Below are 224,578 nucleotides of genomic sequence, written 5' to 3'. Positions count from 1 at the left end.
AGTCTGCCCCCCCTGAGGAGGCAGGGGGTCTGTAATGAGCCTGTGGGGGAAGGTTAGAGCGGCACACAGCCCACTCAGAAACCGTCCTAGGAGCAGCACTAAGGGACCATCTCTTCCGGCCTTTGCGTTGACACGGGAAGGACTTGAAGTTGAGCTGATGGATCCTGATTTTTAGATCTCATTGTTTTATTAGCTCCAAAGAAATGAATGCAGGAGCCTAAAAGTAGTAACACAAACTTACTCTTTCCCAAGGTAAAGACTTCTGTAAAAGTTTGCACAATGCTTGATGAAGCTGCTTCCTTTTCCTTACAGAGAAGCTTGTTGGCCAGAGAAGCTTCTTTTCAGGGATTGACATAAACATGTTAGTAGCCCCCAGAAATCTGGTAATATTTTCAAAATTTGTTACTTGGGCATTTTTTCCTCCTGCAATGGTACAAAATAACAGCCTTTTGTAAATCTTCCAGGCCAGTACCTACTCTGGTACTGGTTTATTTATCATCTCTGCCCAGAGGTGAGGCTGGCCCTGAGTGAGCAGATGAGGCTGCAGGAGTCTGCCCTCGGCTCAGGGTCGTCTAACTCCTGCTCTGACAACTTGCCTTGTTCTGGCAGCACTGCTCAAAGTGTCTGCCACCCAGCAGCTCCAGCGACACTATGAAGCCTTATTACAAAGGCACGAGTCTGCATCCGCAGGCCACTCCTGTGCTCTTAGAAACCCTGGGCTTGGGCCTCTCCCACCCATAGTAGGCAGAGTTGCTAAGAAGCATATGCTTGTATTAAATGGCTTTGCATTGTCACCCTTCTCACTGTACAGGGTAAAGGTATAACCTAAAGCCCAATTCTCATTTCATCTATAATTACAAATAGACGGAGTCCATTTGCCTTCTGGACTGTGAAAAGTGCAGAGACTCTTTTCGTTGGGGTTCTAATGCCATGCATGTGTACTTTTTTATATTAGATCAGTCTCCTGTATGAGGTATTATGAAGCTTGGGTCTTCTCTTTATGTTTCTGACCATTCTTTAATCCAAACTAATGTATACAACATACTATTCTAGTACAAATTTTGCCATTAACTGAAATACAGGTTGCATTTGGATGTCTTCATTCCCTGGGGGAATAAGTATTTTTCTGTGTATTTATGAACTTTATTGTTTAGAATTACTTTCCTGCCAAATTAAAAAGATATGAATGTCCCTTTACTTCAGTGAAATCATAATCCAGAGTGAATTTTTTGGTTATTTTAAATGTCCTTTTGGTTGGTCCTTGTGGTCATAGATCTATCTGTTCATCAGACTCTGCTTAATATTGGAATCTAATGCTCAGGTTGACTAACCTGTTGTAAAAACCCAAGGGATGATTTATCTCTGTGTAAACAAACTACTGAAGTGAAGTGAGCAGGAAAGCCTGGCTCCTGTTACAGAATCATACCCTTTCTCTGGGGCATTTCAGTCCTCAGCTTATTCAGTGTTGCAGGGGACTGCAAACAGAGTGCATGCAGACAAAAAGGCAGCATTTTTTTCATCTTTTTTTTTTTTTTTTCTTTTGAGATGGAGTTTTGCTGTTGTTACCCAGACTGGAATGCAATGGCATGATCTCGGCTCACTGCAACCTCTGCCTCCTGGGTTCAAGCAATTCTCCTGCCTCAGCCTCCCGAGTAGCTGGGACTACAGGCACGCACCACCATGCCCAGCTAATTTTTGTATTTTTAGTAGAGATGGGGTTTCACCTTGTTGACCAGGATGGTCTCGATCTCTTGACCTTGTGATCCACCCTCCTTGGCCTCCCAAAGTGCTGGGATTATAGGCGTGAGCCACGCGCCCGGCCAGCATTTTTTCATCTTAAGATTTTCCTAGCCTGAGCAACATAGTGAGACTTCATCTCTACAAAAAAACAAAAATTAGCCAGGTATGCTGGTGATCCCAGCTACTCAGGAGGCTGAGGCAGGAGAATTGCTTGACCCCAGGAGGTTGAGGTTGTGGTGAGCTGTGATCACACCACTGCATTCAGCTTGGGCGATAGAGTGAGACCCTGTCAACAAAAAAAAAAAAAAGATTTTTCACATCTATGATAACACCCCATACTCCCGACCCCATCCCAGGGTACAGGGTTTTGTCAACAGCAACATTTATAATTCTGAAAGCTGGCATCACTAACCCCCTTCCCATCCACCCATCTAGACATTCTGTGGGCAGAAATACTGGCTGGGGATTTGATTATCAACATTATTGGAACCCTCTTTTTCATTAAAGTATAAGTTATGAACATTGGTAAAATGGTAGGTAGCACTTCATTGGTTACCCTGAGCAACGTTGCTGTGTTAGGTCCTGCATGCCAGGTAGACAGTCTTGTTGGAAGACAGAAAACCACTTCTCCATCCCATATATCCCAAACCTTGATGGTTTTTTCCCGTTCTGGCTGTTCATTGGGCTAAGGAGTCTGCTGGCTATCCAGATAGCACATAAACATAGGCAAGTGTTGAAAGTGTGACGCTATAGAATTTGGACCACCTGTGTTACAGATAATTTCACCATTGACCTTGTAACTAAGAAAAGTTACTTAATCTTGCTTTACCTTAGTTTTTTCATCTGTAAAAATGGCAGTATTTGCTATTTTTGTTTACTACATTAGAGGATTATGCAATAATAAATACTGTTCGGGTAAAAGGCTTTATTATTATTTGTTTTTAGAAAAACTGTAGGCTTTCTGAGGAAATGCTGTGGAAATCTCTTGCAAGTCTTCAAAAACAGGTCTTGTAACTAACTACCTAGCCAAGCTACCTGGAGCGTCTTCTCAGAGAACTTTAGAAACTACCTTTTACTTCAAGCCCTTCCAGCTCAAATGATAACTAGACAGGTGTTTGAGCATCCTGTTACTTAAATCTTTCCTCCTGGCCCATAAGGGTAATGAAGCCAATGCTTATCAATTCGGTGTTATTTGCAGGGTCATGTTGAAAGGTATTTGAAACACGCTTAGAATGCATGTTGAAGATTTATGTCTTGGTGATAGGCAGTTTCTGCCCCAAAGGGGCAACTTCAGTCGTTTTGATTGTCATTGCCAAGAACATCAGGAACAGATGTCTTGAGCCTACGAGGCAGGGCTCTGCGGGCACTGGAAGCAAAGCCATGCGGAGGCCTGTGGCTGGCACTCAGAGGTTACTTCCTGGTCTGAGAATTGTGGTTTTTCATTATTTATTTACCGGGTGATACTTAGTGAATAATATCACTCAAGGGTAGAGTACATGAAGCAGGTATTTCTTAGTTTCCTCTCCCCCAACAAATGATAGAACCAGTTCTTATCAAATAAACCATGTGACATTTCTGCATATGGTGAGGTTTAAGGATCTGATCTCTTTGAGCCTCACTAGATTTTAGGGAAGAGGAGGTTGCAGAATTCACTGTGGCTTGCCAGGAGTTGTATGACTTCAAAGTGACATTGGTTTGACTTATTTTAGAGATTAAGTCTTGGTCTGTCACCTAGGCTTGAGTTCAGTGGCACAATCTTGGCTCACTGCAACCTCCACCTCCTGGGTTCAAGTGATTCTTGCGCCTCAGCCTCCCAAAGAGACGAGGTTTCACCATGTTGGCCAGGCTGGTCTCGACCTCCTGACCTCAAGTGATCCGCCTACCTCGCCCTCCGAAAGTGTGGGGATTACAGCCGTGAGCCACAGTGCTTGACCTGGTTTGACATTAGAATTGGGACTTGCACCGCCTTGTAATGGATTGAGCCTCTGCTGTGTCTTACCCAGCAGAGGCCAGACCAAGGTTGCTGCAGAAGGGGATCCTACTGAGGAATGGGCTGCATCCCACAAGTGGGGGTGGGGGTGGGGCACGCTGGTCCTCATTCTGTGTGCTTTCACGCTCCTCATTCATGAGGCTGTGAATTACCCCTGAAGTTAGCCCTAAGAGCTTGTCCAACATAATTACTGTATTGATCTCAAATAGAGGGCATCATCTGTTTCTCCCCAACATGCTTAAAAGAAAAAAAAAAACCCTGCTTTCAAGGACTTGTAGGGCCTTTGAAGTGAAATTGCTCTTGGGCAGGGAGGGAGCCAGCCTTGTAACAGCAGCTGGAATGGCAGCTTGAATTCCAGATCTGCATTAGTGCTGCCAGGCGAGGCAGGCCCTCAGCCACAGGAAGTGGGGCATACACTCCAGGGAGGCCAAGAGGCCGAAGCAGCCACTGCCTAGGTTGGATGGTTGCCTGCTGGCACATTGGCCTCTGCACAGTGGTATCTGGGTTTTCCTTTCCCTGGTGCTCTGGTGTTTTGTAACTGAGGGAATGCTAAACTGCAACCAGTTCCTTTTATGATCCTGGACAAGTCTGTTCCCCTTTGAGCCTCAGTGTTCTCTCTGAAAGGAAGTGGGATGTGTAGAAGTTGTCAAACATGAACTCCGTGGAAGGAGATAATGGGGCCTCCTCCCACACCCACCCACTCCTTGAGGAAGCTCCAAGCAGTACATTTGGAAAGCCACCAAACAGGATACCTCTCAGGACTTCTCATGTTGTATTAATCGCAGAGCTGCCTCTGGTTGATTTGTGTCTGGAGTTTTTGTAGCATCTTCTCACTCATCCACAGCATGTCTCTGTGTAGATGAAAGAGGCCCCAGGTCATGCAGCAACACTGTCTGCAGTTCTGGAACTAGAGTGCATTTAGTTCTTGTACTGGAAGCCAGAGTTGGGGCCAGACGGGATTTTATGTCCACCTAAAACCACTCCATCCCTACCAAGTGAATCAGCCTAATTAGTGCTAGACTATTGTAGGACTGAGAGCAGGACTCTGGCCATCTTACCACTGTATTCCTACAGTGGCCCACATGATTCGTCCTCGGCAAGGAAAAATGAACGACTACTTTGGAATCTGTTAGAAGTTCTCCCGTGGCCCCTTGGGGAAGAGCTCTTGTTATTAACTTAGGTTTGACCAGTCCTGTCCCCACCTTCAGGCTTTTTTTTCTTTGTCCTCAAATCAGGGACCTCCTAACTGTTCACATTCATGATCCAAGGACCTCTAACCCCAGGGTGGGTCTCCCAGTAGTCTCTGCCATGTCTGCTGCACCAGCTTGGCAGCCTCCCACCCAGACAGGCATGTGGTCCTTCCCTGATGCATGTGCCATGGTGCCAACTACCACTCTTCATCCTGTCTTGCTCTGCTTAGAGTGGAACTGTCCTCTGCTCCAAGCTGCCCCTGAAGCCTACCCTCCTTGCCAGCCCTTCCTAGACCTTACCTGCTGCTCAGTGGACAGCACACCTTGAGGACTTGCTGCTTTGGGGTCTGGTTTCCCTACTTGCTCTAGTGGGCTGTCCCTATCTTAGTTTTTCTCCCGTTTGATCTGACTGGGAAGGAGTGGGTGGGCAGAGCTGGGGATTTATTTCCAAGAGGCATCATTCTCATTTTAGGACCCTTCTCCCCTCCCCCAGCCGGATGCATTGTTTGGAGTTGACTGTGGTGCCACCCATGTTTTCATTCTCCAGCCTTGGATGCCAGATTTTTAAAGCCAGCTTTCATTTCTCAGTGATTGGGGGCACAGAGATGGTGGCTGGGTCGCAGCATATTAAGTGTCTGAGACAAGGCTTGTGCCCAGAGGCAGCCATGCATGAGTGGTCAGTCCTGAGTGGTTTGGATTGAAATAGGGCAGGGAAAGCAAAGCTTCAGGGCCTTTGTCCAATCTTCCCCCTCAGTAGCTAGGCTCCATGCCAGGCTCTGTGCCCAGCCCCCTACAGCACGTGCTGCCTCCTCGCCAGGGGCCCTCACAGTCTCAGAATGGTGCCCCCCAGGATACATGGGAGATTATAGGCCTCTTGCATTGAGGGAGATTTTCTGTAAAGGGGGAAATGCTGTAATTGAAAAGCTCCTTGATTATAAAGAAGAAATAGAGATGCCTGGCACAGAAGAGCCTTCATTCTTTGGTCTACTCAGTCAGGGTCGGGGACATTCAGTACCCCCATGCTAATTGGCTCTTGGGCTCTTAGGGGCCTTGGAGTCTGCAGGTCCAGACTCCAAAAGGTTATGTGATGAAGGAGGTCACATAGCTGTACTCCTTGGCTAGCTGCATTTCTGCATCTCCAGTCTCCATCTGCTCCCTCCCTCCAGCTCAGGTGGGACACTCAGAACTCTGGGATCAGCAGTCATCAGCAATGCCTGGCTAGAGTTGGAGGTCTCTGTCTTACAGCATGGAGAAGAAAGGGGCCCTTTCGAAACAGGACTTAGGGAAGCAAGAAGCAGCATTGAGATTGTGTTCCGAATTGAATTCAACGAGCAATGCATAAAAAAGCCAAAGGATAGGTAGAGACATGGCGTTTAAAAGGATCCTGGAATCCATGCACTTCTGAGATCTGCAAGCCCCGCCCCTGCTGTAGATGAGCCAGCTCCAGTACATGCTGCCCTTGAAGGTCTATAGGCATTCAGCTGGCATTTCCTAAATAGGATGTGTTTCACCAAGCATCTCCCAGGACCAGAGCCCGGCAGGACATACCTGTCTGGAGCAGTTGCTACCCCACACAGCCTTTCGTACCATCCCTCGAAGCGCCTTGGCCAGCCTCATTCAACTTCTTCCCTTTTTATTTCACTGTTTGAGCCAACTATATAGTCCTGGTGTATTCATAGGCAGAAGACCAAAGGGCCCCTGGGGTCAGGTGGGCCCTGACTGAGCTTGTGATGCTGCAGGAGTCTTCCTCCTGCCCTGACAACTTGCCTTGTTTCTGCCAGTGCCGCTCAGGATGTCTGCGGCTGGGCAGCACCTGCGATGAACGCTGCGAAGCTTCATTATAATTGCAGGAGCTCAGACTCCAGGCCCACTGAATCTGAATCTGCATCCACAGACCGCTCCTGTGCTCTTAGAAGTTTGAGAAACCCCCCTGGGCAGGGGTCTCTTTGCCACACATAGCTGGGGAAGCTTGCAGGAGGGAGAACTCAACACAGTGGAAAGAACAAGTGCCTGATTTCCCACCCTCCCCTCTGCCCTTTCACACGTGGATGGGTGGATGAGGGTGGGGCATTTCCTGCTGTTCCCCTTTACTCACCTCTTCTCCCCTGGGTGAGCGTCTTGACCGGGAAACATGGATCTGGTCCCCAGCTCCTGTGGGGCTGAAAACCTGGAGACCTGCATTGTCTCAGATCCTCCAGAGGCTGATGTAAGCCTTGTTGAAGACCTCAGATCTTTTAAGAAATGCAGCCCATGTAGCCGGAAAAATAGCGGGAGCTGGGAGTGACAGTTGTGGTTTTAAGCACACAGCAGGTGCCCAGGAAATACATTGAGTACACGACTTGGACTTTCCCCTCCCTAAATCTTAACTGTTAAGTGGGCCTATTGGACATGCTAACCTTGGAGGACCCTGTCGGCTTGACCCACAAATTCCAAACAACTGAGACGGAGGATTGTCTTTGCACCTTTTGCAGCCTGTTTTCCCAGTTCTTAGAACATTGGGGTGAGATCCAGATACCTCAGCGATCCCCCTGGAATGTGAATGATCTGTGATGAGTTCATGACCTTGGAGCCACCAACCATATTCTCACCCGTTGTCCCCCGCAGCTCTGGTCTTGCAGACTCACTGAGTGTTTCTTTGCTTCTTGTGGGCTGTCCCTTGGGAGGGAGCTCAGTGAACCGGAAGAGGTGTGGGTGAGGGCTCCCCTTGGTGGGGAGTGGGGCACGGGAGCCTCAGGCTCTGCTGACCATCCAAGAGGGGACTCGAGTGGACAGGCCGCTCACTTGCTGTGGACCTGGGGCAAGTCTAACTCTCCCAGGGCCTTGGAAGTCAGGCTGAGGTGATCTCTGCGTCCACTCTGTGCCTGAGTTTTCACTCTCGTCTTGATCCCACTCTCCTCCTGGCCCCCGACTCCCCTCCCCACACACGCCCTGGACCCAGGTTAGGTTGGGCGGGGATGGGCTGCCCAGTCCAGGCAGAAAGGCCAAGAGCCACGAATGGGCTGGTGAGGGTCACCGTGTGGCCTCTGCCAGGAAGCTCACTAAGCGCCCGGGTGAGGAGGGCGTCAGCCAGGGCGCAGCAGCCTCCTCGCCCAGCAAAGCCTGTCGCCCTCCTCCCGTCCCTGCAGACAAGCGGAGCCCATGGGTGCCGTGGCCCCCACCTAACCAGACGTCTCCACTTGCTCCAGAAGTTGTCCCTGTCCCCTTGGAGCATGTGCTGTTGCCTGAACCGCTGAACTCTCGCCCAGGTCCTGCCACTGTCTAGCTGTGTAACCCTGAGCCGGTCCCTGCCCCGCACTGGTCCTCAGTTTCCCCACCTGTAAAATGGCACCGAGAGCCCTCCTCCGTGACCTGCGGCGCCTCGGGGCGGGGCGGCGGGGCGGCAGGGCTGTGGCCTCCCCGCCGCTCCCGCGGCTCGGGCTCCGCAGTAAGTGGGGAGCGGCGCCGGGGAAGGAGCGCTCTGTGGTCACGTGATATCCCCCTCCCCGAACTGCGGCGGCGGCGAGCGCCGGCCGCGTAGGAGCAGAGCTGCAGCGGCGGCCGCGGGCACCGGAGTGCCGAGCCCAAGACGCCCACGGCCAAGGCCCTCGGTGAGTGCGCCCCACCAGTGCTCCGGCCCTGGAAAGGAGAAGGGGACGGAGGTGTCCGGGCTCCGGTCGGCCCGCACCCAAGACCCCGCATGGGCGGCCAGGACGGAGGGTGGGGGCGAACGCGCAGGGGACCCGGGTCTCCAGGGGTGAGGGGTAAGGGCAGCAGGGCTTGACAGCGTCTGGAAAAGTGGGGGAGGCCTGGGCTGAGTCGGCTGAACCCCCAGCCTGCGGGACTTGGTCCAGGCCGCAGCCAGGAGGCTCTGGTCCCACCCCCCTGGGTGGGTCAGGAGTCTGGTTTTCCACCCACTCCAGGTGAGGACACTTGGGGTTTAGAGGAGGGGCTGTGGGAAGTGGGAGCGTATCCTCCATCCCTGGGGAGGGGCCCAAGCCCTAGCGCCCCCCAGTGGGAGGTGCTCCTGTCCTCAGAGGAGGGAAGTGGGGGCCTCGGATCAACGACCCTGAGTGGGGAGGATGGTGGTGTCCTTGCATCCCCAGAGACCGGGTGCATTCCCCCGCCCCTGTCCCTGACCGGCAGAGCGGGGCACGCGTCACGCAGTTGGGCGCCCCCTCTTCGCCTCCTCTGGCTCGGCAGGATCTGAGGACTCGGTGAGAATTCACGGGGCGGTTTCCGCGCCCTTCAGGGTTTGGTGCCAGCTGCAGGGCGCCTGGGCTTGGAGAAGAAACCTTGTGTACACACACCCACGCACACACATGCGGTCTCTGGAGGTGAGCAGCCCCCTCCCTACTCTAACAGACCCCGGTCTGTGCGTGCCCTCGGAGTCCTTGTTGGGGTTATAGCAAAGGCCTGGTGGTGGGGTCAGGAAGAACACCCACCACTAACAGGGTGAATTGGCCTCTGTCCCTGGGCTCTACTGCCCTCCCTGCCAAGTCAGAGGTCAGGACCCTGGGGCGGCAGGCAGGAGGGGCACTGAGGGAAGCCAGCCAGGTGGAAGTAGGAGAGAAAGACAATGGGAGTGAGATGGTACCACTTCCTCCCCATAGGAGGCTGGCAGGAGGCTCCTGGCCCCACCGGCACAGGCAGCGGTCCCTCCTTCCTGAGGGTGTTTGGGTACACTATGGTCGGGGCACTGAGGAGGTTTGTCTTGCACATAAAACAGAACATTGGCCAAAGGTGTCCCTGGATGGGCTTCTGGACTGGCACAGGGCCCTGAGGGCTGTGGCTGAGTGGGGAGGCAGTGGCCAGGTCCATCTGGCCATGGGGGCCCTCCATTCCCCTGTCCAGGACCTCAGCCTCACTCTGAGAGCCCCCCACAGCAGGAGGATCTGGCAAGGGGTGAGTGTTCCTTGATGGCACTGGGAAGCGTTCCAGGGTAATGATTAATCCTCCGGTGGCAGGAGCAATTTCCCCCTTCACAGCAGTATTTCAAGGTAGGGGCTGAAGCCTCCGTTACACAGATGAGGAAACTGAGGCTCAGAGAGGCTAAATGAACTGCTTGAGGTCACCTAGTCACCTTCAGCCAGGTCTAGAATTGTGGTTCTCTGACTCGATCGGAGCAGATCTCCACGGCGGTGGGGTGGAGGAAGAGTGAACTCCATAGTGGAGTGGTCCATGCAGACCTGCTCCTCTTTGCTGCCAGGAGGGGAGGGTGCCTATGGCTGGAAGCTGGGTCAGGTTGAAGAGAGGGTTCAGAGTCCTAGGCTCACCTTGCGGCTCCTCCCATGGAGGGAGGGTCGTCCTATGGAGCACCATGATGGTGCTCCCACCCTGGGACCTTCCCAGCTTCCTTGGGCAAAGCCCTCTCCTCTTCTCTTCTTCCCAAGGTGGCTGTCTGGCAGGGGTCTCAGGAGGCCTTTCTCCTGGCTCTAACCAACCTCCACCCTTAGGAGACAAGGATTCTTCCTCTGGCCTCTTGGAGGGCAGCAGAGCTTCTCTTTGGCTTGTTGGAGAGAGGGATCTCTGCCGCTCAGGCCCCAGGCTCCCACAGCAGGGTCTCCACCTCCCTCTCACCTGGCCCTACCCCTGCCTTTCTGTGAAGTTCTGGGGCCAAGAAGCCCTTTGTGGACTCCTGGGGCAGGTCTGTCTTCTGGACCGCCCGTCTGTCTGCAGAGGCCTTTGTCCTGGTTGTCAGAGGCTGCTGAGCAGCTGCACGTGCTGCGCAAACAACCGAGACCTGAGCACGGCCAGACACAAATGCAAATACAGTTCGACTGACAGACACCCTGAGACCCAGACACAGGCACACACAGGCCAAGACCCCTGCCCCCGGACACCCAAACGCTGAGGGACACACCATCCAGACTCTAGCACATGTGTACACACAGAGAGGTGGAGGTTGTCAGCAAGGAGAAGAGCCTCTTCAGAAGCCCTCGTCTGCTGTTGTCTGCCTCCATTATCTCCTCCAGGGTGCACACATGGTACACGCGCAGGCAGGAAGAATCCCTACGCCCTTAAAAATGAACCTGGCAGACATGCACACGTACCCACCCACACCCGGGCCATCATGGGTGCACACACGCATGCATGACATCAGCTTCCTGAGTGTGGGATGTGAACACTTCATCACCCAGTCGGGGGGGAAGTGGAGGCCCCCAACCACTCCCAGCAAAGCCTCCCCTTCCTCCCTCTTTTCTGATTCATGTTGACCCAGTGTGGCTGACCCTAAGAATCCAGGGAAACTGCCTAGCACTTCCCGCTCAGTGGACCCTCCTCTCTTGCCTCCCCTCCGTGCACACACCCACCTGGATGTCAGGGGAGCCTCTCCCCAGGCTGCTCCTTGGCTGCCCCTGAAGGTGCTGTCCTGCAGGTCCTTCCCGAGACAGGACAGGCCCCAGTGCAGGCTCCTAGAAGCTCTGGGGTTCCCTTTCCTTTCCACTTTTGCTAGAGGCATTGCCAGGCTCGTTTCTGCTATATCCTCCCAGCAAGGCTGGGGGCCAGCTGGTATGAAGGGAGGGGAGTCCTCAGCGCTCTCTGCTCACCTCCTGGCATGGCAGGACCTCTGCCAGGCTGGCCCTGGCACCCTCTGCTTCTGAGAGACTGGCATGGGAGAGAGGTGCGGCAGGCAGTGAGGGGCTCCCAGCTCCACCACGCTCCCTCAGCACTCACGCCAAGCCTGCCAGAGTGCTGATTCCCTGTCCAAGGCTGGCCCTGCCTCTTGCTGGCTGTGTGGCCTGGACAAGTCATTTTCCCTCTCTGGGCCCAGCTCCAGCTCTGGGAGGCAGCTCAGCCTGGCTGCGGGATGAGGGAAGTCAGAGGTGTGAGGTGGCAGCCCTGTGCCAGTAAGGAAAGGAAGTTTGGCTCTGGTGGCAGTGTGGGCACCTGGGGCCCAGGCTGAGGATTTCCTGTAGAGTGCAGCCTCTGGATCCACACTAGGGCCAAGCAGGGGTCGCCAGACTTGCAGCTTCCTGGGGCAGCCACCCTGGGGTCAGCCTTGGAAGAGGGGGACCTGAGGGCAGCAGGCTGCAGCTACCGTTCACACTTGTGGACATTTTATGCCTCTGCTGGGTCTAAAAGGACACAGACTGGGAGTCCTCAGGATGCCAAGTCCAGTCTCTGCTGTGCGACTTTGAACAAGTCACCTGCCTTCTCTGTGCCTCATTCTCCTTAGAACAGGATGACAAGCTTTTATTTGCCCACCTCCCTGGGGATGTTTTTTGTGGGGCCAGACATACTGGCTGGGAGCTGCTTTGAAAAATATAAAGATGCACTCAGAGAAGCATACAGAGACATACTGAAGGAAGAGCAAACACCAGACAAATCTGGAGAAAAATCTTTTTTAAAAACCAAAAATATTTCTCTACAGTCAGAAAAAAAAAATAAGCCTTTTTCTCTAGTGTTTTGAGGGTAGTGAGAATTTCTTCCATAACTTCACATTTCCAAGGTAGTTGGCATGGCTGCCATCAGGTGAGTTGAGCAAGTTTCCTCCTTGAGGAGGCCTTGCCTGGCACATAGTAAGTGTTCAGTAAATGATGATGCCACTAGTGGTAGGATTACGAGTTGCACAGCAAAAGTAGAAGTGGCGGCGGTATGGAGGCGTGGCCAGCTACAGAGCGGGCAAGGGCGGGAGGTGGCCATGTGGACACTGGGTTGGCTTCATGGGAGGTGTGTGTAGGGACAAATCAGCCTTGAATGGCAGGCTGAGGAGTTTGCATTTCCCCAAAAGCCAATGGGACATGCACAGGAGGGGCAGGCTGAGCCCACCAGCCTGGAATGAGGAACCACCTGGCACAGTTCTCTGCCCTGCTGCTGCTGTGTGAGGATGACCCCTTGCCTGTTTCCCTGGACCTCATTTTCTCCCACTGTGCAAAGGAGAGGATTCCAGCCTCTTCCATCCCAGGGGCAGGCAAGAGGACCAAGGTACCAAGTCATCCAGGAACTAGGTTGCTATGAGCAGGGGAGCCGGGGGCTGTCGTTTGTATGGGAAGTCAGGAGCCTTGTGTTCTCCCTCTGGCCCCACCCCACTAGCTGGGTGAGCTCAGATAAGCCACCCAGCCTCTTTGAGCCTCCCTTTCCATCTGTGGAATGGGAGCATGTGGTTTCTGTCTTTGCAGTACAGCTCCCATGAGTTGAAGCTGGTGACTGTTGTGTGAGCCTCAAGTGTGTTGTGTCTCTGGGGAAACTGCAGTCTTTCTTGAAACTACAATAACTGTCCCTCGGGCTCCCCTGAGACTGTGGGGTGGGGAAGCAGTGGGTGAAGATCAGACCCTGAGCCACCTCAGAGGCTGTGACCTTCTCAAGGCCATAGGGGCCATGTGTCTGCCGCAGCCAGGCTGTGGGGGCAGCAGAGGGAAGGTGGAGGTGGGGCAGAGGGGTCCAGCCTTCTGCTTGGCTCCTGAACTGAGCCCCAATTCTGCAGGGAAAGCCACCCCAGTACCCCGCTCAGAGGACAGCCCTCTGCAAGGCCCTACTTGAATTAGGGCTCCAGGGCTGGCATGGAGGTGGCTGATGGAGGATGACCTTGGGAACTTCTTGCCTGCAGGCTCAGTGCCAGAACTGCCAGGGCAGCCCTGATTCTTCTTGCTCAAAAGTTGGCAGTGTCAGGGACCCTCAAGGGGCTGCCACCATCACCAGCCTCTTGCATCTTCCCCTATGTTGGAGGTCCAGAGAGAGGCCGCCCACACCCTAGCAGACTGCTGTAGGCACTGTGCCCACCTGGCACAGTTCAAGCCTTGCCCTGCTCACTGCTTGCCTTTCACTTGAGGTATGGTAGCTTTGCCAGGGATAGAGGTGCCTTTACAGCCCCTCTCCCAGCGCTCCCTGCCTCTAGAAACAGGACTGGTCAGAGCCCCTGGGGCAAAGACCTCATCTGTCCTGGTCCCCAGGTCCACAGCCCTTCCTGGTTGGAGAGGTGTGGGCTCTGCGGTCCTCCGAAGGGTAGGGAAGCCTGGGACCTGCCCCCTGCCTTTGCCCTAACCCTACACCACTGGGCCTACCCCGTGGCAGACAAGGTGGGAACTGGGCAGCTAGTTCAGGAATTCTAGGAAGATTCTGGTTGGAGGGAGACAGAATGGGCCTGAGCAATACAATGCAGGTGGGGGCATTCACTGAGCACTTGCTGGGCCTTATGCTAAGCGCTTTTCATGGATCTAGCTCATTTAATCCTCAGAGTAACCATTCTTAGCAACCCTCAAAGGCTCAGAGAGGTTAAATAGCCTGCCCAGATCACCCAGCTGGTGAGTGGCTGGGGCTGAGATTTGAATTGAGCGTTGTGTGACTACTTTTAGCCATTTCTGTGTAGTGCATGCAGAATGAAAGGGGGTTGGAGAGGGCACCATCCAGAGTCTGTGCTTTGGGTAATTGGAGCAATTTTGGGCAGGGGCAGGGGTGGGGTTCAGACTCGGAGGCTCACACCTACAGGACTTGGCCCTGAAGCTTCCAGCTCCCCCTCCCCATGGCCTATTCCTGTGACCCAGTGCCCCAGACTGGCCTGTGGGAAGGGATGAATGGGAACGATTTTTCAGGGGTTCCCATGGACACGCAATCCCGCAGACCCTGACTTCTGGCTCCCTACGTCTGTGTAAATTCCCAGCTTGGAAACCCAAGAAATCCTCAGCTTCAGAGCTGGGAAGGAGCCCGTGGAGATCAGCTGGTCCAACCCCTTCATTTTACAGATAGTAATTATCATGATTACTCCTGATGGGAGCAATTCACAAAGGACTTTCACATCTGGGTTGCTGCTGGGTGTGCTGGAGCCCTTGAGGCCAGCAAGACTTGTCCCCATTTTGTGGGTGAGGAAACTAAGGTTTGTAGAGGCAAAGAGATGGACCTTGGGGCACACGGTTGACCTTGGTACAGGTCTCTTCCTTCTGAGACCCAGAGCCTATGTGACGTGGCATTGGGGCTGCACCCTGCACTGGAGTGAGGCTGGTCCTGAGAGGTCTGAGTGGGACCAGGGCAGGTATCAGATGAGGTTCTGAGACTCCCGGTGATGCCTGCCTACCTCCCTGTCATGGGAACACCACCCCCTTCAGTGGCATGGTCTGGAAGAGACAGATGGGTGGGCAGAGCTGTTCCCAAGACATTCCTGCCTGCCATGCCAATAGGGGCTATGCTGCCCCAGGAAATCAGTTGAAAAGGGCCCTTGAAGAGGCCTCATTATTCAGAGAAGGAAACGGGGACCTGCCCACAGGCACACTGTGAGCCAACATGGAGCTGGACTTAGAACTCAGATCTCCTGCCTCAGCTCATAGCCGTACTTGCACATGTTCAGTAACAGTATGAAAGGCAGTCCTCATTTATTGTGTGCTAGGGCTGAGCACTGTACACTCATCCTAAGAACAATCCTGTGAGGTAAGTATGTTTATTATCGTTACCATCCTCTTTTACAGATGAAGAAACTGAGGCTTTGAGAGATTGTGAAAATGGCCCAAAGTCACAAGCCAGGAAGTGGCAGAGCAGGAATTTCAGCACAAGTCTATCTGTTTCCAAGCCCATGCTGATGCCAGGCCTTATATATATTATGATCAGACTCTAAAGTTGACTTTCTGTTTCTTTTTGTTCACAGTCAATGTGGGACATCATTCATTCATTGAACATTTATGGAGTGCTCACTAAAACAAGATCATAGAGCTGATCAGGGTTGAGGGTCAGAGATTAGGTAATGAGGCAGGGAGTCTCCTGCTAAGCTCTCTGCCTCCACCAAGGATGTCTGCCTCTCCCTCCTCCTTTTTTTTTTTTTTCCTGGAGACGGAGTCTTGCTCTGTTGCCCAGACTGGAGTGCAGTGGCACAATCTCAGCTCACTGCAGTCTAGCCTCCTGGGTAGCCAGGACCACAGGCACGCACCAGCTAATTTTTGTATTTTCCATAGAAATGGGGTTTCACCATGTTGGCCAGGCTGTTCTCGAACACCTGACCTCAGGTGATCCACCTGCCTCAGTCACTCAAAGTGCTGCGATTACAAGCATGAGCCACCATGCCCCAGCCATCTCCCTCCTCCTTCTGTCCCCAACCCAGACCGACTACATTTGCAGCCTTTTTCTCTGCTCCTCCTGCCCACCTGATTTACCCTTGGGGTAAATGAGGGCATTACTCAGCTGGGGTTCCTGGGCTTTGTATATCCCAAAGAAGACCCTACTGGCAACAGTGTTAACAGCCACCACTGTGCAAGCCGTTCATAAACACAAGGCATTATGCCAAGGTGTCTGTGCATCACCTTGTTAAACATGCCATCACCCTGTGAGCTAAGAGCTACTGTCATCTCCATTTTCCAGACATGGAAACTAAGGCTGATAGTCACAATTCAAGACTGAGTTGGGGCTGGGTGCAGTGGCTCTTGTCTTAATTGCAGCCCTTTGGGAGGCCAAGGCAGGAGGATCACTTGAGGTTGGGAGTTCTAGACCAGCCTGGCCAATATGGTGAAACTCCATCTCTATTAAAAATACAAAAATCAGCTGGGTATGGTGACAGGCACCTGTAATCCTGGCTACTTGGGAGGCTGAGGCAGGAGAATTCCTTGAACCCTGGAGGCAGAGGTTGCAGTGAGCTGAGATTATGTCATTGCATTCCAGCCTGGGCAACAGAGAGGGACTCCATCTCAAAACAAACAACAAAAAGCTGAGTTGGAACCCATTCTGTCTAGTTCTTGACCCATGCCCTTCCTCACTGGCTTACTCTGCCCTGCTGTGTATCCAGGCTGTGTAGAATGCATTTAGAACCCTGGCTCCTGGAAGGCAGGGCTTGAGCCAAGCAACAGGTTTATTAAGCACCTACTGTGCGTTTTTGGGAGGTGCTTTGTGAGTCTAAAGCTTGTAAGGATGGGGAGATTGGGTTCTGTGAGAGATCTGGAGGCTGCATGCCCCCATTCTAGCCCAGAAGCCTCTGAGGATGGCAGGACAGAGCAGCCAGGGCCGGCCAGCATGTACCGTTGGAAGGACTTTCTTCCTGGCAGGAGCATCCCTCACAGTGACTCAGAGCAGTGTGAAGGCTTCAGAGGTTTTGTAGCCATATCTGCGTCCACTAATCCTTAGGCAAGCCACTCAGCCTCTGAGATCTCAGCTTCCTGATCTGTGAAATGCGGGAGATGATTGTACCTAATTTACAGGGTGGGCATAAAGATTGGATGAAAGTGCTTGGTACAAGACCTCGGGAACTAGAAGGGGCTGTGTCATTGAGTCACAGTGCAGGGGTGATGGGGACTGAGGTACTGGGGACCCCGGAAGAGCTTGACCTGCTCTATTTGCGCACCTCAATATTCACCGTCAGCCATGGCAGACTTGTAATTCTTGCATGATCAGCGTCACGGGCCTGTTGTCAGGATCACAGAGGTCCCGGAACGCGTAGGTGCAGCTCCGTGATCTGCGCACCAAGAGAACGCGTCCCGCGGGAGGGGGAGGCGAGAGCACAGTGGGCGGGCGCAGGTGCACCCTTGTGAGCTGGAGACGCGCGGCGCCTGACGCCGGGCAGAGGGCGAGGATGGGCGCTGGGGCCGCTTCCGTGTAAGGGAGGAGTGAGGAAGTGCGGAGGGCGGCGAGCGCGCGGCAGGTGGCTCGGGGCGCTGTCCGGACGGCCCCGGGTCCCCACCCTTCTCGGAGAGGCGCCCGGGGCGCTGTCCCTGGTCCTGGCGCCCGCCGGCCCTCTCCTGCAGTTCTGATTACAACCACTAAGAGGCGCCCGAGACCGCGGCGGACTCCCGGACCCATTAGAGAACACGTTTTAAAACGCGTCCTTCGGCCGGGCGCGGTGTCTCAGGCCTGTAATCCCACTACTTTGGGAGGCCGAGGCGGGTGGATCACGAGGTCAGGAGATCGAGACCAGCCTGGCTAACACGGTGAAACCCTGTCTCTACTAAAAATCCAAAAATTAGCCGGGTGTGGTGTTGGGCGCCTATAATCCCAGCTACTTGGGAGGCTGAGGCAGGAAAATTGCTTAAACCCGGGAAGTGGAGGTTACAGTGAGCCGAGATCGTGCCACGCTCCAGCCTGGGCAACAAGAGTGAAACGCGGTCTCAAAAAAAAAAAAAAAAAGTTATTTTTCTATCATGATAGTCCTAGGTATACCTAGACACCTGACTTCAAAAACCAACCATATACTGGCATAAGAGATGAAAAAGGCCCTCCACCTCCCTATATGAATGCTCTGGCATGACCACACCCCAACAGCTAATTAAGTAACCAGCCTTGGGCACCTATTTATTAAATATGTAACCTTAGATTTAAATTTTTAAAATTATTTTAATATAGATGTAGTCTTGCTTTTTTTTTTTTTTTTTTTTGAGATGGAGTTTCACTCTTGTTCCCCAGGCTGGAGTGCAATGGTGAAATCTCGGGTCACTGCAACCTCCGCCTCCCAGGTTCAAGCGATTCTCTTGCCTCAGCCTCCCGAGTAGCTGGGATTACAGGCATGTACCACCACTCCTGGCTAATTTTGTATATTTAGTAGAGATGGGGTTTCTCCATTTTGATCAGACTGGTCTCAAACTCCCAACCTCAGGTGATCCGCCCATCTCGGCCTCCCAAAGTGCTGGGATTACAGGTGTGAGCCAGCACGCCCGACCTACCCTTAGATTTTTTGTCTGTCTTTTGTTTTTGTTTTTGTATAGAGACAGAGTCTCACTCCGTCACCCAGGCTGGAGTGTAGTGACACCATTTCAGCTCACTGCAACCTCTGCCTCCCAGGTTCAAGTGATTCTCCTGTCTTAGCCTCCTGAGTAGCTTGGACTACAGGCGCACACCACCACACCCAGCTAATTTTTGTATTTTTAGTAGAGATGAGGTTTCACCATACTGGTCAGGATGGTCTCAAATGGCTGACCTCAGGTAATCCACCCACCTCAGCCTCCCAAACTGATGAGATTACAGGTGTGAGCCACGAAGCCCTTAGATTTAAGAGCAGAAAATCACATCGTTGTACCTGACCTCTAGTTCAGAATGACTTCATTAGTTGCACCTCTGAAAAATTTATTATGGATTAAAGCCACACACAAAAAAAAAAAAATACTCATTTGTAAACCAGAGTTAGGTTCTAGGATGGGTTACATGGGCTTTTTACCCACTTGAATACCTAGGAGGATATTTGATGCACAACAAGTCTGGAGTAGGACTCTCGCCAGCGTAGCTTTCCTGTCCCCTGCCCACTGAATGACAGTGGTGACCCCATCCATCATTTCTGGGGACCAAAACCACCCTGGTACCCTCTGATGGGTAGAGCCACCCTTGTTGAGAGCCACTGCCTCAGTGAGGACCTTGTTGGGGTGGAGAGGGGCTCTCAGAGTCCCAGACTGGTTGGCCTCATGGGAGAGTGACATCGTAAGGAACTGTTGAGAAACCCTCTCCCCTCATTATAGATGAACCAGCAGAGGCCAGAAGTGGGAAGGCACTTGTGATGAGAAACGGTGGGTTGCCAACACAGCTGGGGCCACATGCAGGTCCGTCTAGGTCAAGGCTCTGTCAGCCCAGCTTCCTGAGGGGAGCTCTGGGTGTCAGGCAGTTTCCCTCCCAGCTTTGTCAAACTGTCCCTGAAAATGGGCTGGGAGGGCCACACCCTTCGCAGGGGAAGTAGGAGAGGGAGGCTGGCTGGCTGGACGCAAGCCTATAATACATGAGAGGAGTCTTGGCCTCCACTCTGCAATCCTTGGAGATGTAGCAATTGCATATTTCTCTGACCCCCAAAGAGGCATTCTGTCTCCTACCTTTATTTCTTCCCAGTAGTTAGCTGGATGCTCCATGTGTGTATATAAGGTGTGTACACGTCTGTCTGTGTATACTGTATGAACACAATGTGATTTGAGTAAGGGTGTGTGGGCCTGAGATTCCTGTGCCTGTATCTGCCATTATTAGTGGGTGCTCGCATGCATGTACAAACCCAGCGGAGTCAGTAGGCGAGTGAGCACTGATTAGGGACCTGTGGGTGGGAGCCTGAGTTGACCTTTGCATGTGCATATGCTTGTGGATTTGCAGCGTAGGGGCTGATGGTCATGAGCATGTCTGCATGCATTTGCTCTGTGGGCATGAGTTAGATGTCTCTTTCCATGTGCATGGCACAGTACTAAACAAGTGCATGTGTGACCTGGGAAAGTTTGTGTACAAGTGTGCACATAGGTCTACCAGAGACCTTGTCTGTCTTGTTCAGACTCTGTCGCCAGTGTCTGAACAGTGTCAGCCCAACAGTGGGTGCCCAATATACATTTATTGAATGACTGGGGAAGGAATGAAAGAACGTGCACCTGGGTGCTGTCCCAGGGCCCTTCAAGGCACATGATCTGCATAGAGACCAGAAAGACACATCCTCAGGATACAGCCTGAGTGGGGGCAGGTACTCTGGCCAGGCCAGATCTTCCTGGTCCCTGATGGGGTCCCTTTGAGTAGGCGGGGTCTCAGAAACTCATTTAATAGAGCACGAGTCTCAGAGCCAGGGCAGAGGCTGGCTCAGTAACCTCACTGGCCAGCTGCCTAGGAAAGGGCTGTGAGCCAAATCCTACTCACTGTTCCCTCCCTTCTCAGGGGCTAGGGAAACCCCAGGAGACTCTTTTTCCAGAAGGTTCCCGGGACTGACTGGGTGTGGCTTAGAAAGGCCATGGGCAAAGTAAGGATACTCATAGCTAGCAGAATTCTTTCAAGGCAAATCTATCTTTCCATTGTTAGGTCTTTAACCCAGCAAAGTGAGAGTAGGGGTTTAACAGATGAACAAACTGAGGCCCAGAGAGAAAAACTGATTAATGCAAAGCCACACAGGAGGCTGCCTGGGCCAGGGCAGGAAGCCCAGGAATGCCTCCTCTCCTGTCCAAGAGGCCCGGGGCAGATATCCTGAATGAGGATGTCTGGGGGAGGGGAGGAGGCTGTTGGGGACTCTGGCAAGAGTTGGCCCCACCAGTTCCACCTAGAGCCCAGGCCTGAGATCTTCCCTGGGGCCTGCTTCTCCCTCTCTGCTCTTGCATTTCCCTGAAAAGGGGGAGCTGGAGGTAGATGGGTAGAGCACCCAGAGTTCAACGAGAGGTAAACTTGGAAAGGGAGCTCTGTAACCCTCCACCCTGCGCTCTTCTCTCTTCCTCTGCAGTCTGGCAGCTTGGGTACAAATCTAGGAGGCCCAGCGGGGAGGCTTCCTCCCAGAGGGAGGGCCTGGACCCTAGAAAGCAGCCTGGCACTGTTTTCTAGGTAAGAAGCTGGAGGCCAAGGAATAAGGGGGCTCAACCTCCTTCAAAGATGGCAGTGACTTCCCAGTGCCAGTCAGCAAGCACCCTGTGCTGACTGCGGAGCAGTGATCTCCCTGTCACAGTGGGCCAATGAGGCCAGTGTCACGGGATGTTTACTAATGTGTTTGATGTCACACAGCTAGGAAGCATCAGAGTCTGGTCCAGCGCTGGTCCCTGTCACACTGCCTCTGTGTGTGTGTCAGTCCTGGAGGCCATTCCACATGCTCACACACAGATCTCTCCCATAACTGCATGGTACTGCAAGGCATACATGGACTATATTTCTCAAATTTCCTCTGGTGGCCATTTATTGAGTCTTGCTCTGTCGCCCAGGCTGGAGTGCAGGGGCACTCTGCACTCACTGCAATCTCTGCCTCCCAAGTAGATAGTAGTACCGGCGCCCACATCCATGCGTGGCTGATTTTTGTATTTTAGTAGACAGGGCTTTACCATGTTGGCCAGGCTGGTCTCGAACTCCTGACCTCAAGTGATCCACCCAACTCGGCCTCCCAGAGTGCTGGGATTACAGGTGTGAGCCACCATGCCTGACCTTTCTTTTTCTTTTCTTTTTGGACAGAATCTCTATCTGCTCAGTCACCCAGGCTGGAGTGCAATGGTGTAATCAGGGCTTACTGCAGCCTCAACCTACCAGGCTTGAGCAATCCTCCCACCTCAGCCTCTCTAGTCACTGGGACTGTATATGTGCAGCATCACACTTAGCTAATTTTTAGACTTTCTGTAGAGACGAGGTCTCACTATGTTGCCTAGGCTGGTCTCCAACTCCTGGTCTCAAGTGATCCTCCCTATACAGTCTCCTAAAGTGCTGGGATTACAGGTGTGAACCACCGTGCTCAGCCAGCAAATGTTTTATTTAACAACACATGTTGAGTAGCAAAAACTCAACTATTCTTGATGCTTTATCATCAATAACTTATTTCATCCTTGGCAAAACCCTTTGAAGTAGGTAGTTATTTTCATTACCAACCCCATTTTGCAGATGAATAAACTGAAGCACAGAAAGCTTAAATAACTTGCCCAAGGTCACACAGGTGACAAGTTGGAGAGCTGAGATTTTAGCCTTCAAGGGTGAAGATATAAGCACATGTCTCAATGTCCCGTGTCCTTGCCGTTTGTCTACAGGTTCACATGCGATGACGCAGAGGGTAAATTCTTGGACGTGGTCTTGTAGGTTAACAAGGTGCATTTAAATTCAGCTGTCACCAAGGGACCAGGAGCTGGTCAGGGAATGTCCTGCTGCAACCCTGGCAAAGGGAACGTGAGCCCCACTAACCACTGCCACTCCTACCCCCACCCCCATCCCTTGCCAATGAGGCAGCTGCAGCTGGTCTGAGGAGAGAGGCTGGAGCCCACACTGGGCTCTTTGTCTTCAGTGGGAACCCTGCAGCCCCTAGGGCCCCTCTCAAGGGCCCACTGTCCCAGTACCAGCAGGGCCTCCCGGGGGCCAGGCCCGGCTGGGAAACTTGGCACGATGGCAGCCCCTTGGCCCCTCTGCCAACTGGGCATACAGAACCACTCAGGAATCATTCCCACTGAAAAGAGTGGCGAGGTGTAGGTCCATGTCTAAGGGGGGTGCAGCAGCCCAGATGTGGCTGGAATCCAGGCCCCAGCCCAGGCAGTGCACATCCCCACAGCCCAGGCCTAGCTCTTCAGTCCTCTACCCCACTGCCTCCCACCTCTGAGAGCCCCTGCTGCTGCTGCCTCTACTTAGAAAGGAAGAAGGGAGGGAGGGAAGGAGGAAGGGAGGGAGGGGGGAAGGAGGAAGGGAGGTAGGGAGGAAGGAAGAAAGGAAGGAGGGAAGGAAGGAAGGAGGGAAGTTCCTCCCTTCTCAGGCAAATCTCAGTGCTCCCAGGACCAACCCCTCAGGAGCCCTCCCAGGCTGCTTCCCACACTGTCCTGGCGTGATTCCTCCCCCCAAGGAATCTGCAGCCTTGGTCAGAGCAGAAGGGGCCCAGCCCAGGCTCCAGAGCACCTTGCAAGGGGGAGCCAGACCCTCCCCTGAGGGCCGAAAACTAAGGGACATAGTTCTGGGAGTGAGGAAATGTTTGCCCTGCCCAGGCTTTGAACCCTACGAGGGGCTCTTGATGACTCCTGCACCTCCCAGAATGTGCAGAGAAAAGGCCCTGGGTGGGAGCCGAGTGGGGGCTGAGAGCAGATTCGCAAGAGAGAAGTAATTGGTGTGAGCTAGGATATCAGCCTCTTTCATGTCTGAAGTGGGGGAACCGCAGGGCCGCATACCCCGCTTAGGTGAGACAAACTGCGGGGCCTGATACCCAGACCCGTCGTTTCCCAGGGATGCTGGAGCTCCTCAAGCCCAGGCCCAGGTCCCAGGTGGAACAGCTCCCGAAAGGCTTCTGAAGAATCCCTGCCACCCTGTCCTTGTGCCCTTGGTCATTCTTCCGCCCTCATCCCGGCTACATCTGTGCCTGCAGTTTGCTTAAACAGAAAATCACATAGAAAAACCTTGAGACTGTGGGGCCTTCCTTGGGTGCAGGGCCTGGGGGAATGATCTCTCCTATGGGTGGGGGAGAGTGTGTGTTGGGGTGGAGGACAGTGTGCCCTGGGGTCGGGGCTAGTGACCCGGTGTCTGGGGGTACATCTCCACTCGGGTAGGGAAACAACTTACTGTGAGGAAGAACACTGGACTGTGAACTCTGGGCGAGCTGGGTGCAGAAGAGGGACTTGGAGTGTTTGTTGAATGATTGAGAGAACCTGCTGCAGAACTCAGAGCCCAGTTCCCTCTAACGGCTGGGACCTGGGCTGCAGGAGTTTCCAAGAGTGGGGGGTGGGGCATCTCCACCCCTTCCCTTAGCTCCCCACCCTCACTAGGGCTCCTGGGAGAAAGGGAGACAGGTCGGCAAGGAGCGGCTATTGGAGACTGTTCTTCCTTCACTGGTTCGGTCGCGGGAAGGGCTGAATGCCTGTCCCCTCTGGGATTTCCTGTAGCCGGCATTTATTAAGCTGTGCGCCAGGGCCTGGGCCCAGCGCTTTACGTGCGTGAATTCACTTCGTCACCCCCAGGTCCTAGGAGGCCTGCGGGAGGAATCTCACTTTACGAATGAGAAATTCGAGGGACAGGGAGGGATGGGACATGCCCGCCGTGCAGAACCAGGCTTCCGAGGTCTCCGCCCGGCCGGGAGGGAGCTCCCAGCTCCTGATGTTGGGGACGGATCCGCCGAGGAGCGCAGCGGCTCGAGGGGGCGGGAGGAGGGCGTCCCCCAGCAGAGGGTCTGCGGCCGAATGGGGTGCGGCGGCGACGGGGGAGGAAGGGGGTGGGGGAGGGGCTGCCCCGGGCCCCGCACCCCCCGCCGGGCCGGGCCCGGCTCGGAAAGTCCCGCGAAGCCCCCGCCCGGCCGGCCCAGGGCGGCGCGAACAAGCGGCTCTTTCTGTGCCAGCGGCCCCCGGCAGCTGGACCGCGGCCCGCGGGGGCGCGGACGGACTCGAGCTGTGGCGGGGGCGGGGCAGCCGCGTTGCCAAGGTGACCCGGGCGCGGGAAGGCGGCTCCGGCTCGCGCGGGCAGGGCCGGGCGGCGGCGGCGGCACCATGAGCGGCCGGAAGCGCAGCTTCACCTTCGGGGCCTACGGCGGGTAGGGAGCGGGGCGGGGCGCGTGCCCGCATGTGTGCGCGCGTGTGCGTGTGCGCTCGTCGGGGGAGCCCGTGCGGGGCGTGCGCGCGCTCGGGCGGGTGGGTCTGAGCTGTGACTGCTGTGGGAGCTGAGCATTTGACCTCAGTGCGCGCATGGCTGTCGTGTTGCGGCGCCTGAGTGTGTGTGTGTTTCTGTGTCTGTGTGTGTTCCCATTGCGAGTCCATGTGCGTGTGTGAGGAGGTGAGCGCGGGATGGACACTGCCGTGTTTGTCTAAGCACACGACAGTGGCGCTTATGTGTGTAACTGGGGCTGCGGGGTTTACTGGGCCTGTGTGTGCGCGTGCATGTGTGCGCGCCTGCTCACATGTGTAGGTATGCGGGAGTCAGGGCAAGCAGGTCCGGGAAGGCTCTGCTGGAGCTCCCACTTTGCCTCTGCAGCTGCTGGACCCCCTCCATGAGGCTCTGGATAAAGGGACTCTAGAAGCCCTTAGCGGGCCCTGCCCACCCTGGGCACCAAGCTGCCCTCCTTCCTGCGGCCTGGCTCTCGGGAACCCCCTCCTCCCTGGGCTACTGGCTGCCTGGGCTTGGAGGCTTGGAGGAACTCAGAGTAGCAGCAGGTTCATCTTGGGGTCCAGGGGTGCAGAGGTGGGATGGGGCTTTTTGCCTGTTGCGGAGATTTGGCAAATAGGAGGGAAGATGGGTTACACAGAGTGGGCCCAGAGCACCTGCCCAGCCAGACAAGTGGATCCATGATCTTTCCCAGGTCCTGCCTCCCAGCAGTCAGAGGGACCCACAGGACTCACCTTGGGGTGTGGTGCACGGGGGTTTGTTTGTGGGCATAGTTAGTGCTCTCTGAGCTATGGGGATTGTGTACAAGCTGCCTTCCCCTTGTGGACACTCAACTTCTGAGGGGATCCCAGCAGAGGGGTGGGGTGGGGTGGGAGGCCACAGGCTATCCCTCTGTCTGGGGTCTTGCTAGGTGTCGGGTGACAGGAGGAGCCTGGGCTGGGCCCTGAGTATCCTGGCCAGCCAACACTGAGGGGCAGCTCACAGGCTGGGTCCTGTTCTGTGACCCTGGGCAAGTCCTGGCCTCTTTGGCCTCCCTGTCTGCAGAGTCAACCTTCCCCATCAGCTGTCCCTGGGAGCCCCCAGCCCTGCCCTCTGGAGAATGCCCCTCACTGGCAGAGTCGGGCTGGGCTCCCTCCTCATCCCTTTCTTGCCTCTGGCAGGAGGTGAGTTGTTTGTTGTCCCAACAGCTGGGCAACAAACTGCAGGGGCCCAACTGTCGGATTAGGGACATGGGAAGGGATAACAAACTCAGCCCCTGCCCCCAGCAGCACCAAGGTGCCCTCAGAGGGCAGTGGGAGAATCGGGGGTAGGGAGCTACCCACACATGCTCCCTGGGGCTGGATCTGGGAGGGCTTGGGGGAAACAAAGTCTGGGGTACCTCTGAAGGTTTTGGGGAGCAGGGTATGTGTGTTGGGATGAAGGTGGGGGGAAGCTCCACCTAGATCTCCTCCCAGATTCACAGATATTTACTTCCTGGTTATCCACCAGGATGTGAGTGAATAAAGCTTCAGGATGGAGACAGGCTACAGGCCTTGGGGCTGATGTTCTTTCTGCCCACCATAAACCATAAACATCCAGCGAACTGTTCGATTCTGCCTGGAAAGGCTCTAGCTAGCCCCAACCGTACCCCTACATCCTTGCCATGATCCAAACTGCTGTAGTCACTGTCCTACTCCACCTGTCCCCCCACCCCTGCTAACACCCCATAGCCTGCCCCCTACCCACTGCCCCCAGTCCTGCCTCTTTTCCTGGCACTTTAACCCCCATGCCTTCCCATTGTCCTAATCTGACAGTTGGGCCCCTGCAGCCTAAGGGTGACAGTGACTGCATCAGGCAGCCTTAGAAACAGGACCTTCTCCAGCCCCTATGGGAGGGTGGCGCAGTGCAGGTGGGGCTGATGTGCTGGGCCAACCTGGCGAGTAGGGATGTCCCCTCACCTATGGTTCCTCTTGCTGTGTTTCAGGGTGGACAAGTCCTTCACCCCTCGCCGGAGTGTGTGGTAAGTACTGGGGACTCTCAGGAGGGCCTGGGCTGCCTTGGCTGGTCCCTGCAGATACCCCCAATCCATTCCCACCCCTTTGATGCCAGATCTTGCCAACCCTCCAACCATTCTCTCAGGGAAAGGGTGGTAAGGCAGACCCTCTTACCAGGTCTGTCCCCAGAGTACTTCCTAGAGAGCTTTGGATGTAGGCAAATCAGGTTTGCATCATCACTCTGCCACTGCCTGTGTGTCCTTCAGCAATTCCTTAACCTCTGTGAACCTCAGTTTTCTCATCTGTGAAATGGGAATTAAAATGCCCATTTATAGGATGTAAAGTGAAAAGAACAAAAACAAAAACTGGACCTGGCATATTGCAGGCCTTTGCTAAAATGCTTTCTTCCTTTTGTTCTTCTCTATTTCTTCCCACCTCAGGGTGGTCCCTCACTGGGCTAGGGGTGCCCTTTGCCTTTACTGACCCCAAATCCTCTACTTACCCTCTCCCCACAGCTCTCAGAACCCCCACCTCCCATGTTTCCTGTGTCTGGGGCTGCCCTCTCTTTGGAGGAGGAGGGAACGAGGCAGCTGTATCTGCAGCTTCCCAACACCAAGAGGCAATGGGTAGAGGTGCAGCCTCACCTCAGGATACACGGTGGCACCCTGATGCCCCAGGAGTTGGGTCCCTCCCGGCTTCCCTGACATCAGCATCACATGGGCCTGGATGGCCTCTCCTGCTGCTGCTTCACCTCTAGCAGGAAGCCCCCCAGTGGCTCTGGCTGCTGCTTCCTGCCCCTGCTCAGGACTTCCTGGGGTCTGTGGGTCCTGCAGTACCCCCCAGCTGCTGGGCGACTTCCATCTGGTACCATTGCCCCCGCAGGGCCCTCCTGGGAAGCCAGACCTGGGGTGGGAGGTACACAGGGTGCCCCGACTGAGCTCCCAGCCTACCTTTCTATTTGCCTTTGATGCCCTCCATGCAACCTCAGGCCGCTTCCTCTCCCTTTCTGGGCATCATCTCCTGCTGCTGTACCTAGTCCATTTGAGCCCTCCTTCTGCAAGATGTTGTGCTATGCTCAGAGCAGGGACAGCCTGAAGGGGGATACAGGCAGAGGTAAGGAAGGTGCCATCCTTTCCTCCAGGGAGTTTAGTAATACCACCACTGACAGCTGCCACTTGTTGTCGGGCACCTGCTGTGCACTGGGTACTGCACTGGGTGCCTGACATGTGTTATCTCGTGTAACTTTGACCACACCTCAGAATTAGGGACTAGTATCTCTAATTACAGATGAGAGCAATGGAGCCCAGAGTGGGGAAATGAGTTGCCCAAGGTCACACAAGCAGTTGGGATTCAAACCTTGGTCTTCCAGACTCTGTGCAGAGCCCAGAGCCTCACCTACTCTGTTCCAGGGCCACAGGCCACAAGGAGGGTCTGAACAAAGGATGCACTTGAGGGAAGACTCGAGGGCCACCCAGAAGGCCCACCCTAGGGAGCCCTAAGCCAAAGAGATGAAGGCCCAGGACTGATTGTAACTGGCCAGTTGTGTGATTTTGGGCAAGTCCCATCCCCGCTCTGGGCCTCAGTGACCCATCTATCAAGTAAATATCCGCCATTCCCCAGGACATGCCCCATTACCCACAATGCCTTGCCCGTGCCCGCCTAGCTGGGGCCGCTGTCCAAGGTGCTAACCCCTAGGTCCTCCCTTCCCAGCTGCCAAAGCCTGTCGCTTAACTCCATCCTCTGCTTGGCATATGGTTAGCGCTCAGTCAGCGGTGGCCATTTTGATCATTAATCATGATCTCCTGGCACTCAAGGCCTGTCTCCACCGCCCTTTCTAGTTTGGGGCTTGCTTCTCCTGTGCCCTGCATTTCAGATCAACGGGAACATGGCCCCAATCAGCTTCACCTCCCCTTGACGTCCCTCTACTTCCATTTCCACAGGCCCTCGCCACACCTCCAGCCCACCTTTGTCCCTATTTGTTGGGTGTTTTCTTTCTGGATCCCCACATCCCCATTCTCTCTTTAAAACGCCTCCTCAGCTGCTATAGAGCTCACGTTCGTGAGTGTTCCTGGGGTAGGGGAAAGAGCACGGACTTCAGAGTCTGACAGGCGTGGACTTGAATCTGCGTCTGCCACATTCTCGTTGTGTGACTCTGGCAGGTCAGTTTCCCTCTCTGGGCCACACTTGGTGCTCAATATGTGCTTGTGGAATAGGGCGTTTCAGGGAGCTGACTTCAGCTGAGCTGCATATGTTGACATAACCCTGCAGTGCAGAGCAGGCTCTGAACTCCTTCAAAGCAGAGGTGCTTGAGTCACTTTTTGTTTTTTTGGAGACAGTCTCACACTGTTGCCCAGCCTGGAGTGTAGTGGTGTAATCTTGGCTCACTGCAACCTCCACCTCCTGGGTTCAAGTGATTCTCCTGCCTCAGCCTCCTGAGTAGCTGGGACCATAGGTGTGTGCTATCACTCCTGGATAATTATTTTTGTGTTTTTAGTAGAGACAAGGTCTCACCATGTTGACCAGTCTGCTCTCAAACTCCCAAGCTCAAGTGATCTGCCCACTTTGGCCTCCCATTGAGTCACATTTGAGCTCAACTTAGCCCCACTTTCTCCTGTAAAGGCCAGGCTGTACTTTTCTCCTGTCTCTGTCCTCCACATGGTCTTGTGCAACTACCATGCCCATAAATGCTTTATGCTTGTGGAATTGAATTGAATGTGTTCAGTGAGGGGAATGAGTAAAACTTGTCAGTAGTCTGGGAAGGCTTCCTGGAGGAGGTGATTTTTATCACCCCTTTACAAAACAGGATTAAGAGGTTAGGGTTTGAATTAAGGGAGCAGTGAGTCCTGGTAGAGGCCAGATGTGATTACGGCTGAGACCCCCTAGGCATCTCCAGCCACCTCAGCAGGTTGTCTGCAGTGGAGGAGCTCAGTAGGTGTGCAAATGCAAGAGGAAGGAGGCCCAGTGTGAGGGTTGGGAGGCACTGTTGGGGACAGTGGGTGACTCTGGTTCTACAGTCCTAAGGGACCCAGATGTCCTAGAATGGGGGCTGGACATTTACAGTGTATCCAAATGGAGGGTGGGAGATGGAGCAGTGTCAGGGTAGAGGAATGGCTAAGTGGACTTGCACAAGGCAGGAGGGTTCTGAAAATACCTCTGGGAAGAGGATAGTCAACTTTGGCCTTAAAACTGGGAGCCTGGGAGGTGGGGGCAGAACCAGCAAGGATTAAGAGCTGCCAGCGTGCGAGGCATTATACCCTGGAGGTCTCACTAAATCATGGCATCGGTCCTGCAGTTTGGCCTGTAATTCCCAGTTTAGAGGCCAAAACCAAGGCTGAGAGTGGTGGAGGCTCTGGCTTAGTCACAGCTGGTGAGAGTTGGATTCGAATCCCGCTCTTTCTTTTGCCAAGGAAGGGATTTTGGTCAGAGGTGGTGAAGCTGCAGAAATGGGGAAGGTCTTTGGTTATGGGGCGAGGGAGGAGGGAAAAGTGAAATATCCCTGAGTGCCAGCCAAATGGGAGTCCCTGCTCAGCACCATGTGTCCTGCTGGGAAGCCCCATCTGGGTGCTGAGATGTTTCCTCCTCACAGAATTGGTGCCAGTCGCGCCCATAAATGGAGCACTTCCTATATCCCAGGCCCTGGGCCAACCACTTCCCTGAATCATTTCATTCCATCCTGACACCAGCCTTACAGAATACTGTCTGTCTTACTACTGTCCATCCCCATTTTACAGATGAGGAAACTGAGGCTCAGAGAGAGGAAGTGGTGGCCCAGGGACATGCAGTCAGTGAGGGGTTGACCAGGGACATGCAGTCAGTGAGGGGTTGACCAAGACTGACAGCGATGGCACTCTGAGCCCATGCCTTTAGCCCTTGCTCTCCTGAGTGCTACTTGTGCTGAGTGGTGGGCTAGGGTAGGTGGCCCTGTCCTCAGGTGGCTCCTTGTGGTGATCACTGAGCCAGAGGCCCCAGGGGCCTGCATGCTGCTGCAGAAAGCACGAGGCTGGCCTCATTAGTGGCTCTGAAATGCCAAGCAGGCACGGCCTGCTGGGCCTCCTCATCTATTATGCATCTGGTGGGCAGGCCCCCAGCAGGCAGCTGGCAGTGCATGGGATGGGGGAGCTAGCAGCTGCTTCCTGAGCCCATGGCCGCGACTATACCTCTGGGCAGGGACCTCCCAAGGCAAATACCAAAGCAGCTCCTGCCTCATCCCCTTGGCCCAGCCCGGGTGAGGGGGTTCTACTGGGGGCAGGGGCATGGATGCTGGTCCCTAGCTCATAGTGTGGCTATCCTAGCAGCCATTTTTCTTTATTTTATTTTTATTTTTTGAGACGGTCTCATTTTGTCACCTATGCTGGAGTGCAGTGGGGCAATCTCAGCTCACTGCAGCCTCAACCTCCTGTGCTCTAGCAGTCCACCTGTCTCAGTCTCCCAAAGTGCTAGGATTACAGGTGTGAGGCACTGTGCCCAGTCCCTAGCAGCCACTTCCTAGAGAGGCTGAGACTTCGATTGAGCTGGGGGTCATTTGGGACCAGAGTGGGCAGAGGTGGGCTGAAATAGAATCTTAGATGCACAAGCTCCTGGCTGCGCAGAACCTCAGAGTAATAATGCTGTGGTCATTTGTTCATCATTTATTCATCCAGCCACAAGTAACCACTGAACACCTACTGTAGGCCAGTAATGGTTTTAGTTACTGCAGATTCAGGAGAAAACAAGACAGGCCCCGCCCCTATCCTCAGAGAGCTTGGTTTGGCCAGTACTTCACCTCTCTGAGCCTAGATTTCCTCATCTGTGAAATTGGGAATGGGGAAGGCAGACTGTAAGTAAATAGACAAGGAAACAACCTCTGATGTGTGCATGAATTTTTTTTTGTTTGTTTTTGAGACGGGATCTCATTCTGTCCTTCAGGCTGGGGTGCAGTAGCACAATCTCAGCTCACTGAAACCTCCACCTCCTGGGTTCAAGTGATTCTTCTGCCTCAACCTCCCAAGTAGTTAGGATTACAGGCACCCACCACCACTCCTGGCTAATTTTCATATTTTTAGTAGAGATGGGGTTTCACCATATTGACCAGGCTGTTCTCGAACTCCTGCCCTTGTGATCCGCCCACCTTGGCTTTCCGAAGTGCTGGGATTACAGGCGTGAGCCACCTCGCCCACCTGGTCACACTCAATTTCAAAGCAAGGCTGCATGCTAACCAGAGCTGGTCCTCATGGAGAGCTGAGCACATGCAGGCCTGTTTCAGAGCACTCTGTACATGTCATAGATTTGATCCTCACAACAGCCTTGTGAGGCAAGACCATTATGAACCCTGGTTTAGGGCTGGGGAAACTGAGGCAAAGAGAGGTTAAGTAACCTGTTCAACATCCTTGGTACAGCTGAGATTGGAGCCTAAGTAGCCAGGCTCCAGTTTGCCTGTCACCCTGTGCTGTGTGGCTGGAAAATGGAGTCCTGGAAGGCCTTTCTGAAGAGGGGGTGTTTGAACCAATACCTGAAGGATGACCGGAGCTGGCCATTGGAGAGCTGGTGGGGTGTCCAGACAGAGGGAGCAGTAGGTGCAAAGGCTCTGAGGTGCAGGTGAGCTTAGTGACAGAGAGACCCCCCTTCTTCCAGAAAGGATTCCCTATAGCTTCAGGAGACAAGAGGAAATCTCCACATGGGTTGTGGCTCTGGGACTGCCACTGTTTGGCTGTGATCCTGAGAAGTGGGTCCCCATCTCACTTGCGCACAACTCTGCCATCCCTCATCTATCCTCAGCACTGTGAAGAGGGGCTCTTGCAGCCCTGAGGTCTCTGCTCTGATTGGCCCATGTGCCCCTACCTCCTGGTCATGCTCACATACTGGTCTGTTTGTCTGAGGTGCATGGAAGTATTTGAGTTCTGTTAGATAGACCTGAGTTCAAATACCCAGTTCAACTTCCACTTCTTTGCTGTGTGGCCTTACCCCATCTGCTCTGCCTCTCCAAACCTCAGATTGTCCACAGCAATGGAAACAGTATTGCTTGTGATGAAATGAGTGCAGAGTGGGTGCTCAGGGCATGCTCTCTCCTCTGACTAAGTATTCACATTTCAGAGGAAAGACTCATTAATCCAAAGAGAGAATCTCTAGTGATAGAATTTTAGGCACTGTGGTGGCCAGGATGAGTGGATGGTTAAGGAGGGGATTTTCTTATAGCCCAGATCCTGGCAAGGCCTTCTGAGTTCAGGGTCTTCCCCCAAATTCATTCATTCATTCAGCAAACTAAGTCGACAAGCATTTAGTGTGGAGTCATCCTCCTAGGGTCAAAGCCTGTGCTGGGCGCTGGGGACATGGTGGTGGAGTTCATAGATGAGGTCACTTCTTCTGGGGTTCAGAGTCTGGAGAGGGACATAAGGGGTGGTTCAATGGGATGACAAGTGCCAACTAGGGAGGCGTGAGGGTTGCTGAGAGCTTAGAGAAGGGACTCTCTAGGAGGGGTGTGGTGGGGACAAGGGAGCTGGTGCTTATTCTCCCTCATCCCAGGCCCCAGGATGCCTCAGCCTTTCTCAGCCCACCTGCCCCCAGGCCAAAAGTTCTTTGAGATGACGCATTACACATGCACACACATATACACATATTTCCCTACTCACACTCATAGACTTGACCCTCATAGAGACAACTCCATCATGAACATAGAGACATAGACATGTACATTCATTCATGCAGCCAATCAGACTCAAACAGACCCAGCCATGACCCAAGGAAACCCCATTTCTAGCTGGAGAGACTGACAGTGGCCTAATGATCACACTATGAAATGTGCAAACCCAACAGGTAAATCCATGAAGGCCCAGGACAGGCTTCTGGAAAAGCAGGTCAGGTTGGGAGCAGCTTCTCCTGCTCTGGGGAGGGGTCTCTGGAAGACTGAATACAGACACAGCACCAGAAATGCAGGCGGACGGGAAGCGGGTGGCAGGCAGGGGCACGGCACGTGCAGAGGCCTGGAGGTAGGAAGGAGCACCTCGGGTTTGAGGAGCGAAAAGGAGTCTGGGGAAGGAGGAAAGAGGCCTTGGATGAAGCCTGAGACATTGGGCGGGCAGGAGGGGCTGGGGATGGGGAGCAGACATGCAGGGCCTCGTGGGCCGCGTGAGGCAGTCGTGTCTGGATCCTGCTCTCAGCAGGAAGCCATTGGGCCTTCTAGGCAGGTGGGTGGCGTGATCAGATCCAAACATGCAACACAAGCACTTTCCCTCCCACACCCATTCACGCTCCTGCCGGGGCCTCCCATCTCCATTCTCACCCACAGAGTCGCACACACCCTCTCGCACTGCCAGGCAGAGCTGCAGAACACCCGGTGCCTGCCGACTCCCAGGAAAAGTGTCAGACGCCGCCCCACCCACCGGCTGAGTCTGCGGCAGGGCCCTCTGGTCCAGCTGGGGTGGATTCTTTGCTCACTCCATATCGGCACAGATGTGTGCGTGCCCCCCGCCTACCCCCACATAGGTGAGGTCATAACTCTCCTCTACACGTGCACAGTGGCTTCTGGCTTATGGGGCACTTTCACATGTGTTCTTTCATTGAACGCTCTCAGCAGTCCTGCAGGAAGAAATTCTCAACACTGTTTTATAGCCGAGGAAACAGAGGCTCAGAGAAGTGAAGGGACTCTCCCTAGACCACACACCTAGAGCTTGGTACAGGCAGGATTTGAACTCAGGTCTGTCTGATTTCCAGGGCTTGTTCACTGGCCCATCCAGACTCAGGCACACTCAGGTGTGCTTGTCACTTTTCCAGGCTCTCACTGAGGAGGTGACAAATGACCTTCAATGCCAAATCCATCCATACACAGGCTGATCAACACAGTGAGTTATTTAGAGCTCCAGGGAAGGGCCTGGGCCAGCACGTGCCCACTTGCCTGGTGATCCTGAGGCCTCTGGGGGTAGTGCCAGGGGTGGGGCTGGGCACCTGCCAGCCTGGGGCAGCTCAGGGCGTGGAGCCCGTGCCAGGAGCAGAGCCTACATTTGCATTTACAAATGAGGTATACAGCTCTGTCCCCACACACGGTCACCTGGATGGCCTGGCTTGCCGGACCTAACAGCTGAAGTCCAGGACACATCCCTGTGCCCAGCTGCCTGGGTCGCTTCTGGGCTGCCTTTTCTCTTCCCTGACCCTCAGAGCAGGTTGCCTAATGCCTAATGTCGGGGAAAGAGTGTGGGCTTGGGAGTCAGCCAGAATGGGGTTGCAACCCAGCTCTGTCACACCTGGCTCGGGGACATTGGTCATGGTGTTTAATCGCTTTTGGTGTTAGTGTCTCCCCTTGGAATAAGGGGTGAGTCACACCTCCCTCTCAAGGTGCTGGAAAAGGGTAAAGCAGTCAGGTGCTCAGAGAGCTGACTCATGGTAAGTGTTCATCTTTCTAAAATCTTTGATTTTTTTCTGATTACACAAATACTAAGTGCTCGTTACAGACATCCGAACCATGCGGAAAAGTATTTGCACAGAAGGCAGAAGTTCCTAGTGGTCCTGCTTCTCAAAGATAAGCTATGTAAACTTTGTTTGTATGTTTTTGTTTAAAAAGAGAGAGGACAGACAGATAGATACAGCCCAACTAGGCTTCATCCCTCTCAAAGTTCTGAGGGCTTTTGGGCCTCAAGATCCCATACTCAGCAAACCCCTTTTCTCTCTCTCTCTCTCTCTCTCTCTCTTTTTTCTTTTTGAAACAGAGTCTTGCTTTGTCACCCAGGCTGGAGTGCAGTGGCACAATCTCAGCTCACCACAACCTCCTCCTCCCAGGTTCAAGCGATTCTACTGCCCCAACCTCCTGAGTAGCTGAGATTACAGGCATGTGCCACCATGTCCGGCTAATTTTGTGTTTTTTTTGTTTTTGTTTTTTGTTTTGAGACGGAGTTTCGCTCTTGTTATCCAGGCTGGAGTACAATGGCGCTATCTCGGCTCACTGCAACCTCTGCCTCCTGGGTTCAAGCAATTCTCCTGCCTCAGCCTCCCGAGTAGCTGGGACTACAGGCACGTGCCACCATGCCCAGTAGGTGTATTTTTAGTAGAGACGGGGTTTCACCTTTTTGACCAGGATGGTCTCGATCTCTTGACCTCGTGATCCACCCGCCTCAGCCTCCCAAAGTGCTAGGATTATAGGCGTGAGCCACCGTGCCCTGAATAATTTTGTATTTTTAATAGAGATGGGGTTTCACCATGTTGGTGAAGCTGGTCTCAAACTCCTAACCTCAAGTGTTCCACTCACCTTGGCCTCCCAAAGTGTGCTTTACAGGCATGACCACTGCACCCGGTGGGTTTTTTTCTGTTTGTTTTTTTGGAGAGAGGGTCTTGCTCTGTCACTCAGGCTGGAGTGCAGTGGTTTGATGATCTTGATCTTGGCTCCCTGCAGCCTCAACCTCCCAGGCTCAATCAGTCTTCCCACCTCAGCCTCCTGAATAGCTGGGACTACAGGCATGCACCACCATACCTGGCTAAGTTTTGTGGGTTTTTTTTTTTTTTTTTTTGGTAGAGATGGGGTTTTGCTACATTGCCCAGGGTGGTCTTGAACTCCTGGGTTCAAGTGATACTCCCACCTTGGCCTCCCAAAGTGCTAGGAATACAGGCATGAACCATGACTCCCAGCCAGCCATGTAAATTTTGACATGTAATTTAAAATTTTTGAAAATGAGCTTTTTGTCATGTGCAGCTTGCTCTATTCACTTAACAGTATGCCTCAGACCTTCTTTTCCATCAGGACTGAAGACCTTTGTCATTGCTGTATGCTGTTTCGTGGTTTGATATATTTAACCGATCTCCTTGTAATGGACATTGGAGTGGCTTCCAGATGTTTGCAGTTGCAAATCCTGCTTCGTGACTGTTTTTTTGTGCATATATTTTTATGCATTTGTTTAAGTAGTTCTGGAGAATAAATGCCTAGAAATGGGGTTGCGAGACCAAAGAGTGTGCACATTTGAATCTTTAACAGGAGTGACTGAACAGCCCTAAGAAGTGGTGGCAATCTCTGTGTCCCCAGCAGATCTGGGAAAGTCTGTTCCCTTTTGGGAATTCATCCATTGCCTCTGCCCTCCGCCACGGGGATCCTAGAGTCATCAAGAGGCATGGAATTCCAGATGTGGGGCCGGGTGCAGGGGCTCATGCCTGTAATTCCAGCACTTTGGGAGCTTGAAGCAGGTGGATCACTTGGGTCCAGGAGTTCGAGACCAGCCTGGGCAACATGGTAAAACCCTGTCTCTTCAAAAAATAATTTTAAGAAATTAGCTAGATATGGTGACATGCACTTGTGGTCCCAGCTGCTTGGGAGGCTGAGGTGGGAGGATTGCTGGAGCCAAGGAGGCAGAGGTTGCAATGAGCTGAGATCTCACCACTACACTCTAGCCTGGGCGACAAAGTGAGACCCTGCCCCCCCCAACACCAAAAAAAATAATTTCAAACGTGGGAGACACCTTGAGTCCTCTAATAACCACCCCCCACCACTCCTTCCTTTCCCACACCTTGGGATCTCCCTGGCTGCACCTCTTAGAAGTTCACCCTGTCTTTGCTTGATGGGAGCTTGGTACCTTACATGGCAGGTTGCTTTACTCTTTTTTTTTGAGACGGAATTTTGCTCTTATTGCCCAGGCTGGAGTGCAGTGGCGTGATCTTGGCTCAGTGCAATCTCTGCCTCCTGGGTTCAAGTGATTCTCCTGTGTCAGCCTCCCAAGTAGCTGGGATTACAGGTGCATGCCACCACACCTGGCTAATTTTTGTATTCTTAGTAGAGACAGGGTTTCTCCATGTTGGTCAGGCTGGTCTTGAACTCCGACCTCAGGTGATCTGCCCACCTCGGCCTCCCAAAGTGCTGGGATTACAGGCATGAGCCACCATGCCTGGCCTAGATTGCTTTACTCTTGGGTGTCTGCGTCTGTCATGTCATTTCTACCTTCTCACAACTTCCACCTAGTAGTCTTGTCTCAGTCCTCAGGCACTCACAGAGGAAGGAGGAAAGGGAGGAAAAGAAGGGAAGGCCAGGAAATGCTCATGGTTATTGCCAAGCACTTTACACGTATGAACTCATATAACCCTCAGAGGTTGGCACTGCTATCCCCAGTTTATAGATGAGGACACTGAGGTTCACAGTGGTTAAGTAACACATTCAAGATCACACAGCTGTTATGTGGCAGAGTTAGGATTCGCACTCAAGGATCTGGCTCCAGAGCCCACGCTGACGCTACACTGCCTCTCCAGAAAGCCACCTGTAATTTATTGAGCGCCTACTGTGTCCTCAGCGCTAGGCTAGTCAGGTTGTCCATATAATACTTAATTTGTTCCACAACCTTGCAAAGTTAGTGTTACTCTCCCATTCTGTAGCTGAGGAAACTGAGGCTGGGAGAAGAGAAGTGACTTAGAAGAGTCTGAGGTCCTATTTGCCAGGGACAGCCATCCTCCAGGGTCCTGCCTCCAAACAATCCTTGATGGACTCAGTTTCCAGTTTCTCATTCTCCCATTCGCCCTCTATAGGATGGGAAAGCTGGCCTGTGACCCAATTTTCAGTAGAGAAACTGAGGCTTGGAGAGTATATGGTGGCTTGATCCTGTACCCACTGTGATTTAGAGGCAGAGCCAGGGTTTCTCCATGTCACCTTTGGTTAAGAGATGGTGGCCTCGTCTCTCCCCATGGGGGGTTCACCTTGGCCTGGGAGGTCACCCCGCCTGAGGAGTTGTGAGAGGCAGGGGCTTCTCACCAGCCTGGCCTGGAGTCTATGACGCTGCTACCCCAGCCTCAGCTAGGGCTGGTGAAAGTGGGAGGGAAGGATTAAGCAAGGCCTCAGCGCTGGGGTCTCACTCTCTAGGCAGCGAAGCCAAGGGTGCCTCAGGAACAGTCCAGGCAGGTATCTCTGGGGCTCTGTTTTGAGATGAGGGAGGCCTGGCTTACCCCACTCTGATGTCAACACCCAGCACCATTGTCCAGTCCAGGGCAGATCTCAGGACCTGTTCTGAATGAATGATTGAGCATAGGAATGAAGGGCAGATGGGGGAGTGAGTGGATGACCGACTGGGTGAGTGAGCAAAGGAATGCCTGGAGCTCAGAGAAGGGAGACCCCCTGGACTGTGGAGGCTGGGGAGGGACAATGAGGTCAATGTGGAGAGTGGGGAGAGATAGAAAGCGTAGGCGGCTGTAATACTGCATATGGGCTGATGGGTGCTGGGAAGGTCGCCCTGGCCCACCCTTGCCCATTAGTGGGAGCTGTGTCCTGTGTGGACTTGGGCAAGGGGCAGAGCAGCTGGGGCTGAGCTTTGGGGTGGAAGCTTGGAAGTCACGATCTCCATCTAGGCTTCAGTTTTCTTCCGGGTAGATTGGAGATAAGGTTACTGCTCTGTGTTCCCCAGGAGGCTGTTGAGAGGGTTTATGGTGAAGGCAGTTTGTAAAGCGTTGGGCTGGGGAAGCAGATGGTGTTGTTCCCCAGCAGGAAGAGGCCCTGTGGCCAGGTCATCTCAGAGTCACTCGTCCTCCTTGCCCCAGTGCAGGGGAGGATGACTGCAGTTTAGTCCACACTGAAGTCCATGGGAGATGGGAAGGGTCCGGTTTTGGACACAGTGGGGCCTGGACCACCTGGGCGAGGGAGACAGACGCTGGGCAGACCTGCTTTCCAGGCAAATGGGCGGCCTGGCTTCCAGATGCTGTGCCCCGGGTGGGGACCAGTCCTGTGACCGCCTCTCTGGGCTGCCAACCTGTTATTTGTTCAGGAGGCCTCTGCCTGGCCCAGCTCCGGGATCCGGGTATCCTGGTGTGCAGCCAGCATGGGGCAAGGGTGGGGGCCCCATGTGCCACCTTTCTGCCCACCCCTCTGCCCAGCATAAAGCCTGAGTCCCCCACCCCATCCCCAGGGGGACTCTGCCAGCTCTGCCACCTAGTAGCTGTTGAGGCCCTTGGCCCATCATGAAGCCTCACTAAGCCTCTGCCTCCTTATCTCAAATGGGTGAAGATAGCAGCCCAAGGTCAGAGTTGTTGTCATAAGGATTAAATGACATCACAGCTCCTGCTTGGCAAACAGTCCCCCCTGCCCCTCCCCTACCCCATCCCCATGCTCCCTCTAGAGTCCTGGGAGAGGTCAGAGGTGCCCAGGGAAAGGGGACTCAGGAGCCACCCAAGCCTCTGCCTGGCTGCCTAGGCTCCTGGTGGGCTGGGAGGAGGGGGCCAGGCTCCCCAGACCTAGCTTTGGAAAGTTGCTCAACTGGCTGCCCCAGCCACCTTCCCTGGCACCTTGGCAGGGACAGGGGTGAGCCAAGGGGAGGGCAGTGCCAGCTGGTTGAGCTCAGAAAACAATGGGCCTCTGTGGCCCCCCTGGGAGGGGGCAGTTCCGGTGCAGCCACTTGGTTCTGGTTTCAGGAGATTTGAGTCCCCTCAGACCCAATGCCCATGGCTGGGAGACCTGGCTCTGGCAGCCCCCCCAGCCCCCATCCAGAGGAGCCTCTGTCGGGGTTGCCCTCCACAGCCTCCTTCTCACTGTGAGGTCTGTGCCCTAGCCCTCATCCTCCACCCCACATGAATCTCCAGCTCGGTAGAACCAGCTTGGTCTCCTGGAAACCAGGGATACCCCAGAGAACTGGGCCCAGGCTTCCCCCTCCTGGCTTCTGGTGACCAGTTCTGTACTGGCCAGAACCCGTCAGGCCCCTGTTTCAGGCTGCCCCCCACCCAAATCCTTCTCTGCCCTATGTTCATTGGCTACCTGAACCCCTCCCCCACTCTCCCGGACCACCTCTCCTTTCCGTGGCTGGTCTCCCAGCATGCATGCAGTGGCCAGCCGTATTCAGGGTGGGCTCCTCCTGTTCTTGCTCCAGGCACTGTCACCTGTCTAGATTCTAATTCCCCTGCTCCTGGTCCCAGTCTCCTTGCCTTGATGGTCCTGTGCCACCTGCCCTGGCCACTAGATTTTCACCTGGTTAAGTTGAATTTCAAAGCATCAGTGGTTCACTAGGCAGAAAAGCACGAGAAGGCATTCCCAGCAGAGGCAGGTAGATGCCTGTGAACAGCGTGGCTGGTTAGGAAAGCTGCCTGCAGCCTGGGGAGGTTAGGACGGAGCCAGGACAGGCGGCTGGGGCAGGACAGGAAAGGGGCGGTATGAGGGTGAGACTGGAGGGAGTCAGCAGGGGCCAGACCCACTGGGAGACCACCATCCAGGGAAGCTGTCTCTGGGGGTCCAAAGGGCCAAGCCCACTACCCAGGATGGCCCACCATATTTCTGGTGCCCTGAAAGGATTGGGTTCTCCAGGAGAGTGGCCAATAATAACAAGTACTTTACAACAACTCTATGAGGTGAGTACATCATCACTCATTTTGCAGATGAGAGAAAAAGACAGGACCCTCTCATCTCCCCTCCAGCTGGTTAACAGGTGAGATGCACCCCGGGGAAGCGTCTGGCCACCTGTGCTTGCTTTCCCCACCCCCACCATTCCTGGGTCTGACCCTGATATTCTGTTGGTTGGTTTGTTTCCATTGTAGAGACAGGGTCTTGCTCTGTCACCCAGGCTGGAATGCAGTGGCACCATCATGGCTCACTGCAGCCTGGAACTCCTGGCTCAAGTGATCCTCCCACCTCAGCCTCCTGAATGGCTGGGACTATAGATGTGAGCCACTGCACTGGGCTAGTTTTTGAAATTTTTTGTAAAGATGGGGTCTCATTTTGCTGCTCAGGTCTGGTCTCGAACTCCTAGCTTCAAGTGTTCCTCCCACCTCAGCCTACCAAAGTGCTGGGATTATAGGCATGAACCACTGAGCCTGGGCTGGCTCTGCTGTTTTGCAGAGAATAGAACTCCCTTGAGATCTGCCTGCCCTGCACGGGTGGAAGGCCTATGTTCTTAGCCTTGATCTGCTGCCCAATGCCCTACTGGGTCCTGGTTTGAGGTCGTGCTTTCACCTCTCCAAGCCTCAGTTTGCCTTTCCGGGAATTGGGGATCCTAGTGACTGCCTTATCTCCACTCCAGTTCTGGTGAGAGTCCCAGGAGTAAGCAAATAAAGAAGGCTTTTGAAAAGTACAAAGAGCTACACTCACGATGGTACGATTATTATTGTTACCTCGATGCAGAGATAAGGGAGGGGGAGGAGGTGCAGTGACAGTTGCCAAGAAACCCGGGAGCTGTCAGCAGCGGCTTCCGGCCGGGCACATCCCACTCAGGAGCTGGGCCCTTCCCCCACACCCCTGCTTCACCCTTTCCCTGGAAAAGATGGGTGCTCCCCCCCAAGAGGGAGAGGATCTGGGGCCAGCCCGGCCGCTGCACAGCCACAGGGGCTGAAGGTGACCCCGGGATGTGCCTGGCTTGGACTCCAGGTTGGCTCCAGCTTTCCATGTGACCTTGGGCGAGTCACCTCCTCTCTCTGGCTGCTCCCATTTCATGTGTCAGAGGAGGCAGCGGGCAGGTCTCCAGGACAGACAGGGCAGAGCTAGAGCTGGGCTGAGGGAAGGTACTTGGCAGTGGCCACGGGAGCTAGGGCCGTGATGGGAGGTCACTGGGGCAGGAGGCCAGGTGACGGGACTGAGGGCCTGGGCAGAGGGCAGTGGGATGCACACTGTGGAAGGGACCAGGACTAGAGTTGCATCTCAGCCCTGTACTTTCCCTGGTGTGAGACCTGGGGCTTGTCACTGAACCTCTCTGAGCCTCAGTTTTCTCATCTGGAAAAAAGGGTTTATAAATCTCATCTGGATTTTTTATTTTAGGGAGTTTCGCTCAGGCTGGAGTACAATGGCATGATCCCAGCTCACTGCAACCTCCACCTCCTGGATTCAAGCGATGCTCCTGCCTCAGCCCCCCAAGTAGCTAGGATTATAGGTGCATGCCACCATGACTGGCTAATTTTTGTATTTTTACTAGAGATGGGGTTTCGCCATGTAGGCCAGGCTGGTCTCGAACTCCTGACCTCATGATCTGCCCACCTCAGCCTCTCAAGTGCTGGGATTACAGATGTGAGCCACTGTGCCCGGCCTCAACTGGATTTTTAAAAAGTTGCTGTGGCGATCGAATGAGATAATGCCATTGTAAGCTCCAGGGTACTGCACAGATGAGACCACAGCCATGGCAGGGGGAAGGAGGAGAGCGGGGAGCACCCCATGTCCCAGCATGTTCTGGGCTCCTCCAGCTGCTGCCACCCAGGAGGAATGCAAAGCATTTTAAGCTGAGCCAGGTCAGAGAGCTGGGAAGTTTTTGGAGACGTTGGGAAGGGATAGAGAGTAGGGGGACCCCCATGATATGAACTGAATGGAGAAGACCAGGAGGAGACGGGGTGGGATAGGAGGGAGAAGGGGAGGGACAGAAAGGTTTGAGTTCATGAAGTGGGAGGAAACAACCACATTGTGGGAGGTCTGCAGAGGTCAGAGGAAGAAGGGGATTGATTGGAGGGGTGCTGGGAAAGGTGGGGCCGAGATGGAGATGGGCAAGCTGGTGAGGAAGGCTGAACTGGAGAGGAGAAGGGCAGAGGGCTCGTGAGGAGGGGAGAGGCTTTCATTCATTGCTTCAAAAGTATTTGTTGGGTCCAGGTGTAGTGGCTCACGCCTGTAATCCTAGTGCTTTGGGAGGTCAAGGTGGGAGGATCACTTGAGGCCAGGAGTTCCAGGCCAGCCTGGGCAACACGGCAAGACCCATCTCAAGAAAAAAAATTTTTGTTTAATTAGCCGAGCATGGTGACACACGTCTGTAGCCCCAGCTACTAGGAAGATGAGGGGGAAGAATCACTTGAGCTCAGTAGTTCAAGACTACAGTGAGCCATGATCACGATGCTGCACTCCAGCTTAGGTGACAGAGGGAGACCCCATTTCTTTTTCTTTCTTCATTTTTTTTTTTTTTTTTTGAGATGGAGTCTTGCTCTGTCACCCAGGCTGAAGTGCAGTGGTGTGATCTCAGCTCATTGCAACCTCTGCGTCCCAGGTTCAAGTGATTCTCTTGCCTCAGCCTCCTGAGTAGCTGGGATTAGAGGTGCACGCCACCACCTCCGGCTAATTTTTGTATTTTTAGTAGAGATGGGGTTTCACCATGTTGGCCGGGCTGGTCTAGAACTCCTGACGTCTGGTGATCCACCTGCCTAGGCCTCCGGAAGTGTTGGGATTACAGGTGTGAGCCACTGCACCCAGCCTAAGACCCCATTTCTTAATAACAACAACAAAAGGCCAGGTTCAGTGGCTCATGCCTGCAATCCCAGCAGTTTGGGAGGCTGAGGTGGGAGGATTGCTTGGACCCAGGAGTCCACACCAGCCTGGGTAGCAAAGTGAGACCTCATCTCTATTAAAATTAGCTGGGCATGGTGGTGCCTGTAGTTCCAGCAATTTGGGAGGCTGAGAAGGGAGGATGGCTTGAGCCTAGGTGTTTAAGGCTGCAGTGAGCTTTGATCACACCATTGCATACCAACCTGGGCAGCAAGAGCAAGACCCTGTCTCAAAAAAAAAAAAAAAAAAAAGGATTTATTGAGCAACTGCTATTTACTAAGCAGCAGTATAGTGTAGTGTTAAGGGCACCACCAGCAGATGACCAGATGTTAGGGGAGATAAAATCTTCAGAATCATTTACTGTGTGTGATCTCGGACAGGTTACTTAACCTCTCTGTGTCTTAGTTCCATCCTTTGAAAACTGAGAATTAAATGAGTTAATACAATAAGGTAGAGTAGTCAGCTCTGTATCAGCGGTGGCTGCCATTGCTGTCCTTACTATTATTATTAACTTTCCAACTTGACTTGAGATGCTGGGTCGTCTGTCTGACCCCTGGAAGTTGGAAGGCTCTATGGGGGGCCACAGGATTGGCCTCACATGTTATAAAGTTCAGATCTTGGGCTCCAGAGTCAACAAACCTGTGTCCAAATGCCTGCCCGCCCTCATTGCCTGTGTGATCTTGGGCAAGTTAATGTACTTTTCTGAGCCTCATGTGGCAAGCAGGCAGGTTCTGAGCATCTGCTTCACTGGGGAGCTGTGAGGATTAAATGAGATTATGCAAGATGCCTGGTAGGGCATGGCTGTGTCAGTCCTGTCCCTCTTCTACCCCTTCAGGGCTGGGGATGGACAGGCAGGCAGTGCCCAGAGCCTCCAGTTTCCTCCTCTTTCCCCATCCTGGAGCCCCTCCCTTCCCCTGCCCTTTAGGGCCTCAGCAATGGCTTTTTAGGTGGAGTTGCCTTCATGGACAGGATTCTGGCCAACCAGGAACTGGAGAGCCAAGGGCCCTAGGATGGGGTCCCAGGTGGAAGCCAGAGCACCCTGGCCTTCCGAGGCCTCCATGGTTCTGTGCCCATGAGCAATCCTGAGTGAAATGGACATCTACACTTGCAGAGGTGAATCGTCCTCTCTGGAGCTGATGGGTGGAGAGACACATTCATCTACCAGTTTGGATCTGCCAAAGCTCCCTCCTTTTGGGGAGCCCATGACCCTCTCCTCCATTGAATCTATCCCATCTCCCATCCCCCAGCTCTGAGAGTGACTCTCCCAGAGTTCCCAAATTTCCGGGCTTGGGGCTCTCCCTGACCTCAGACTCTTTCTCTTCCAGGAGGAGTGATGGGCAGACTGAGGCAGAGAGGGTTCTGGAAGGGGGTTTGTCAGGGACTGCTGCATGACTATCATCTGAGCCTAGGGGAAGACAGAAGGGCACTGCTGGACTAGGCTGATCATGAGCAACAGCCACCCCTGGGCAGCCACAGTCGCACCCAGATAGCACTGCTTCAGCCTCCCAAGTACCTGGGATTATAGATGCCTGTGACTGCACCCAGCTAATTTTTTCTTTTTTTTAGTAGAGACAGGGTTTCCCGATATTGGCCGTGGGTGGCCAGGCTGGTCTTGAACTCCTGACTTCAGGTGATCCACCTGCCTCAGCCTCCCAATGTGCTGGGATTACAGGTGTGAGCCATCACACCCAGCCTGCCTGGAACCATCTCTATGGACCTCTCTTTAGTCCCCACCCTCCCCCTCCAGACTCTCCCCATATCAGTGTACCCTGCAATGTGCATGAACCTGTGTGTAGCAACATTCCTTTGCTCACATGACTCCCAACCTTCATTCATTCATTCAATCATTTAACAAATAGTGAAACTTGGGGAGCCAGAGTTTACCAAGAACAAATGGTGTGAAAGCGTTCATTGAGTCAATACCCATGAGCTGTGCAAGCTCTGCGATGAATGTTTTTGGAAACTGAGGCTGAAGAGACTGTGCCACTAACTCAAGGTCACCTAGCCAGTCAGTGCCTGAGAATATCTCCCCCACACTGTGGGGGCCACGGGCTTGAAATGCCACTGCCACCATATCTATCCTTGTGGGTCAAGCACTGCCCAGTGTGGACCCCTCTTGTAAGATGCCATTACTCCTGGGAGGTGGAGAGGCCTCCAGTGCATAAGTGGGGCTGTGGATGGTTCTTCTGGGCTGTTTCTCCTGCTGGCGTAGCTGGGCTGAGAGGAATTAGAAGGGAGGCTCAGAGCTTTCTCATTCTTCTTCCTGGCCCAGGCTCTTACAGGTCCTTCTCCTCTTGGGGTGTGGCAGCCCCAGTTCTGCCTGACTCAAGCCCGCTGTAGGCCACCAAGGATAATCTGACTCACCCTTGAGGGACCAGCCTCTCTGGATGGGACCTGAGCAGGTGTGCAGCCACGTCAAGGTGGCCTGAGGCAGCAGTGGAAGCCAGGCCTGCTTGCCCAGCCCCGGGTCCCCTGGATCCCAGGAACCACTGGGCATTTCCTCTCCCTGCCCCAGAGGTGGCCTCAGCAGGCTTTTTAGGGTGACAGGAGCTGACTTCACCCTCACCAGACCTGCTTTTTTTTCCTTAGGGAAGGGTGTGGGTGTGGGCCGAGAGTCCAGGCTTGGAGTCACACAGATGCTAGCTTTCCTGCCGGCCGGTTGCGTGACCTATGTGTACAGCCGGGTCCTGTCTATAAAGTGGGAATACCGGTGTGGTGAGGAGGCTGTGCTCTCAGGCTTGGAATGAAGGCTCAGCACAGGGCCTGGCACGTAGTAGGCCCAATGAGTGTCAGTTATTGTCACGGTCACGCGTAATAGTGGTAGCCCTGGTAGCCACTCAGTGCCAAGGCGGCTGCTTCCAGAGGCTCAGGGAGGGCTCCACTGTAGAGGTGGGGACACCCTGCTTAGTCCAGAAAGCTCATCCTCCATAGCAACCCTCCATGCCCCTGCCTCAGTCTATTCATCTTCAGAGTGGGTCACTGCTTGGCTGGAGGCCTAACGGAGAGCTTGGGGAGAGACACTGTCTCTCTGATCTCCGGGGGAAGGAGAGCCTGTGTGGCAGCCCTGCTCACAAAGCCCCTCCTCTCCCTGCTCTTGGGGAACCCATGACCCCCTGCTCCATGAAATCTATCTTCCCTTGCATCCCCCAGCTCTGAGAATGACTCTCCCAGAGTTTCCAAATTTCCTAGCTTGGGGCTCTCCCTGACCTCAGACTCTCTTTTCCAGGAGGAGTGATGGGCAGAGCCAGCGCTTCCCTCAGGCACTAGACCTGTCACGAGTGAACTTAGTTCCCTCCTATACTACTTCACTGTACCCTAAGGTGAGTGCCCCCTCCATACCTATGCCCCAGTCTGCCCCCTACCCCCAGGAATGCCCAGGGCTGGGAAGGGCCCAAGAATGCCTTTGGGGCAAAGGTAAAATGTTCCGGCAGATGCTAATGGTGTTTAGCTCCTGGGGGATGCCACTCCTGAGCCCTGGGTGAGGCTGGTGCGGTTGAAAAGGTTGAACCAGGGTAGACTGTAGACTGTTGTGGGGAGGGGCTTAGGGCGAATCTAAGCAAAACAGCTGGGAACAAACCAGCCCCCAGCTAGGGTTCATCATCTCCACAATCAGCGTCACAATCACTCGCCTCATCTGTAAACTGGGTGCAAGGAGAGGACCCACTTCACAGGGTCATTGTGAAGATTAATGCAAAGTACAGGCAGGGCAGCCCGGGCACAGCATCTGGCACAGAGCAAGAGCCCTGTCAATGAGCTTGTGTCATTATCGTTAAAATCAAACATTTGCCCAGTACCTGCTTCATGCCAAGCCTTGTGCTGGGTGCCAAGGGGCCAGAAACAATCTGATGCAGATCCTGCTCTCAAGAGCCTCAGTCCAGTAAAGTGATAGATAACTGAACAATGCATGCAGAGCATCACATAGCAGATGTACCCGCTGATATGTATTGAGACTTACTGTGTGTCAAGTGAGTACTTAATGCTTTGTTTGCAGTATTTCATCTCATCCTTGAACTATGCAATAGCTACTTTGATCAGTCCCATTTTGCAGGTGAGAATATTGAGGGTCAGAGAGGTTTCAGTCACTTCCCCAAAGTCCCTCAGGTTGGATATGGTGGGGCCATGACCGGATGAAAGCTGTCTGACCAGAAGGCCTAGTGTTAGGGCCTCTCTGGTACAGGGGTGATAAGCTCTCTCTCTCTCTCTCTCTCCTTTTTTTTTTAATACCGAGTCTTGCTCTGTTGCCCAGGCTGGAGTGCAATGGCGTGATCTAGGCTCACTGCAACCTCCGCCTCCTAAGTTCAAGCAATTCTCCTGCCTCAGCCTCCCGAGTAGCTGGGACTATAGATGCACACCGCCACACCCGGCTAATTTTTTAAATTATTATTTTAGTAGAGACAGGGTTTCACCATGTTGCCCAGGCTGGTTGCAAAATTCTGAGCTCAAGCAGTCCATCCCCTCTGCCTCCCAAAGTGCTGGGATTACAGGCCTGAGCCACCTTGCCCAGCCGGTAAGGTCTCACTTTTGCAGTACTTTTTGCAGTTTCTAAAGCACCTCCACAGACATCATGCCACCTGGTCCTTGGTGGCATATAAACCTTGGGTAGCAGTCATTCTCTAGTAGAGGATCCAGGAACTCAGAGAAGTAAAGTGGTCTTCCCAAGGTCACACAGCCAGAAAATAGCAGAGGCAAGATCCACCAGGTTCCTCCCCGAGAGCTCTGGCCTGGAATAAAGGCCAGGCACCTTGCCTAGGCTGGGAGGGCAGATGGCCAAGGAATGGTGTCCATGTGTGGGTTCCCCACCTCCATGGGGGACCACGTGAGTGTGCTGGGGGCAGCAAAAGGAGGTTCCTGAGACTGACTCCTGTTTTCTCTGTCTGGGCAGCAGCCCAAGACTGGGCCATGAGGATCCGGGGCTTGGCAGGAAGGGAGAGACTCAATGGCAGCCCTCACTTGACAGCTGGGTTCATGAATGAAGCTCCCAGTCCCTCTCCCCCTTAGCATTTCAGGAGGAGGCCTGCCTTGGACCATAGCTTTCCCTCCATGGTCCTCAGTCTTCCCATCAGGAGATGACAGATAGAGCAGCCCCTTGCTCTGGTCCCTGTCTGCTAGACAGCCTGGGGTTGGCCTTCTCAGATTATTGAAAAGCTGCCTCCCCTTGGGCTTCCTGGCCTCCACCCAGTCTGGCTAGAAGCCTCCATTTGTGCCAACACAGCTCAGACAGTGGGCTCCGATCCTCCCCTTCCTGACAGCCCACCCCCACCTCAGAATCAAGGGAGTCTGTGGATCATCCTCCTTTGACAGGAGAGGAAACCAGGGGCTAGAGAGACTGAATGATTCATCTGGGGTCTCCAGCAAGCTAGTGCTGAGCTGAGGAGACCCAGGCCTGTCACACCATCCCTCTCCTCTGGTGCTCCTAGCTCTGCACGTTTAAAACATTGATGGCATCTGTCTGAAGGGCAGGTGACCTTCCTCTGGCAGTGGCCAAATCCCTGCCCTTCTCCAGGCCTCAGTTTCCTCAACAGAGGTGACAGTTTCTTCCCTGCCCACCTTGCCAGCTTGCAATTGGGTGAAAGTACTTTGGAAAGTAGAAATTAGGAAGCTGAGCTGTTATCAACATCATTACATTCCCAGGGCTGGACAGAGCACCCAGAAGGGACATTCTCCTCCCTTCAGGCCCCACATTTGTACAGGCATCCAGCTACCCAGGACCCTCCTACCCTTCCCCCTACAGGAGTTTCTCCACTCGGGGATTCAGAAACCTTCACACATGTACATATGCAGCCTACCCACACCTACATACAGGGACATAGTCACAGATACAAAACACACAGCCACCACCACATGTCTGTAAATATAGTCAGAGACTTGTACATGTATACATGCATGAGATTCATATGTACAAAGACAAATACCCATACCCAGGCATTCCCATACACACAGAAAGACAGCATGCCCATGTATATACAGCCACATCTGGTCATGGAGTCTCACACGCATGCACACATGGCTGCACGCATATGTGCACACACCTTCCACACCACCTGGCACGCAGACATCTCCGGTGATATGAGCAGGCCTCCACTCCCCCGGGGGCAGTGTGGGAATGGATGTTTCTCTGGCTACATTTCGATGGGTGCCCGGAAGCGCTCAGGACTGGAAGTGGCTGCATAAATCAATATTTGCTGCTGTTAATTATTAAAACCAAAGATACACCGTGTCTGGAACACACATCTCCAGAGTTCCCACTGGCTCTCCAGGCCCAAACCTGATTGAAGGCCAGGTCTAGGGGGAAAGGGAGGGTACAGTGCTTTCCTTCTAGGAGCCCTTGGCTCTGGGGCTGGAGGGTGGTGGGCAGCCTCTGGCAGCTCTTTCAGGAAGCTGAACAGAGGTATGGCTCTGAGTTGGTGGGGAGCCCTGCCCCCGCAACATCCAAAGCAGCTGTGTCTCCTTGGCTACAGTTCAAGAAGCATTTGCTGTGTTCCCAACATCTGTCTGGAGGAAAGAGTAGCAAGGCCCTGTCCCTCTCCCTGCTGTACAGTGGCTGTACCAAGCCAAGGATACACTGCAGGGTCAGCAGGAAGGAGCTACAGAGGCTATATATCTTGCTCTGTTGTCTAGGTAGGAGTGCAGTGGCGTGATCTCAGCTCACTACAACCTCTGCCTCCCAGGTTCAAGTGATCCTGCTGCCTCAGCCTCCGGAGTAGCTGGGACTACAGGCACCCACCACCGCGCCCGGCTAACTTTTGTATTTTTAGTAGAGATGCGGTTTTACCATATTGGCCAGCCTGGTCTCGAGCTCCTGACCTTGTGATCTACCCACCTTGGCCTCCCATAGTGCTGGGATTAGAGGTGTGAGCCACTACGCCCGGCCAGAGGCCTTATATTTTACAGATGGGGAAACTGAGGTCCAGAGAGGAGGCAGGGACTCACTCAAGGCCACTCAGTAAGTTGTACCTAGAACCCAATTGTCCCGAAATCTACCTGGGCCCTTTTCCTCCATACTAGGGGCCTGGCAGCCCCTCCCCAGGTGCTATGGCCATCTCCCCCAGAATCTGGGGCAGCTAGGGCAGGAGGAAGAGACGGAGCAGGCCAGCCACTGTAGGGCCTGGGAAGCAGGGTGAAGGAGAGGAGGAGGAAAGGGAGAGACCCCAAAGAGTGGGCCCAGGCCTTTCCCTGGACTCCAGTTCTGCCTCTTCCTGGCTGTGTGGTATCGGGCAAGCTATTTCACCTCTTGGAATCAGTTTTCTCATTTCTCAAATGGAGATGACATTTGTACCTCCTGGGCTGTGACGAGATTACGAGACATGCGAAGGGCCCAGAATTAAGTAGGTGCTCAAGAAAAGCCTTCTGTCTGCAAGGTAACCCTCTCCTCTTCCTGTCCGGCTTTACGCCGGACCCAAGAACCCCGTCCTTGATGCCCTGAGGCGGGGTACCCAGAGCCTGGGAAGATAGAGAAAGTGGGTTGGGGGCGGGCTGGGGAGAACTCTCCCCCCGCCCCCCGGGGAGCCCGAGGCGCCCAAAGCTTCCAGCGCTCGGGCCGGAGAGCGCAGGCGCAGTGTCCCGGGGCCGCGGGCCGGGCCGCCTCGGGGGGCGTGGCCTCAGCGCCCCCGCCCCGCCCCGCGCCGCCCGTACCTGGCGCCCCGCCCACTCCGGGTCGTGCCGCGGGGCGAGCCCAGCGCTGGGAGCGCCGCCGCCGGGAGCCGAGAGCGCGGAGCTCGGCGCTGCGGGGCTCGGGCCGGGCCGCGCGCGGGCCGGAGCCGGCCGGGCCAGTGAAGTATCGCCCGGGCTGGGGCCGGGCAGGGCTCGAGATGGCGCAGCCGCGGCCCCCGGCGACCCCCGGCGGTCCGCGGAGGGGCTCGCTGCCCGCGGGGGCCGGCTGGCAGGTGAGGACTCAGGTGGGGCTGCATGGCGGAGGGACCCTGGGGCTGGGTCAGCCCGACTGCTGGGGAGCCCGGCAGGCTCTGCCCCAGTCAGGGCGAGCGCGCGAGGCTCGGTCATGGTGGGCGTGAGCTTCTGGGCTGACCCTAGCCGCGGGGCGCACCCCTGACCTGAGGTCCCGGACCCTGGGCTCTTGCTTCGGCCTCCCGGGTGGCTCTGGGCTGCAGCGGCAGGTTGTGTGGGGGCGTGTGCTACCGTCGGGACCACTTTACCCTGTCCCTGCCCCGTTTGGGAGGCTCTGAATGCTTCAGGGCCACTTTGTGGTGGGGCTGGCGTGTGGGGCACCCCGCATCTGGGCCCCATCTCTCAGAGCCCTCGCCATGTGTCAGGGCGTCTGCTGCTCCCTGCAAGACTGTAGCTGTGGGTGTTGCTTATTGCTGTGTGTACACTCTGGTGACAGGACCATGTGTCAGTGTTTATGTGACTAATTCCTAGTGCAACAAGGCATATTACAGTGTTCCTGGCTATGTCTGGTCACCTTGAGTGGTGTTTTTATATTACCTTGAGTGGGGTGTCTTAATGGGGGACATTAATGCACCCCTCATCAGCGTGACTCTTGGGGACTGTGCCGAGCTGAGGTTGTGTGGCTGACCTGGGCACAGAAGCCAGAGTTGCTGTCATACAGTGTGTTGTGTTGACAGGCATGCTTGTCTGCCTGGACTTCAGGTATGTGTGGCTGTGGTTTCTCCTGTAACTGTCTGTGGAATTGTTTCTTCCAAATGCAGAGTGTTGGGTGTGACCATAGGTGACCATGGATCATCAGAGTGTCCCATGGCCTCCTGCGGTGGGTTTTACAAGGTGGATCTTGCCTCTCTGGGCAGGCCTCAGAGTGTACACATTTATCCGTGCTTGTATCTGGTGATCTTTTCCAGGGCTGTGTGTGTGTGCAGGTGAGGCTGAGTGAGCTTCAGACAGTGCTCCTCATCCTGGGGAATAATCTTTCCCAGCAGTTGCTGGATACCTTTCCAGTCTCATTTACTGCTGTGGTTATGTGACCCTGCCGGGGCAGGGAGGGCTTGGAGCCATGAGTGAGGCTGCGTCTGGGTCTCCCTGGACACACCCGCCTGCCTCTGTGGGTGAGTGTCGTCAGGCCTCTAGCTCTGTCTCACACATGAGTGGTTTGTGGTGTTACTGTAGCTTTGTGTGCAGTTACTGCACAGAGGTGTGGGTTTGCATTTGTGTGTGTGTCTCTCCTGGTATTTGGACTTGCATGTGTGTGAGTGGGTGTGCTCCTGTGTAAGGTAACAGAACGCCGTGTATCTTTGTGTGTTAGTGTATAGCTAGAAGAATCACTGTGCACAGTCCCCATTGTATGTGTTTGTGTGTGTTGTTTCTCAGTACATGAAACATATGCATGGTGCAGTGGGACTTTAAATATTGGTACAGCCTTCTGTGTGTGTGAGCAGGAGGGGAGGGAGAGAGATGGAGAAAGAGAGAGACAGACAGACGTGCATGTTTCCTGGTGCACAACTCCATAGCACATGCGTCAGCAGGAGCTGCCTGAGTTGAGCCTTGGAGGGGCCGGGGGGGAGGGTCACCATCCTGGAGGCTCTGGGGGCTTCCCAGGCCCAGCCTCCAGCTGGGCCAGCCGGCAGGGATGCCGCCTTCCAGGAAGGCTCCTAGGGAGTTGGCACTGGAGAGGCCAGAGCTGCCAAGCGCAGCTGGCAGATGCCAGATTAACTCTGCGTGTCCCCTGGCTCGCCTCCGGAGAGGCTGGCTCAAGTGTGTGAGGGTTCGGGTGGCTCACGCACAGGTGCTGGGGCAATCAGCATCCCAGTGTCCTCTCTCCTGAAGCGGCCCCAGCTCACTCTGCTTGGAGACGGGTGGGCTGTCTGAGCAGTGGGCTGTGGCCTGGTTGACTGAGGCTTGACCCCTTCCAGGAGAGGTGGGGAGAAGCACAGTCCCCTCCTGGGGATCCAGGACAAGCTCATCTCTGTGTCTGGGACTTGGGGTGATCTGTCTCTCCCCAAGGTTAACAGCCCTTCAGGGGACAGGACTGAGTAGGTGGGTTGCCCTGGCCTTGGGCCCTGGGCTCTGGGCTCACCTCACTTGACAGTTGGCCAGACTACGTGGGTCTCCCACACAGAGCCCCCTCCCACGACGTTCCCGCTTGCTGCTCAGGCAGGTGTCTCGGACGCTGGTCAGAATTGGTGGGACCTGGAGGACTGGGGTGTGGGGAGGCTCCTCCAGGGCTTGGTGGGATCAGCTGACCTCCTCTCCCTGTCTCTGTTGCAGAACACAGATTTATTTGAGATGATTGAAAAGATGCAGGTGAGGATGGGTCTGTGGCCTGTTGTGGGAAGCCACAGAGCTGGCTGGGCTGGGGCTGGGGGCCCTTGCTGCATCTCCAGCCCTTCACTTCTCTGAGGACAAGCCATGCCAGGAGAAGGTGGTGGCCCCTGGTTGTCCAGGGTCCTCTGTCTGGAGGTCAGGGTAGAGGGTGGGGGCTGGTAGATCCAACCTCTCTGTGACCTGAGGGTCCATCTAGGCTCCCAGCTCCCATCCCCATGTAGAACTTCAACAGGGCTGCAGTCAGTTCATCAACCCACCCCACAGACACACACTGCCCCTCACCCAATGAGAGACTTCACAGGCTTTGTGGTGGGGGACCCAGGTGGAATAGAACTGGAGGAGGGGACAGATGCCAGGGGCCTGTCAGCCAGAGACTGTGCTGCAGGAGGGGGAGGTATTACCCCCACATCCTCCACCCCGCAGGCCCATCTGCTTTTCACATAGGTATGCACTGGGAGGGAAGCAGGAGGAACTGGAGGTGGGATGACTTGAACACCCTCTAAACTCCGATGCCGCCTGTTTCTCTTTCTGTCTCACCTCTGCCTCTCCCTCCCCTCCTCTCCCTCACATATCTGTGTAGATAACAGCCCCCCCAACTCACACACAGGTGTGTACACCTCCCCTGCCCCCACTCCCAGCGGCACATGCATTCCTGCACAAAGTCCTCAGCTGTCCTCGAGGCTGCTAGCCACCAGCTCTGGTCACTACTGGGACAGCCAGCCCTTCAGAGAGGCCCAGGGCCCCCAGCCAGCTAGCACCCTGCCCTGAGAGTACCCCCACCTCTGAAGGCTGCCTCCTAGGGCTTTCCCCTTGCACGCCTTGGGGAGGGGAGGCAGCGCCTGGTAGTGGGCCTGGGAGGGTATAACGGTGCTGCCTTCTCTTCCAGGGAAGCAGGATGGATGAACAACGCTGCTCCTTCCCTCCGCCCCTCAAAGTAGGTGGGCCTGGCAGTCTGCCTCCCTCTCTAAGGGGTGCAGGGGGTCTGGGAAGTGCTGCCACCACTGCCCATCAAGCAGGGAATCCATCCCCTTTCAGGAAGTAGTCTTACAGTGTGCCAGGTGTGGGGGTGGGGCACAGCCACAAGCAGGGTAGACCCAGCCCCTGCCCTCTAGGAGTTCTGTGATGGGGAGAACCCCTCCCTAGAGGGCTAGGGCCTCTATTCTAGCTCCTCCTCTCCATCTTCACCGATGCAGACCCCCCTGCCTCTCCAGGCATCCCCACCCCAAAGTCGAAGCCCTCCTCTCTCAAAGAAAGCTGCTGCCAAATGTTTTCCCTGAAACCAGTGATGACCAGCAGTTACCGGAGGACTCCAGCCCAGGCCATAGGAGGCTATGAGCTCCTGCTCTGTGAAGCTCCTGTCTGGATGGGGAGGGAGTGACGGGGAGGCAGGGCCAGGTGCCCCCCAGCCACTGGTGAGGAGATTGACTGGAGGGTGGGGGACCCAGGGAGATGAAGGGAAAGCCCTTATTTCTGACCCAGTTTTTTTGAACTCCTGACCTCAGGTGATCCACCCACCTCGGCCTCCTGAAGTGCTAGGATTACAGGCGTGAGCCACCGCGCCTGGCCCTTTTGACCCAGTTTTCTTAACATGTGATTCTTGGTGACTTGGGACCCCAGAGACTCTAGAAGACCAGGCCTGGTGGAGTGGGCCCAGGGCTGCAGGGTAGTGTTAGAGGAGGGTGAATGGGCAGTAAGCCTGATACTCTCTTCGGGGCAGAGGTCCTCACACCAGCAGCGTCAGTGCTACCCGAGAGCCTGTGAGAAATGGACATTCTCAGACCCCACCCAGACCGCTGCATCCAAAGCTCTGGGGGTGGGGTGGAGCAACCCGTGTTTAGCAAGCCCTCCAGCAGTCCAGCGGTTCCTTCTGGGGAGGCAGCGAGCCCTCGTTTCCCCAGGCAAGGAGAGCCCCAGAAGATGCCAGCGCTCAGCACACTAAGCCTGCCTCAGCCCCTGCCCATCGTAAGAGGTGATGAGTCCAGGGCCCTACCCATGCTCCCAGCCCTGAGGCTGGCCAAGCAGAGGTGAGCTCTGGGGAGGCTGGAGGACAGATTGATGCAAAGACCCTTGGCCTGCTTGTGTTTTGCAGACAGAAGAGGACTACATTCCCTACCCGAGCGTGCATGAGGTACTCGGCTAGATCCCCGAGCCCATCCTTACCTGAGCCCAGGAGGCACTCACACAGGGCTTCTGGACACCCGGTCCACCTCCTCAGGAGCCTGACCCACAGACCTTGCTGTCGGCTGGAGACTGGTTTCCAGGTCCAAGGTTTCAGAGCCCATTTGAACCCTTGGGCCTTCTGAGCCAAATGTTCCAGTTTCCTGGGCCAAGGTCATGCTCTGGCTCTACCTGCCCTCACATCCCACCTTGGAGACTGGGGTCTCTACACTGTCTGGGTCTGGCTGAGGGAAAGGACTGGAGCAGAGCCCTGAAGCCCACATAGGCTCTGGCCCATCCCCTCCCACCCCTTAGCCACAACAGAAGTGGCTCCAGATCTGAGTTGGGAGGGTGTCCTGGGGCCCCCAGTGGGATACAGTCTGGGGTATGTCTCAGCTGAGTCCCTCTTCAGGTCTTGGGGCGAGAAGGGCCCTTCCCCCTCATCCTGCTGCCCCAGTTTGGGGGCTACTGGATTGAAGGCACCAACCACGAAATCACCAGCATCCCCGAGACGGAGCCTCTGCAGTCGCCCACGACCAAGGTGAAGCTCGAGTGCAACCCCACAGCCCGCATCTACCGGAAGCACTTTCTTGGCAAGGTGGGTAGCCGGCTGGTGCAGCGGGGCTGGCTGGGTGGGTCACAGTTCAGCCCCATTCAAGGCTGGGCCTGGGAGGGAACAGAACCCATGGGCCAGGACTGGGTGACAGCCCCAGAGCCCTGAGTGAATGTGCTCCCACCATGCACACTCCCACTCCCCCAGGGAGCACGCATGGTGGAATCACTTTTCACCCAACAAACATTGATTGCAAGAGCAGCAATATGGCATAGTGGTTCACAGCAGAGACTCTACCAGGGCTTGAATCCTGGCTCTGCCATCCACTACCCAGGACATCGGGCAAATACCTTAACTTCTCTGTGCTTCAGTTTCCTAATCTGTGAAAATGGTGGTTGGTGGTAATGATACCCACCCTGTGAGGTTGCAGTGAGCTGATATCGGTAAGGTCTTTATAGTGGCATCTGGGACAAAGTAAGCGCTCAGTCAAGGGTAGCAAATAATGAGCACCAGCTCTGTGCCTGGCACCTGTTCTAGGTAGCAGGTATATAGCAGCCAGCACAATAGACCCAGGGCCTCCTTTCAGGCAGCTTGGAGCTAGGGGAACAGTAAAGTCCTGGATTGATGCACCCCTGCCCCACCAGCAGCACAGAACAGGGACCCTGCCCAGCAACAATTTGTCAGAGTGTTGTGGGAGCCCAAGGGGAGGTCCCATGCCGGGAATGTGTGTCAGGTCGCATGCTGGGTGCTGTCTCAGCACACAGCCAGAACGGGGAAGTGTGTCATGGGCTCTGGAGCCTCGCAGCATGTGTGGGAATCTTGGCTCTTCCATTAACTGATAGTGTGACCTTGGGCAAGTTATTTAACTTCCTCATCTGTGAAAACAGGGATAATAAAAGTACACGCAAAGCTTCTGGAACCACACCTGGCACATGGTAAATACTCAGTTAACATTAGCTGTTTTCACATCTTCATAATGACTTGGTGATATCAGGATTCTTCTGTTTTTACAGAAGAGGAAACTGAAGCTCAGATAGGTAATGATTTAGTCAAGGTCAGGCAGTTACTGAGCCTGGAATTGAACCAGCTTTGGCTGATCTTCCATTAAGATGCATGGGAGAGGTCGTGCTCCTAGCCACTGTGTGTGTGTGTGTGTGTGTGTGTGTGTGTGTGTTGGGAAGGGGGATGACTCCTTGGGGATTGGGAAGCTGTGTGACCTCAGTCCGGGCCTGGGCATTGGCCTGACTCTGGGAGACACTGGTGCTAACCAGTGGAGTTAGGGGAGGATACATTGTGACTGGGACTAAACCAGCGAGCCCAGGTTCAGGAGCCTTTGCCTAGGAACAAACCCAGAACCCAGCATGGAATTCCACTTCCCAGCTGAGCCCTAGAGGTAGAGAGAGACCTGCATCCTAGGCACCTGCTGGCCAGAGACTCCCAGCTGGATCTGGCAGGTGGTGGGATCTGGGGGTACCATGTATGCCAAACACATGGTTGGCACTCAGAAAAGTTGGTTGAAAGAGTAACAAGTGACAGATGAAGGTAGTGGACCTTGATTGCAGTAGAATCTGAAGAGGTGCAGGCTGGAGGGTCAGAAGAGGCAGCCGGGTGCCATGGCCTATACCTATAATTCCAGCCCTTTGGGAGACCAAGGTGGGCAGATCACTTGAGCTCAGGAGTTCAAGACCAGCTTGGGCAACATGGCAAAACCCCATCTCTACTAAAAATACAAAAATTAGCCAGGTATGGTGGTGGGCACCTATAATCCCAGCTATATGGGAGGCTGAGGGGGGAGAATCGCTTGAACCTAGGAGGCAGAGGTTGCAGTGAGCTGAGATGGCACCACTATACTCCAGCCTGGGCGACAGAGCGAGAGTCCATCTCAAAAAAAAAGAGGAGGCCTCATGTTCAGGATCAGATTAGCAGTACTGAGGGGAGCAGCCCCAGGGCTGGCAGAGAGGCAGGGCCGCTTCCTTACTCTAGGTGGTAAGGGAGAAGCAGCCAGGTGCTCAGGTGCTAGGCCCTATCCTGGCAGAGGGGGAGATTAGGGTGACTTTGGGCATTGACCCTGAGCCCGCTGTCCCACTGTGTCCCTGGAACTCCTCTGGGCTTGGGGGTGTCCAGGGAAACTCCCCACTTCCTGGACTTCCCTGCTAAGTGACTCCTAATCAAGTGCCTCCCACTCCCTCTCTACTGGATGATGTCAAGCATTTGGGGGTCTCTGCCACTCTGCCCAGCCAGGGCTAGGGGGACTCTGTGCCAGGTCCATTGAGAATGCCCCTGAGCTGCGGATTTGTGGGGCACATCCACTGGCCCCTGCCTCTATCTGCTCCTGGCCTCTGAGTGCAGGTGTTCATGTTTGAACAGGATTTACATCTAGGATGATTCCTGGGGCAGGTGTGGCCAGCCAGCTCCACTCCCAAGGCTTGGGTGAGAGCTGGGGCTGGGGTTGGCAGGGGGAGCCTGGGGCCAGGCTGGGTGGTGTCTCCCTGAACTCCCAGCCCTCGGCTTTGGAACTTCCCCACCCAAGGTGCCAGCCCCGGGCTTCGCTCTGGGGGTGTCTTCCCTGCCACAGCCAACCCTGATACCCTCCAAAGTGTGTCTTTCCAACACTGCCCTCTTCTCCAGGTGAGACAGGAGGGTGGAAACCTGCCTGGCCAGCCGCCCTGTGTGTTATGAGATGTTTCGCTTCCTGTTTCTCACGGGCCCTGGCTTCAGGGACCACAGAGTCACAGGTTGGGCAATCAGCTTTTGCTCATTGAGCACCTGCTGGGTGCCCAGCCCTGAGAAGGGCCAGGGCTGAAGACAGGCATGCAGGTCTGAATGTGTTCCTGATTCAGTGAGCACCCAGAGACCCGGTGTTAACCACCCACCTTCACTGAACACCAAGGCTGAGCCAGGCACTTCATCCCTTTCCATCCTGGCTACCACCAAAGAACTGGGTTCCCTCCCAGTTGGCAGACTAGGAAAGCAAGGCACAGAGAGGCCAAGTGACCTCCTCAGGCTGCCCAGCTGGTCAGTGGCAGAGTGGGGCTTTGAGTGCAGGTCTGTCTGATGTAGGGTCTGCTATCAGCTGTGACACCTGCTGTGGGCAAAGGACCCCCATCTGGGAGTGGGCTGGCTTTCTGGCCTGGTTTCTGGAAGCCCCATGCTCAGCCTCACCCACTCCCCTGGCCCCCACCTCCCACCGCAGGAGCATTTCAATTACTACTCACTGGACACTGCCCTCGGCCACCTTGTCTTCTCACTCAAGTACGATGTCATCGGGGACCAAGAGCACCTGCGGCTGCTGCTCAGGTGAGGGTGGTGGGGGAGTCTTGAGATGGCAGGAAGGGCTGAGGCCTTAGAATCTGAGAGTCTGTCTCATTTGACCCACTCTCTTCATCAAGGCCCAGAGAGGGACAGGGATTTGCCTGAGGTTACACACCAGGTTAGTGCCCGAGCCAGCCTGGCACCAGTCGTCACCTCTGGTCCTTGCTATGGTCCACCCCCTTGTGGCCTTACTTTGACAGGCGTGGGGTTCCCATTTTCCTGTCCCACTGCCCAGGCCTTCAGCATGTGACTTTTTCTTCCCAGGACCAAGTGCCGGACGTACCATGATGTCATCCCCATCTCCTGCCTCACCGAATTCCCTAATGTTGTCCAGATGGCAAAGGTGAGGTCCCCACTCCCCTGAGCTTCCCGGTTGGACCCTGCTCGGCACTTGCCGGGCTTCAGCTCTGCCTCAGCATGGCCCTCCAGCTGCAGGCCCCAGCCCTGGGCCGCCGCCCTATCCTGAGGCCCTGTCTCTCGAGTGTTCCCACCATGTCTCGGGTTGTCACATGTTCTCCTGAGCCCACATCCCCTGCCTGTGTGCTTTTGGTTTTCTCTAGCACCCTCAGATCTCAGGGGACCTCCATTCCCTGAGCAGCAGTGACCTCGGAGTCCTGCTTTGGCCTTCGTCAACCCCAGCATGGCTTCTCCCCAGACCTTGGCCAGGGAGGTCCAGGCACACCGTCCTCTCCTCTTTGGCCCCATGTCTCACGCCCCTCCCTTATCTCCTCCTGCAGCTGGTGTGTGAAGATGTCAACGTGGATCGATTCTATCCTGTGCTCTACCCCAAGGTATGGCTGGATCTGGGCAGAGCTCACTGAGGGTGGGTGAGTGACTAGAGGACTGAGCGTTTATTAAGCACCTTCTGTGTGCCAGGTACTCTCCCCAGGTTCTGTCATTTAATCTTCACAATAACCCTGTGACGTTCACAATATGCAGAAGAGGAGCCACAGAAAGGGTCTGTGCCTTACCCAAGGGTGCACAGCAGATCAGGAGGGCCTGTGTTTAAGCCTAGGTTTGTCTGCCTTCGAGACCGGCCTGTGATGTTTGGAGACCCTCCTGAGAGCAATCTGTGCTGCAGTCCTCCCCTGGGATCCGTGTGTTTTCGACTGGCCTTGCCTTCGTATCCCAGAGGAGACCTGCAGAGAGAGAATAGCCCTGGCACCTCCTGCTTGAGGGCTGGGAGCTGAGTTCTAGGCACTGGGACAGTATAGGGATCGGGCAGGAGCTTCTGCCTTGGATGAGCCAGGGGCGCCTCCTGGAAGAGGACAGGCAAGTAAACCCTTGTGTCCCTGCCTGAATTCTGGAGCAGTGTGAGGTCTCTAGAGTATGAGGTGTGGTCCAGGAAAGGTGTCCTGAAGGGGCTTCAGAAATCAGGGCCCACCTCCTGCTTAGGGGAGAGGAAACAGGCCTAAAGTGAGGAGGAGAACTTGCTTAATGCCCACAGCAAATTGGCGGGACGTGGCCTGTTCTGGAAAAATGATGTGAGTTTACAGAGGAGCCAAGGACTGTGTTGGGAGTTAGAGTGCACTGAGGGCGGGCTTGGCCATGGCAGGACCGGGGCTCACGGCAAAACCCAAGAGCCATCAGCTTAAGCTTTGGAGTCCAGCAGACCTGGGGTCAAATCCCAAGCCTACACATGCTTGCAAAGCTGTTGACCCTAGGTGAGTCACTTAAGCTCTCGGAACCCAAGGTTCAGAGGGGACAGCTGGAATGTCTCCCTCCCAGGCTTGTTCTGAGAATTACATGATGTAATGCATGTAGAGTGCCTGGCTCAGAGCTTGGCATGGGGGAAGAGTGCGCAGAATGGCAGCTTGCCCACACGGTCTCCTCACTGGGTGTCCTCTCCTGCAGGCTTCCCGGCTCATCGTCACCTTTGACGAACATGTCATCAGCAATAACTTCAAGTTTGGAGTCATTTATCAGAAGCTTGGGCAGGTGTGCTAACCTCCTGCCTCCCCTCCCCACCTGGCCCCGTATCTCAGACCTTTTCCAGGGGAGCACATCGTCCAAGGGACTCAGGAGCCCAGGGGCTGCCAGAGGTCCTCCCTCCTGCCCTCTCTGGGTCTGAGTAGGGACAGCGGGCAGGGGCTTCTCAGGAACTCCACCTCCATGACCTTGGCCCCTCATCCCCAGACCTCTGAGGAAGAACTCTTCAGCACCAATGAGGAGAGCCCTGCCTTCGTGGAGTTCCTTGAATTTCTTGGCCAGAAGGTCAAACTGCAGGACTTTAAGGGGTGAGTATTAGGGTGGACTGAGCAGAGTATAATCTGACCTGTGCTCCTGGGCAGGGAGGGAGCCCCTGTCCTGGCCCCGTGGAGGCCTGGCCGGGGCTGGAGACTGAGCCGTGGCCTGGGGGGCCTGGGGGCAGGTTCCGAGGAGGCCTGGACGTGACCCACGGGCAGACGGGGACCGAATCTGTGTACTGCAACTTCCGCAACAAGGAGATCATGTTTCACGTGTCCACCAAGCTGCCCTACACAGAAGGGGACGCCCAGCAGGTAGCCTGGGCACCCCCACTGCTTCCCACCTTCCACCTATCCTCCCTCTCTACCTGTCCGTTCAGCCTCCATCACACCAGGCCCAGCACTGGGCTCTGGGACACAGAGATGGAAATGATTCAGTCCCCCGACTTGTGGGCTCTAGTTGGGTCAGGGGAGACAGGCTGCTTCAGTGCTGGGAAAGCCTTGGTTTCTAAGTCAGAATGGCACCTACCTCCTAGGTGAGCATATATGCGTGGGTGCATAGGGACACTAGAACAGTGTCTGGTATATTGCAAGAGCTCTGCAGATCTGAGCTGGTGTTTTATGGGGAGCGGAGAGCCTCATTGGGTCATGTGGGGACACTTAGTCTTGGGAGAGGTGGGAATCAGGAAAAGCTTTTAAGAGAAAGTGACTTTTAGGCTGTGAAGGAGCTGGAAGAAGGAAGGGAGATGTTCTAGGTCGAGAGAACAGCTTCTGCAAAGGCCTGGAGTCGAGGAAGAGCAGGGCATGTTCTGGGAACTGAACTCAGAAGTTTGTCCCCCTGTCCTGAGCCTCTTACAGGGCTATCTGCCTGACCTCAGGTCCCAGCCCAGGGGATAAAAGGGCAATGTGAGAAAAATGGAAATACTTATTCCTTATTTCTAGTGTCTTTCAACTTTCTTTTACTAAGGGCCTGTGTTCATTTTAGCAACATGAATATATACCACGTAGTGCTTGTTTTTTCAATCGGGGGCCATGTTTGGGACATAGAGATAGGAGAAGGGCTGATAGGTAAGGTCTGGGGGCCGAGAGACCTGGGCTCGAGTCATTTATCAGAAGCCCATTATAGCACCTGGCAAGTCACTTCTCTCTTGGCCTTGGTTTCATTATCTGTCACAGCATTCCAAGAAAACTGAAATCATTTTCCCTGTAATTTCAATGGATGTACAGGGACAAGTAGTTTTTGATTACATGGATGAATTGTGTTGCAGTGAGGTCTCGGACATTAGTGCACCCTCGTCACCTGAATACTGTACATTGTTCCAAACAGGCCATTTTTCAACAAAAGTAATTTTAAGACAAGTTTTTGCTACATTATGTTGGGGAAAGCGAATCCTTAGAAGTGCCCTCTGCCTACCCCAAACCCTCCTAAACCCCTGTGGGCACCCCCTCCCCAGCTGGCCCCTCTCTGGCCAGACCGTGAAAGGCCGTGGCCTTGTGCTCAGTTGCAGCGGAAGCGGCACATCGGGAATGACATCGTGGCTGTGGTCTTCCAGGATGAGAACACGCCTTTCGTGCCCGACATGATTGCTTCCAACTTCCTGCATGCCTATGTGGTGGTGCAGGCCGAGGGTGGGGGCCCTGATGGCCCCCTCTACAAGGTGGGTCCTCCTGGAGCCTCCCAGGGGCATCAGCAAGGGCCCCGGCTGCAGTTCTGCCCTCCCTGGGATGCCCTTCTGAGCCTCGGGAGAGGGACTGTGGAAGGCTCCAATGGTACCCTGTTCACACCATGCCCTCTCTCTTACCCAAAGCTCACTCCCTCAGAGAGATCAGTTTCCCTTCTCCACCTCCTGGCCTGGTATCACTGTCCTCTACCTCCCTTAGCCTCCTCTGCCTTCACCATCCCCAGTGATTCCTGAGTCCCCCACCCCTCCCTACCACTAAAATTCAAGGCAAAACTTAGTGGGGCAGAAATCCTTGGAAGAAAGATTCATCCAGCACCCAATCACTGAGCCTTCCCAGCCAAGGGGCAGGCCAGGGAGGCAAAGTAGGGGCTTCTGGCTGAGGTGGGGCAGAGCAGACCCCAGACTCCACAGAACAGACACCTGCCCTCCCTTCCAGGTCTCTGTCACTGCAAGAGATGATGTGCCCTTCTTCGGACCCCCACTCCCGGACCCTGCTGTGTTCAGGAAGGTGAGGGGCAGCCCCCTAGTCATGGACAGAGTGAGACAAAATGGGTGGCGGCCTTATGAGGTCCCAAAGCCGCATTGTGTGCCAGGGAAGCTGGGCTCCCCTAACTGTGCAATGGGGGCCTGGCTTTTTCATTAGTCTTGAAAACACTTTTTTTTCTTTCACAAGGTCAGAGAATAAACTACACGATTGTTTTACACTTTCCATAGTAGACCAGCCTTTCCTCATTTCTGTTCTCTTTCTGACAGTTCCAGTCTTCTTTCTTATAAAATGTTTGGGGAGGGGTACGCTTCAAGCCTGGGCTTCAGCTCTGTACATAGTTCTGCTACCCTAGACTGATCCCATAGGGGACCCCAACCCAGACTCTAACATCTGTGGGGTTTGTTCTCTGAGGGGGTAGGCAGCCATGAAGGGCACTGGGGTGCCTCGAAGGTACTTAGGGAGCTGAGCCCAGGGAGATGCCCTTTTGGGAGTGAAGAGGATGACCCCAGGTCCTAGCGGAGCATGGTTCAGGAACTGCAGCCTCTGCCTCACTGGGGTTCAGTCTCTGGTTTCTGTGTTCCTCTGACCCTTCCTTTCTCATCTCCTCCACACTCGGTGTTTCCAGGGGCCTGAGTTCCAGGAATTTTTGCTGACAAAGCTGATCAATGCTGAATATGCCTGCTACAAGGCAGAGAAGTTTGCCAAACTGGAGGTGAGGATGGGCCGTGAGGGCTGGGTCACCCTCTCTCACCTTCCAATCTAGAATTTCAGTCCTGTCTCTGGGAAGGGAAAAGCCATGTTCAGACCTTGGCCTTAGAGGGGACACCTGAAGCAGGATGGATTGATGGATGAGTTGGAAGTCAGGGGAGAGAAAGCAGGAGGGATAGTGGGGAGTGCCCAGGAGGTGCTGGGAGGCGGGCAGGCTGACAGGGACACCTTGGGTCTGGGGGTGGGGGTGGACCTGGGGGGTGGGGGACATGCAGCCAGATCCCGAAGGGGCTACGAGGGGCCCTTCATATGAGGGTCCCTGGGGGCTGCTTGAGCTGCCAAGTAAGTGGCCTCGGGGAAGGCGGTGCAGGGGCCCTCCTCACTCCCCACTCAGAGAAGGTGGCCCATGCCTCAGGTGGCTGGGATTTGAACTGTGGGCTCAGGGGCTGATCCCTGGGGTCCCTCCTGACGGCCCGGGCCTGACCCACAGGAGCGGACGCGGGCTGCCCTCCTGGAGACGCTCTATGAGGAACTGCACATCCATAGCCAGTCCATGATGGGCTTGGGCGGCGACGAGGACAAGATGGAGAATGGCAGTGGGGGCGGCGGCTTCTTTGAGTCTTTCAAGGTGAAGGGCCCAAGATCTAACTGGCCGGGGAGCAGGGACGCGGCCAGGGCTGGATTCCAGGCCGAGGCTGATAGACTGATGGACACGGCATGGGGGTGGAGTCTGGCAGAGGGAGTGCGGTTGAGGGGGTGGAGTCCCGGACTGGGGGATTGACACAGCTTGGGGAGTGTGGCTAGTGGTAGTTCACATTGGAGGCCGAGTCTGAGAGGGGGCGTGGCCGGGGTGAAGTCCCGGAATGGAGCTGATTGACATGGCCTGGAGTTGTGGTTAGAGGCCGCTCGCATTGTGGGTGGAGCCTGGAAGGGGACGTGGCTGGGGGTGGAGTCAGGGGCCGGAGCTAATGGACACAGAGTGGGTCTGTGGCTACAGGAGGCTCTAGTCTGGCATGAGGGCAGGGCTCGAGGTGGACTTGGGCTTTAGGGTGGGCTTACACAAGGGACATAGTCTGCCTTGTGTGGAGTTTGAGGGAGCAGCGTGGGGCCCTGGCTTGGAGAGGAGTAACTGTTGGAGGTGGAGCCTAGGTGGGGAATTTCCCTGAGAATTCTGCTAAAGGTTGGGGCCTTCTGGGAGACAGTGAGGGCTGCTGGTACAAAGGCTGCCATGCCAGGTCAGCAAGCAGAGAAGAGAGGAAGAGGCTCTGTCTTGACTGCAGGAAAGAAATAGAGGTCTCAGAAGGGGTGTGTGAATCATGATCATTGCAGAAGGACCTGGTCTGTGCGACCTACCCTGTCTGCCCCTGGTTTAGCTTAGCATTAAGAGCACAGACACTTCAAATCCCATCTCTGCTACTTGCCAGCGTGGGCATTCTGTGAGCCTCAGTTTCTTTATCTGTTGAGTAGGGTAATAGCAACTTACCTCGTACGGTTATTGTTATCTGTAAAACAGTTAGGTTTGTGCAATATAAGTTTAAAAGCAAAATGCAAAACCTTGCCTGTCTGCCTCAGCAACTGTTGTCTGAAATGAGAAGTGTGGGGAGTGGAGTAGTTCCTTTTCTCCCTTGGACAGGGTCTACACTCACCCAGGCTGCAGGGCCGAGGTAGTGGCCTCTTTGCCACCGTCTCCTTCATCCACAGGAGGAAAACTACCCATCCTCCAGGTGCCCAGTCAGCTGGTCAGACCTCACCCTCAACCCAGGGCAGGCCACACAGCTGGAGCTATGGATTGAAATAAAGAAGTAGCCCAGCCGCCCAGGCCTGCCCAGGAACTGAGGTGAACAGACCATCTTTGAGAAAGAGGCTTGGAGACAGCCCTGCCTCTGCCCATGGAGACAGGACAGGTGGAGTGAACATGGACCTGGGGTGTCTCTTTTGAGGAGGGCTCTCATCCCGCATCTGGTAGGTGCTGGATGGAGGACCTAGATTAGGTCTAAGAATTTCTCAGAAGCAACAGAGTCCAGAGTTGAGGGCATGGGACCTGGCATGCCGGGCTCACCTCTGCCTCAGTTCCATCGTGTGTGAAATGAGCATGATTGCTAGTCCCCATCTTGTGGGGGGATCTAGTGACAGTGTGATTGTAAAGTGCTGGTCCCATAACAAGCATTTGTATAGACTGGTCTGGAAAAAACAAGGAAGGAGAGTTGGTGGGAAGAAAAGAAAGAAGGCAGGAGAGCTCTAAGAGGCCTAACAGGAATGAAACTCAGGTGTCGAGAGGGCTCTCCACGTACACTTTTGGCCATGATCCAGTATCTTCTGCAGTCGTTACGGCAGCCACACAAGGACACTCAGCACAGAGCAGCCTGTGGGTTCCAGACACTGAGAGAAGTGAAGTGGTGTCCCCAAGGCCACCCAGCAAGTTGGTGGCAGAGCCAAGACCTCAGCTACCCTTAGGCCCCATATGGACTTGCTTCCTGTGTGGGAATTGAGGCCTGGCCCCACCTCTCTCTGCTGCCTTGCTCCCCACTTACCCAGGGGAAGGGATTTCCTGGGGTCACCCAGAGTGGGAGGGACCAGATTGCTGGGGAGGGACCAGATGCCTGGGCTTCTGGGTTTCCTCAAGGGGATGGTCCTTAGGAATCCTGTGCCACTCCCTTCACAGCGGGTCATCCGGAGCCGCAGCCAGTCCATGGATGCCATGGGGCTGAGCAACAAGAAGCCCAACACCGTGTCCACCAGCCACAGTGGGAGCTTCGCGCCCAACAACCCCGACCTGGCCAAGGCGGCTGGAATAGTGAGTGCCCTCCCCCTGCCTGGGCCCCTGTCCCTCCTTGGGGTGGGCCCTCAGCTCTCCTCTGCCTCCTGAGTCCTGGCCCCACCTTTCTCTGTAGCTCTGCTATCCATGTGCCCATCCTAGGCTCTGGATTTGGTCTAGCCCCTGCTTTCCATGGGAGGGGGGAAGTGCCCAGGCCAGGACACTGCTGTGCTGACAGCTTGCAGCCTGCAGCCCCCTCCCAAGCTCCTTGGCCCTCCACTCATCCTGGCCCCTTATGCACTGGGGTGTGACTTTCCACAGGTCAGCCCTGGGGCAGCCTCTGTGTCTCATAACTTATTGAATATCTACTATCTGTTTGCTGGGGACTGGGCTGCTGTGTGGGTTTCCAGGAGTACCTACTGTGTGTCAGGCTGTGGACACCCACTGTGTGTCAGGCCATGGGCTGCTGTGTGGACATGTACTCTGTGAGCATCTACTGTGGGCCTGGCCCTGAGTACCTGTGAGCACTCACTGTGTGTCAGGTCCTGGGCTGCTGTGTGGGCATCAATTCTGTGAGCGCCTACTGTGTGCACAGCCCTGGGCTGCTGTGTGAGAACCTACTGTGTTTCAGAAAATAGACTGCTGTATGAGCACATCGTGTGTGCTAAGCCCTAGATGTTGGTGAACACCTACTGTGTGTCAGGAAGTGAGCTGTTGCGTGGGCACTTTCTCTGTGAGCACCTCCTACTGTGTTGTGTGTCTGTAGCAGCCAGGGCCTCTATGGTGTGGCTACTTATTGTGTGTCGGGAATCTGGCTTCTGTGTGAGCATCTCCAGAGGGAGCACCTCCTGTGTGATCACTGGCTGTTGGCCAGGTTCTGGGACTCTGCTGCTCATACTCAGGAGTGCTAGGCACATGGATCAATATGGTTTATGGCTGTGAGCCTCACTGCTGTCCACTGCCTAGTGGCCACCCTAGGACACTGCACCCACTGCTGTGCTCCCCACCCATCCATCCATCCACCGATCCACTCACCCACCTATCCACCTGTCCATCCATCCATCATCTATCCATCATCTATCATCCATCCACCCATCCATCAGCCATCCATCAATCCACCCATCCATCATTCATCCATCCACCCATCCATCATCCATCCACCATCCATCCATCATCCATCATCCATCCATCCAGCCAGCTATCCACCCATCCATCTTCCATCATCCATCCATCCAGCCAGCCATCCACCCATCCATCATCCATCTATCATCCATCCATCATCCATCCACCTATCCATCATCCATCATCCATCCACCTATCCATCATCCATCCATCCATCCACCCATCCATCATCCATCCACCCATCCATCATCCATCCACCCATCCATCCATCATCTATCCATCATCCACCCATCCATCCATCATCCATCCATCCAGCCATCCAACCAGCCATCCACCCATCCATCCACCCATCCATCCATCATCCATCCTTCCATCCATCCATCCTTTATTGACTGTCTACTGCATGCCAAGCCCTGCGCTCAGTGCTGTGAGGCTATGTCGTGTGGCAGGCGGGAATTCCCCCCACCTCTGCTGTCCAGCAGTCACCAAGCCCACTGTCATTTGAGGAGCAGGCCCAACCTCACCCCAACCCAGTTTTATCAACCACTCCCTTCCTCTCCACCAGAGTGACCCAGCCTCCTGTGGGTGGCCACAGAGGGGCCCCAGGGACAGGGACAGGCCAGCAGCACCCACCATGGCAGTAACTGGACCCATTTCTGTTTTGTTTTTCACAACTCTCCCTCTCTCCATGTTTCCTCCTTTTATTCCACCCTCTCTCCTTTTTTTGTTCCCTCCTTCCTTCTCTCCTCCTCCCGTGGCCTCTCTGCCCTTCGGTTCTCCATTTTTCCTTCCTTCTTGCACCTGTTTTCTTTGCTCCCTCTCCCCCCTTCCCTTTTCCACTGTTATCACCCTTGCTTTTTCCTTTCCACCTTCCCCTGTCTTTCCTTCTCTGTCTGTGACCCTCCCCGGGCCTGTCTCTGTGTCCTTGCATCCTCATCTCTCTGTATTTCCCTCTGTGCCCGTCTAATGCGCCCTCGCTGGGTCACACGTGTCCCTGTCTCTGGGTAACTGTCTGTATGTCCATCTCTCTCCCTGTCTCCCCTGTCGTCTGTCCTTGTGCTTCTTGCCTTCCCTCCCTGGCTCCATCTCTCTTCTATTACTTCCTGCACCCTTCTCTTCCCTTTTCTCTGTCTTCTTCCTTTCTCTGTCTCTCCTCCTCTCTGTGTCTCCCCCCCACCATCTCTCTCGCTCTCTGACTCTCTCTCTGTCTCTCTCTCTCTCTCTCTGCCCCCACCCTCTGCTGCTTGCCAGTCATTGCTTATTCCTGGGAAAAGCGCGAGTAGATTCGGACGCCGGGGCAGTGCCATAGGCATAGGAACCGTGGAAGAGGTTGTCGTCCGCGGGGCCGCCAGCTCTGGAGGCTGCCTGCACGCGCTGTTCTCTGCTCGTACTCAGGACGGAGGCCATATTGGGGACGTTGCCCCCCTGCCCCCAGGACAGGCCCCAGGGCATGCGGGATGGAGTGGCAGCAGCTCCGATGGCACTCAGCACCTGCTTTGGGGCCTGGTACCTGTGCCAGAGCCAGTGCCCCCTCACCAGGGGCTTCTGGCCCTGCCTTGGCCCCTGGGACCCTGGCCCAGTCCCTGCCAGGATCCAGTACCCAAAGGCCCTACGCCCAACCACACGTCCCCCAATATCGCCGGTCTGCATGGAGCACCATCCCTCCCCTCCAGGATCTGGCCTGGGGGTCCTACCCCTTCCTGCCTCCAGAGAAGCTGGGAGCAGGCTTCTGGGGCCTAGGGCATCCCAGCACAGTGTGTGGGAAGCTGAGGGAGTCTTCCAACTGCTGGGCCAGAACCTCCCCCAGCCAATTTGGAGGTTCTGGGGAGGGGCCCCAGCTGACATGGGGTGGGTCTTGGGTTACTACACCGCCCTCTGACCACCACCCTTAGGCTGTAGACCCCACGGAGGCCTGGGGGGTGGGGGGATAGCCATTCAGAGGACTCAGCCTCCTCCCACCCTAGCCCCCTTGGGACCCTGCCCTAACCCTGGGCCAATATCGATGTGCATTCCTGCTGTGTGAGGTTGGGAGAGGCCTCTGCCCTCCTGGGGCCTGTTTCCCTTTCCGTAAACTGGGAGGGCTGTCTCTGGGGATAGGCATCTTCTCTCATTCTTTCTTGCTCACCAACTCTGCTTCAGGGCCTGGGGCAGCAGGGTCCCCAGAAGGGATGTGGGGGGGCACTGGGGCTCCCTGAGAAGGTGGCACTGAGTTGGGGCCTCTCCCCACAGTCACTGATTGTCCCTGGGAAGAGCCCCACGAGGAAGAAGTCGGGCCCATTTGGCTCCCGCCGCAGCAGCGCCATTGGCATCGAGAACATACAGGAGGTGCAGGAGAAGAGGTGGGTGAGGGGGGATAGTGCCCCGTTCCCCTGCAGCCTCACCCCTGACCCCCATTCAGTGGCAAAGCAAAGCAGGCGGAAGGGAGTGCCCACCCCTCTGCCTCTTTGTCCCCACCTGTGACAAATGTGTGGCCAAGTCCCTGCTGCATGTCGGGCACCAGGGCCAGCATGTCACCTAACGTGCCACATGCAGATCAAGAAGCCATAGGTCATAGGGGTCAAAGGGCTTGCCAAGGTCACACAGCCAGTGATGGGCAGAGCTGGGATCTGAGCCCTGATCTGTGTGGATCCAGCACCCATGCTCTTCCCGAGGCCTCAGCACAGGTAGGAGGGCCTAGGGCTGGTTTTCAGGGTGGCCACAGATGGGCCTGGGGGTCCACAAGTGTGGGCAACATGAGGACAGCCAGCTCAGGCCAGCAGCAGAGCTGTCCCCGACATCAGAGGCTGGCTCCTGGGTATGAGTCCATCTCCCTGGTGCTAACGATATGTGACCTTGGGTGAGTCACTGAGCTCCTCTGAGCCTTACTGTTCCGATCTGGAAAAGGGATGAGAACACAACCAATGGCATGGGCTGCTGTGGGGACTCGGACACTGCATGTGAGGCCAGGGTCGGGTCCCCTGAGAGGGCTCCAGGAGGAGCAGGCATCGTCCTTGCTGCCACCAGAGCTGAGTGTGCTGCAAATCCTGGGTTTGGGGTTGGCATTGCCACGTCCTAGCTGTGTGTCCCTGGTTGTCCTTATCCAGGGATAGGGACAGCTGTATCTGCTCCTATGGAGAGGATCTGAGAGGAATCCCATTCCTGTCCTGTATAGTTCCATTAGTGCCACCGCATTGTTGGCCAGGCTAGCCAGGGAGCCCACAGAACCGCTGCGGGGCTGGCCCTGAGGATAGGGGAGTAGGTATGAGACAGGAGGCACTATGACCCCCATCACTGCCTGGCCTGATGCCAGGCCCAGCGCTGAATCCCTCCGCTGCCCCCATGTGCCCCGCAGGGAGAGCCCTCCGGCTGGCCAGAAGACCCCAGACAGCGGGCACGTCTCCCAGGAGCCCAAGTCGGAGAACTCATCCACTCAGAGCTCCCCAGAGATGCCCACGACCAAGAACAGGTTGGGGCTCAGGGCACGTGGGGCTTGGGGGCTTGGGAGTGTGAATCAGCCTTTCCCTCCCCTGCCTGGGCCCAGGACAGCACAGGAGCCTTGACTCTGCCACAGCAAGGTGTCGGGGGGCCTGGGCATTCTTGGGGCCCTCCTTTGACACATACCCACTGAGCACCTTGTGCATGCCCAGCTCCATTCCCAGCACAGAGGTGCCCTGTGCATAGGTCCCCTCCTCAAGGCCGCAGGTCCACCAGAACATGGCCTCATAAGCCGTTTCCAGATCATGGTGATGGGAGGAACCTAAAGCAGGGTTTGGGGGGGATGAAGAAGGACTGGGGACAGTGGTGTTTAGATGGGTCCTCAGGGGAAACATCTTCAAGGGGTGACATTTGAATTGGGAACTGAGCCAGCTCTGCTAGGACTGGCATGGCAGAGAGAAGAGCACTCAGGTAAGGAGCTTGGCCAGTGCAGCAGCCCAGGGCATACTCCAGGGACAGAAAGAAGGGTGGCCAGGAGTGGTGGCACATGCCTGGAGTCCACCTACTTGGGAGGCTGAAGAAGGAGGATGGGTTTAGCCCAGGAGTTGGAGGCTACAGTGAGCTATGATCATGCCTGTGAATAGCCACTGCACTCCAGCCTGGACTCCACAGCAAGACTCCATCGCTTAAAAAAAAAGTACCTGAGGGGCTGGGCCCGGGCAGACCTTGTGACTTTGTGCTGGGTGGTGGTGGGAAGGAGGTTGGAGAGATGGGCAGGCACTGGCTTATAGTTTAGCAGGCCGTACAAGAGCTTTGACTTTTATCCTCAGGGTGACAGCGAGCCTTGGGAGGATTGTAATTACGAGGGTGATGCTTTAAGAAGCTGACTGCAGTTGCTGTATGGAGACCGGGATGGAGTGGGGTGGAAACGGAGAGGCCAGTGAGGAAGCTGTCCCTCCATTCTGTGGGAATCGAGAGGACTCAGCCCTGGCAGGCGAACAGAGAGGCAGGACAGGGTGGCAGAGATGGGGATATGCAGTACGCAGGACCCAGAGTGGGGAGCGCCATTCTCACCTTGGGAGGAGGAATTGGAGAAGGACTCCGGGAGTGGGAGCCCGAGGCTGATTTTCGAAAGACACATTTGCTTTCGGGATTTGAGAGCAGGACAGAGACTCCAGGCAGGGGGCGCCAGGGCCCTGAATGTGAAAAGCTTGTGGGGTTAAGAGTAGACTGTAGACTGTCTACAGGAGCTGCCTGGGCTCATCCCCCGCCCTCTGCCTGTGCTGAGTGGCCCTGGGCCGTGTGCCTGCCCCCTCTGTGCCTGGCATCTCCTCATCTGGAAGATGGGTATCATAATCTTAGCGGTGAGCTAAGTCAGGTAAAGGCACGTGGAGCAGTCCCCGGCTCAGTGCCGTGCACCTGATGATGTCACTGTTACGAATCACCATGCTGAGGACGTTGTGCTTTATCTGGGGGAAAGGGGAGCCAGGAGAAGGTTGTGAGCAGGGGAGGGGCATGGTCAGATTTACAGATTAGGAAGGACAGTATGGGGAGTAGGAGGCTGCAGTGGGAGTCTGGGGGGATCAGAGGCGCAAGGACCTCTAAGGGGTCCCCAAAGGTGGTTGGCTGCTACAGGCCAGGCCTCCTGGGTTGGGGAGGCAAGGGAGTGAGGGCCTGGCCCAGGAGGGACTCTGAGTGGATGCTGGCTAATGGGGCACTGTCCACGGCAGAGCGGAGACCACCGCACAGAGAGCAGAGGCGCTCAAGGACTTCTCCCGCTCTTCGTCCAGTGCCAGCAGCTTCGCCAGCGTGGTGGAGGAAACGGAGGGTGTGGATGGAGAGGACACAGGCCTGGTGAGAGGCTCAGGGGGTCGGGGGCTCCACAGGAGCTTGGAGGGGGCTCTTTGGTCCCTGGAGATGCCCTGAGTAGAAGCATGAGCTTAGGTGTGGCTGAGATGTGATCAGGAGACCCAGCCCAAAGGAGCAGTGCAGATGAACCTCCCCTGCGCAGAAGCCTGCCATGGCTCCCCAGCACTGTCCACAGGAAGCTCCGTCTCTGGGGCTCTTGGAGATGTGGTCGCTCTCTTCCTCTCTAGTCTCCTCTCTTACCACCTCAGACATTACCACCACATCATACTCCCTTGCGGTCCCCCAAGCCTCCCGGGCTTCCTTCACCCCCGGGCCTTTTCAGTGTGCCATCTCTTCTGTCTGGCTCACTCTTCCTGCATCCTCCTCCTTTCTTCTCTAGGATGTGACTCATCCTTCTTAACTGAGCTTGCACGCCTCTTCCTGAAAGCCTTCCCTGATTTCCTAGTCCCAGGGTAGGTTAGGAACCCCCTTTGTGCTCTCACAGTCCCCAGGCATTGCCCGGCATACCTTTTGTCATTCTTCATTCTGCAAACCATCAGTGGGCCCCTGTTCCTTGCCAAGCGCTGCCCCAGATGCAGCAGGTGCAGCCAGGAACAGTGCAGATCCAGACCCTGCCCACTGGGGCACAGAGTCCAGAATTACTACGGTCTCTTCACAGCCTGCCTCGCCTCCCAGACATCGGGCTCCTGTGGGCAGGGCCCATGCCTGATTTATGTCATGGCAAGCCCTGTAGAGTATCAGTGAATGTTTGTTGAATGAATGTGTGGCAGTGGGTGGGGTGTGCCTGGGTCTGTGCCAGCCCTGCTTCTGCCCTCCTATGTTCTCCCTGGCAGCCATGGCTGGACCAGTCCTTGCAGGAGGCACAGGTGGAGGATGTGGAGTGCAGTGAGGGAGAGGGACTGGGTGGGGGCCCTAGCCAGGGCCAAGGACATGCGCTAACCTCCCTCCCTCCCTCTCTCCACCCCTCCGTAGGAGAGTGTGTCATCCTCTGGAACACCCCACAAGCGGGACTCTTTCATCTATAGCACATGGCTGGAGGACAGTGTCAGCACCACTAGTGGGGGCAGCTCCCCAGGTACCAGGACAGTGCAGCTTCCCCACAAAGCAGGGCTACCCTTGGGGTAGGAGGGGGACAGGGTTGGGCATGGGGTGGGGGCACCAGTTCCCATGCCCCACATGGTGGGGGTGTGATGTGACTGCCCCAGCCTTGGAGGACAGAGGGCAGGTCATCGTCCAGCCTAGGGTGGCTGGACGGATTGGAGGGCTGGTTTCTTCTGGAAGGGTCTCAGAGGACAATGTGGGATGGCAAGGAAGAAAGTTAGGGGTGGGGTTGGAGCACACTGGTTCCGACTGCCCACCTGTGCCCCCGTCTCCCTGGTGCCTCCCCGCGGCCAGTGAGGTGGCTCCCTCCTGCCCCCCTCCCCAGGCCCCTCTCGATCACCCCACCCAGACGCCGGCAAGTTGGGGGACCCTGCGTGTCCCGAGATCAAGATCCAGCTGGAAGCATCTGAGCAGCACACACCCCAGCTGGTATGTGGAGCCCTCTGGGGCTGGCACTGGGAGAGCCCCACCTGGGAGGGGATGAGCTGGAGGGGAGACTGGGAACAGAGGCCGAACCAAGAGAGGTCGCCCTAGGCCAGGCGGGGTGGGGCTTGCCAGCCTGGACACGGCCAGTGACTTTGCTTACCTGTGTCTTTCACCCCGTTGCTTCTCCTGTCCTGCTGCCTGTCTCGCTGCCACTGTCTGTCTGCAGGGCTGTTAGCCCGGCCGCCCCCTCTGAAGGTGAAACTGAGCAGGTTAGACCCAGCCCCTCAGCTTGTGTTTGGTGGGAGAGGGTGGGGGTGTGTTGGGGGCTGAGCTGACTCCTCCCTGTTCCTCTGTCACCTCTCTGGGGTGAGAGCTATGTATTTAGGTTTGAACCCCCTGACGCTCCATTGCTTGGTGTATTGGGCAGGTCACGGCCCCTCCCTGGGACCTCTGCCCTGGAATTATTGGAGGATTTGATGGGAATATGAAAGGGGCTTGGAGTTGCCAGGTGGGAAGAAGTTTCAGGGGTTCCCAGTGGGATGGAAAGACCCGGAGCCTGGAATTCCAAGGATGGCCCCTCCCAGGGTGGGGTTCCCTGAGATCGGGACTTGGTAGAGTTGGGGCACACTGGTGCCAACCACCCACCATACCAAGTTTCACAGTGTTTCCATCCCCCTTTGCTCTGCAGATGAGGCCACAGAAGCACAAGGGGAAGAAGCTGTGTCAAGTCCAGGCAGATGGGACCACTGCCCTGAAGACCAACACCAGCCCGTGGGCTGCCCCCTGCCTCTCCACCCTCCCCATGGCCCACCCATCCGGGCTGTCTCTGCAGGGCAGAGCCATCCAGACCTGGGATTGGGGAAGCTGCTGGCATCGTCCCCACCGCAGCCTGGGGGTCCGGGCTGAGGCAGGGATAGCTCAGTGGAAGCAAGACTGGGGGCCTGGCTCACCCACACCCTGGGCCTCCATCACCCTTGAGCATCCCTCTGGACTCAGAAGGAATGCAGTGCAAGAGAGGGATTGAGACAGCTCAGTGCGGAGAGCTTACCCCTGAAGGCAGCAGAAAGTGGGTGTTACATGTGGGGGAGTGAGCACTAGGTTGGGAGTCAGGGGTCCTGGTTTCTGATTTGGGTTCTGCTGTGTGACTCTGGGCAAGTCACTCTCCCTCTCTGGGTACTTCTGCTACAAATGGACACGATTATTTCAGAGGTCACTGAAGACTGATTACATGCATCTGCCCTAGAAGGTGGGATTTTCTTCCCGGGGACCTCCCATCACTCTACCCTGCTTCTTAAGGTCCCTGGGGCCCCAGGTAGGCAGAAGGGCAAGGAGCTGGCTGTGCCCATTGCACCTCCCAGACCTTCCAGTTCTGCCACAGGTCTGCCAGTGCCCTGTCCACTGCCTACACATGACAGACAAGTGACCCCCTTGTGGGGGGTGGGGACCTCGCTGGCTCTTCAGCCAGCACCCAGCTTCACCCCTGCCATCCCATGCCGCTGGGCCCTCCAGGCTGAGAGTCTCAGCTGGCCGTGAGTCCAGGCCTTGCCCCCACCGCCATGGAAGGGCAGCCAGGCGCAGCTGCTGGGAGCCCTTGTGTGTCTGCCACACTTTTTAGGCGCCATGCCAAAGGCCAGCCTCCCGGCCCCAACACCCATTTTGGAAGCCCCTGTGGCCGTGTGGATGTCGGTAACAGTTGTATAAAATAAATTCTATTTATCGCTATTGTACCCAGAGTTGGGCCTCGCTTTGTGTGAACCGTGGCCAGATTGACCCCAGACAGATGTCCAGGGATGCCAAGGTGGCAAGGGGCAAGCCTGTCCCCATCAGAGCTGCTGGGCCTGAGGACTCCTCCAAAGCCAAGCCACCAGCTCTGTGAGCACCGCCTGTGGTTTCCTCCTCAGGTGCTGTCCTTCCCTGCACCCTGTGCCCCTTCCTCACTGCAGGAAGAACATGGCTGTACAGTCAGACAGATTTGAGTCCTGGCACTGTCTCTTATCAGCTGAATGGGTGGCATTGAGAAATATATTAGCCTCTGTAAGCCTCAGTGTTTACTTTTGTAAAATAGGAGTGGTAGTGCCTCTCCCGAGGGTTTGTTATGAGGATTCAATGAGCTGGTGCTTATCAAACATACAGCACAAAGTGTCTGGCACACACTAGGTGCTCAATTAATTGCTTCCTTCTCCCCCGTTCTCATATTCAGTGAATCCCCTTATATGGCCACCAGGGGGCGCCAAGGGATCACTTACTGGACCCGATGGAGGCCCAGGAGATGAGGATGAGTCCAAGGTCCCTCAGGAGCTCACAGCTGGGACAGTAGGCTGAAGGGTGATGAGGGGCAGCCAGGGAACAGGAGAGGTGTGCACAAGCAGGGCCTGGAGAAAGAAGTGTCGGGGAGAGTCGCTGGAGCTGCTCCATGTTCCTGGGAAGGTCTAGGGAGGAGAGACCCTGCAGGAGGGGGCCTTGAGTGAAAGTGTTGGGGCCTAGGGACCCCACCTCTCCTCTGTTCCAATCCACTCTGGAACCCGAAGGTGGCAGCCCTCTTGTAATGGTGGTAGGGTGACAATGGAGGGGATAGGGAGGTGGGTAGGGATGAGGCCAGAGGCAACGTGGTCTTGAACTTCAGACTGAGGGGTCAGGGCTCTGCGCTGAGGGCAGGGGGAGCCTGGACAGAAGCTGTAGATGCTGGTGGAGGCTGCACCAGCAGAGGGAGGAGGGGACCAAGGAGGCTGTTGCTGGGGGAAGAGGGTGGCCAGGAGGACGCTGAGGAGGACACCGGGTGAGCCTGGGCAGGGGGACCAAGCGCCTGATGGGCTGTGGGGCTGAGTGGGGAATCGGGAGGCTCCCAGTAGTACAGCCTGGGTGTTGGGTGAGTGAAGGGGCTCCTCAGGGGCAGGACCACAGAGGAGAGCAGGTTTGCAGGGTGGACTGGGGACGTTGGGCTTGGGAGCAGGCACCAAAGTTGGGCCCCAGAAGGATCAGCCATGGCTTGGCCTCCCTGACAGCCTGGCAGTGCCCCCAGCCCCTGCTGGTCCTGTCCCCTTCCCAGGATGATGCTGAAGGCACCTCGGGGGGTTGTCTGGGGAGTGCCATGCTTTTCCTGACAGGGCCCTTCTGTGACCCTCTGATGCCTCAGGCCACCCATGGGTGGTGACTCACACCCAAACCCCAGCACCACCCAACTGGGTTTAGCTCTAGGCTGCCCTGGGCTCAGTGAGTCCCCTGCAAACCACTCCCCCATCAGCCACACCCCTGCTCCCTATCCCTTAGCTTCCCCTGCGCTGCATTCCTGTGCCCTTTCTCCTCACACCCCACCTCTGCAGCGCTGGCCCCACAGTGCAGCAGCACGGTGAAGAGCTTCTTCGGAATCAGCTCCGAGCTGCTTTGCCCCCTTGCTCTATGAACATGGACACATGATTTTGGCTCTCTGGGCCTCAGTTTTCTCATCTGTGCAGTGGGGATGCTAACAGCCCTGCCCTCACTGGCACCCTGGCGTGAGGATTCAATGAGGTGCCACCTCATAAATTGCTCGGTGCAGCCCCAGCACATGGTGGGCTCAAAGAAGAGAGTGTGCACGCCGGCATGGAGGGAGGGATCGATGACGCCTGTAATTCAGAGTATGTGGAGTCTGCTCAGTGCGTGGAGGACACCCGCCTGCTGTTGGGCCCAGTGCGGGCGCCCAGATGCGAGGCTTTGGAAATGGACCATGTCAGGTGCTTCCCTGGGCCTCAGCTTGCCAGGTTTACCTGGGAGTGAGGATGCTTCCATAACAGAGCTGGGGGGGTACCCAGCGTGTCTCCCTGTGCTTAGCAATGCACCCCCACTCCATTCTATCCCGCAGGGGAGACAGAACAGCAGGATCTGCCATGGCAGCTCAGTGGGCAGCTCGGTGGGCAGAACCTGCCTTTGCCCCATCCCTGTCTGGCTGGTGTCAGGCCCGTCTGTGGGAAGGAAGTCCTCTGGGCCGGGTTTCACCCCACCGCACTACTCCAAGCTCCGAGGTGGGGTCAGGGGAGGCTGGCGACGGATCAGGCCTCTGGGATCAAAGTGTCCAGTGCTGTTTCTCTTGTGCCCGCGCCAGCTCTGTGCTCGCCCTGGGCTCTGAGGTGGGAGGGCGAGCCAGGACACTGACCCGAGGCTAGAATTAGGACTTGGGCGGGGGTACCAGGCTCCGGGAAGCGCTGGACTCTGCTTAGAAATTACTCTGGTGGTGGAAACAGCAGCCAGGGGATTCCTCCACATGCAGGAGGGAAGAGGCCTCCAGTGGAGGGACTTGGGTGCCTGGAAAACTCGACCTCCCCCATCTGCCCTGCCTCACAGCAGGGGCCTCCTGTCTCTCCGAGTCTCAGTTTCCTCACCTGGGAATGAGGACAAGGCCCCTACCTATTGCTCTGAAGAGGCCATCTTGGCCTTAAGGTACCTGGGGTGGCTGCTGGCACAGAACCCATGCCCAATATGAGGGGGTCCTCCCCTGCCCCCCAGCTAGGGTCCCTGGACATCCATAGCCAACCTTGGGGCAACTTTGCCAAGGAGATGAGCACAGGCCTAAGCCGGCCCTGTGCCAGGGGGCTAGGAGCTGGATGTTCTCTGCTGCCCAGGCCACAGGGGGTGCTCAGCCAGGGACCCTGGAATGTGGAGGTCCCTCCCTTCTTCCCTGCTCCCGCCCCGCAAAGGGGGATGGAGCCTCCTGAAATAACCAGATCTGGTTAGCGAGGCTAATTTTAAAAGCCACCCTGGCTGCCCCATAGGCCCTTCTGGGAAGCCATGAATGTCCCTGTGTCTGCCCCTGGGAGGCAGGGCCAGGGGAGAGCTCAGGGGCTGGGGCCGGCCTCCGAATGGACTCCCGCCCCTGCCTCCTAGGACTGGCCCGTTTGGGGCCCAGTGTTGTGGCTCAGGGACCCCATCTCTCCTCTGTCCCGATTCACTCAGGCAAATCCCAGTGGGCTTTCAGGACCCTCCACCCCCTTTACCCGTCTCCCAAAGCAGCTCTGGGCAGGGGCCCCGAAGCTCTCTGTCTCCCTCTTAGCTGTCTCCCCCTCTGTCTCCAGTGCTCAGTCTCTGTGTCCCTTTATCTCTGTGTCTCTGCCTCTCTTGTCTCTAACACTCATGGTCCCTCTGCAGCTGTGGTTCTGTCCCTCTCTCTCTCTGGACCCATCACACAGGAGGCGGGGCACAGCGTTCCAAATGGTCCATAGGCTGGGCTCTGTGCACCGGGTGGTGGGCAGCTGTGTCCACCCAGGAGCTGGGGGTTCAGATGCGGGCCAGTGAGTGAGGGAAGCAGTCCTGGGGACCAATGGGAGCTATAACTGGGCAGTCAGGAGCCAAGTTCAGACGCGACCTGCGCCATCTGGCCAGGCCCACTTCCAGCAGAAGGAAAGAGCTCCAGGTCTAGGGTTGCCAGATTTAGCAAATAGAAACCCACGGTGCCCAGTTAAATTTGAATTTCAGATAAACAAGGAATAATTTTTAGTTTAAGTATACCTTGTGCGATATTTGGGGCATACTTATACTAAAAAATTATTCTGTTTGTCTCAGATTCAAATTTAGCTGAGCAGCCTGTATTTTATCTGGCAACCCTCTCCAGGGAGGCGCTCAGAGTGAGGGGAGAGGTTTCTCAGGAAAGGCAAGTTGCATTTCTCAGGTCTGATGGTGGTGTCACAACCATGTCCTGGGGAAATCCCAGTCTGATGAGGGAGGCACAGCTCCAGCCCACAACGAGTTGGTTTGGGAACAGTCCTTGGGAACGTGGTGAGGAGACACATGACACACAAAGTCTTCTCAGCAGAACCAGAGGCAGCAGAAGGAAGGCTCTGTGTGTGCAGGAATGGCTGGGCCCAGGGCCTTGCACACAGTAAGCGCTTCATAAATACTTGCTGAGTGAATGAGGAATCCTCCCAACCCATCTCCATGGGGCGGGGAATGGAGGGGGATGTGTGGCCAGCAGGGGGCTCTAGCACCCTACTGCCCAAGCTCCTAGGAAGCAAGTGTATGCCACTCCCAACCCAGGGACTCCCCAATATGAGCTGCAAAGGGGATGGGAGGGGGCAGAGTGGGTGAAGAGGGGAGGTCAGCTTTTCCCCTATTTTGGCCTCTCCCCAAGCCCCAATCCTATGTGGGAGTTCAGCCCTGGGCAAGGGTGCAGGTGGCAGTAGGGACCAGGGCAGGTAATCTACCTTCTGGCATTTGGGGGATGGCTGGAATGAAGGTGGTGTTGGGGGGCAGGCCAGAGAGGCACTGCTCAGTGGGGGATGAGCCAAGGGACCCCTGGAACCTGGGAACTGAGGGATCCTTGTTTCTGGGGAGGTGAGACTTGGGCCTTTATCTGTGGCCCATTAATCTCAGGGGTCTCCCTGGAGTGGGGGCAACTAGGGTGAGACCTGTGGCCCTTTCAGGCCTCCCCAGGGGCAGAGTTTCTTAAACAGCCTTTGTATTCATTCTGTCTTTCGTTCACTTGCTAATAGGCTCACTTACTCATCCTCGCCATTCACTGAGATGACCCCCCAGCGCCCCTCGAACTGCACTCCCTGCTCCAGATCTCTGTGCAGCTTGTCCAGTCCCAGCAGGAACATACCACCGGCTCCTGGCGTGATGCTGGGCAAGTCACTGACCCTTCGGAGCCTCGGTTTCCCCATCCCTAATGGGGCTAGCCCTAGCAGCTCCCTGGCAGGGTCCCTGTGAGAATGCATGAGATGATGCCTTCCTCCAGGGAGCGCTTCCAAGGGGAGCCATGGCTGCTGCTGGCACCTCTATTATTATTAATCATTTCAAGGCCCCCATGGGTTGGGCAGGGAGCAGCTGCCTGGCTCCAGGTACAGGTCGCACTGTGGCCATTCTGGGAACCACCCGCCTTCCTCTTGCGCTGTCAATCATCTCAGTCCCCGGCCTTCCTTTTCAAGGGGTGTCAGTGCCTTGGCTTCTGGATGCAGCATGAAAGCCTCCAGAGAAAAGTGAGGGGCGGGGTGGAGCCTCAAGCCCTGCCCCCTCTTCACCTGCAGTGTGAATTCCGGGCCTTGGTTTCCCCAATCACACAGCTGGGGGCTGGGCCGGGCAGCCTGCCAGACCCCGGAAGGGGCCTCTCCTTGTGTCATCCCGTTAGAAACGGTTTAGCTCCAAGCGAGCCTATAATCACATCTACCGGGGAGGAACTAACACAGCGTTTCTTTAAATTGGGCTCTAATTGCGGCTTTTAGTGGAGTCACATGTGCCCCATGCCTCTACCGGTCTGAATCAGGGCGGCTGTCCCGGCCTGCCCTGCCAGGTCCGGGAATCCCCCAGGATTGCTGTGGCTCCCACTGAGCCAGCGGTGGAGGAGGCTGGGGCTGCTCTTTCTCAGGGGCCTGCCGTGTGCAGTGCCCTGTGCTGGGCACTTCCGTCCGGGGGACTCCGTGTCATTTCACCACTGCTCTGGAGATCAGGCTCTACTGAGACCTGCCTCTGTTCTATTTGTCCAGAAGTGGGAGCCAGGCCTGGAGAGTGGGGTGTTGGCAGGCGAGGCCAGAGGCAGTACCCCTCCTTGGGGGTGTGGTAGGGGAGCCTGCGGTTTCCCTGTTTGTTCTGGAGATCCCAGCCGCTTCCCGAGGAGACAGCTGGCGGTTCCCAGGCCACAGCCCCTCAGGCGGGGCCAGACCACAGCTGACCAGCCTGGGAGCACTGCCCGCCAGCCACCCGGGCTCCACCAGGCCCTGGCGCTGGGTGGTCTGGGCAGGGGCCAGGGGGGCCTTGGTCCTGGCCACAGGGAAGGAATCATGACCAGAGCCAGGCGTGGGGCTGCCCTGACGGGAACATAGAGGGGTCCTGAAGGCCAGGGCAGGGCTGGACCAGGGGCAGAGGCAGGCGTGGGCAAACCATGCCTTGGGGGACACCCAGGAGGGAAGACTGTAGGCCCCAGTTCCAACTGTGGGCCTCAAGAGAGACACTCACCCCTTCAGGAATGTCCCAGTTGGAAGGATTCAACCTAGCCATTGAGTTGTCTCAGATAGGAGTCCACCTTAGAGGCGGGCAGAAGAGTCAGGGTTGGCAGCCAGAAGACCTAGACCCCAGCCCTGCCTTCCTTCAGACCTCAGTTTCCCAATCTGTACAATGGGCAGGGACAGGACTTTGCGCTTGACATGGGCTCTTCCAGCTGACCAGGCTGTGGATGGGAGGCGAGCAGCCCAGGCTGGGAGGATCTCAGTCATTCTCAAATTCCTTCTCAGGGACTTGTCTTATTATTTATTATTTATTTTTGAGACAGCGTCTCGCTCTGTTGCTGAGGCCGGCGTGCAATGGCACGATCATAGCTCACTACAGCCTTCAACTCCTGGGCTCAAACAATCTTCCCATCTCACTACCACACCTGGGACTGCAGGCAGGCACCACCACACCCAGCCGATTTCTCATTTTTAACTTTTTGTAGAAACGGGACCTCACTTTGTTGCTGAGGCTGGTCACTCCTGGGCTCGAGTGATCCTCCTGCCTCAGCCTCCCAAGGTTCTGAGATTATAGGCATGAGCCACCGTATCTGGCCTGACCAATAGGATTTTGATTAGGATTGCATTCACTTTTTATTTTGTGATTTTTTTTTTCCCCTCAGAGGCTTCTCCTTGCCCCACCTGTGAGTCCTGCAGCACCCCCCTTTACCTTAGACGAAGCCTCTCTGTTTCCAGCTGTCCCAGGTGAACGCCCACTGCAGTGGAAAGAGCCCCTATGGGTTTTGGAGTCAACAGACCCCAGTTTAAATCCTGACCACTGGCTCTCTGTGACCTTGGGCAAGTCACTTGCTCCCTGCAGCCCATAACTATAAATACCATCCTGACCCTAGACTTTCTATTTCCTCCCTCGAACTCCAGACTCTTCCTCCTACCTACCCAGCTTCTCCACTCCAAGATCCAATGGGCACCACCATCCCAATAAGATTCACCTCTCTATTTCCTCCCCACATCTGGTTCCCCATATCTGTAAACGGCACCTCCGTCAACCCAGGTTCCCAGCCGCGATTCCCCTGTTCCCTCCCCTCCTGACCTGCAGTCCGCCAGGGAGCAGGCGCCCTGCTGGCTCTCCCTCCCAACATGTCTGGGATTCAGCTCCTTCCCACCGCTACCACACTTAGCCTGGTCCAAGCCACCACCACCTCCAACCCAGACACAGAAGGCTCCAGGCTGCGCTCTGGCATCAGCTCCTGGAGCTCCCAGGCCTCCTCTGCTCCACAACCGCTTGAGTGATCAAAGCACAAGCCAGTCACTTGTCTCCCCTGCTTCTAACCCTCCAGTGGCTTCCCCTCTGGGACCAGAAGAAAATGCCAGCTCCTTTCACGCTCCCTTCATTATGCAGCCTCTGTCCCATTCACTGACTCCGTTTCTCTGGGATGCAGCCACATCACCTTATTTCTGTCTCTCATTTCTGCCCCAGGTTGCACTTGATCTAGTGCCTGCCTGGAGCACTCGTTCCTCCAGGTCTTTGCAAGACATTGTCCGAGCAAATGTCACTTCCTCAGACAGGTCTTCCCTGGCCACCACCTGGAGAGTTGCCCCAGTCACTCTCTGGCTCTTGGTTTCCTATCTGTAAAATGGGGCTGGCACTGGTGTTGTTAAGAGGGTGGGAAGAGGCTGTCGGGGTTGAAGGCTGAAATACCAGAGTGAGGCAGGCACTGGGTACCTGCAAGTCCCTCCTCACAGGCCAGACCCAGGGTCAGAAGGCTGTGCGAACCCTTTGCTGGTGATGGAAGCTGGACTCCTCTGGCCATTTCACTGTGCGGCAGCAACTTGGTGTCTGACACTTGCTGGGCCGCCTTCCTCCCTGGACTGTAGAAGCCCATTCCAGGCTGAGCTTTGTCTGGGAAACTGTGGAAAGAGGCCTGTGCCCCAGGAGACTCTTCAACAGCAGAGGGCTCTGAGCACAAAGAGCCCATCTGGCACCAAAACTCTCCCTGAGGCCAGGTGTCATGATGGTACCTGTCATATCCTGAGTAGCAGCTGCTACTCAGGCCTTGGCCCCGGGCACCAGCAGGCAAAGAGGGCCAATGATCACGTCTCAAAGCCCTCCAGACCCTGCCCCAGGCCACTCCTCTCACCCTGACCCAGCTCACTGCCCCTTCACTGCCATTTTTCCCCAAGCAGGTAATCTGAGTGGGCTGGAGGCGAGTGACAGGCCCGCAGGCAGTGTGGTCAAGCCTGGGCTGACTTGGGGACCCAGAAGCTCTGGAGCTACCCCCTGCCATGGGTGGATGGAGGCTGCTGGGCACTCCCCACAGGTCAAGGGCACAGCCATGGGTGCCCCATTTACAGGCCAGGAGGACAGGATTCCCAGCCACTGAACTCCCACCTCCCACCGCCACCCCCACCACCTCATACCCTGCAGTTAGATTCCTAAGTCCTCCTCTTTGTGACTCCTCCTCACCCACAGCCACCGAGCCCTCCCTGCACCCTGCCCGCCCCCACCACAGCACGTGGGAGGCTGCGGCTTCAAGATCAAGGAGTCCACAGATGAGGGCGCTGGACTTCAGCCAGTGGATGGCAGTGACCAGCCAGGCCCCGACCCTAGGAGCAGAAAATCGGCACGTGATGACACCCCAAGACGCCAGGCCCTCCTCTCCCACTGCAGTCCCAGAGCAGGAAACTTAGACTTTAGGAGGAGAACGTGACTCGGTGCAGCTGGCAACTGGGAGAGCTTGGCCTGAAGTCCAGCCCTGCCTGACGCCAGAGCAAGCAGCAGGGTGATTAAAATCCTGTACTCGGGAGCCACGTTGCGTGGCTGGAGTCCTGGCTCCAGCCCTTGTTAGGGTGTTACTTCCAATAAGTTAAGTCATTTCTGCTTCTGTTTCTTCATCTGTAAAATGGGGATAATCACAGTCCCTGCTCTCCTGGATGGTTGGGGGGAGGATGAATTCATGTGTGCTGTGAGCCACGTAGGAACAGCGCCTGGTCGGCGCGGAACACCATAGCAATGTCCGCTATTGTGCCCACGGCTATGTTCCCACCACCTCAGTGAGTCTAAGCCTCTGTTCCAGCGGGAAGGAGGGAGAGGCGATACTGGAGGACCGGTTCCAGCCTGTCTCCTGCTTGGCAGGGGGGCCACGTGTGCCCACCCCATCTCAAGGGTCACACAGACTGCTGAGAAGCCAGAAAAGAGCCTGGCGCTGTGATTAAGACAGAGTCCCCGGGAGGCTCAGAGGAAGCCACACAGGAACTCGGGAGCCCAAATCCTCTTCTGAGAACTTAATCCCCATCCCCCTTCTCCCAATATGGGCTGGGGCTGGATCCCAGTGGGAGGTCTTTGGTTCGGCCATGGGGTTGCATGCTGTCTCATCACCCCCCATGGTCACTTCTGGGCTTCTGGGGGGCTCAGGGAGCCCACAGTTCTGTGGCTCATGGGGCTGAGGTTGTTTTCCTTGGAGAGATTAGAGCCCCAGAGACAAGGAGAAGAACATGAGCTGGGAGTCAAGGAGACCTGGGTTCGACATGCAGCTGCCACCTACAAGCCATGGGCCCCGGAGCAGGTCACTATGTCCTGCCAAGCCTCGACTTTCCTATCTGTAAAATGGAGGGTGAACACTTCAGAGGACAGGGGGATATGGAACATGTACCCTCAAGGCGACAACTTCACTGCCAGGTCTCAGCACTCAGTAGGATATGTGGCACACAGTAGGCACCTTCCTGCCTCCTGCTCTGCATCCCAGAGTGTCTGGTTTGCTGACAATCCTTCCATTCACTTGCTGGGCTGGCTTCCTTCTTGATAAACAGGAGCTGGGATTCACAGGGCCACATGTGGGGCTTGTCCCTCCCCTCTCCATTTCCACATCTCCAGTTTCTCAGGCCCGGTCTATTACAGCAGTCTCTGGGCAGGTCTCCCAGCCTCCAGTTTCTCTACTTGAAGTACCCTTGAAACTGATAGCCAGGATGATCTATCTGTCTATCTATCTATCTATCTATCTATCTATCTATCTATCTATCTATCATCTATTTATTTATTTGAGACAGAATCTCCCTCTGTCACCCAGGCTGGAGTGCAGTGTCATGATCTCAGCTCACTGCAACTTCTGCCTCCTGGGTTCAAGCGATTCTCCTGCCTCAGCCTCCCATACCTAACTAATTTTTGTATAGAGATGGAGTTTCACCATGTTGGCCAGGCTGGTCTTGAACTCCTGACCTCAGGTGATCTATCCACCTGTCTCAGCCTTCCAAAGTGCTGGGTTTACAGGCATGAGCCACTGTGCCCAGGCCAGGATGATCTTTTAAAAACAATGATCACTTCCTAGCTCCAGAGCCTGCCATGTCTCCCCAGCGTCTTCACCGTCAATCCCCAGCTTCTCCAAATGGCGTTTGAGGCCCTTCTGCCATTCTCTCCCCACAGTGTTTCCCTCTGAATTCTCCTTGGTATCCTCGTGCCCTGGGTCCTCCTTCCCTTGTTAAGCCTCAGCTCACTCACTGCCCTCTGGGCCCTGTGCACCCGCCCCCACTGTGTTCCCTTCCTGTCCCCACAGCTCCTGGCTTCCCTGCACACTGGGTGGTCTCTGTAGGTCTCTGTTTTGAGATGTGAACTTGAGGACAGCCTTGGACTTGTCTACTGTCTGTTCGCTGGGCAAGACTGTGGCATGGGGCATAGTACTTAATGAGGCAGGGGCTGCAGGCTTTCTCCACCACAACCAGACAGGTACTGACACACATCCAAAGGCCCAGTGTCAGAATACAGGGCATGCTGGGAGCCATGGCACTCAGAAGAGCTCACTCCCCTGACAGGCTTGTCGCTCAGCTCAAACTGACCGTTGCCCTACAGACATGTGGGGTCCACTGCTAGCTGGATCTCCCTTTAAAAAAAAAAAAGCCAGAAACCCAGATTTTATAGAGAATTTCCCAATTTCTTTTTCTTTTTTCTTTCTTTTTATTTTTTGAAACAGAGTTACACTCTGTCACCCAGGCTAGAGTACAGTGGCATGATCTTGGCTCACTGCAACCTCTGCCTCCTGGGCTCAAGCGATCCTCCTACCTCAGTCTCCTGAGTAGCTGAGACTACAGGCTTGCACCATCAGGCCCAGCCAATTGTTTATTTTTGAGTAGAGACAGGGTCTCACTATATTGCCCAGGCTGGTCTCCAACTCCTAGGCTCAAGCGATCCACCTGCTTGGGCCTCCCAAAGTGCTGGGATTACAGGTGTGAGCCACTGTGCCTGGCCCCAGTGTTTGAAAGCACAATGCCGTACTCAGTGATGACAGGGGAGTGGGTGGGTTGGAGGATGTCTCCCGCCTGAGCCGAGTTGACCATCCCAGCCTCCCACACCTCTTCCTTCCTACAGAACAGAGGTGTTCAACTAATGTGGGGGTGATTTTGCCCCCAGGATGAGAACCTTCCAGGTTGGTGTTCGGCGGAACGGCTGCCCAAGTGAACACTGCATTTCCTAGCCTTCCTTACATCTGGGAGGGATCATAGGACCCGTTCTTGCCAATGCACTAAGGGTGAAAGTGATGTGTGTCACTTCCAGGATGAGGTGGTTAAAAAGCAGGCATTGACCCTGTAATCCCAGCACTTTGGGAGGCCAAGGCAGGCGGATCACAAGGTCAGGAGATCGAGACCATCCTGGCCAACATGGTGAAACGCATCTCTACTAAAAATACAAAAAATAAGCTGGGAGTGGTGGCAGGCACCTGTAATCTCTGCTACTCTGGAGGTGGAGGCAGGGAATTGCTTGAACCTGGGAGGCGGAGGTTGCAGTGAGTTGAGACTGTGCCACTGCACTCCAGCCGAGGTGACAGAGCGAGACTCCATCTCAAAAAAAAAAAAAAAGCAGGTGTGGTTCCCACCATCAAGGTGCTAGTCAGATGGAAAGGACATCCAGAACTTATAGGAGGTGGCAGAGCCATCCCTGGAAAGAGCCTGGGTCCCAGCCACCAGGGCAGGGCACTACCTGATATTGGGGGTAGAAGTACATCCTCGGGCATCAAGTTATGGAGCCTTCTGAATTTACCTTTAACAGAAGGCAGAGTTATCGCAGTGAATACAAGAGGGTGTGTGGGCTTATCTTTGTTCTTCCTCCTGGAGAAGGCATCTAAGGGCAGCGGAAACCTCTGTGCTGGGGGTCTGGACTGTCATTCTTAGTGCCTAGGGCCATGGCCACGGACCGTAGTCGTGAATGGAACTCAGACCTATGCCTGAACCCCTGGCTCCAATTAGGACTCAGAGCCCACAACAGTTAAAATATTAGGTGACGAGTGACCCAGGGCCCAGTCTGAGTGAGGGAGGCTTGAAGAGACTCTGAAGCCTTGGGTGCCTGAACATCTCAATGCCTGCTTCTCAAAGGACACATCATCTCACAACCAGAGTGTGGGCAGGAAGAGTTCCTGGCTCCTAATGGGGTCCCAAGTCTTCACTACATGCTAGGCACCCCTAGGCACAGGGTGTCAGAGAAGTTGAATCCCTTGAAGTTCACAGAACTGAGAAAATGATGGAGCAGAGATGTGGACCCGCATCTATCTGACTCACAGCCCGTGCTCTCTCCCATTGGTGTATCCCAAAGTTCAACAGAAGCTGTTGGTTTGTGTCCTTTGAGCAATTGATGCTCCAGCACCAGGCCTGGGGGCTTTCTCTCAGCCCTTCATGGGGAAGGTCAGAAGTGCCAGTATTAATCTCCCCAGAAGCAGCCCTCGGCCAATGAGAGATGAGAGTTGAAGAGTAAATACCCCAGCTCCCTCGCCCTTGGGTGAGATGTCTCTGAAGTGTCACTCCTACACTGTCTCCCAGAGAGGTCCTTCGTGGGATTGAGTCCTGGCTAGCCTCAGTGGCAACCTGTTTAAAAACACACCTTTCTCAACGTCCTTCCCTTTCCTCTCTTGCTTCCTCATTCCCCGATTGGTGCTGCTTTCTGGGTTCTTTTTTTTTTTTTTGAGACGGAGTTTTGCTCTTGTTACCCAGGCTGGAGTGCAATGCGTGATCTCAGCTCACCACAACTTCCGCCTCCTGGGTTCAGGCAATTCTCCTGCCTCAGCCTCCCGAGTAGCTGGGACTACAGGCACGCGCCACCATGCCCAGCTAATTTTTGTATTTTTAGTAGAGACAGGGTTTCACCATGTTGACCAGGATGGTCTCGATCTCTTGACCTCGTGATCCACCCGCCTCGGACTCCCAAAGTGCTGGGATTATAGGCATGAGCCACTGCGCGAGGCCCCTGAGTTCTTCTTATAAACAAACTACTTGTGCTGATTCCTGTCTCAGATTCTGCTCATGGAAACCCAACAAGAGATAACAAAGTATAGTTTGTCAGACAACCCGTAGGGGAAAACATTCACAATCTATACAGCCAACAAAGGGCTAACATACAGAATCTACAAGGAACTCAATCAAATTAGCAATAAAAAACCAATCTCGTCAAAAAGTAGGCTAAGGACATAAATTGATAATTCTCAAAAGAAGATGTATAAATGGCCAACAGACATGAAAAAAATGCTCAACATCACTAATGATCAGGGAAATGCAAATCAAAACCACAGTGTGATACCCCTTATTTCTCCATAATCAAAAAATTAGAGATGTCAGCAGGGATGCGGTAAAAAGAGAACACGTCCACACTGCTGGTGGGAATGTCAACTAGTAAAACCACCATGGAACACAATGTGGGCGATTCCTTAATGAACTAAAAGCGGAACTACCATTTGATCCAGCAATTCCACTACCGGGTATTTACCCAGAGGAAAAGAAGTCAGTAGTCAAAAAAGACACCTGCACATGCGTGTTTATAGCAGCACAGGTCACAACTGCAAAAATATGGGACCAGCCCAAATCTCCATCAATCAACAAGTGGATAAACTATGGGGTATATGTGTGTGTATACACCACGGGAAGCACAGCTGGGATAAAAGATGAAAGTACAGGCCAGGCACAAAGGTCCTGTAGTTTCATCTTTTATCCCAAAAGTGTACATATGTATACATATATATATATGTACTCAGCCATAAAAAGGAATGAATTAGGACATTTGCAGCAATGGGATTGGGGACTATTATTCTAAATGAAGTAACTCAGGAATGGAAAATCAAACATCGTACGTTCACACTCATAAGTGGGAGCTAAGCTACGGGGATGCAAAGGCATAAGAATGACACAGTGGACTTTGGGGACTCTGGGGAAAGGGTGGAAAGGGGATGAGGGATAAAAGGTTACAAACTGGATTCAGTAATACTGCCCAGGTGATGGATGCACCCAAATCTCACAAATCACCATTGAAGAACTTACTAAGGTAACCAAATACCACGTATTCCCCCAAAACCCATGAAAATAAAAACAAAACAAAGTATGGTTTGCACACCCCGGAGACATGTAAATTGACTTCAAGTGGTACCGGGAACATTTAAAAATCAACTGCTTCGATGTGAATTTCAAGGAGCCCTTGGGAAGTAATAGTATGAATATGGCAACAATTGTGAAGATGGCATGAAAATAACAGCTGGAAAACACTGCCTTGTACAGTTCAAGAGGAGGTCTCCTCTTGGTCCTGGCCAGAGTGTATGCATATAGTTTATTTTTCTATGTATTACTATTTTTTGAGGCAGGGTCTCACTGTGTTGCCCAGGCCGGAGTGCAGTGGCACGATCTCAACTTATTGTGACCCCTGCCTCCCAGGCTCAAGCGATCCTCCCACCGGCCCCTGAAGTAGCTGGGACTATAGGTGTCTGCCACCAAGCCCCCACCCCCCCAGTTATTGTATTTTTTATAAAGATGGATTTCACCATATCGCCCAAGCTGGTCTCAAAGCCTTGGACTCAAGGGATCCTCCAGCCTCAGCCTGCAAAAGTGTTGGGATTATAGCCACCACTCCTGGCAGTTTATTTCCTTTTTAAATAGAGACAAGGTTTCACTCCTTCACCCAGCCTGGAGTGCGGTAGCATGGTCGTAGCTCACTGCAGCCTCTGACTCCTGGGCTCTAATGATCTTCCCGCTTCAGCCTCCCAAGTAGCTAGGACTACAGGCCTGTTGTCACCATGCCTGGCTATTTTTTTTTATTTTTTGTAGAGACAGGGTCTTGCTATGTTGCCCAGCTTGGTCTTGAACTCCTGCCCTCAAGCGATCCTCCCACTTTATCCTTTCAAAGTGCTGGGATTACAGGTACGCACCATTGTGCCTGGCCTGTACTTTCATCTTTTATCCCAGCATCAGCTTGTCTGTGCTTCCTTTTTTTGTCAGGACTGCTAGGAAGCTCAGAGGCAAATCTGCTTAGTTTGCATTTTCAATCCTGAAGGAAGGTCACTTCTGACATACGGTTTCTCATCTTCCTGAGTTTCTATTTAACTGGTGTTAAATAGAGTCATTAGCATTGTCAGCTTCAGGACCAGGTTGTAGGGAGGTTTGAAGTGTGTTATAACCAAATAAAGGATGGACTAAGTACAGGAGCTTTGGAATAAAATGTACCTGGATTGGAATCCCAGCTCCACTACCTGGGGAGGAGCTGGGAACCCTCGGTTCCTCATCGATACACGTTTATGATGCGGGCCTATTTCCTCATGAGGATTAAATGCAATGAATCCACATAAAGCATCAAGCACAGACTCCGCCTGTCGTAAATGATCAGGGTTGATCATGATTGTTATCCTTATTAAGGGAATTTTCATTTCAGTGAAGCAAAAGGAGCAAACTTGGACAAGTCTGTACGCCCACAGTGTCAGATGAAGCCCTGAGTTTAGTATCTAGGTATGAATATTAGAAATGGAAAGGTCACAGTTACTAAGCTAGGAGGATGCTCTGTGAGGGCAAGGAGCATGTCTGTCATGTTCACCACTAAATTCTTAAGGCCTAATACTGTGCCTAGCTTATATATATATATAAGCTATATAGTCAACAAATACTGACTATATTTGTAGAATGATTGAAATGGGCCAAGGTAGGTAGTGCTGTTTGTGGGTGCCATGCAGCCAGGCTGCCACTGGGCCCCTGAAGTCCTCCTTGCTGGGGTTTCTGGGTACACGGGCACTCCTCTTTAATCTTTTGTTTTTTTGAGACACAGTCTAGCTTCATCACCCGGGCTGGAGTGCAGTGGCGCGATCTCGGCTCACTGCAACCTCTGCCTCTCGAGTTTAAGCCATTCTCCTGCCTCAGCCTCTGGAGTATCTGGAACTGGAGGCGCATGAGCCACCACGCCTGGCTAATTTTTGTATTTTTAGTAGAGACGGGGCTTCACCGTGCTGGCCAGACTGATCTTGAACCGCTGACCTCAAATGATCCGCCTGTCTCGGCCTCCCAAAGTGCTGGGATTACAGGCGTGAGCCACTGCTCCCGGCCTCCTTAATCCTCACAGCAACCCAGAAGTGGGTTGTCTCCCATTTCACAGATAAGAAAGCTGCACAATGTAATGTGTCCAAAGTGGCAAGGTAGGGAGTGTGAAGCCCCCAGGACAGAGGCCCTTGCCCCCTTGCAACCCACCTGTACCCTGGGTCCTGAGGCCAGTTCTTCCCAGAGAAATTAGCTTCTTTCAGTCTTTTTCTCACTGACCACAAAGACTCAGCTCTGTCCTCAGAAATATTTGGAAAGTTTTATTTAAATGTTTTGTGTTTCCTTTCAACCACCACCAAAAAGAGAAAAAAAATTTTTTTTTTTGCTGTTCCAAACAGGAGAGTCACTTCAGAGAGGAGCTGGCATGCGTGTTCAGAGCCCAGGTCTGTGAGCCCTGCCAGGCTGCTCTTCCCAGCCTGGGGCACCCCGGGTAGGACGGCCACCCAGGCACCGGCTTTCTGGGACCCCAGTGGCCTTGGAGTGAGTGGGTGAACAAGGCGTTGTCCTAAGGAGAAAGACCTCATCTTCCCTGAAGGAGGGCTGGGCCTGGGGACAGGGACATGAGCATGGTAGGGCCCATGGGATTCCAGAGGGAAGGAGATGAGTGGGAGGGTCAGATCCGGAATGTTCCATGGAGGCTTCAGGGCCTCTGGGTCTGGAGAAATATGTTTGCTAGAAAAATAAGATGCTTCGAGAATTTCTGCAGTCTGTGCTCTCTGCCTGCCCCAAAAAAATCTACCCTGTTGGCCAAAGGGCAGTGGGGAGGGAGCAAAGGCTGGGGGCCAGCAGTGGGTCTGGCCCCTGGGGAAGATTCCAGAGGGGAGCAAGGTGGGCAGGCGGCAGACTTTGGTTTCCTGGGTCCCCTTTCTGGCAGTTGCAGAGGCCGAGGAGGCCCCCACCTCCCTGCCCCTTGAGGGGCAGGCTGCCGGGCAGTGGGCAGCACAGGGAGTAGGAAGTTGACATCTGTGATGGGCTCGCAGGTGCCCGGGCCCTGGGCCCTCAGAACAGGATGCTCAGGGGAAAGAGGGCCAGCGGGAGCAGCAGGGGCCCTGCAGCGAGGTTGCGTGCCGAGCTGGCAGGGGCACAGTGGTCGAGGTTGGCCCCGATGCAGGCCGCGTACGCCATCACGTGCGGGATGTAGTTCTGCTCGTGGACGCCGTGCAGCAGGTGCGCCATGGGGCCCTTGGAGAAGACTGCCACGTCCTCTCCGCCGTGGGTCTCGTGGCGCAGGGGTACAGCAGACTGTGCCTGGTAGTTGTTGTGAGCTGTGGGCCAGGAGAAACGCCTGCTGAGAGCCTGCCAGGGGCCTGGCACTGCGCACGCAGCTTCTCTGTCTCCCAGGCTGGCTTGAATGCTCCCATTTCATGGAACAGGAAAGGGAGGCTCAATGTGGGGAATCATGTTGCCTAAGGCCACAGGATTTAAACAGAGCCTGTTCTGACACGGGAGTCTGCAGAGAACGTTCACCTCGATTGGGCTGCTAGGATTAGGGAGAGTTGAGAAGGAGACCCTCTTACCATTGGCTGTGTCTTTAGACCCCCTGGAACCACTGGGAGTATCAAGAACAAATGATTGATATGGGATGGGATGAACTAACTGCAAAGAGTTATATACTGGAATATTATAGGGCCAGTAATAAGGCAGGTAAAATATTGAGCACCTATGTGTGCCAGGTACCATGCTAAGCTCATCAGACCCATTTAGTCCTTCAGACAACCTTAGAAGGTAGAACCCTCTTAGAGAGGAAACTGAAGCCGAGAAAGGTGAAGTCCCATGCCCAAAGTCACAGAGCTGCTAAATCCTAGAAGGTGATTCAAACGGAGGTTGTTCTGACTCAAGTCCCAGCCATTCTGAGACCCCTGACCTTGACCACAAGCTGACACCCTATTCCCAAGCCCATCCCCAAGGGGTGCCTTGTCTCCTCCCAGCCCTGGGTCCAGGAGGTCTCACCATAGTCCACCATGGAGACATTCTCTCGTTCACCACCCACCACCTTGTAGCCAGGCCCATTGCCATACAGGATGGCAGTGAAGGGCTTCTTGTCTGTGTCACTCAGCATGGGGGCCAGACCTGCACAGGGACAGGGTGTTCAGGAGTCATGTTGGAGCACAAGGAATACAGTCCCCATCCCCCAGATTGGGATCCTTGGTGGCTTGGCAACCCCTGGGATCTTCTTTGAAGGGCCCTGCAATGCCTCCATGAAGCCACCAACCCATCTTCTAAACCTTATTACTTGCAACTACCCATCCCCCCATTTTCATCATACCCATGTCCCTCCCATCCATCTGTCCCTCCATCCAGCCATCATCCAGTCAGCCACCCTCCCTCCCATTCATCTATCTACCCTCTTGCCCAGCCATGGCAAATGTGGTCATCCATCCACCCACCTGCCTGTCCGCCTGACCACAACTTAGCTCACTCCCCTGCCTCACCCTGCATTTTCTCACCATCCCCAGTAACTGTTCCTCCCACCCAGCTATCATCGAGTCCCCACCAGGCTCTGGGCTTGCTGGCTCTCCCACCCACTCCTGCTCCCAGGTGGGCAGACAGGAGATCTCCAGGAGTATCCACCCCAAAGAAGGCCCACTTACCAAAGATAGAGTTGCCACGGGGGGTGTATCCACCAAAGGTGAAGACGTGGGAGTGGTCCGCGGTGACCACAGTCAGAGTGTCTTCCAAGGAGGTCATGCTGCCTGCCCGCCCGATGGCCCGATCCATCTCCACTGCCTCGTGCAGGGCCTGCTTGGCTTTGCCTTCATGGTGCCCGTGGTCGATCCTGCCTCCTTGGGACACGGAGCAAAGGCCTTGGGTGAGGGAGGGGAGGAGGAAGACCTGCTCCCCAGCCCCATGACACTGCTGCCGGATTAACCTTTGCTAGCGAGGGAAGGACAGGAACCTTTGCCGGGCACCACTCTGTGACAGCACCATAGCCTAGGCATCTCATGCAGCCATTCAACCTGACAGAGGCCAGAGAGGGACAGCCCCAGGGCCAAAGGCACACATGTGGGGCTGCAAAGCCCAGATGTGGAATGAGATCCACCAGGCCGGGAAGCTGTGCTCCTCCCCGCCCCCACAGCACTGCCTCTCTAGCTGCTTGAGGGCGGCACTGAAGCCTTTGGGAGGTAGGGAAGGGGCACGCTGGAATCTCTACAACATGCCAGGCTCAACACGCCCATGTCTCTTCTCCCCTGAACAACAGTTCTTGGCAGAGAGGAATATGATAAGTCCAGTTTACAGATGGAGCAACTGAGGCCTAGGGTGAGGAAGCCCACGGTGGGATTTTCTGGGATGTCAATTTCAGATGTGACTCATCCTAACTCCATTTTTTCATCTCCACCTCGAATCAACCCCTCTAAAAAGAAAGCATGGGCCAGCCACGGTGGCTCACACCTGAAATCCCAGTACTTTGGGAGGCCAAGGTGGGCGGATCTCCTGATGTCAGGAGTTCAAGACCAGCCTGACCAATATGAAGAAATTCTATCTCTACTAAAAATACAAAATTAGCCCGGCATGGTGGCACATGCCTATAATCTCAGCTACTGGGGAGGCTAAGGCAGGAGAATCGCTTGAACCCAGGAGGCGAAGGTTGGTTGGCCGAGATAGCATCATTGCACTCCAGCCTGAGTAACAAGAGTAAAACTCCATCTCAAAAAAAAAAAAAAAAACAAGCATGGAGCTCCCAGAGGTGAGAGGTAGCAAAGTTCCCAATGTCTTAGCAGTGCCTGTGGCAGGTTCCACAAAGCCCTGCGGAAGCCTAAACCCCACCACCTCCGCCCCACCTCCCACCCCCGGGGGAGTGCAGCAGGGAGTGCAGCCAGGCCCCGGCTGGAGACTTGGCCCAGTGGCCAAGGGCTGTGTGACCTTAAAGGAATATCTCCCTTGCTAATGGGAGGGCACTGCCTGGGTGGACACTCCCAGCTCAGAGGGTCCTGGGCGCCAGGCAGCCCTCTGTTCCCAGCAGCCTGAGCCTGACGGCGGGCCTGGCCGGCTGGCAGGGCAAATGCTCCCTTTGTTGTGGCTCTGGGAGCAGCCGGCCTGGCCAGCCCATCCTGGCCTTGCTCACAAAGGGAACCATTCCCGGGGGAGCCCATGCTTGCCACCGTTGGTTTCTGGCTGGCTCCTCGGCGTCAGAGGCCTGTTCGAGGCCAGGCCGAGACCGCTGTGCTCAAGTGGGAACCCCGGAGTTTGGCAAGAAAACAGCCAAGCTGGGCTGGCGGACACTTGCCTCTGGAAGGCGGAGGTGCTGAGCATGTGTGTGCGGTGAGCATATGTGCAAATATGTTCACATGTATGCATGTGTGTATACATGTGGATCTCAGCAGGGCAACCCGAGGAACCACTGTGGGCAAGGGCTGTCAGCACTGGAAGATTCTGGAATCTCTATCACTTCGTTACACTTCCTATTGTTCCTGCCTTAGCTATTGTGTAGCCATAATAAGGCTAATAATAGAAACACAGGGTTTATTCTTTACTGGGTGCCGTTCCAAGTACTTTCTGTATATGAACACAATGGAGGCGAATCACCCTTTAGGAGAGAGAGAGACTATTTTTGGCTTCACGTAACAGAAGCGCACAGGTAAAGGTCACAGCACCAGCAGATGGCAGCGCCAGGCCAAAACTCAGGTTTGTCTGCCAGGCCACTGGCCAGTGCTGGGAGAGCCTGGGAATGTCAGCACACAGCGTGGGAAAGCTGGGGCATGCAGATTTGCCTTTCAGGGCAGTGAGGCTGAGGGGCTGCTTGTCCCTCCAGGGCCAGGTCTCCAAGAAAGACTACCAGAGGGAAGAAGCCCACCTCCTCTCCCAGGAAGCCTTCCTGGACTGGTGAGCCTGACTTGCATCTATCTTCATGCCCAAAGGAGAGCAGCTTGCTGGGCTGGGAGTGTCCACAGCAGCCCCAGTCTCCTTCCACAACCCATTCTCCCAAAGGGATCTCTCCCTTCACCCCAAAACCAATCAGTTCCCTTTAAGAGAGGGGACTTCTCTATCATGACACCAGGGCTGTGTTTCTGGCAGCCCCCTCTCAGCAGACCTGGAACCCCTACCTTCCACCAGCAAGAAGAAGCCTCTGGGGTTCTTCTGCAGGATCTGGATGGCCACTGTAACCATCTCAGAGAGCGATGGGTCCGTCACGTTGTTCCTGTTCAGCTCGTACTGCATGTCCCCCGGCTCGAAGAGACCTGAGGAGGACGTGGATGCTGAGAGGCGTGACCCTGCTAGGAGCACCCCAAGGAACCTGGGGTGTCTCAGGGAATGCAGGCTCCACACAGCCAACTTAGGGCTAGTGTATGGTGGCCGGGAGGATCTTTATCTGGGTGGTTCTTGTGGGTACAGAATTAGGCCCCCAATTTCTCTCTTTTTTCTTCGGAGACAGTCTCACTCTGTTAACAAGGCTGGAGTGCAGCGGTGCAATCTCAGCTCACTGCAACCTCCACCTCCCAGGTTCAAGTGATCCTCCTGCCTCAGCCTCCTGGGTAGCTGGGATTACAGACATGCACCACCACACCTGGCTAATTTTTTTGTATTTTAAATAGAGATGGGGTTTCACCATGTTGGTCAGGCTGGTCTTGAACTCCTGACCTCATGATCCATCTGACTCAGCCTCCCAAAGTACTGGGATTACAGGCGTGAGCCACTGCGCCTGGCCCCAATTCCTTTCATCTTCACTCCTACCAGTGTGGTGCGGAGGGATCGCCATGCCCATTTTACAGATGAGGAGCACTGAGGCCCAGAGGTGTTCCATAGCTAGCTATTGTCAGCTGAGAAGTGGTAGACCTGGGGTTCAAACCCATCAGTCAGTCTGCCTCCAGCCTGCAAACCCAGGACACAGTACTACGGCCCTAAGGCAGAGGGCCATAGGCTGGACTTGATGGTGCAGCTTGGGTGTGTGTACATTTACATGTTGGGTTTGAAGGGCACAGTGGCCTGTGCAGCAAAACAGCAGAAGGCTTGGAATCACCGTCCCTCCTGCTCAGTGGGCTCAGTTTTCTCACTTGTGACATAAGGAGAATGATCCATTCCTTGCCCATGGCACAAAGTACCATGTGTCCTATGTTGGTGCTTCTGGTTCTGGTGTTCTTCCAGAACACGCTGCTGTTCTGAGAGTGTGTAAAGAACCAAACGATAGCTACAATGCACACAGCGTTCACTTTGTATCACATGCTGTTCTAAGTGCTCTCTCTGGAAGCAGGCAAGAGCTAGCTTCCAAGATGGCGTCCTATAACCCCTGCCTCCTGGAATTCACGCGCTCATGTGGTCTCCTCCCATGCTAGCCTTTGTATGCAATAGAATGCCACTGAAATGACAGTATGTGATTTCCAAGACCAGGGCGTAAAATGTTGTAGCTTCTGTTTATGTACTCTGGGATCTCTTTGGGAAGCCAGCCACCATATTATGAGGGCACTCAAGCTGCTCTACAGAGAGCAGTGTGCCAAGGAACTGAGACCTCCTGCCAGCGGCCAAGACCAACTTACCAGCCATGTGAGTGAAGCATCCTTGAAGCACCAGCCCCAGTCGAGCCTTCAGATGACAGCAACCTCATGGGAGACCCAACTACGCTGTCCCCAGATTCTTGACCCAAAGAAATTGAGTGAGGCAATAAATGTTTACTCTTGTTTTGAACTGTTGACAGGGTCTTGCTCTGTTGCCCAAGCTGGAGTGCAATGGCAGGATCGTAGCTCACTACAGCCTCAACCAAGCCTCCCACCTCAGCTTCCTAAGTGGCTGGCACCACCACACCTGGTATGTGTGTGTGTTTAAGATAGGGTCTTTTCTGTCACCCAGGCTGGAGTGCAGTGGCACAATCACAACTCACTGCAGCCTTGACCTCCTGGGCTCAAGTGGATCCTCCTACCTCAGCCTCCTGCGTAGTGGAGGCTGTGTGCCACCACACCTGGCCAGTTTTTAAAAATTTTTTGTAGAGATGAGGTCTCACTACGTTGCCCAGGCTGATCTCAAACTCCTGGACTCAAGTGATCCACCTGCCTCAGCCTCCCAAAGTGCTAGGATTACAGGTGTGAGCCATTGCACCTGGCCTAAGTTTTGAAATAATTTGTTATGCAGCAACAGATAACTTATACAACACAAGTTCATGTCATGCTCGTGACAACATGGAGGTTGTCTCCAGCCCTGCCATTATCTTCAATTTATAGGAGAGTCATCATCACTACTTTATAAAAGAGGAAACTGAGGCAGAGAGAGGATAAATCACTTGCCCAAGGTCACACAACCTAGAGGTGGTAAAGCTGGATTTGAACCCAGCTTTCTGGCTCTAAGATCCATGAGCAAAACCAGCATGATACATGGGTACAAGCACAGCCTGTGCGGTACTGGGTGTGTGCCGTGTGACCCAGGCAAGCAAGAGCCTGTGTGTATGTGTCTGGGGGATCTGCCAGGGGCACAGCTCTGAGCCCATAACCTCCAATGACACACCCAGGACTTGGAGCCATGTTCCTTGGGAAATGTCTGCAGGAGATTTTGCCACCACTTGCTCAGCCCACAGGAAGCTGGAAGAGAAGACCCAGATATCTGTGTGGTGGTGCTCTGGGCCTCATCCCACCAGACCTGAAGCTGCCCCTGGGCCCTCATCACCTGCTCCCCATTTCCTGGGGAGGAGGGCAATCATCAGGACAGACAGAGACAACTTGGCTGGCTTCTGCCCTGGCCACACATGCAGTAGAGCTGACTCCAGGTCCCAGGCGCCACAGCCCAGGAGCTGTTAAGTCCCAGTTCCCAACCAGGGTTTGAACTTGCCTGGGCCATCAGCTGTGCTGCATGCTGTGGGCCACTCCCCTCTCTGAGCTTCAGTTTCTTCTTGTGCCCAATGGGGCTAATCCCCCTGCACAGCCAACAGATTCCAGGCCTAATTCCAGGAACCAGAACCCCCTTCCTTGCCCCTCCCAGGTGCTGGAACCCAAGGCCACAGGCCCCTAAGTGGGTATCAGGCTGGGGCCTTGTCTTCAGGTGCTGGCCACATGCAGCCCCAGCCACCAGGCTCCAAGCCACACATCCTCCACTCCACCCCCTCCACTTACCCAATAGGTAGTCCACATTGTAGGGGTCAAGGGCCAGGAGTTCTGTGCGATTCCAGATGAAGTGGGAGTGCTAGGAGGAAGGGCTATGTCAGCACATGCCGGGGGCTAGGGAGAATCGGAGGACTGACCCCAGTAGCTCCGTGTCTGGGGAATTTATTCCTTTCCTTCCCTCACTTAAAAATCCCTCCCTGAAGACCCACCCTGGCCTTAAGAAATGACGGATCAATAGCCCATTATAATGTATAATTCAAGAGGATGAGAATTCTGATAGAGCCCAGGGAGGCCGTGAGCCCAGACACAGGACCAGGGAGGGCGTCCTGGTGAAAGTGATGCTTTAATGGGGCCCTGGAGGGCACGTGGGAATTGAACAGCCTAGGGTCAGGAAGGAGGGGTCATGGGACAAGAGGCAGGCACAGGTCTCCAGGGGCCTTGAGTGCTGACAGGGGTGGGTTGTATTTTCTGGAGGCCATGGAGGACCAGGGAGGAAGCAAAGCCCCAGCTCTGCCTTGGGGACCCCATCTAGGAGGGGAGATAAAGGTAGGGCTGTTTCACAAGGGAATAAAATCCATGGAAAGAAGCCAGCCAGGCTGGGCCTGGAGAGGGTCCTGTGTGGGCCTGGACCAGAGGTCCCAGCACTGCCGAAGATCTGCTGTGTGCCCTTAGGAGATCCCCTGCCTTCACTTGGCAATGACAGTGGGATCAGTGGCTTTTCAAGCCACCTGAACTGTGTGGGGAGGTGGGCTTCCTGGAGGTGGCTCCCATGTTCTCTCCCTCCAAGGCCATTCCTGTTACTCCCACTTTACAGATGAGGGCACTGAGGCACACTGACCGTGTAGCTACTAAGTGGTAAAGGTGAAACTGACTGTAGACCCACTCTTAAGGCACCATTTTCTAGGGATGTGTGGTCTGCATGAGACCTGACTGATACCGAGTGTGGCCAGGCTTGGGGCCATGGTGTAGAAGTTCTCTCCCTGTCTTAGGGGTCCAGACCAAGCTCCTGGGTAAGCACCCTGCCTGGGTAAGAAGGATGAAGCTCTGGCCCCGTGCACCACATAGAGAAACTGAGGCTGGTGTCTTTCTGGCTTGAGCTGGGAGGGGGCTCTGGTCCAGCCTGAGCTGACTCAGAAGGGATAGAAAGGGTTCAAAGCCACTCAGTCCCACACCCCCACCGACCCCATGGGGCCCTTCCCTGGTCCCTACCCCCACCTCATTCTTGGCCCAGCCTCATCCCACGAGGTCTCCCCAGGGGCCGGTCCTGGAACTTGCAGAAACCCAACCCCAGAGTGACATCAAAGTGGCTGCCAGGCTACTCCCCACTGTCTTCAGCCCTGACCACAGTCATTTCCAGACCCCAGCTGCCCCAGGCCCGCAGGCCAGCAGCTCAGATTTAAAGGGCCAGAGGCCGCTCCAAGAAGCTGGAGCTTAGGGTCCTTCCGGAGCTCCAGCCTCCCTTCCCCAATCCATTCCACACCCCAGCCAAGGGGGGACTCACTGTGGAGGGCGTCCCCCTCCCTCCATGGCTCACACACCGGGGCCAACCAAGGCCTCCCCGCCATGCCCTCCCCTGATCCATGTGGCGCTACCTCTTCCCTCATCCTCCTACTTGCCCAGGCTTCATGCCCCTCCTTGTGGTCTGTCCCCCCATGCAGGCACACAGCATTCCATGTTTCCTTATCAGCCTCTGTGCCTCATGCATGCCCCGCCAGGGGCCTACACACAGTAGGTCTTCAGGGTGACTGAATGTCCAGGCAGGTTATTCCCTGGCCCGGCTTCCTCCTCACTGTCCTCCTCTCTCTGGTTCCCCCTCCAAGGGAAGGAAATGATCAGTCACTGACTGTGTACTGCTTACATATCTCTTAGGCCATTTGAGCCCAAGGAGGAAGAATTCTGATGCCCTTTCTACAGAGGACAACAGAGCTTCGGCGGGTGGTCACACAGCCTCTCCCCATCACAGGCCACCTCTGCAGCCACATGGCCCCAGCACAAACTGATACCTTGTGTCTCGGTTTGAAGTTCTTCCAGATGTCGACGAGGTCCAGGCCGTCCAGCCGTGTGCCCCTGGCCTTCTCATCAATCTCATACTCCACATCAGTTTTATTCTTGGGGTACATGTATTTCCGGCCACCTCCCATAATAACCTAAAAGAGATAGGAGCCATCACTTCTGCAGGGTTCCAAGATGCCCAGAAGCCTCAGTGACCTCAGCCTGGAACCTGGATTCCTGGAGTCCCTGGGGATGGTGTGGACACTTTCCCAGCCTGGTGAGCCAGGGTTCAGTCCTCTCTGGGCCCTAGTTGTCCGGTGTGGGAAGATGAAATCATGAATCTGTAAGGGCTGTGGTTTGGGGCTTCCAGATGAGGTAAGGGAGGAGCTGATAACTTACCTTACTTGGCTTCCCGGAATCCATGTAACTCCCACTTGAATAAGAATCACACCATTTACAGAGCATTCACTGTATGTCAGGCACTAAACTCTTAAGATACATTCTTACTCCGCCAGGCGCCATGGCTCGTGCCTGTAATCCCGGCACTTTGGGAGGCCAAGGTGGGTGGATCACAAGGTCAGGGGTTTGAGACTAGCCTGGCCAACCTGGTGAAACCCTGTCTCTACTAAAAATACAAAAATTGGCTGGGTGCGGTGGCTCAAGCCTGTAATCCCAGCACTTTGGGAGGCCGAGGCAGGTGGATCACGAGGTCAAGAGACGGAGACCATCCTGGTCAACATGGTGAAACCCCGTCTCTACTAAAAATATTAAAAAAAAAAAATTAGTTGGGCATGGTGGCATGTGCCTGTAATCCCAGCTACTCAGGAGGCTGAGGCAGGAGAATTGCCTGAACCCAGGAGGCAGAGCTTGCGGTGAGCTGAGATCACGCCATTGCACTCCAGCCCGGGCAACAAGAGCGAAACTCTGTCTCAAAAAAAAAAAAACACAAAAATTAGCCAGGTGTGGTAGCATGCGCCTGTAACCCCAGCTATTCGGGAGCCTGAGGCAAGAGAATTACTTGAACCCAGGAGGCGGACATTGCAGTGAGTCAAAACTATGCCACTGTACTCCAGCCTGGGCAACAGAGCAAGACTCCATTTAAAAAAGAAAAAAAGATACATTCTTACTCAACTTCATACCAAGGCTGCAACTAGCCCTGGTCACCTGTTTTCCAACTAAAAAACTGGGCACAGAAATAATGGTTGGTTTTTTTTTTTTTCCCCAAAAGGCCATATAGCCAGGAAGTGGCAGAGTCAGGATTCAAACCCAGGGCTTCTCCAGCTATGGCACTAGGGCCCTGCCGTATCCATGCAGCTGAGGGCAGGGACTCCCAGAGCCTCCTCTCCCATGGTGAGAGGCTGCATGTGTGCAGGGAGAGGCTCCAGCCAGGGAGGTCTTCGGGGCAGCCCAGCTGGGAGCCAGCCCACCGCAGCCTGGGCAAGCAGTGGGGCCGGGCCTCACGGCTGTGTAGTCACCACCAGGCTAATTTTACCCACCGGCTGCTGTGTGCGGGCAGACGGACGCGGGACTGTTTGTTTTCCTTGGGAGTCCAAGTTTGAAGTCCTGACTATTTTTAAAATAGGGCCAAGAGCATAACAGCAGCCGCCCGAGGTGACCACCACACTAGTGTTCTTTTGTCACCACGGGCGCCAGCCCCAGCCACTGCCCCTGGCTGACACCTTGGGAGCGCAGAACCTGGCTGACACTGGTCCCAGATCCACCATTCCAGGCCTGCACCTCATAGGTCCCTCACTCTATCCTCCACTCCATCTCCCACCTTAGAATCTAGGTTTTGCAGGGTGCACAGGGAGCCAGGAACACAGGACAGCAGGCGATGCAGAAAGACGCCCCAGGACCAGCCTGGGTCATGGGGCCCCAGAAAGGCTATGGGCTTTGAAGTCAGACTTGGGTTTGAACCCTGACCAAGGGCCTGCTACCTAAGCTCTATGAGCCCAGTTTCCCTATCTATAAAATGCAGCTGGCTGGGCACAGTGGCTCAGGCCTGTAATCCCAGCACTTTGAGAGACTGAGGTGGGAGGATCACTAGAAGCCAGGAGTTTGAGACCAGCCCGGACAACATGGTAAGACCCTGTCTATACACATAAAATTTGTTTCAAAAACGAGCCAGATGTGGTGGTGCAGGCTTGTGCTTCTAGCTATTCAAGGGACTGAGCCAGAAGGAGCACTTGAGTCCAGGAGGTTGAGACTATGGTGAGCCATGATCACACTGCTGCACTGCCGCCCGGGCAACAGAGCAAGACCGTGTCTCAAAAATAAAATAAAATAAAACAAAATAAAATCCAACTAACATCCATCCACAGAACTATTACAGAAGGAAAGGCAGTCATCCAGGGACGTGCCCACTGGAAGGCACTCCTGCTGCCAGGAGTAGAGAGACGAGCACTTCAGAAACACAAAGTCCTTGCTCCCCGCAGCAGCTGGGAGCTCAGGGGCAGGGCGGGCTAGGAGGGGAAGAAGAACAGGACCCCAGGTCACGGGTCCCTTGCCCTCCCCCACTTCCCACAGAACCTGACCTCTTGGCATCTTCCGAGTGGAAGACGAAGCCCCCAATCTTCCTGGAGGGAGCCTCATCGTTTCCAGCCCGGCAGGGACTTTACACGGGCTCATTAAACTCCCAAATAACAGACTTGCTGTTTGGCTTTGGGGTTTGGGTTTGTGTCTTTCTTTCTTTCTTTTTTTTTTAAGCAACAGTATTTATTTTCAGGGTGGACACCAGGATTTTTGTTTCATGTACAGTCTGGGGACTGAGGGGCTTTGCGGGGTGGTGATAGAGAGGCAGGTGGGGCTGGGAGAGAAAGGAAGAGGAGGAAAGAAAGGGTTTCTCACGCAGGTCCTCCCTCCTCACTCACTCGCCGGCTTGTGCCCCCTGACATGGCCCCTGTGGCCCCCCTCCTCACCTCCTGTCTCCCCAACCTGAAACATCTTCCCTCCCCTCGGTTTTCCTTCAAGCTCCTGTCCCCTGCTCAGGCTGTCCCTAACAAACCCCTCTGAGGAGCTGCCTCATGTAATTATACCCTGTGCCTGTACAGCAAATGTTCTCACCTCCATGACCTCATCATGGTCTCCCACGGCCCTGGGAGCAGGCAAGTGTGGTTCTCTGTTCCTGTTGCATAGGTGGGGAAACCGAGGCACAGGGAGGTGAAGGGACTTGCCCCAGGCCACGTGTCTGGTGAAGGCAAGCCAGGATGGTGGCTTGGCCTCAGATATCTGCTCACTGAAAGGGGTTGACAGCACTGTTTGTCCTAGAAGGGGGTGCTTAACCTACCATGCTGGGAAAAGGGCGGACATGGGTCTCTGCTATAGAGGGGCCACGTGACGCCCAGACATTTGTGGGGGCAGTGCATGGAGGGCTGAAGGCAGGTGAGTGAGTCTGGTGGTGGGGAGAAAGAGAGGTTAGGGGTAGCTGGGTGGTTGGGGGCGGGGAGCTTTCTCTGTCCCTCACGGAATCCCCATTCCAGGCTCAAGGAGCAGAAGTCCCCCGATGCCCTCAGCCATCGCCCACAGTTGTTAATCAAAGCCTAAAAATGAATGAGCTGCACGATCTCACTTAAGCACAGAGTAAGCATCGCACAGATGACTTCTGCCTCCACGAGTCAGCTGTTTGTTGAAGCGTGTTTCAGGGCGAGGACATGTGGCTCCTGCCTAGCGCCACCACCTTCTGGCACTCGCTAAGCCTCAGGCCCTGTGTTGAGCTCCACAAGGATTATCTTATTCAGTTCTTGGCATGAGCTTACGAGGCAGGTACAGTTCACGAAGGAGTTGTGAAGGGAAGACTAAGAGAGGTTAAGTAACTGACCCAAAGTCACACAGCTAGCAAAACTCAGGAAGTTTAAACACGAGAGCTGGCACTCATCAACCACTGTACACACAAGCTGTTTGCGGGATATGCTGGTTGAGTGTATAGATATGTGCCCATCTGTGCCCATGTGAATGCACAGGACAGGCAGATGGCACTTCGCCACCACCAGCTCCCTGTGTAGTGGGGGGCAGAGGTGGGGCACAGCACCAGGTTCCAATTTATGGAATCATCTCTAGGTGCCTGGTTCTTGGGGTGTGGTGGCAGTCACATGAGGGTTCATCCCAAAGCTCCGCCACAGAGAAATCCCACAGTGCCTGCCTGCCTCAACCGCAAATCCCCTAATGGGCCAGGAGCCTCCCAGGTGTGTGGGGATCCGGGCCAGGCCACTTTTTCTGGGCCAGCCTGGGCCTGCCCACCCAAGGCCCCAGCCCGCCCAACCCTCCCCGCTGCCCCCGAGCACTCACCTCGATGTCCCGGATGTTATGCATGAGCTGGTAGGCGATGTCCTTGCAGCCCTGGCTCAAGGCCTCGGGTGGCATCTCGTTGTCTGAGTACCAATCCCGGTCAGCCGAGTGGGCGTAGGCAGCACTGGGGGTGGCATGGTTCACTCTCGTGGTGGTCACAATGCCCACAGATTTCCCTGGGGGACCAGAGGGGCAGGGTCTTCATCCACAGATCAGGGTGTCCCAACTGCCTCCTCCCTCCCTCCCTGCTAAAGACAGGCCTCCCTTTAGTTCCAAGGATTGCCTGGGCCTCCATCTCCCCATCCACAGCAGTGGGTGTGTGGGGGTGGCTTCCGAGTAGCCAAGCAGCTGGAGCACTGCCTCTGGGACCCTCTCCCCTCACCCCAAAGGCCCTTGAGCTGTGAGTACATGGGCTGGAGTCCTCCCCTTCAACAAGGCGCCCACAGGACCCCTGAGGGAGCTCAAGTGGACTGCGGCTCCATCACCTGTGTATTGGCCTTGACCCCTGACTGAAGTTCCTGGGGGCATGGGCTGGGCCTCCCAATTCTGAGGAGGAAAGGGGAGTGGCCATGGACTGCACCCCACGTGCTAGCTCTGGCTAGGTCTTCTCCCTCCTCACACCAGACCTATGAGGGGCTATGTTTCCCACTCATTTTATAGTCAAATGAAGAACAGACTCAGGAAAATGAACTGGGATCAGAACCCGTCACTGAATGAACCCCAGATCACCAGCCTCCCCTGTCCCAGAAGGAATCCCATGGATATTTCATAGACTCCCAAAACATCAGCACTGGGAGCTCTACAGAGAAGGCTTTTCCACCTCTCCCCACAACACAGTCAGAAAGACTGAGGCCCAGACAGGCCCTGAAGCTGGCCCTGCCCCCCGCTGCTCCCCCAACTCACCAGCATCCTTGGCCCAGCGCAGGATGGAGGTGACCTCGTTCCCCTGGGTGGTGTTGCATCGGGAGCGCTCGGTGGCTGCGCTCACCCCCACGGTGCCCTCATTGGCCTTCACCCCACACAGGTAGGCGGTGGCAGTACCCGCACTGTCAGGGACCTGGGCGTTGGTATTGTACGTCTGCAGGTGAGGAAGGAGAGTGAGGAGATGGCCAGGCCTTCGCCCCTACAGCAACTCACCCTGCCTCCACTCACACCATGGGGACTGGGGCAAGAGGGACACAGAGAGGACCCCATAGCCTTTGACCAGGCCCACTGCCCACTGAAGCCCCCCAGAGCCACGGTACCACATAGCTGCCTGCTTCCTGCCATCATTCCCTGTACCCCAGCAGCACTGGGGCAGGACCCCAACTCTCCAAAGTACAGAGAAGTGTCCTGCGGAGGAGTGGGGCTCAGGCAGGGTCAGCAAAGGCCTCTCTCTGGGCCTGGGGCTGCCTGAGCCAGCGAGGAGTTGGGGAGCAGGAGAGTCCTGGAAAAGGGAGAGGGTATGTGTGTGGGGGGGGTCTAAAGACAGGGTAGTGAAAGTGAAGGGGAGGGGGATTGAGGAAGGGAAGGGTGGGGCCAAGATCAGTGCTGACTTCTCTGTCACCTGCCCTGTGGTCACCATCACAGGGTCACCCTACATTCAGATATTTAGCAGGGACCCCGAAACTATCTGCCTGTCTCCCTTCCCCACCAGCCTGAGAGTGCCTTGAAGGCACAGAAGGCACCATAGTCCCTGCTACTCCCCCAGAAGTGAGCCCGGGGCCTGACCCAGGGTCTGGATGTTATTACACAAAGCCACTGTCACCACCAGCGACAATGAAAGCTACCCAGCAGTGCGCATCGCCCTGCACAGCCTAGGTCAGTACAGGCATGCCTCGTTTAGTGCCCTTCACAGATACTGTGTTTGTTACAAACAAGATCGGTGGCAGCCCTGTGTCAAGCAGGTCTGTCTGCGCCTTTCCCCAACATGAGCTCACTTAATTTGTGTTTTGTTTTGTTTTTATTTAGAGAGATGGGGTTTCCTTATGTTGGCCAGGCTGGTCTCAAACTCCTGACCTCGTGATCCACCTGACTTGGCTTCCCAAAGTGCTGGGATTACAGGCGTGAGCTGCCATGCCCAGCTTCTCATTCATGTTTTTAGCAATAATATGCTTTTAAATTAAGGTATATACATCTTTTTAGACATAATGCTATCTCACACTTAAAAAGACTGTAGGGTGCAAACATAACTTTTATATGCGCTGGGAAACCAAAAAAAATGTGTGACTCACTTCATTGCAATATTCGCTTTATTACAGTGGCCTGGAACCAAAGCGAAGTATAGCTAAGGTATGCCTATAGGCCAATTAACTTCACAAACTGCCTCGGGAAAGAATGAATGAACTAGAACTGCATGCAAAAGCATATATAGGCAAGGCACGGTGGCTCACGCCTGTAATCCCAATACCGGGAGGCTGAGCCTGGAGGATCGCTTGAGCCCAAGAATTAGAGACCTCCATCTCTGCAAAAAAATTAAAACATTATCCAGATGTGGTAGTGCACACCTCTGGTCCCAGCTACTCAGGAGGCTGACGTGGGAGGATCGCTTGAGCCCAGGAGTTGGAGGCTGCAGTGAGCTATGACTGTACCACTATACTGCAACTTGGGCAACAGAGCAAGACCCTGTCTCTAAACATACACACACACACACACGCACAGTGACACTGTGGTATCAGAAGTCAGGATGGTGGCTGTTCTACGTGGGGAGTGGACTTGGGCATGGAGGGGGTCAGGGGACCTCTAGCTGCTGTCATGTTCAGTTGCTCGACCTGGTTATACAGACGTGAAGTGGGCTTGGGGATGGGGCTCACCTTGGAGAGGGCCACGAAGGGGAACTTGTCCATCTCCAGCCTGGTCTCTTCCCCAGGGTTGTGGTGGAGCTGACCCTTGAGGATGCGGGCAGCTGTCACTGTGGAGACGCCCATGCCTGCAGTGGGGAGTGGGGGCCTCAGTTTCTGGTGCTCCTGCCTCTCCAATCAGCCTACTCGGGTACCCAGTAGCTCTGTAGTTTGGTACCAAGACAGGTTCAGACAGTTGGCACCGGGCGTGGCTCTGTAAACAACAGTGCGCAGCCCCTCTCTCCCTTCCCTCCCAGATCCTTGGGGGCTGCCTGGCAGAGCAGACCTCTTGAATCCACAGCCTGACCCTCCATTGTCTTAAACACCCTTCCTCCAGAGCCCCAGTCCCTTCAACACTGCCCCCTTCAACTCTGCCTGGCTCCCTGGGCTCCTAGCTAGTTGCCCTGTCCCACCCCTCCCACGGGCCTCACCATCTCCCAGGAACATGATGACATTCTTAGCCACGTTGGTGTTGAGCTTCTGAAGCTCCAGGGCATATTTCAGTGTCTCTTGCGCTTGGTTTCGCCAGTATTTGGGGTCTTTCTCTTTCTCTAAACAGAGGGAGAGGCAGTTACCTGGTGGGTGAGGACAGCCTCCTATCCCCAGATGTACAGATCACCCCGTTTCTGATTGCTCAGGCTGGAATGCCTGAACCCGGAGGCGGGGGCAATAGTTGCCACCCAGACAATGCACCTGTGGTTTATTTATACATATGAGCCATCCAGATCCTCCAGAGAAGCCTGTGGACCCTGGGGTCTTCGCCTCACATCTCAGAATGAAGAAACCAAGGCTCAAGGACCACGAGCGATTTCCCCAAGGCCACACAGCACAGGTGGACACTGGCAGAGCTGGGCTTCTCTCCAAAGCCCGTGCTCATTCCTTCTACCCAGCAGGGAGATAAGCCACTAAGGCAGCAAATGAATTGTGCTGGCACAATTAAGAGAGTAATGTTTCACCCATTCAGCAAAACAACAGCGGGGGTCCCCTGATGTAACCAGCCATCAATTATAAACTCTGCTCAGCTTATTCATTAAAGTAGGCTCAACAGGAGCCTGACTTGGTGGCGGAGTTAATAGCAGTGCTGGAAAGCTAAGCTTGCCTTTTGCTTAATGTATCACATTTAAAGGAGCCAGGTGATCTCACTTTTGTTAGGATTAGTTAGCGAGGATGCCATCCTGCCTCTCTAATCCTCCCCTCCTCCCTCCCTTATGGCTAATGACTTCTGTATGGGGCTTTATGGTTTTAGATAAAATGAGAACCAGGGACACCTCTTTCTTTCTCTCTCCCTCCTTCTCATGAGTGCATGTGTCCAGCAACCAATCCACAGCTTTTGTGCCTGACAGACCTCAATGAAAACTCCAGCTGCTCCAAGAATTGAACCCAGAAGCAGGGGCAATCGTTGCCCACACAGAAAACACACCTGTGGTTTATACATATGAGCCATCCAGATCCTCCAGAAAAGCCTGTGGACCTGGAGGTCTTCTCCTCACATCTCAGAATGAAGAAACCAAGGCTCAGAGACCACGAGCGATTTCCCCAAGGCCACACAGCACAGGCAGACACTGGCAGAGCTGGGCTTCTCTCCAAAGCTTGTGCTCATTCCTTCTACCCAGCAGTGAGATGAGCTGCTAGAACTAGCTGTGTCACCTCCCTGAGCCTTAGTCTCTTCCCCTGTCAAATGAGATCGCTGCCTCATCCCCTCAGGGTCTCTCTAGGGACTGGGCCAGATAAGGCAAGTGACACAGCTGATGTACAGAAGAAGGTCAAAAGTTGCCACCCGCACCCATTATCCCACCTCCAGGGCTGGACCAGGATCCTGGCTATGGGAGCTAGAGTCCTTCCCAGAGTCTGCAGGGCTCCCGTCTGTCCTGGGGCCCTGTCAAATCTGCTCAGAAGCCTGGAGAGGCTCCCTCGCAGTTTCCTCTTTGGATGCCTCCCACTGCACGGAACGAGGGGAGAGGTCAGGAGGGGTGGGAGGGCCTTGTGCAGGGCCGTGTGGCATGTTCGTGGGCTGGGGACATAATCCTCATCTTCTGGCCCAGCTCCAACCCGTGCGTGGCTCTCGGGGCGGCCATGAGTGAAGAACAGCCCTCCTTCTTCAGACACGCATCGGCTCTGGGTGAGGTGCCAGGCACCCCCCACACAGCTTCTCTTATTCCTCCCAGCTGCCCTAGTGGGTGGGCACCAGTGTCTCCTCCATATTAGGAAATGGAGCCAGGCGTGGTGGCTCACACCTGTAATCCCAGCACTTTGGGAGTCCGAGGTGGGAGGATGACGGGGTCAAAAGACTGAGACCATCCTGGCCAACATGGTGAAACCCCGTCTCTACTAAAAAATACAAAAATTAGCTGGGTGTGGTGGTGTGCGCCTGTAGTCCCAGATACTTGGAAGGCTAAGGCAGGAGAATTGCTTGAACCCAGGAGGCTGAGATTGCACCACTGTACTCCAGCCTGGTGCCTGGCGACAGAGCAAGACTCTGTCTCAAAAGAAAAAAAAAAAAAAGGAAATGGAGAGGCTGAGATTAGGGCTGCAGCAGGAGAACTGGAAACTCACGTGTCACCGTGGCTCTGCCCTGGCCTACGACAGCACAGGCGAGGAGCGGGCAGGATGCTGCGTTGCACCTCTAGCCTCAGACACAAGCACACCCCACGCCCCTCCCCAAGAGGCCTCCCCTTATGCCACCACCTCCCCAACCCCTCAGCCCACTGCCCTCACTCCAACAGCCCTGGGTCCACCCTCTCTCTTCTGGAAGTGTCTGCTGAGGGCGTCAACATCAGATGTCCCCACATGGTCCCCACTGGGAATCAGGAGCACCTTGTCCCTTCTGCCCAACAGGGTGCCTTTGGACAAGAGTTTCCGCCCCAGGAAATGGGAGACCCATAGCTATCCACATGCAGTTCCAGGATGACATGAGATAGAGCCTGGGCAAGCCCCGGGCCAAGGGTTTCCCCTGGAGGTCCTACAGGCCCAGGCTGGTTCGTCTCCCTCCTGCCTTCCTCAAGACACATCACAATGCTGTTGGTCATGAAGCCTCTTTGGCCAATTGGGTGCCATTGGGTGGTGAAGACCTACTATCCACCCTGACCCCCTACAACCTGTCCCTGACTTAACAGCTTGGAGGTCCCGGGCCTGGGCTGATGTCAGCCCGCTCCACACCCGTTGCTTTGTTCAGCCCAGGCTCTGCCACCAGGTCCCCTCTCCCTCAAGTGCTTGTTCCCTCTAGACTGGAGGCCTGAGAGGGCGGAGTCCTTGTCTTTTCCACCAGAGCCACCCAGGGCCTGTCCCTGAGAAGGGTTTGTCCCTGGTTTAAGCAACGATGGCTCTGGATAACTGGATTCCAGGAGGCCAGTCTCTTTGGAGACTATTAAATGATATATGCAAATGCTCACGATAGAATGCCACAGGGAAAGAGCACTGATCAGTACACACTGTAGGATTCCATTTATATGAAGCTCAAAACAGGCAAAAGGAGTCTCTAATGGCCAGGGCAAGCCTGGGCACTTCCTCTGGTTTTGGGAGGGGGTTGGCTGGGAAGGGCACAGGAAAACCCACAGATGCCCCATGGCCAGAAATGTTCTGTCTTGATCTTGGTGGTGGTTACACGGGTGTCAATATATGTCAAACATTTTTCATGCACCGGGTGCCGTGGCTCACACCTGTAATCCCAGCACTTCGAGAGGTGAGGTGGGCAGATCTTGAGGTCAAGAGATTGAGACCATCCTGGCCAACATGGTGAAACTGAGTCTCTACCAAAAATACAAAAATTAGCTGGGCGTGGTGGCTCACGCCTGTAGTCCCAGCTACTCAGGAGGCTGAAGCAGAAGAATCGCTTGAACCTAGGAGGCAAAGGTTGCAGTGAGCTGAGATCGTGCCACTGCACTCCAGCCTGGTGACAGAGCAAGACTCCCATCTCAAAAAAAAAAAAAAAAAAAAATTCATGTCCTGTATTTAAGATCTGTGCCCTTTTCTGTAAGTTATACCTAATTGAAGAAGGAAAAAGAAAGGCTGGGCAGTGGCTCATGCCTATAATCCCAGCACTTTTGGAGGCCATGGTGGGAGGGTTGTTTGAGGCCAGTTTGAGGCTACAGTAAGCCATGATTGTGCCACTGCACTCCAGCCTGGCGATAGCAGATACGAAAAGCTGAATCGCTGAACATGTGAAGATTTTTCATGTTGTCACTGTTTCACCTTTTCTCTTTTCATCCCTTATTTCATCTTTCACCCAGGTGGGCTGTAAGTGCTGAGGAAGCAGGGACCCCAGCCCAGAATGACCTTGGTCCCCGGGGATGCAACAGAAAGGCACCACCATCTCAGAGGCAGCAATGGCCTGAGAGCCCAGCGGCTTGGGTTCCGTTCCCAGCTCAAGTTCAGTGCCCTGCTGCACCCCATCTCCTCATCTGCTCAAATACAGCCATCCTAAGAGAAGAGACCAACATTCACTGAGCATCCCTCCTTGCCAGACACTCTGACTATCCCATGTGACTATCATGACGGCCTTAAGGAATTTTTCTGGGGGGTGGGGGATGGAGTCTCACTTTGTCACCCAGGCTAGAGTGTAATGGTACAATCTTGGCTCAGTGCAACCTCTCTTTCCCAGGTTCAAGTGCTTCTTCTGCTTCCGCCTCTCAAGTAGCTGGGACTACAGGCGCACACCACCACACCCAGCTAATTTTTGTATTTTGAGTAGAGACGGGGTATCACCATATTGGCCAGGCTGGTCTCAAACTCCTGACCTTGTGATCTGCCCACCTCAGCTTCCCAAAGTGCTGGGATTACATGCATGAGCCACCCACTCGGCCAAGGGGAAGAATTCTTATTCCCACTGGGAATAAGATGGAGACACTGGGGCTCAGGGAAGGTAAGTGGGGACTTCTAGCCACATAATGGACTGAGCCGAGGAAGACTCTCTTCTCCAGCTCCAGATACAGAAATGCTGAACAAAATAAAAAGTAGCACATAGTTTGAAAAAGGAAGAAAAGTGGGAAGGAAAATCCTCAGGAAGTGGCATCAATGACGAAACCTAAAACCAGAGGGGCCCACAGGAGCTGATGCAAAGAGGAATGCTTGGGACGGCAGGGCGGGTACAGGTTCAGGCTGAAGCTGGTTTCTTATCTTTTTTTGAGATGGAGTCTCGCTCTGTTGCCCAGGCTGAAGTGCAGAGGTGCAATCAAGGCTCACTGCAACCTCCACCTCCTGGGTTTGAGTGATTCTCCTGCCTCAGCCTCCCAAGTAGATGGAATTACAGGCACACGCCACCATGCCCGGCTACTTTTTGTATTTTTAGTAGAGGCGGGGTTTTGCCATGTTGGATAGGCTGGTCTTGAACTCCTGACCTCAAGTGATCCACCCACCTCAGCCTTCCAAAATGCTGAGGTTATTGGCATGAGCCACTGTGCCTGGCCTGAAGCTGGTTTCTTTTTAAGAGGCAGAGTCTAATTCTGTCATCCAGGCTGAAGTGCCATGGCTTGATTATAGCTTACTGTAATCTTGAACTCCTGGACTCAAGTGATCCTCCCACCTTAGCCTCCCAAGTAGCTGGGACTACAAGCATGCAGCACTGTGCCTGGCTAATTGTTTGTTTGTTTGTTTGTTTGTTTGTTTGTTTGTTTGTTTTTGGAGATGGGGGACTCACTATGTTGCATAGGCTGGCTTCAAACTCTTGGGCTCAAGTGATGCTTCCACCTCAGCCTCCCAAAGCCTGGCGATTATAGGCATAAGCCACCACGCCAGGCCTGCTGAAGCTGTTTTAAGGTACACATTTTGCCTTGGTGCTATGGAAGGGGTAGAAAAAGACAGTCATTCATAAGAAATGTGAATTCAAGTCCAACTCGAGCCAGGTCTAAGCGGGGATCTGAATTTATAGTGTAAGAACTGCAAACCAAGAAGTTAACGTAAAAACTGGTCTAGAATGAGTTGAACCCCTGGCGTCCTGAAAACACTGCACCACACTATGGAAATGCTTCCACATGAGTCTCCAACAGAAAAACAAAAAGCTCAGTGTGGAAGATGAGTTCACTAGTGAGAACTATAAATGACAACAAAATGTGCAATCCCATGGGGGAGAATGAGCAGACAAAACCCACAGGAGATGCTGCGGACCAAAACTCGGAAGAGTCCATAGGATTCATTCTATTTCAGATGATTAAAGATAAAAGAGAGAACAGAAACCCCAATCACAGACTAGTATAATATAAAGGAGAAAAAGCTAGGTGTAGTGGCTCACGCCTGTAATCCCAGCACTTTGGGAGGCCAAGGCCAACAGATCATTTGAGGTCAGGAGTTCTGGCCCAGCCTGGCCCACGTGGTGAAACCCCGTCTCTACCAAAAATACAAAAATGAACTGAGTGTTGTGGCATGCACCTATAATCCCACCTACTCAGGAGGCTGAGGCAGGAGGATCACTTGAATCTGGGAGGTGAAGGTTGCAGTGAGCTGAGATCACGCCACTGCACTCCAGCCTTGGGCTACAGAACAAGACTGTCTCAAAAAATAAAAAAATTAAAATTAAAATTAAAATATATAAGGGCGGGGAGCGGTGGCTCACGCCTGTAATCCCAGCACTTTGGGAGGCCAAGGCGGGTGGATCACGAGGTCAAGAGATCAAGACCATCCTGGTCAACATGGTGAAACCCCATCTCTATTAAAATACAAAAAATTAGCTGGGCACGGTGGTGTGTGCCTATAATCCCAGCTACTCCGGAGGCTGAGGCAGGAGAATTGCCTGAACCCAGGAGGCGGAGGTTACAGTGAGCCGAGATCTCACCATTGTACTCCAGCCTGGGTAACAAGACCAAAAAAAAAAAATATATATATATATATATATATATATATATATATATATATATATATATATATATATATATATATATCAGCACCACCTATTTATCGCTGTACTTGTGTCCCCAGGCATACCTGGCACTAACGAGTTGGTAAGGCAGGTTCCAATGGCCAGTACTAAGAATGGTGAAATCATGGTGCACCCCAAGACCTGCTTTATCTCTGGAGCCCAGAAATGCGATCGACACGGGTGGGGTGGGCTGGCAATGGTCAGATGTTAACTGATGCTCCAATCCTAGAAATTAAAAGAGAAAAAGAAGCATGTGGGGCACAGCTCTAGAGATCACTTTTCCACTCACTCATTCGTTCCTTGGTTCATTCAACAAGTATTTGGTGAGCACCAATTACAGACCAGGCATGGGGCTAGACACTGGGATGCCAAACCTCGGTGGTCCCTGTCTCAGGAAGCTTAACCACACAAACAGTTGTGTCTGCATCAGTGAGTTCCACGCTGCAAAAGAGTTCCATCCCATTTCCTAAGTGAATTTCCACTCAATTCATCTGAAGCCCACCACCTCCCAGAGTCCAATCTTTCTCAAGTAGCGTTTCTCAAACTGTAAGGAGAGCAAGCATCTGAATCCCCTGAGGGCTTGTTACAACAGATTCCCAGCCCACCCCACAGGCTCTGATTGTATTTCTCATAAGCTCCCGGGAGAGGGCTGCTGCTTTTCAGCCCACACCTTAAGAAGTCCTGTTCTAGAGCACTCCGTCTTTAGCCTTGTAATTACCTGAGTTCCAGGAAAACCAGGGATAAAGCAAAGAGCACACCCTTTCTTTCAGGACCCCGACATTTGCTACATTCTCTCCTAGAGCTTGTCGTTTATGGTAAGAGATATAAAAACGGTAGGAGTCACATATGTGAACAGACTGGCTGATAAGGGTAGTCATTTCTGGGTGGTGACATCACAGATAATGGATTTTTCTTTTTCATTGTCTTTTCTGCATTTCCCAAGTTTTCTTTTGTGCTGAGCTACTGTATTATCTATATCTATATATTTTTAAATTTATATATTTTTAAAGTTGGATGCAATTGAAGAGCTTAGGAAAAAAAAAAAAGACTGGAATGAAATACACCAAAATATTAACTGTGGTTTTCTCTGGGTGGTAGGACTATGAGTGATTATTTCCTCTTTTTAAAATTTTTTTGAATCTTCCAAGTAGCCTAAAGCAAGCGCGTATTAATGGCATAAGAATGTTTTCACACTGTGGTCATCCTATTAAATCGCAAGGAACAACCCCATTGGCAGCTGAGAAACATATTAAACCTGGTGCCCATGAGTTACAAGATGAAGAATTCTAAATGGCAAGCATTTCACCGGGAAATAATGTTATTGCTTCAACCACGACCAAGATATTACGACATTTGTTGTGGAAAGTGGCAGGAATACACACTCTACCATTAGGAAAGTGTTGTGACAGGTAAGATCCCACTCCAGTACAATTATTATACGTTAAGTAAAAACAAAATAAAACATTTTTAAAAAGCTTTTTAAAGAAAAAAGCCAGGCATGGTGGTACATGCCTGTAATCCCAGCTACTTAGAAGCTGAAGCTGGAGGAAGTTCGCTTGAAGAAACACGGTGAGACCCTGCCTCTAGGAAAAATGTTTGTATTTTAGTTTTTTTCAGATTTTCTTTTCTTTTAAAAAAGTTTTCTCTTTGTGGCTTCAGCTCAAAGGAAAAATATTTTTTTTTTAATTTAAAAATAAATTAAAAAAAGAAAAAAAGACACCACTGCCACCAGAAGACGGGATCTTGATTCAACCGTGAAAACATGCAAACTGCACTCAGAAGTGGGGCTCTGGGGTAGGCACTGGGAGTGGGGCTGCAGAGTGCGACTTTGAAGGGAATATCCCACATCTAACATCTAACAACCCTTGACTGAGTGGTACAATTTGGAGTTTCAGATGATTCCTAACTTTGTTGATTCTACTTATAGTTTCCAAATATTCCTATAGCAAATCCTAAAATCAGAAAAATGTTATTAACTGAAAACAAAATACTAACACATTAAGCTATTATGTAAAATCACTTGAAACCAAAGTCACCTCTTTCAGGAAACCTCCAGGATGGTCACTTATTCCTATATACCCTCGCTGAGCTTCATGCCACTTCAATCATCACATGTAGCTCCCTGTTTGAAGGTAGTCATTCTTTCCTGGGCCATCTCAGCTGCTACACCGGGAGCTGCTGGGAGGGAGGACTTTGTCTTGTTTTTCTCTGCACTCCTAGTGCTTGGCACAGTAAATATTTACATCAGTCGAAAGCCAGTGCCCTAAGGAAGGAGGTGGGAGGAGGGGAAGTGCCATCCCCAATTCTCTCCCGTGTGTGCGCAGGAAAGTCCAAGGGTTCCTGAAGATGTGTAACTACCGGAATGTCCGTTCACCATCGGTAGAGTGTAGACCGGTACGGCGCATGGGAAAACTGGCAGCATCTACCAAAGCTGATCAGCCCACCTGCGCCCTGTGACCTGCGTCTGTCCAGCAGAACGTGTACATCAGCCCTGTTCATAATGGCTTCAAAACCGCCTCCATCTATGGCAGGCTGCATACATACATTGCGTGTGTTCACAACACAGAAACCGCCACAGCAAGGAGAATGGACCATCCACAGCTCTTTACAACAGGAATGAGTCCCACAAGGTAAGGCTGAGCAAAGGAAGCAAAACCCAGGAGCACTTACAGGGTGATGCCAACAACAGAAAGTATCAAAAGTAACCCAGGGTGTTGCGAGACAGGATGGAGGCTCCATGTGGAGGGCATGGAAACGGGAAAGGACTGCTGGGGTGCTGCGGCAGGTCTGTTTCTTTTCGATCTGGGTGGTGGGTGCTGGTTACACAGTGGGTTCAGCTTGAAAATCCAACAAGCTGTCGATGTTTGATACGCCTATTTTTCTCTGTGTGTGTTTTATTTCAATAAAGTAAACACTACTCTTTGGGAGCTTATATAAACAAAAGGACACCGACAAAATGAAAGCAAGTCTATGTGCTTCACTCCACACTTGATAAGGAATTTCACCATAATGTTTCACTCACAAACTACGCAGTGGACAGATAAGGATCTGTCATCTCCTTTCACAGATGAGGACACCAAACCAAGGCTTGTGGAAAGAGAAGAGACTTGCGCAAGGTTACCGAGAAGAAGTTGGCAGAGCAGAAACCTGACCTGATCGGAATTAGCAATTAGGTTACCATCAGTCACCCCCTCCAGAGGGAGGGGTTTCCATTGCCCCAAGTGTAAAATGAGGGTTCTGACGTTTGACACCTGGATAAATTCACGTAACCACCACCACCACCGCAATCAGGACCCAGAACAGCTCTGCCACCTGCAAAATCTCCTTTGAGCCCTTTAGAGTTGCACAGTCCCCGACCCCTAAATCTGGTGATCCCTGATCTGTCCTTCACCACCATGTTTTTGATAGATATAGTAGTAAAGTCACAGATCGACGTGGGAGGGTTTACGTCTCTACCACACAGTCATCCAGTCATGAAGACAGTGAGTCTCCACTGTCAGCGTTCTTTGGTTTTAACAGCACTCCGTCATCTTAGGCCAGTAGGTCTTGGATATGTTTTATTAGATTTATACCTATGGGTTCCATTGTGTAATGGTTAGCAGTCTGCACTCTGAATCTAGATTTATACCTATTTCAATTTTGGGGAGCTACTGTAAATGGCATTGTTTCTGAAATTATTTGTTACTAGTACATAAAAATACTATTGAGCCAAGCGCAATGGTTCACACCGGTAATCCCAGCACTTTGAGAGGCTGAGGCAGGTGGATCACTTGAGGTTAGGAGTTTCAGACCAGCCTGGCCAACGTGGTGAAACTGTCTCTACTAAAAATACAAAAATTAGCCAGGCGTGGTGGCATGCATCTGTAGTCCCAGGTACTTGAGAGGCTCAGGCAGAAGAATTGCTTGAACCTGGGAGGCAGAGGTTGCAGTGAGCTGAGATTGCGCCACTGCACTCCAGCCTGGGCCAGAGGGCAAGACTCTGTTTCAAAAATAAAAAGAGAGAAAAGAGAAAGGAAGAAAGCATTCAGCCTTTCAGCATTTGGGGTGGTCTTTTGAGGTGTGAGGTAGAGTAGATTTTGTGGGGACGATCAGGAACTTGTTTTTGGACATGAGTTGGAGATGTCTTTTGGAAAAGAGGACACCTATTCAGGAGGCAGCTGAATATGTGAGTTTGACATTTGAGAGAGAAGTCTGGGTTAGAGGTATAAATTTGGGAATTGTAGGCACAGAGGTGGCAGTTAAACCCTGATCAAACTTGATGCGGTCATCTGGGGAGAGGGAATAGGGTCATAGGAAACAGTGGGACAGAAGCACCAGCAAACCAGGTATTGAAAAGAATTTATTTAATCTGATAAAGACTTTATGCCAATAACCTGCAGAAACCATCATACCCAATGGAGAAAGCTTTGGCAAACTCCTTTTAATGCTGGCTTATGATGGTGAGGAGCTGGGGCAACCTGGCTGTCTGCAACTAGGGAAATGAACGAGTAAGAGTGGTGGAGGCAGTGTCTGTGTGGCAGTGGTATTAAACTAGACATCAGAACAGCGGCATGGTGGAATCTAAAGGCAGAGGACTGAGTGAGGAATGTAAAGAATCAAACGCAGTGTATGTAAGTGCAAACCACCCCCACAGACAGAACACTATGTAACAGATAGAACACTGTGTAACAGACAGAACGCTGAGTAATGTGCAGGACACTTACAAATCCAAGGTCATATTAAATACACTAGCATAGGGACTTCGGGGAGCCATGAGAATGGCAGTGGGGGGCAGGGAGCAGGGACAAAGGAAAAAATGAATAAATAAAACAAGAACCAAGAGCTCATATCATATGTCATATGAGATATGTCAGATGCTAAAAGAGATAACGCATCCCACTCTCTCTGCACCTAGAGTCCAAAACTGATGAGTGAATAAAGAAAAATAAAAGAGTGACCCAGGAGATGTGAAAGGCTCATCCAGCCCCACATGATTATTCTTAGGGTTATAATAGGTTTGTCTCTCCTCCCTGCCAGCCTGAAGCTCTGTGAGAGTAAAGACCACCGTCTTACCCATCTCTGCATCCCAAGCCCTTGCACCCAGTAGCAGTTCCCTAAGTGCCACCAGTTCAGGCTGGGATGCTCTGAATTTTGGCCCCAGGAACAGGCATTGAGATAGGCTTGGCCTGGAGGCAGGTGCCTTCTCCCATAGCCTCTGCTCAGGACAAGGAGTGGGTGGGGACCTGGGAAAGCCTTCAGAATCCGGGGCCTCTATGCTGGCCCCACCCCTAAAGCTCCTCACCTGCACAGAGCCTCCTGGCTGCTCTCTGGCAGCCCTGGAAGCAGAGGGGCCCAGTTTGGGGCTGCAGGGGACCCAGCTGCCCACCACCCTCTGCCAATGTCCTGCCAGCTTGGAATGGGGCCTCTGGGTGTGTGCCAGTCCTACTGCCACCCCCTACTTCCCTTCTCTGCCAGGCTCCCGGCTCCAAGGCCTGATTATGCATGGCGAGTGCCGAAGCCCCGGCCAGGCTGTGGCTCCAGAACAGCGGCTACTTGGCGGCTACTTGGCGGCTACCTGGCAGTTCAGTGGAGGGGCTGAGGGGCCAGGCCTCGGCTCTGAGGACTGACTCTGGCAACCTGGGCAGAGGGCCTGGGAGTGTGCTGGAGTGGGGCAAAAAGCCAGCCTTGGGCTGGTGTCAGAAGATCCAGGGCAAATGATATGGGACAGAGCATCACTATCATTTCTTAGGCACTCATGGGGCACCCAGCCCCATGCTGTTTACATCCCTGATCTCAAAACAGTGATGAACAGCCCCCGTTTTGTTGTTTAGGAAACCGAGCTGAGGTCTGGCTAGTCGTCAACCACACGCCATTCAAACCCAGGCTGATTCCAGGGCTCCACCTCTCTGGGCCTCGGTTTCTCCACCATGAAGAGTAAGAGAGACCAGTGCCCCGCTTGCTCCATCCCACAGGAACAAGTGGAATGAGCTTAGGGCAGGGAATCTGGTCGGGAAGGGAGTCAGGCCTGGTGAGTTCTCCTACCTGAGCGGCCTGGCCAGGCGACAAGTGAAGAAACAAAGGAGGCCCAGAGCCAGCCCCAGGAGGAGGAGGCTGAGGGCCACCGTGAGGACCAAGTCCAGGATGGGGGACAGGAGGGCCATCCTGGAGCAAAGAGGGGCCCTGGAAGCGGCCACCACGCCCTGCACACACTCGGTCACTCTAGCTCCACTGGGTCAGTGGCCGTGACCCGCTTTATCCCTGGGTTAATCTTTGTGGATTAGTCAGGAGAGATGAAACCGGGTGCTGGGGTGGGAGGGGGAGCAGCCTATAAAGCTCCCCCCTCCCATTTGAGCCCCGGGGAGGGCCAGTGCTTGTTCTTTCGGCTTTGTTCTTTCATTCCTCACTCCCAAACGCTTACGGCGCACCTGCTGGGTATCTCTGTGCTAGGTTCTAGGGAAACAGTCGGGAGCAGAACAGACATAGTTTCCATCAGCTTGGAGGTAACTGACCAGCCAATGTAGACAAAGCACCTACTATGTGCTGGACATTGTGCCAGGTGCCCTGCTTCCAAAGTTGTCCCCCCAACCCAGATCCAGTCTCTCTTGGGTCCCCAAAACATCCTATGAAGTCAGGATAGGGGTTATGCTCCCATCTCACAGACTGAGAAACGGCCCAGAGAGGTAAAGCCACTTGTCACATGCACAGCTGTGCACGATTAGACCAGGCATTTTCTGATCACGATTCCTGCCTCCTGGTACACCTCGGATCCCATGGTACAAAATACCCAAGGTCAGGGAGAGACACTGTTACCCTCTTGTGCCAAGGAAAGTCCCCTCTTCTTGATCCCAGAAAGGCCACTGACCTTACCATAACAGGAAAACTAATCTCGTTACCCCATTATGCCACATTCTTTCTCAATACTCCCGTAACTCAAATTGCATCAGATCCTCACAACGTCCTAGTGATACAGGCAGGGTGGGGATTATTAGCCCCATCAATAAAAGGAAAACTGCAGCCGAATTAAATTTAAAAGAGTTTAATTGAGCAATGGACGATCTGTGAATTGGGCGGCCTCCTGAGCCAGAGTAGGCACCGGCGCAGCCTCGTGTTGGAAGATTTATGGACAGAAAAGTAAAGTGAGGTACAGAAGACGGAGATAAGGTGCAGCCAGATTGGTTACAGCTTGGCACTTGTCTTATTTGAACACGGTTTGAACAGCTGACTACATTTGACTGGTTAAAACTTGGTGATTGGCGGCCAGGCATGGTGGCTTCTTACTCCTGTAATCCCAGCACTTTGGGAGGCTGAGGCAACCAGATCGTCTGAGGTCAGGAGTTCGAGACCAGACTGGCCAACATGGTGAAACCCCATCTCTACTAAAAATAGAAAAATTAACCAAGCGTGGTGGCAGGAGAATCACTTGAACCCAGGAGGCAAAGGTTGCAGTGAGCCGAGATCATGCCACTGCACTCCAGCCTGGGCAACAGAGCAAAACAAAAAAATCCCCCAAACTGGCACAAGTATAGGCTTTGGTCTATTTACACCTCTATTTCTTATAGTTTACGATATACAGAGAAACACTTAGGCTGAACTTAAAATATATAAGAAAGCAGCATTAGACTAAATCTGATTTAATAATGCCCTTCATTTAGTTATTTTTTAGAATAAACTTGAGTCATTGATGTCACTGTCACCATTGTAAATGTACTTACTTGGTCTTGAAATCCACTGGGAAACAGGAAACAGTAGAACAGTGGGTTTTGTAAGGTGGGAATGAGGACTTTAGGTTTTTTTTTTTTAAAAGGTTAGAGTAGAGGGTTTTTTTAATGTTGGAATGTCCTGTTTACAATAAAAAGAACAAAACGTGGTTTTAGCATTTATGTGTTCTTTTTAAAATTTTAGATGATGATATCACATTTAGTATGAGTGACTCTATTTGGGTTTGATGTGGTCCGTTGGGGCCTGATGTATGAATTTAGCCCAAAACAATAGCCTCTCATAATTTTGTTTTCATTTTGTTTTGAGACGGAGTCCCGCTTTGTCGCCGGCTGGAGTGCAGTGCCGCAATCTCAGCTCACTGCAACCTCCGCCTCCCGAGTTCAAGCAATTCTTCTGCCTCAGCCTCCCAAGCAGCTGTGACTAGAGGCATGTACCACCACGCCTGGCTAATTTTTGTATTTTTAATAGACGGGGTTTCACCGTATTGGCCAGGCCGGTCTCAAACTTCTGACATCATAATCCACCTGTATTGGCCTCCCAAAGTGCTGGGATTACAGGCATGAGACAGTTTAGCTTTGTCACACAGGCTGGCATGCAGTGGCACTATATCGGCTCACTGCAATCTCTTCCTTCTGGGTTCAAGCAATTCTCGTGCCTCAGCCTCCTGAGTAGCTGGGATTACAAGCATATGCCACCATGCCCAGCTGATTTTCTGTATTTTTTAGTAGAGATGAGGTTTTACCATGTTGCTCAGGCTAGTCTTGAACTCTTGAGCTCAGGCAATCCGCCTGCCTCAGCCTCTGAAAGTGCTAGGATTACAGGTGTGAGCCACTGCGCCCAGCCCATAATTTTGTTTTAAAGTTCCCCCTTTTTGGTCAGGTTCTCACTTAGGTGAGATTGTGACCCAAACGTAGGGCCTTAGCACCACTCTCAGTTACCAGATTTTGAAAGCGAGGAGTCAGCTGTCACAGCCAGCAAATTGGACCCAAGCTCAAGCTCCACCACTTCGCAGGTGTATGATGCTGGCTCAGTCCCTGCACCTCTGCAACTGTTTTCTTTGGCGTCTAACACTGGTTGCCCATTCAAGAACTACAGTGCACCAGGTGCTGGCTGTGACACACCTGACCTCCTGTGGTCCTCATTAACAGCCCTGACAGTGAGAGCTGTCCCCCTTTACAGGTGAGAAAACGAAGCTCCAGTTGGCCATGGTGAAGATGGCCCAGAGTTAAGTCAACAGCATGTTCTGGGCCAGGCCCTGCACAGGCCTCCACATGTACCAAGGTCTTCCCTCTCAGCCCAGCCAGGGGCCTTCCCCATTCAAGCCCACCCAGTTCCTGGGCCTGCTCTGAGGTCACCCTCCAAGGTTCTATCATGCAGCCTACTGATGTGCCCCCAGGGAGCATCACCTGGTATGCCCCAGCTTGTACCAGGCAGGACTCACAGGGGCAAGTATTTGCCCTTACGAGGCCCCCCGGTGTAGAACACACAGGCGCAGAACCTCTGGGTTGGGAAGGTCTTTTGAAATTTCCCAAATGCCCTGGACTACAAAAATCACTTGGGGTGCTTGTGGAAAAAGTCTTATTCCCAAGTGTACTATTCTGGGAAGAGGATTGACTGGGCAGTGCATGAGGGAACTTCCTGGGGAGTTTCGTTCTGTCACCGAGGCTGGAGTGCCGTGGCATGATCTCGGCTCATTGCAACCTTCACCTCCAGTGTTCCAGTGATTCTCATGCCTCTGCCTCCCAAGTAGCTGGGATTACAGCATTTCTACCTGGCCAGAAATATTCTTTATCATGACCTGAGAGATAGTTAAACATGTGTATATTTGTGAAAAGTTGTCGAGGGCCTAATCGTCCCTGTGCTGTCTATATTGGGAGGTTTTGGGGAGGATCTGATGAGATTTCAATAAAGGAAGTGCTGGGAAAGAAGAGGTTTAGTGGAGGGATGTGACTGTATTCAAGCTGAAAAAGAGAGATTAGAGAGATATAAAAAGCCCCAAATAAATCCCTACCTCTCCTACCTCTGACCTCCGTGGTCAGAATCTCCCAGGTCAGGGCCTGGGACGCTGTTTTTTCCTTTTTGTTTTGAGACAGGGTCTTACTCCGTTGCCCAGGATGGAGGGCAGTGGCACGATCATAGTTCACTATAGCCTTGAGCGATCCTCCCGCCTCAGCCTCCCAAGTAGCTGACCCATCCTTGCTCTCATAACCAACATCAAGAAAAGGAAGGCACAGAGAGGGCACACAACCTCCCCAGCGTCACACAAGTAGCTGGGACTATAGGCATACATTACCACATATGGCTAATGTTTACATTTTAAAAATAGAGATGGGGTCTCACTGCATTGCCCCACTGCATTGCCCAGGCTAGTCTTGAACTCCTGGGTTCAAGTGATCCTCCTGCCTCAGCCTCCCAAAGTGCTGGGATTATAGGCATGAGCCACTGTGCCCAGCTGGAAGATGTACTTATTTTGTTTTTATTTTGAGATGGAATCTTGCTCTGTTGCTCAAGCTGGAGTGCAGTGGCACTATCTCAGCTCACTGCAACTTCCACCTCTCAGTCAAGATTCTCCTGCCTCAGCCTCCTTAGTAGCTGGGATTACAGGTACCCACCACCACACCTAGCTAATTTATGTATTTTTAGTATAGACAGGGTTTCACCATGTTGGCCAGGCTGATCTTGAACTCCTAGCCCCAGATGATCTGCCCGCCTCAGCCTCCCAAAGTGTTGGGATTACAGGTGTCAGTCACTGCAGCTGGCTGGAAGCTGTATTTTTAACAAGTCATTTTCTGAGCAGATTTGTTTGGGAAACTTTGTCTTAGAGATCATCCCATTGTCCAAATGGGAAGACTGAGGCCTAAAGAGGAGGAAAGGCTTGCCAGTGAGGGGAACCACTATGAGCAGACCCGGCATCTTCCAGCTGCTGCCCCCGAGACACACACAGGGAAGGAACTATCAGAGTCAGCCTGGAGCCAGCATCCCCTAGCCTGTCAGCTGAGCCTTGTGGGCTCTTCCAAGGAGCTGTGGCTGGAGAGAAGAGTTGCCCTTGTGTCCTGGTGGGCACTGGGAATGAGGCAGGGGCTGGGGGACTTCTGCATAGCTGCCTAGGGAGGGAGCCTTGCTAAAGACCAGCCCAGTAACCTTTCAGCTGCAGAGTCATAGGGACAGGACGTGGAGCTCCGCCCTCCACCAAGCCCAGCACCTCTGGCAAGCCTTGCTGGCCAGGACTGGTCATTACTGGAGGAAGTTGTTTATGGCTGTCATAAAGAGCTGGATGAAGCACTTGGGCAGGAATGTGCGGTGGTCAGAGTGAGCTGCAGGTCAGATCCAAGGAAGGACTTCCCTACAGGGCAGTGGGCCAGTTCTGGGGATTACAGTAAGGCTCAGACTTCTAGCCGCTGACAGCACCCCCCCCATCCTGGCAGGAAACAGACACAGAAGGGCCCTGCAGGCCTGGTGCCAAGCGATGGCATCTTTAGGGCTTTGATCAGAAGCTAGCTGTCCCCTGAGCACTCCCAGCCTCAACACCTCTGCACACTGTGCTTCTAAGCCTAGAATGTTCCATGCTGTCCAACCAATGAATCCCTCCCCCTGCCCTCTCCCTACCTCACCCCAGCCCAGACAGCAGTTTCGGCTCCTCCCCAAGTTCCCAGAACCCAGTGCCACGAAGTCCTTGGTGGCATTTATCAGAGCCTTGGAGAATCATGGATTGTCACCCTCTCGCCATGGCAAGCTCCTAGAGACCTGGAATCCCACTTTGCTGATGGCAGCAGCCCCGTGGCAGCAGAGGCCGGCACTGGCCGGGCGGTAAGGGAATGTCACTAGGTGGAAAGATGACTCAGAGGATGGGTGGCTGAAGAGACAGCTCAGCAGCAGTGAAGATGGGTGCTGGAGCCAGGCTGCCTGGGTTCTGATCCTGCCTCTGCCCCTCACCAGCTGGGCAGCTCAGGGCAGGTGACCTCACCCCTCCACACCTAATTGAAGCCACTGAGTTGTTGTAAGGATGTGTTCATACACACCAGGGCATAAAACAGGCTGGATGTGCTAGGTGTTGAGTGAACATCAGTCAGGAGCAGGGTTATGGGGAGTGGGGACAAATCGGGTGGATGGACTGCAGGGCAGACATGGGCAAGTGGGGCAGATGAGGGGTTGGAGCTGAGAGCAGATGGACCCTTCCCTACCCACTCGGCCAAACTGCTATGTACTCTGGGATTTTCCAGAGACCTGTTCATCTGGATGGCAGCAGACAGTCCTTCCAGCTCTAAGCCTCTAGAACCCAGAAGCTCACGTGCCTGCTGATCACCCCTGCTTCATAGGGTATGTTCTTAAGCAGCAGAGGCCCGGTTCTTATAGTCAAAGGGCTCCCATCCCCAGAGAGAACTGGATCTCTCTCCCCTCAACATGCACTTGGGAAGAAACAAATAACCTATCAGGTAGCCCGACACTTTCTTTCCCTCTTGAAGGGGAGAGAGAGAGAAACTCTAGGATGGGGTACTGGCCACTGTCTGTGGGGGTGGGATGAGCAGCAGGCTGGAAGGCTGCTGGGGTTGAGATGAACAGAAAGAGAGAATGTTCCCAGCAAGACCTGAGTGTGCAAAGGCAAGGAGGCGGGAATGTGTGGGTTGGGGGCAGGGAGAAAGGCAGGAGCAGGCAGCCTGCAGTCAGGGCAGAGGGGCAGGCTGGACCCACCACAAAGGGCTCTGCTCCCCGAGCACAGCCTGGTCAACAGCAGGCCATCTGCATGTCTCCTCTCACTACCTGCCCCATCTCCAGCCCCATTTTACAGGCAAGGACAGTGAGGCTCAGACTGTCTGTCACTTACCCAAGGCCACACAGCAGAGCTGGAATCAGAAACCCCAAGGGTCTGGATTCTGGAGCCAAAGCTTCTCTGGGGGTCCCTGAGGTTCCAGGATGGTCATGAGTCCCCAGATCAACTCTGGGAGCAAAGGACTGAAGCCAGAGGACTGATGGCCGGAGAGACAGCAGGAGGGAGGTGTGGGAGGGAGATGGCGGGGGAGGGAGAGAGTGGGGCCCAGAGACACCATGCGTGAGGACTGCAACACCCTGGCAGGGGTCGGGGTGGGGGATGGCTGCTTTGCAGGCACATAGGCTTCTGCCATGCCACGGAGAGGACATGTTCTGCCCCAGGCCACCTTGCTCTAAGCCAAGGCTAGATGCCAAGTGGAGAGAGCAGTGGGGGAGGATGGCCATGCACTGTGCATCTGAGATGCTTGCCAGTTACCTCCAGCACTTTTCCCAGCACCCTGCCTTGAGGATGAGCTGAAGTCAGAGCCTCCCCAGTACTAGGAGACATGGCCATCCCATCCTTGCTCTCATAACCAACATCAAGAAAAGGAAGGCACAGAGAGGGCACACAACCTCCCCAGCGTCACACAGCAAATCAGGGACTGGGATAGGTCTCCCCACTAACCAGCTGAGGATTTAGAGGGCAATTACTGGAAGACAAGGGAATATTTGAGGCACAGTGTGGACGCCAATGTCATGGACTTCCATACATTAGTGATTTGTGGCTGCTGATGAAAATATTTCAAACTGAAACTATTTTAGAAAATTTCTCATTTTTTCATTTTCATTTATTTATTTGTTTATTTTGAGACGGAGTTTCACTCTTGTTACCCAGGCTGGAGTGCAATGGCGCAATCTTGGCTCGCCGCAACCTCTGCCTCCTGGGTTCAGGCAATTCTCCTGCCTCAGCCTCCTGAGTAGCTGGGATTACAGGCACGCGCCACCATGCCCAGCTGATTTTTTGTATTTTTAGTAGAGACGTGATTTCACCATGTTGACCAGGATGGTCTCTATCTCTTGACCTTATGATCCACCCGCCTCGGCCTCCCAAAGTGCTGGGATTACAGGCTTGAGCCACCACACCCAGCCCAAAAAATCCTTATTTTACATATTTTGTCATTGTATTAATAAGAGTAATAATAACAAACCCTTTCACGGACCTCACTACATGCCACACATCGTTCTAAACACTTTACCTATATTAACTCACTTGATCCCCACAACAACCTTCATGGTAAGCACTATCATTATCCCCATTTTACAGATGACAAGACAGAAGCACAGAGAGGTTAAGCAGCAAGCCCAAGGTCACACAGCCAGCAAGTGAGCAAGCCAGAATTCAGCCTGACTTGGGGATGTTTCTGTCTTCCTGGACTGAGCATAAACTCCTGAAGCAGCAGGCAAGACTGGAAACAAACCATTCACCCTCTCTGCAGTATGTACATTACAGGTACACATCACACATTTGCAGATGAAGGGACTGCATGCAGCTACTGTTTGATTCATACTCATTATACTGTTTCCAAACGTTATTTCCTTGTATCTGCACCATGGTCCGGGGTGGGGGGGGGGCGCCTTCGGGGCTTCCTATTATCATAACTTTACAGGAGAGGTGAGGTGACTTGCCAGAAGTCACACAGCAAGAGTGTCACATCTAGGGTCCAAGTCTCTGATCTTTGCACAGTATCTTGTGGCCGGCCCTGCAGTGGAAATCATTCGGGGACTTGCAGTGGCAGGGATGGTAGGACTCCAGGTTCAAGACCTAGCTCTGCCCCTGGCCAGGTGGGCGCCCCCTGGACACCCCCGCCCATAATCCCCTACTTCAGCTCATCCTCAAGGCAGGACACTGGCCAATCCTGCTATCCCCACTCCCCTCCCCCTAGCAGAGGATGTGTTGACTGCTCAGATGGCCCCACACAGGCCCTGTGAGAGGAGGCTGAGGAGGAGCCAGGCTGTGGGGAAAGGCGCAATGAACTTGTAGTCTGCTGGACAGCGGCCAGCACAACCTGAATCCCTGGGTGGCCAGTGCGGAGGGCTCAGGTCAGAGGAGGAAGGATGCGGGTGTTCCCAGAGACAGTGCTCAGGGCAGCTGGGCTCCAGATAACAGCGTTCCTCACATTCCCAGAGGACGCTCCAGCCAGCCTCTCGGAAAGCTCCTGTGGGTTCTGCATTTGATCTCTGCTGCGACCTTGAGACACAGCAGGGCGGGGCTGACGCCTAGAGCCCCAGACAGGAAACTGGGGCCTAACGAGGTGAGGTCCCACCCAAGGGGACGCAGCTCAGCAAGCCCCCATTCCCTCTGATCACTGGCTGCATGACCTTGGGTACATCACCTCACCCATCAACTGGGGACCATCCCTGCAAGAGCCTACGTCAATGTAGGAACAATGATCCCGTGAGACAATAAACAAGGAGAGAAAGACCCAGGGCCTGGCACACATTAAACAATAGGTGTTAGTCAGAGCAACAGGGATCACGAGTGTGCCGGACACTGCTCTAAGCGCTTTACACACGAAGCCATCTGGTTCTCCCTCATTGCTCCCAGTGTACAGAGAAGTCAAGGAACTTGGCCAAGGTCACATCGCTGCTAACAGGATCCAAAGAGGAAGAGGGAAGAACTCTCTATGGAGCACCTACTATGCGCTGGGGGCTTTTCACTTAGTCTTCCAATCTCAGTGAAGTGGGAATGTTCAAGTCTGGCTCAGAAGGGAAAACCAAGGCTCAGAAAAAGGAGGGAGGCTCAGGGTCACACAGCAACCATGTGGGAGGGCTGGGATTCAGGCCAGGCCTGTCCAGCTTCACATCCAGTGTACATGCCACCCCCATCCCAGACAAGGGCCAGGACAACCTCTATCACCAATGGAAAACCTAGTGCCTCAGCCATCCCAGGCACAGGGGGCCCTGCCTCAGTGGGGCTGCATGAGCTCATTCTGCCGGGGTATGTGTGTATGTGTGTGTGCATGGTGGGGGGCGGGGAAAGGTCCTGGTAATGCCTGGCTGCTGCCCCATGACTGATCCTCACGTTAGCCTGCTCTCTTGGCTCCCCGTGGGCTTTCCTGTAATTGCAGCTTCCTGAGGGCCTCGTATCTAGACAGAGTGCCCCCTCCACAAAGGGAGGGCTTCAGTCACGTTGGCCCCCTCCCTCCCAGGTCAGCTCCTCTGGGTTTACAATTCTGCATAGAGAGGCTGAGATGATGGGGGCAGCCCAGGGTTACAAGTCGGAACCCTCGCTAAATACTCAAGGGCTGATTCCTTGACTGCAGAGCAGGGATAATAAACTCTGTTCTACTTCCAGTATCCACGTCTTAGAAGGGCAGGAACCACACTTCTAAGGAACAATGCAGATGTCTCCACGGCTCTACACTGTGCTCCCTCCGGTGAGTGGAGTGGACATCTACTGTCATTTTTGGTGACCCAGAGTCCGCTTCCCCTTCCTAACAATACCACTGAGTTTCCTTGGGAAGTGATCCTCCCTCTTTCAGCCTGGTTGGGGGGTACTGATCCCAGCTCCAGCTCCAGGCAGACCCTGACTGGCTCTAGCTGGAAGACTCTCTCTGCCTGCTGGGTTATGAGGATGTGAAGTGGTGGGGAGGGGCACTTCGTGCAGCCTGAAGAGGAAGCAACCTCTCAGAGATGGAATAGTGAAAGGCAGAGACCTTGAGTCTTTGATAGCATCACTTGGGCTCCTAGATGCAGCTATGCCTGAAGCCTTCTCTGAACATCCTAGTTACATGAGCCAATTAATTCCCACATTGGACATGAGCCAATTAATTCCCACATTGGTTGTCTTGGCTTTTCTGTTACTTGGAACACAGAGTCTGACCTCAGAACCACAGCTCAGCCAGTTTTTCTGAGCCCCTTAGATTGTGAGCAATCAAGTCAGGTCATTCATATTCTGCCAGCTGTTTCTGCCAGAGGAAAAATCTAGCCAACAAGCTAAAGCTGACAAGTTTCAAGTATGAGGTAATAAGACTCCAACTTCCTAAAAGTCACTTTCTACTTGGGATCTATAAACTTGTAGAATTATAGAAAGTTTAGCCAGGCATAATGGCTCACGCCTGTAATTCCAGTACTTCAGGAGGCTGAGGCAGGTGAATCACAAGGTCAGGGGTTTGAGACCAGCCTGGCCAACATGGTGAAACCCCATCTCTACTTGAAAATACAAAAATTAGCTAGGTGTGGTGGTGTGCATTTGTAGTCCCAGCTGCTTGGGAGGCTGAGACAGGAGAACCGCTTGAACCCAGGAGGCGGAGGTTGCGGTGAGCCGAGAGCCTGCCATTGCACTCCAGCCTGTGCAACAGAGCAAGACTCCATCTCAGAAAAAAAAAAAGGGATTATAGAAAGTTTTTGGGCTGGACTTGCATTAATAGCCCTGCATGACTCAGACCCTCACTTTCTGACAGGTTGTTATCCACTGAGCTCAACAACTCTTTGGCCACCAGGTTCTATGCATCTATTGTGTGCCCGGCCCTGTTACAGGACCTGCAGGTACAAGCTCTGCCTTCCAGGCCCTTCAGGTAATGACTGGTTATAATTCATCTTTCTAGCAGGTTTTACACAAAAGGCCCCAGAGGTCCTTCAGAGGGGGAATACCACTGCACCCATTGCACAGAGCAGAAAGGAGAGAGACATCAAGGTGAAGCAATCTGCCTGAGGTCCTTCTGCTAAAAAGAGGGGCAGGGCCAGGCCGTGTCCCCAGATCTGCCTGGCCCCGACCCTACTGCTTTTTCTCTAGTCACTGGAATGGAGTGAGCTGGGACTGTCATTTATTTGAAAGAATTTGTTCCGCTCAGGAGCAGTCAGAGTGGTTTCAAAAGCTGAAGAAAATGGGAAAGCTAAGTGTCACGAGCGTCCTGTTTGCCTGCAGGTCTTGACTGCTTCAGAAGCCCCAGTATTCGCCCTGTCCAGCTTTATTCTCCTTCCTTTTTTTTGAGACGTCTTGCTCTGTCACTCAGGCTGAAGTGCAGTGACACGATCATAGCTCACTGCAGCCTCAATCTCCTGAGCTCAAACGATCCTCTTGCCTCAGCAAAGCACCAAGTAGCTGGGACTACAGGCAAGTGGCACTACACGTGGCTGATAATTTAATTTTTAGCAGAGACGAGGTCTCGCTATATTGCCCAGACTGTCTCAAACTCCTAAGCTCCAGCAATCCTCCTGCCTCAGCCTCTCAAAGTGCTGGGATTCCAGGGGTGAGGCCCTGCACCCAGCCAAAGTTTCATCTCCTATAGGGCTCGCTGCTTGCAGGCTGTGGCCAGAGAGGAAACTGGCACTGCCCTGAGATCCAGGCCCCAAATACTTTCATGGGAGACCTTGTCACCCCAAGTGAGCTGTCCCAGCCTCTCTCAGGCCTCTGCCCCTGTGTCTCTATCTAAGACCCAGCAGACCATGACTAAACACCCTCTGTGCCCTAGGGCTCTCCCTATATGTTATTCAACCAACATCCGCTGGACCACTATTTATTGAGCAGCCACTATATGCCAGGGGCTGTTCTAGGTGCTGAACATAGCAGCCTAAATCCCTGTCGGTGGGACAGGCAGACAAGAAAGCAAGTAAAAGCCATAGAACGCCAGGTGGCGGTAAGTACAGTGGGGAAAAGAAGACAGGGAGGACAGGAGGTTTGCAGTTTTAAATAGAGAGGTCAGAGAAGGTCTCACCGAGAAATCATCTCACCGTATAGCCTTGCAATAATCCCACGCAGGCCAGAACGAGATTCCCAAATCACGGATAAGGAAGGATAAGGTTTCAGGATTAACTCTCGAGTCCACACATGTCAGTACAACCAGCGCAACTGGATTCTTGCCCAGGGCCGCCTGGCTCCCACGTGCCCTCTCCCGTAACTCTACCAAGTGTTACTATCAGCGCTTTTGCAGATGAAGAAACTGAAACCACAAACCCAGACCCTCAGGAGTACACCAGGGTGAGAGTGGCGGGCCGCCCTCTGGACCTGCCTCTTGGCAAAGCCCACATCTGCTACCTAGACCTATCTTCAGCGTCAGCTCCGGGCTTGTTGAAACTCAATCCTCCTCTTTGCTGACTCCATGTCCTCCCAGAATCCTCCTCCCTTTCCCAGAGCCCTTTTGGCTCTCTATCCCAGGTCATATGAGTACTAAATTGTCCAACCCACCTTTGTTCTGCCTCCTCAATTAACTTCTGGCCCATCACTAAACCTGCATTTGCATTAAACTACAAAAGGCATCTTGCAAATGGCCAAGGACAGACAGTCAGAATACACATGTAAGGTCCGGGCATGGTGGCTGACACCTGCAATCCCAGGACTTTGGGAGGTCAAGGCAGGAGGACTGCTTGAGCCCAGGAGTTCAAGACCAGCCTACGGAACATGGGGAAATCCTGTGTCTACATAAATTAGCCAAGCACGGTGGCACGCACCTGTAGTCCCAGCCACTCAGGAGGCTGAGACTGGAGGATTGCTTAAGCCCAGGAGGTCTAGGATGCAGCAATCCGACACTGCGCCACTGCACTCCAGCCTGGACCACTGTTTATTGAGCAGCTTCTATAGAGCAAGACCTTGTCTCAAAAAAAAAAGCATCCACATGTAAGGGGGTGGGAGACTTCTCACTGTGCTTTCCCATCTGCCTGTATTTGGCAATCTCCCAAATTCCATTCTAATCTATTTTTTTTTTTTTTTTTTGATACGGAGTTTCACCCTTGTCACAGAGGCTGGAGTGCAATGGCATGATCTTGACTCACTGCAACCTCCACCTCCCAGGTTCAAGCGATTCTCCTGCCGCAGCCTCCCGAGTAGCTGGGATTACAGGCGCCCACCACCACGCCTGGCTAATTTTTGTATTATTAGTAGAGACGGGGTTTCGCCATGTTGGCCAGACTGATCTTGAACTTCTGACCTCAAGTGATCCGCCCACCTCAGCCTCCCAAAGTGTTGGGATTACAGGCGTGAGCCACTGCGCCTGGCCCCAGTCTAATCTTCTGAATACTGTGGCATGGTGGAAAGACAGTCTTGGGGGAAGTGGACCTCAGGTTAAGTCCTGGCTATGCAGCTTTGAAAGCAACTTTGGAGCTTCAGGTTGCTTATCCATAAAACAAGGACTAGTCACCCTCACCTTGCAGGGTTGTTTTATAGATAAAACGCAGTGGAGAGCATGTGTTAACAATTAAAATTCAACAGAGTGTATTTGGAAAGCAGAGCCGGGCAGATAATCAACAATAATCTATTGAACTGAAAGATGTCTGCACAGAGGGGAAACAACTGTCACCCGCAGAAGGACAGCTGCAGTCACTGTGCTCCTACACTTTGAGATAGGTACTCTTAGTATCATTCACATTTTATGGATGAGGAAGAAGCTCATCCTAGCTCAGAGCTAGGATTCTGAGCCCAAATTGTCCAAGTCCAAACTACAAGCTCTTAACCCTTATGCTAGGTTAAGTAAATGGTGGCTTTCAGTGTTGAAAGAACTGTGACACAGCATTAAGTGCTGACCCAGGAGGGGATGGTGGGCAGTCCCGCGCCAAAGCCTATGTTCCCACCATGGTATCAGCACGACAAAGCTGAAAGGGACTCTAGGAATAATCTAACCCGACACCTTCATCTTTTTCCCCAGGAGAAACCTGAGGCCCAGAGAGGTAGCATGACCGACCCAAAGTCACACAGCCAATTAGTTGAAGAATCAGGGCAAGCACCCTGGTGTCCTGACTCCAGAACCCCATGCCGTCACTCAGCGTCACCTTGACCATGAGGCATGGTCGAGGAAGGAGTCTTGAGGATGTGCTGTAAGTGTTTCAGCAGAAGTGGAGGGAAGGGAGTCTAACTGCTGGAGCAGCCCATGTCAAGGCCATGAACGTCTTTGCTGGAGAACAGGGAGCTGTAAGGTGCTCACAGAGGTTTGGTGGGACACAGGATGAGGTCGTTTACTCATATTGAATATTTGCATTCGGCTCTTATTTTTAATGCTCTCTCATTCAACTTTATGTTGCTAATGTTTTTCCTTGTTTCTCTTGTATGTTTCTAATGTTTATTTTAAAATCTTGGTCTTGGGCTGGGTGCATTGGCTCATGCCTGTAATCCCAGCATTTTAGGAAGCTGAGACAGGCTGATCACATGAGGTCAGGAGTTCCAGACCAGCCTGGCCAATGTGGTAAAACCCCATCTCCACAAAAATACAAAAATTAGCCAGGCATGATGGCAGGTGCCTATAATCCCAGCTTCTCGGGAGGCTGAGGCAGGAGAATCACTTGAACCTGGGAGGCAGAGGTTGCAGCAAGCCGAGATCACACCACTGCACTCCAGCCTGGGTGTCAAAGCGAGGCTCCATCTCAAAAAATTAAAAATTAAAAAAATATATCGGTATTTTTATACTAATATCCCCTACAGTTTTCCTTTTGAATTCACTGTGCTCTGGCTAGTGGTGGGGCAGAAGCTGGGGGAATCCACACACTCCTTGCTTTTAAAACAAACAGAGAAGGAAGACACGTGGCTCCTGGGTCATCCTTCTCAACATCAATCCCAAGTAACGACAGAGCAAAACATCACTAAATCTAGGCAATGGGCTGGGTGCGGTGGCTCACGCCTGTAATTCCAGCACTTGGGAAGGCTGAGGTGGGTGGATCATGAGGTCAGGAGTTCAAGACCAGCCAAGATGGTGAAACCTGTCTCTACTAAAAACACAAAAAAATTAGTCAGGTGCGGTGGCATGTGCCTGTAGCTACTCGGGAGGCTGAGGCAGAAGAATGGCCTGAACCCACGAGGTGGAGGTTGCAGTAAGCCAAGATCGCACCACTGCACTCCACCCTGGGATACAGAGTGAGACTCCGTCTCAAAAAAAAAAAAAAAAAAAAAAAACCTAGGCAATGATGGGGAAACAGAATCTCCTAGGGAGATGGAAGGGAGTTTTAAACTGGTGCGTGTAGGGTGGTGGGGAGGGGTTGCTGCAGCCAGGAGAAAAGGCAGGTCATGGTCATTAGGCTGAAGAGAATATTACAGAACAGAAAACAGGGTTGAGTTCTCCTCTTTTCTCTTTGTGCCAAGACCAGGCCCCCATACACACCCACTGTCCTGGGACAACTAAGGTCAGAGCTGGGTGTGGGGCTGGCATTCAGCCCCACAGCCGCCCTCTGGACCTGTCTCTTGGCAAAGCTCACATCTGCCACCCTAGACTTCAGTCTCCAGTGTCAGCTCTGGGTCTTGTTGAAACTCAATCCTCCTCTTTGCTGACTCAGTGTCCTCCCAGAATCCTCTTCCTTTTCCCAGAGCCCCTTTGGCTCTCTCTCTCCCAGGTCCTGTGAGCCCCAGATTATCCAACCCCCCTTTGTTCTGCCGCTTCAATTAACTTCTGGCCCATCACTAAGCCCACATTTGCATGAAACTCACAAAAAGCGTCCTGCATAAAGCAGCCCAGGCGGATGGCACAGGCATCTGATGAGATGACGTCAAAGCATGGGCTGCAGTGCAGCGCTTTGGGAGGCCAAGGCAGGAGGCTCGCCTGAGCCCAAGAGCTTGAGACCAGCCTGGGCAACAAAGTAAGACCCTATCTCGTACTTTGTTGAGGAAAAAAAAAAATCAAAAATCAAATAAAAAAATTGGCTGGGCTCTGTGGCTCACAACTGTAATACCAGCACTTTGGGAGGCCAAAGTGGGTGGATCACTTGAAGCCAGGAGTTGGAGACCAGCCTGGCTGACATGGCAGAACCGTATCTCTACTAAAAATTCAAAAATTAGCCGGGCATGGTGGCGGGTGCCTGTAATCTCGGCTACTTGGGAGGCTGAGGCACGAGAATCGCTTGAACCTGGGAGACAGAGGTTGCAGTGAGCTGAGGTTGCACCACTGCACTCCAGCCTGGGTGACAGAGTAAGACTCCGTCTCAAAAAAACCAAAATCAAAAAATTATCTGGATGTGGTAGTACACGCCTGTAATCCCAGCTACTTGGGGGACTGAGGCAGGGAGAGTGCTTGAACCCAGGATGTCAAGGCTACAGTGAGCCATGTTCGTGCCACTGCACTCCAGCCTGGGTGACAGAGTGAGACCATGTCTGAAAAAAAAAAACCATTCAAAACATGGCAGCAAACAGTGTGGAACTGCAGGGACTGCAGGAATTGAGAGGGGACCCCACAGTCACGACACAGGGCATCTACCATCGCTCCACCATCCCTTAGACCCTGAGTCTGAAGAATTCTGACCTACGTATGCAGCCCCTTCCCCTCACTGTCTCTCTCTGGGGTCTGAAAGAAAGGCCCAATCCCGTGGAGGGAGAATGGTGAGGTCAACCCTAGTGAAAAACCAAGGGGTGCTGACGTCCAGGGGTTCCTGTCCTGGCACTGTCGTCTCTTTGGACTTATTGGAGCTGGGAGACTAAGGTCAGCCTTAAACTCTTACCAAAGACACAGAACCAAACAGAATAGCTGAAACCCCCCACGGAATAAGCTCACAAGTTAACAAACAGGGTATCCGGCCGGGCACGGTGGCTCACGCTTATAATCCCAGCACTTTGGGAGGTTGAGGTGGGTGACAAGGTCAGGAGTTCAAGACCAGTCTGGCCAACATGATGAAAACCCATCTCTACTCAAAATATAAAAATTAGCCGGGCATGGTGGCAGGTACCTGTAATCCCAGCTACTCAGGAGGCTGAGGCAGGAGAATCGCTTGAACCCGGGAGGCGGAGGTTGCAATGAGCCGAGACTGTACCATTACACTCCAGCCTGGAAGACAGAGTGAGACTCCGTCTCAAAAAAAAAGAGCCGGGCGTGGTGGCTCACACCTGTAATCCAAGCACTTTGGAGGCCAAGGTGGGTGGATCACCTAGGTCAGGAGTTCAAGACCAGCCTGACCAATATAGTGAAACCCGATCTTTAAAGAAAAAAGGGAAAAAAAAAAACCCAAAAAAACAGTATCCAAGGAGCACAATGACTTCAAAAGAAAGCCAAACTGATTAGAAATACCGCTGGAATCAGCCATATTAGATCAGACCTAGCAAAAACCGTAATTGCCTAGGTCTAGTGATGTCTTGCTTTTCAGTATTTGGGATTAATTTGAGAGGGAGCATCCAAGAGCCATATCTTCCCTCACTGATAATTTTAAGGGCAACAAAGTGCATGGGCCCTCCAACTCCAGCCCACCCCACCCCACCACCAGCCACAGCACAATGAATTCTAAAGAAAAACCGTAACAGGGCCAGGTGAGGTGGCTCACACCTGTAATCACAGCACTCTGGGAGACCAAGGTGGGTGGATTACTTGAGCCCAAGAGTTTGAGACCAGCTGAGGCAACACAATGAAACCCCGTCTCTACAAAACCAAAAAACAAAAAACAAAACCTAGCTGGGCATGGCGGTGCGCGCCTATAGTCCCAGCTACTCAGGAGGCTGAAGTGGGAGGATCACTTGAGCTCACGGGTTGGGGCTGCAGTGAGTCAAGATCACGCCACTGCACTCCAGCATGGGCAACAGAGGAGACCCTGTCTCAAAAGAACCTAACAAAACAAAACAAAAAATCCCCTAAACTGTGAGAAACACACAAAAGAAAGGAGCAAAGATGTTAGCAAAACAGAAAGAGGAACTGTTAAAAGACCCCAGTGGAAACATCCTATGTGAAAAACCAGTTGAAATAACAAACACATAAGTGGAGTAAATTACAGAGTGGATCTAGCTGCTGAATGATGGAGGAGAGAGCTAAGTTGTAGTTTGCGGACGCTTCCAGGAGAAAGCAGAAAAGAATTAAGGAACAGAAAATTGGCCAGGCTTGGCGGCTCATGACTGGAATCCCAGTGCTTTGGAAGGCCCAGTCAACATGGCAAGACCCCACCTCTACAAAAAAAAATTATGTTTTTAATTAGCCAAGTGTGGTGTGCACCTGTGGCCCCTGCTATTTGGGAGGCTGAGGTGGGAGGATTGCTTAGGCCCAAAGGTTTGAGACTGAAGGGAGCCATGTTCATACCCCTGCACTCCAGCCTGGGTGACAAAATAAGACCCTGTCTCAAAAACAAACAAACAAACAAAAAACCAGAACATTGAAAGAAAAGTTAAAAGAACATTAACCCCAATCTTACTGCATTAACTCATGATTAACCATAAACCTAACTGTAAGTCATAGTCACAAAGCTTCTAGAAGAAAACCTAAAAGTATATCATCATGATTTTGGGGTAGGCAAAGAATACTAACCCCATAGAAGAAAAAAATGATAAATTGGACTTTATCAAAACTTAAAACCTCTTTTTATCAAAAGATACCAGTAAGAAACTGAATAGATGAGGCATGGTGGCTCACACCTGTAACCGCAGTGCCTTGGGAGGCCACGGGAGGAGGATTGTTTAAGCCCAGGAGTTCGAGACCAGCTTGGGCAACATAAGAAAACCCCATCTCTACAAAAAATTCAAAAATTGCCTGTGGTGTGCACCTGCAGTCCCAGCTACTTAGGCAACTGAGGCAGGAGGTTCACTTTACTCAGGGAGGTTGAGGCTGCATTGAGCAGTGTTTGTGCCACTGCACTCCAGCCAGGGCGACAGAGCAACACTGTCTCAAAAAAAAAAGAAAGAGACAATGAAAACATCCTAAAGGTCTAGAGAAAAACAACACTTACAAAAGAAATAAATGTTGAATTGACCAAAGTACAGATGGGAAAAAAAATTCGGCTGGGAATTTTCTATACAGCTAGACAGCCATTTAAATGTTAAAGACTGGCCGGGCACGGTGGCTCATGCTTGTAATCCCAGCATTTTGGGAGGCCGAAGTGAGTGGATCACTTCAGGTCGAGAGTTCCAGACCAGCCTGGCCAACAAGGTAAAAACGTTGTCCCTACTAAAAATAAAAAAATTACCCAGGCGTGGTGGCGGGCACCTGTAATCCCAGCTACTTAGCAGGCTAAGGCAGGAAAATTGCTTGAACCCAGAGGTTGTGGTGAGCTGAGATTACATCACCACACTTCAGCCTGAGAGACAGAACCGAGACACCAACTCAAAAAAAAAAAAAAAAAGCGCATTAAAGGCTAATACAAGTCACAGCATCAAGCACTCAGGTTTGTACAAAAAGACAGCCCCTCAGCCCCTCCAAAAGAAAGAATCAAATAATTTTGAAGGAATGATTTAATTAGCAGAAGCAAATGCCACAGAATATATTCAAGATAGCCAAAGACTGAGCAAATAATTTAGTATAGTTTTCAAAACAAATTCAAGTTCAAAGATAAGCACAAAAAGAACATAGATCTATACCTCAGAATTAGACAATTAAAAAAAAATCTAGCTGGGCATGGTGGCTCATGCCTGTAATCCAAGCACTTTGAGAGGCTGAGGTGGGCGGATCACCTGAGGTCAGGAGTTTGAGAACAGCCTGACCAACATGGAGAAACCCTATCTCTACTAAAAATACAAAATTAGCCAGGCATGGTGGTGCGTGCCTGTAATCACAGCTACTCGGGAGGCTGAGGCAGGAGAATTGTTTGAACCCAGGAGGTAGGGGTTGCAGTGAGCTGAGATCGCGCCTTTGTACTCCAGCCTGGGCAACAAGAGCAAAACTCTGTCTCAAAACAAAACAAAACAAAACAAAATAGACGATTTTCATGTGACATCACGGGGGCAGAGGGGAGCCTGTCAGTGAATGGTGTGGAAACTGAAGAGAGGTCAGGGAGCAAGGGACGTGAGAAAATGCTAATCTTGTCTTTGTAGGGAAAAGCCACAGATAATTTTTCAAAGTGATAAAACAGAAAAAGCAGAATAAATTGAAATAAAAATGTAGGCTAGTAGAAACAAAATACATAAACATTCTTTTCAGGAACAAGCAAACATTTAAAAAATTCATCCCCTACCAGGACAAAAAGTAAGTATCACAGTTCAAATAATAGGTTTTCACATAGACTACATTCTGCAACCATCAAAGTGTTTAAAAGGATAAATCATTATCCATACACTTAGAAATGAAAAAATTCAAGGATCAAGGAAAAGTCATAGTAGAAATTTAAAATTACTTAGAACTGAGTGATTAAAAATACCACATTTCAAAAATATATAATGCAGCAAAGAAAGGTTAAAACGTAATAAACTAGGCAGAGCATGGTGGCGCATACCTGTTATCCCAGCACTTTGGGAGGCCAAGGTGGGCAGATCACCTGAGGTCAGGAGTTCGACTAGCCTAGCCAACATGGTGAAACCCTATCTCTATGAAAAATACAAAAATTAACCAGGCATGGTGGTACACACCTGTAATCCGAGCTACTTGGGAGGCTGAGGCAGGAGAATCGCTTGAACCTGGGAGGCAGAGGTTACAGTGAGCTGAGATCATACCATTGCACTCCAGCCTGAGCAATACAGTGAGATTCCATTGCAAAAAAAAAAAAAAAAATTAATAAGCCAGGTGTCCAAATTGGGAAACCAACTTAGAGACCAACTCTGGTTTCTATTTAGAAAAAAAAAGAAACCAAAGAAAGTAAAATGAGATTATAAAGAACAGAAATGAAACAGAAAACAAAGCTTAAATCGAGAAGATCAAAGTCACAAGTTGGTTCCTCAAAAAGGTCCATAAACCTGTGGCAATGTTAATCAGGAAAGAGAGCGGGAACTCGAGAAAGGGGGAGTCACTACGGAAAAGAAATAGAAATTAAAGCTGCTAACAGCAACGCTACGCCAATAAATTTGAAAACATAGATTAAATACATACATTATTAAAAATGTAATTTACCAAAACTGACTCAAGAAGACAGAAGTAACTTCATAAGGAAATCAAAACAGTAGTTCAAATCTCCCCCCCCCTCCAAAAAAAACAGGCCAAGGCAATTTTACAGGTGTATTCTACCAAACTTCAAGAAACATTAGCTCAGCCAGGTGTGGCAGCTCACACCTGTAATCCCAGCAGTTTGGGAGGCTGAGGTGGGAGGATCACTTGAGGCTAGGAATTCGAGACCAGCTTGGGCAAAAAAGTGAGACCCATTTCTACAAAAAACAAAAAAAGAAAGAAAGAAGCATGGTCTCAATTTTATCCAAACTTTCCCAGAAACCAGTAAAGGAGAAATTACCATTTAATTTGATGAAGCTATTCTAATTGCAACACCTAAGCCAAAAAAGCACAAACTAATGTAACAATTCTAAACAAGACATTATTAGAGCATAACCAAATACATGCACAATAAACAAGTCAGGCTAATCCTAGAAATGCAAGGATGGTTTAATCTTAAAGAATCTACATATGTCACTACAAGGAGAGAAACCATACCGTCATTTCAAAACAATTGTTTAAAGCATTTAATAAATTCAACACAAATTGTGATTTTCTTAATAAAGCTTTCAATAAGTTATGATTAGAAGAGAATTTCCTTAACTTGAAGAAAGCAATTTATAAAAAAGACCCTATTACACACATATCCTAATTGGAGAAACACTAGAACATTCCCTCTAAAATAAAAAACTAGGTAAAAATTAAAATAATATCACCATTTTAATTTAACATTGTACTGGCAGTCGGAGGCAATGCAATACGAAAAAAGGTTAAAAGCACAAATATTCAAAAATACAAAACTATCGGTAGTTCTTTCCTTTTTTTTGAGATAGAGATTTGCTCTGTCCCCCAGGCTGGAGTGCAGTGGCATGATCTCGGCTCACTACAATCCTACAATCTGCCTACCAGGTTCAAGTGATTCTCCCACCTCAGTCTCCCAAGTAGCTGGGGTTACAGACACCTACCATCATGCCTGGCAAATTTTTGTATTTTTAGTAAGACAGGGTTTCACCATGTTGACCAGGCTGGTCTTAAACTCCTGGCCTCAGGTGATCTGCCTGCCTCAGCCTCTCAGCGTGCTGGGATTACAGGTGTGAGCCACCGCACCTGGGCAAACCATCATTATTTCTAACTGGTTGTCTACAGAGACTCTAAATAGAATTGGAAATAGAATATTTAGCAAGTTAGCTTGATGAGATCAAAATGTAAAAAAGCCAATTGCATTTCTATACAATAAACCAAACTAAAAAATTAAGAAACAATGGGTATCTAGACGGGGAAAAAAGTGAAAATGGATCCCTACCTTATACACAAAAATTAACTGTACATGAATAAGTCTTCAATGTGAAAAATGCAACTTTGAAACATTCAGTAGGAATGATAAGCAGTGGTTTTCAGACCTTGGAGTAAGGCAGTCTTCTTAAGACCTAAAAGGTGCTGAAAATTAAATAAAAGAATGCTAAATTAGACTACATAAAATTTGAGGTTTTTAGTTTATCTAAAACATGATTTGATTCAGAAATATAAAGAACAATTACAAATCGGTAAGAAAAGGATTTTTTTTAAAAAGGACAAATAGAAAAAATGGGCAAAAGACATTCACAGAAAGGTCTCATACACACACCCTTAATCACACATACTCATCCTCTTTGGTAATCAGAGAATTGTAGATCATGTCTGCAGTGAGAAATCACGGTACCCATTTGACTGGAAAAACTAAAAAGTCCAATAATATTGTGTGTGATGTGTGTGATAAAAGATGCAGAAAAACAGGATTTCTTATGTATCACTAGTGGGAGTATAAACTGGCAAAATCATTTTGGAAAACAACCTGGTCTTATTGTGTAATGTGGAATAAACTTTCATGACTACCCATAGGTGCTTTGGCAGCAGTGAGTCGTGATCACGTCACTGCACTGCAGCCTGAGGACAGAGCAAGACCCTGTCTCAAAAAAAAAACAAAGCAAAACAATACAAAGGTAAGGGAATGAGAAACTCCAGATTCAGGATAGTGATGGGAGGTGGGTGGAGAGAGATGAGGATGTAGCCCAAAGGAAGCTGTAAATTATTGTCACTACTCTAGTCCTGGTATTGGATGATGGTTCATTAGTGTTTTAAATCTGTTTGTTTGTTGACTGACAGGGTCTCACTCTCGCTATATTACCCAGGTTGATCTCAAACTCCTGGGCTCAAGCAGTCCTCCCACCTCAGCCTCCCAAAGTGCTGGGATTACAGATGTGAGCTACTGCACCAGGCTTAAATTGATTTTTACTGATAAAATAGATAAGGGGCCATTTCTGGACCAGTGGTGAGAGTGCCTGAACAAAGAATCACGATTATTCCATTTAGGGTTCCCAGGGTCCATAAAGTAATTTAAATGAAAACAAAAATGCTCAGCAAATATTCAGTGTGCCAAGCTCTACAGAAAGTGCTCGATCTTATGGCATTGAATCCTCAATGATCTTACCAGCTAGAAACCATTACTGTCTCCATTTTTTTGAGGGTTAGTCACCTGGCCAGAATCAATCACATGAGCCCGAGGAATGAATGACCTTTAACCAGGCCCCTGGACCTCCCTGAGCCTCACTTTCCTCCAGTCAAACTAGAAGTATCTAACTTTTATGGCAAACAGTAAGTGCTTAATAAATGTCCACCTTAATCCAGACGCGGGCTCTGTGGGCACATTGCAAAGTCGGTGGTTAGGAGACCTAGATTGAGTCCTGCCGCCTCCCTTTGTGAGTTCTCGAGGGCCACGATTCCTCTCCCGGCCTCAGATGTCCCACAGGTACCTGGAGAGGGCTATGGTGGCAGCCTCAAAGGCATTCCTGCTCAAACTGCTTCTAAGGGGCCACCCAACAAATAGGAGGGCACCTAACTCCTTCGTTCTCTTGGCAGGCCCTTGCTCATCCTGCCATTCATCCGGGTCAGATGTCTACCAGCTCTGGGTCCTGCCCACCTTTCTGAATGAAATCATTTGCTGTCCCAAGCCCCCTCACCCACCCAGACCCCCTGTGCCTCATTCTCTCCCCGCAGGACGTTTGCATTTGCAGTTCCCCTGCTTGAAACACTCTTCCTCCAGGTCTTGCTCGGCTCATTCATTCTCATTCTTCAGCACAAAGGCCACTGGCTCTGAGTCTCTTCCTGCCCACACCAGGAGCTTCCCCATGCCAGTCCCTTGAGCTTTCACAAATCTATTTTCTTCACAGCATGCATCACTGTCAGCAATAAACTTCATTTGTTTTTTATTTGTTTGGTTGTTGTTTTTTTTTTTTTTGAGACAGAGTCTCACTCTGTTGCCAGCCTGGAGTGCAGTGGCGCAATCTCAGCTCAGCACAACCTCCGTCTCCCTAGTTCAAGCAATTCTCCTGCCACAGCCTCCCGAGTAGCTGGGACTATAGACATGCGCCACCACGCCCAGCTAAATTTTGTATTTTTAGTAGAGACAGGATTTCACCATGTTGGCCAGGATGGTCTCCATCTCTTGACCTCATGATCCGCCCGCTTCGGCCTCCCAAAGTGCTGGGATTATAGGCGTGAGCCACCGTGCCCAGCCAACTTCATTCTTTTATGGTCTGTCTTTTCTAGTACCATGGAGCTCCAGGGAGACCAGGATGTTGTGTGGTTCACTGATGTATTTTTGGCACCTAGAACTGTACCTGCCTAGAGAGGATGCTCAACAGATATTTATCAAAAAATAAAAATCGATGAGGCCAGGCATGGCAGCACATGCCTGCAATTCCAGCACTTTGGGAGGCCGAGGCAGGCAGATCACTTGAAGCCAGGAGTTCGAGACCAGCCTGGCCAACATGCTGAAACCCCATCTCTACTAAAAATACAAAAATTAGCTGGGTATGGTGGAGCCTGCCTATATTCCCAGCTACTCGGGAGACTGAGAATAGCTTGAACCTGGGAGGCGGAGGTTGCAGTGAGACAAGATCGCACGTTGGCACTCCAGTCTGAGAGACAGAGACTCCATCTCAAAAAAAAAGATTGAATGCCACCATCTCCAGAAATCCTCTGTGGCCATTCTTCCCAAGGCTTAGCTATGGTGCTTTCCCTCATCCTCTATCACCTGGGGCTCTGGTACAGGTCTGCTTACAAGACCATTTCTGTACACACTCTTTTTTTTTTCAAAGTTTTGATCTTGTCACTGAAGTTAGAGTGCAATGGCATCATCTCATCTCACTGCAACCTCCACCTCCCAGTTTCAAGTGATTCTCCTTTCTCAGTCTCTGGAGTAGCTGGAATTACAGCCACATGCCACCACACCCAGCTAATTTTTGTATTTGTAGTAGAGACAAGGTTTCACCATGTAGGTCAGGCTAGTCTCGAACTCCTGACCTCAGATGATCCATCCGCCTTGGCCTCCCAAAGTGCTGGAACTACAGGTGTGAGCCCCGGAGCCCAGCCTACACATACTTTTTGACTCTTTGAAGGCAAAAACCAGGCCAGATCCATCTGTGACTCCAGCACCTAGCCCCAGGCCTCTCAGGCAGTTGGACTAACGAGATGTTTGTTGAATGGATCAATATCCCCCTCACCCATCTTTCCTCTTCCTGACTGGCTTCCTCCTCTCCCCACCCTGACAGGTGCCAAGATGCCAGCACCCAGGTGAGCTGATGAGAGGCCACTCCAGCAGGAATTTCCCGAGCAGGGGCGGCCTCTTTCTTCCCCCAGCTTTCTCCAGGTAGACGGGAAAAGCCCAAGACAAGCACTGCCTCCGTCACAGGAACAGTCTGGGGCCTGGCCCAGGCAAGTCTATGGGCCATTCGTTTTTCCCGTATTTTACCCTCAGTGGCTGGAGTGTGTGGCGGGATGAGGAGGCTGGCAGGCTTGCCTCAGTGCCCTGACTGGGGACCTTGCCCAGCTGAGCTCTGCTTGGCCAGAGGCCAGCTGGGAAACACTTGAATATTCAAATCATGTAGCTGCCCAAGAGGAAAGCATCCGTTTCCTCCAAGAGGGGGAAGCGGGGCAGGCAGGCCAGCCCAGGGATTTGGGTGTTGAAGGAGGAAATTTCAAAACAAAGTTCTCACACAACCAGCACTCTGAGATTCACTGCCCCAGGAAGACTCTGGAAGCCTCAGATAGAAACTCAGGAGGGTCAGGCTCCAGGCCAGAGCCCTGGAGTGAGGCCTGAGCCAATCACCCACTGAGGTCTCTGAGTTAGCAGAGGCCTCAGGCAGGCTAATTGCTCTGGCCTCCCACTGACCCTGGTCCCGGAGACACCAGGACTGCCCCACTGTGCCCCTTTCCCTGTCCTTCCCTTCCCCTGGGAATCGCACAGGGGATAAACTCTGCACGCCTAAGCCCAGGGAGCCAGAGCCTCGGTGACTCCCAGCGAGTGTCACCGTCTGTTCCAGCTATTTGCTCAACTCCTGACTTGCTCACCCTCCCCAGATCTGGCTCCAAAAGAACTAGTAGGTTCGAGAAGAGTGCAACCATCTGGCGTGTAGAGATTTATCTAGTACTCATTAAGTGAGACGGGACTCTGGAGCCAGGCTGCCCAGGTTCCAATTCTGGGTTAACTCATGTATGAGCTAGGGGACCTTGGTGATCCCTTCCCTTCCTTTGTGCTTCTATTCATCTTTTCTTATTTTTTTTTAAGTTTAGAGAAGGGATCTCACTATGCTGCCCAGGCTGGAGTGTGGCGCCTGTTCACAGGTACAATCATATCTCACTGCAGCCTTGAACTCCTTGGCTCAAGCAATCCTCCTGCCTCAGTCTCCCAATTAGCCAGGATACAGGCATGTACCACCACTCCCAGCCTGTGCTTCCATTTGTTACCTGTAAAAGCAGAGATCTGAGTATCTACCCTTTGGGGAAGTTCAAAGGACCAAAGGAGAAAAGGCAGGCCGCAGTATTCATAAGGATTCAGGAACTGACAACTCTTGCTATTATCAGTGAACACATTGAAATTTCATAAGGGCCAGGCCTGGATCTCTGGACCAGACAACCCCATGGCAGACACATCCTCCCTCACCAGAGCTAAGCCCTCAGTCCAAATCCCAGCTCCCACCCACCAGCTCCACGACCCTGGGTAAGTTGCTAACCTCCCTGAGCCTCTTTCTGCCCCAGAGCTGTTGCAGGCCACCCCGTGTTGGAGAGGGTTACCCCTGTTGCTGCTGGTCCTGGGCGGTACCCGGGGTTTAGGGAGCTGACACATGCTGGGGCTGTCCCAGGCAGGCGTGAGGTGATAGATCAATTTCCTTTCCTGAATACCTGTCTGGGCCCAGCCTCAGGGTGTGACTCAGGGGAGGCCCCTGAGGAGATGGGGAGACTCCCCTCCGCCCCAGGGATCATGCAGCACCAGTGTGCACCCTGGAACGGGGAACGGGCCTGCTGCCAGTGGCTAGGGTGGCATAGAGGCACCAGGAACTACCCAGCAGAAAGCTTCATGAATATTTACAGAAGGAAGCAGAAAGGCGAGAGGCCACAGCCTGAGTGCTGGCGTTCACACCCCGGATCTACCACTTGCTAGCCACTTACTGGGCTTATTACTTATTTTTGAGATGGAGTTTCTCTCTTGTTGCCCAGGCTGGAGCGCAATGGCACAATCTCAGCCCACTGCAACCTCCTGCGTTCAAGCAATTCTCCTGTCTCAGTCTCCTGAGTACCTGGGATTACAGGCACCTGCCACCACATCACACCCGGCTAATTTTTTGTATTTTTAGTACATACAGGGTTTCATCATGTTGGCCACACTGGTCTTGAACTCCTGACCTCAGGTGATCCACCCATCTCGGCCTCTCAAAGTGCTGGAATTATAGGTATGAGCCACTGCGCCCAGCTCAAATGAGCTTATTTCTGAGCCTGGCTCCCCAGCCATGAGTGGGGACAATGACAATAGTATCTACCTCCTAGGGCTGACGTGAGGATTAAATGGTTAACGCATCTAACATGCTTGAACAGTCTCTGCCACTCAGTTAATATGAGCTGTTACGGTTACGATGATTTATGACAGCTGTCATTTCTTCTCTAAAGCCTCCCCCACCCAGTTTCCTTTAGCAGATTTGGGGCTCCCTTGTGCCAGCTTCTACACAGACCTGATTGGTGCCTGTCCCACAGATGGTGATCATAAGACCTACTGTGTGCCCAACACTGGACGAGGCATTTTATATTAGGGGACGACAGGACCGCTTGACTCGCCTACTGTTGTTCCCATTTGTTCTGACTCTAGGATCTGGGGCATGAGGTCTATGTTATGGGAAGAGGCTGGTAGGGGAAGTGGTTCCCATACTATGTTATTTGGAACACACATGTCCTGGGAGATTAAAATATTTGCACATGGCACTAACTGGGTGACCTAGAGGATATGAACTTAATCTCTGTGAGTCTCAGCTGCAATGATACATGAATAAATACATGTGAGGTGCTTAGAACACAGCCTGCTTCATGACATACTTAAAACTTAAACATACATCAATATACATATATTGGTTACTCCTCTGAGTACCTCTCATGGAGTCGACACATAAGGAAAACTGAGGCACAGAGGTCAGGCAAGGTCATACAACTCTTAGTCCCTATGAGATGCTCCTCACTGCAAGTATTCATTCATTCAACAAATATGTATTAAGTGCCTACTATGTACCAGGAAGCATGGTACATGCAGATTCAACAAATTACAGTATGCCTATCATTATTATTAAAGAAATTAGGGCTGTTTGGGACTGGGGGTACATCTGTGAACAAAATGGACAAAGACATTGGCCAGAGGTATGACACTGGGCACCTCATACCTGAGGATGAGTAAAGGCCTGAACTGCCAACAGGAAAACTGCCACCCAGGGACACTGGCTTGTCACTAACCACTGCTGCCAATCACTAACCATTTAGGAGCTCATGTCATCGGTGGAAGGACACCAGTGAAGATCTGAGGAGGGTGGCTGGGCTTCACCTGGAGTGGCTCAGGTGTCACACCCAATGGGACATCCCTCCCAGGCCTCCTCATGGTAACCAAGTCAGGCCAGCTGTGGAAACCCTTGCCAGGTGGGGCAGCCTTTCATGAACTCAAGTCATTAAATGGGCTGGGCATGGTGGCTCATACCTGTAATCCCAGCACTTTGGGAGGCCAAGGCAGGTGGATCACCTGAAGTCAGGGGTTTGAGGCCAGCCTGGCCAACATGGTGAAACCCCATCTCTACTAAAAATACAAAAATTAGCCAGGTGTGGTGGCAGATGCCTGTAATCCCAGCTACTCTGGAAGCAGAAGCAGAATCACTTGAACCCGGGAGGCAGAGGCAGCAGTGATCCTAGATCGCATTATTGCACTACAGCCTGGGCCACAAAACAGACTCCTCAAAAAAAAAAAAAAAAAAAAAAAGTCATTAAATGCTTGCTGAATGCAGGCATCTTGTTCGGCATGGGAATTCATGAGTAACTCAGATGGGGTTACTGCCGTCCAGGAACTGAGACTCAGAGCCAGACGCTATGCAGATAATCAGATTACAAAAGGTTCAAGATTTCCAAGGAAGCTCTAGAAAAATAGCTGAGTCGCCAACTGGCAATAAAAGCGGGGAGAGGTCGATGCAGGGGAGGGATGGTAGGTCCAAAAGCAAAGATGAGAGAGGCTGGAGACAGATCTGGAGAAAGACCTTCAGCCTGGGATCCGGACCTGAGTTTGAGGGCTGGTTTTACCATCGATTTGACCTCAGGCAAGTTGCTTGCCTCCCCGAGCCTCAGTGTCCCACTCTGCAAAATGACATTAATACTTTATTGGGTTACTTTGATGGTTCAGTGAGTTCATGAATAAAAAATGGCTTTAAAAACTGAAAAATATGCCAAGCACAGTGGCTCACCACCTGTTAATCCCAACATTTTTGGGAAGCTGAGGTGGGAGGATTGCCTGAGCCCATGAGTTCAAGACCAGCTTCATCAACATAAGCAAGCCCTCATCTCACAAAATAAAAAATAAAAAAATTAGCTGGGCATGGTGGCACAAGCCTGCAGTCCCAGCTACTTGGAGGCTGAGGCAGAAGGATCACTTGAGCCCAGGAAGTCAAGGTTGCAGTGAGCTATGATTGTGCCACTGCCCTGCAGCCTGGCTGACAGAGCAAGACCTTGTCTCAAAAAAAAAAAAAAAAAAAAAAATGTAAAATATAAGAAGTGCCTGGAAACTGAGGTTGTGACTGTTAAAGTGACTTGTCCAAGGTCAATGGCTGACCAAAACAGGACAGAGTGTATCTGGGTTGGATGTGGGGGGCAGGCACAACCCCCACCTCTGCTGGGCCAACACTCCTGTGTTCCCAGCACTAGGCAGTTTGTTCAGCAAGACCTAGGGAAGAGGTAGGGCACCTAATTCCTTGGTGCAGGGTTTACTGTTTATTTGCTGTGTGATCCTGGGCCCACCACCCTCTCTCCCTGAGCCTCAATTTTCTTTTGTGTATGTGTGAAATGGAGTCTTCTTCTGTCACCTAAGTTGGAGTGCAGTGGCACGATCTCGGCTCACTGCAATCTCCACCTCCTAGATTCAAGTGATTCTCATGCCTCAGCCTCCCAAGTAGCTGGGGTTACAGGCATGCACCACAACACCCAGCTAATTTTTGTATTCTTAGTAGAGATGGGGTTTCACCATGTTGGCCAGGCTGGTCTTGAACTCCTGACCTTACGTGATCGGCCCACCAAGGCCTCCCAAAGTGCTGTGATTACAGGCAGGAGCCACTGCATCCAGCCTCTAAGCCTCAATTTTCTTTTCTTTTTTTTTTTTTTTAATGCCTGGCTAATTTTTTTTTTTTTTTTTTTGAGGGAAAAAGAGAAAAAGAAGGGGAAAAAAAGAAAAAGAGGGAAAAAGGAATATTACTTCATTCCTAAAATGGGTTTCAATAATGGCCGATCAATATTTTGAGTGTTTAAAGTGGTTAATGCATATTTTATGTGTTTAAAATGGAGACCTCTATTGTGTTTATTTGTTCTGGCTCTGAGTTCAAGTCCTGGATATCGTTATCAATTTGTTGTAAGCCTCAATTTTCTACTTTGCACTTTCCACAGGTAAAGGAGTGTCATGCTCATGAATGGGAAATAATCATGGTAGGCTAAGAGAAAGATGCAGAGCCTACAGGTCCCACACTGAGCCTGCGGTGGAGGAAAGCAGGAGAAGCTATGCTAGACTGCACCAGGGCCCGCCCCAGGTGTGGGGTAAGAACCTTTTATGAGGCACACAGCTGTTCCCATGTTCAGTCCCCAGGGAGAGGCAGGTTTCTGGGCCTGATCACTGCCTAGGTTTAAAGAAAGAGTGATGAGAAAGAGGCTGGTTTCAGGTCCTCCTGGAAAGAGTTGGGCCTGCCCCTCCCATCCTTTGTAATGATATCTGTAGTAGTAATAAGAGTTACTTATTCAGGGTTCCACAGATGTGAATTCAAATAGTAGCTCAGACACTTACCAGCTGGGCAAACCCAGGCAAATTACTCTGAGTCATTTCCTCGCTTGAAAAATGGGCTGGTATAAGAATTAAATGTGTAAATGTGTACAAAGCACTTCACAGAGTGGCTTGGGGGGTAACAAATAGTCCGTCAATGTTGAGAACTCTTATTACTACTAAGGATTTTATTACAAAGGGTGGGGAGGGGCAGGCCTAACTTTCCAGGAGGACCTGAAACTGGCCTCTTTCTTGTCCCTCTTACTTTAAGCTTCAGCAGTGATCAGGCCCAGAAATCTGCCTCTTCCTTGGGACTAAACTGGGCACAGCTGTGTGCCTCATAAAAGGTTCCCACCGGCCGGGCACAGTGGTGAATGCCTGTAATCCCAGCACTTTGGGAGGCCAAGACGGGTGGATCATGAGGTCAAAAGATCAAGACAATCCTAGCCAACATGGTGAAACCCCGTTTCTACTAAAAATACAAAAATTAGCTGGGTGTGGTGGCACGTACCTGTAGTCCCAGCTGCTCAGGAGGCTGAGGCAGGAGAATCACTTGAACCTGAGAGGCAGAGGTTGCAGTGAGCCAAGAGCGCATTCACTGCACTCCAGCCTGGGCGGGTGACAGAGCGAGACTCTGTATCGAAAATAAAATAAAATAAAGGTTCCCACCCCACACCTGGGGCGGGTCATGATACAGTCTAGCTTAGTTCTTTCTGCTTCCCCAGATAAGGAAAAGAAGACCAAAGAGTGCTGTGACACTGAACTGGGTGCCACTTGGTCCTGTCCCTTCCCTACCTCCACCCACACAATGACCAAATCTAATCTGGTTCTGGGATGTCCTTTTATCTTGTATGCCAACTCCATATTAGTTGCTAATGGCTGCCTGGAACACTGTATTTAGAAGGAACCTGGGAAGGAAAGTGAGCAGTGGTTGACTAGTGATGTCTGATGCGGGTACAAGGCAGGGGAGAGGCAGAAGGCATGCTGGCCATTCGCCACCCACAAACCGGAAAATCCTAAGGCCTTGCCTCATTCAAATAAACCATGCTTGGTGGGCAGGGTAGCCAGAAGCTAAGTGAGGGAAAAGGACTTGCCAAAGGTCACAGCTTGAAATGGCAGGGCTGGGATTCAAATCCAGGCCCCTGTGGGTTTCTCAGGATGCTTCCTTCTAGGCTTGTGATTTCCTATGAGGGGGTAAACAGGATAAGATCCACTGTCTGGGAGAAGAGACACTGCTGCCCCACCTGGTGTGTCTATGTTCTGTCTCCTCCCCCCGGGGCCTCCTACCCCCAACTCATTTTCGAACACCCACTGAAAAATGCATGTGTGTACCACAAGTTGCCCAGAGAGCTTGTCTCCAAACATACAAGTTTGAATTCAGATGCCAATCTGATTGGGCAGAAGTGCTGAGCCCTGGATTAAATCTCACCTGCACTTTCCAAACTTTGAGAACATTCCTCAACTTCTCTGAGCTTCCGTTTCCTCACTCACAAAATGGAGAGAATAATAAGCTAAATCCAATAGAGTCATTCAAAGTGATTAGCTCAGTTTCTGACACACCGAATAAGCCCTTAAATGTTCACTACAGACTGTCTCCAATTTAAGATTTTTTTGCTGGCCAGGGCAGTGGCTCATGCCTGTAATCCCAGCACTTTGAAAGGTTAAGACAGGTGGATCACCTAAGGTCGAGAGTTCAAGACCAGCCTGACCAACATGAAGAAACCCCATCTCCACTAAAAATACAAAAATTAGCCAGACATGATGGCACATGCCTGTAATCCCAGCTACTTGGGAAGCTGAGGCAGGAGAATCACTTGAATATGGGAGGCAGAGGTTGCGGTGAGCCAAGATCATGCCATTGCACTCCAGCCTGGGCAACAGGAGCAAAACTCCATCTTTTTGCTTTACCATGATGCAAAAGCTATAGTGTTCAGTGGAAACCATACCTCAAGTATCCAGCCAGCCATTCTGTTTTTCACATTCAGTATAGTATAGCCAAGAAATTGACATGAAATAATCAACACTTTATTATGAAATAGGCTTTGTGTTAGATGATTTTGCCCAACAACAGGCTAATGTAACTGTTCTGAGCACATTTAGGGTAAGCTATGCTAAGCTACCATGTTCGACAGGTTAGGTGTTAATCCATTTTCCACTTATGATATTTTTCAACTTACAATTCCAGGACAGAACCCTGTGGTGAATCAAGCAGTGTCTGTATAAGGATTAGGTCAAGTCAGAAGAAAAAAACCAGCATTTTCACACACACACAAAATCACTCAGGTGATTAAGGACTTGGACAAGCTGTTGATAGGAACCCTGTTTATCTCTGGTATCTTGATAGGCTAACGGACCTAGAGCGTGAATTTCTATATTTGATGGTTTTAAGATAAATAGGGAACTGACTCTTCCAGGAAGATGGGTTATGTCATTTGCATCATGGAGAAAGCAGCAGCCTTGAGTGGATGGATGGGTAACAGTGGGGGAACAAAGTGAGAAGTCTATTTCTCACTTCCCATCAAGGGGAGTTTTTGCCTGTTTCGTCGTCTGTAATGTGGGGATAATAGCACCTGCCGCCCAGCGCTGCTGTAGGACCAAATGAGTAATCACAGGAGAGGCACTGAGCATCATGCCTAGTACATGCATGTCGGGACTTACAGTCTACAGACTTTTAGTTCGCAGTGGCATGGCAGGGGCCAGCAGAATGAGGCAGAGAAAGAACAACAGTTATATTAGGGCTCAGAAGGAGTGGAGGAGGGGAAATGGGCCGCAGATGACACACCTTCTAACCAGAATGGCAGCAGACGTGGTCTCAGATGAGACGCTTTCTAACCAGAACGGCAGCAGACAGGTAAGTTAGTAACTCCTGTATGCTGAGACAGGTAAGTCAATGTGGAGACAGGTGGAGGGGGAATGAGATCCTCCAAAAGGCCAGGCTGGCCAGATGCAGTGGCTCACACCCATAATCCCAGCACTTTGGGAGGTCGAGGTGGGAGGATCACTTGAGCCCAGGAGTTTGAGCACAGCCTGGACAACATAGCAAGACCTCAGCTCTACAAGTAATACAAAAATTAGCCAGGGATGGTGGCAAACACCTGTGGTCCCAGCTACTCGGGAGGCTGAGGGGAGGATTGCTTGAGTCCGGGCAGTCAGAGCTGCACTGTAATGAGCTGTGATTGTGCCACTGCACTCCAGCCTGGGTGACAGAGCCACCAGACCCTGTCTCCAACAACAACGACAATAAAAACAAGCCTGAGACACTTGTGGCAGCAAGAGGCCTGAGAACCTGAACTAAGAGAGTACTCACCTGTGGTTTTACTGACCTAGTAAAGTGCACTAGAGAAGGCAAGAGATTGACCCAACAAAAAGTCACTGGGGCCAGGTGTGGTGGCTCACACCTGTAATCCCAGAACTTTGGGTGGCCAAGCTGGGTAGATCACCTGAGGTCAGGAGTTCGAGACCAGCCTGGCCAACATGGCAGAACTATGTCTCTACTAAAAATACAAAAATTAGCTGGGTGTGGTGACATGCCCCTGTAGTTCCAGCTACTCGGGAGGCTTAGGCATGAGAATCTCTGGAACCCAGGAGGCGGAGGCTGTAGTGAGCTGAGATTGCACCACTGCACTCCAGCCTGGGGGACAGACTGAGACTCGGTCTCAGAAAAAAAGTCACTCGGTAGATCTTTTTAAAGGGTACACTATGGGCCAGGCACAATGGCTCACGCCTGTCATCCCAGCCCTTTGGGAGGTAGACTTCTTGAACACAGACTGGGCAACACAGCAGGACTCCATCTCTACAAAAATAAAGGTTGCACTTACGGTTTTTCCAGGCAAAGCATAAGTTGCTTTGGCCACCTAAACACTTTTTTAAAGAACATAAAATATTTCCTGAGCTCCGCCCAGCAGCTTGTAGACCTGGCCCGGTGAAGTTCATGCACCTGAGTGACAAACTCTGGGAGGATGGGGAAGCAGCTCTGAACCAAGCTGGGACGGACGAGGAGGGGCTGGCTCAGAAAGTCTGGAGGGTCAGGGCCTCCCCACAGGGTCTCCAACGCCTTATTCCCAGAAATGGCCTTTCAGCCTGTCCTCCCCTCCCTTTCCTGGGTCAAAGCAGAGAGACAGAGACCTAGTGGAGGGGTGATCCTAAGATGTCTGCCCTCTGAGCCTCGGTCTACTTAATTGCAAAATGCTAGAGGGTAGGGGATAGATGAGTATCAAAGGTAATGTTTGAAAGTGCTCACACTGGCACCCAACAGTGCTCACAAAATGCCACTTCCCACACAGGGCACATTTCTGAACTGGTCTGCAGGTGTAAAGACCGGGGGGGTGAGGTTACTATCAGCAATCAACGATCAATCAGTCACCCTGTCCATCTCATAACCCCTGGAGCAGTTGATTCGTGGAGACCCAGAATCTCACATCACAGCAGCTGCCTCCAGAGCCCCCATCACAGCCTTCCGTGCAACCCTCCAGCTCAGACACGGCAATTCTGAGATGCATGCTGCAGCCACCACCACGGTACCTGCCAGGCCCTGGCTCCCAGCAAAAGGGTAGAACAGAGAGGGTTCAGAGTGCAAGATCATGTTTTGTCTCTGGGAAGTGGGTACACGCCAATGCTCAGGGCTTTTGGGGAGCACCGGGTGAGGTGGCAGATGTCAAGGGTGTGTCTTCCCTACAGTGGTTGTGCCATCTTTAGAACGAAACACCCAGGAATGCCTGACCCCAGCTAGACCCTGGGCCCCGCTCACTGAGCCTTGACAGGCGGATGCTCTATCTCCCCCAAACCTCCAAAGCCGTCAGACTCTTCCTGAGGACAGCTGAAGCAGGAAGAAAGCTCCTCCACCTAGCTGACATGTTTTATAGATGCTGCCAGGCTATGGAAGAGGGGCTGGTGTCCACGTGTTCCATATTCTCACCCTGAGCCCCCTGAGGGCTGGCCCGAGCCCTATACAGTCATTCAAATGGAACGAGCCTCTCTTACATGACCTCCCAGCATCTAGCCCAGAAACCTCAAGCTCAGAAGGCAGGCAGGTAATGTCAGGGAGGCAAGAGGGCTGGTGTGAGGCAGTGGGGCGTGGTGGAGACTGTGGTAAAGTGGATGGAGTATCCGCTAATCAGCTCCAGCCACTGTGGCCAAGCAGGCACATAGTCCCATATGGCCACATCTTCTGATCTTTCCAGAGAAGCCAGAAATTCTTATTTTTATGTAAAATGAAATTGCCTGGTTTACCAGCAACTAAATTGAAGTTGTTTAATCACTGCAAAAGTCAACAATCTCCCACCCCCTGCAGCCTTGGGAAAGGCAGTTTGTGACAGACCTCCCATAACCCAGCACACAGTAGGCTATCAATATTTGAGGACCAGTTGAATAAATGAGACCCATTCCAAGTCCTAGGGAAGTCTCATCTCTCCACTCCTACTCCTCAGATAGCTTAGAATCTGACTCTCAGAGAGGGAACACTTCCCAAGTGGAGAAGACACTTGCCCAAGGTCACAGAGGTAGTTCAAGGACTTAAACTCTGCTCTCCACCCACCCACACCATCTGCAGCCTCCCTCAAACAATGCTTTCAAAAAACAGATATGCTGGCCTGGCGCGGTGGCTCAAGCCTGTAATCCCAGCACTTTGGGAGGCCGAGGCGGGTGGATCACGAGGTCAAGAGATCGAGACCATCCTGGTCAACATGGTAAAACCCTGTCTCTACTCAAAATACAAAAAATTAGCTGGGCATGGTGGCACGTGCCTGTAATCCCAGCTACTCAGGAGGCTGAGGCAGGAGAATTGCCTGAACCCAGGAGGCGGAGGTTGTGGTGAGCCGAGATCATGCCATTGCACTCCAGCCTGGGTAACAAGAGCGAAACTCTGTCTGAAAAAAAAAAAAACAAAAACAGATATGCTAAGAATATACTGTGGAAATGAAACACACCAAACTCAGGAGAGTGGTCGCCTTTAGAAAGATCATGTACCTTAGAGCCAGGACATGGAGTTCCCAGTCCACTCTGCCCTGAGCAGTTGTGTGACCCTGGGCAAGCCTCTTTTCTTCTCTGGGCCTCAGTCTCCCTGGTCTGTAAAGAGCCCAGTTGACCAAGCCAGCTTCTAAAGGCCTTCCAACTGAAATTCTGGGCATCTATGAGGCCTCTTCTCTGGCCAGCACTTTGTGGCATCAGATGAATATAAAATAGTAATAATAATAATAATAATAATAATAATAGAGAGGGCGAGTCCACACCAGCCAGGAAAGAACACTACAATTTTTCGTGAAACCTGACTCCTGGTTACTGGAATTTAGAAAGAACGATGGTAATACTTGAGCAGCTTAACCACCATCCTACAATTAAACAAAAACACATCTGGTTTAACTTTGTCCTCATCTCCTCCCTAACCCCCTACCCTCATCTCGAATTTTACCCCTTAATTTGAGAAGTCAAATTCAATGCAAACAATTGACTTCATGCCACAGTGAGGTTGAGAATTTAAGCATGGAAAACTTTAAGCGTGGAGTTTTTCTGGGAGCAGTTAATGAAATGTTGATGGGGTTTGGGGGCTGGTGCAAGGAGGCAGAAAAATATGGAGACTATTTCTATTCATCGGACACTGAGCATCACATCATGATGTCGAGGGCCTCCAATGAGCTTGACACCCAGAGAGGGAAAGTGACTTGCTGCAGGTCACACAGGTGGCAACTGGAATCCAAGATGCTGGCCCCCCAACCAGTGTTCTCCCTGCTGTGTAGACTTCTGTAACCTAAACATGGACTTTCCTCCTTGGGGCCTCAGGCTCACCTGCTAGTGATAAAGTTAACTGCTTCTGAAATTGCTCCACAGGAAATATGAATGTCTTAATAACAATCAACACTGGTTCAGCCAAGGTTGGAAAATCATTCATGATCTTGCAACCCTGCAATGTATATAATGTTAACCCATATTGCAGATGAGAAAACTGAGGCTCCAAAAGCGAAGGTGGTGTGTCCAGGGTCATGTGGCAGTGCTGGGAATGAACGTCCAGTCTACTTACTGCCCCTAGCTGCCCTCTGAAAGTGAGGACATCTCCAGAAGAAAAAAACAAACCTAACATACCGCAAAGCCCAGCTCCAGCCTGCCAACGAGGACGACATGGTGCCGGAAAGCCAAGTCAGCATTCCTGTGGCCACACAGAGATTTCTCAGTGCCGGTTCTCAGCCCAGCTCACTCACTCTCCTAGCAATGTTCTCTCAGCGCTCTGGTTTTATATTAAAAAGCCAAGTCAGACTGATTACAAAGTGAGAACTCGAGCTCTGCTACTGGATCCTACTCCCTGGATTAAAAGGTCTCATGCTCAGAGATAAGTAAAGCATGGAGATCACTAGATTTGGAATTCCAGATACGTAGGATCCAGCCCCAGCTCCCTAGGTAGCATCTGTGTCCCTTGGGCAACTCGCTTCCCCTTTCCAAGATCATATCCGGCTTGCAGGGAATGTGGTGCATGTAAGTCACAGGACATAACAGGGCTGAGCTTGGTACTGAGCAGGGACATGCACAAGAACAGGCAGAGGGCAGGAAGCACTGCAGAGATGATGGCTCCAGGGCTGATGTCATGATGGAGCTCTGTGCTCCCAGCGCAGACTGTGTTTAGGATGGTGACAGGTGGCATGAGGGTGAGCACGGAGGGCATCATGCCACCCCAAGTGCCACCCAACAGAATGAGAAGGAACTAGGCAAAAGTAGGTGACAGCCAGGCACGGTGGCTCACACCTGTAATACCAGCACTTTGGGAGGCCAAGGCAGGCAGATCACAAGGTCAGGAGTTCAAGACCAGCCTGGCCAACACAGTGAAACCCCCATCTCTACTAAAAACACAAAAATTAGCTGTTCATGGTGGTACATGCCTGTAATCTCAGCTAGGTGGGAGGCTGAGGCAGGAGAATTGCTTGAACTGGGACCTGGGAGGCAGATGTTGCAGTGAGCAGAGATCATGCCACTGCACTCCAGGCTGGGCTACCGAGCGAGACTCTGTCTCCAAAAAAAAAAAGTGGGTGACAGCTTCAGAGACAGGGACATAACTCAACCTCCAGTCTTGGCATTGCATTTTCTGCTGAGGAAAGAGCTGGTGATAGCCAAGATTTTCTTAAGCACAGGTACCAGCTTAAACCCTCTACAAGCATTCATCTTTTCTAGACCTCGCCACTGGTAGGCATTATTGATCTCCACAGCTTATGGGAGGAAGTTGAGCGAGGCACAGAGAGGGAATGGAACTGATCCCAGGTGCCACAGCAAGGTTGCCTTTGCTAAAGTGAAGGCCAATGTTTGGTCAATCCATTTTACAGGTGATTGCGTCTTAATTTCCTTCCTTGTGAACAGCTTGATTTCAAGTGTACACCGTGAATTTTGACAGTTTCAAAGCCTGAAAGAATTTTGTTACATAAACATCCGTTCCAGAAGAGGGCTTTGTCCATTTGATTTACTGCTGCATTCCCAGCACCTAGAACAGAGCTTGGCACATGGTGAATGCTTAAGTATTTGCTGAATGAAGACAGAATCTTGCTCTGGCCTTGGTTCAGTTTTATTCCTCACAATAGTCCCCAAAGAGGAATACACCCATTTTTACAAATGGGCCCACGGACACAGACAGGGACCATTACTCAGCCTGGACTTCACCAGTTGGGACGTTAAGAAGCTGTGTCCAGGGGCCTCTTCTGAGGGAATTCACAGGCATTCAATTCAAGAAAGAAAAAGGTGACAGAGGAACAAGATACTTGGGGACAGAGAGTGGGATGGCTGGGGCAGGATGGGGTGGGGACAGTCACAGGTGGGGAGGACTAAAGAGTTGGAAAGGGCATCCAGGCAAGGTGGCTCACGCCTGTAATCCCAGCACTTTGGGAGGCTGAGATGGATGGATCACAAGGTCAAGAGATCAAGACCATACTAATAATACAAAAATTAGCCAGGCATGGTGGCAGGTGCCTGTAATTCCAGCTATTTGGGAAGCTGAGGCAGGAGGCAGGAGAATCACTTGAACCCGAGAGGCGGAGGTTGCAGTGAGCAGAGATCACACCACTGCACTCCAGCCTGAGCAAGAGTGAGACTCAGTCTCAAAACAAAACAAAAAATAAAAGAGTTGGAAAGGGCAGGCCTAGAGAGTGGAGGAAGACCAGGATGAGCCCAGGAGAAGCCCGGAGAAAAATCTAAGGCCCGGCCTCACATCTCCTAGGCTGCGAGTCCCACATCTCCTAGGCTGCCAGTCGGAGTAGGAGGCTAGGGTTGCAGAGTTTCAAACCCTGGTCCCACGAATTACTTAAATTCTCTAAGCCTCATTTTCCCATTTGTCAAATGAAATATTGCATGTGAGATGTCAGAGCAGGTGCCCCTACGCACAGTAGGCCTTCAATAAACAGTTGCAGTCATCTACACTGAGGCTGGGAGCCAACCCCTGCCTCCCTGGGCGGCTGGGCCCATCTGAGGGGTCTCCGAGTTTTTCCCAGGGTCCAACGCCCTTCCTGGCCTGAGAATCGCCCCCTCTTTTGATCTCAAGGATTTTTCACCCTCCACCCACTGGCCTTTGTAAAGGCCCCGCCTTCAACCCCATTATGAATTGAAAAAGAGTCAAAAGGCACAATAGAGAGTGAGGGAGGCTTTCCTTGGCTCAGGCCTTTCCACTGTGACCGTGAGTTTAACCCTTTCTTACCAAGACTGGGCAGGGAAGCAGCCCTAGGCAGTCCACCTCTCACAGCCCAAAGGGGGCGACAGGCTCCTTCGGCTTCGTTGGCTCCAGAGCTTTGCCCCACAGCTGCAGTGCCCACCCGACTCTCAAAAAGACACCCACGGGGGGTCCTCTGTCTCCCGCCATGCCCCCATACCAAGCTCCTCCTTTCCTCTCCTCCTCCCAAACCAAACTGCTTTAGACCCCACCGGGTCAGGTGTTACGCCTGGGAGGACGCCGGGCACGGGACCTGGGAGTTGGCAGCCCAAGTCTCTAAAGCTACAGCTAAGGAGGCACCAGGTGGGCTGCTCAGTGACGGGGCACCCAGGGCAGGTGCCCAGACCTTGGGGTCCCAGGCAGCGGCCCAGGAGGTAGGAGACCCTGGGACTGCAGGGCGGTCCCGAGCGCGGTCCCCTGAGCTCGCCGGCTCCGCGGGCGCCACGTCCAACCTCCCGTCCCTCCCAGCGCGCGCGCCGGGAGCTTGGGATGCGCGCGGGGACAGGGACAGGACCAATTGCGGGGAGTCCCGATTGGGCTGTTGTGAGCGGTGTGGCGCAGGAGACCCCGGCCCTGTCATCAAAGTTCAACCACGAGGCCAGCGGAGGATGCAGAAGGGGCCGGGGATCAATCACGTCCGCGGGAGTCCCTGGGAGCCAAGGCCGGGGCAGCGTAGAGTCCTTACCTGCGCAGAGCACTGGCGAGGGTCAGTCCAGGCACAAGCGCGTGGGAGCGCGGAGCCGGGAACGCGGGCGCGGAGTGGCGGGAGCGCAACGCGGCCGGGTCCACCTCCCCCGCCGGCTTATAAAGGCGGCCGCGGGGCCCTAGTCGGGCCGGGGCAGCCCGCCCCTCCCCCGCCCCCGGCCCCAACCCCTCCCCAACCCGGCCCCGCCCCCGGCCTGAGCCCCGGGTCCCTCAGGCGGGTCGCGCCACGAGGCCAGGGCGCCACCTGCTGGGACAGGACTAGGGACGGGCCAGGGTGGCTCGGCCCTGGCGTCCCTTGCGCCCCTTGCGCCCCGAGCTCTCGGGCTCTCTGCCTCCGGGCTGCCCCTGCTCATCCCTTCTTCTCTCCGCGAGCCTGGGCTCTGACCCGCTACCTGTGCGCGTCTTCTGTTTGTCTTTACCTTCGGCATCTTCCTTCTGCGTCTCTTGGGAGTCTTTGTCTCCGCCCGTTCGTCGTTTTCTTCCTTCCTCTCTGGCGTCTGTCACTGTGTGTCTACCTATCTGGCTTTCTCTAGGTCTCTGTTTTTAACCGTCTCTGCCCACGTGTCCCCTGTCTCTGTCTCTGTCCACGTGCACCTCTGACTCTCCACCTCCACCCCCACTTCCCTACCCGTGGGCTGCCTTCCTGGCTACCGCAAGAAGCAGCAGAAGGGGACCTCGGAGGGGTGGCATCTGGAGGGAAACCACCCCCTAGACACCCTCTTTCTTCTCTTCTTAGAGAAGTAAAGGGCCGGGCAGGGATCCCGCTATGTCCCAGCCAGAGCCCCAGGACATGCCTCCTGGATGCCAGAGTAGGGGCAGGTCCTTCCCAGGCAGTGGAGTCAGACAGCTCAGGATCAAAACTCCCCTCTGGTGACCTTGGCCAAGTCACTTGACCTAAGTGGACCAGCCTAGCCCTCTCTAGCAGACAGACACCGTCTCTCCTGGCCTCTCGCTGGCGCAAGAGTCATATAATGCAGAGCTTGAAAAGTACAGATGAAACATCAAAATCCTGGAGAGATGGGAGCCAAGGCAGATGCTGGGTGCTACTGGCCCGGCTCCTGCTCCCGGGGAACCAGTCCTGAAGGGAATTACCATTCCCTTTCCTCTAAGCACTGAATTCTCTGGACAACTTCGTGGTGAGAAGTCCACACACTCTGTTTGAATGCCTCCAGCAACAGAGAGATCACTGATTCCTAACAGGAGGGTCTTAGTGGCCCTTGCAGCTGCCTGGAACAATTTGCGCCTCTAAGCCACAGCAGCCAGTCAGAAATTTGAAGATGAGGACTGTGAGTTCCCGGGAGACCTGACTTCCTCAGCATCTAAGCCCCAGTCTTCCTGAAGCCTCCTGTTCCCTGAAGATCAGAAGGAGAAAGCTGAGGCTGAAGCAGAGAGAAAGTGTTAGTGCCCAGAGAACCAATTTTAGCTGGGTCGAGCAATCTCTCTCCCCCGACTCCATGCCAGGCTCAGGGCCAGGCATGCATTAACTCCCAACAGCTCCATTTTCCAGAGGAGAAAACTGAGGCCCAGAGAGATCACATGACTTCTAGTAAGGTCAGAGCCAGAACAGGGGCCTGGTGCCAGAAACCAAGAATGTCTTTGCATTTATTTTTTTTTTTTCTTTTTGTATTTTTGGTTGATACTGTTTATTTATAGGAGCGATATAGTTTCCCTTTAGAGATAAATTTGTTTTTAAAAAGTGAGTCTAAATATGGAGTAAATACTATTTATTTATGTATTTCATGGATTAGGGGATGATGGCAAAAATTGAGGCAGTAGCGAATGAAGTTTAGGAAATGCCATCCTCTGTATGAAATTGCAGGTAAAAGCACCCAGCATGGCCCTAAAACATGGGAGAGGCTCAGTAATTTGCTCGCAAATGCCAAGGAAGGGTTTAAGGATTCCAGGAAAGTTAAGATGGTATCATCATCAGTGAGCCAGCGGCAAGCCCCCAGGCATGGAAGCTCTCTGCCTGTTGCTATTGGAATGGAGCTGGGAGGCAGAGCCAGCAGGGAACTGGAGGCACTCCTTGCACTTATCGTGGTGACAGGGTGCCAGCACCCCTGACCTTTCTTTCTTTCTTTTTTTTTTCCTGAGGCAGGATCCCTGTTGCCCAGGCTGAAATGCTGGAATACAGAGGCATGATGTCAGCTCACTGCAGCCTCAGCCTCCCAGGCTCAAGCGATCCCCCAGCCTAAACCTCCCAGGCTCAAGCGATCCCCCAGCCTCAGCCTCCCCAGTAGCCAGGACTACAGGTATGCATCACCATGCCCGGCTAAGTTTTGTATTTTTTTGTAGAGAACAGGGTTTTTCTATGTTACCCAGGTTGATCTCAAACTCCTGGGCTCAAGCGATCCCCCTGCCTCGGTCTCCCAAAGTGCTGGGATTACAGGCATGAGCCACTGTGCCCACCCGTCACCTGACTTCTGATCTCCCCAAAGCTATGAGGGACAGGCACTTCTGGTTGAACCACGTGGCCAGCATTAGGCCCCTGTATCTGTGATTGGCCCTCAAGTCCCCTCCACCTTGAGAGTCCAGGGATTGGTTATCAGCAACAGGGACTGTAGTGCTTGGCCAGCCCAGCCACCTTCTGCCCTCACACCTTCTTACTCTGTTCCTGGGGCTGGGTCCCTCAAGGAGAATTCAACTGAGATTGGGGTACCCAGCAGCCCTTGCCTCCCCTGCTCCCCAGGTCCCCCTCCTCCTGGCTCTGTCAACACAGCAGAAGGGAGTCCTGGACCTCGAATAGGAGATTCAAGTCCACCCTCCAGCTCTTCCCTGGCTTGCTGGGGAGCTGAGCAAGTCACTTTTCCCATCAAGATTCAGATTCCCTCTGGCCTTTTGAACTGGACCATCTCTGAGTGCAGCCCAGGTGCCAAGATTTCAGGACCACTCAGCTGGGGGCAACAGCTCATTATAGATTTCTCTCCATCACTGTCCCTGGGGCACCACTTCCTTGTTGAAAACTAAGCAAATTTTATGTCACCTCCAAGCTCCCTGTGCCTAAGAGCTGATGATGCCTTTTGAGTCTCACAGCACATCATAAGGTAGGCCAGGCAGGTGTTTATCATCCCCACTATAGATGGGGAAAGTCAAGGCCAGAGATAGTAGTTACTTACAGCTCAGGGCCAGAGCTGGATTTGGATGCCAGGTTTTCTATTCCCAGTCCAGGGCTTTTTCTACCCATTCATTTATTCCATATCTATTAAGTACATGCCATGAGCCTGTGCCTCAAACTAGACCTTCAAGTTCACTAGGCAGGCTGGGCATGGTGGCTCACGCCCATCATCCCAGCACTTTAGAAGGCTGAGGTGGGAGGGTCTCTTTAGCCCAGGAGTTAGAGGCTACAGTGAGCTATGATCACACCACTGCACTCCAGGCTGGCCGACAGAATGAGACTTTGTCTTGGAAAAAAGAAATTTAGAGAAGTTCATCAGGCATTAGAATTAGAAGCTAAGTTAGGCCAGGTACGGTGGCTCACGCCTGTAATCCCAGCACTTTGGGAGGCTGAGGCAGGTGGATCACCTGAGGTCAGGAGTTTGAGACCAGCCTGACCAACATGGCAAAACCCTGTCTCTACTAAAAATATAAAAATTAGCCCAGTGAGGTGTCGTGCGCCTGTAGTCCAGGTTACTCGGGAGGCTAAGGCATGAGAATCGCTTGAACCCTGGAGGTGGAGGTTGCAGTGAACCGAAATTGCACCACCGAACTCCAGCCTGGGTGACAGAGTGAGACTCCTATCTCAAAAAAAGAAAGAAAAAAAAGAAGAAGAAGCTAAGTTAGAGATGAGAAGGTCTGGAGCCCATGAGCGTAGGGTATAGGTACGTAGGGGGGTTGGAGGGGACAGCCAAGTCCTCAGTGGACAGGGATAAAGGAGAAAGAATGGAAGAAAAACAAAACTCTGAGGTCTATTCACGGAGAGGCAGTGAGGAGTCAGCTATGGCCTAGGGCTGGAGAAAAGAATGCCTGAAATCTATTTAAAGGCAAGGGGGCTGCCTGGAAACCTCGGTCTGTTTGATGCTTGGGCTTGAGGGATCATTTTGTCTCAAGCCCACGCCTAACTGCAGGTTCAGCCGTTCGATTCCCAGTGCCACCTCCAGCCCCACCTTTAACTCAGTTACAAAATGAACCCCGAAAAAAAATGAACCAAAAGGCAGAAGATGGAAGAGATTACAACAGCCGAAGCAGCACCACTGAACCAACACTGCCACGGCCAGGACAACTGGACACTGGCTGCAGGGAAGGGCCTCTTCTGTTTGTACGCATTAACCCATAGAATCCTCAAGTCCCTACAGAGCAATGACTCTTATTCTGTCTTTACCAATGAGGAAAGTGAGGCGTGTGTGAGCTGTCCTTTGCTGGACACTTCCTCTGTGTCTGCTGCCCGGTGCAAATCTCTTTATAGGTGAGATTTAGCTTGCTCCTCTCTGCAGCACTGAAGCACCATCACCATAGTCATCACCTTTCCAGTGAGTAGGCTCTTACCCCAGACCGGCTTGGTAACCTTATTCCTTCAACAAATATTTACTGGATGCCTGCTCTGCACCAGGCACCACTCGAAGAACTGGTGTGTCCACACTAGTGAACAGAACAGATATGTCTTTCCTCATGGAACTGACACTCTAGTTGGGGAGGTAGATAATAAACAAAAAACATTAATAAGTAAGTTAGTAAGAGAGTGGGGCCGGGCATGGTGGTGCACACCTGTAGTTCCAGCACTTTGGGAGGCCAAGGTGGGCAGATCACTTGAGGTCAGGACTTCAGGATCAGCCTGGCCAACATAGAGAAACCCCATCTCTACTAAAAATACAAAAAAAAAAAAAAAATTAGTTGAGTGTGGTGGTGCATGCCCATAATCCCAGCTGCTCAGGAGGCTGAGGCAGGAGAATCACTTGAACCCAGGAGGCAGAGGTTGCCGTGAGCCAAGATCTTGCCACTGCACTCCAGCTTGGACAACAGAGGGAGACTCTGCCTCAAAAAAAAAAGGCAGTAGGGATATGGACAAGGAGTTGGAGCAGATAAGCGGGACGGGAGTGTCAAGCGGGGCAGAGTGTGGCATTAAGTAGGGTGTTCAATGCGGGGAAGGTGAGGGGAGTGAAGACTGAGGGAAGGAGGGGCTGAGATGAAGACCACCCAGATAGCCAGGGAAGGAGGAGGGCTGGAACTCAGGCCGCCTGTGTCTGATGCCTGGGCTCTTGAGCAGTGCATGACATGCCCTCCCAGGACCAGCCATGACCCTCAAGCCTCCCCCCAGCCCAGGCTTGTTCCTCTCATCCTGCCCCAGCTTCTCACCTCAACCTATCTTGAGTCCAGCCTTTGCTCCAGCCTCATCTTCTCCAGCTCAGTCAGCCTCCTGTCACAGACCGTTCCTCCTGTCACAGGACACCCACCGTGTCCCTTCACAACCACAGCTCCATCCAGGCCCTGGGTCCCTCCCAGCAGTCAGCCCTGAGCTTAGTACCCTAAGAGCCGGTCAGCCCCTGGCCTGGGTCACCTTCCAGCTCCAGCTGCCTTTAAAGGAAGTCCCCATAACAAAGGCCTGCGTAGCCTGCCCTGTGAGAAAACTCCATTGTCCGGCAAACAGTGTCCTCATTTTGTCTTTTATTTCTAAAAAAACTTGTGAACAAGTGCCAAGCTCAGAGAGAGCATGTTGCTTCCTATTCTCAGCCCTGGCGAAGGCTGCATGCCAAGAGGAAGGGTCAAGGCACTGTGCTGGGGGCTGGATTCAGAGGCCAAGACAGATTCAGGCAGGCCTAGCCTTAGCAGGCCATGGCATTTTCCAGAACGGAGGCAGGAAAGAAGCTCTTTCTTCCAGATGTAGTGACACATGCATGTAATCCCAGCTACTCAGGAGGCTGATGATATGAGAGTACTGCTTTTGAGCCCAGGAGTTTGAGACCAGCCAGGGCAACATAGTGAGACCTCATTTCGGGTGGGGGGGGGGGAGAGCCATTCCTGATAAGTAGGACAAAAGCTTGGCTATACCCAGGAGGCAGAGAGAAGATCTCCTTCACCTCCGACACAGGGTGGTCACCATCGCTGATAAAATCTCCTTGAAGATTCATCCATCTTCCTGCCTGGACCTCAGCCTGCCTGGTCATCTTCTTTTTTGATTTTTTTATTTTGAGACTCAGTCTTGCTCTGTCTCTCAGGCTGGAATGCAATCATGCAATCTTGGCTCACTGCAACCTCTGCTTCCCGGGTTCAAGCCATTCTCCTGTCTCAGCTTCTGGAGTAGCTGGGATTACAGGTGCACACCACCATGCCCAGCTAATTTTTGTGTTTTTAGTAGACATGGCTGGTCTCAAACTCCTGACCTCAAGAGATCCACCTGCCTTGGCCTCCCAAAGTGCCAGGATTACAGGCAGGAGCCACTGCACCCGGCTGTCATCTCCCTATCTTCTGCGGACACAGCTGAGATGAGCCTTGGAGATGCTTCCCCTGGGAGGCTGCCCCACTTCAGCATCCCACTTCCTGTTAGATGCGAATTCAGGGACCTAAGGAGGCTTTAGGGCCTGGGCAATGGCAGGCTGGTGCTGGCCACATTGGGAATTCTTTTAGAAATATTCTTCTTTGTTGTTGTTGTTGAGATGGAATCTTGCTCTCTGGCCCAAGCTGGAGTGCAATGGCATGATCTCGGCTCACTGCAACCTCTGCCTCCCAGTTCAAGCGATTCTCCTCTCTCAGCCTCCCAAGAAGCTGGGATTACAGGCACATGCCACCACATCCAGCTAATTTTTCACCATGTTGGCCAGACTGGTCTCAAACTCCTGACCTCAAGTGATCCACCAGCCTTGGCCTCCCAAAGTGCTGGGATTACAGGCATAAGTCACTGCACCCAGTCAGCAATATTATTTTCTTTCTTTTTTTTTTTAAAAAAATGGATTCTCTGTCTGTTGCCAAGCTGGAGTGTAGTGGCGCAGTCTCAGCTCACTGCAACCTCCACCTCCCGGGTTCAAGAGGTTCTTCTGCCTCAGCTCTCGAATAGCTAGCCTCCCGCATGCCACAATGCCAGGCTAATTTTTGTATTTTTAGTAGAGATGGGATGTCACCATGTTGGCCAGGCTGGTCTTGATCTCTTGACCTCGTGATCCACCCGCCTCAGCCTCCCAAAGTGCTGGGATTAGAGGTGTGAACCACCATCCTAGCCCCAGCCAGCAATATTCTTCTTAAAGGCTTACTAGATGTCCAGTCTATTTGCTTCCATTGAAATGCATGGACTAGTAGCCCAACCCAGAGACCTTCCACATCTTTGTGTCCAGAACACAACCTTGGAGCATGTATCTCCTGGCAAGTGACCTTGAGCTCTATGCATTCCTCCAGGCTTGTTTTAATGGATGGTCTCTATCTTAGTAGGTCAAAGCCATAGACAGAGGCAGAGAGGTACCAGTAATTGGCCTCTTATCTACCATCTACATTCCAGCAAAAACAAGAGAGGAGCTGCATCTGCTTGTCAAACAAAGAATATTTAACAGGACGTGTTTGCAAGGACCCTGAAGACTCTTCAGAAGTTTTCGCTCCTGCTGTCTTCTACATCCTGGCCTCCCCTTACACTAAATATAGCTTGGAGTAGAGAATTCAGCTTTTTTGGCTGGACTCCTGGATGTTCTATCAATTTGGATTGCAAGACTCAGGTCTAAAGGGCCTCTCTTAGCAAAGCCATAGTTCTTCCCTCTCTCCTTTCAGCTGGCCCGTTTCAAAAGAAGCGTATTTCTTTCTTGTAGGAATTTACTAATGACCACAAGAAGTGCCAGCCAACCATTTCAAAATGCTAAAATTTTCCCACAAGTCTCCTAAAGAAGTAGCCTTATGTGGGCACATGGTTTAAATTCCAAGGTTCAGCAAGCTATGGAGTAACGAATTCTTTACCAGCTATTTGAGAATTGCCACCTTCCCAGCCAAGAGCCTCGGGTCCAGGTCTCCTGCACCTACCTTGTCAGCTCTACAAGTCCCACAGTGCAAGGTCTGTTACTTGTAACATCCCACTTCTGGTACCAGTTTCATCGCCAGTTAGGAAGTCCCAAGTAACAAAAAAATCTAACTTCTCAAACTGGTTTTGAAAATAATGGAAGCTCAGCTGGGTGCGGTGGCTCATGCCTATAATCCCAGCACTTTGGGAGGCCGAGGCGGGTGGATCACGAGGTCGAGAGATCGAGACCATCCTGGTCAATAAGATGAAACCCCATCTCTACTAAAAATACAAAAATTAGCTTGGCATGGTGGTGTGTGCCTGTAGTCCCAGCTACTCAGGAGGCTGAAGGGGGAGAATTGCTTGAACCCAGAAGGCGGAGGTTGTGGTGAGCTGAGATCATGCCATTGCACTCCAGTCTGGGTAATAGCAGCGAAACTCCATGTAAAAAAAAAAAAAAAAAAAAAAAAGATAATAATGGAAGTTATTGGCTCACTAAACCGAAAAGTCTATAACCAGAGGCAGGACACAATGGCTCACGCCTTTAATCCTGGCATTTTGGGAGGCCAAGGCGGGAGGATGGCTTGAGCCCAGGACTTGGAGACCAGCCTGGGCAATGTGACAAAATCCCATCTCTACAAACAAAATACAAAAGTAGTTGAGCATTGTGGCACATGCCTGTAGTCCTAGCTACTTTGGAGGCTGAGGTAGTAGGATGACTTGAGCTGGCAGGGAGAGGGTATGGGGGCATTGAGGCTGCAGTGAACAGTAATCAAGCCACTGCATTTCAGCCTGGGGGACAGACTGAGGCCCTGTCTCAAAAAAAAAAAGTCTACATCTAGAGTGTCTTCCCAGTGGTTCGGTGATGCAGTCAGGACCTTGCTTTCCTGTCTTTCTATTTCTCAGCTCATCTTCCCCTCTTTTGCCACATTCTCACCCAAGGGGAGGTTCCCAGGTGATACATGGAAGTCACTGTTAATATATCAAAAAAAGGAAGCGAGGGAGGGAAAAAGAAAGAGAGAAAGTAAGGAAAGAAGAAAGAAAGAGGGAAGGAAGGAAGAAAGAAAGAAAGAAAGGAAGAAAGAGAAAGAAAGAAAATAAGTCTATTTCCCCAAATACAAGTCTTAAAATTGTATCTCCTGGACCAAGCCTCCACGCTGAGCTCCCTAAGCCTGTCACCACAATGACTGATTTAAGTCAATCCAGGCCCACCCATGGAGATGGAGCAGTGTCCAACCCACCCAGCCTGCCCCAAAAAAGAGAAGAGGGGAATGGATGGATGCTGGAAAGGCAACTCCCAAATGTCCCACACACAATGGCTTTAGGATTTAGGCAAGCACTTTGCCAAAGCATCTTGAAGTAAATAATAATAAAAATATTGTATATGTGTAAAGTCCAATATATTTAAAAATATATAAATCATCTAGGTTCATGCTAGAAAGTGTAAATGCAAAAAGTCAAGTAGTCTAAAATACCTAGCAATATTATCACACAGAAACATCCCATTTAACTCCTTGGTTGTTTGTTTCAACATCATGGAAAATGTTTATTTCATATAGTTAAGTTAAAACACACTATATACATTTAATTTCAACAATGTAAAAATCAATATATTCATAGGAGAAAGAATGTAACAGCATAAGCCTAAATTCACAGTGTTATATTTGGATGGTGCGATATCTTTTTTAAGTATCTCTTTACTGAAGCCTTCAATTCTGATGATAGGGGCTGTTGGGGCAAGAGACAAAGGACACCAGAGTCCTCAATGAGTGCAAAGGACTGGATCCATTGCAAGAGCCAACACACACTCACACGTGCACTTCAGAGCTCCTCCTCATGCCCACTGAACACAAGCATTCTGAAAACCATGATCTCAGGCCGGGCGCGTTGGCCCATGCCTGTACTCCCTGCATTTTGGGAGGCCAAGGTGGGAGGATCACAAGGTCAAGAGATCGAGATCATCCTGGCCAACATGGTGAAACCATGTCTCTACTAAAAATACAAAAAATTAGCTAGACATGGTGGCACGTGCCCACAGTCTGAGGTTCTCGGGAGGCTGAGGCAGGAGAATCGCTTGAATCTGGGAGGCGGAGGTTGGACTCTGTCTCAAAACAAACAAACACAAAACAAACAAACAAATGCTCTCTTTTAAAACATAGTTATCAATATAAAGCACAGTTTATGATACTTGGATCAGGTGATCCAAGTTCTAGCTCAATTCACTGAGGTTTAGTTTATACACTATAAAATCACCCATTTTCAGGGTATGGTTTGATGAGTTTTAGGAAATGTATATAGCTGCGCCTCCATCACCCTAGTCCAGCTTCAGAACTTTTCCTTCACTTCAGAGAGTTCACTCATGCTGTTCTGCAGTCAATTGCAACTCCAGCCCCAAGCATTACTGATCTGCTTTCTGTCTTTATCCATTGTCTTGCCTTTGCTATACGGTTCAATTAAAGAAAATTACACAACCCATAGTCTTTTATGTCTGGATTGTATGTTGCTGCATATATCAGCAATTCATTCCTTTCTAATGTTGAACAATATTCCATTCTATGAAGACACCACATTTTGTTTATCCATTCAGCAGCTCAGGGACATCTGGGTTCAAACTGCATTTTGGCTATTAAGAATAATGCTGCTGTATACACTTGCATACAGGTCCTCTCATGGACAGATGTCTTCATTTCTTGGATTCATACCAGGAAAAGTGGAATGGGTACATTCCACTCCAAGACCTGGACTGGAACTGCCAGGTCACGTGGTAACTCCTTACATAACTTGCTGAGAGACCGTCAAACTGTGTTCCAAGGCAGCTGTGCTACTTTACATTCCCACCAATGGTGTAAGAGGGCTCTAGTCTCGCCACGTCCTCACTAACGCTTATTATCTGTTTTTTGATATTAGCCGTCTGCTACTGTACTGGTATCTCATCGTGATTTTAATTGGCATTTCCCTAATGACTGATGATGTAGAGACTCTTTTCTTTCTTTTTTCTTTTCTTTTCTTTTTTTAAATTGAGACATTATTTCCCTATTGTTGCCCAGGCTGGAGTGCAATGGTGTGATCTCTGCTCACTACAACCTCCTCCTCCTGAGCTCAAGCAATTCTCCTGCTTCAGTCTCTCTAGTAGCTGGGATTACAGGCGTATGGCACGATGTCCAGCTAATTTTTGTATTTTTAGTAGAGACAGGGTTTCACCATGTTGGTTGTTGGTCAAAGCTAGTTTCGAACTCCTGACCTCAGGTGATCCGCCCGCTTAGGCCTCCCAAAGTGCTGGGATTACAGGCTTGAGCCACCGCGACCGGCCTGAGACTCTTTTCACTCCAGCTCAATCAGAAGACAAAAACGGTAGCTGCCATACATGGAATGCCTGTGATCCACTAGGTGCTTTTCATGTAAAAACCTCCCTTAACATCGTAACAACCCTGGGAGTTAGGTGGTTTACAAACGAGCAAACTAAGGTCTCAGGGGGTGAATCAACTTGCAAACGTGCCACAGGAGCACGGCGGAAGTTGGTATTTGACTTCAGGTCTGCTGGTTTCCAAAGTCTGTGTCTTTCTGTGGCAATGTCTAGAAGCAGTTTCTTGTGTCATCATAATCCACGATCCTCTGTTTGGAATGTCTGTCACGTCGTGCACGTGGAACTCCAAGAGCAGCCAGAGCAGCAGCGCCACCACCTTCGCAGGCCGGCGCCTCATGTCTCCTCGCGTCCTCTCCGGCTGGCCGGGACGCCAGGTCGCAGGCTCGGTTCACAATTCCGTCCCGCGCGGGGCGGGAGGGCGGACTCGAGCCGGGAGCCGGCGAGAGCTGGGGGCCCGGCGGGAAGCGGGTGGGAGCTCCCCGGCACCAACACCTTGGTTTTTATATTTCCAGATCTAATTAAAAAAAAAAAAAAACTTTAAAAGGATAGGCGCATAGGATGATACATATTGAGAGTCCCTGCTTTTCTCCCATCATACGCCATCATTCTCCCAATCTTGTCCAGGTTTTCAGCCCTTTGGATGCATTATTTCATTTAACCCTCTGGGTAGGGGTTATCAGGATTCCCGTTCTACAGAGAATGAAAACAGAGGCTTGGAGGCCAAACCAAGATCAGGCACCCAGCACGCGGCTCCCAGCCTCCGCCCCTAACCACTGGGCCTCACTGTCTCTGTCAGGGGAAAGAGGGTGTGCCCACAAGCCCTTCTGAAAGGTGAGAGTGACTGTGTGCCGCACCGCCGGGACAGTCCAGTCTCCTTGCCCACCTTCTGCATGGTCCCTGATGTCTCTGGGCACTCAGAGGAAGGAAGACCTGTGGGTTTAATGTTTATCACCCTAAAGTGCACAGTGTCAGGAAACCCAGGGACTCTGGACTGTTCACCTACCTCCAGGGGGCGGGAGTGGTTAGGGCAGAGGCGGACAGAGGGCAAACGTCCCTCCTCAGATTCCAACTCCTCCAGTTTTCTGTGTGGGTGCAGGGCTGGAGTGAGTGCCTGACGGGGTGGGCTCAGAAGGCCTGAGTCCTCATCTCCTAGCAGTTGAAAAGGCTGTAGTGATGGATCCTGGCCCAGGCTCTGAAGTCAGATTGCCTTTGCTCAAATCTGGCTCCACTAGCTATGTGACCTTGAGCAAGTGAGCCTCTCTGTGCCTCACTGCTTCATCTGTGAAGTGGGAATAACAACTTCCACATAGGATTGTTGAGAAGTTTGTATACAATAATAGCTGTAAGTCCCTTGGAAGAGATATATCTGCTATTACAAGCATTATTTTATTAGATATCTATATTAATGAGAATTTTAGTTGCAGGTAATGAAAAACATCTCCATTGGCATAACCAAAGAAAACACTTTAGTGAAAGGAGATTTGTCAACAAATACAAAAAATAGCCAGGCACGATGCCAGGTACCTGTAATCCCAGCTACTTGGGAGGCTGAGACTGGAGAATCACTTGAACCCAGGAGATAGTGGTTGCAGTGAACCAAGATCATGCCACTGCACTCCAGCCTGGGCAGCTGAGTGAGACTTTGTCTCAAAAAAAAAAAAGAAAAGAAAAGAAGAGGAGAGACCTGAACTAGCGTGCTCAGCCCCCTCGCCATGTGGAACCCTGTACTGCCTCAGGACTCCACCAGCAAGAAGGCCCTTACCAGATGCAACCCCTTGACCTTGCACTTAGCCTCCATAACTGTAAGGTATAAATTCTTTTTCCTTATAAATTACCCAGCTTCAAGTATTCTATTATAAGCAACAAAAAACAAACTAAGACACACCTAGAGGGCCTGCTGCAGCTTCCCTAATACTGGGGGTACCCCATCCTCAGCACCTGTTGCACTAAGCAGCCATCCCAGGACCACACACACACACACAAACACACACACCCCTCTAGCCACAGCTGAATAGATGGAGTTCAGCTAGTCCCTGGTCTTGTCCCCTGACTCAGAGTGAGTAGCTGAGCCAATCAGATTCACAATCAGGGGAGGGCAGTTGCTGGCCATGAGGGATGAAGGATCAGATGCTCCTGGGTCTTGAGGGTCAAGGTTATCTGGTGGAATTTGAGGAGCCGAGAAAAGAGAAGAGAGCAGTTACCAAGAGAGAAACTGAGGTAGGAGAGATCTACAGCCCAAGACACTGGGCAAATAGCTTCAGTGTCTGACTTTTCTGTTCCCACTTCCAGAACGGGAGAAGTCTGGCCAAATGGAGCTTTCCTAAGCCAATGGAGATCCCCAGAATTTCCAGTCATAGCCTCATAGCTTCCCCCACCCAAACATTAGTTTCCTGTTACTAAAAAATGTCCTACCCAAAAAATTCACTTCCTTATTTCTCTGTAAAATGAGCCATAAATCATCCAATTTTTTATTTCTCCAAGGAGAGAAGACACAACCCAGCCACCCCCGTACCTCTCCTGCTTCAAGTCCTGTGGGCGTGTGGGTGGGCAAGTGCCCCTGCGTGCGCCTGGAGCGTGCACAGAAGCATCTCCATTTAAGGATGGTTCACACTCAAATATTCTCTGTGTGCCAGGATCACCTGACCTCCCCTCAGGAGAGAGGGGGCAGAAAGCCACTTGTCCAAAATGGTCTGTAGAGACAACCATTATGGCCACCAGCTCCAGAATGTGAGCACTGCATCCCTGAGGGCAGAAGGGGACATTCCCCAGAACTGGGCAGGCAGAAGGGAGCCCTCTCCAGGCCTCAGAACTGGGCTGGTCATGGCATGTCAAATATTTTCTCCAAGGGAGTACCGATCTTAGTGCTTCTGTGCTAGCTTAGATACAGAGGCTGCTCATAGACCAGGCAACCATTTGCAGGGATGAAGGTGGGTCAGAGACCACCACAGGTACCTCTTCCCCAGCTCTTTCCACCGCACGGTCCCCATACCATGCCTAAGTAGCTCGACTAGACCTGGTTCCAACCTCTTCTTTTCTCCAGCAAACTTACAATAAAGATCTATTCTGATTCAATGAAGACTTTTTCATCCGTAATTAAATGACACATGCACACACGCTCCGCCCTCCTTTATGTGAGCCACTAGCAACACAGAACTCTTACTTCCTTATTTGTAAAATGACAAGGTTGGATGAGACATGGTCTGGGCTCCCACCCTGCTCTGCCTGTCTAGGAATGTGTCTCATCGCTGCTGTGTGTTGTGACAACGGATGAGAGACCTTTTTTTTTTTTCCTCTGAGATGGAGTCTTGCTCTGTTGCCCAGGCTGGAGTGCAGTGGTGCAATCTTGGCACAGCAATCTCCACCTCCTGAGTTCAAGCGATTCTCCCGCCTCAGCCTCCCGAGTAGCTGGGATTACAGGCACATGCTACCACACCAGGATGATTTTTGTATTTTTAGTAGAGATGGGGTTTCACCATATTGGTCAGGCTGGTCTTGAACTCCTGACCTCAGGTGATCTGTCCACCTTGGCCTCCCAAAATGCTGGGATTACAAGTGTGAGCCATTGCGCCCAGCCAATGACAGACTATTTTGTTCCCTATTATTGGGCCATTTTCTGCACCTTTGAGGGCAGACACTGTTTCCTGATCTCCCAGAATCCCCAGTGCAGGGGGTCCGTGTGATGATTACTGCCTGCCTGGGAATCTAGCTGGTGTGGAGGAGACAGGACACGCTCCTGACTGACTGGCTAAAAGACCGGCAGAGGACTGATAGCAGAGTGACCCTCAGCGGCAGCCCCTGGGCTAGGCCAGGTCATAGCTCCACCCTCCCTTAGGAACCAGTGTTTACTATAAAAAGTGAGGGCAGGAGAGTGGGAGAATCCCCCAAATCTATACAAAACCCAAGAATAAAAGTCCATTCAACCGTCTTACCCAAAATTTTGCATTCAGTAAGTTAACGATCGGAAGTATAAACTGGTTTTAATGCTGGCACACATGTTAGGCGTGCGTAGCTGAATGTTGTTGATGTTTCCAATTACATAGAAGAGGTGGGTGAGGAGTCCCCAGATGCTCTGGAAGGCTAAGGTCTAAAGCGGGCGTTGGTGCTGAGAGTGGAGTCTTCAGCAATGGAACTGGTGGCCCCAAGTCCTCACTGCTCTCTCTCCCTGTCTGGGTGGAAGACCTTGTCTATTTTACTGCTGCTTCTTGAATTATCTTAGAACTTCAGTTTCGAAACAACAATGTTCATCTCGCCCAGTGCTAACTGAGTCCAAGTGCTTTTGTTTACTTTAATTTTTTTCCCAGGGAGTGGAGTTAGTGGGAGGAGGGAAACATCCCCACAGAAAACAATACCAAACTTGTTCATGGCTCTATCCTAAGTTGGTCCTTTACCAGTTGATCCTGGGCCAAAAGAAAAGTCTTCTCAGGCTGGGCGCGGTGGCTCACGCCTGTAATCCCAGCACTTTGGGAGGCTGAGGCAGGCGGATCATGAGGTCAGGAGATCAAGACCATCCTGGCTAACACGGTGAAACCCTGTCTCTACTAAAAATACAAAAAATTAGGTGGGTGTGGTGGCACGTGCCTATAATTCCAGCTACTCAGGAGGCTGAGGCAGGAGATCCACTTGAACCAGGGAAGTGGAGGTTGCAGTGAGCTGAAATGGCACCTTTGCACTCCAGCCTGGGCGACAAAGCGAGACTCCATCTCAGGGGGAAAACAGTCCTCTAATCTTTATCGTATTTTGGAAATACATGGGACAGAAATTCTACAGGATACTTGTCAGTTGGTGGTGCTGGGTGGGAGCAGTGTGTTCCCCTTCTAGAGAGTTCTCTCAAATTCTAGGTAGCTGCTTACCTCTTTCTTAGTTGTTGGCATCTATCTGTCCAAGGGTTGCCACCTGTACTATTACTTGGTAGATATACTTCTTCAATTGGGTGCACTTTTTCTTTTCTTCTTGAGACAGAGTCTTGCTCTGTTGCCCAGACTGGAGTGCAGTGGCACAATCACAACTCACTGCAGGATTGACCTCCCAGGGTCAAGCCAATCTCCTGCCTCAGCCTCCTAAGTAGCTGAGACTAAGTGTGCACCACCAAACACGCAGCTAATCTTTTTTCCTTGTAGAGACGGGGTGTCACTATATTGCCCAGGCTAGTCTCGAACTCCTGGGCTCAAGCAGTCCTCCCGTCTCGGCCTCCCAAAGTGCTGGGATTACAGAAGTGAGCTGTAGCACCCAGCCACCTTTTACCTGCAATGTATTTATTTTATAATTAAATCACCATTATAAGTGGAACACCAATCTCATTTGCCTGCCACAGACTTTTAGCCAGTGGTAGGGAAGTGTTGAAGATATAATGGCTCCAATAGATGGAAACAAAATTGAAAAATGAAAACCTTCCTGATCTGTGGTTGGGGTCATTTAAGACTACAGATGAGTACCACCCCAGAGAGTTTTCTATTCTGGGCAAGGAGGCTCTTCTATGAGGCTATGAGCTCCCTGGGGACAGAGATGGATAGAACCTCTGTTCCCTACAAAGCACTAGCTGAATGTCTTTCACATACCAAGTGCTCAGTAAACCTTTCCTGCAGTTGGGTGCCTTATACACAATAGCAGCCTGCCTGAGACACAGCAACCCAGAGACCAACAGGCTCTTTTGGGCCACTAACTCGTGAGGTTTAGGGAGCCTATGGATAAAAGTGTCACCGGCAGAGCCTCACTGTTGTGAACTGCTACTGGGTCCTAGGGTCCTAACAGCAGGGCTGGGAGATGGTGAAGGGGCTCACCTGCATCACTCTCATCTAACCTAGAGGGCTCTGGAGAGGAAGGCGAGGCAGATCTCTTCTCTGCAAACCACCACCCTTGTTGAAACCGCAGTTCTAAACTATAGTCTGTTGCCACTTCCCCCAAGAGCCCCAGCCAGCCTTTGCTCTCTCCCTATTTTCAATGCTAATCACCCTTTGGGGCAGGTTGCCAAGCATTTGAATGAAACGTAATCACTTCCCTCTGCTTGGGAATGTTGTCCCCTCCCTACTCTCAAGGGGTCCAGCAGGGAACTGAAATTGAACTCTGCCAATTATATCAGCATCAATTTTACTTTTCACAATTTCTGAATCCTGGGGAGCTCAGAACCAACCTTGACCTCTTTGACCCAATACCTTGTTCTTGTCCTGCGTGCAGCAGAAAGGGCTCAAGCTGAGGAGTTGGACAGATGGGAGTTGGAACCTCACCCCTGTCACTTGCTGCTTGTGTCCACTCAAGCAAAAGTATTCCCCTCTGAACCTCAACTGCCTTATCTACAAAAATGAGTATTTGACCATGCTTGTAATCATAGCATGTTTAGGAGGCCAAGGCAGGAGGATTGTTTGAGGTCAGAATTCCTGATCTCAAGCAATCCTCCTTGACCATCCTGGACAACATAATGAGACTCCCATTTCTACAAAATGTAGAAAAAAGGGCCGGGCACAGTGGCTCACGCCTGTAATCCCAGCACTTTGGGAGGCCAAGGCGGGAGGATCACGAGGTCAGGAGATTGAGACCAGCCTGACCAACATGGTGAAACCCCATCTCAACTAAAAATACAAAAAAAATTAGCCAGGCATAGTGGCACACCCCTGTAGTCCCAGCTACTCAGGAGGCTGAGGCAGGATAATTGCTTGAACACAGGAACTGGAGGTTGCAGTGAGCCAAGATCGTGCCACTCCACTCCAGCCTGGGCAACAAGAGCAAGACTCCATCTCAAAAAAAAAAAGTCAAAAAAGTTACCTGGGCATGGTGGTGTACACCTGTAGTCCCAGCTACTCAGGAGGCTGAGGTCGAGGCTCCAGTCAGCTATTGATGCAGGATTTTTCTTGTTCCCTTTGCCAGGCTTACTGCAGGAGATGCCCTATCAACTTGGCCCACTGGGCCATGTCTGAAAGCAAGCTTCCAGCATGGATCCTCTGGTCCCTGCCACTATGCACTCAGCCCTAGGCGGGAGGATGTGTGTGAATAAGTGACTGTGGGGTCTGGCTGGTTTTCCAAGTGCTGAGTGCCAACAAGGGAGCAGGCTCCATGCAAGGCTTGTGGCTGGACCAGGCATGTTGCCCAGAAGGGAACATGGTGCCCAGGCAGGGGTGTCTTCAACCCTGAAGTTGCAGAGTGGGTGTTACAGTATGCTAATTAGCTCTTAGTTCCGCCATCTGCAGCCTGATGGACAGCAGTATGTTAGCAGGTCAGTCAGCTCCTGGCCCTGCTCTGGCCCAGGGATCCAGGACTGGCTCAGCCCCACCTCTGTTTCTGTTGGGTGGAGAGGGCAGAGGGCCACAGTGCTACAGGCTTTTGGGTACTCTCATTCCGTAGGTCCATGGCTCTTGTCCCTCGTCCAAGAAGAATGACGTCATGCTGACCACTAAAGGGTGATGAGGGCTGGGAATTTTATTAAGCTACAAAACAGCTCTCAGAAGAGAAGGGATGGGAAGGTGGTCTCTCACCTGAAGTCAAGTCATCTCCCTTAGTGTGGCTAAGGTCTGGGGTTTTACAGGCAAAGGATGGGGGAGTTAGTATTAAAAAAGGCAACAGTTGATTGGTTAAGGAGCATTATTCAGAAAGAACCAGTTTGGGAAAGGGTAGGCAAACAGGAACAGAAGTTCTCACTCACCTGGAACCAGCAATTCAGGCTGTTTTTGGCTTGAAGCTGGGGTTCACAGGGGACCCGCCCCATCTGCCTAGGCATTTGTCTGCCTCCTGCCCCTAACACTATGATCACACCACTGCACTCCAGCCTGGGTGACAGAGCAAGACCCTGTCTCTAAAAAAATAAAATAAAAAGTAAATAGGAATTCATTTACTCTTAAACTAATCTAGTAATTAAATCCTCAGAATAGATGTGAAGACCTAACATTGTCCCTGTCACGTGGTAGGTTTTCTTTTCTTCTTCTTCTTCTTTTTTTTTCTTTGTGACAGAGTCTCACTCTGTCACCCAGGCTAGAGTGCAGTGGCCTGATCTTGGGTCAGTGCAACCTCCACCTCTGAGGTTCAAGTGATTCTTGTGCCTCAGCCTCTCAAGTAGCTGGGATTACAGGTGTGTGCCACCATGCCCGGCTAATTTTTTTTGCATTTTTAGTAGAGATGAGGTTTCACCATTTTGACCAGGCTGGTCTTGAACTCCTGAAATCAAGTGATCTGCCCATCTTGGCCTCCCAAAGTGATGGGATTATAGGCATGAGCCATCGTGCCTGGCCGTAGGTTTTCAAAAACGTTCACCTTCTCTTTTTTTGTCCTAGCACCTGGGTTTCCCAGGTAGGGGAAGGGGTTACTATTCTTGATTGATTCTGAAATCTGAGGTAGCCAAGAGGTAGGCGAGAGGGAGTGGCAAAGCAGTCGCCCCCAAAGCCCACAGCCTTCAGGTGCTGGGGAAGCCTCAGCAGAGTGTCATGGGCCACTGAGTGCCTACTGTGTGCCATCTACCACATGCTGTCAGCGGGGCGGCTGCTCCCAGGATATTTTTGTGCTCCCAGGAAATGTTTTCTTGGCTCCATTCTTGCTAGCTCTGTCTTCCATATGAGGTGCGAAGTTTCTTTCCAGAATGCCCAGACGTGGATGATCCCAGACCTTCAGCAACAGCGCGTTTCTTACCCCCATCCCCGTTCCCCGGCTGGAAGTCCCAGAGCAGCGGGTGTTCAGAACAGTATCATTGCCACCATCCCCGGCCCCCTGGAACTCTCTGGCCATGCTCAGTCTCTTCACCTCACAGAACCTTGGCTTTTTCTTTTTTTTTTTGAGACGGAGTTTCGCTCTTGTTACCCAGGCTGGAGTGCAATGGCACGATCTCGGCTCACCGCAACCTCCGCCTCCTGGGTTCAGGCAATTCTCCTGCCTCAGCCTCCTGAGTAACTGGGATTACAGGCACGCGTCACCATGCCCAGTTAATTTTTTGTATTTTTAGTAAAGACCGGGTTTCACCATGTTGACCAGAATGGTTTCGATCTCTTGACCTCGTGATCAACCCGCCTCGGCCTCCCAAAGTGCTGGGATTACAGGCTTGAGCCACCGTGCCCAGCCAGAACCTTGGCTTTTTCAACTCAGAAGGAGGATAACGGTGCCCAGCTCCTCTCCAGCCCTTGGTTCTTGTCCAACTCTAACTCCTCACACCTAAGACCTGGTCCTCCTCCTTATCCCTTCCTCCCTGTGTTCAGACCATATCTAAGTCCTGTGAGTTTTACCAATAATCCCAAAATATTTCCAAAATCTGACCATCTCCTTGTCTCCACCACCACCATCCTGGTCTAGGCAACTAGTTCCTCCCCAGGATGGCTGCAAGGTGTCCCCATAGTCTCAGGAAGTGACACTGCTCCCTCCTCCCAGGACATGTCTGATCATGTCATACCCCTAACCACACCCCTGCTGAAAAACCATCCACAGCTCCTCCTTGGTGTTGCGGGAACTGAGTTCCAACTAGGGTTGGCTGGCCCTGCAAAGCTTGGTCTGTACCAGCTTCAGCCACATCTTGTTCCTTGCTGTAGCTACTTGAGCCTTTTAGTTCTCTGAATGTGCCATACTCTCTTCTGTCACAGGACATTTGTATGCCCTGTCTCTTCTTCCTGGAGAGCCCTGCTCTACTCTCTAAAAGCCTTGCCTCATTCTGCCCTGTTTCCTCTGTTCTCCAATAAGGATCACCTCCTCCTGGATGCCCTTCCTGATCAGCAGCCCTGAGAAGTCAGAATCCCCATTATAACCTCCTAGGGCACTGGGTACTTTTTTTTTTCATTTTTTATATTTTATTGAGACAGGGTCTTGCTTTCTTGTCCAGGCTGGAGTGCAGTGGCAGGCTCACAGCAGCCTCAACCTCTTTGGCTCAAGAAATCCTCCCACCCCAGACAAATTCAGAGAAACTGCTGTTTGAAAAAGAGAACAAATAAATAAAAGAAAAAAAATCCTCCTACCTCAGCTTCCTGGGTATCTGGGACCACAGGCACGTGCCACCATGCCTGTCTAATTTTTTTTTTTTTTTTTTTTTGTGGAGATGGAGTCTCCCTGTGTTGCCCAGGCTGGTCTCAAACTCCTGGGTTCAAGTGGTCCTCCCACCTCAGCCTCCCAAAGCACTGGGATTACAGGCACAAGCCACCAAGCCTGCCCAAGAAATTCTTATTGAGTATCTACTGTATGTCTGATGCTAAGCTCACAGGAAACAATATGAGTAGCCTCAGGCCAGGTGTGGTGGCTCATGCCTGTAATTCCAGCACTTTAGGAGGCGCAGGTGGGAAGATCACTTGAACCCAGGAGTTTGAGACCAGCCTGGGCAACATAGGGGGACCCTGTCTCTACAAAAAAAAAATAATTAGGCATAGTGGCACGTGTCTGTGGTCCCAGCAGCTCATAGGCTGAGGGAGGATCACTTGAGGGAGGCTGAGGCTGCAGTGAGCCATGATTGTGCCATCGCACTCCAGCCTAAGCAACAGAGTGAGACCCTGCCTCAAAAGAAAAAAAAAGAATTCATTGAATAAATGATTGAATGAAGATTATTTTGAGTATAAATAAAGAAAAAGAGGGAAATGGAGAGGGAATCAATGTTTGATGAGTTCTCACCAGTACCAGGTGCTTGAGATATGTTGTCCTAATTTTTACAAATGACCCATTTTGTATTTGGAAAAAATCTGAAACTTGGAGATGTTAGGTAACCTGGCCATAGTACACAGCTAATAAATGGTAAAGTCAGGATAAGAGCGGGGTCCGTTTAGCTCCAGCAGTCACCATCTCCCTCTTTCTCCAGTGTACTTCCATTTAAAAAGGCGAAGGGGGTATGTTTTGCAAATTCTAAAGTTGTAGATAAATAGATCATCCTCAGAACTACTTACCGTAATAATAAAAGTTGTTGAGGGGAAAGGGAAGGGACTAGAAGGAGAAACTTTTGGGGCGATGGAAATGTCCTATGTCAGCATATAGGGATGACGGTAGAAGAGCATGTATTTAGCACAACTCATTGAAATATACACCAAAACCTGTGAATTTCACCATATGCAAATTTTCTCCTTTGAAAATTTTCCCTTTTGAAAACAACTATACAAGGCATTATTGGTACAATTGGGGAAATTTGAATATATATAACTTAGATAATATTGTATTAATGCTAAATTCTTGGATGTTACTGTGTGATCCAGCAATTCACTCCCAGCTCACACCCAAGATAATTCAAAACACGGCCACACAAAAACTTGTTTGTGAATGCAAGTAGAAACAACACAAATGTCCATGAACTGATGAATGAAAGAATAAAATATGCTGACAATGTTTTAAAGAATAGGCTTTTAACAGATGGTGCTGGAACAACCGAACATCCATGCAGAAAAATGAACCTAGACATAGACCCTACACCCTTCACAAAACTTAACTCAAATGTATTACAGACTTGAATTAAGATGCAAAACTATAAAACCCCTGGAAGATACCATAGAAAATTAATAAAAGAAATTAAATGACAGTGGGTTTGGCAATGACTTTTAGATACAACAGCAAAGCTATGATCCATGAAAGGAAAAAGATTAAGCTGGCCTTCAGAAACACGGAGCATATTTGCTCTACAAAAAACAATGTCGAGAGAATGAAAAAACAAGCCACAGATTGGGAGGAAATGTTTGCAAAAGACATATCTGAGAAAAGACTACTATCCAAAATCCTCAAAGCCTTCTTAAAACTCTACAATAAGAAAACAAAACAATGACAACAAAGATTAAAAAGGGGTCACCCCTCACCAGAGACACCTCACCAGAGAAGATACACAGATGGCAGCTGGGTATGGTGGCTCACACCTGTCATCCTAGCACTTTGGGTTTTTGTTGTTGTTTGAGATGGAGTCTCAATCTGTCTCCTAGGCTGGAGTGCAGTGATGCCATCTTGGCTCACCGCAACCTCCACCTCCCAGGTTCAAGTGATTCTCCTGCTTCAGCCTCCAGAGTAACTGGGATGACAGGCACATATCACCATACTCAGCTAATTTTTGTAGTTTTTAGTAGAGATGTGCTTTCACCATGTCAGCCAGGCTGGTCTGGAACTCTTAACCTCAAGTGATCTGCCCACCTTGGTCTCCCAAAGTGCTGGGATTACAGGCATGAGCCACCACGCCTGGCCTATACTAGCACTTTGGGAGGCCAAGGCGGGAGAATTCCCTGAGCTCAGGAGTTCAAGACAACTCTGGGCAAAATAGCAAGACCTCATCTCTACAAAAAATGAAAAGATGAGCTGGGCATGATGGTTTGCACCTGTATTCCCAGCTACTCAGGAGGTTAAGGTGGAAGGATCACTTCAGCCCAGGAAGTTGAGGCAGCAACGAGCCACAATTGTGTCACTGCACTCTATAGCCTGGGTGAGAGAATGAGAGAAAAAAAAAAAAAAGGAAAAAATGGCCATAAAGGGAACGAGAAAGTGACAAATACCATAAAATAGGATGTCCGGATGCGGGGGCTCATGCTTGTAATCCCAAGCACTTTGGGAGGCCTAGAAGGGAGGATCGCTTGAGGCCAGGAGCTTGAGACCCGCCTGGTAACATAGTGGGACCCCAACTCTATACAAAATTAGCTGGGGGCAGTGGCACATGCCTGCAGTTTCAGCTACTTAGGAGGCTGAGGTGAGAAGATTGCTTGAGCCCACAAGGCCGAGGCTGCAGTGAACCGTGTTTGCACTACTGCACTCCAGCCTGGGTGACAGAGCAAGAGCCTGTCTCACGCACACACACAAAGACTTGTACCAGAATGTTCTGTAGGGCAGTTTGCAAAAGCAAAAGAAATGAACTAGGATGAATAAATGAACCCAGATCAATGTCAACATACCTCCACAGCATAATGTCAGACCCAAACGCCAACTTGCAAAAGGATAGGTGCAGAGTCATGCCATTTATTTGATGCGTAACTATATCAAGTGCATGAAAAGGAATGATAAACCCCAAACTTGTGAGAGATTTACTCCAAGGAGGAGTACAGCAGAAGGATTGCAAAGGGGCACCCAGGGGACTTCAACCATATCCGACAGTTGTTTTTTTTTTAAGAGCCAAAGAAAATATGCTAAAAATGTTAGGATTTGTCAAAACTTGACTATGATTGTGAGTGTATGTTACGGTAGTCTCTGTATTTTTGTTCACTTATGATACTTCATCTAAAAAACAGCTTTCATTATATCTTATTAATTTAAATGTATGCATTGAGAAAACTGTAATATAAAGAGTGTATAGCAAGACCGGGTGAAGTGGCTCATGCCTGTAATCCCAGCACTTTGGGAAGGAGAGGTGGGTGGATCACCTGAGGTCAGGAGTTCAAGACCAGCCTAGCTAACATGGTGAAACCCCATCTCTAGCAAAAATACAAAAATCAGCTGGGCGTGGTAACATGCAACTGTAATCCCAGGTATTTGGGAGGCTGAGACAGGAGAATAAATTGAACCTGGGAGGCAGAGGTTTCAGGGAGCTGAGATCCCGCCATTGCACTCCTGTCTGGGCAACAAGAGCAAAACTCCATCTTAAAAAATAAATAAATAAAACTAAAGATTATGTAGCAAATAATCCTGATTATTTCCATGTGGTGAGATGGCTGATTATTTTTATTTTCCTATTTATTTTTGCATATCTATATTTTCTGATTTTCTTATGGTGAACATGTCTTACATGTGCAATGTTTTAAAACCTAAAAAAAAAAAGCATATAAAAAAGCTGCCGGGCACAGTGGCTCACACCTGTAATCGCAACACTTTGGGAGGCTGAGGCAGGTGGATCAGCTGAGGTCAGGAGATCGAGACTAGCCTGGCCAATATGGTGAAACCCCATCTCTACCAAAATAACCAAAAAATTACCTGGGTATAGTGGTAGGCACCTGTAATCCCAGCTACTCGGGAGGCTGAGGCGGGAGAATTGCTTGAAGCTGGGAGGCAGAGGTTGCAGTGACCCAAAATTGCACTGCCACTGCACTCCAGCCTGGGCAACAAAAGCAAAACTCCGTCTCAAAAAAATAAAAAGGGAGACTTCCCAGTGGCTCAGCCTAGGAGTTTGAGACCAGCCTATACAAAATGGTGAGACCCCGAATCTACAAAAAAAACTTTAAAATTTGCAGTGTGCTCTCCTGTCCCCCAGCTACTCAGGAGGCTGAGGAGGGAGGATTGCTTGGGCTCAGAAGTTTGAGACTACAGTGAGCTATGTTGACAACACTGCACTCTGCACTCCAGCCTGGGAAACAGAGTAAGACCCTGTCTCAACAACAACAACAACAAAATAATAAAAAAATAAAAGAAGAAAGAGGAAAAGGAAGAAGGAGAAGGAGGAGGAGGAGGAGGAGGAGGAGGAGAATCTTGTTCAGAGAATAGCTTTTGCTCTTCCAACTTGGATCTGATGAGGGGGGACCTGCAAATTAGGAGACAATCAGCAGATGAACAGGAGACAAGTCTTATGTCCGTATGCACAAGATCCACTGAGCAATTAGTAACTCCTGGAATAGGGATAAGGAATTTACATAATGACACTTAACAAAGTGGGGAGTTTTCAAGCTTCCTTAGATGGAAGGTTCTGATGAAGTTTGTTTAGGTCAGTGGAGACCTTCCCAGAGGGGGATTTATGGCAACTGACTCTTATAACGTTCTGTTTTAGCCAAATAAGGGAATTTCAGATATTATTTCTTTCTGCACCTTCTTCGGCTCAAATGTTTTCATTTAAAAATATTCCTCATGCTTCCAGGCATGGTGGCTCATGTCTGTAATCCCAACACTTTGGGAGGCCAAGGAGGGCAGATCACTTGAGCTTAGGAGTTCAAGACCAGCCTGGGCAACATGGCAAAACCCCATCTTTACCAAAAATATAAAAATTAGCCAGGTGTGGTGGTGTGTGCCTGTAATCCCAGCCACTTGGGAGGCTGAATCACGAGAATCACTTGAGCCTGGGAGGCGGAGGTTGCAGCAAGCCGAGATCGTGTCACTGCACTCCAGCCCAGATGACAGAATAAGACTCTGTCTCTTTTTTATTTTTATTTTATTTTATTTTTTTAAAGATGGGGTTTTACCATGATGGCCAGGCTGGTCTTGAACTCCTGACCTCAGGTGATCCACCCACCTCAGCCTCCCAAAGTGCTAGGATTACAGGCGTGACTCTGTCTCAAAAAAAAAAAAAAAATCTTTATGCCAACTCCGGGGGTCTGAGCATGTCCCAGAATCTCAAGTCAATAGCTTAACCTTCCACTTTAACAAGAAAAAGAAGAGTAAACTGAAGCAAAGCAAGCACTTTGGGACACCAATGTGGGCAGATCACAAGGTCAGGCATTCAAGACCAACCTGACCAATATGGTGAAACCTTGTCTCTACTAAAAATACAAAAATTAGCTGAGTTTGGTGGCATGCACCTGTAGTCTCAGCTACTTGGGAGGCTGAGGCAGGAGAATCACTTGAACCCAGGAGGCAGAGGTTGCAGTGAGCAGAGATCATGCTACTGCACTGCAGTCTGGGTGACAGATTGAGACTGCATCTCAAAAAAAAAAAGCCACAATATTAATACACAATAAACGAATAAAACTATATGATCATTTCAGTTGATGCAGAAAAAACATTTGGAAAGATCTAACATCCTGCCATGTTAAAAAGACTCAACAAACTAGAAAGAAAAGGGAACTTTCTTCAATCTGATAATGGGTGATATTAGTCTGTTTTCATGCTGCTGATAAAGACATACCTGAGATTGGACAATTACAAAAGAAAGAGGTTTAATGGCTTACAGTTCCACATTGCTGGGAGGCCTCACAATCATGGCGGAAGGTGAAAGGCATATTTCATATGATGGCAGACAAGAGAAGAAAACTCGTCTAATTGGAAACTCCCATTTTTTAAAACCATCAGATTTTGTGAGACTTATTCTCTACCACAAGAATATCACAGGAAAGACATGACCCCATGACTTAATTACCACCCACCAGCCCCTCCCACAACACGTGAGAATTCAAGATGAGATTTGGGTGGTGACACAGCCAAACCATACCATGGATGTTTATAAGACATCATACTTACTGGTGTTTCCCCTAAGATCAAGAACATAAGAATGTTTGCTCTCCCCACTTCTATTGAATATTGTACTGGAGATTCTAGCCAATGCAATCAGGCAAGAAAAAAATAATAATAAAAGACAAACAGATTGAAAGGGAAGAATTAAACTATATCAATTCTCAGGTGACATTATTTTGTACATAGAAATTCCTAAGGAATCCACTTTAAAAACTATTAGAACTAATAAATAAGCTCACCAATGTTGCCGGATACAAAATTAATATATACAAATAAATGGACTTTTTATACACTATCTCAAAATGAAATGGATTAAACAATTTTATTTACATTAGCATCAAAAAGAATAAAATAGAAACAATTTCTAACAAAGAACTGCAAGACTTATACACTGAAACTGCATATCATTGCAAATCTTTGTGTGTGTGTGTGTGTGTGTGAGAGAGAGAGAGAGAGAGAGAGAGAGAGAGAGAGAGAAATAGACAATCTCAAAATAAAATGGATTAATTTTATTTATATTGGCATCAAAAAGAATAAAATAGAAACAATTTCTACCAAAGAAATGCAAGACTTGTACACTGAAACTGCATATCATTGCAAATCTGTGTGTGTCTGTGTGTGTGTGTGTGTGTGAGAGAGAGAGAGAGAGAGAGAGAGAGAGAGAGAGAGAGAGAGAGAGAGAGAGAGACAGGGCCTCTGTTGCCCAGGCTGGAGTGCAGATACAGTGGCTCCCAGGCAACCTCAACCTCCCATGCTCAAATGAGCCTCCCACTTCAGCCTCCCAGTAAGTAGCTGGGGCCTCAGGTGTGTGTGCCACCACACTCAGCTAACTTTGTTTATTTTTTGTAGAGACAGAGGTCTTACTATGTCATCCAAACTGGTTTTAAACTCCTAGGTTCAAGTGACCCACCTGCCTCAGCCTCCCAAATTGTTGGGATTACAGGTGTGAGCCACTGTGCCTGGCATAAATCTTCTTAAAGAAGACCTAAATAAATAGAAGGATAACCCATGTTCATGAATTGGATAACTTATTTTTTTATGCAATTCAGTGTGGTTTGACGAATGTGTTAGTTGTGTAACCCCCAGTACATGGTGATACTGAACATTTTCATTACCTCTAAAAGTTCACTTGCATCCCGTTGGTATTACCCCACCACTACTCCAGGCTCTGGCAAAGTCTGAGCTGATTTCTATCACTGTAATTTTGCCGTTTCTAAAATTTTATGGAAGTGGAATCATACAGTATGTTATCTTTTTTTTTTTTTTTTTAATGAAAGAAAGAAAGAGAAAGAGAAAAGGGGGAGAGAGAACAGGAGTCTTGCTCTATTGCCCAGGCTGGAATGCAATCTAAAATTAGGTATTAAAAACCTCTTTTATGCCAATAATTGTGCTTAACAGCAGAGACAGGAAGGAATAAGGAAAGAAAATAACAAACAAACAGCCAACCAATATTTCATTTAAATCTGTGAAATGCTATGCAAATGCTGAAGCGATTTGCTTTCATTTATGTGGTCACTTTCAAAATAGGTGCAATATGATACTAAAAAAAATGTATGTTCTGTGGACCTGGGGTGAAGAATTCTATAAATATTCACTGAATTTACTTGTTCCAGGTCTGAGTTCAAATCATAAATGTCCCTGTTAATTTTCTATCTCGTTGATTCATCGAATATTAACAATGTGGTGTCAAAGTCTCCTGCTATTATTGTGTGGTAGTCCAAGTCTCTTTATAAGTCATTAAAAATATATATTTTTTATGCATTTCTTATTGTCTTATGCATCTGGGTGCTCCTATATTGGGTGCATATATATTTATGATCATTGATTCCTATTGTTGCATTAATCCTTTTATCATTATGTAATGTCCTTCTTTGTTTCTTTTAGTCTTTGTTACTATTAAAGTCTATTTTGTCAGAGACAAAAGTTACAACTCCTGATTTTTTTTCTCTCTCTCCATTCGATTGGTGAATCTTCCTCCAACCCTTTGTTTTGAGTCTTTGTGTGACCTTGCTTATGAGATGGATCTGGATACAGCGTGCCGATTTATTTTGACTTTTCATTCAGTTTTCGTGTCTGTGTCTTTGATTGGGGCATTTAATCTAAATGGATTAATTAGGATTAATATTGATATTTGTGAGTTTAATATTGTCATTTAATGCTAGCTGGCTATTTTGCCCATTAGTTGATATAGATTCTTCATTATGGAGTTACTCTTTGCCTTTTGGTAAGTTTTTGGGATGACTGATACTGGTTGTTCATTTCTGTGTGTAATGCTTCTTTCAGAAGCTCTTGTAAAGCAGGCCTGGTGGTGATGAAATCTCTGAGTGCTGGCTTGTTCATGAAAAATTTTATTTTTCCTTCATTTATGAAGCTTAATTTGGCTGGATATGAGATTCTGGGTTGAAAATTCATTTCTTTGAGGCTATTGAGTATTGATCCCCACTCTCTTCTAGGTTGTAGGGTTTCTGCTGAGAGATCTGCTGTGAGTCTGATAGGCTTCCCTTTATGGGCAACCTGACCTTTCTCTCTAGCTGCCCTTAGAATTTTCTCCTTTATTTCAACCCTGGTGAATCTAACAATTATGTGTCTTGGGTTGCTCTACTTGAGGAATATCTTTGTGGTGTTCTCTGTATTACCTGGAGTTGAGTATTGTCCTGCCTTACTAGGTTAGGAAAGTTTTCCTGAATAATATCCTGAAGAATATTTTCCAGCTTGGATTCATTCTCTTCATGACATTCAGGTACACCTATCAAACATAAATTAGGTCTTTTCACATAGTCCCATATTTCTTGGAGACTTTGCTCATTCCTTTTTACTTTTTCTTCTCTAATCTTGTCTTCTCATGTCATTTCATTAAGTTGGTCTTCGACCTCTGATATCCTTTCTTCTGCTTGATCAATTTGACTGATAAAACCTGTACATACTTTGTGGCGTTCTCATATTGTATTCTTCAGTTCCATTAATTCACTTATATTCCTCTCTAAATTGTCTATTCTCATTAGGATTTCGTCAAACCTTTTTTCAAGGTTCTTAGTTTCTTTACACTGGGCTAGAAATGTTCTTTTAACTCACAGAAGTTTCTTATTATCCACCTTCTGAAGCCTAATTCTGTTATTGGAACACACTCATTCTCCATCAGGCCTTGTTCCCTTGTTGATGAGGAACTGTGATCCTCTGCAGAGGGAGAGGCATTCTGATTTTGAGTATTCTCAGCCTTTTTGTGCTGGTTTCTTCCCATCATTGTAAATTTATCCACCTGTCTCTTTGTAATTACCGACTTTCAAATTAGGTCTCTGAGTAGACGTCTAACTTGTTAATTCCCAGTGCTGAAATCTGAGCAACCCACTGCGCCGGCTAAAACAGTGGCATCAAGATTCTTGTGCTTTTCTTCCCGGGAGTCTCCGGTCTGGCTTCCCTCCTGAATCCCTTCTTCAATCAGCTGAATGGGCGACTCTGCCTTCGCGGAGCTCCAAACGTCGACCAAAAGGGGACCCAGTTCCGTTTACTTTGCACCAAGAACCACTGCACCAGGGCACCGGCAAAACCACTGTGCCAGCCACAAGAGTTGTGCTGGTGACCCATGAGGCTCCTCCACTGGGAATCTCCCAGTCCATGAGCAACAATTCATCTGAAAGTGTCGTGTCCCCTTGTTCTCTGTGCTTTCACTGGGAGCTACAAGCCTGAGCTGCTAGTGATTGGCCATCTTGGATCTCTCCCTTTTTTTTTTTTTTTTTTTTGAGATTGGATAACTTAATATTTATAAAATGGTAATATTATCCAAATTGACCTATAGATTCAATTTATTGCCTATCAAATTTTTTTCAGAAATGAACAATTATATGGAAAATTCACATGGAAACTCGAGAGACTTAGAATAGCCAAAACAATCTTGAAAAAGAGCAAAATTGGAGGACTCACAATTCTTAATTTCAAAGCATACTACAAACCTACAGTATCCAAGACAGTGGCATCAAGTGCTGTAGTGCTGGCAGAAGGACAGACATAGATATCAATGGAAAACAAATGAAAGTCCAGAAATAAACCCATAAATATCTGATAAAATGATTTTCTACAAGGGTGCCAAAACCATTCAATGGTGGAAGGATAGTTTCAACAAATAGTGTTGAGACAACCACATGCAAAAGACTGAGGTTGGACACCCTTACCTCATGCCATATACAGAAATTATCTGAGCCAGGCACAGTGGCTCATGCCTGTAAACCCAGCACTTTAGGAGGCTGAGGTGGGACGATCACTTGAACCCAGAATGTTGAGGCTGCAGTGAGCCGTGATGGTACCATTGCGCTCCAGCCTGGGTGACAGAATAAAGCCGTCTCTCTCAAAGAAAAATTAACTGAAAATGGATTAAATACCAACATGAAAGAGTTAAAGCTAAAAAATCCTAGAAGAAAACATAGGGGTAAATCTTCATAACCTCGGATTTGACAGTAGATTCTTAGACATGACACTAAAAGCCCAAACTACAAAAGAAAAAAATTAATTGAACTTCATCAACATTTGTGCATCAAAAAAAAAAAACCACAATAAAGTGAAAAGACATCTCAACAAAGAAATAGAGAAAATATTTGCAAATCTAATATCTGATAAGGATCTAGTATCCAGAACATATAAAGAACTCCTATTATACAACAACAAAAAGACAAACAGTCCAGTTAAAAAAAAAAATGGACAAAAGGTTGGGTGCAGTGGCTCACGCCTGTAATCCCAAAACTTTGGGAGGCCAAGGTGGGAGGATTGCTTGAACCTAGGAGTTTGAGACCAGCTTGGGCAACATGGCGAAACTGTGTCTCTACAAAAAATACAATTAGCTGGGCACGATGGCATGTACTTGTAGTACCAGCTACTCAGGAGGCTGAGGAGGGAGGATTGATTGAGCCTGGTAGGTTGAGACTGCAGTGAGCCATGATTGCACCACTGCACTCCAGGGTGGGTGACAGAACAAGAGTCTCTCTTTCAAAAACAAAAGCAAACAAACAAAACAAAACAAAAAAAAGGGCAAAGAGCTTGAACAGACATTTCTCCAAAGAAGAAGATATACAATGGCCAATAAGCACATGAAACCCTGTCTCTACTGAAAATACAAAATGGCCTCCCAGCTACTCGGGAGGCAGAGGCAGGAGAATTGCTTGAACCTGGGAGGCAGAGGTTGCAGTGAGCCAAGGTCGTGCCACTGCACTCCAGCCTGGGTGACAGAGTGAGACTCCATTTCACTAGGATCAGTGGAAATTTTCTTTCTTTTTTTTATTTTCTTTTTTTATCAGCTAAGTTTAAGATTCAAGTTAACCAAATTAGTCAATGCAAACAAAACCACAGTGAGATACCACTTTTTTTATACCACTGTAATAAAAAGAGACAGACATGAAGAAGTGTGAAAATATGTAGAAATTGGAACCCCCACACGCTGCTTCTGGACATGTAAAATGGTGTCGTCTCTGTGAGAAACAGTTTAGCAATTCCTCAAAAAGTTAAACATGGAATTACCATATGACCCTGCACTTCCACTCCTAGATATATATCCAAGAGAACTGAACACAAGTGTTCAAACAAAAACTTGCAGACCAATGTTCAGAGCAGCATTATTTATAATAGTCAAAAAGTAAACACAGGCCGGGCGCGGTGGCACATGCCTGTAATCCCAGCACTTTGGGAGGCCGAGGCGGGTGGATCACGAGGTCAAGAGGTCGAGACCATTCTGGTCAACGTGGTGAAACCCTGTCTCTACTAAAAATACGAAAAATTAGCTGGGCATGGTGGCACGTGCCTGTAGTTACAGCTACTCAGGAGGCTGAGGGAGGAGAATTGCCTGAATCCAGGAGGCAGAGGTTGTGGTGAGCCGAGATCGCACCATTGCACTCCAGCCTGGGTAACAAGAGCGAAACTCCATCTCAAAAAAATAAAAGTAAACACAACTCAAATATCCAGCAACTCATAAATGGATAAACAAAATGTGGTATGTCCATAAAATGGAATGTTATTCAGAGTGATATGCACTAATATGCAGTGCAACCTGGAAAAAAACATTGAAAACATTATACTAAATGAAATAAGCCAAATATAAAAAGCCACATATTGTGCAATTCCATTTGTATGAAATGTCTAGAATAGGCAAATCTATAGAGACAGAAAGCAGATTAGTGGTTGCCCAGAGCTGAGGGGTGGGGGAATGGGGAGTGACTATTTTAAGAGCTAAGGGAGTCTTTTTAGGGTGATGAAAATGTTCTTGTGATGGTGGCTGCTGCTATGGTCTGAATGTTGATTTCCTCCCAAAATTCATATGCTAGAACCTAATACCCAGTGTGATACTATTAAGAGGTGGGGACTTTAGGAGGTGATTAGTGTCCTTATGAAAGAGGCCTGGGGGCAGGCGTGGTGGCTCATGCCTGTAATCCCAGCACTTTGGGAGACCAAGGTAGGTGGATCACTTGAGGTCAGGGGTTTGAGACCAGCCCAGCCAACATAGCAAAACCCTATCTCTACTAAAAATACAAAAATTAGCCCACTGCCCACAGTGGTGGGCACCTGTGATCCCAGCTACTTGGGAGGCTGAGGCAGGAGAATTGCTTGAACCTGGGAGGCAGAGGTTGCAGTGAGTCAAGATCATGCTACTGCACTCCAGCTTGGGTGACAGGGAGACTCCATTTCAAAAAACAAAAGAGGCCTGAAGGAGTTAGTGAGTTCCTTTCTGCCATGTGAGGACACAGTGTTCACTCCTTCCACCATGTGAGGATGCAGCAAGAAGGTGCCATCTTGGAAGCAGAGAGGAGACCTCATTAGACACCAAATTCACTGGTGCTTTGATCTTGGACTTCCCAGCCTCCAGAACTGTGAGTATTAAATCTGTATTATTTATAAATTACCCAGTCTAAGTTATTTTGTTATAGCAGCAGGAATGGACTAAGACATGAATTGGTACCAAGAAGTGAGGGGCTAACGGCTGGGTGCAATGGCTCATGCCTATAATCCCAGCACTTTACAAGGCCAAGGCAGGAGGATTTATTGAGCCCAGGAGTCCAAGACCAGCCTGGACAACTACTGAAAAAAATCTCTACCCTACAAAAAAATTTTTTAATTAGTCAGGTGTGGTGCAGTGTACCTGTGATCCCAGCAACTTGGGAGGCTGAGGCCAGAGGATTACTTGAGCCAGGGAGGTAGAGGCTGCAGTGAGCCATGAGGGCATTATTGTACTCCAACCTGGGTGACAACAAGACCTTGTCTCAAAAAAAAATTTTATTATAAAGAAGTGAGGTGCTCATGTAACAATTACCTAAAAATGTGTAAGTAGCTTTGGAACTAGGCAATAGGCAGGGACTAGAAGAGTTTGGAAGTAAATACTAGAAAAAGCCTTTATTGCTGTGAACAGAACATTAAGAGTGATTCTGGTGAGGACTCAGAAAAGGACAGCTGTAGAGAAAACCTCAGTCTTCTTGTGGAGGTTACCTAAGTGCTTTGATAAAAATGTTGGTAGAAGGCCAGGCACAGTGGCTCACGCCTGTAATCCCAGCACTTTGGGAGGCCAAGGCAGGTGGATCACCTGAGGTCAGGAGTTCAGGACCAGCCTGACTAATACAGCAAAACCCCATCTCTACTAAAATTATAAAAATTAGCCAGGTGTGGTGGTGTGCACCTGTAGTCCCAGTTACTCAGGAGGCTGAGACAGGAGAATTGCTTGAACCCAAGAGGCAGAGGTTGCAGTGAGCCGAGATTGTGCCACTGCACTCTAGCCTGGGCAACAGAGTGAGACTCGGTCTCAAAAAAATATATTGATAGAAATATGGACAATAAAGGCTATTATAATAAGGTCACAGATAGAAATGACAGACATGTTATTGGAAACTGGACAAAAGACCATCCTTGTTACAAAGTGGCAAGGAGCATGACTGAATTGTGTTCATGTCTTAGTTGTTTGTGGAAGCAGGAATTTGTGCGCAATGAAATAGGATAATTGGCAGAAGAAATCTCTAAGCAAAGTATGAGGGTGAAGCATGACTTCTCTTGATGCTTATAGTAAAACGTGAGAAGACAACATATAATCACAAGGGAAGCAAAAATTAAAGATTTAGAAAATTCTCAGCCTGGCCACGTTATAAAAAAGCAGCCAGGCACGGTGGCAAGCACCTGTAGTCCCAGCTACTCGGGAGGCTGAGGTGGGAGGACCCATGGAGCCTGGGAGGTTGCAGCGGCAGTGAGCTGAGATTGCACCTCTGCACTCTCACCTGAGTGACAGAGAAACACCATCTCAGAAAAAAGAAAAAGAAAAAGCTTGGTTAGGAGGGAACACCAAAGATGTGGCCAAGCAACCATTTGAAAAGGAGATTTGTGCAAACAGAAGAGAGCCAGATGGCCAGATGCTGTTCATCAGGACAAAGGAAGGATGACCCCAAAAGCCTTTTGGAGATTGTTGGGGCTGCTTATCCCAGCACAGGCCCAGAATGCTAAGGCCTTGGGAACAAAAAGATTTCAGTGCTCCTTGGAAACCCCAGCTGTGGCTCAAGTGAGCCCAACTGTAGCTTGAGCTGCTCCTCCAGAAGTCACAGGCAGCAGACCTTTGCAAAGTCTGCAAGGTGCTAACTCCACTGGTCCAAAGCGTGCATGAGATGCGGGACATGCCTGTCTCCACTACATTTTGAAGGATGGAGCCACCTGGAGCCTAGGCCTCATGACCCAGGCAGAAGCTACCACAAGGGTGGGACCACCACAGAAAGCCTCCAACAGGGAAATCCTTCGCAGAGATGTAGGAGTGAGACTGTTCCCAGACCCCAGAAAGGCAGAGCCATGGGCATGCAATTCCAGCTTGGGAGAGCTGTAGGCACCGGACTCTAACCTACAATGGGTGTGGTGTAGGCTGTGCCTAGTAAAGCCATGGGAACAGGGTTGCCTGGAGCCTTGGGAGTTCAATCCCCAACCTGAGTGTCCAGATTGTAGAATATCAAGTCAAGGAAGAATATTCCAGAGCCTTAAGGTTTAATGTTTGCCTTGTTTTTTTTTTTTTTGTTTGTTTGTTTTTTTATTTCATTGAGCTCTCTTATCTCTTCTTTTCTACTCCTGCTTGGAATAAAAATGTCTGTCCTTTGCCTGTCCCACCATTGTATTTAGAAAGCGCATGCCTTGTTTGATTTCACAGGCTCACCGCTGAAGAAGCGTTTGACTCAGGATAGATCACAATTTTTTTTTTTTTTTTTTTTGAGACAGAGTCTTGCTCTGTCGCCCAGGCTGGAGTGCAGTGGCGCGATCTCAGCTCACAGCAACTTCTGCCTCCTGGGTTCAAGAGATTCTTTTGCCTCAGAGTAGCTGGAACTACAGGCACGCACCACCACACCTGGCTCATTTTTGTATTTTTAGTAGAGATGGGGCTTTGCCATGTTTGCCAGGCTGGTCTCAAACTCCTGGCCTCAACTGATCCTTCCACCTCAGCCTTCAAAAGTGCGGGATTACTTGTATAAGCCACCACGCCCAGCCTGAATCACATTTTTGAGTCTCACTTATATCTGATTTAGATGAGATTCTGGACTTAAACTTTTGAGTTAGTGCTGGAACAAGATCTTGGGAGCTATTGAGATGGAATTTTGCATGGAGAAGACCATGAATTTGGGGGGCCAGGAAAAAATGCTATGGTCTAAATGTTGGTGTGCCCTCCCCCCACCCCCCAATTTATATATTGGAACCTAATACCCAGTGTGATAGTATTAAGAGGTGGGGCGTTTAGCAGGTGACTAGGTCATAAGATGGGATTAGTGTCTTTATAAAAGAGGACAGAAGGCTGGGTGGAGTAGCTCATGCCTGTAATCCTAGCACTTTGGGAGACCAAGGAAGTAGATTACTTGAGCCTAGGAGTTCAAAACCAGGCTGGGAACATGGTAAAACCCTGTCTCTACAAAGAATACAAAAATTACCCAGGCATGGTGGTGCACGCCTGTGGTCCCAGCTACTCCAGAGGCTGAGGTGGGAGGATCGCCTGAGCCCTGGGATGTCGAGGCTGTACTGAGCCTTGATCTTGCCACTTGAACTTCAGTTTGGGTGACAGAATGAGACTCTGTCTCAAAAAAATAAAAGAGGTCAGAAGGAGCTGGTTAGCACCCTTCTGTCATGTGAAGACACAGATAAGGTACCATCTATCATTAGCAGGCCCTCACCAGACACCAAATCTTCTGATGCCTTGACCTTGGACTTTTCCAGCCTCCAGAACTGTGAGAAATAAATTTCCGTTGTTATTACCCAGTCTAAGTTACTTTGTTACAACAGCAAAAACAGAATAAGACATTTGCCCAACATTGTGAACGTACTGGAAGCCACTGAATTGTACACTTTAAAATTATTGAAATGGTGAATGTTATGTGATTTAACCTCAATTCAAAAAAGAAAGGAAGTACTGATACATGCTACAAAATGGACAGATCTTGAAAACATTATGCAAAACGAAACTGTCATGGCACTGGTGCCATGTCTTTTAGTGTGCTAATGTATTATAATTCATGAATAATAAGCAGTGAGGACTGGTGGGTTTTGGCCGGCTTCTTTACTGTGTCCTGTTTTATCAGCAGGGGCTTTGTGACCTGTATCTTGTGCTGACCTGCCATGTCATCCTGTGACTAAGAATGCCTAACCTCCTGGGAATGCAGCCCTGTTGGTCTCAGTCTTACTTTACCCAGCCAGCCCCTGTTCAAGACCGAACTGCTCTGGTTCGAATGCCTCTGACATACTTCCCCCTCCCTTTTACAAGGGTACCCTTAATCCTAAGGGTTGTAGAGGGACAAACATCAATCTCCGCAACTTCTTCAGGCTGAATAGGGCAGTGATATTCCTGCCTAAATATTAGGGTCTCTTGTATTGAGGGCAGAAAGGAGCTCAGTCAGAAGGCAGCTGTTTGGTAAGGGCTATTCATAACTCTGAGTTCTGACAAAAGGTGGTATCTGGAAGATTAGTAAGTGTTCAGTTCAAGAACATTGAGTAAGCTTATCCTACCTTCCTACACAAGGAGTACAATGACAATATATTCCACAACAGTAAAGCAAATAAGTTAAATTATCCCAGGTAAATTAAGGCTTCCCATGAACTGGGCAACTATTGGAACCACGCTGACATGGGATTGCTAGCTGATTCCAGTATGTGCCTAGAATTAGAATATTGGTCTAGATTTTTACATTACCCATCCCTCTTGCTTCTTCTTAGCTGTAGCCAGAAATCACCGGTTGGTTCACAGGAATAAGCAGGGTAAGTCTAAATTGTAGAAAAAACCCTCAAAAACAACTGATGAGACTAGAGTTTAATGACAGGTGTACCATAGTTCTTGAAAAAATTTTCTCTCTCCAGTCCTCATTTTTACTAAAGACAAACCATTGTAAGACTGATTTGTTTGCAAAATAAGTGTTAGTCTTATTATACTTGGCCTGATTCTCTATATAAAGTGCAGCAATAATAATTATTTGCCATATAGGCTCGTTTTTAGATTAGCTTTGATGTAACTTTGCTCCATAAGGCATCTTGGATGAGACTTTATTTTTTAAGATGGAGTTTTGCTCGTCTGCCAGGCTGGAGTGCAATGGCGCAGTCTTGGCTTATGGCAACCTCCACCTCACAGGTTCAAACAATTCTCCTGCCTCAGCCTCCCAAGTAGTGGGGATTATAGGCATGTGCCATCATGCATGGCTAAATTTTGTATTTTTAGTAGCGACGGGGTTTCTCCGTGTCAGTCAGGCTGGTCTCCAACTTTTGACCTCAGGTGATCCACCCACCTTGGCCCCCCAAAGTGCTGGGATTATAGGCATGAGCCACACAGCACCCAGCCAAGAGGTTTTTTTTTAAGCCAAGCTAAGCCATGGGTCATTACTGTCAACTACCAGTATGAGTTTTGTAAATTTCTCTCCTCTTGGGTCCCAATATAAAAAGGCTTAGATCTACTGAGCTGCATTCCCAGGAGTTTAGGCATTCGTAGTCACAGGATGACATAGCAGGTCAGCACAAGATACAGGTCACAAAGCCCCTGCTGATAAAACAGGTTATGGTAAGGAAGCTGACCAAATTCCACCAAAACCAAGACGGCAATGAAAGTGAACTCTGGTCGTCCTCACTGCTCATATACGTGAATTATAATACATTAGCATGCTAAAAGACATGGCACCAGTGCCATGACAGTTTACAAATGCCATGACAACGTCTGGAAGTTACCCTGTATGGTCCTAAAAGGGGAAATAAAGTGAAATTCTTTTTTTGTTGTTGTTTTTGTTTTGTTTTTTGTTTTTTGAGACAGAGTCTTGCTCTGTTGCCAGGCTGGAGTGCAGTGGCACAATCTCGGCTCACTGCAACCTCCACCTCCTGGGTTTAAGCGATTCTTCCGCCTCAGCCTCCCAAGTGGCTGAGACCACAGGTGCGTGCCACCATGCCCAGCTAATTTTTTTTGTATTTTTAGTAGAGACAGGGTTTCACCATGTTGGCCAGGATGGTCTTGATCTCTTGACCTTGTGATCCACCTGCCTCGGCCTCCCAAAGTGCTGGGATTACAGGGGTGAGCCACTGCACCTGGCCGAAGGTGATATTCTTAACTTACCACAGTTCAGGAACCCTGTACCAGGACTGTGTAGACAAGATATAAAGCCAGTTTTCCCAGGGGGTTTTATTGGCTCTATAGGTCAATTTTGATTCCTTAAAGAAAAGCATGCCATTCCAGTCAAAGCCTTGGTAAAATTACCAGTCTCTCCAATTGTGTCCTCTTACAAATGAAGACAGATTTTTATTGCACTTACGCAAATAACTATTTTGCCCTAAGTTTAGAATACTCACAAGTAGTTTCCAAATTCTGAATAAATAAGGTAGAGAGAAACAAATATGTTCCAATTTTTGTTTATAGGCGTATACTTTACTCAATTGTTAAAACTAAATAGGCTGGGTGCAGTGGCTCATGCCTGTAATACCAGCACTTTGGGAGGCTGAGGTGGGCAGATCACCTGAGGTCAGGAGCTTGGGACCAGCCTGACCAACTTGGCAAAACTCTGTCTCTACTAAAAGTATAAAAAATAGGCCAGGCGTTGTGGCTCACGCCTATAATCCCAGCACTTTGGGAGGCCGAGGCTGGTGGATCATGAGGTCAAGAGATCGAGACCATCCTGGTCAACATGGTGAAACCCCGTCTCTACTAAAAAAAATACAAAAATTAGCTGGGAATGGTGGCACACGCCTATAGTCCCAGCTACTTGGGAGGCTGAGGCAGGAGAATTGCTTGAACCCAGGAGGCAGAGGTTGTGGTGAGCCAAGATCGTGCCATTGCACTCCAGCCTGGGTAACAAGAGCAAAACTCCGTCTCAAAAAAAAAAAAAAAATTAGCTGGGTGTAGTGGTGCACGCCTATAGTCCCAGCTACATGGGAGGCTGATACACAAGAACTGCTTGAACCCAGGAGGCAAAGGTGGCAGTGGGCCGAAACTGTGCCACTGCACTCCAGCCTGGGTGACAGAGTGAGACTCTGTCTCAGAAAAAACAAATCTGTAAATGGCTTAAAAGTTTTCTTGACTCTGAAAAACAAAGCAAAGGATCAACATTTTAAGCAAAAGGTCATAAAAGGACTATTTCAGTCTTCTGTTTCAGTCTAATTCTGTTTCAGATTATTTCAGTTCATGTCATTAATGCCTGTTCTGCTTGATATTTATGAACATTTCAGCTCTCTATGAGAGTCCTGAAAGCTTTTCCTCTATTTTAATGTCACAATCTCCAAAGTTATCAGAAACCTGCCTTCAAGAGCACCTGTCAAAGACTTAAAGCTTTGACTACAGCTTATAATCAAAGGTGATTATAAACCACCTTTCGAACTGTTGTCTGTGGATGACGAAAAGTCTCAGGACAGCCATTGCTTAAGTCACATTTGACTAGGAATTGTGGTTACTTCTATGGCTTTCAATGAGTTTACATAACAATTCCAACTACTAATAACATATACTAAGTCATATCAGAATTATAGGAGTTTGCTCTAATTTTGGAACACATACCAATAGCATATTTATACAAATATAGCCCAAAAAAAGCCAAACACCATTTCATATTTGACAATGCTCTCCACATTATTTTGTGTGTGTGTGTAATTCTGGGTTATTTTGTGCATCTGTGGCAATAAATGAGATCTCAGCGGTGGTACGGATTTGACTGATCTTTGCAACTGCGTATGGCAGAAGGACTGGAAAATGACAACCAGATCGCAGTAAGGGGTAGGGAGGGCCAAGAGAACTGAACATCTGGGCTGGCAGAGAAATCGAAGCCTAGGAATTTAGACGTAAGAGTGTAGTGTAGGGGATATACCCCCATCTCTTTGCTCCTTCCCTTTTCCTTCCTCTCCCAGGGACCCAGGTCCTTGGGACTATATTGGATTTGTCTCTGAAGCTGAAAAACAAGACTGGGGAGATAGTCGGCTATAAGTGACCAATCTCAAGCCAGCTTTGTCACAAATCCTAGATCACAGGAGAAGGGTTAGAAGAAAGGATATGATTATGTCTTGTTCCATTTTCCATTAGAGGTGAGAATGACAAGAACCTCTCTACTAACTCCTCTTGAGGGCATGAGGAGGGTTGGCAGGAGAAGGGCTGGGAGCCCTGAGATCTCCTGTTTGACCTCATATCCCACAGGCAAGGACTAAGAATCAGGATTAAATATTTTAGTGGGATAGCTCTAAACCGGGATTAGCAAACACAGCTAGGGCGAGAATTCCTGAAATCTGACTGGGACCCTGGCAGTGAAAGCTGGGACTGTTGAAAACCCAATTTCAGTGTTTGCTACTCACTTGAGAGTGCAGGGCCAAGATAACTAGATCCCAGGACAGGCAGTTTGACAGTGAGAAGAAGAGACTGGGACCAAGGTGCCTAGATCCCTCGAGAGAGAAGGCTGGGTATGGGAGGAAAAATAAGAATTGGGAGAACCCAGGAGTCTGGATTCTGGAATAGCAGCAAGTCAGAGTTCCAGGATCTCTGTCCACCCTCCTCTTCCTCTTCCCTCTATGAGGCAGAAGAGAAAGAAGGAGGATACGGAATAAGTATCCACATGAAAACATTCAGGGCCAGACAGACACAAGAATGGTGAAGGAAAGAGGAATTTAGTGCTTCGTTGGCCCTGAGGGGGGCTGGGAAGGGTCAGGAGGCTGGGGAGGGGTGGTGGGGGTCGGTCCCAGGGTTGCATGACACAGTCCTTTGCGGTGGCCATGTACGTAGTGTGTTAACACAGCCCTCTTCTTCCTCCTCATCCTTTCCATGGAGCTCTCACCAAAGGCGAGTTTATGTTCTCACAGACACAGCAGCATTCTGATGAGTGGCGCCCATGTGCTCATTGTCCACAGTGTCACTTATCCATTTCACCTTTTTCTCTGGCTTCTGTTTCCGAAGTTTGATGCTAAGGCTTCAGTTCTCAGGCTCAGTTGTCACAGTAACCGTTGTCTCAGTGACCGTCTAGCTCAGCCCAGCCCCTGTATCGGCCATGGCTAAGGCTCAGAAGAGGGAGGAGAGGAGGAAGGGGGATGAGGCACATTTCCCTTTTTCTGACTCTGAGGCCTAGGAGAAGCCAGATGGGCTTCAGAGTGGTAGCCAGGACCCTCCACCTTCTTTTTAGCCCCTCCTCCTGGGCTTTCGCTTCTCCAGCCCTGGGGATAACCTGGCCAACCCCACTTCCAGCTCTCCACTTCCGGGTAATTTTTTATACAAATAAGTCAAATATGTCATTTTTGGACTTTAGGGGACCTAATATCTAAAACATTAATTAGGTCCGTAAAAGATATAATTTATAATTTGATTTTGGTAAGTTTGTCAATGTTCAATTTATGGAAAAACTTTAATTTTAGCCAACATGTTTACATACAGAATTTATTTTATAAGATTAATTTTTCACAATACTAAACTTGCGCAAACCTTCAGCTTTATCCTATCTAACTTAAAACAATACTTTAACCCTATAAACTAGGCCAAAAAAAAAAAATCCACATTCTCATGCCTTCTTATAATCTTTTACCAAAAACACATCTTATCTCTCAGTGAGGGGTGGGGACATATCCATACCTTCTAAGAGGGCAAGAGCAGGCTTCTCTGATCCAAGCACACAAAGAGCTGAGAATCCCCCCATAACTGCCATCAGCCACACCCCAAACTATATGTTCTACAGAGTTATTACACACCAAACTCTCATAATGTGAATTAATTTCTGATCCCCCCAAAGTAAAAAACATCTGATAATGCAATGCAAAACAGAACAGAGCCTTAGATTTTGAGAGGCATTGGCCTATTCAGTTCCAATTCCTGGGGTTTCAGGAGGAAAACAGAGGTTTTTCCCAAAGCAAGATCTGTGGCACCTCCTGTTTTTCCCAAGGAGTCACAGCCCATTAGAAATTATCTCAGGTCCTCTCATGTGGACATCGAGTGGCAAGAAGATAAAATGGAGAAAAACAATTCAGTCAACAAAGAAGAAAATCCATTTTTTTCTCTAGAAAAATAAGATACAAGAAGAGAAAAAATATAAAGGCCTTTTAAATATACCTTGAATATCTGCTTTTAATTAAGCTGACTTTTAACCAAGCTGACTTTTAACCATAGCACTGTTTACTTTTAATTTTTTTTTTTTTTTTTTTTGAGACAGAGTTTTGCGACATCACCCAGGCTGGAGTGCAATGGCGCAATCTCAGCTCACTGCAACCTCTACCTCCCAGGTTCAATCGATTCTCCTGCCTCAGCCTCCCAAGTAGCTGGGATTACAGGCATGTGTCACCATGCCCGGCTAACTTTTGTATTTTTAGTAAAGACAGGATTTTACCATATTAGCCAGGCTGGTCTCAAACTCCTGACCTTGTGATCCACGCGCCTCAGCCTCCCAAAAGTACTTCGCATGGCCATAGCACAATTAAAAAAAAAAAAAGGCCAGGGGCAGTGGCTCACGCATGTAAAACCAGCACATGCGTGGTGGAGCAGGCCTGCAATCCCAGCTATTCAGAAGGCTGAGACAGGAGAATCGCTTGAACCCGGGAGGTGGAGGTTGCAGTGAGCCGAGTTCATGCCATTGCACTCCAGCCTGGACAACAAGAGCGAAACTTCGTCTCCAAAAATAAATAAATATAAATAAATACAATTTAAAATCCTGTTCCTCAGTTACAGTGGCCACATTTTAAGTATGCAATAGCTACATGTGGCCAGTGGCTACAGAACTCGACAGTGAAGGTATAAAACATTTTTATCATCACAGAAATTTACATTGGCCAGTGCTGATACAGATAGAGAAAGCAAACGTGGTGAAATGTTAGCTAATGGTAATTTTATAGTATGCTGTAGTAGATATAGTCAGACACGAACAGAGCAGGAGAGGGCTCCCCTCACCCCCACCCACACACACACACCAGGAATGCCAGGTGGTCGACCATCAGGTGATGGGCAGGCAGTTGGTAACTGTCTCTCTAAATAACTGGTCGCAGCCAGCACCAGGGAAAGGCAGTCTTCCAATAAACAGGAACACCCGAAGCTGGTAATGAGCAGCTTCCGGATAAGATTTCAGGAGTTGGGCAAGTGGGCTCACATGTGCGCACTAAGAGGCAAAATGGCGGAGTTTAACCAGTGTATGACCTGCCAGGGACATTGGGCTGGTAAGGGAAGACCGCCTCAAGGGAGCATGCGTCCAACTCAGTAAACACACTGCGCATGCTCCCTCTGTCAGGTCACTGTCCAGGCAGGTCACTGTGCATGCGCACGGCCCACCCCAAGGGAAGAATCAGCGCACTTGATTCGCAAGTTGCCCACTTGGCTCTCTTCCAAGTGTACTTTACTTCCTTTCAATCCTACTCTGAAGCTTTTTAATAAATTTTCACTCCTGCTCTGAAACTTGCCTCAATCTTTCCTTCTGCCTTATGTCCCTCAGTCAATTCTTTCTTCTGAGGAGGCAAGAATCGAAGTTGCTGCAGATCCATGTGGATTTGCAGCCAGTAACAGTAGATCTTGGTGAAGCATGCATAGGTGTTTATTGCACTTTTCTTTCAATGGAGGGATGGTAAAAGCATGGCACAGAATTCCTAATGTGTGTTTCAAGGGCCCAAGCACCCTGTGAATCCAAGTTCTTTGGAAACTTCAGGATCCTAGTCCCAATAGTTCGGCTTGTTCAACAATCATTCCTAGGGTCCTCTCACTAAAGCAAGGTATGAGCTTATCGGATGATGTTCCTTGCATCCCCATCTGTTTCTCGGAGAGGTATTACAGAATGGTGATTTTGCAGCTAAATAGACTCAAGCTTAAATTTTTGCTCTATCACTTAATTAGCTGTGTGCCCTTCATCATGTTAATTAACCTCTCTGAGCCACAGATTTCCCACTTGTGAAATGAGGCTGAAAATAGGTGACCGCCTTTCAGGTTATGAAAGGCACTTAGCTCTGATCCTAGTACAAAGCAAGTGTTTATGACAGGCAGCTAGGATTGTTCTAGGGCAGAAGAGATGGATTGGGTGAGACTGCTTCTTACCATGAGAAATTTCCCTTCTAAATGGAGGTCAGCCATCTGCTTGGGTACCAGGATAGCTATGCTGCTAATTGAGGGCTTAATTTGTCAGCCACAAAAAAAGAACAAATGTCATGATGATTTTATACAGCAAAGTGTACTCCTAGGCTGGTGTTAAAATGCCCTTAATTTCTGGAAAGGATGGAGATGGTTCTCCAGGAGTTGTGGTTACTTAATGCCCTTAAGCAGCATTTCTATATCAGTTGCTGTGTCTTTTCTTTTTAAAACTGCAGACTGGGGAGGCTGAGACAGGAGAATCACTTGAACCCAGGAGGAGGAGGTTGCAGTGAGCCAAGATTGCGCCACTGCACTCACTCCAGCCTGGCAACAGAGCTAGACTCTGTCTCAGAAAAGCAAAAAACAAAACCCTGCAGATTTGTGAAACTCCAAGTCTAGGCGGACCACTGACTCAAGAGACACTTGAGGACTAAGTAGGCAAAGAAAGCCAAGCCCAGGATTCAAGGAATTGAAATTACCAGAGAATTCGCATGTTTATAACCAGTCAGTGCAGGCGTAGATATTTGCCTGTGGAAGCAAATTCCTGAAAAGGAATTTACATTCTCCTTTGCTCACTTGCTCGAGCAAATGTTTCTTTGGGCTGGCATTTTCTTCCTTGCTTGCCTACTCATTGCAACCCAGACTTGTGACAGACAAGGGTGGGGTGGTGAGGGAAGCTCTAGATAGCAAGAGAGAGGCAGAGTGGGGGTGGGGAGGAGTGGGCTGGGCTGATGGGTTGCCTTCCTTCAATGGGAGAGTTCATGATGGCTCAGAATCCTATGCTGTTGCTTTCTTGCTTTGCAAAGAGGGAAAGTCACTTCACCTCTCTGAGCCTCCATTTTCCCATCTGTTAAAATAATAAACTCTTCCTAGCGTCAAATAGTTTCTGCCCTATGTTCAAGTTTAAGGCTCAATTTCCTCAATTATAAAATGGGCATAAAAATGATACTTGCCTCAGCGCAGAGGTAAGGATTAACACTTGGCACAGTTCCTAGAGTATAGTAAGAGCTCAGTCAATGCTAGCTAGTATTGGCCATTAGTCTTTTTTTTTTGAGACAGAGTCTCCCTCATCATCATCACCCAGACTGGAATGCAGTGGCATGAACTTGGCTCACTACAGCCTCTGCCTCCCTGGTTTAAGCAGTTCTCCTACCTCAACCTCCTGAGTAGCTGGATCCACAGGTCCCCACCATCATGCCCAGCTAATTTCTGTATTTTTAGCACAGACTCGGTTTTGCCATGTTGGCCAGGCTGTTCTCAAACTCCTGACCTCACGTGATCCGCCCACCTTGGCCTACCAAAGTGATGGTATTATAGGCATGAGCCACCGTGCCCAGCCAGCCATTAGTCTTTATTATGGAGCCATAGTCCCGTATCTGTGATCTGAAATGAACTCTTCTTTTTTATCTCTTCACTCGATGCCATCATGAAATTCTTTTTTATTATTTATTTCTTTTTTTTTTTTTCTTTTGCACTCACCAGAAGACAGGTTGCTTATCAAATGAAACTTATAACTCTCTGAAAACCGAAAATCTTTCCATAAATTTGCCACCAGAACACATGTGATGCAAAACCTGACCTGAACCAATCCCATGTATAGTCTTGAGAAAGCCTGCTGGTTGTGAACATAATGATATAGTTGATTACTGGGTGTTGCCCCAGAATATGTACCAATTCTTCACCTTTCTAAAATCTGAAAATTTCTGAATTCTGAATCATTTCTGGCCCCTAGAGTTCTGGGTAGGGGGCTATGAGCCTGTAGTAGGGGAGATAGGACAGAGCCATAAAATGACATGATCATGGTCAGAGCCAGGGTTTGCTGGGTTCAAGGAGTAGGGAGACCGTCGGTGCTCCAAGAGCCTTAGAGGTGACAGCGAAGGGGACAAAGGACTTACTGCAGGGTCTTGCTTACAGCAGAAACCAGCTCTGGCTGATTTAGGCAGCAAGGGAACTTATTGGAAGGGTACTGGGTTAGTACCAGGGCACTGGTAAGTGGTAGAACCATGCTCAGAGCCCTCAGAGCCAAGAAACTGTCAAAATCACCCACAGAACTGGGCAAGAGCCATAAGCCACAGCCTGCACTGGCAATCCTGACCCATAGCTAGCAGCAGATGTGGGAGCCACTCCCAGCCCAGCTGCTGCTGCCCCAGGCGGTTTCTCAGCCCCTGCAGTCTGCAGTGGGAATGTCTGACTGGCAGAGCCACGGTCACCTGACCATACCCAGGCTACAAGGGAAGCTGGGGAAACAGACATCTGGAGATTTTTGCTTCCCCAGTGGGAGGCACTTCTGCCTCCTGCCACACGACTCTTGAGAAATGGATTCCTCTACAATAGAAAAGAGGACACAGATGCCAGGCAGCCAAACTGAACAAGAACAGGCAGAACGTTTAGTAGCCACAGCTTCTCAGAGGAGGGATTGATTCTACCCAGGCCTTGAAGGATGACAGACTTCAGTGGAAGGGGAATAGAGGGTGGAGGAATGTGCAGACCTAGGATTCTGGCTAGAGCTTGCTTACAAGATGACAGTCCCTGAGCTAAACACTTCATTCTCATTTAGTCCTCATTCCTGTAGGCAGCAGAGGAGCTATGATTAGCAGCATTTTTCAGACAAAGAATTTGAGGATTAAAGAGGTTAAATTTGTCCATGGACGTATCATTAGAAGGTGGCAGAGCTGGGCATCTGAGATCTGGGCATTCTGACATTTGGCCCGTAACCTCTACACTAGACAGAAAATAGGTTCTATATTGAGTGCCTACTTCTATCAACTGATAGTGGCTGCTTGGAGCCCTGTGTTGAGAAGAATTCTAAGGTAGTCTCTGGGATATAATGTTAGAAGGTTTGTGATAGTGACATCCTGTTAATAAATTTGACCTGAGAACTCAAATTCACATCTTGCCAAGTGAACATGCAACACTCACCAAAATCAACTATATATTGGGTCATTTAAGAAGAATCCAACACATTTCAAAAGATTGGAATTATTCAGACCATGTTCTTTGACCACAAAGGAACTAAACTAGATATCAATAACCAGAAAATAAAAAGAAAATCCCCAACTGTCTGAAAATTAAACATCACACTATTCAAAGAAGAAATCAAAATGGAAATCAGAAAACATTTTGAGCTGAATTATGGTGGCACACACCTGTAGTCCCAGCTGTTTGGGAGGCTGAGGTAGGAGGATTGCTCAAGGCCAGGAGTTCAAAGCTGTAATGAGCTATGATTGTGCCTGTGAATAGCAACTGCACTCCACTGTGGACAAGATAGTAAAAACCCATGTCTAATACAAACAAACAAACTTACAGGGTGCAGCTAAAGCAGTACAGAGAGGAAAATTCATGGCCTTAAAATGCAAATACTAGAAAAGGAGAAAGACTTGAAAATGAATGAATATAATTTAATCTCAAGTACCTGGGGAAAAAAGCAAATTCAAACCCAAAGGGGGAAAAAGAAAGTAGAAAATAACAAAAATAAGAACAGATATGAAAATCAACAATGTTTTTAAAAGTTTGTTCTTTGAAAGGACCGATCAAACTGAGTAAGCCATATCTGTCTTAAGCAAGGTAGGTGGAGAAGAATAGCACGTATGCCACATAGTCCCTATAATTGGAACACTTCATCTTTTACATGGTATACACTCATACAGGTACTAGTTAAATTGGATTTGATCAAAAGCACAGAGACACCAAATGTTTAAGGACTGATGGATAATTCTATTAGGTTGGAGTTGAAAGTTACCGTAAGGAGGATGCATTAGTTAGACTCTGTTGTGAGTGACAGAAGCCCAACTCAAACTGGCTTAAGCATATAAAGGACTGTATTTGTTCACATAGCTGAAAAGTCCTGGAGGAATTCTGGCATTATTCTGTTGGTCCTAGGCATCCAAATGGTGCTGCAGGAATGGGTCTTCATGTTTTTTCTCCTCTTCTTTCTGTCTTTACTCACTTCTCAGGAGGGCCCTCCTGCCTAGGCTGGAGAAGCTGTGGGCTAGGCATGGTGTGTTGTCATGGGGCTGGCGGAAACCCAGCTGTCTAAGCACGTTTCAGACTTCTGCATATCTCACTTGCTAACATGTTATTGGCCAGAACAAGTCACATGATTAAGCTCAAAGTCTAGGTGTGAGAAAATTCTATCATGAGGCTGTGACAAGGAAATAGAGTGAAAATTTGAGACCATTATTTAATATACAGACATTAACTAAATATTGGGCTTTCTGAGTCATAGGGTACATACATGCACGCTTAAGTTCAGTTAAATACAGCCAGATTGTTCTCCAGGATGGCTGACTGTCTGCATTCCCAAGAGCAATTCACAATGGTGGGTGTTTCCCTAAATCCTCACCAATGCTCAGCATTATCCATCTCTCTCATTTTTCCAGCCTGATGAATGTGAAATGGCTGGCAAAAATATGAGACATGGAAAACGCTAAGCGTAGGATAATGCCGACTGTGGTTTTACTTTGTATGTCTCTGATCGCATAGGCACCTGAGCCTCTCTTCACATCTTGTTGATCATTTAGATTTCCTGTCTGTGAATCACCTGTTCATATCCTCTGCTCATTTTTCCCTTATTTTTTTTGTTCCTTTTCTCCTTTGGCAGAGGTCTGTTTATATTCTAGATATTGATCCCCTTGCCAGCTTTAGATACTGCAAACATCTTTTACAAATCAATTTTCCATCAGTTAATTTTGTCTACAGGGCATTTCACTGAACAGAAAAATGTGATGTAATTGAATCCTGCATCCTTGCCTCACAGCCTGTGCTTTTTGGGTCTAGTTTAAGAGGTATTTTCTCCGTCTCTAGATTGCAAGGCTATGCTACACTTTCACCTTTTGCATTTAGTTCTTTGATAACTAAATTCTCCTCTGGAGTCCACCTTTGTAGTGGTCAAGGGTGGGGGCCAGTTGGTTGGTTTGTTGTTACATGCAGTGCAGAGCCGGTTTACCCAATGACATCTACTAAAAAGTTTGCTCCTTCCTTCCTTGATCTATGGTGCCACTTTTGTTTATACCAAATCTACCTAACTATATTTATATCTATTCTTTATTTCTATACTTTTTTTTTTAGATGGAATCGTTGTCAACTGCCCAGGCTGGAGTGAAATGGCACATTCTCAGCTCACTGCAACCTCCGCCTCTCAAGTCCAAGAGATTCTCCAGCCTCTACCTCCTGAGTAGCTGAGATTACAGGTGCGTGCCACCACATCTGGCTAATTTTTTTGTATTTTTAGCAGAGACAGTGTTTCATTATGTTGGCCAGGCTGGTCTCAAACTCATGACCTCAGGTGATCCCCCCACTCAACCTCCCGAAGTGCTGAGATTACAGATGTGAGCTACCGTGCCCGGCCTATATTTGTATATTTGACAAGACAGTCTCTTCCATGGGGCACATGTCACCAGGACCTCCTGAGGCCGTGTCATGGAAAAAGGAAAAAAAGAAAACAAAACAAGGCAGTCTCTCCTACTTGACTCTACTCTTTCTAATTATGAGGCGGCGTCTCATTATGTGGTGCCGGATGGTCTCAAATGACCCTCCTGCCTTAGACACACAAAGTGCTGGGATTACAGGTGTGAGTCACTGTACCCACCAGACTCTGCCCTTTGTGGGCCTTTATTCTAATAGAGAACAAGCTTGTTGACTTTCTCCAAAACAAAATCCATCTAAATTTTTGCTTCAGATTGTACTGAACTTGTATATTAAATAAAGAACCAGCAACTTTATGTCATCAAATTGCCATAACCATGAGTATGGAATTGATAGATACTTATGTCTTCTTCTATGTCTTTAATATAAATTTTAAACTTTCACCTTAGGGATGTTTAGCATTCCTTAATTTTCACATACTTTCAATATAAAGCTTAAAGGGTTTTTTTCATTCCATTTTGAAACAATCTCCAACACACAGAACAGCTGCAAGAACAATACAAGGAATTTTTTTCCCCTGAACTATTTGAGTTTAGGTTGCCAGCCTGATGCCCCATCACCCCTACATACCTTGTACAATATTTTTTAAAAATAAGAGCTGGGCAAGGTGGCTTATACTGTAATTTTAGCACTTTGGGAGGCCGAGGTGGGAGGATCATTTGAGCTCAGGAGTTCAAGACCAACCTGAGCAATATGATGAAACCCCATCTGTATTAGTCCATTTTCACACTGCTGATAAAGACATTCCTGAGACTGGGAAGAAAAAGACGTTTAACTGGACTCACAATTCCACATGACTGGGAAGGCCTCAGAATCATGGCAGAAGGTAAAAGGAACTTCTTACATGGTGGCGGCAAGATAAAATGAGAATGATGCAAAAGCAGAAACCTCTAATAAACCCATCGGATCTCATGGGGTTTATTCACTACCACAAGAACAGTATGGGGGAACCGCCCCCACGATTCAAATTATCTCCCACCAGGTGCCTCCCACAACACATGGGAATTATGGGAGTACAGTTGAAGATGAGATTTGGGTGGGACACAGAGCCAAACAATATCATTCTGCTCCTGGCCCCTCCAAATCTCATGTCCTCACATTTCAAAACCAATCATGCCTTCCCAACAGTCCCCCAAAGTCTTCACTCATTTCAACATTAACCCACAGTCCAAAGTCTCATCTGAGACAAGGCAGGTCCCTTCTACCTATGAACCTGAAAAATCAAAAGCAAGCTGGTTACTTCCTAAGATACAACATGGGTATAGGTATTGGGTAAATACAGCTGTTCCAAAGGGGAGAAATTGGCCAAAACGAAGGTGTTGCAGGGCCCATGCAAGTCCAAAATCCAGCAGGGCAGTCAAATTTTAAAGCTCCAAAATGATCTCCTGTCACTCCATGTGTCACATCCAGGTCACACTGATTCAAGAGGTAAGTTCCTATAGTCTTAGGCAGCTCCACCCCTGTGGCTTTGCAGGGTATAGTCCCCCTCCTGGCTGCTTTCATGGACTGGCATTGGATGTCTGTGGCTTTTCCAGGCAAACGGTGCAAGCTGTCAGTGGATCTACAATTCTGGTGTCTAGGGGACAATGGTTCTCTTCTCACAACTCCACTAGGCAGTGCCCCAGTAGGGACTCTGCATGGGGGTTGTGACCCTACATTTCCCTTCTGCTCTGCCCTAGCGAGGGGTCCTCCATGAGGGCCCCACCCCTGCAACAACCTTTTGCCTGGACATCCAGGTGTTTCCATACATCTTCTGAAATGTAGGTGGAGGCTCCTAAACTCCAATTCTTGACTCCTGTGCATCCTCAGGCACAACACCACATAGAATCTGCCAAGATTTGGGGCTCGCACTCAGAAACCATGAACTGAACTGTACCTTGATCCCCTTTAGCAATGGCTGGAGCAGCCGGGACACAGGGCACTAAGCCCCTAGGCTCCACACAGCATGGGGACCCTGAGCTCGGGCTATGAAACCATTTTTTTTAGCTCCTATGCTTCCATGTCTGTGACAGGAGGAACTGCCATGAAGACCTATGACACAGCCTGGAGACATTTCCCCATTGTCTTGGCAATTAACATTCGGCTCCTTGTAACTTATGCAAATTTCTGCAGCCAGCTTGAATTTCTCCTCAAAAAATGGGTTTCTCTTTTTTGCTGCATTGTCAAGCTGCAAAATTTCCAAACTTTAATGATCTATTTCCTTTTTAAAATGGAATGCTTTTAACAGCACCCAAGTCGCCTCTTGAATGCTTTGCTGCTTAGAAATTTCTTCCACCAGATACCCTAAATCATCTCTTCAAGTTCAAAGTTCCTCAAATTTCTGGGGCAGGCTCAAAATGCCTCCAGTCCCTTTGCTAAAACATAACAAGAGTCGCCTTTGCTCCAGTTCCCAACAAGTTCCTCATCTTCATCTGAGACCACCTCATCCTGGACCTTATTGTTCATATTATCACCAGCATGTTTGTTAAAGCCATTCAACAGGTCCCTAGGAGGTTCTCAACTTTCCCACATTTTTGTTTCTTCTTCTGAGCCCTCCAAACTGTTCCAACCTCTACCTGTTACCCAGTTCCAAAGTCACTTCCACATTTTCAGGTATCTTTTCAGCACTGTACTGGTACCAATCTACTGTATTAATCTGTTTTCATGCTGCTGTTAAAGACATATCTGAGACTGGGAAGAAAAAGATGTTTAATTGGATATACAGTTTATATGGCTGGGGAGGACACAGAATCATGGCAGGAGACGAAAGGCACTTCTTATATGGCAGCAGCAAGAGAAAATTAGAAGGATGCAAAAGCGAAAACTCCAGATAAACACATCAGATCTCACGAGACTTATTCACTGTCATGAGAACAGTATGGGGGAAGCCACCCCCATGATTCAAATTATCATTGTGGGGTCCCTCCCACAACACGTTGGGGAATTATGGGAGTACAATTCAAGATGAGATTTGGGTGGGGACACAGAGCCAAACCATATCACCATCTCTACAAAAAAATACAGAAATTAGCTGGGTGTGTTGGTGTGCCTGTGGTCCCAGCTGCTTTGAATGTGGAGGTGGGAGGATCGCTGAAACTGGGACGTCAAGGCTGCAGTGAGCTGTGATCATGCCACTGTGCACTCCAGCCTGGATCACAGCACAAAACCCTGTCTCAAACAAACAACAACAACAAAGGACAGATTTCTACATAGCCACAATAAAACCACCAAAGTTGGGAAGTTAATGCTGATACATAACTAACATGTCATCCTCAGACTTCATTCAAGTTTCATCAGTAATTGTCCCAATAATGTTTTTTTGTTTGTTTGTTTGTTTGTTTTGACATGTCTGGCTCTGTCTTCCAGGCTGGAGTGCAGTGCTACGATCTCAGCTCACTGCAACCTTTGCCTTCCAGGTTCAAGTGATTCTCCTGCCTCAGCCTCCCAAGTAGCTGGAGTTACAGCTGCCTGCTACGACGCCTGGCTAATTTTTGTATTTTTAGTAGAGACAGGGTTTCACCATGTTGGCCAGGCTGGTCTTGAACTCCTGACCTCAGGTGATCCACCCACCTCGGCCTCCCAAAGTGCTAGGATTACAGGCATGGCCCACTGTGCCTGGCCTAATTTTTTACGTTAATAGGTAGGCCTTTTATCTGGTAATTATTGCATTGGTTTTGCTTTGTAGGTGACTATATAATTTTCAAGTAATCACAGTTTCCCTCTTATCTTTCAATCCTCACACTTTTCCTTTTCTCTGAAATGTCAACAAGAACTCTAGGGCTGCCAGGAGTTGTGGCTCTCACCTGTGATCCCAGCACTTTGGGAGGCTGAGGTGAGTGGATCACTTGAGGTCAGGAGTTTGAGACCAGCCTGGCCAACATGACGAAACCCCTATCTCCACTAAAAATACAAAGATTAGCTGGGCGTGGTGGCAAACACCTGTAATCCCAGCTACTCAGGAGGCTGAAGCGGGAGAATCACTTGAAACTGGGAGGAGGAGGTTACAGTGAGCTAACATCACGCCACTGCACTCCAGACTGGAAGAAAGAACAAGACTCTGTCTCAAAAAAAAAAAAAAAAAAAACCAACTCTAGGGCTAAGTTAAGTAGTATCTGTAATTTCAGGCATTCTTGAGCTGTTTCTGATCTTGGAGGAAGATGAGAAGATATGAGACCCTGTTTCAAAAAGAAGAAGGAGGTGGGGGGGGGAGTTGGTGAAAAGAGATACACTTAGTGTTCCCACCATCTACCTAAAGTGCGTCCTGTAAGAATATATTTGGGAGGCTGAGGCAGGTCGATCACCTGAGGTCAGGTGTTCAAGACCAGCCTGATAAATATGGTGAAACCCCGTCTCTACTAAAAAAAAATACAAAAATCAGCTGGGGGTGGTGATGGATTTACTTGAACCCAGGAGCCGGAGGTTGCAGTGAGCTGAGATCGTGCCACTGGCAACAGAGAGAGACTCTGTCTCAAAAAACAACAACAACAAAAGAATATATTTGGGCTGAGTGTGGTGGCTCATGCCTATAATCCCAACACTTTGGGAGGCTAAGGAGGGAGGCTTATCTGAGGCCAGAAATTTGAGATCAACCTGGGCAACATAGTGAGACCCCGGTTCTACATAAAATAAATTTTTTTTTTTTTTTTTTAGACAGAGTCTTACTCTGTCGCCAGGTGCTAGGCTGGAGTACAGTGGCACAGTCTCGGCTCACCGCAACCTCCCCCTCCCAGATTCAAGCAATTCTCCCCCCTCAGCCTCCCAAGTAGCTGGGACTACAGGCACATGCCACCATGCCCAGCTAAATTTTGTATTTTTAGTAGAGACGGGGTTTCACCACGTTGGCCAGGATGGCCTCGATCTCTTGACCTCGTGATCCTCCTGTCTCGGCCTCCCAAAGTGCTGGGATTACAGGCTTGAGCCACCGTGCCTGGCCATAAAATAAAATTTTAAATAGCTGGGTGTGGTGGTGCACACCTGTAGTCCCAGCTACTCAGGAGGCTGAGGTGAAAGAATAGCTTGAGCCCAGGAGTCGGAGGCTGTAGGGAGCTGTGTTCACGCCACTGCACTCCAGCCTGGGGGACAGAGTAAGATCCTATTTCAAAAAAAAAGATATATTTGCTAAATTTTGGCATGTAACTTTTATACACTTTCTGTTCTTTTTCTATTCCTTGTTTGCTAATAATTTTTGAAAATAAAAATTGTTGCTGAATTTATCAAAACCCTTTTATGTACATGTGTGCCTACAATGAAATAACCACATGGTTTTTCTTCTTCAGTCTATTAGTTAACATGGAAAATGTAATGTATACATTTCCTGATGGTTAATTCTCCTTTCTTATGTGGAATAAACGCTGGTTGTGAGTCAAATAAATAAATAAATAAACGTAAGACTGGGCAAGGTGGCTCACGACACCCAGCAGTTTCAGGGCCTAAGTTGGGGGGCAAATTACTTGAGCCCAGGAGTTTAAGACTGGCCTGGGCAACATAGCAAAACCCTATCTCTACAAAAAGTACAAAAATTAGCTGAGTTTGATGGGGCACGCCTGTAGTCCCAGCTGCTTGGGAGGCTGAGGTAGGAGGATCACCTGAGCCTGGGAAGGTTGACTGCAGTGAGTCGTGATTGCACCACTGCACTTCAGCTGGGTGACAGAGTGAGACCCTGTTTCAAAAATAAAATAAAAAATACATAAATCAATCAATCAACACAGAATTCAGTTAGCCAACATTTTAAAGATTTTCATCTTGTGTTTATAGGTGAACATAACCTGTAATTTTCTTTTCTTTCTTTTCGATTGAGACAGGGTCTCACTCTGTCACCCAGGCTGGAGTGCAATGATGTGCTCATGCTCACTACAGTCTCAGCCTCCCCGGCTCAAGTGATTCTCCCACCACAGCATCCTGAGTAGCTGGGACTACAGGCACCCACCACCATGCCCGGCTAATTTTTGTAGATAAGGGTTTTCTCCATGTTGCTCAGGCCAGTCTTGAACTCCCGGGCTGCAGCCATCCACCCGCCCCAGCCTCCCAAAGTCTTAGGATTACCTCACCCCAGCCTAATTTTCTTTTCATGTTTTTTTTTCCAGTTTTGAAAGTAAGATGATATTGCCTCATAAAATGAGTTAAACAATTTCCTTGTTTTTTTCTGATCCCTTGTCTTAGAGTTGAAAGACATTCATACCCTGAGAAAGGGATGGGCTTGACAAAGATCACAGAGTCACTGGCATTTTAGCCCCTCTAGGGGGCATCACTCCCCTGGGCCTTTGTCGGGCAGGATTGCCACGGCCACTGGGTGGTTATCGGTGCTTAATGTGGCAGATCAGAAGTAAGAACCCTGGGTCTGGAGCTGCAGTCCTGTTTCTCCACACAACTCGGCCTCCATGGCCTTGTGCACTGATTTCCTCCTCCATAAAATGGGGGTGCAGGCTCGGGCAACCCTGAGGACTATCCTAGCCATGACACTGGAGGTCTTTGTGATTCCCAGACACTCTCCAGGGGGTTCAGGCCAAGCTTCAGAGACACAAACAGAAGCTGGATCAGCCTGGGCAACATTTTTTTCCCCTGCTCCAGTCTGGGAGGCTGAGGCTGTAGTGAGCTGTGATCACACTGCAGCACTCTAGCCTGTGTGACAGAGTGAGACCCTGTTTCAAAAAGAAGAAGGAGCAGGGGCGGGGGAGTTGGTGAAGAGAGATACACTTGGTCTACTCAGGAGGCAGCCAGGGCCATGAGTCTGCAGCCCCAGACCTGGCTGTGCCTTGTGTGGGTCCCCATGTCTAAGAATGGGCTCTGGGTTTTGAGCTCTCTGAGCCAACAGGCAGGAGCCTAGGAGTAGGAGGAAGAAGAGGCTTCCTTACTTCCCACTGGCAAGGGAGTCAAGCCTGGTGTGTCACGGGCTCACCCTACGTCCTCCCTGGCCCTTCAAATGCCTGGTACCGGGCATTAGAAGCTCGAGGCCCAGCGAGGCTAAGCCTGGCTCCAGGATTGCTTCTGGGGAGCTTCCTCTCTTAGGGGCTTGATTGGTACCCTCCTCCCTTCCTCCCCTGCTTTCCAACCCCCAGCCCACAAAGCCCTGCCAACCTCTTGCAGGCCCCTACTCCCAATGCCAAAACCCAGCCTAGACTCTGTCCTTTCCATCCCAGCACAAAGTCCCCCTCTTCTCCCCAGACCCCCTTACCCAAGCAAGGTTCATTCTTACATTGGGCTTCTTCTTCTTCTTTTTTTTTTTTTTTAGAGACAGGGTCTCACTCTATCACTCAGGCTGGAGTGCAGTGGTGCAATCATAGCTCACTACAGCCTCAACGTCCTGGGCTCCCGCAGTCCTCTGGCCACCAACCCCCAAAGCCCTGGGATTACAGGTGTGAGCCATCACATTCGTCCTTGACCTGGTTCCTTACCTCTTCTACCCAGAACTTCCCTGCTCACCCCACATGGGTCTGCTCTGGTC

General features: G+C 51.1%; 3 protein-coding genes and 1 pseudogene across 61 annotated transcripts; 2 read left to right on the top strand and 2 right to left on the bottom strand.

Moving 5' to 3' along the window:
- The first annotated feature begins 8,441 nt into the window (after positions 1-8,441).
- On the top strand, positions 8,442-77,604 carry RAP1GAP (RAP1 GTPase activating protein). 50 transcript variants are annotated; one of them, XR_013519852.1, is made up of 26 exons: positions 8,442-8,507; positions 26,729-26,764; positions 47,102-47,195; positions 54,049-54,084; positions 54,992-55,039; positions 56,195-56,233; positions 56,675-56,860; positions 60,009-60,112; positions 60,392-60,470; positions 60,865-60,918; positions 61,982-62,065; positions 62,264-62,364; positions 62,499-62,628; positions 63,816-63,971; positions 64,432-64,503; positions 65,108-65,194; positions 65,681-65,818; positions 67,853-67,984; positions 70,319-70,396; positions 71,297-71,406; positions 72,399-72,512; positions 74,212-74,335; positions 75,323-75,425; positions 75,746-75,880; positions 76,104-76,146; positions 76,566-77,604. XR_013519852.1 is itself a non-coding variant. In XM_035308072.3 (26 exons), exons 4-25 carry the CDS (start codon positions 54,067-54,069, stop codon positions 76,110-76,112), a joined length of 2,046 nt encoding a protein of 681 aa, XP_035163963.1. In that variant the 5' UTR covers positions 8,442-8,507; positions 26,729-26,764; positions 47,102-47,195; positions 54,049-54,066; the 3' UTR covers positions 76,113-76,146; positions 76,566-77,604. The 50 variants fall into 50 exon arrangements, 37 of the variants coding, with proteins under 37 accessions (XP_035163963.1, XP_078186818.1, XP_035163957.1 ...); XR_004745794.3 differs by having other exon boundaries at positions 70,319-70,573; XM_035308072.3 differs by having other exon boundaries at positions 75,801-75,880.
- A 16,746-nt stretch (positions 77,605-94,350) lies between these two features.
- ALPL (alkaline phosphatase, biomineralization associated) lies at positions 94,351-166,508 on the bottom strand. Of its 10 annotated transcripts, none has more exons than XM_035306655.2 (13): positions 166,389-166,508; positions 146,544-146,677; positions 118,130-118,289; positions 111,649-111,768; positions 111,191-111,306; positions 109,302-109,476; positions 108,399-108,574; positions 104,126-104,269; positions 102,132-102,201; positions 99,144-99,278; positions 96,693-96,884; positions 96,052-96,171; positions 94,351-95,366 (listed from the first exon to the last, which is right to left on the bottom strand). In XM_035306655.2, exons 3-13 carry the CDS (start codon positions 118,188-118,190, stop codon positions 95,101-95,103), a joined length of 1,575 nt encoding a protein of 524 aa, XP_035162546.1. In that variant the 5' UTR covers positions 118,191-118,289; positions 146,544-146,677; positions 166,389-166,508; the 3' UTR covers positions 94,351-95,100.
- Positions 124,185-138,317, top strand: LOC128932596 (uncharacterized). The gene is made up of 5 exons (XM_078333105.1): positions 124,185-124,275; positions 129,379-129,569; positions 133,864-133,945; positions 134,972-135,085; positions 138,149-138,317. Exons 1-5 carry the CDS (start codon positions 124,185-124,187, stop codon positions 138,157-138,159), a joined length of 489 nt encoding a protein of 162 aa, XP_078189231.1. The 3' UTR covers positions 138,160-138,317.
- Positions 166,509-208,316: 41,808 nt separating the features above from the next.
- Positions 208,317-208,695, bottom strand: LOC108592732 (E3 ubiquitin-protein ligase PPP1R11 pseudogene; annotated as a pseudogene).
- Between the last annotated feature and the right edge of the window lie 15,883 nt (positions 208,696-224,578).

This window comes from Callithrix jacchus, chromosome 7 (genome assembly GCF_049354715.1).
Source record: "Callithrix jacchus isolate 240 chromosome 7, calJac240_pri, whole genome shotgun sequence".
NCBI lineage: Eukaryota > Metazoa > Chordata > Mammalia > Primates > Cebidae > Callithrix > Callithrix jacchus.
Note: the sequence above shows the minus strand (reverse complement) of the source record. Positions and strands in the feature narration are given on the sequence as shown.

Excerpts from the sequence above, each read along its gene's own strand:
- RAP1GAP (XM_054258865.2), top strand. The coding sequence starts at position 24,654 with ATGAGCGGCCGGAAGCGCAGCTTCACCTTCGGGGCCTACGGCGG. Across the intron at positions 71,407-72,398 it reads CAGGAGGTGCAGGAGAAGAG|GGAGAGCCCTCCGGCTGGCC; the intron begins GTGGGTGAGGGG and ends TGTGCCCCGCAG. Across the intron at positions 74,336-75,322 it reads ATGGAGAGGACACAGGCCTG|GAGAGTGTGTCATCCTCTGG; the intron begins GTGAGAGGCTCA and ends ACCCCTCCGTAG.
- ALPL (XM_054258405.2), bottom strand. The coding sequence starts at position 118,190 with ATGATTTCACCATTCTTAGTACTGGCCATTGGAACCTGCCTTACCAAC. Across the intron at positions 108,575-109,301 it reads GCGCTGGGCCAAGGATGCTG|GGAAATCTGTGGGCATTGTG; the intron begins GTGAGTTGGGGG and ends CTGGTCCCCCAG. Across the intron at positions 96,885-99,143 it reads CTTCTTCTTGCTGGTGGAAG|GAGGCAGGATCGACCACGGG; the intron begins GTAGGGGTTCCA and ends CCGTGTCCCAAG.
- LOC128932596 (XM_078333105.1), top strand. The coding sequence starts at position 124,185 with ATGGGGGACAGGAGGGCCATCCTGGAGCAAAGAGGGGCCCTGGAAGCG. Across the intron at positions 124,276-129,378 it reads GGTCACTCTAGCTCCACTGG|CCCAGACAGCAGTTTCGGCT; the intron begins GTCAGTGGCCGT and ends ACCTCACCCCAG. Across the intron at positions 129,570-133,863 it reads AGGCCGGCACTGGCCGGGCG|TATCCACGTCTTAGAAGGGC; the intron begins GTAAGGGAATGT and ends TTCTACTTCCAG.